General features: G+C 46.0%; 2 protein-coding genes, 1 long non-coding RNA gene and 3 pseudogenes across 5 annotated transcripts; 4 read left to right on the top strand and 2 right to left on the bottom strand.

The window, feature by feature from the left end:
* The first annotated feature begins 33,718 nt into the window (after window positions 1-33,718).
* On the top strand, window positions 33,719-164,518 carry CORO2B (coronin 2B). The gene is made up of 12 exons (XM_090270831.1): window positions 33,719-34,184; window positions 93,567-93,767; window positions 136,022-136,138; window positions 152,334-152,483; window positions 153,107-153,271; window positions 155,238-155,354; window positions 155,479-155,583; window positions 156,150-156,246; window positions 158,008-158,120; window positions 158,475-158,565; window positions 158,773-158,912; window positions 162,540-164,518. Exons 1-12 carry the CDS (start codon window positions 34,170-34,172, stop codon window positions 162,669-162,671), a joined length of 1,443 nt encoding a protein of 480 aa, XP_090126957.1. The 5' UTR covers window positions 33,719-34,169; the 3' UTR covers window positions 162,672-164,518.
* LOC150016705 (splicing factor C9orf78 pseudogene) lies at window positions 148,161-149,018 on the bottom strand (annotated as a pseudogene).
* A 33,821-nt stretch (window positions 164,519-198,339) lies between the features above and the next one.
* ANP32A (acidic nuclear phosphoprotein 32 family member A) lies at window positions 198,340-234,558 on the bottom strand. Of its 2 annotated transcripts, none has more exons than XM_090270832.1 (7): window positions 234,350-234,558; window positions 205,273-205,422; window positions 204,906-205,028; window positions 202,326-202,524; window positions 200,976-201,073; window positions 198,815-198,878; window positions 198,340-198,557 (listed from the first exon to the last, which is right to left on the bottom strand). In XM_090270832.1, the coding sequence occupies exons 1-7, from the start codon at window positions 234,401-234,403 to the stop codon at window positions 198,496-198,498; spliced, it is 750 nt and encodes a 249-aa protein (XP_090126958.1). In that variant the 5' UTR covers window positions 234,404-234,558; the 3' UTR covers window positions 198,340-198,495. The 2 variants fall into 2 exon arrangements, with proteins under 2 accessions (XP_090126958.1, XP_090126959.1); XM_090270833.1 differs by lacking the exon at window positions 234,350-234,558 and adding an exon at window positions 233,247-233,270.
* On the top strand, window positions 231,522-237,399 carry LOC150016707 (uncharacterized). Of its 2 annotated transcripts, XR_016509815.1 has the most exons (3): window positions 231,563-232,001; window positions 234,426-234,901; window positions 236,811-237,399. It is a non-coding gene; the product is annotated as an uncharacterized LOC150016707 (long non-coding RNA). The 2 variants fall into 2 exon arrangements; XR_016509814.1 differs by lacking the exon at window positions 236,811-237,399 and having other exon boundaries at window positions 231,522-232,001; window positions 234,426-235,485.
* A 10,937-nt stretch (window positions 237,400-248,336) lies between these two features.
* LOC150016708 (large ribosomal subunit protein eL33 pseudogene) lies at window positions 248,337-248,682 on the top strand (annotated as a pseudogene).
* Window positions 248,683-253,995: 5,313 nt separating this feature from the next.
* On the top strand, window positions 253,996-254,553 carry LOC150016709 (COX assembly mitochondrial protein homolog; annotated as a pseudogene).
* Window positions 254,554-288,358: the final 33,805 nt, after the last annotated feature.

Here is a 288,358-nt window from a genome sequence, read left to right on the forward strand (position 1 = left end):
TAGGATATTCTCTCCCTTTCTTGTTGGATCACATTTTATCAATCTGATGGATTTGAAAAAATAAATTAACTTATAGCCAGCTTCATTCCAGGAAAGACCCAAATCAGTTTATAAGTCTAAATAGAATACAAATGAAGTAAACTCTAAAACAAACAAATGCAAAAATCACAGCAAAGGGAAAGTGATAGTAAAAAATAAAAAGTTAAAAATGAAGAATGACATAAATGCAAACTTCGAGTCCAGGATAATTTCTAGAGATAAGGCAAATATCTGCCACTGAGCTTTCTAACAGCCAATGCAAAGAGAACAACCCTACAACATGTACTTACAGAATTCCTTAGTATCCGTGAGAGAAAGGCAAATTAGAGACTCCTAAATGCACCTGGAATGATGCTGCCTTCTAAAGAGAGTTCACATGAATTAACCGCATCCATATTTGTAGACTCAGTAACCGTAAATAGAGCAAGAAGCTTCACAGCGCTACTTCCTTCGTTTTAAAAATATCTGCTGAGAGCGGCGCAGCGGGAAAGGAGGGTTGAGAAGGTTTGGAACCGCTGCTCTGATGAGGTGATGGGAAGCCTAAATGAGATTACTGCCACAGTTCTGAGCCAAAGAATTTAAAAATTATATTATAAAAATCTAAAAATGTAACACTGTCATTTGATTATTGGCCAAGGGGGAGACAAAAGCCCTGTAGGAAGCCTCTGATGTGGCTGTCCTTACCGCACAGGGCTTTGCTGTGATGGACAGCAGAGACCCTGTTGTGTTTTCCTTGGAAGCCATATTCTTTCTCAGATCTTGTCCCACATCCACCATCCAAGTCATGGGTTTCTAGAGTCCTATGAAGCACACAGCCCTGGAGTTGATTCAAGCATTCCAGGACACATAAGGAAAGAGAGGATGGTTGTCAGAAGAAAACTGAGATGAAAGAAATTGTCCGATCAGACTTGTAAACAGATGAGTGCCCATGTGCACACACACCAGCCCATGGTCACTCACAGCCCAGCCTACACTTGGCCTCTAGGGTTGTCCTAGAAACAATAAAGTGAATGAATGAATCAGTGATATGATGACATTCTTGACCCTGGATAATAGTTGCTTGTAAGCTTCAATTACTCATCTCAGTGATGCTTTTAAAAAGCAACTTTATCAACAGGACTTTAAACTTCTGTATCATGAACCTATTACCCCAAAGCACCACCAGTCCCATCCTGCTTTAGAATCCTAGAGGGGCTCCTGATCATAAGGACTTTAGGTTCCCTTTGCCAACGCTGGGATTCCCAAGGGGGTCCTCAGCCTTGAAAGATTTATCTGAGCAAAGAAGAAAGGCTCCTTGTCAGGTGAAGAATCAGTCCCACTAATGCTCCAAAAACTTGGTAAACCAGGCAGATATTTTAAGCTTAACCTAGAGCTGTCTGCAAAACTGACACATCAACACAGGCTCTTCTCTACCTTGAAAAAAAAAGAGAAAATAGAGGAAATGTCACAAACATGTGCAACCCACCCTTTACAATGACAGTTGTTACTATTTTGTTGGCATAACAGTAGTCCCTCTCTATATCGCAGTTCACTTATCGGGGCCTCACTGTACCGCAGGATTTTTAAAAAATTATATTTAATTATTTATCGCGGATTTTTTGCTCTATCGCAGGATTTTGCGGTACTGTATACGTATGTTGTTAAAGTTATGTAGGTTTAAGAGTGTAGAATAAATGTAAGGTTCCTACTTCATGGAGGGCGGGGGGTCTAGAATGTAATACCTGAGATAAGTGAGGGAATACTGTACATTAATAAAACACCTCAGATTAAGTCCTTTACCTTTTTTTTCTCACCTTCCTCTCACCAAAGGAACTACCATGATAAACTTGGTGTTTATCCTTTCAGTCAGTTTAAAATAGACATATGTTCCATATATTTTATTCTTGTTCTTAATCCACATAGCCATAGCCTACTGAACATTTCATTGTCACTTTTTTAGCTTAATAGTATATTTTTTAGATAAGTCAATGTTGATACATACATCTAATTCTTTTAACTTCTGTATCCTAGTTTATAGAATAAATAGACCACATTTTATTAATCTATTTTCCTAGTAATGAATATGTAGGTTAGTCAATATTTTTATATTAATATCAAAAATGCAAAGACCATATTTGTAGTGGTATGCAGGTAAATGTTTAACCATTAGCTCTCTGGCAGTGGGGGAGCACCCTGGTTTGTAGTGTATGCTAATGTCAGTGGTGCGAATACTCGCACCTTGACTGATTTCAAGCTACCAGCATAGCATCACTGAATGCAGAGCTGGGGAGAGTTGAACATAATCAGGTCTTGCGAACTGGTATACCTTGGCTCTAGCATACCACGGAATACTTAGCTCCCTGGTATATGTAACCACATCCAGGCTGCAAACTACACCTGGAAATAAGTCGAGTCCCCCAAAGAGGTGGGCAGGAGAGGTGCCAGGCCTCAGGTGTGTTTGAAGCTGAGGGTTCTCTAGGGGGAAACCTGCTTGCCTCAGGTCGATTTGAAGCTGCTTCTTTCTTGCCAGCATGAAAATGCAGAGTTTCTCAGACAAGTCCCCAAAGCAAGCTGGGAGGAGACCCCTGGAATGTAATGCGCCTTTTAGTTGATTTAGGTTCTTTCCCAATTTTGTCACTGAATTGACAAGTCAGCCAGCCTGAGCCTCAGGACCCCTTCTGATAACTCCCCCTCAGGGGGTCTAATTAGTGATGCGAGTGGCTATGGAGTCAGAATGGCAGCATTTAATTTTAGCCCCACCCCTTACTAATTTAGGCAGGTTATTTAACCTCTCTGGACCTCAATTTAATAATCTATAAACTTAGAAAACAATATCACCTATTTCATATAGTTTTTTGTAAAATTTTAATGAAATGATCCAGGCGCAAAATAAGGCTCACCGGGTACTTGTTGACAACCTCTGTTAACCGTTACAGCAAGTTTCAGGGATGCCGGAATCACCTGGAAAGGATGTGAGTCATTCCCAGAATTGCCAGCAGGTGGTGCTGTCTCAGAACAAATATGCCAGCCGCTTGGTGGGAAGGTTTTCTCCCCAGACAGGGACGGCCTTAGAGCCAGAGGACGGCTGAGATGGAAAGGGCTCTGGAGAGTCCCCCTCCCTTATTTTCCAGCGAGGGATCCTGAGGCCAAAGAGGGAATGCTTCCTTCCTGCAGTCATGACAGAGCCAGGGCTTGAACTCAGGCCACATACCCCCCAGAAGGAGACACTTTCTCTCCCCACACCTCCAATTTCCCCCCTACCTGCCAGCAAACTGTCTCCCAAGGGTATGAGCTGTTGGGTGGGCGAGGCGTGCTGGGTATGTGTCTGGGTGGACAGATGGAAGGTTCCTGACTCTTTAGGGGAAAGGGGCCCAGGCCCCCACCCCTTGGATGGCTCTGAACAGAGTTCCTCACCCAGCCGCCCCCAACCGTCATCAGCCACGGTGGGCGGAGAGTGTGCAGTTGGGAGCACCTAAGGCTGACAGGGAAGACATGGCTCAGAGGGCACAGAGCTGGGATGCTCTCAGGGACTCATTCTGTGTGAGTGTCCGACCCCAGCCCAGCCCACCAGGTTCCTCACTGGCAGTGTATGAGCCCCAGAGGTTCTCTGCAGGCTTAAGGTGCAGGGCTAGGGGTAGCTCATCTTATCTTAGAGAGATTCTTAGCCAGGTCCTCTCATGGCTGTGCACGAGGAGGTGTCACTCCAGCCTCCTGTTCCCAGGAGTACAAGGAGCAGAGATAGGCTGGGGTGGGGGCGGCTCCCCCAGCTGTGCCTCCCAGCCTCTTTTACACCTCAACATTTGGCCCCCCTTCTGTGCCCCGCCCCCAGAGACCCCAGGACTTAACAAGCCACCTCACTCCCTCTGACGTTCCAAGTGGTCTCCAGGCAGCCCCAATTCTTAGAGTTCCCATGAGGGACACTGAGCGGCCCCCCACATCCCTCCCCCAGAGCTGGTGGGGTCAGGGCCCTCACAGTTGGATGGAGGCCTGGGCCACTTCCATGTCATTTAGACCAAGGTATGTCTGAAAAATGAAGAATGGCAAGTAGAGTTACAAAGACCACAGCTTATATTCAATGTTTGGGATTACAGATAAATCCTTTTTGCTTATAAAATGTGACTGCTCATAACTTTCTTTGAAATGACATCTAAGGTCTAGATTTGGGGGCCCTTTGTGAAGGTGAGGCCCAGAGCCAAATGGCCCTTTCCTCTCCCCCCATAGGCCAAGGCCAGGTGCTGCAGGCCTGGTGGGGTGGGGTGGGGTGTGGTGGTGGGGCGGGGGGGAGGTGGGTTGGTGAAGAGACCTGGCTGGGACCTGAAGCCTGGTTTCTGCTCTGTCTCTACCCCTGAGGCTCTGCAATGACATAGGGGCCTTGGCAGTCAGCTTGCCCCAACTCTCCTCTCCCAGGTAGGGGGACACTGAGGGCCAGGGAGAAGTCCTTGGCTGGTAACACTCAACAAGTGAGAGGCAGACCTGGGCCATGGCACCCGCTCTCTTGACTCTCAGGCAGGTGTGGTTCCTGCTTCACTTCAGTAAGAATAGAAAAGGGAAAACACCCAGCAAAGACTGAGGCTGAAACATGCTTGCTCCCTTTCCCTCAGCTAGACCACCTGGGCCCTCCTCTCTCCTGATGCTAAATTGGTGGCCCCAGCCAGCACAATCACAGAAGTGGTCACTTTCTCCTGCGACCCTTGGTATTTGGACACAGAGGGAATGTGGTTCTAACCACACACTGGGGGTAGCAATCCAAGAAGGGCTCAAAGCTCCCAAGGGGCAGAAATGGCCAGGGAGGGATGGGGGAGGCAGGGCCTCGTTGCTGGGCAACCAGACTCATTTGTTGCCTTGGTGACAGCCCCATCAGAGGGAGGTTGTGTGCAGAGTGTGTGCCTATGAGTCTCCAGTCTTTTCAGCACCAGCTGGCTGGAGTACCCGCCCCCTCGCCCCCCAATATACACACCACAGACTCACTCCTGCCCACAATGGAGGCCTCCCCAACCTGAACATGAATAGGACCCTTCTTGCTTAATTTCCTGCCTTCTCCCCCATTCCTCCTCACAGCCTCTTCAATGAGAACATCCCTGATCTTGAACAGATCTTTACCTCCTCCCTCAGGCAGCCCTCCAGCCCAGGCTCCTTCCTCTTGGCAGACCTAGCAGGAAAAGCATACCAGTTCTAGGATCCTATGACTGTCATCGCTCAGGCTGGGGCATTTGACTAGATTTCTGGCAAAATGACCCTGCCTTTTTAACCCCCTTTAAACCACTTACAAAGTCATCCCTGCTCCCTCCTAGGGGGTCCCATGGGCCCATTCCTTCCTGGTGGGAAGGGGATCCATGAGAATCTTCTCCCTTCTCCTTTCTTCTTAGACTCAGGCCCCTGCAGACTTCTCTCAAGGACCCTTGGTATAACCACTGCCTGTAATAGACTTCCAGCTTTTGAAAACAAAACCCTGAAGGTAGATGTGGCTGCTGCTGGCAACTCCTGCTTTGCTCTGCCTGTGACTGTTCCCTGGGGTAGGAATGCCAAGCCTAACTGCCCCCTGAAGTGCAGGGATGGAAATACAGAGCTGGACACGTGATCTTCTCCAATTTACATTTTCTCCAACATTCTGAATTGGATACATAGGGAATTATAAATACAGTTTAATCCTGAACAGAAACCGGGGAGTGTTGCCGATCAGGAAGCTCAGGTTCAGGGTTGATCTACCCAAGACAGACCTGGGGAATGGTAATGCAGGTGGGGAACCCAGGTCATGTTCAACTTTGCAAAAGTTAGGCAACACCTTAGGCAGGAAAACATCATCTCCAATGGGCCAGGCACTGTTCTGAGTGCCTGCTATTTAACCCTGTAAGGAAGGTACCACAATTTTCATGATCACTTGAGGCTCAGAAAGGTTATTTAAGTGTCCCTGGTCATAGAGCTAGTGGGTAGCAAAGCTGGGACTTGAACCCAGGCAGCCTGACATCAGAGTCTGCACTACTAACAAGGACTCCATAGGCCTGAGTTGTGGTATTCCAGGAGTTAAGCAAGGACACGGGTGCATTGAGCAATGGATATGACAGGTGTATTACACATATCCCAGGTAAAGTATAATATTATCTCTGTCCAGTTAGAGCACATCTCCGCAAAGCTCTGAAGACATACCTCCAGTAGTGGGCATTTAGGCACTATGGGAGGCCTTTGTGGGGTGTTCTGGCAGTTGAGGGGTGTCTTAACTCAATGGCTGAGAGCCAGACAGGTACTTGTGGGTACCTCCCTGGAAGAAAGAGCAATGTGGGCTCAGAAGCTTCCTCAGGGGCGGGTCAGTGGCCAGGGAGGGGGCCAAGGCCTGGGGAGGGCAGACAAGAAGCAGCTGCTGGATGAGGCTGGCGCCCTACCCTCTGTGGGGATACACCGTGGGGCTCAGTGGAGACCCCCATGCATAATGCATTTCTGGGCTAAAAGTCCAGCTTCTCTGGAAGTTGTCCCCTGCTGCCACTGCCTGCCAGGCCCAGGTATCCTGCTGGACTCTGCATGGCTAGGAGGATGGGGGTGGGGAGGAGAAAGCAAACTCGCTTCCCCTGGATTCCAGACCCAATGTAGCCTGCAAGATAGAAGGGGGAGGAGGTTATGGGACCACTGACCTCCTTCTTAGCTCTGTCAGTGGCTATAGGAGAGATGCAAGGAGACAGATGGATCGTAGAGCAAATTCCAGCTCTGCGTTGACTTGCTGTGTGACACTGGACAAGTTAAGTCCCCTCTCTGAGATTTAGTTCCCTTGTCTCCAGGTCCTGATCCTCACCCCATGTAGGAGTTGTGAGGAATAAAATGCGATAACAGATGAGGAAGTGACCTGTGCAGGCCAGAAGGAGTGAGCATGTTTCTCTTTTGCTGCTGTATCATCTTCAGTTTTATTCAGTAAATATTTACCGACCATGTGTTATTTGTTGGAAGTGCTAAGAAGAGGGGAGTGGGTAGCAGTTGTGCTTGAGAAGTGGCTGTCTCTACCAGGAGGGCAGTACACCAGAGGGGCAATTGTAATTCAGTGACATCCCTGCTAGTTAAAAGTGGCAGCGTGTTTTATTAATACTTTAATGTATAAATTACTCTGCGCTTTGTTTTGCTGAAAGCATTTGCATAAGAAAGAATAATAAATAAGTAAATTTCCCCTGCTCACTGGCAGGGGCAGTGGCAGCCTTTTGGGGAGTTTGTGGCTCCCTTGCCCAGGGGGAAAGAAAAGCTTTTGATGAATTTCCACACATGTGTTTTTTCTAGAAGTTCTGGTCTTTTTTTCTCAGTGTGGTCAAAAGCCCTCTCCTCCCAGATCTGAATTGCTGAAAGCATTTATTTAAGCAGATTCCCAGCCCCCACTTCCACTCTGCTGAAGCAGTATCTCTGGGGACAGGGCCGAGAAATCTGCATCTTAACAAGCTGCCCATAGGTTTAGAACATACAGAGGTCTGAGAATCATTGCTAGGCCATTGGCAGGACTGGGCTGCGTTGGGCCAAATGTGGGACTGGCATTGTGGGCATTGAGGGCTGGAGTAGGCAGTGGCCTTGCCTGGGGCAGTTGGATGCCAGGCACACAGGGCCCCAGGAGCTCTGGGGGTCTCGCAGCCAGGTGGTGGGACCATGCCTAGGAGGGGTGTCTCTGCTCTCTGCAGCCCCTTTTGGGCAGTAGTGTGCCCAGCAGGAAGGCAGGGGCAGCACCAGGCAGTAATCTTGAAGCAGCATAGGAACTCGGGCCCAGGGAATAGAAAATATCGGGTGGCCAGGAAGTCAAGTTAAGACCAGCTGGTTAGAAAGAATGCAAACATGTCAGCAGCCCTCCATGCCCTTCTCAGAAATGCAGAGGTAGTTGATTTTATCTGCCTTCTAACTGCCTGCTTATACTACTGACCCATGTGCACAGTTGATCCAGGTGTGATTGCTACACAATTTGCCTATGGAGGCAGTAATGGACAGTCCGCCGTCTTGCCCCCACCGTGCAGGTGCAGAGTTAGCAGGCAGCGTAGCTGGAAAAGGAAGCCACCCAGACCCTGAAATGGAAAATGCTGCAAGCCTGCCTTTTTCAAAAATCCCACCTTTTCTTACAAGCCCATTTTGTCCCCAGCTTATAAAATCAGCCACGCAGGGCCAGCCCCTGAGCCAGCTTAGAGGATCTTTCTTCCCTCTGGGCTGCCTCCCTTGTGCTCAAGCATAAGCTTAATAAAATCTGTCTGGAAATTTCTCTGGGGTCGTCTCTCGATTTCTATCTTGGAGAATCGACAATACACTGTCTCTGTGTTAAGCAATCCAGAGACCAAGCAAAAATAACTTAGTTACTTGCTCCAGGAATGGTAAGACTTGGAATTAATTAAACAGTTTACTGTATTAACAACCAGATTATCAAGACTCAGTTCAAGATCTTCACATCCCTGTGCCCTCCAATTCAAAACTCTTGTCGATTCTCTCCAATCCCAACCAGTTTCCTGCCTTCAAATCCTATCAGGCCCTGAAATCCTATCAGTACCCTTCCCTGATAGCCCCTTTGGATACTGCTAAGAGCCTGTCCTGGTGGATTCTCCCTACTACAAGATGTCTAATAAACTTAGCTTTACTTCATCAACAGTTTCTTGGTGTCTTTGAGGAAATCCATGGTCAACTTCTTGCCAACAACCTTGGTTGGTGCCTGTGGTGTAAAAAGCAATGTATTTGGACTTTGTTAAGATTTCTGGCACAGAGCTCCTAAAGCCCCTGAAGTTTTCCTAGTAACAGGAGTATCTTTTCATTCATAAGGAGTCCCTTTTGAACACGCCTAAGTATAGGCTAATGATGTGACTTAGGGTAGGGCCCGTAAATAGCCTCAGGAGGCGGCTGATCACCAGAAAGACCAAATTACTACAAGGTGGGAACTTTCAGATGCACCAACCCACCTCTGGGAATGGGCCCTATGGATGAAGCTCTATAAAAAATGTTAAACACTGCCCTGATGGGCTGGCTCAGTGGGATGGGCATTGTCTCACAAAGTGAAAGGTCACTGGTTTGATCCCCGGTCAGGGCACATGTCTGGGTTGTGGGTTCGGTCCCCCATTGGGACACATACGGGAGACAGACAATTGATATTTCTCTCTCACATGGATGTTTCCCTCTTTCTCCCTCTCTTCCCTTCTTTCTAAAAATAAAATCTTTTTTACAAAAACACGGTCAAACAACAAGAAAGGAAAAGCTTCTGGGTTGGTGAACACGAAGAGATTGGGGGATAGTGTGACCTTGGAGAGGACAGGGAGGTTCTCAGCCCTCTCCCTATACCTCAGCCTGTGCACTTCTTCCTTCTGGCTGTTCCTGAATTATATATTTTTATAATAAACTGGTCAACATCAGTGAATATCTCTCTGAGTTTTGTGAGCTGCTCTAGCCAGTTGATCACACCCAAGGAGGGGGCCATGAGAACCTCCAATCTATAGCTGGTGGGTCAGAAGCATAAGTGACAACCTGGGACTTTCAATTGGTGTTGGAGGGTTGGAGGGAAGTCTTGTGGGATGGAGGCCTTGTTCTGTGGGATCTGATTCTATCTCCAGGTGGACAGTGTCAGAACTGAGTTGAATTTGTAGGACACTCAGTCAGTGTCTGCTGAGAATCAGCAAATTGCTTGGTGGTGTGGAAAAAAATAATACATGTTGGAATGCCTCAGTAAAGGTCAATTTGACTTAGAAACATAAAGACCTGTCCCTTTTCTTACACTGTGAAAGCAGGGATTGCACCTTACCTACTGAACAATGGCCTGCTAACACCCTGACTTCAGCCCAGTGGGACTGATTTTAGACTTCTGACCTCTAGAACTGTAAGAAAATAAACTTGAGTTGCTGTTAAGCCACTAGGCTTATGGTAACTTGTTATAACAGCAACAAGAAATTATTACACCTGCCACATGGGATAAAGGTCAGTCCACAACGGTCAGGGAGAGGGGAAGAGAAGGGGGAAGTCAGGTAGACTGAGATGGGCCATGGGGTGCGGTGAACTCAGTCTACGTGGAAGAAACAACCTCAACTGGGATAGAGGACATGGGACTTCTGCAGTTCTTGGGTGCTTGGTGACAACTGGGCCATGGTGAGGAATGAGCCAGAGGGAGGTGGTGCCACAGTGCAGGGAGCCTTGCAATCCAGGGTGTCATGGGGGCTTTAGGCTGGAAAGGATTGGGGTCTGGCTTGTACTTCAGGTAGGTCAACTGTCTACAGAGAGGTGGATGGAGCACCAGGCCTGTGGGGAGGCAGTCACTGTCACCCTGGGGAGTGACGATGAAGGTCAGAGTAAGGAGGGAGGCAAGGGTGGGGCTGGCAGCGATGCAGGAGAACAGGGCAGAGCTGATAGTATCAGGCCTGTAAGAAGAGATGAGGGAACAAGATGGGGGCAGAGGGAACAACCTTGGTGGTGACAAGATGTCCCCAAATTCTATCTTTAATCCCTTTCCTCTATGGGCCTCAGTATCCCTGTTGGTACAGCAATCCCTGAAGTTCTTATAGAGAACAGTCTGAGCCCAGGGCTGCAATGAAACCATTCCATGTTTCCATAGGCCTCCCGCGGTGGAGGTGTGGTTCCAAGGAATTTCCACCAGGGGGCAGGGCGGCCCACTGCTTAGGAACTTGAGAGCTCAGAGGAACACTGGTAACAAGTCTCTGTCTCTCTCCCTCTCACCCACACACACGCACAAATACATGCCCACACACTTATCTTGGCATCTGGATCAGTTTGGATCCTCTGGTAAGCAGGCATTGAAATAGAGTTTGGAGTGCAAGTTGAGATGTACACTTGTGAAAGATAAGGAGGAAGGCAGCAGGATTGGCAGGGGACCTCAGACCAGATGCAAATCTGACAAAAGTCCCTGCCAACCCCTACCCAGCAGGGAGCTCTGATCCCAGAATGCCCGTGTGAGGAGTCCTGGACGGGCTGAGACCAGCAGGTTCTTGAAACTTGCTGTGCTGTGTCATTGGCTGAGGGCCGCTTGGGAAGATGGGGCTTCCAATTCGTGGACAGAAGGTACTGGAGGTTGTCTGCTAACCCAACCCCACTCAAGGCTGATAGGCAAGTTCTTTCTTGAGGAGGATTGGAGCAGTACACAGCCTCTGCCTTTCAGAGCATGATCCTCCACCAACAACTCTTTTCCTTCATCTCTGCTCCTGGCTGGTCACGCCCCTCTCTAGCTGCCCTCCCTAAACCCCTTCTTTCCAAGTCCAGCTTTCAGGACCTCGAGGGCAGTGCCAGGCATAGACAAATTTTATACCATTGCATTCGGATTGAGGCCCCCAGAGGAATCCAAGCCAAGCCCTTCTCACTCTGTTGTGGGGTTTGCACAAATTAGCACCCACTCTTCCGGATTTTCCATAGTACACTCAGAGTGATCTTCTCCACCAACTCCAGGAATAGGATTCAAAATGGGAGTGTAGGAGGGGCCACACTTCCCCCAGTAGAGTAGTTCACAAAAGGTACAAGAACCTGGGTTTGTGTCCCTCCCCTCACCCCCAAGAGAGCTCCACCTCTCAGTGCTGGTTGGGTCCCAAGAAAGGGAGCTTGGAGAGGAGTTTTTCCGGTCAGTTAGATCTGAGGATGCTCAAGGAGATAAGGTGAGGGGTGGAGTGGGGGCTTTCCTACATATGCCACACTGGGTAGCCCCCTCCTTCCGATTCCTCTCAGGCACCATGATGCCCATATGCCATTTTGGAGTCCTTGGCAATGCCTGCAGCTCCGCTCTCCCAGGTCCAGATGGTCATCCCACCCTTTCCTCCCCCCATTCTCCCCACTGCCCTCACCCCAACCCCACTCTGCAAAGTCCTGAGCAAAAGCCAGCACTACCTCCTTCCAGGGTGGAGGGTCCTTGGCTGGCATGGAGGCAAGGCCTGCCTTTTTCTGCAGGGAGGGAGGCAGAGCTGGGCTGTGAGAGTGGAGGATGGACAGATATCCAGATAGAGATGGTAGGAGAAAGTGCGCGCGCGCGCACACACACACACACACACACACACACACACACACACACATCTAGAGCCTGGGAAAGGACAGGCAGAAGAAAGGAGGCTTGTCATGACTGTGACCTATTACTGGCAAAAAGGGCCAAGTATGCCAGTGTGTGCAGGGCCATGGTCTGTGTGAGTGGAGCCTGTCTCAGCAGAGCTGAATGTACGAGCCTGTGTTTATCCTGCTAGTGTGTTTGGTGGGCTTGTAGGTATGAGGTCTGTCTGGAAAAAAGTCCAGCCATTGTTAATATAATAAGAATTTTTTAAAAAAATTAATCTTTATTGTCTTTTTTCCATTACCATTTAGTCCCTTTACATCCCCTCCCCCAGCAATCACTACACTGTTGTCCACATCCATGAGTCCTTTCTCCTTTTTGTTAAGTCCCTCCACCCCGTAACAACCCCCAACCCAGCTGTCATCCTGCTTTCCATCTATGAGTCTGTCCCCATTTTCCTTGTCAGTTCAGTTTGTTCACATATGAGCGAAACCATGTGGTTTTTGTCTTTCTCTGACTGGCTTATTTCACTTAGCATAATGTTCTCCAGGTCCATCCATACTGTTGCAAAAGGTAAAATTTTCTTCTTTTTTACAGCCCAGTAGTATGTCTTGTGTAAATGTCCCATAGTTGTTTTAGCTACTCATCTACTGATGGACACTTGAGCAGCTTCCATATCTTCGTGATTGTAAATAATGCTGTTATGTTCTTTTGAATTAGTGTTTTGGTTTCTTTTGAATATATTCTCAGAAGTGGGGTCGCTGGGTCAAAAGGCAGATAGATCCATTTTAAATTTTTTGAGGTATTTCCATACTGCTTTCCAAAGTGGCTATACCAATCTACATTCCCATCAGCAGTGCAGAAGTGTTCCCCTTTGTCCACATACATGTTAGCATTTGTTGTTTTTGATTTATTGATGATAGCAATTCTGATATGTGTAAGATAATATCTCCTTATGGTTTTAATTTGCATCTCTCTGATGATAAGTGATGTTGAGCATCTTTTCATCTTTGCTCCATCTACTGACCATTTCTATGTCTTCTTTGGATAAATGTCTATTCAGGTTCTTTGAGCAACATTGATGTAACCTGGCAGCCAAGGAGAGTGAGCTGAAACGCATACACATGAACAATGACAACTTCACTCTACCTACTAGTCAGTGGGGGCGGTAGACACCATTGAGTGAGCATGTGTACTGTGTGACCATCACATTCAAAATGACTGAGCGAGTAGAGCAATGAGTCTGCATCAAGTTTTGCGTTAAGCTTGAACATTCCTCCGCAGAAACTATTTGGATGATTCAGAAGGCTGCAGCTATGAGCAACTGGTGATTGACAGCTTCATCATGACAACACACCTGCTCATGCATCATATCTTGTGCAGGGTCTTTTTGCGAAACCTCAAATTACCCAGGTGACTCAGCCCCACTACAGCCCAGATTTGGTGCCCTGCAACTTTGGGTTTTTCCCAAAACTAAAATCACCTTTGAAAGGGAAGAGATTTCAGATCATCAGTGAGATTCAGGAAAATATGATGGGACAGCTGATGGCAATTGGGAGAACTGTGTGAGGTCCCGAGGTGCTGATTTTGAAGGGGACTGAAGAATCATTTTCCTATGTACAATGTTTCTTGTATTTTGTATCTTCTTCAATAAATGTCTCTATTTTTCATATGGTTGGATACTTTCTGGACACACCTTGTATATCAATGTGTGGAGATGTATATGTAGTAAAGAGGTATCTGGGACTGTGACTTGAGTGTGTGTTGTGAGTTTGTGTACATGCATATGAATGTGGGTGAGTGAGGGGGAAGAGTGCATTGCTCTTCCACAGATCTTGCTCCCAAAGCAGGCTGGCTGGGACTTCCCAGCTCCTACCCACTGGGTTTTGGGCACTGGGTGGACAATGATGTGTGGGTGGGGAAACCTTGGGAGATCCAAGAAGGGGCCCAAGAATGGAAGACCTCGCTAATTCCTCTTGCCTTCTTGGTAAGATTGTGCCACCTCTCTCTTCCTCAGATTGTAAGAATCCTGTGCAAGAATTGTACTTCCCTCTTAAAGTGGGAGTCTCTCCAGGGTAGGCTCTGATTGTCACCCTTAGAGAAGAAGTTCCCAGAGTATAAGGCCCATGTCCATCTTTGCATTCTTATTAGAAAAGGGTTTCCAGGTAAAATACAGGATACCCAGTTCAATTTGAATTTCAGATTAAAAAGTAAATGATTTTTTTTTACTGTAAATGCATATCAGATATTGTTTAGAATATAATTAGACTAAAAACTACTCATTGTGTCTTGAAATTCAGATTTAACCAGACATCCTGTATTTTTATTTGCTAAATCTGGCAACCTTATACTGATAGCTCCCCAAAGACACAAATAGGCTGGAAGTGAAAGGGTGAAAAAAATATTCCATGCAAATAATAACCAAAATAGAGCTGGACTGGCTATACTAACATCAGACAAAATAGATTTTGAGTCAAAAATTGTTACAAGAGACAAAAAAGAGCATTATATATTAATAAAAAGATTAATTAATCAAGAAGATATAACAATTATAAACAAATATGCACCTAATAACAGAGTCCCAAATATATAAAGATAGAATTGGAGGGAGAAATAGACAGTTCAATAAATAGCTCGAGATTTCAATACGCTGTTCTCAATAATGCATAGAACAACTAGAAAATAAGATCAATAAGAAAATAGAGGACTTGAACAGAACTATAAATCAAGTAGACCCGACAGGCATATACAGAACACTCCATGCTAAAAAACAAAATATATATTCTTCCCGAGTGAATGTGAAACATTTTCTAGGATTCACTATGTGTTAGGTCATAAAAACAAGTCTCCATAAATTTTTTAAATTTAAATCATTCAAACTATCTTCTCTGCCCCCAACAGAATAAAACTGAAAACTAACAACAGAAGGACAATTGGAAAATTCACAAATATGTGGAAATTAAACAACACACTCTTAGACAACCAATAGGTCAAAGAAGAAATATAAGGGAAATGAGAAAATTAGAAAATACTCCGAGACAATGAAAACAAAAACACAGCATACTAAAACTTCTAAGATTCAGCCAAAACAGTGTTTAGAGGGAGATTTATAGCTGTAAATGTCTACATTATAAAGAAAGATCTCAAATAAATAACCTAAATTTAAAACTTAAAAACCAGAGAAAGATGAGATAACTGAACCAAATCCACCAGAAGGAATGAACTAATAAAAATCAGAGCACAGATAAACAAAATACAAGCAAGAAAAATAAAAGAGAAATCAATGAAATCAAAAGTTGGTTCTTTGAAATGATCAACAAAATCGACACACTGTTAACTAGATTAACTAAGAAAAACAAGATAAGATTTAAGTTACTAAAATCAGAAATGAAATTAGGCACATTACTACCTACTTTACAAACATAAAAAAGAAGGTAAGAGAAAACTGGATAACCTAAATGAAGTGGACACATTTCTAAAAGGCACAAACTATATACAAAACTGACTTAAGAAGAAGTAAAAAAAAAAAAAAAAAAAAAAATCTGAACAGACCTATAAGAAGTAAAGAGATTGAATCAATAATGAAAAACCTCCCGAGAAAGAACAGTCCAGGATCAGATGGCTTCACTGGTAAATTCTACTAATCATTTAAAGAAGAATCAGGACTTCTGGCCAAGATGGAGGCCTAGACAGACTGCTGCATCTCCCTCCACAGCTAAGAAGGAATATAATTACCTCAAAATTAGAGACAACCAAAAGTTCCAGAAAATCGAGCTGCATGGAAGTTCAACAAAGATATAAAGAAGACATACTCATCCAGACAGGTAGGAGGTGTGGAGCCGGGGCGGAGAGGATGTGGTATGGTGGTGGCAGCGGTAGCAGTGGGAGTGGCATGCCAGCGGAAAGTGCAGTCACACATTTTGAAAAATAGGGAAGAACACTTGAGGAGCACCCCCAGCACCAGACCATATCTGGAAGCTCATGGTTCCAGAGCCAAGGAAAATCAAGCCTCATTGTTTATGACTGTGTAAACCAGTGGGGGTTGGGGCAGAGGAAGAAACTGCTGGTCTCTTGCCAGAGTCTGCCTGTTTAAAGGGCCCCCAGGTTCCTAGAACATCCTCAGACCCATCCACTTTGGGAATGATCGCCATGGCAATAGCTAGAGAGGTGCCAGTCCCATACAAAGAGGGAGGAGTGCCTGGAAAAGGGGCACTCACCTTTTTTGAGCAAGTGGCATTGTTTCCTCTCAGACCCCTCCTCCACACACAGCACCACAACGTGGTAAAATGGGCCACCCCGCACTGACGAGTACCTAAGTCTCCACTCCTTACAACATAACAGGTGCGACAGCTCTACCTAAGTACAGAGGCAGACAAACACAGGAGCCTGTCAAGATGAAGAGACAGAGAAGTATGGCCCAAAAGAGGGAACAGATCAAGGTTTCAGTGGGAGAACTAAGTGACGAGGAGATAGCCAACCTACAGATGAGGAGATAGCCAACCTAACAGACATCGAGCTCAAAACACTGGTGATAAAGATACTCACAGGCTTGACAGATAAGCTTAAGTATGGCTGACGCATAAGGGAAGAAGTGAAGGCTATGCTAAATGAAACAAAGGAAAATCCACACAAAACCAATGGTGAAGGGAAGAAAACTGGGGTTCAAATCAATGATTTGGAACATAAGGAAGAAAAAAAGTCAACCAATACAGAATGAGGAAACAAGAATTGAAAAAAATGAGGAGAGGCTTAGGAAGCTCTGGGACAACCTTAAACATGCCAACATCTGAGCCATAGGTGTGCCAGAAGGAGAAAAGGAAGAGCAAGAAATTGAAAACTTATGTAAGAAAATAATAAAGGAAAACTTCCCAAATTTGGCAAAGGAAATAGACATACAAGTCCAGGAAGCACAGAGAGTCCCAAACAAACTACAGCCAAGAAAGACCACACCAAGACACATCATAATTAAAATGCCAAAGGTTAAAGATAAAGAGAATTTTAAAAGCAGCAAGAGAAAAGCAGAGAGTTCCCTACAAAGGGGTGCCTCTAAGACTGTCAGCTGATTTCTCAAAATAAACTTTGCAGGCAAGAAGGGGCTGGCAAGAAGTATTCAAGGTAATGAAAAGCAAGGACTTACAACCAAGAATACTCTATCCAGCAAAGCTATCAATTAGAATGGAAGGGCAGATAAAGTGCTTCCCAGACAAGGTAAAGCTAAAGGAGCTCATCATCACCAAGCTATTATTATATGAAATGTCAAAGGGACTTACTTAAGAAAATGAAGATCAAAATTATGAACACTAAAGTGACAACTATCAACAACAGAATCTAAAAAATAAAAACAAAATCCAACTAAGCAAACAACCAGAATAGAAACAGAATTATAGGTATGGGGATCATTTGGAGGGTTATCAGCTGGGAGGGGAAGGAGGAGGGGGAGAAATGGGGAAATGGTGCAGGGATTAAGAAGCATAATTGGTTAGTACAAAACAGACAGGGGGAAGTTAAAAATAATATAGGAAAGGGTGAAGGCGAAGAACTTATATGCATGACCCATGGACATGAACTAAGGGGGGTGGAATTGCTAGAAGGAAGCGGGGTACTGGGTGGACAGGAGTAAAGGGGAAAAAAATTGGGACTACTGTAACAACATAATCAATAAAATATACTTAAAAAAAAGGAGAATCAACATCAACTTTCTTAAATTCTTTCAAAAAATAGAAAAAGAAGGAACACTTCTTAACTCATTCTGTGAGGGCAGCATTACCATTGTACTTAGACAGAGATGTTACAAGGGAAAAAAAACCAACCCAGAAAACTATAGACCAATATCCCTTAGATACATTGGATAATCTAAATTCTAAATACTGTAATTGCTGTATTTTTGTTGAATATGTAGGGGAGGAGTGTATTGTAAGTTAGCACGTTTTATGATTTACCCTTTAAGAAACATTGTTTTCAACATGTAAGTCAATTAGAAGGACTCCCAATTATACAGTGCGTCTTGACACACCTAAACAAAACTTCTATATGGAATTGTTTAGAGAACAGTTTATAGTGAAATCTTTCTAACCTTCTTCTGGCATAGTTTTGTGCCTTAGTAGATTCAAAATTATCAATGGAGTAGAGTCATTGTAAAAATGAAGAAAAACTTGATTTACTCAAGTCTGTCATCCTAGAGCAATGGGTCAAATTACATCAATGATCTCTATTTTTCAGCCATTTTCTCAGATTTTTGGAGAAAAAAAACTTTTGCAGGTTTTACCAAAAAGAGTGAAAAAAATTTATGGTGAAGATGTTTTACTGGAAGTCTTTGACTATAAGAAACATTTGAAAACCACTGTAATTAATACTGAAGAAAGATATAAACTGTTTTGCAATTTCTAGAATTTTTGTGAAAAGAAAGTTTAGACTCTCTACCAAATCTATCCTTATATTTAAAACATTTCCTAACTATTTATTTATCTGATGTTTCATGTGAAAGTAAGTTTTCAAAGTTAAAATGAATAAAAAGAGTTCTTTAATGAATTATCAGTAAAAATAGATGGACAAATATAGCTCTACTGTTAATTGAAGAATTTGAGAAGGTCAATTTGGACGCCAGTCATAGATATGCAGAAATTGTAATATTATTTGCTACTGTGACAGACTAACATAGTAATATAAGCTTGTCCCTGTTTTCAAAAACACATTAGTGTAATTTAAAACTATTGATCCATTACTATTTTCCTTTTTTTGTATTTTTATTGGCATGAACATATATATAAAGTTCAAAAAAATTGTTTTTACTTGTCTGCATTTCTTTTCCATCCACTTTTGTGATTTCTTTCATTGTAAGATTAAAACTGAAAGCATTTGTGGTATGAGGGTTGGGGTTGGGGTGAGGGATGATTCCCACTCTGGGTGTCAGATGCACTAGTGTAAGAAAACAAGGACATAGGGACTCCCAAACCAGTAGAATATCATTAGTAACAAAGGGCAAATGTAATTAGAAGGTCTTAAGGGGCATCCTGAAGGGGGAAAGATAGTTATCACCAGACAAAGGGAAATTGGGAGAAGGGAGTTGACAGTAGTAACATATTTACAAATCACAAAAGGGGCATTTAGATAATCGTGTTAGACTGTAACTCCAGAATAACCAGTAATGGAGAAACGGGGGAGAAGGAGAGGGGAGGGGGAGCTAATCGAATTACTATAAACCGGTTTTCTTCATCTACTTGGGGCACACATTCTCCTGGCTGAGGGTGCGCCCAACTCTGCAGACTCGTGAATAAACGCCTCGCTTTGCTGCTCAAGTCCTATGTCCTGGTTTTTATTGTGAGCATTTCTCACACTAGGAGGCCCACGGACTGGGAGAAGCATTTGTCTGTGGTCCTAAGGAACAGGCCCTCCTGCACTTCACCTTTGCCTCACCTCTTCCTGTGCAGCTAGGAATGATACCTGCTTGGGGTCAGCTGGCCCTAGCTGATGGTTCCACCGTATGTCCCTCTCCTCAAGCCTGGCTGCTTTCTCCGCCACGTGGTCCCAGGCCCCCAGCCTGCAGGGATGCAGACCAGGGTGAAAGCAGAAGGAGCCTCCCTGTGTTAATTGGTGCTAATGAATTCCTGCACACAGGCCCATCTTCCCTCCACCGCTGTGGGGAGGCAGCTGAGAATAATGCCAGCTTTGCACTTTGCATCCTGCAATCAAGCAGCCCCTTCTCCAGGCCCTGGGTGCCCTGCCTGGACTAGGAGAGGAGGCAGGGAGAAAGAGGATATTAATAATAAAACGGTCAGCACTTTCTCGGTGCCAGGGCCCTTCCTAAGCACTTTCACGTCTGTTACTCATTTAACCTTCACAACAAGGCACATACTAATAGAAATCCTGTTTTACAGCTGAGAAACAGCTAATACTGTTCTGATTCCTTACTCTGTGCCTGCTCCTGACCCAGGCCAGGAAATGGCTGCAATCATTATCCTCATCTGATAGAGGAGGAACTGGGCCCTTCTTACTTAGAGAAGCTAATTAATTCAAACAAGGCCACACAGCCAGGGAACAGCAGAGCCAGGATTTGGATTCAGATCTGGCTGGTTTTAAAGCCTTATACAAAATGTCCTCTGAGCAACTCACACTAAAAATCTTGGTCCTGTGGAAACCAAGAGGAGCCCCACTGGCCACCTTGCTACAGAACCCCTGGGCTGTGCCAATTGAAAACAAACCCACGGGCTCTTTAGTTAGGGGCCCGATTGCCTGCCGCCAAAATTATAACTCTCAATACCAGAATTTAGTGAAAAGAAAAAGAATTGTTTATTTAACAGCTATATAGATTTAGTTATTTGTGGATTTCTGCTGTTAAGTCTTATGTTCTTTAAAATACCCACAAACACATATCCTTGCCTCCCCCCTACCAAACCTGGCCAGTCTTAGGAAGGTCAGAAACACCGTTTCCCTACTTTCCAAACACAGTTCAGCTTTACCAGTAGCTGCCAATCACTCTTCTGATTGGGGAGGTCCTTTCTGTGCTGTGGTGCCCTCCAGCTCTCAATGCAGAACCGCCTGGATTCTCAGCCTCCTTGCAAACTGCCTTCTTCCTGCAAACCGCATGGATCTCTTCTCCTTCTCAAAACCACATGGCGAGAGCCTCTTAAAGCAGCCTGGAGACCCCTTCTCCAGGCCACATGGAGAACTTAGCTTCTTTATTTCGCATGGAGAAGGCCCCTTCACCAAGCCACATGGAGGGGGCGAGAGAGCAAGAGCAAGAGCGAGAGAGAGCTAAAATGTCCGCAGCTGCTTATATATCCCTGATTGTGTCCTCTGACGCAGTGGGCGTTGTAAACAGTTCTGACCATTCACAGAACCTCACGCAGGCTCTGTGTGCTTTTTCCATACTGTCCCCTGGTTCAAGACTCCTCCCATCTACCTGAGGCTTTGGATGCATTAAAGCCATTTTGCATAAAAAATACACTAGCCACCAGCCTCAGGCATGTGGAGGCATTCTAAAAGCAGCTTCCTTCTCCCCATCCCCCAGCCGCAAACTCTGGGGTTTTTTGAAACACCCCTGTTTCTGTGACAACCTCTCCTCCAGTCTGCAGGGATTCTAGACACTAAATGAATTTGCCTCCAGGCCCTACATGCTTTGCTGTCCTCCCCTGCCCTTTCCCCCAGTGTGGCCCATTCCTGCTCACAGGCCTCCTCCACAGTTAAGTGGCAACTTAGGCTCCATGCTCCTGACTTTCCTTCCCTGCCTGGCACATGGGGACAAAAAGTCATTCTGAGTGGGGGCAGGGGGAAGGAGCCAGTACTGCCAGGCACTCCTGGGGTGAATGCAGCAGAAGACAAGGCTCTGGAGGCCCAGGTGTGGCCTCTCTTGACTATTGATTTAGTAGGTCACGAAGGAAGCAATGCTGCAACAGCACAGCACAGTGTGCATCACACACACACACACACACACACACACACACACACACAATGGGTCCTGAGGCAACCCAGGGGAGGCAGAATGTCCCATACAGGACTGGGAGTCTGCTGAGGCCCACACTCTCTCTTGGTCTGACATTTTCTGTTCTTTGAGTTCTATACTTCAGCTTTCTTATCTGTAAAATGTGCACAATGATAGTACTTACCTCAGGGAGTTAAGAGTTAAATGAAATGGTGTATTGACACAGGCTGAAGAATAGTCCTGGCTCACAGTAAGTCCTATGGAAAGGTTGGCTATGACCATCATTTGTTGTTATGAAGCCAGTCCCCAGTGACCAGGCCATGGGGCCACCCCCTGTGTGCCCCCCAGGGTCAGCCTGGAAGGCATGGGGGTAAAGCAGGAAGTTGAGTACAAGCCTTGAGTCTTCCAGAACCTACCAGGCCACTGACTAGCTCTGTGACACAGGACAAGTGGCCTGTCCCCCCGCATCCCCATCCTCCTCTTCCCCCAACTCCATGCTTCATCTGTAAAATCAGTTGTAAGGATTAAATGAAATAATGTGCATAGAGTGCTTACCACAGTGCCCAGACATAAGTGGTGGCTGTCATCAGCATCAGCATCACTACTTGTCACTTACTCTCTGAGAGGTTGTCATGGGGATGGGAACAAAGAATGAGTATTATTGTCTTGGTTTGTAGCTAAGGGCATTGGGACTCAAAAAGTCAAAATGATCCACCTGAACACCCACTGAAGATTTCTTGCACAGCTGGGATTTAAAAATGTAATAGCACCAATTCCTTACAGCAGAAAAACAGCTTGCCCTCCTCTAAAACTGTTTCCATGGGCATTAGCTTGTTTATCCCAGTTTGAGGCCTGGTGGTTTTGCCCCAATTTTTAAAATAGATTTGTATTTTTTAGATCGGTTTTAGGTTCACAGCAAAATTGAGCAGAGAATACAGAGTTCCCATACACCTCTGCCCTATGCAGACACAGCCTTCCCCACTATCAACATCCCTACCCGAGTGGGACCTTTTCACAATCCATGAACCTACACATCATAATGACCCAAAGTCCATAGTTTACATTAGGGTTCACTCTTGGTGTTTTGTGTTCCGTGGGTTTTGATAAATGTATAAGGACATGCACCTGCCATTACAGTGTCATACGCAATAGTTTCACTGCCCTGAAATTCCTCTGTGCTCTGCCTACTCATTCCTCCCTCCCCACAACCCCAGGCAACTCCTGATCTTCTTACTGTCTCCATAGTTTTGCCTTCTCCAGAACATCATACAGTTGGAGCCACACAGTATGTGGTTTTTTCAGTTTGGCTTGTTTCACTTCATACTATGCATTTAAATGTCCTCTGTCTTTTCATGGCTTGATAGCTCATTTCTTTTTAGTGCCGAATAATATTCCATCGTCTGGATGTACCACAGGTGATTTAGTCATTCACCTGCTGAAGGACATCTTGGCTGCTTCCAAGTTTGGGCAATTATGAATAAAACTTCCCAGGTTTTTGTATGAATGTAAGTTTTCAACCCCTTTGGGTAAATGCCAAGGAGGGCAATTGGTGGATTGTATGGTGAGAGTGTGTTCAGTTTTATAAGAAACCGCCAGATTGTCTTCCAAAGTGGCTGCGCTATTTTGCATTCTCCCCAGCAGTGAACAAGAGTTCCTGTTGCTCCTCATCCTTGCCAGTATTTTGTGTTGTCAGTATGTTGGAGCTTTGCCCCCATTTTGCAGATGAGGAGACTGAGGTGCAGAGAGGTAAAGGCTTTGCCCAGGGAGTGACAGGTTGCCCTCGCACTCCACTTTCTTCCTACACACATAACTCACAGTGTGCGGACTGATGTGTGTTCTTTGGCTAAGGAGTCACTGCAGGCCTGGGGAAGGGTCTCAGCTGCTGGGAGAGGCTACCCCAGTGCATCACCTGAGCCAACAGCCATGCAGAGGACATACTGGAACAAAGGGGCAACTCTTCAGGGTCAGCTGTTTCTTTTTCCCTGTTTGGGTGGCTGTGTGGTGTGGTCAGAGGAACTGGGCTTGGAGTTGAAAGTGAGTTTGAATCCTAGCTCTGCCACTCACTAGCTGTGTGACTGCCTTCAAGTCAGTTAGCCTCCAAGCCTTAGTTTTCCCTCCTGAAAGATGAGTCAACCTCATGGGGTTCTTGGAAGGATCGGCAGAGACTAGGTGTATGAAGTGCCTGCACACAATACAGCAATGATTTAGAATTAGACCGTCCATATTTGTAAGGGGCATTGTTCTGAAGTTTTCTTTTCTTGTAATGACCTTGTCCGCATTTGATATCAGGATAATTCTCTGGCCCCATAGAATGAAAAGGGGCTATTGTGGGTCTTGATCATGAAACTCTAAAACATTAGGGGAAACTTCCAGGTGGTGATGAGTAAGTCAGTGTCCTCACATTGAGTTAAGACCAGGGACTAAGATGATGAGAAGAAGCAATGTGCCCACAAAGGGGGGCAGGTCCAAGGCCCTGAAGAACCCCAGGTAGGAAGATAGGGGTGCTTTCGAGCTCTCCTGTTCTCTCCTGGAGTTCAGACCGTGGAAGCTGTGCCTGTCCCAGCTATGCTGAGGGAAACATAGGGAAGGGTCTGTATCCAGACAGGCAGAGCCCCACGGGTGCAGCAGGAAGAGCCCAGGGTGGAGCCATGCTGACCCACAGTCCCATCTTGTGGTCATCACTGCCTCTTGGGATGGCCTTGGCTCCAACTTTCTGAGCCTCAATATTCTCGTCTGTAAAAGGAGAGGAACCCCCTCTAGGATTACAGTGAAGATAGGCTGAGACAATGGATTTAAAGCACCCAGTGAATGGAAGGCTCCCAGAGCTGGTCATTTTTTGATTCTTGATCTTGGATCTCCCTTTCTGACGATGGCAGAACACATTAATCTTCCCACTTCAAGGGGACCCCTGGTAGGATTTGTCTTTGTGGAAGGAAGTTTTGGGGGAAGATGAAGAGGAGGTGATGGGTGGTTGATATGTAAAAGCTGTGCTCTGGGCTGTGGTAGAGTTTGGGGATAGAGATCTGATGGTAAACATCTATTAAAAAGCTGCCCTAGAACATTTACCTGGCTTCTTTTTAAGTGTTTGATGGGTTGCCCAGCAACATTGCAGGATCCTTCCCTCCCATTCTGTCCAGCCACATGGGCCTTCTGGGCTCCTTGACCCCAGACATCCACAGGACTCCTATCCTGGCCTCCTTGGGGACCTATCCAAGTGTCACTGTATTAATTAGGTCTCCCTTGACCATTCCAGAAATGCCCCTACCTTATTCCCTTTACCCTTTATTTTGCATCATACTTAGCTCCCCCGATATGTCTTTACTTAGCAATTACTTTGCGCATTGCTTCCAACACACCCACAGAAAAAAAGCGTACAGAAGGGCAGGGATTTGGCTTCATTTCCACCAATATCCCCAGGTCCCCCTAGCATAGTGATGTCTGTTAAATATTTGTCAAATGAATCTTCTAATTAATGCCATTATCCTGATGGAAATAGCAGTAATGGGAGGGAGGCGTCCCATGGGGAGGGTAAGATTTGAGGGAGAGTCCAGGCCACACTGTCCAGCCTCGGCCCCCTCCTGTAACAGGCCCTCCCAGGCTAATGGTGGGGTGGATTCTTATCAGGATCCTGTGCTGAGTGAGACAGAGTGAGGTTCAGATCTTCTGACCCCTAGTCCAGCATCCTCTCCATCACCCAAGCCATCTCCATGGCTCTCTTTGAAAGCAGGTGTCGCCAGTCTTAGAGGTAAACTCAGACCTGGGGGAAGCGTTGCTGCTCACAGTGTGGTTGGCAGACCTGCAACAGCACCTGGAAGATTTTAGCTATGCAGAGGGTTAGTCCAGCCCAAATCAGAATGGGAATCAGAATGTGCACGTTAACAAGATAAGAGGCCCAAGGGATTCATTAATGTTTGAGAAGCCTAACTTACAGAATGTTTTACAGGAAGAGACTCTGGCTAGTCTTTACCTGGCTGGCCCAGCCAACCCACAAATAATTACTGAGCACAGAAGAAATCCAAGACTGAAAGGGATGGGAAAAAGTACGCCGCGGTCCTTCCTAGGAGGCAAAAAACCTGCCAGGGCCCCTACTTTCCACCTCTCAGGGGTCCCTACAGTGGAGTGCCCTCTTTTTAAGTTCCCTTCTAGTGCCTGAGACCAGTTGGAGCCTACAGTGCCACTTATACAAGGTGCCTGGGAGCTTGGCTGAACCCTACCTGGGCCTTGGTCCCTTATTTCTCTCCTTTGGGTACTTTCTGACCTTTATCCTAGGCATGGGGTTGGCTAGATAATCCCTCACCAGGAACTCTGGAACTCACACTTGGTGAACTACCCTAGAGTTCTGTGGCCAGGCTCTAGTTCCAAGAGGGTGGTCTGGTGAGCGGGTTGTTGCCACAGTCTGGTGGGTGCCATACTGCCTTTGCGGATTGAGGTCATGAGAGATCGAGCCACTAGGATGGTGCTGCTGGCATGCTGATTTTGAGTGATTCCCACATCAGACTCAGGACAAGTTCAGGCCTCTGGGCTACCGTCAGTCCAGGGTCTCTGAGGTGGCTATTGCCCATTTATGTTTTGACCATGGTGTCACCTCTCTCCTACAGCACCAAGAGCGGCAGGGTGGTAGCAAGCATCCTTTAACCTGGTGCCAACCTCCATGAGCACCCATGGTATCCCTTCACCCCATTGCTGTCTTCTATGGCTAAAGGGCATGTCATTCACACTCTAACATTCTGAATGGCCAATTTATGACCAGGAAGCATGTGATCCTTCTCCTCTGCTGCGCATTGGGCAAGACACATTTACGGGTCACCCAGAATGAAGCAGGTGAAGAGCGTTTGAAAGAGCCATGGGCAACACAATGGATGATACAGCGTCATGAGTAATAATGCAACCAGCATTAAATAAACAGTAGCAGGGACTGCAGGCGTGAGAAGATCCAGATTGTTTCAATGCCAATAGCTGTTGTGAATAAAAACATCACTGTCATCTTTTTCTCATGGTGGGAGATAAGAAATTAACCAGGAATGAGCATAGTTGATAATAAAGTACACGAAGAGATGGTTCTTGGAGCTGAGGAGAAACGGGTGGTTCTTGGACCCTACGGAGAATCTTCACATGCACTGCCTGGACAATAGGCAGATATGCTATTATAGTACCTGTTCTCTATCCATTATTTTGTATCTTCATCAATAAATCACAATACCTCATATAGGCCAAGGGTTTTGTATTCCATTTTAAAATCAAATTGTGTATATAGACATGGGGTTCCCCCCCACCCCCCGCAACAGATTTGCCCAAAGCTCTGCACATGTCAAGTTAGGCAGCCCTGGCTGGGGGAGATAAGCCCTGTTCTTGTGAACTAGAGTTCAGAACATCTTGCAGCAGGCAGAGGAGACCTTATCAATCAGCTGGTCCAAAGCCTGCTCTTTACAAATGATAACGGACTGAGATTCAGCAGTGACAGTTGCCTTGTGGGTATTTAACAAGGACACACTATAAGTACTGGGAACCCAGTGAAGGGAGAGGAAAGAGTGGCCTGGGTGGTGGTAGAGGGTATCCCTCAAATGAGAGGGCTTTCTGCTGCATCCTGAAGTGTAGCCAGATCAAAAGCCTGGAGGAGAACGGAGGAGAGCATCCTGGAGCCAGGCACAGACGGGCAGGAGTGAGGAGGACCTGTGAGGACACAGCCAGGGACTGGTCTAGCTGAGGGGCATATAGTGAGGGGCTGCTGGACTGTAAGTGGATCTCAGAGACCTTTCTCCAAGTCTCTGGGGCCTCATCCCTCTCTCCAAATGGAGGAGCATGTTTCCCACGAGGCAGTCAGGATACTTGCCGTTCCCACTTCCGGGGGCGTCGTCAGATCCAGCCTCACAGTGCAGCTGAGCCTGGAGCCACTAAGCTTGCACACAATTTCAAGCCAGAGCACAAACCATCAAAGCTATGGTCCCTTGCTGGAGCTGTTTCAGGCCACCTCCCCTCGCTCTTCTGCTCCCTGCCATGCTTGGCTTTGGTGGGGAAGATTTTTAAAGGTACCAGGGAGGTGGAAGGTGAAACAATGCCTCCATATTGGTTTTGCTGGTTTATAAAGCACTTTCTCACCCCTTATCTTATCTAACAGGGCGCTCACCGGACCTTTTAATGTCAATCAGTGCTTCTCAGAATCCCCCCTGGAGGGCTTATTTAAGCACACTGCCGACCTGCCTCCAGTTTCTAGTCAGTAAGCCCAGTGTGCCGCCCAAGAATATACATTTATAACAAGCTCCCAGGGCGTTTGGGACCTACACTTTGACAATTGCTAACGTAGGTGCTATCAAAGTTTAGATCCAAAAATATCCAAAGGCTGGAAATCTGACGCCAAGGGCTATAGATAAGGGTCAGTTTATGCCCTCTGTTGGTGGTTGGCGGCATGGCAGGCTTCTCTCTCTCTCTCTCTCTCTCTCTCTCTCTCTCTCTCTCTCTCTCTCTCCCTCTTCTCCCCCGCCCCGCCCCCAAACATTTTTCATCTTAAAATGTTTGGCAGTTGATAGTTCTTAAGTGGAGGGATTTCTGTAATTCTATTCTGTAGATGAGTGAGCCATAGCTAGGCTAGGCTATGGGGCTTTAGGAAGCCACATGCTCCTTTGTGGCAAAGCTTGAGCCAGATAGAACTCAGGGCTCTGGGTCCCCTCCCCTGTGCCCACCTGGAAGAGCCCCACTCCATCAGTGCTCCAGGCTGTGAAAGGGCAGCAAAGCTGGAGTCAGACCTGGGTCCTGAGTCCATGCTGCTACATGTTCGCTATGAGCTTATGCAAGCCATGTGTCTCTCCCAGCCTCAGTTTCCTTTTCTGATAAAAGTTGTTTATTCTTCCCAACTAGAATATTATGATGATGGAACAGAAAGCAGAAGAATTGAATGAGGGGAACAGTGTTGATTTCTAATAGCAGTAGCAGCATTTATGGAGTAGATATGCTGCCCCAAGTGCTTTCTTCCATTTACATTCCATAATATCTCTGAAGCTGAGTGTTACATTATCTCTATCATGGAGAAGAGGACACTGAGGTCCAAGGAGGTCAAACAGCTGATCACACAGATAGCATGTGGGGGAGGTGGGATTTGAACCCAGATATTATGGTTCCAGAGCCAGGTGCTTAATCACTACACTGTATGAAAGTGGACAATGTTTCTGAAGCACATCTGTCTCTGAGCTGCACATGCAAGGTGTGACAGGGAGCCCAGCCAGAGAGAGCCATCTATCCTCCCTGTGGCTGAAGTGCCTTTTTGCCATCATAGCCCCAAAGAGAGCTGGGAGGGCAGACTTCTGAGCAAGGCTGAGCCTTGGATTCCCTCACTGAATTCACTTCTGCAGCTCCTCCCTCCATCACACATTTCCATACACCCCACATATGCATGCATACAACTATGGATACATGCAATCCCATACACGCTCACACAAGCTCGCAGAGCGGGTGAAGGACAAAGACCCTGGTGCTCAGGTGAGGGCATTCGCAGTCAAGGACACAGCCTTCAGAGGCCCCGAAAGTGCCTGCTTTCAGGTGGCTCACCCATCATCACCCCTCAGATATACAGTGAAAGATGATACCCCGAGGGTGGGGTCCCCCCTGCCCAGAACTCCCCTGTGCCAAAGTCAACATTATGTGTGTTGTACAGAGGCCATGGAGAAAGGGGTTGAGGAACAAAGAGTGAGACAGAGGAGAGAGACAGAGAGAGACACACCCCCAGAGACAGACAGATGGAGACAGAAACACACAGGGAGATGAAAAGAGCAGGGGGACAAAAATAAGCAGATGTAATGAGACAACAGAGATGGAGGAGAGACAAGAGGAAGAGAGAAACCACAAAAGTCAAGGAGAGGGAAGGAGAGAGGAAAGCCCATACCAAGGCATGAAGAGAAGTGGAGGGTTATGGGTGGGTGAAGAGGAAAGAGTGGGAAAGGTAGGCATTAGGGGCATCTGTCGGGAGCATCTGTGGAGAAGACAGACATGGAGAATTGAAGCATGGAAAGGTAGATGCAACAGAGAAACCGGTGGGGAGAACCTGGGAGCAGAGATATGTAGAGGGCGAGAAAGGTTGAGAAGACAATAAAAAAGAAGAGACAGAAAGGGAGAAATGGGAACCAGGAGATTATGTACAGGGAAGGGGACTGAGCAAGGCACATGCTCTGGAATTACCAAGCTAAATATAAAGAACCAGTTCCTCAAGCAGCTCATTCTCTGCAGGAAGTCAAACACACAAAGAGGAAATGATAAAAGAATGTACAAGTTCAGAGAGAAGGAAGCTCAGGGAGTTACAGAAAGTACAATAGTACAGAGGCTGGTCATGGTCAAGGAAGGCTTCCTGGAGGAGGTGATATCTGAAGAAAGAATGAGGAACAGTCTCATAGGTGCTGAGAGGGAGAGAAAGGCAAGAGTGTGATGAGACAAGGAATGTGGAGAAGCAAGGGCTGGGCATGTTGCTGAAGACTCTGTTTGGGTCTCATTCTGAAGACAGCAGGAGCCCCTGATGGGTTTCAAGGAAGCAGATCTCTGTGTGTTTGATTGGGGTGCATGAGCTGCTGGGGGGAGAATGGATTGGTCAGCACAAGCAGAAGGTAGGATGACCAGTAAGGATCACTGGAGCAAAACCAAATGCTGTTCTAGGGCAGTACTAGTAGAGGTGGAGAGGAGGGGAAGGACTTGAGGGTCAGTGAGATCTGCAGGGATTGAAGACTGAATACCTGAGAGCAGGTGGAATGTAGGTATGTGTCCTGGGGTGGCATGAACGAGGCAACCATCTAGGAATGGAGGATCTCCACAGCCTTGGGAATCTCCCTTTGGCCTCTGCTAAAGTACAGCACCCACCCGTGGTCTAAATGTGTGCCCATGCCTGCAGTTCTTTCCTAGGTGGTCGAAAAGTTTTGCAGGCAAGGATGAAGCCCTCTTCACCCTGTGCAGTGGCACCCACTATTATGGGGCCTGGGCAAATGAACATAGCAGGCAGAACAGAAGCTGAGGTCAAGAGGCCTGCTGCCTCCCTATGGGGTGCTGGGACTTGAGCCAATGGGTTATTAAGACAGAAGCTAAAGGTGACCATGGCAGCCCTATTAGATTGGTTGGGCAGTTGTCTAGCATCTCTATGTGTCAGCTACTCCTAGTGATGAGAGAGATGGAGGGGAAAGGGGGGGGCAGGGAGGGAGGGAGAGAGAGAGAGAGAGAGAGAACACCTGGTCATGGCCCATCAAGAAATACAGGACAGATATATTTAATTTTGATAATTATAATACAGGGTGAATCAGGCCACCGTGGAGGTAGTGTCAAGAGAGCTACATAGAGGAGGTGCCATTGAGTTGGGCCTTGAAAGATTAATAGGAGTTTCCTACATAGAGAAGAGGGGTAAAGGCATTGGAGGCTGAGGAGAGACGCTGGGCTAAAGCATGGAGCCACGAATGTGTCTAGAGGAGACCAGAGTTACTACTCACACTCTTGTTTACCCCACAATTTGTAACACATCTCCTCAGCCTCCCTTTGGTTTCACCTGCAGCTCAGTGGATAGTTTGAGAACACTCAGACTTGAACTGTCTGCATCACAAACAAGTGGGTGGGGGGAGGGTCTTTCCACTTTCTGTCCCAGGGCATTCTCCAAGCTGAAGTGAAACTCTCAGGGGCGGCCCTCAGACAGTGGGGGAAGAGAAGCCTGTGGATAAATGCCAATGAATGACTCCTTCAGCCAATCCTTGACCCACCCCAACGCCTCTGGGGAACCGGCCACTTTCCTCCCTCTGTGACCTTGAGAACACACAATATAAAGCCAGTCTTTATGCTGGCTCATCATCCTTCACAATCTCACTACCCACCCCTCACCCGCTCTTCCACTCCTGCTTCCTGGGACACCTTTTTATTAAACCACTGCATCCAACTCCTTTCTCAGGCTCCGCTTTGGGGAGAGTCCAAACAAAGATGGGCCATGTTGCTGGAGACCCAGAGAGGGAGGTGTTGTGGTATACACATCGCACCACAGAAAATGCACATGGTTCTGAGGATCTTCTGCAGGTCGAGTCCTTAACTTGACAAGGGGACAGAAAATTCTTTGAGAAGACCCTTCCTCTTCCAGACCTTGGTTCTGATTGGGGAGATGTGACAAGAGGGGTGAGCCAGCAACATGGAAGAGATCAGAAACATTTTCTTTCTGCCTTTGGAGCATGTCATGTGGGTTGTGGGCAGCAGATTGATGTTCTTAATTACATTTGGCTCAAGCTGATATTAAGTATTTGTCTCATTTCCCAGAGCCTACAATGCTGGCAGTTGATGGGGAAGGTGCCAAGAGACATGCTGGGTAGCTGAGGATGACAACCTGGGATTTTTAATATCCATGAGAGATAAAAGTGGACAAGTCATAGCCATGGGGGAAGGGGGATTAGTGTCCTTGAGTTGCCCTTTAATGGCTTCCAAGGGCTAGAGTGTCCTGGAAAGGCCTTTAGGGGCATCCTCCTGTCCTGAGGCTGATCTACCCAAGACAGTCCAGACAGGGACTGTGACCACTTTTGAGGCTGGACAAAATGCTTTTGTGGGTGTAATCTATATTTCTTCTGCTGCAGGTTGAAGGTTTATTTTGATTGGTTTTTGGTGGTAGTTAATATTTGCTGAGCACCTACTGAGTGCCCAGGGGTACACAGTAAGAGAAGATACAGCCCTCTGCTTAGGATGTTTCCCAGCTCATGGTCTATACCAACAGGAAGCTCTTGAAAATAAGCTCAGACACTCACACCCAAATGCAACAGGTGGAACCGGGGAGGGGCAGGGGGGCTGGAGTTGTCAGGAGTATGATAAGATGGGATGGTGAGAGGCGGAGAGTGTTTGCATTGATGCAGAAGGATGAGGGAGGCATTCTTGGCAGGTGAATGATGTGGTCAAAGGCATGAGGTCCAGCATGGGAGCACTCCTAGGAAGAGTCTGCGCCAATGAGATGTCTGAGGCCTGTGGCAGTGTCTGCTACCCAAGAGATTTAGTAAAGTCATTCGAAGTCCTCTTATGTGAAACCAGGACTAATAGCCATCCATCTAGCTCCCAGGACAGGTGGGAAGTTCAAATAAGGCAGCTAGTCTGAGGGCCCTGGAATGCTCAGATCCAAAGCACAAAAGATTTCTGTTCAAGTCACTACTGTGTGATCTTAGGCAGCCCCCCCCCCCTTTGTTCACTCACCAGCAAAATAAGGATGGTTATTCCTTCCTCATACAGTTGCGTTTAGGATTACAAGAGAAAACGCAAATAAAAATAGCGTTTTGATCCACAAAGCGCTCTACAGATGCTATGATTGCTGTAAAGTGTGCTTCTTGAAGGCAGGCATCAGATCTCTGTTCCCCCGGGACCTTTCACGCACAGGTGTCCATCCCCCGCGTCCAGGACGACGTCGTGATATACTTAACTGCGATGTAAAATCGCGGTGTAACGAGGAGCCAGCACTTCCGGGCTTGCAGGGAGGCGGTGACGCATCATAGAGCCCTGCGCCCACCATCTCCGCTAACCCCACCCCCATTCAATCTAAGCGGTTCAGTATCCGCAGAAACCGGTTCCACTCAGGTAATCAGGACAGGGCCTCCTTACTAAAGACAGGCGGGGTCACCTTCAGGTGATTGTCCTTCAAGTCCCTGCAGCAGTTCCAGGATACGGTGTGACACAGGTCAGGATTAGTTCACGGCACAGGACACACCTGTGTTCCTCCGATTAGCGCTGCACCAAGGGTAGTGTAGAGACACACCTGGGGCAGGGCCCGTTCTATCTCTACAATGCATCTTTTATCACAAGGGGTCCCGTGGAGAGTTTGAGCGCCATGAAATTCGCTGGCGCCCGGAGAAACGCTTGGGGGCCGCGAGTCCTTGTCTGAGTCACTTTCCACGCTAGTACTCTGTTTCTTCCTGCGTAAAATTGGCTACGATCCCTCTGGGCCAGCTAATCGCTTAAAGAATTAGGTTCAAACGATTGCTTAAGCGACCCCATTCCGCGACCCCGTGCCTGGAGTTTGCGTGAGGAAGGGTAGAGCTCTGAGGCTTGTGGCTGCCACGCCCCTCTCCGTCCTCCCCGCCGCACTCAAGGCCCGCGGGCCGGCGTTGCGAACCTCCGGGGGTCGAGCCCCGCGGTCTTCTCGGCCCACGCGGCGCCTTGGCTGCCTAGCGTCTGATTTCACCGCGCCCCCGGGCCAGTGGTGCATTGAGAAGCCCGGTCGCCGCCCACGCCCCCAGCCGGCAGGTGCCAGGACCCCGCTTTGCCCTGGCGTCCGCGGGCCTGAAGAGGTTAAGGCCGCCGGCCTGGGCGCCCGGCCCGGGCCTTGGGAGCGGCGGTGCCCAGCAGCCAGCGATCCGGTCCGGAGGCTCGGGACTCAGCAGCGGGCGGGCGGGCGCTTCCTCCTCCTCCTCCCTCCGCCTCCTCCTTTGTAGCGAGTTCCCGGCCCCTCTTCCTCCCCCCGCCCCCCAGCCCGGGCCCGCTCACTCGCTCCCTTTCTTCCTGCCTCGCCTTCCTGCGGCGAAAGAGGCTCATCTATTATAAATGCACATTCGGGGCTGACATCAGCGAAGAGCGGCGGGCGAGCTCCGACGAGCGGTCCCTGCGCTCTGCCTGTCCGGAGCGCGGCCCCCCGGCTCGGCTGAGCCTCCCGCGGGGCACCGGTAGCGCGCCCAGAGCCGCCCGGGCCACGAGCCTACTGAGGGCGCGGGACCCTTTCCCGCCGCAGCCGGGGCCCCAGCGGACCCTGCCGTCGCCCCCGCACGCAGCGCCCGCGCCCTCGCAGCGCCCGGGAGTTCCTGCATGACTGTCACAAAGGTAAGCTCCGGGGACCCTCCAGCGCCTGCAGACCTCTGCCTCGGCTGCGAGGGGCGCGGAGGTGGGGGTATGGGAGGGGGCACCGGTGCGGGGAAGGTGCGGCGTGCGCTTCCTTAGCTCCCCCAGTCGCTCGAGTGGTTCCAGCCCCCGAGGACCGCTCAAGGAAGGGGGAGGATGCCGCTCTGGCAGCCTCTGGGGTTTGGACAACATCCCTGCGCACCGGCCCAACCCCAGGACTGCATTTTTAACCCTTGTTTAGGATGCTGCATTTTTAACCCCTGGGGAGCAGTGTCGGGCAGCTCCTTGGTGTCCCCCACTGGAGCGCGAATCGGGGAGAGTCGCTGGCAGGAACTGGTGCTGGGCAGGGGTGTGGGAATGGGCTTGCGGCCGGGAGGAGGCCACCGGAGGGGGAAGCCCACCACACCTGCCGGCCTCTGCCGCGCGCCAATCCCAGGGACTCTGGCCCTATGCCAACGCCACTCACTGGAAAAGGCGCTCCCTAGTCCGGGAGTTGCTACTGGTGGTAGGAAAGGTTCTGAAGTGACCAGCTTGAAGATAAGGGCTCCTAGACCTTGTCCTAGGGGTCCAGGTTTATTGGAGAGACTTTGGGGCTTCTCTGTTGTGAGGAGGAAGGAGTTAAGAGCAAAGCAGATAGGGAAGTGGAACATGCCCAGGATTAGGAGACAAGAGAGACCTGAGTTCACTCCCTAGCTCTGCCTTAACTCCTGGGTGATCTTGACTGGGCCCTTCTACTCTGGGCCTCAGTTTCCTCTTGTGTAACATGAAGATGATACTATGGATCCTGGCGGTCCAGCTGGGCAGTTGAAGAACCAATAAGATCAAGGGTGTGAACACACTTTTGAGAGCTTTGTCACCCTAAGAAGCTCACAGACTGGCCTTGGCTTTGGCCATCTGTGCACCCAAGGCCAGAGTCCACTAGCTGTCTACCTGGCTCTCAAAATCAGAGAGTTGGAGGCCAAAGTGGGAAAAGCAGTCTGCTTGTGGTCAGCTGTGGGAGCAAGGAGAGGGATGGTTCTGGTTCTCTTTGATAAGCCAGAGGTTACCAATATCCCCTTGAGATCTGCTACAAGACAGCATACTTATTCAGGGTCTTTGGGCTCAATTCCAGAACTGGGACTCGGAAACATTGTAGGAAGATGAACTTGGAGACTAAGGGGCTGCTGTGACCCATAGTGGGTAGGATGCTTAGTGTTTTGAAATGCTATAAGTGCTCTTCAGCTGGGAAGGATTATTATTATTAAGATGATTAACATCAAAGACACAAGTCAACCAGGGAAGAAGAGTCATGGATGGGATGAGATTTGTAATAATAGCACTGAGATTTGACTCTGCCTCCCCTGTGTCTCTTTATGTCCATGAGCTCAGGCTTCCTACCTACCCAGGAGGCTTACAAGGAAGGTGTGCTTAGCACCCTTTAACAGAGGAGGAAACTGAGACTCAGAGTGATATAATGCTTTGCCTAAGGTCATACAGCAAGGAATTAGCAGAGCTGGGTTTGCCCTGAGATCTGTCAGAATCTATGACCTGTGATCTTTCCATTGCTGAGCTCCCTGGAGATTGTGTTACTTTCACAGTAGATGGTCACTACCTGGAGTCCTGACTCCTGAGGTAGGGAGTCCATGAAGGTGGGCACTTGTTTGTTAAAACCCACTGGCAGGCCTGGCCTCTTGATATCCAGTGATTATTTACTAATGTGCCCCTCTTCCCCACCTGCTGTAAATAATGTGGCATCAGTTGAAGCCAGCTAAGAGGATTAAATAAAATCCCCACCTTAACCCCCTCTTTTCTCCCCTTCCCAGCCCTTGACAGACTAGCAGTGTTCCTGTGGGTAGGGCTGGGGGAGCAGCAGGATGCAGGAGACAGGCCTGGGTACAGTCCTGTCGCTCAAAAGGCTGCTGGAAGAGGTGCCTCTGCCATTTCTAGAAGAAACCACTGTGCCCTGCGAGTCTGAAGGCCTGGCCTGTAGTCCTGAATCAGCTACTAATAGGCTGTGTGACCTTGGGCCAGTCAGTTACATCTCTAGGCCTCTGTTTTCCCATCTGTGAAATGCAGGAATGCTTTTGATGTCTAGGGTCCCTTCTGCTGGGCCTTGGGTCATTCCTCAGCTTCAGCAAGGAAGCCAGCTCTCATGAAGATGGGGGCTCTTCGTTCTCTTGGAGGTGGTCTGGTTAGAAGACAGATATGAAGAAGAACTCTGAAGGACATCTGGGCAGTGGGATCTGACAAACTGCTGACAAACTGGGGGTGGTAGGCAGGGGAGGGAATGGCCTGAAGGGTGAGCCCACAGCCCTTGCTGCTGCTCCTCCTGCCCATACAAGATCAGCCCCTTGGAGGGAGCCTGGCTTCCTACACTTTGCACTGAGCCTTTGTGTTAGGCACTCTGAGGGCAGAGTCCTAGGGCCAGGGTTAGGTGTGGATTGTAAGAGATCATCTTGTTAGCCCAGAACAGGAGAGTGGAGGAGAGGAAATCAGGGGAGCAAGTTGCTAGATGGTCAGTAGCACTTCCTGAGAGGAGGCAGGCCTCTGTTTTCCATTTACCACCCTGCCTCTCATACATATTCCTATTCTCCTTCGTTGTGGGGTAGAGCTGGTGAAGCTGCATATAAATCCTGGGGGAGAGGGTCCTGGAGGGACTCCTGCCCCCATCAGCACTAGAGATGCAGAGCCATGGAAATTGTGACCTTCTAGCCTGGTGGCATTGCTCCTGGTTGTGATGTTTTCATCTCTGTTTTAGTGTGTGTTTTAATAAGCTACTTTAGTTGCTTTATGTAATGAGGAGGAGGAGAAAGGAAGAAGAGAGAGTAGAGAGAGAGACTAGAGGGAAGGACCAGAAGCCACTTCTTAGACCTTGATCACCCACAGGAGATAAAGGCTCCACCTCCTCTCAGTTTTGGTCCAATATCTTCCTATAAGACAAGTCAGGGGTGAGGGAAAGCAGGCTGCTTTCCTAATAACAAGATCATTTTATTCCAGATGATTTTATTTTGAGTTCTTGTGTCTGCTTTTTATAATTTTTCTATCTCTATTCCATTGCAGTCATATATCAGACTAGCAGCTGGAAACACAGAACAAATCTGTTAGCACCGTGTGCAGAGGACAAGTCAGTGGGCTATAAGAAAAGCCTGCAAGCTGTAATGCAGGGCTTGACAACCTCCTCTGGCATGATTTCCTGGCTTTTGTCTGTGATGTGACCAGAGGTGGGGCTTGTAGGTAAGAAAGGTGGTGACTTGTAATGACTGGGCTTCCTTGTTCCCAGGTGTGCCTTGTTAGGTTAGATGCCAGAGAGCTCAGTGCTTTCCAAGTTCATGAGGCTATTTTAGTGGGTCTGCTATCCAGGGGTGAAGTACCCAGAGCAGCAGAAGTGCCTGCTGCCTTTCAGAAGGCCTAAGTGGAAGGAATGTGGGCAAAGAGGAGAGCCTGGGTGCCAGCTCTCCCTCTAAGCAGTCCATTTCAGGTCTACAGAAAGCATGGCAGCCACACCTGGTCCCTCTTTCTGCAGGCCAGCTTCCTTTGTCCCACCCCTGGCCTCACAGAGCTCAGCTCGCTGCTGGGAGCCCCTGGCCCCTGCTGAATGTGATAGGACTGCAGACGGTGTTGCTCTTCAAGGTAACTAATAACCGTTAATTGTTTGACAAAGATCCCATGTCTCTCCCTATAGAGTGACTCACAGGAGAGCAGAATGTTTGAGTTGGTCAGATCATTCAACCCTCTCCCTTGACAGACGAAGGAGCTGAGGCCCAGGGAGCAGAATTGTGATCTGCCCAAAGCCACTCAGCAAGTTTGAGGCCAGAGGGTCTGGAACCTGGTTCCTCCTGGCTGCTGCCAGGTGCTCCTTACACCTGGCTGCTTTGTGAGGGAGATTTCAGGCAGCCCAGTTGGGCGCAGGTGTCTTGGCTCCAGTTACCCCACTGTATGGGCCTGACCTGGACTGCTGGTGCCTGGCTTTCCCTCTGCTGGGCAGCCTCTTCCCTTGGAGGCAGATATTGGGCTTCAAAGTATATGGGAGCCCTTGTTACACCCAGGATCAGGATGGGGAGGGAGGGATGGCAATGCCCTTCTGCCTCCAAATCCTTGATGCAGAATCTAACCTGTGAAGGAGATGCCTAGACCCCATCCTCCCCTCTTCACAGACATCCCCTTTGCCAGCACCTCTTTCCTGTCTCGCTCTTACAGGGAGAAGACATGTGAGCACCACCATGTCACAGAGCCTTAGCTGGAAGGCACACACCCAACTCCCAGACACGTGGGGATGGAGTGGGGGTTATACCTCCTCCTTCTTGCCAGTTCTTCCAGATACCTAGCATTCTCATGCAGAAGCTTTGAGGCTCACATTCACTAGTTTGTTTAGCCAGCATCCTCTGGAGCTCCTACTCCAAGCTGGGCCCTGTGTTAGGCATTGGGGTGACAGAATGCGTAAGCCATTGCCCCTGATGTCCAGAGCCTTTGAGGAGATGGACATGGCAGGAGATGTGCCCAAGTCCTGAGTTAGGAGTCTCGAGGTCCAGGGACACAAGCCAGGAGAGGTCTGTCTCGCCTGTCTTCCTGTCTCTCCTTCTAGGCAATGAAACTCACTCTCCAGAAGAGCTCTGCTAAGGTATTTGAGGGTGCCCACCTTGGCACCTATGGCAGCACTTAGAGGCATGTGGGAAGGGTTGTGAGGCTCCCCAGGGCCCCAGAAGCACCCCCCAGTTGGTCTGCCCTGTGGAGTCAGCATAGACTTGAGCTTGGCCAGGGTGGGAGTGTGGACGCTGGCTGGACCAACAGCCTGGCAGCATCAGGCCCTGGCAGCTCAGCAATGGAGTGAGTTTTTCCATTTCTCTCCCGGGTTGGCTAGTCTGCAGCAGACATGGCCTCAGCTGCTGGCTCCTGGCACCAGGGCGGCCTAGATTCTGATTTGGATGTGCCGGCCACAGGATTTGTCTGGTGTCCAGGAGATGAGAGAATGCACACATTCCCCCAGTGCGCACTCTCCTTTTCTCCTGTCCTGATCTGCTTGTCCTGTCCCCCTTTCTTTCCCTGCCTGTGGACTCCGCAGGCTCAGGCCCAGCCCGGGCAGCCTGCAGCCTTAGAGCAGCTGACTCAGAGCAGGCCCTGCCAGAGAAGGACAGATGCAAATCCAGTGGCTTCCACATGAAAAGAAGCTGTTTTGAATGAGCCTGTCCTTTGTGGGCCTGGAGTGTGGGACCAGCTGTGAAGGAGCACAAGAGGGGAGGAGGGTGGGAAGTAGGGGAGGAGCTGGCACCCACCCTCCCTTGCCACCTCCCCTCTGCTCCCCTGCAGAGGCCCCTGGAGGGACTTCATAATTGGTTTCTGGCTAGCACCCTCCTTCCAATTAATTAACACAGTGATGGGAGGCACCCAGGTTTGCTCAGACTGTCCTGTTTACAGACTACAAACACGGGTTACTGCACTGAATCCCTTCGAAGGTCCTGTGGTGGGGGATCCCCCTCTTTATGGATGAATAAACAGAGTCTGAGTGGAGAGATGGCCACACCCTGGTCACAGAGCTAATGTGGGTCAGAGCTGGGATGCAAACCCAGATCTTCTGACTTTAAGCCAGAACGTTCTCAATCCGATTGCATAATGGTCCACATCCTATGAAGATTCATCCCCATCATCACAAGAATAACAGTTACTAAGCAGGCATGGGACACGCATGATCGTGCTTACTCTGTATAACCATGAGGTTGGTTCTGTCACCAGATAATGGCATTTTCCAGAGGAGGAAATTGAGGCTCAGCAAGAGCAGGTGAGTTGCTCAAGGTGGCAGGTTTAGTGGATCCAATTTCCAGGCCTCTTCCGCTGATTGGTGTTCCACTCCTGTGCTCCCCGCTGCCCCTAATGTGGAGGGCTCCAATCTGTGTGTCGTGGTCCTGGCACCGAGGTGTGCTTGATAAATGCTGCTTGCCTTGAAGGTGACTCCTGTGGGGGCGTCTGCTTAGACTTCCCTGTGGCCTTTGTAAATGACTTGGGTGAGGAGGGCACCCCACACATGGGGTCTGACATCAGGTAGGGCTGCTTGGGCACAGTGGCCATCCCAGGAGCAGAACAAGGTGTGACTGAGGCAGGACCACCTGCTCCATTTCCTGACGCTAGCTTTATGCAGGGAACACAGGTCTGTGGCCCAGGCCTGCAGGTCTCAACAGCAATGGCCTTCCCTTGGTATGGCCCTTGAGTCCCAGGGGGTACCAACTCTAAAGAATGCCAGCTTTAGAATCAGACAGGTAGCACTGTATCGTTTACTTGCTGTGTGTTCTTTGGCAAGCTGCCTAACCTCTCTGAACATCTGTTTCCCTACCCATTCACTGGGATTGATAATAGTAGTACTTAAAAGAATTATTATAGAGATTAAATGAGCTGATCTGCGTGAAGCACTTACCCCATACCTGGCAGTGAGTGTTAGCTATTAACATCCAGATGACAGAAAAGGAAAGAAATGTTGACAGTGAGTGTCCTGGGGGTTATAAAATAGGAAGTACAGGGAGCTTGAGGAATAACAGCAGGGTCCTGACCCAGTCAAGGGGATCAGGAAGTGACCTGAATCATCATGAAGGGTGAGTAGGAGGCAGCAGGTGAAAGGAGGGAGCCGAAGAGGGGTAATAGGCAGAGGGAAGAGCACAGGCAAGTGTCTGGAGTCAAAAGCAACTCATCAGGACTACTTCCTGCAGTGCTGGTGAGGGCTCGGTACATGGATGAGCTCACTTACTCCTCAGAACCACTTCATGGTTTGGGTGCCTGTTGCTGTCCCCCCTTCACTCAGGGGGCACAGGCACAGAGAGGCCAAGTAGGCAGCAAAAAGTCAACCAGTGAGGCAGAATAGAGGCTGGGCCTGACCCAGGCCTTCTGACTCAGGCACTCTCTCCTTCCTACTCCCTGCGGTTTGATGACCCCAGGGAGGATGGCTCTTAGCTGGGCCACTTACTCCAGCCTGGGCAAGAGGCGTGTAGAAGTGCCACGTTCAGTTGTCCAAGCCTCTGCTGCCCCTCACAAAGCCTCCCCGGGCTGTGTAAGGGAGGGCAGGGGCCCTCTTGGTTCACAGGCAGCTCTGGGGAGAGGTCATTTACTTTTCCAAAAGGAAACTTTGCTCTGGCAGGAAAATTTCCATGTTATATTTTTACTGGGCCCGGTTGTGACCATTTTTATTCTTTAAATTTTTCTGATGATCTGGTTTGGGCCTTGGTCTTTAAAGTAAAACTACAGGGATTTATATATACACGTGTGTGTGTGTGTGTGTGTGTGTGTGTGTGTGTGTGTGTGTGAATAAAATGTTTAATGTTAAAAGTCCATGAGAGGCCTATCTGGTGTGGCTCAGTGGATTGAGCACCAGCCTGTGAACCAAAAGGTTGCCGGTTTGATTCCCAGTCAGGGCACATGCCTGGGTTGTGGGCCAGGTCCCTGGTTGGGGGTGTGCAGGAGGCAACTGATCAATGCGTCTCTCCCACATTGATATTTCTCTCCCTCTCTTTCTCCCTACCTCCCCTCTCTCTAAAAATAAATAAATAAAATCTTTAAAAAAAAAAGTCCTTAAGGTACCTGCATTTGGTTTCCACCCTGCCCGAGCTCAGGGAAGTTGGACTTTTTACATGGAGTTCCTGCCACAGGCTTAAAGAGATGGCAACACCTGTGGAGGCTCTGGCTCCACAGATCCTTGGGAAGAAGCCCCCATGCCCAGTGGTTCACCCAGAGCCAGCTGAGGGCATCAGTCCAGCCCGCTGCCTCCACGGCATTTCATGCTTTCTAGGAACGTGAGAATGACTCCTCGTCTTAATTTAGATTCATTTAATAAATACTGATTTGTAAGTAAGCAGATCCCAGCCTTGTACCAGGTGTTAGGTCCTTACTTTCAAGGCACTAGCAGTGAAACCAACAATAACAGATGTAGCTAACCTTTCTAGAGTGCTTAGTTTATATCAGGCATATGAAAAATGTTTCATATATATTTACTCATTTAATCTTCAAGACAACTCTTGAGGTCTGAGCTATTATTGGTCCACTTTCTACAGTTGCAGAAACAAAGGCCTAGAGAGGGGAGGAAGGTAACAGTTACTAAGGTTCAACAAAGCTGGCGAGGGGCCGAGCTGGCCTCCTAAGACTTCCATCTTGCCACTATCAGGCTGGAATGACCCTGAAACATGTGGCCAGAGCTGGGAATCTGGAGGCCTTGATTTCCTTGCTTACTGTGTGACCTTGGGCTAGTTTCTCAATGTCTCTGAGCCTCTGATTTCTCACCTGTGAAAATGGAGTTAGTACTCAGGCTCACTAGGGTGCTGTACTATAGAAATGTGAAAGTGGGGTGCTTTGTAGATGTCATAGAAAGGGATGGTTTATTGCAATGCTGAATTCGTGGCCCCTCCTGCTCAACCCCCCAACCCCCACCCCCACTATCAGTGTTTCCCCACCTTCACTGTTAGGCGGTTAAATCCAACAGCTGACCCACTTCTCCCCTGCGGTAGTCCTGACTTCAGAAATGATTCATACTCTCTTGGTGGAAGAGACGACTTTTCTCTTCTAAACAGCCTCTGTGTTTTTATTCTGATGGGCTAGTTTGGTGCAAAGGTAAAGGTGCTTTTCTCTTTTCCTCTTTTGCCTCTTTTAATATGCTTGGGACAAATAATCTGGCTATAAAAATTGGGTGTCCTGCTTTCATTTGAAAAATGAGCCAAATAAAGCATTTAAGCCTTGTCTGAATCATCCTGGCTCCCTGTGGAAGGTGGAGGAAGACGGGTTCCAAGGCACAATCTTGCCCAGGCCTCTGGGCAGAGACACCCAGTCCCCATTGGCAAATGACCTTGACCTTTGCTCCAGACACATTCTGACTCTGGGGGGGTGGGGCGCGGATCTACTTTTCCTTTGGGTTTATGGAAAGGGATATCTTCTACTGGCTGAGGTATTTGCAGCAAACCATTTAAACACCTTGAGTGTGATTTCAGAGCTAGTAGCTTTATGATCTGGGGCCCAGGGGAATTTCCAGGACATGGAACAGCTGGAAAAAAGGGTGTCGGTGGAAGGGGACAAAAAGAATTTCTGAGTGTTTTGTTCAGCTGCATGAAGAAAATACTGTTTATGTTTGCCCTGCCAACCTCCAGGTAAAAGGTCGGCTTGCAGGAATGCAGGGGAAATTTGGGATTCCGAGTAATAAGGGATTCTGGGAAAGGGGATTTCTGTGTACCTGATAACATTTTATTATCACAAGTCTGTCCTCTCAAGGCCCTGGGTCTGCCTTCCTGCCATCGTCATCATACTGAGAACAAACTCAAGTTGTTATGGATGGAGACTATTTCAGGGCCTGAATTGTCAGGGTCCAGAAATTCCTTTGCCTTGGAGCTCCAGCAGTGCCCCAGTCTCTACAACACCAGCCGCAGGCAAAGGCCTAATGTGTTATGTTGTTTGCTGATTGTTTTATGAACATGAACCTTGACTCCCTAACTGTGAGTTTGCTGAGGCCAGGACATTATATTTGATCCTTTTTAGTACCTATCACAGCATTGGGCAAGGGTGTGGTCTAGACTTCAGGGTACAGGTGTAAAGATATAAGAGTGGGCAGAATTGCAGCAAGCCTAACCTCTTCCCTGATGTTGCTGCTTGGGCAGAGTCCTTCTAATAGACCCATGGATTGCTAGAGCCAGAAGGGACTCTAAAGAGATGAATTGGAACCCCCCATTTTGCATAGGAGAAAACTGAGGCCTCAGAAGGTGTATCCAAGGGGACACAAGTGGCCAAGCAAGACCTGGAGCTCCCTTGGGTTCATGGAGGGCTCAGGTTGGATGAGTTTCAGTTCAGTGGGTTTTTCTAGGCTTCTAGTAGAAATCAGGACAAGGACTGATTCAGAAATATGTGGTGAAGGAAAGTTGCAGAATGGAGACTTGGAGAACTTAGCATAGAGGGCACCTGAATGGAGAGGCTTAGTCCCTCAAGTGGCTACCCAGGAGTGGCCCGCTCTGAGACCTGGCTCTGGCCATGGCAGAGGCAGGAGCGACTTCTGAGGTTCTTCTTGCCCAACCAGGGGGCTGTGATTACTGAGAGCTGGCAGCCGCATGTTTTACGTGCCAGGCCACCACCCTGGCCTCCAAGGGGGCCTGTGAATCCGCTCTCCCTCCTGGAAGCTGGGGGAGAGCTGGCCCTCCTGGCACCCTGGACTTAAGGCGATCTTTCCCTCCTTTGTTTCTCTGAAACCATTAGAAGGGCCTTTGGGTTGGGAGCCTGGGTTGCTAAGAGCTTTCCCTGGCCAGACCTTATCATGGGCTTGAGAAGTCTCCAGGCAAAGTTTTCCCTGGAACTCTGGCTTAGAGGGAGGGAGGGAAGGAGGGAGGAAGGGAGAGTGGGTGGAGGGAAGTAGAGGGGGAGCTCAGGAGCCACAAACAAAGCCACCGTCCCCAGGCCCCTAGAGAAGCAGCGCAGGAGCTAGTGGGAGAGCCGCCAGCTCTGTGGCCTTCTCTTTGGAAAGGCAGCAGGAGCAATACAGCTAGCTCTCCTGAGCTGCACGCCAGGCATGACATGTTTGTTATCTCGCGTAACCCCACAACTCTGCTGGCATCCCCACTTTCCAGAGGGGGACACCGAACCTCAGAGAGGGTGGCAGTGCCCTGGCTCACACAGCAGAGAAGGGGGCCGAGGACCCTGGCAGGCTTGGCTGCACAGCCCTGTGGACACATAGCAGCCCACTAGTCTGGCAGTGCATGACTGGTCACTCTGTGCTTGCTTTGTCAGGAATGCCCTCCCAGCCATTGCGCCCAGAGCCCACTACTCTAGAATTCAGTTTGGGTGGACTTTTTAGATGTTATTAAAATGTAAGATCTCCTGGGGGAGATAATGCCTTATGTGGGTGCCATTGACTGATAGAGAGCAGGACCCTAAGTAATGAGAATCAGGAGAGGTTCCTGAGGAGGCAAGTGAGGCAGGAGGGGACAGCTGGTGATCAGGAGCCAGTTTTGCCAGGGCAATGGGACCAGAGAGGACGGCCACAATTCTGTGTACCTCTCCACCCTGGCTACCCTGCTCCCTGACCACTGAGCACCTTCCCCACCCCTCGCGCCTAGTCAGATAAAACAAGTCCCCCGGATTCATTCAGATTTGCTAAGCATTTGTGTGCCAGGCCCAAAGCATGTGGCATGGAACACTCATGGATGAACCAAGCCGTTGCTTCCTCAGTCCCGGGGGGTAGGCAGGCCACTCAAAAGGACACACAGCTGCAGGAATAGGGGGGAAGGGAGCTGGAGAGTGGGATGTAGGGGGCAGTGACAAAGATGCGTGCACAGAACTCTGAAGTCCTGGGGCACCAGATGGGGAGGCCAGGGAAGGTTTCTGGAGGCAGAGATGTGAGCTCAAGTCTTCCAGGATGAGTAGGCAGAGGTGGGTGAAGAGCAGGTAGAGGGGGTGGTGTGAACAAAGGCAGGGCAGGGGCAGGGGCAGGGGTGTGGCTTATTCTCAGAGACAGGAGTTGGATGCGGCTGGTGGAAAGGGTAGGAGGGCCCGTGGTGGAACAGGCTGGAGAGGCGGGGGGAGGGGGGGTGGCTGGTGGGGGGGCAGGGGGGGCACTTGTTGAGCTCCCTGTGGTGCTCTGGGAGCCCTAGAGGGGCTTTAAGCAGAGAATGACACGGTCCCACTTGCACTTTTGGTGTTCTGCCCCAACCCATGTGGCCCTAGAGGCAGAAAGGTGAGTTGTCATTTACAAAACCCATGTGCAACAAGGTTGGGGTGTGGGTTCTGGCCCCCAGCTCAAATTTCTGCAGGCATCTCCCTGTGCCTGGGAGTGGGCTCTGCCCATGTCCCTCTCCATCAAGGACATAGCTCTGGCTAGGGTGACTCCATGGTACTGGCCTTCCCCATGGTTGGATCTGGGGGTTGAGAAAACAGGAGGAGAGGGCAGAGGGCTGTAAGTTTCCTTCTAAGAAGACCTGGTTATGGCATTGTGAGGGGGCCAGTGCAATGGGATTTTGGAGGCTCCTGCCTAGACCCCAGCTCTGGCACTGTGTGGCCATATGGTCTTGGATAGGTTACTTCCCCTTCTGGCTGGAACTCAGTTCCCCCAACTCTCTTAGAATAATATTACCTGGTTCAAGGCGGGGTACAAAACTGAGGCTGTGGATGTGCTTATGCCCAGAGCTTATGCCCTGTTGCTGCCCAGCCTCCAGCCCAGCCTCCTCCTTCTCCCTCCCCCAGCTTCCCCAGACCCTGCAGCCAGAGTCTCCTGAGCTGTGCCCTCTGGCACACACACGTGTGCACACACAGGCTCATCCAGACTGCCGAGGGTCATGAAAGTTCACCAGACTTGGAAGGTAAGGACCCAAGTTTCAGTCTCGAGTCTGCCACGAGCTGGCCCCTTGACTTTGAGCAAGTCCTTCAGCCTGTGTGAACCTCCCATTTGGTGTAAACATCAGCCACACATAAGGGAGTTTTATGTCAGCCTCCTTCAGCTGGACATCCTTTCTTGATGAAAATTCAATCCAGTTTTCATTGGTGACCTGGGTTGGGGGTGGGGTGTAGTATTAACTGAGATAGGGTTCAAGAGAACCTTCTGGAGAGACAGTGGTTAGGTGAATGTATGTACGTATGTATAAAAAACATTTTTCAGGCTGAATACTATAGGCATGCTGGCTATATTTCAATATCTGAATGTTAATATTTTATTACATATATATATAATAAAATTTTAATATTTAATATATTTGTATTTAATTAAAAAAACAAATGAGTGAAAGGTCCTTCCCAGCTTTCTGGTTCCAGGTTCCTCTCCATCCATTCATGTATTTATTCACTCTACAGATATTCATCTGTGTCCTGGGCAGCCCAGGCATGCAGAGGTGAAGGAGCGCGCAGACGCATATACTGTCGTGGAGGCTCGGAGGTGCAGAACCTGCAGTGGCTCCCCATTGTCATTAGTAGTGGTTCTCAATGCTGGCTGCAAATCACCTGGGGACATTTAAGTGCTTGCCCCCAGGGCCAGCTTCACAGGTGTGCAACCTATGAATTGCTCTTTCTGATACTGTCTTGAAATTCATTTTTTTTCACTTATTGATTTTAAAGAGATGAAGGTGGGTTGAGAGAGAGAGAGAGAGAGAGAGAGAGAGAGAGAGAGAGAGGGAGAGAGGTAGAGAGAAAGATCAGTTTGCTATTCTACTTATTTATTTATTCATTCATTGGTTGATTCTTGGATTCTTGTATGTGCCCTAACCAGGGATTGAACTCACAACCTTGGCATATCAGGACAACGCTCTAGCCAGCTGAACTAGGACCTTGAAATTCTTCATAATTGTTATATTGGTCAAGGGGATCTACAAATTATGTAGTTGGTCCTTTCTTCCCCCTTCCTCTAGAACAATAGAATCAGAATCTATGGGAGGTGAGGCCTGGGCATCAGGATTTCTTCAAAGCTGAGTTTCCTTCCACGTGCAGCCCTTATCCTCAGACACTCGGCTGAAACAGAAGCTGGCGCCTAGCTCTCTAGACACTTGTAACTGAGTTGGAATGATAAGACTTCACACGTGAAAGTGTCACAGGAGCAGTTCCCGGTGGCAGTGATGGCAGCAATCCATGAGGGAGCTCAGGGAGGAGAGAGGGGGATCATTGTTCTGGGGTGGGATGGTCAAGGAAGGCTTCATGGAGGCGGTAGCACATGTACCATCCTGAGGAGGGCAAGAGAAAAGAACGTGAGAGAAGAAAAGACAAAGGCAGAACAGCATTTAGGAAAGGGAAGGACTCCTTTGAGGGAAAGGAAGGCGCCAGGCTAACTGGAGTGTGAGTATGACTTGAGCAGAGATGTGGTTGGGAAGCTGGGGTGGGGCAAGGTTGGGAAGCACAGGAAATGACAGTCTGAGAAGTCAGAATCCTGCTGGCAGTTGGGAGTCGCGGAATGTTCTGGGTCCAAGAACAATGTACTCCATGAACAAACATTTGAATGAATAAACAAAAGGAATGTTTGAGGGAGACTTAAGGGGGACCAGCCCACTAAGTTGCCAAGGTTTCAAGCCAGAACTGCAGCCCACCTGCTCTTGGATGCTCTGTACTCTCTTCCCTATAGGCAGTGCCTGCCTGTGCAGGATCCTCATGTCCCCTGTTGCCCCAAGAACAGACACCGAGCAGACCATGTTCTCCCATTTCCAGGAACAACAAGCAGTGAGATGGGGGGCGGGGGGGAGGGGAACTGCTTCTGGTAAAAACTGGACTCTGCTCTCTCATCCACACCATGTTCCCCAAACCAGGAAAGTGGCCCCTACAGGAAGGTGTCTGTCCCTGCCATCTTGCATTTCCCATGGGTGGGTGGACACTTAGGTGCCTGGAGTGGGGTGAGGGTCCTGCCTGGGATAGAGCAGCCCCCATTTCTGAGTAGCCAGCAGCAGATCAAATGCAGATCTGTTTGTTTCTTAGTCTCCTGAAATATTTATGCAGGAAGATGAGAAAGGGGCTCTGTTTATTGAGCGCATCCTCTGGGGAAGAAGCCACAGGGAACAGGCTGCTTCCCATGTCTGAGAGCCAGTGAGCAGAGATGGAATTTCTTTGAGTTTAAAGCCAGACAGAGCCTGTTGTACTTGCAGAAGGAAGGGTGGGGGTGGGGGTGGGGGTGGGGTGGGGTGGTTTCTGAAGGGGACAGAAAGCCCTCTCAACCTCCTGCCTCTAGTCCCAGGAAAGCCTGTTAGCACATGCTTTCCTGGTGACTCCAAATAATAACATCTGAAATCTCAGCCTAGATTCTATTCTGGGCGCTATCTCTAACATGCTGTGTGACCCTGGGCAAGGTGCTTAACCTCTCTGGGTCTTTGTTTCCAACTCTGAAAAGAGGGAGGTATCAATCCCGTTCTGTGTGCCCCTTGATAGTATTTAGAGAGTCAGATGAGCTGTGGAGCGGCTTTGCTCTGAGGCAGTGAAGGAGTAGAAAGGGGTGTAGGAAGCTGTGTACTATGCAGAAGTCCCAGCTCTGCAGTGTTCAAGGACAGAGAACTGACGGGGAGCAAGACTGAGTGGCCAGCCCAGCTGGCAGTCTCAGCTGTGGCCTGTGTGGTCAGGCCAGAGGGAGGGCTCACTAGACCCTGGCCCACCCTGGGGCCCCTTCCCTTCTTCCTCCTCCAACCGAGCCCTGCTGTCCCATGTCCCTGAGAATTCTGGCAGGATTTCCTCCCAGGAAGGAGATGCAGGTATCCGGTTTACATCCCCTGGGAGTTGCAGGCACCAAGGAGAAAGGCAGCACTTGCTCCTGACAATGAGACTGGCCTTGTCTTCAGATGTGAAAGTCTGTGGCTCTGTGCCCTGAGCCGCGTGGCCAGCTTCAGATCATCAGCTGTCCACACTCAGGGCCCTGGGACCTGCTGCCCACAGTTTGGCCCCTGGGGCAGAGCTTCAGGCCTTCTCCCAGGGTGGGGGTTTCCAGATCTATGGCTGGCTTGCTGTTCCTATCTCCCATGGTGGGCCTTGTTAGAGGTCAGAGTGAATAACAATTATTAGCATTAGAACAACTTGAATCTTAAAGCAAACTATTGTCTCCTGGGCACCTGCTCCCTGCCAGGCACTGTGCTGGCTCAGGGTCACAGTGGGGACTGAGTTCCCCGACCTTTAGGGAAGTTGAGTTCTGCTTGGGTGGCAGACACAGATCAGTGCAGTGCCTGGAGCAGCATGGGATCCAGGTCCTGAAGGCGGTGGGCGCTGGAAGACCGGACCAGGCCTCTGGGAAGGGGTGGGGTCTGAGATGACTTTGAAGGGTAAGTAGGATTTGGGGAAGGATGGAGCAGAGTGGATGCGGCCTTAGTAAAGGCAAGTGTAGCAGAGGCAAGCCTGGGGTCTTCCAGAGCTTGGAGGTCATCCAGGGAGGTTTGAATGTGAAGGGTCAGGGGCTGGGAAGGTGTGGAGTGGGCTTGGGGAGTAGGCAGAGGGGAGGTGAAGGTGGAGGCTGGGGCTAGTGGTACCTAAGTCAGTAAAGAGCTTTTTGTGGAAATGAGACACAATTGAGCCATTAGATTCCACCATGATAAATGCTCATTAAGCACATCCTGTGCTAGCCACCGTTCTTGGTGATGGGACATGTCAACATCAGTAAACAAACCGAAAAAGTCCCTGCCCTCAGGCGACTGGCCCTGGAGGGTGGGGAGAGCAAATAGAACACAAATACATAAATATTAGGATGTCAGGTGATGGTAAGCAGTATTCAGACACATGCAGTGGGGTCAGGGGGCGGAGTGATGGGGCAGTTCGACAGAGTGGCTGTGCAAAGGGGGCATCAGGGCCTGGAGGGGAGTGGGGAAGGCAGGCGACAGAACCTAGGGAGATCTTTCGGATGGAGAGAGCTGCATGCTCACGGCTTTGAGGAGGAGGCCACCTGCCACTGAAGGTGCAGCCTTGAGGCCCTCGTGTGGGGAGCATCGGGGAGAGGCTCAGAAAGGAGGGTGAAGCTGGATCTGGTCACAGTGAGTCCTGCCTCCCACAGGTGGGCACTTGCTCACTAGTGTTTACTGACTGATAATTTGATAGCGGCCGCTTAGGGGAGGAAGGGTGGGAACGAGGAGAGGCTGCAGACCAGGATCCTGGCAGCCACTTTGAGCCGATGAGGGTCTGAGCCAAGCAGCAGTGGCACAGAGAAGAGGAATCCGCAGGCTTTGATGACTGGATGGGAGGAAAGGAAGACAATAGCCAATTGGTACTGGAGATTCCCAGAGAAGAACTGGATCCATGAGTCTGGGGGTGGGATTACCACAGCAGGATTCCCACACCCCCTCCCATGGGGCCCCTCAGCCTGCTGACCTGGGCTTGTGGAGTGAGCCAGAGCCTCACTTCCTACCTGCTCTCTTGAGAAGTCTCCAAACTGGGCCGCGTCCTCCTGCAGGGCTGGTGGGACTCAGGCAATTCCTCAGGGGCTGCCCTCCCCTGCCAGCCTCATCTTGCATCCAACCTCATTAGTATTTTGAGCAGAAGCATATTTGTGTTTTCCTGCAGGGAATTGGTGTCCTGCTCATTTCAAATGGAGTAAAACCAAAGAGCAATTAAGAGGTGCAGTCTTCTTGGGTCAAGGAGAAGTGACAGAGGGAAGCGGTGGTGCTGGCAGCTGGGCACACCTGTTCTGGGCCGGCCTGGGTTTGGAGCGGCAAGGAGGGAGGTGCCGTAGGATTGCATTCACCAGTAACAAAATACTAATGATTCATGTTTGTTTAGGTGCTGACTGCATTCCAGGGACAGTGCTGTTTTACATGCATCTTATCACCCTTTCAACAGCCTGTGAGGCACAGGGTAGGTGCTGCTGTTAAGTCCATTTTGTGGATGAGGAAATTGAGGCTCAGAGGAGTTAAGTTACATGCCCAAGGTCACACAGCCAGTAAACTGAGATAGAGCCAGGGTGTTATTATATCCCTGATGCATCCGGACCCCATGCCTTTAACTGCCTGGCTGTTTGCCTCTCAAAAGCATTGCACTGAGCCAATAGCTTCTCCCTAATTTCCCTAATTTCTGTTTCCCTCTCATAAACAAAAACAAAAACATATCAAAAAGCCCCCACTGCCATGGATGTGGAGCTTCAGTAGCATTACAGAGGTAAACCAGGGCAGAGAGGAGCCACTGGCTGTACTGTAGCCCTGTCCCTGCCCCTCTCCTGGGACCTGCACAATTAGACCCATTGCTCTTGGGCAGCCTGGGGGCAGCAGACCAGTTAGGGGCCATTGTGGTGGTCTGGGTGAGGCCCAAGCCACCCTGGTAGAAGCAGCAAGGGCTAGAGAGGATACAGGATGCAGGGTGGTGTTTTGGAGCTTAAAGAGCTGGCGGAAGTGTGTATGAGATAGAAGTCAGTGTGTGACCAGGGCTCCTGGCCTCACTGTTGAGGGAGATGGAGAATCTAGGAGGAAGAAGTGGATCTGATCAGAGGCCTATGCTCCAGGTCCACTCCCTCCCCCTGTAACTGGACCGTCTACCTTGTGCCCACAGACTTGGTAGCTTTTTGAGCATTTTCAGTTTCAGAAAAGCAGATCCTGCAGAGGCCAAAGCTCGGTGCCTCAGGCTCTGCAGGCAGCATCCGGGGAGGATGGGTGATAGCTGGCTGGAATCGGTGTGCCCTGCTCCTGGAAAGAGACAGAGACAAAACAAACAGGAAGCTTTGCCATCTTGGCTCCTCTATCATGCAGGGTCAGTGATTTTTGCTAATAATCCAAGGACAGAAATCTTGTTTTCGCAGAAGAGTAGGCCTGCTTTCTCAAAAAGCCCAGACTTTAGAAAAGCCAGGGGGTTTGGTGCCCCGGAGAGGCAGGTCCCTGCCTGGTGAGCTTCTCCCCAGGCCCATCAGACCTGGATGGTCCCTCTGTAGCAGCCTTTTCTCTCCAACTCCTGTTCCCACTTTTAACTCTGCAGCAGACCTGCCTCTCCCGCTTCCTCCGCCCTCTTTGCTGGGCACCGAGGGGCGAATCTAAACTGATCTGTGCTTAGAACACTGTGGGGTTTGTGCAGAGCCTGGCCAGGAGAAAGTTTCTACTCCAACCGACCAGGACTTCTGCAAGGGCGACACTATGTCAAGGAAACTGGTGGGAGCAGGAACAGGGGCAGCCATGCTGTGAGTCTGTGCTGGGACTGGGGGGTGGGGACCTACCAGCTGGGACTCCTAGAGTCCATTGCCCACCTGGGTGGCAGTGTTCTTTGGCTTCCCACTTCCAGGCCACACAGCCAGGCATTCAAAGCCTTGCCCCCTCTCTGGCTTCCCACCATTTACCTCTTTGCCCCTTGCCCAGAGCCTGCCCTCCAGCCACACTGGTCTGCTGTCTACTGGGAAGGTCTCCTGTCTACTGGGAAGGTCTCCTGATTCCTACTTTTAAGGCCAAGCCAAAATGCCGCCTCCTCCATGGATCTCTCCTCACAACACACTCTGTCTTTACCATGTCACAGCTGTGTTGAGTTGGTTATAGCTGCCCACACCCTGTCTTCCCAGCCAGAGGACAAGGCCCGTGCCCTGCATGGGAGGGAGCATGTGATGCCGTGGATCCAATGCGTGTTCCCTCGTGCCTGGCTCATAGATGTTCCAGTAGAGATTTTTGAATGACATATTTGTAATTCTTACATGGACAGAAGAATCTATTCTGTGCATGTAGTGTAGCTTCAGCCATGTGAGATGCATTTGTTGGCAAATCCATCAGAGGATGCAGGAGAAATGTTCCCGAAGGGCTTGGGACCTATACAGGGAGCATATTCTTCCTTTCTCCCATCCCCCCAGCGCTACTCACAAAGAGTGTGAGCTGTCCTTGAAGAATTCTAAAGGAGGGAAAGTGCTCCCCAGTGCCTCCCGGACCTCCTGCCCAAGATGGGCTGTGGCCTGGTGACCTTGTGACAGCAATCTACTCTCCTGGGGCTCTGCACTCCCCTGGGAGGCTGCCATATGCTTTCCAGACATCCGGGTCTCATTAAGCTCCAACTCAAAAATTCATCTTGTCTAATTGTGCTCGAGGCCTTGAGTGAATTCAAGGGCTATTAGCCAGGCTCTTTGGGCCTGGAGTCTCCATGGCAATGGAGGATGTGCCCTAATAAACTTTGTCCCCTGCCCACCCCTCTGTGGGGACTGCTGCTGCTGTCCCTGCTGCTCAGGGGAGGCCTCCTCTAGAGGGAACCTGGGCTGGGAGAGGGGATGGAGGCAGCCACTGAGACCCCTGTGCTGTAGCTGCAGTTCCTCGCCGCACTGCAGGGATAGAAGATGCTCACAGATATCCCAGCAGTCTTAGTGCTGGCCAGTTTCCCTTCACAAACAAACAGCCCTTCATCTAACATGGGCACACACCTGCACACACACACACCTGCAAACCAGTGATTTAAGTGCTGTTTGTTCTGTAAATCTTTAAAATGTGGAAGCTGTACTCCTTCTTGGAGGCCTGGCTCAAATGCCACTTCATTCAGGAAGCCTTTCTGGAATATCTGTCTCTCTCAGCCCTATTCTGCCACTGTGGGAGGTTTGTGCCTCAGGGATATTTTTCAGCACATTATGCCTGGGAGTGGTTTGCTGAGTTCACATGGGGCTTGTTTTGCACTAGGTGACAAGCTCCTAGCATGAGTAACCCCCTGCCCTCCTCCCTGGAGCTCCAGACCTGGACCTCCACGGGGCTCAGTCAGGAAGAGAAAGGAGCCTTTGCTAACCTTTCTGTGCTTTCAGTCCCACCCCAGGACCCTGGCTTAGGAGTTTCTCTGTTGACGGGACGCGCAAGGACCTTCAGAGAACCTCCTGCCTCCTATGACTGCAAGTCATGCCAAGAGGCAGATGCTTTGCCTTCCTCCCCTGAGAAAGAAGGGGATGCCCTAAAACCAGGCCTTTGGGGAAGGAGTACAAAAGAAAAGGAGACTTGAAGTGAAAACAGTACCCTGGGGACTGGGCCAGGGCTGTCTTCCTGATTGCCGGGCTGCGGACCCTTTGCCCTTCAGCCCCTCAGCCTGGTCCCCCACAGGAAGACTGGGCTGTGTTGTGGGGAAGACTGGTAGGGAGAGATACAAGCCCAGCAATTTCTCCATATCCACCACAGCTCCCTCTTGGCTGTCCTGCTGATTCTCAGCTCCAGAAATGACCTGAAGAGACAGGAATGAGTGGGGAGGAAGCTGCCTCTTGACTTTTAATTAAAAAGGACAGGACACCACCGGCTTTAAGGCAGGGGCACTCCCTGTGGTGTGTAGGTGTATGGGTGTGTGAACAGCTGACAGACCCAAGGGGAGGTTGAAAATCTATGCAGAAAGCTGAGTTTTCTATTTGCTCCTCCACAGCCCCTCCCCTTAATACAGCAAACATTTCTTGAGCACCTGCTGTGTGCCAAGCCCTGTGCCAGGTCCTGGAGAAGTGGGAATGAATGAGATGCTGCCCTGTTCTCCAGGGCTGTGGGGCAGGCCAGCAGCAGGAGGCTGAGGCGCCTGCCTGTCCAGGCCTTCAGTCAGCCAGCGTCCCCGAGCACTCCTGTGTGCAGGGAGGATAAAGTGGTGAATGCAGCAGGGGTTCTGGCCTGCAGGGCGCTCACCTCACTGTCCAGGGCGCTGTGGAGGTGTGGAGCCCAGGGTCTGACCAGGCAGCTGTTACAGCACAGTGTGATGAATGCTAGGAGAGGAGGGTTAAGGGGGGACTCAGGAGGAGCAGCTGGCACAGGCCAGGGGGGATTGGATGGCCAGCCTGAAAAAGTGGCTCTGAAGCAGAGACCTGAAGGAGGAGCATATAGCAAGTAAAGAGTTGGAAGGAAGGATCAAAGTAGAGGGGACAATAGCAGGTGCAAAGGCCCCGAGAAGAGAGATGAAGGCTTTGAGGAACAGAAGGAAGTTGAGCGCAGTAGGAGCACAGAAGGGTTGTGGCAGGGCCCAGGCTAAGGAGGGCCGTCATAATCCAATCGATAAGGACCATGGACTTGATCCTAAGGGTGGGGGAGGGAACTGTTCACTGGCTTTATGTAGGGGAGTAACACTAGATTTATGTTTTAAAAAGATTACTTTGGCATGTATTTTTTTAAAAAATTTATAAAAATATTCTTGGTTTTTCATTTAAGGTCATGCTTAGTGTTGTGGACAGGAACAGGTGAGAGGTAAGGAGGGTATTGCAGTGAATGGGATGTTTGGTCCAAGTTAGAGGCTGACCCTGGACATGCTCATTTTACTAGATGTTTTAATTCACCTTGATATAGAAAGTTCAGGCCCTTAAGAGAAAGATAAGCCAAAAGAGGGCTCTGACTACTCTTTTTACTGCGTGTCTTTAACTCTTATCTGTTCCTGTCATGTACCAAGTTAAGCAGGATCCAGCTTATCTCCCTGGTTCCCAGGGCTCTGGTTGGTGGGTGTCCCGTAGTATGCCTGCTATGGGGTTTCTCCTCCTTTTATTGCCTGCCCTGGGGTAAGGATGGCAGGTGTGAGTTTCATGGTTCTCTACATCTGTGAAAGGAGGTTCAGTAAGACAAGCAACCTGAGCATGCCAAGAGGCGATGCCTTTCTGGTTTCTAGTAGAACTATGTCGTGGAAGCGTGCCTGTGTCCTGGGCGAAGAAAGACTGCTTGTACAGATCTTGCAAGCACACAACTACTTCCCTTGTTGGGACAGGTATAATTTTATTTTCTGGAAGGGGACATACAGCTTTGCAATCCCTTGCCTAGAAACAGATGCCCCATAAGATGAACACCATCTGCTGCCCCTGAGAAAAAAAGTGTTAAAGAGCCTTCTGCCTACTGAGGGTTTGTCAAGGGTCTGTTAGGATAGGAGGTGAGAGAGGACAAGTGGCCTGGGCTTGGGGAGCACCATGGAGAGAGAGTAGTGGGCAGGTTGGCTGAGTTAGGATGCAGAATTGCCGCTGTGTCTTGTGCACCATTGGAGTCCCAGGGCTAACATAGTGCCTGGCTGTTAGGAGGAGCTTATTAAACTGGTTGCTGGATGGCTGAGTGGCTGACCAAATGAATGAATAAGTTGAATGAATGAATGAGAGGGTTTGCACAGATGGGTGAGAGTTGGCCTGCTCCCTCCAAGTAATTGTAATCTTAACCCTTTGAGTGCCATGTGTAATTCAAAATTTGGATCAACATGAGAAAAAATTATATCAACGTATAAACTGAGGTACAAAAAAAAGAACAAAACATAAAATACAAATTATTCCATGATTATTTACATTTATAGTCATTGAAAAAGGTGTTGCTGGGAGTGATGCTGGCACTTTTGGGAAAATTTGTCAGCGTCACTCACAGCGACGTCGGCACTGAAAGGATTTAAAAAAGCATGCTTGTCAATAATGCTAATATGAAACATGATGACAAAAGAGCCTTTATGGAGGAGGAGCTGCAGAGACAGTGCAAGGTCATCTGCATGAGTCTGCATTTCTCAAGCAGAGTTTGGTTGATGTGAGGTTATAGACTGAATTATGTCTCCCCCAAATTCATATATAGAAGCCCTAACCCCCAATGTGACTGTATGTAGAGACAGAACCTTTAAGGAGGTGATTAAGGTTAAACCAGGTCATAAGGGTAGGCTCCTATCCCCACAGGACTTATGTCCTTATAAAAAGAGGAAGAGACACCAGGAGTGTGTGATATGCAGAGGCCTTGCGGGCACCCAATGAGAAGGTGGCCGTCTGCAAGCCAGGAAGACAGAGGCCTCCTCAGAAACCAACCTGCTGGCACCCTGATCTTAGACTTCCAGCCTCCAGAACTCTGAGGTTGTTGAAGCCCTCTGGGCTTTGGCACCCTGTTATGGCAGCCCTAACAGACTAACACACATGGAGACCCTGGATCTGAGGACGGAGGTGGACAGAACCCAGAGATACGAATTCAGAAGGGCACCTCATCTCCTTCAGAGGCTCATATAGAACGTGTACACCCAGAAGATTCAGAATAAGAGAGAGCCCTGGCTGTGGAGTCAAGCCCTGGCCCTTTCTACTGTCTAGGTGTGAGGTCCTGGACAGGTTTTAAACACTCAGTTTTCTCATTTTGAAATGGGAATAATAATAGTAGTTACTATGATAACTCCTTGTTGTACAAGTAGCATTGTGAGCCTGAAATTTCTTATACATATGCAAAGCACTCAGCACAGAGCCAGGCAGGTCAGTCCTCAGGAAACCGGAGTTGCTCCTCTTCCTCCTTGCAGTGCCAGCTCCGCAGTGTCCAGTGTCATTGCCTTGGGTGCTCCCTTCTCTCAGCACATTCCGGGGCTCCAGCCGTGGTTCAGAACATTTTGGGACCTCCTTTCGGTACCCAGCTTCTTCATGGCCATCCTCCCCTCGCCCCCTAAACTATCTGCCCCATTAAGGAGCTTATGTCTGAAAGATTCTGTTCAGATTGTGGCTAAGGAGAGGAACCCTGTTAATGAAGGACAAAGACAGGCCCTCACTGAGGTTGTCCCTAAGAATACCTTGCCAGTCCTAAGCAGGATTTCACACCAGGAGTTTAAAGGTTATTTATTAAAAATGTGATGGTGAAGGGGTGGTATTTGGTCTCAGCAGCATAACTAGAATATGTGCATGTCCTTTCCAGAGAACATCTATGGAAAGGCCAGGGCCTAAATATGTATGAGTATGTGCCGTGATTAAAGATATCATCTTCCAATTCAGCCTGAGTTCCTCATCCTAGCATTCTGACACTCAGAAATCATGTCTTCTAAGAACCTCTGGAAAGGTGGAATTAGAGATGCTTTTGTTTTATATGGTTACACAATTCCATGTTTGGCTTTCTATGTTGTGCATTTATTACATTGATAATTAGCAGAAAATTAAGCAAACTTAAAAAAAACTTTTATTTATTGATATTAGAGAGGAGTAGGGAGAGAAAGAGAGAGAGAGAATGAATTTGTTCCACTTATCCATGCACTCATTGGTTGCTTCTTGTGTGTGCCCTGAAGGAGGATCGAGCCGCAACCTCGGTATATCAGGACAACACTAGAACCAACTGAGCAACCCAGTCAGAGCCTTAAGCAAACTTTTAAGAAATCTTTTTTAAAAAGGGGGGAAACTCTAAACTCCCAGGTGCCCAGGACTGTCCAAGGTATCACAGGCAGCATATTCCAACATTGTGTAAGCCATTATCAAAGACACACAAAAGTAAAGGAATATCACCCTTTTGGAGAGCAATTTGGCAACGTGCATCACAAGCTATAAAAATGTCCATATCCTCTGACCTAGTAATCCCACCCCTGGGAGTGTGTCCAAAGGAAATAATCTAAAGGCAGGAAAGGCTCTGTGTATCAAGATGCTCATCGTGGAGTTATTTGTAACAATTGACATGTGGAAGCAAAATAAAGGCCTTACAACATGGGGCTGGCTAAGTAAATTAGGCAACATTCATTTAATGGAACATTCTGTAGCCCTTAAAACTTATACCAGATTGTTCTTGCAGTGTGGAAAAGTGTTCATGTTAAGTGAAAAAGGTGGCTTACAAAGCTTTATGCACACCATGATTATAACTGTCAAGGTTCTTTGAGAAATTCAGTTTTTCTTAGACTGAAAAGTGAAGGGAGACTTTGACAGGACCTAGAGGTGGGCCCAGGAGAAAGGGGGTTCATAGATGGTTCTATGTGTGATGAGCAGCTGAGTAGAGGAAAGTTCACTTACTGGGAGTCATGGTGGCAGAGGAGGAACACAGTGGTGTGGGGCAAAGATCAGTAGTTAGTTCTGACATCTTAGGTCCGAGATGTCGAGGAGAATCCAAATGAATGGATATGAAGCCCAGGAAAGAGGCCCAGGCTGGGGGTGGGAATCTTGGAGCCCTCAGCTTGTAGATAGCACTTAGATCCCTGAGTGTGGATGACTTCAGGCAAGCAAGAGGTGAGACAGTGAGTGTCGTGCACAGATACTGTTAGGGTCCCTCCAGACAAGTGAATCAGAACCTCCCAGGTGGGATTGGCAGATTGGGGGGAGGGTGTTAAAGTGAGGGGGGAGTCCCAGGTGGGATTGGCAGATTGGGGGGAGGGTGTTAAAGTGAGGGGGGAGTGGCTGGTGTGAGCCAGAAGCTTTTGATGGCTGAGAAGGAGAATGGGAAAAGCCTTCAGGAAAGGTGTGGCCAAGGTCACCTGCACCGATTGCTATCCAGAGGGCAAGCGTGAGGCCTTGGCCTCTGGACTCAGCAGTGTGGGTGAGGCCCTTCCAGCTCTGGGCCCGCAGAGCCCCGCACAGGGCCTTACATGCAGGTGGCAGGCTGTAAGTGTCCATTCTGTTGAACTGAACAGAACAGTTGTTCGTCAGTTGCTTTTTGTAAAGTAAACATTTTCCATACCCCAAATTCTGGCACATGGTCTGCAGGATTTTTGCACTGCTTCTGGGTGGAAGAGGCCATGTAGAAAATGCAGCTTGGATACAGAAACAGTAAAATGGCAGGGATGTTTTGATAGCTCATGGGTACAATGTGGCAGAATATTGGGAACTGGGACAGACACAGAAAAATCTGGAGCAAAACTGAACATGGAGTGACATTTCCCCCAATATCTCTGGTCAGCCTCCAGTCTGTCTCCAGATATAGAGCAAGTTTCTTGAGCACAGAAGACATTCTTGACATACCCTGGACCTGCGGGCACAGAGCAGGGACTTGGTAGGTGCTCAGGATGTCCTCCATCAACTTGGATTAATTCAGAGCCGCATAAAGGGCACCACATACAGGAGCCTTCCCCAAACACCCCAAGCCCCTCCTGGCATTCCCCTGGCTCACCAGGCTGGAGACAAAGATTGGGCCTTTGGAGTAGGTAGCGGAATGGGCAAGGGGCTTCATGGCTTCTGTGGGTCAGGCATGCAGATAGAGCACACAGGGGACAGCTTGCCCCTGTTTCACAAGGTCTGGGGTCTCAGCTAGGAAAATGCAAATGACTAGAGAGTGGCTTGAACACTTGAGAGGCTGGAATCATCTGGAAGTTTCTTTACTCTCATGTCTAGTGCCAGGACTGAGATGATTTGAAGGCTAGGCACAGCAGGAGCTGTGGATAAGAGCACCTACATGTGCCATCTTGGTGCAGCTGGGGCTTCCTGCTGGCATGGCAGCCTTCGAGCAGTCAGATTTCCTGCATGATGACTCAGGGAGCCAGTGTTCCAGTGAATAAGGCAGAAGAAGCATGACTTCTTATGATCTATTCCCAGAGTCACACAATGTCATTTCCACACTGGAGAGGGGGACATGGAAGCCACCTCAGAGTCCTCTTCAAAAAACACATCTCTGGCTGCCACTTCAGCCTCTCTCTAAGGTTGGTCAGACTTGGTTTCTGGAAACGGACATGATATTCATGTCCCTACCTTTCCTGAGACCCCCAGGGTCCTTATTATCTTCTAATCAAAACCAGATGCCTTCTGGCTTAGCATCTCATGCAATAGGGGCTTGGGAGTGAAGGACTCTGGGTGCACAGAGACCCTCTAGCAAGGGCAGCATTGCACAGTCTATACCACCCTCCCCAAGTTGTAGGCCAGTAGCTGCAGCTGAGCCCTAGGGTGGCCTCTGTGCTCCCTGTCTTGAGTCCTTGCTTCCAGAGGGGACAGAGGACCTGGTGAACTGGATCACACCAGGTCCATAGGAACGGTCTTTCTTTCTTCTCCCACAGGCCTATATTTAAGAAGAGGGCTCCGACTGCATGGGCTCTGGGACAGAGGATCCATTTGTGGTCCACATTGGGCCTCTAGGCATGAAGTAGTGAGCCTGAACCTGAGTAGCATCAATGGAGAGGAAAAAGAAGGGAAATTTCTGACTCTGGGGCCAGGCCTTTCCTTTTGCTTGTAGCTCCTTCACACAGGAGATGCCAAACTGTCTGTGATGAAATATTTCCTTGGAGTGGGGGAGTAGCTGTACAGTCTAGGAGTAACTGGGGTCTCCATCTTCTCTTAGCTGCTGTCCTCCTAGTCTCTCCAAGGCCAGGCCTGAGCCCGCTCTTCTGGCCATTCGCTCTCTCACTGCTGCTCTTTTCCCAGTGTTCTGTGTGACTTAACCAAAGGCATGAAGCTACTGGTGGAAGGCTGCTGCTCTGGCTGTCCAGGGGTGAGCTGGGGTCAGTCGGTGAGGACATGGGGTTGGAGAGCTGCCTTTCACCACACACTATGTGGACAGGCCTTTTGGGCCTCATCACTGGCAATGATGGCAGACAGGATGGAATGGGGTGGGGGAGTGTGAAGAGCCCCATTCAGCACACTGGCTGGACCTGGAATCCGTGTGAGTCATCCAGATCAGCCAGCTTGCCCATCCCCGGGGGCCCTGTAATTGTGCAACCAACCTCTCCCTTCCACCCACCCCCACCCCGCAGTTTTCTTGGTAGAAACTAGGCCAGAAACTCAGGCACAGAGAGTGGATGTGGTGACAATTTCGTTTGTTATTCAAAGTTAAGTAGGTGAATATTTATTGAGCGCCTCTTACCAGGTAGGTATTGGGTATCTGTCTGATCTGAGCAACAAGAGCACTGGCCTCAAGGGGCCCGCAGTCCTCTGGCCCCAGCCCCAGCAGGCTTCAGTACCTGTGGATGGGCGCAGCTTGTATGAGGAGCTAGGGCTCTGCAGGATGGCAGGGGGTCTCCGGGTCAGTTTGCAGAGCCAGTGCTGAGCCACTGCCTGCCCTGAAGTCCCGAAATGCATTTTCTTCATGACTCTGTGGAGTGAGGGCTGGGGGCTGGCTTAGGTCCTGGTGCAACCCTTCACTGCTGCTCTTAATTTGATATCTAAGACCCCTTGCTCCTTGGCCCCACTCATCCTCCGGGCTTGTTTCCCATACTGATCTCCAGATTCCCTTGTTCCAGCAACAACAGACTCCTTGCTTTTTCCCAAATGGCCCATGAACTTTACCCTCTCTCCATTCATGCCTTTGTTTGTGCTGTTTCCTCCCCTCCCTCGCCCCTGGTTCTGCACTCAAATCTGGAATCTGAGTCAAGCTTCAGGCAGACTCCCAGGCCAGATTTTCCTCAACTCTTCCCCATCTCTCTGTCAGGGTCAATCGGGCATTGTTCCGACTCTTGCGCAGCGTTGCCCTTAGTTATATCTAAGTCAGACGCTCATTGGTTCGTGGGTTCTTTGAAGGCAAAAGTGGTACTCTTTTCTCTGAGAGGGAAGATGAGGCACAGTGAGTTAACTTGGGTTAGCCTCTCAACTCAACCACTAACCATTCTGTGACCTTGGGCAGATGAACTTAACAGGTCTGGGCCTCAGTGTTGTTGCCTGTCGGATGGGGAAAATAATACCTGCCGCCTAGGATTGTCACTAATGACAGGGTAGCTCCATGCCTGACAAGCATTAAATATTCTGTAAGTGTGGTTCCCTCCTCCCATTCCTCTGTGCAGCTCCTGTGGTCCTAATGCTGTGCAGTAATTGTTTGATGAATAAAATGAGTGACCTGAGTTCAGAAATAAACTCAAGCATATACAGTCAACTAACTTTCTATAGGGCACCAAGAATATACAATGGGAAAAGAACACAATCTCTTCAGTAGATGGTGCTGGGAAAACTGGACATCCACATGAAAAAGAATGAAATTGGATTCTTATAGCATACACAAAAATTAATTCAAAATTAATTAAAGACTTAACTATAAGACATGAAAACATAAAACTTCTAGAAGAAAACATAGACAGTAAGCTCCTTGACGCTGACCTTGGCAATGATTTTTTGGATGATAATAAGAGCTCAGGCAACAAAAACAACAATAAAAAAAGTGGGACTATGAGACTAAAAAGGTCTGCACAGCAAAGGGAACCATCTACAACTGAAAAGGCAACCTAGAGAGAACATATTTCCAAACCATATATCCAATATGGAGTTACTATCCAAAATCTAAAAAGAACTCACACAATTCAATAGCAACAAACAAACAAACAAAAACACCCAATTAAAAAATGGGCAAAAAGATCTGACTAGATATTTTTTCCAAAGATATATAAATGGCTGACAGGTTTATGAAAAGATGTTCACTCAAAAGATTAAAAATGGAACTGCCTTTTGAACCAGCGACTCCACTACTAGGATTATACCCGAAGAATCTTGAAACACCAATTCAAAAGAACTTATGCACTCCTATGTTCATTGCAGCACTGTTTACAATAGCTAAGTGCTGGAAACAATCTAAGTGCCCATCTATAGATGAGTAGATCAAAAAACTGTGGTACATTTACACAATGGAATACTATGCAGCAGAAAGAAAGAAGGAACTCCTGCCATTTGCAACAACAAATGGAACTAGAGAGAATTATGCTTAGTGAAATAAGCCAGGCAAAGAAAGAAAAATACCATATGATATCACCTAATACAAATGGAACTAGAGAGAATTATGCTTAGTGAAATAAGCCAGGCAAAGAAAGAAAAATACCATATGATATCACCTAATACAGGAAACTAAAGAACAACACAAACAAAGGAACTAAATAGAACAAAGAGCAGAATAGCAGTCAATAGGGGGGAGGGGAGAGGGAGAGAAGGGGGATAAGTAAGGGAAGGGATTAGTCAAAGAATCCGTATAAAAGACTCATGCACATGGACAACGGGGAGGGATATGATTGCGGGAGAGGGGGTGGGTTGGGTGGGGGAGAGAAATTAGGGGAAAAGGGGACAACTGTAATTGAAAAACCAAAAAAAAAAAAAAAAAAAGAAAAGATGTTCAACATTGCTAATCATCAGGGAAATGCAAATGAAACTCACAATGAGCTACCTCCTCACACCAGTCAAAATGGCTATCATAAAAAAAAAAAAAAAAAAAAAAAAGATAAGTGTTGGCAAGGACTCAGAGAAAAGGGAACCCTTGTGCACTGTTGGTGGGAATGTAAATTGGTGCAGCCACTATGGAAAACAGTATGGAGGTTCCTTAAAAAACTAAAAATAGAACTACCATATGATACAGCATTCCACTTCTGGTTATATCCAAAGGAAATGAAATCAGCATCTCAAAGAGCTGTTTTCACCCACCATGTTCATTGCAGCATTATCGAAAATAGCCAAGATACGGAAGTATGTGTCTGCCAGTGGATACATGGATAAAGATCCTGCCATTTGCAACAACATGGACGAAACTGGAGGATATTATGCTCAGTGAAATAAGCCAGACATAGAAAGACAAAAAGTGCATGATATCACGTACACATGGATTCTAAAAAGCCAAATACCCAGATGCTGGCTGGTGGTTACCAGGGGCAGGGAGGTGGGGGAAATGGGGAGATGTTGGTCAAAGGGTACGAATATGGTTATGTAGGATGAATAAGTCCAGAGACCTAATGGAGAGCATGATGACTAATTAACATACTGTACTGAATACTGGAAATTTGCTTACAGAGTAGATTTTAGATCCCTCACCACACACAAAAAATGGTAACTATGAGATATGTTAATTATCTTGAATATAATAATAATTCCCCATTATATGTAGATCAAATAATTTTTTACACCTTAACTATATAAAATTATTATTAAAAATAAATTTCAAAAAACCAAATGACTGTCATTTCTTCTGGACCCATAAGATGTCCAGATAAGAAGGGACTTTACACATCACTTGGTTTATGTCCTTTGTTTTATATTTGCTGACACTGAGCACTGGAGGGCACATGATATACGAAAGCCACTTGAAAGAGTTGCTGTTCAAACCTTAGCCTGCTTTCCTAGTCCAGTGTTCTGACAGTTCCTGAAGTGTTGGCCGGTCCCTTGGGGCTGCTGGGCATGGGTACCACCTGGGCACATCCTGACGTGGATGTGGATTCTTTGTGAGAATCCTCTATCTTCACACCCCTCTTCTCAACTCCCACCACCTCCTGGACTTTTCCCTCCTGATCCAAATGCCTTGAGGGCGTTTGGTATGGCATCCAAAAGTGGTAGAGATTGGCATTGCCTGGGCTTTGCAGGAAGGCAGTCCTTGATTCTCGCTTGCTGCTTTCTTTGGAGAAAGTTGTCTCTCATGCCCCAGGTCTCCTCCCCTGTGCTCCTTCCTTTGGTGGCATGTCCCTCTGCATTCCCCTCATCCCTCATCCCTCTACCTCCTTCCCCACAAGCACCCTGTTTGTGGAAACCTGGTCTCAGACTAGCTCCTACATCCATCTTCTGTGCCCGAGGGTACTCCCCCTCCCACCGCCCCCCACCCCCTGTCCCATCTCACAAAGAACAAAGATTTTTGTTTCATTGGTTAAAATGGCTTATCATCTTGTAAAGTATGATACTCTGCTCACCAGCCAAAAAAGTTCAGGTTCTGTGACATGGGTGTGGGAGGCCAACATGGCATCAGGTCAGTCCCAAATGTTCGCATATAGAGACAGAGCATCAGAGTGAAAAAGGACCCTGGAACCACCCTGTCCCTTGACTCCAATTCAAAGAAAGGCCAACTAACACCCAGAGATGTCAGGTAGCACCTACCTTCCATTCTACACCCTGAAAGTGACCAAGGAAATAACCCAAAAGAAAATAAAAGAAGCATTTTGTACAGAGATTTATTTGTGTTAGCAGAAATTTGGGAAACATTCCATGTACTGAACAACAACTAAGTGAAACCAACTGTGGTTCTTCAGCCCTGGGGAGTCCACCCCAGCCAGAGTCCAGCTCCGGGGAGACAGCTCGCTCTGTAGATGTGTTCCTGCGGACCACGATTTTACCTGTTCATCCTGGATGTTTGGAAAATCAAACACCTGTAAAGATGGAAACGAAATATCAACCTTTATCCCACCGTCCCAAGACCACTGGTGGGTGGCAAGGCTCTCCCTGAAGGGTTGAGAACAGATTCAAAATTGCAAGCACTTCCTTGGGTTTTTAAGAGACAATGAAGGACAATTCCACAGATTTTTATTTTAATACACAACCAAAGGCTGTTTACAAATATCCTCATGTATCAATCAAGGATTAGCAAGCTATAGCATTTTCAAACCCAAATTAATAATCCCTAGAATTTATTGGGGCCTTGACATCAGTATTCTTCAAAGATAGCTGGTGCCTTCACAGTCCTTGGCAAAGCTCCTGTTGTGTGCACCTGTATAGACTGCCAGAACTCCCGAAATTCTCAGTAAGGATGCTTTGCCCTCTGTCTCATCTTGAGTTGGTTCCAATATTCAGTTACTGCTATTCCTGCTTTTATATTATAAATAGCTGTGAGTTTAGCTCTATCAGTATTGATTTAGTTTGTTGTGGGTTGTATACTGTGTGTGGTACTTATTTGCATATTTGAAACCTATACTTTTCCATTAACCACTGTGTCTTAAAGAATCATCTGTGCACCACCTAATTGGAACCTCTTAGGTGCTTATTTAAAATGCAGATTCCTGGGCTCCCCCCCAGACTTCTTGTGTCAGAATCTCTGTGAGAGGGCCCTGGCATAAGCATATCTGTGCCAGCAAGAACCTCTGAACATGTCTTTAATGTTTTTGCATGACAGTTCAAAAATGAAATTGCCCGGAACCTTATTGTTAAAGCAACTGTGCATGTAATTCCCCAATTCTGGTTATAGAGAAATGGGTTGCATGTGGATTTATTCTACTTAAATATCCTGCAAGAGAAAGCGTGTTATTTTATCACATAAAATTGTGCATAGCTTATTTTAGGAAATATGTAGTAGGTGATTCATAACACCCTCTCTTATTCTGTGTTAGCCCCATGTTGTTTTTACCACTGACACATGAGTGTGGGTAGGTGAGGGGCCTCTGGTCCAGCCACGACCAAGAAGCCAAGACCCCAAGGGGCAACACTTGGATGGAAAAACTCTTAAAGAAGGAACATGTGGACCAAGACAGGAAGGAGTCCTGGAGGACTTTCCATGGGTCACAAGGGAGAAGCAACTGAGCCTGAGAGTCAAGGATGTGGCTTGAGGCTGCACTGGAGAGTGGCTGGGAGGATTTCAGGACACCAGCACCCCCCACTCCTCCTCATGGGGCCCTCTGGAGACTGCCTTCCTCTTGGCCCCTGTACCATGCACTGGGGGAGGGGCTCGTTCCAGGGGCCCAGCAGGCCCTTTATCCACTGCCCTCAGCTCTGACTGGAGCACATTGTGTCCTGGCTGTGCCCCTCACAGGATCTTAGTGACGGGCCTGTTGTCCAAGATGGGCGCGCGGCTGGTCTGGGCCCGAGCCCATGTATTATGCATCAGCAGCTCAGACAAAGCTTCTGTGTATGGGAGCTGGGTAGGGCGAGGGCTTGGCCCCCCAGAGTTTTACTTACCAGGCACGGGATACTCAGAGGGTGGGATGGTGGGGAGTGCCCAGTACAGGAGATGGGCTTTGCATGGGGGCCTCTGAGAGGAGAGAGGTGAGGTGTCACGGGTGCCACAGCAGGCCTCCCTGGCTGAAACAGAAGTGATGCTCACTGCAAGTACAAGGCACCAGGGAGACGGTCCGTCTACCTCCCAGGGCTCCAAGCCTGGCTCAGAATGTCCTTTTGGTCATTAACAGAGCCTCTTTGGCTAACCCTGGCCCCAATTAGCTGGGAATTCTCTGGGGTACCACTGGTGTGGCCTGAGGGTCATAGGTACCCATGATACAAGACTAATCTTGAGCTTCTTAATCCAATCACAAGCTGCCATCAGTGAATCAAAGTGGACAGAGACAATCAGTCATGCCTCCTGGATGGGGAGCCTCTTAATGGATGCAGGCAGGCCTTGCTCCTCTGTATAGCTCCTAACTTGGGGGCCTGGTGCAGGACAACCACACAGTAGATGTGTGTGGAATGAGAAAGAGTTTCTGAGCCTTTCTGGCCCATGCCTGAGCCAGAAGCTATGGCTCAGGCTCAGAGGAGAAGCAGAAGGATGGTGCATAGCCCTCTGTCCTAGACACTTACTGCCTGATGGAAGACTCAACTTCGCCTGGATGAGGAGGATGGGGAGGCTGCCATTTGCAGAGCCCCCACTATGGGCCAGAACTGCCGGTTAGTTGAAAGGTCAGTTGACAGGCAGGGCTCAATTTCTCCTCCCAGCAGCCCTGTCCTAGGAGCCCTTCCTCCATTCTGCACTGGGAGAACCCTTTCTCCACTGCCCTTCACTCTGACCTGAGCGCACTGTGTCCTGGCTTGTATTGGTTAGGCACCGTGTCCTGGCTTGTGTTGGTTAGGCACCGTGTCCTGGCTTGTGTTGGTTAGGCACCGTGTCCTGGCTTGGGTTGGTTAGGCACCGTGTCCTGGCTTGTATTGGTTAGGCACCGTGTCCTGGCTTGTGTTGGTTAGGCACCGTGTCCTGGCTTGGGTTGATTAGGCACCGTGTCCTGGCTTGCATTGGTTGGGCACCATGTCCTGGCTTGCGTTGGTTAGGCACTGTGTCCTGGCTTGGGTTGGTTAGGCACCATGTCCTGGCTTGGGTTGGTTAGGCACTGTGTCCTGGCTTAGACTGTCCATGGACTGACTGCAACTTGTGATTTGGTTGTGAACAGTGTAATGGTGGGCATAATTGGGTTGCTGTTGGGGCCATGAATAATCAGTGTTACCTTGGGAGCCTTTTCAGAATAATATTCATGACTTTTCTCTACTACCCCAAGTTCTGATATACATTTACTAGGGGGAGGAAGGTTAAGAATCTCGAGCAGGATTCATGTAGCTTGAAAAAACTCTCTAGTTGTCCTAGTTTCTCTCAGACAAGTATTTAGCCATGTTTTTAGTGTTATTTATAGATTTCAGGATTTTGCTATGACTCCAACAGAAAGGGAAGAGTTTGCTCAAGGTCATCCAGTCCCCACCAGGGCCTCTTGCTGCCTGGCCTGCTTGCCTTGCTGCCTGGCTGCACTCCCTTAGATCAGGTGGCCGCCCTGGAACCAGATTCAGACAGCCTGCTGGATGTGCTGGGCAATTGTGCGGGTATTCCAGGCTGTCGCTTATATGATTCTGACAGGCCATGAGTGCGACTCTCTGCACATGGGCTGTGACACGCTCAGGGAATCCCATGTTGCAGTCATCTGTGAGATCCCCAGGTGCCAGTGCTTGGCTTTACCCAAGGGCCCAAGATCTGTGACTTGCTTTCCAGGTGCACACGGTCTTGTGGGAAAGACAGGTGGGCACACAGAAGCTAAGAGCATTTGGTTCTGGAACCTAACTCATATAGGCAGACTGATTCCATCCACATGGATCTGCTTTTGGGACAGGATTTTGAAAGGAGGATGGATATAGGGCCGGCAAGTCAGTGGGGAGAGTGCTGTGTGTGTGTGCATGTTCATCCTCAGCAATTCTGTGATTCCAGTTGACAGGTGACTGGTCCATCTCGTTGATGGACCAAAGAACTAAAGAGTTAAAGAAATAAGATCCAATCCCTGAAGGATTTTGAGTGTTGGGCTGGGGAGTTTGGACTTTACTCTCTTAGTGTAGGGACACTGAAGTGTTAAAGCAGAAGAGGGTCAGAGATGTTTTGTTTTTATTTTGTATTTATTTATTTATTTTTTCTCTGAGGATGAAATAAAAGGTTTCAAGGGAGAGGGGGAAGGGAAGGAACTAACGTTTACACAGACTTGCCAGGTACTTAATTTACCTTGTCTCATTTAATCCTCCCAAGAACCATGGAAGTGGAGAGAAGTAACCTTGGTTACCAGATGAGGGCCCCATGCTCTGAGTGGTTAAGAAAATGGTTCATAGATTATTGGCACTAAGTTACAACTGGTCTGTCTGCCTCCAAGCCCATACTTTTACATGACATCAGTTCCCTCCAGCTTTACAAAGCTGGACAGGGTACTATCCCTAAGAACACTGGCAGCTGAGGCTGAGCAGAAACCCAGAGGCAACATGGTGGTTTATAGTTGAATCTTGGGCACCTGGAATACACTAGTAAACACATTATTCCAGATTACTGGATTTTCAGTTTACTTCAATAAATGCTTATTGAGTACCTACAATACTATATGCCAGGCTCTGTGCTAAGTGCTGGGAACACAGAAGTAAACTTGGCTTGGTCCCTGCCCTCCAGGAACCAAAGTTAGCACTGTGGCTTTCATATGTTTTTGGGTGCACCTCTTAGAAAATAATGCTATATTGTGACCATGGCCAAGAGCATGTGCACACATGTACACACATACATACACACACACAAATGTTATATGTACAAAACCAAAAATCCTGCCATGCACCCTGATATTTTATACTGTTTCATCTTAAAAATGTTGATAGCAACCTTCCACTTTGATTTCATAGCCTACTAATAGGACGTGACCCTCCAGTGTGAGAAATACTGGTAGATTGTTGCACACTATGTTGCATTTATTGTGTTGCATATAAATTATGTGATGTGGGAAAAGAGAGCAAGAAATGGGTTCTTTTGATTGGGAAAATCAGAGAGGACCTCCAGTTCAAGTGGCACTTGAGCTGGATCGGGATGAATGATAGGATTCCAGTCAACAGACAAGGGGGAAAGGCAGCCAGATTGAAGCAACAGTGTGATTACAGCCAGGAGATAGGAGGGTGCACTGTGGAAGAGCCAACACTGATGTGTCTGGCATGTGAGCAGCACCTTTCCTAGGTTACTGCATTCAGTCCGCATAATAATCCTATGAGACAAGAGCTCTTCGTGGTACGAATGAGGAAATTGAGACTCATAGAAGTTATATAACTTGCCCAGGGTCACATGGCTACTTAATGGTAGAGCCAAGATTTGAACTCAGGCAGTTCTAGTGAAATCTAAATATGAGCTTCCTAGAGATGTGACCCTAAAGATATTGTGGGGCAAATTCATGAGGATGCATGAAAACAGCCTGGAAATATGTAATTTTATTCTGGAGGTAAGAGAAAAACGTACAATTTCGAGAAAGGGAAATGACAATATCGAAGCTTTATTTGGGGAAGATCACAGTGGCAGTAGCATAGGAGATTGGCTCTAGGGGCACCTGGTAGGAGCTGGGAACAGCATCTTTCTGTCCAGGTCAGTGGCCCCAGAGGCTAGTATACCTTATTTATCATAGGGATACGGAGATTGCTCATAAAGCACATGCTGATGAGAATGAAAGAATAAATCATGTTTCCCTTTTTACTTTGGCTGCTAGGAAGCTCAGGGCTCCAATATGTAGGACTCTTCCAGGGAGCCTTTATGTAGTCATTTATTTTCTTGCCTTAGTACTCCTACCTTCAATTTTCTTTAATTTGAATTCTACCATCTACTAAATTTTTTATTCCACTGGATGTATGCATTTTGGTACAATGCCTTAGGGTAGGCTTTAAATAAAACACGAAGTCAACCACACTGAAGAGCATTTTTTTTCTGCAGACATGATTGGAAGGTCCTGGAGGGTGGTGATTGTCTTACCATCTCTGGGGCTTCTGTCCCATGGCTGGGTGCCAGGTGAGTAGATGTAAACCTTGCACTGTTGGAGCTGGAAAGGGCCCAAAGGATCCTCTCTCTCTCTCTCTCTCTCTCTCTCTTTCTTGAAGGACGTGCGTGGACCACTGGTGGTGTGCAAGGCAATTTCAGTGGGGCCTTGATGAGCATGGTTTTGTGTAATTGTCGCATATTTATTTCACGTGTACTAGAAAAATATGTAGCTAACCTGTCAAACCAGTGATGTCATGGGTAAAATTGCTTCGAATGAGGCTCAAGCAGATATTTAAATTTTAAGTAGTGTCCATTTAAACCAGATTCTTAAATAAATGTGGTTCAGGTAATTTATAGAGGTGACAAAAGCATGTTGGTGCACAAATTATGAATTTTGGAGACACTGATTCAGTTCAACCCCTTGCCTGAAAAATGATGACACCTTGGCCCAGAAAGGCCTTTGTCTGTGGGTCTGGTAGGTTATTTTAAGCCACGGGAGTAAAGAGCGCCTTACCTTTCCAGCCTCATCTGGCCCTGCATCTTGCTTCTGAATCATGTTTATATTTCCCAATGCCTTCTGTCCTTCACTAAATCATTTCCCTTTTACCCTAGTCTTACAAGGCAGACACAGCAGGGGTTCCTGTTTCTCCTGTTTTCTTGAACAGACCGAGCCCCAGAGAGAGGGTGGGCCTGCCGTCACCCAGCCAGCCATGGCGGGACCAGGCCCTCCCACCATGGGTCAGGCAGGGTCGGAAGGAGAGCCAGTTTCTGTGATGAAAACCCCCAACACATGGGAGAAAGTCGGTTGGGTGAAAGCAGGGCAGTCTGCTGGCTGGGCTCCACTCGGGAGCATCGCAGTCAGCCTGTGCCACATCCTCACTGCTCCCCTTCCAGGAAGCTATGGTTTCTGAAGGAGCCCAGATGTTCTGCTTGCCTGCTCGCTAATGGGCTTGTTACTCAGCTCCGTGTGGACGGATGACATCAGCAGTGAACATTCTCAACTATGTGACCACTGCGAGCCCTGCCAGCACCCTGTGCAGCGGGGACCCTCCTGACTATAAGTAATGAAACCACAGCATTTATTGAGCATCTCTGTGGTGCTCGCAGATGGACTCTCACCCTGAATCAGACACTGTTCTGACCCCGAGGGACCCAGTCTGGTGAGGGAGGCAGACACATAAACAAATAGCCAGAGAACAATGCAGTAAGTGCTGGAATGGAGCAGTGGACCGAGTGTTATGGAGGGAGCACAGAGGATGGAGCGGCAAGTTCTCCCTTGCAGGGATCAGAACAGCTTCACAGAGTAGTAGACGTCTGAACTGTACTTGTGACTTTGAAGAGGATTTTCTAAGAGTAGAGGCGAAGGCACTCCTGACCAGGAAGGGTCAGATGAGGTTGGAAAGGTAAGGCACTGTGCCAAGAGACCTTCCACTTTCTTTCATTGCCTCTGCTGATAGGGAACTCACCACTTCCCAACACAATCTGTTCTGTTATCATTCATCACCGACTACTCATTAGAAACAAAAGCAGCTCACCCCTGTGGAGGGCCTTCAGAGTCACAAGATATATCCCCACACTCCATCCACCCATCCATCCGTTCATTTATATTTGTTGAGCACCTACCATCGATAAACACCATTGTAAATCTTGGGGATACATCAGGAAAACAAGGCAGACACAGGCCCTGTCCTCCTGGAGTTTACAGCTTTGTTTACCTCTCTCATGACACCTCTCTGAAGTAGGAGGGGCAGGAATTAAGATTATTGCCATTTAACAGACTGGGAAGCTGAGGATGGTGGTGGTGATGATGATAGCTAAAATTTTTGAAGGCCGAGAGTGTGTAGGGTGCTGTGTATACTTTATGGAGTCTAACCTTCACATGAACCCTATGCAATAAGCACTATTAATATCATCCTCATTTTATACATGAGGAAACTGAGGCTCAGAGAGGTGATGTTGCTTGCTTGGGGTCACCCAGCAAAGAAATGGCCCAGCTTTTTGCACCTGCCCCCTGTGCTGCCTCTGGAATCGAGGCTCTGAGACTTGCCAGAGTGGCAGAACTGGGGCCAGAATTGAAGCAGATGGAATAAAACTGTGGCCCCTTTGCACATCATTAGGAGGTCATGTGGGAACCTGGGGAGTATCTAACATGTACAGGCTGACATGAGTGACCTTCAGCCCTCCCCAACCACAGCCCGCCTCCTCAGCCCCACCTTGCCCCATCCCAGAGGAACAGGAGGGGGTGAAGCCAGTGTCTCCCAGCTGCGACGTGGACAGAGGCCATCCCGGATGGTGTCCAGGAGTTGTCTCAGGCAGTGGGGCAGACTCCTGGCAGGAAGGGCAACCTGCAGGTTCCTTTGCTCCAGAAATCCTGCTAGGCTCTCCATCTAGCACCCAGGAGGTGTGTGCAATGATTGTGTCTGGATGGTAGCCCCAGGCCACCCCAGTGTGTGCCACTTGCTGAGTGAGATCGGAGGCGGGTGCCTTGAGCAGCCCCACCCCTCACTGCCTGTATCACAGATCTCAGCAGTCACTCTTCTACGGGGCTCAGGGGGCACAAACAGGTTTCTGATGGCTTTCCTAGTCTTCCCACTCTGCCCAGCCCTCTTCAGTTTTGTCTCTAGTGGGAAGGAGGGTTTCAAGCTCTTGGGGCAGGATGATGGAAGGGAGGAGAGATGGACTGAAATGACCAGGGTGACAGGTCCTGCCCTGGCCCCATCTTGGCAGATGACCTAACCTCTCTCTGATGCTGTTTCCCCATTCAATAAATGGGAGTGAAAAAGAGCTGGGTGCCTGGCTTAGAAGAGGTAGTCCATGTTGGCGTTTTCTGTGAGCCTGAAGGGCCCTACCAAGGTCAGGCATTAGAATTGACAGCAAACACAGTTTCAACACAAATAATAATGGTGAAGCACAGATCATCAGAGTCTTGGGAACGTACCATTTAGTGTTTTACCTAGCCTGAAACTCGTAAAAGGAATGGCTATCTCTAGGGCATAAAACCAGTATATGATGTATTTCAAATATCAATTGTGCTTTGGAAACATCTCTGAGGCTTTTTAAACATCAGATGGCAGAGATTCTAATTAAGTGGATCTGGGGTGGGGCTGGGAGTCTCTCTTTTTTAACTTCAATGCTGATGACTGAAGGCCACACCTGCCCAGAGTGGGGACAATATAGGACAAGTGGCAGCCTTCCCAGGAACCTTTTCTCTGCGCTCTACTAAGGCCCCTTGTAGTGGGTGTTCAGAGAGTGCCGCTGGGTGGGTAGAGGGACCCAGGTCTCCTCGGGACACCAAACAGGGTTTAAGAGTCTCTAAACTGGAAACTTCCCACAGATTTGTCTATGCAATGTTCTTTATCAAGGACCAAAACAAACATTTCTTTAGGGAATTTTTAAAGTCAGGTTTATTGTATAATTTACGTGCAGTAAAAGCCGTCCTTTTGCATGTACAGTTCTGTGTTCCAGGAACGGCGTATGGTTGTGTAACCAGCATCCATCGTGACCTAGAACATTTCTGAGGGGGAGCCACCACGTGCCTGGGACAGTGAGCTGAGTCTGCCTGCAGCTGAAGGACTTAGTGGGAGAGGAGACCTGTGATGGTGTTAGGGGGAGGCACTGTGAGAGGCTTGGTCTTTACCCGCCAAGCTGAGCTGAAACTTGAAAGGGCAGCCTTCTCTTCTTCCATCTGCTTCCCCGCCCCAAGACCGCCAGACTCATAGGGGTGGCTTCCTTTCCGCCCCAGACCTCCCTGCTTCCCCCCATATTCTAACCCCCTCCTGTTGTAGCCAACATGATTTGCTATGTGCTGAAGTACCACCGGTTTGATGAGGCTCTGGGCCAAGGGTGTTTATTTGCCTTCTCTGTACTCCAAATCTTCTCTCCCTGCCTCCCAACTGGAAACCTAGCAGACCTTCTATAAAGAGAGACCCTCATGTCTCCAGGCACAGCTATGCGTTTTACCTGCAGACAGGGCAGGAGGAACGAACTGGAACTGGGCAGGAGAGGCACTGTGACTTTAACTAGTGTTAGCAGAGAAGAGCCTCGGAGGTGAGACCCACAAGGAGGTACCGGGTGAGCCATGGGGTTGTGCTGGGGAGTACTAGGTAGGTCTTGGGCTGACCCGCCTGAGCTGGGCTTCTCCACATTGGAAGTTCTGTAGTCAATGTCTGAGAACAGCATTTAGATCAGAAATGCTGGAAAGGAACTGAAAAGGCTCCATGCATGGCTGCCATGTACAGTTGTGTGAGTTGTGCCTGCACAAGGGCATCTGAAGAGGAGCAAGTGGAAGCTGAAATGTAGCCAACATCCTGTCTACTCACTGAGCTGTGGGCTCTGGCCCCAAGCTGCATCTACCAAGAGGAAGGGGTACCTTTGGCTAATTTTATAAAAGTGCCCTCCAGACTGGGTGGTCCTGACTCCAGAGGAGAGGCGAGTAGAGAGACTTTATCTGCAGAGGGGAGTCTACAGAGGCCAGATGATGCCAGTGGGCTGGCTTTGGTTGTCATAGTCACCAGGAGGGCCTGAGGCAAGAGCACAGCCTGGCACCAGGATTGAGAGGAAAGGATATGCCCGAAATGGCTGAGCCCTGAGCAACTTCAGGGGCTTTGTAATGTGCCCATGAAGCAGGCAGGGGACCAGTAGAAGAGTAGGTGCCAGAAGCACCTGGGTGCACGTGTGTGTATGTGTGTGTGTGTGTGTGTGTGTGTGTGTGTATGCCATGAGGGGAAGGAGAAGGTTCTTCAAAAAGCAAGAATCACAAAAGGAGAGGGACACCACCACACTTTGGAGGCTGCCCAGTGGCAATGTCTTATCACCTGCATTGCCATTATGTTGGAAGGGGAAGGGGAGGGTGCTGGTGTTCGCTCATTGCCCTCCAGGCCCACGTATGTCTTACATACATGACCTCATTTTCATCTCCATTCCTCCTCCTCATGGCTTCTGTCGTAATGACAGCCCTCAGGGGAATAAAGAAAAAAGTAGGGGGTAGGGGGACTCTCCTTTCAATTCTCAATAGTGTTGCTGGACCTGGGAGGTGCTGTGTGGGTGGTTGTGTAGCAGTGGGCAGTATGCATCTGATTATTGCTTTTCTTCCCCAATGGCCATCACTGTTACCCCCGAGCTATGCGACTCTTCCAGCAACTGCACAGGAGACAGAGGCAGAGGCAGCTGCATCAGCCCACCCCCAGGAACTGCTGAGAGATGAGAGGAAGCCTGGAAAGGGAATGGAGGGGCCCTAGGTATTTTCTGCCCTCTGGCAGGGTCAAGCCTGCTGGGCATGGCAGGGCTGTGGGGCATCTGAGCCTCCTGATACTTTCTCCATTGTTGGCTGTGGGGGCAGATCCTCTGAGCCATAGAGACTTCAAGGAGACAGATCTCAGGCATGTCCAAAGACTCGGACATCTGCCACCTCCCGCCCTTTCTTCTTCATCCTTTATCCTTTTAGGCTAAAAGCAACAACAACAACAACAACAAATCAACCAAGAATGACTCAAGCTGTAGGCATATTTATGGTTTATTGAACAAGAGGCCAGGAGGGAGGAGCTCCTAGGGTTGGTTTTGTGGCTCAATCATCTCATTAGGGCCTAGACTTTTTCTGTTCATCTGGTCTGCCTCTTGATCCTGTTGGCTTTTGATCATGGGCTTGTCACCTCATGGGCCCACAATGGCTGCCACTACCCCCAAGCTTTACATTCTCAAATGCAAACAAAGGCAAGAAGTAGTGCATCAGCTAGTATATCAAGAAAGAGGTTTTCTTGTGTGTTTTCTTTTATTAATAAGAAAAAAATATTTTCCCAGGAGTCCCCCAGCATGGAACTGGACCAGAGGGCCTTTCCTCAGTGTGAGGGATACTGGGACAGTGAAAGACCCCTGCAGTGGAGGTGGGTGGGAAAGGGTGGGAATGGCTGGTGTGTAGGCTGTCAGCAGCGTCTTATCCAGGCACTTGTCCCGCTGCTTCGAAGGAACACCTAGCTGGCAGACTCATGGAACATCTCTGAAGTTATGCTTGACTTCAAAAAAGCCAGTCAAGTCTTACCCAACAATTGGTTATTGACAGTGTGTGCAGCAGAGGATGGAAACTGCCCTGAGGAGCAGGCACGGTCATTCTCTATTTTCACAGATGCGAGCGCAAGTTCCAGACAACGACCGAACCTGTCCAAAGTATGTAGGGTACGTTGCCAATCAATGGTGGCGCTAGAGTTTTGACCCAGGCCTGTCTAATTTTAGAGTTCCTGTTCTTCCCAGCCTTCAGAGCTCGCATGTGGGCTCAGCTTACGCAGTTCTAGAGTTTTCTCTCACATATAAAGAGAACCAATCAGACCATCAAGGATATGCCAAGTGCCCACTGGGAGCTGCAGCCAGGAAACACTGCCGCTGCTCAGGAAGGGTGCATCCCCAGGAACAGAGAGGTCAGAGATGCACTGGGGCCGATTTATTAGCCTTTTGACACCAGCAGACACACTGGAGAATGTTCTGATGCACCTGTGCAAGGAGAGCTCTTTATCTTGAGCTGTCAGGGATGAGTGGCTTCCCCTTGCTGGCATATCACTTGCTAGTGTGGACTGGAGGCTGGAATGGCTCAGGGCAGCTGCCCTGGGAAGGCCACATGGGTTCCCTTGGTTACTAGAAACAGACTTTCTCTGTTGACTGTTAGTAAGAGGAGGCCAGAGAGTGATCAGCAGGCAGGCCAAACAGGCTCCCAGGGGCAGCCACAGGCCTGGAATGACGTTTCAGAGCTACCAGTGTGCGGATCCCCTGGTTGTCTTGTCTGCCTGAGCCTGGCCTTGGAGTGGTGAGGAGGCTTTCTCACTCTCTCCTGCCTCTGCAGCCACCTCCTTGTGAAAAGACTTGCAGCCTCCTCCTTCTCTCAGGCTGCATTACTGCAGGGGCCCCTGTTCATAGGGTTGAGCTATGCAGTGCCCAGCCTTCCTGGCCTTGTGTGGAGCCCTGACCACTTGCGTGTGCAAAGAAGATACGAGTTCTTTACTTTCCGTGAAGCTAATCTGATCTCATTCAGGAGCCCCACCTCGAAGGGTCACAGTGATAAAAAAACATTCAGCCTCATCCAGTGGCGTCAGTCTGACTCAGTAACGGAACTAGTCCTGTAATGTAAAGGCGCAGCCTTGGCAGTAAGTTGGCTTCTGCTTGGATGGCTCCAAAGGGGTTCATCTTTCAGAACTCCTCCTCCTCCTCTGGCTTTTTTTTCCAAAATGGCATCTGGGAATATCACAGATGGTGTGGCTTAAGTGACCTCAGGTGTCAGGGGAAGGGTGACAGACTTCTGACTCTGTGCTGGTCCTTAGACTTGTCCTAACGATATCCACTGAGGTGTGGCTGGTCCATCCCATCCCAGGGTATTCTTTGGGCATCTGCCACTGAAGTCTGCAGTTGACAAATTCATGGTCCATTTTTTCTTGGCTCTGATGTCTTCTCACAGCCTCTGATGCAGTTCGCTTGCCCCTCACCATGGCAAGCTCTTGGTGGCTTGTGCTTCTTGGATCGTCTCTGGGCTGAGCAGGGGCATCTGGGTTCTCCCACCAGCCAAGAGCGGAAGGAGACTCAAGAGTGCACACCTGGGCCACTCTGTCTGGCCAGTTCCCTTGGCCATCTTAATTCTGGGAGGCCACCTTTTATTTGGCCCAGGGCCATTCTGAGTGGTGATCTGTGTCCTTCTAGTATTCCAGCAAAGAAGTTGGAGAGAAACCCTGCTACCCTCTACCATTGGCACCACCTATCGAGCACATGTCCGCCAAAGATTTGGGCCCAAAGTGTAGAAAATCAGGACACACCTCTGAACATGCACTTCCCTTTCTGTTCCCCTTCTCATTCTCCATCTTTCCATCCTCCAGAAGTGGGCTCTCTGGAGTCTGACCAGGACCTCTGCCATCCATCCCGTCAGCCAGGTCAGACTCCTCATTTGCTAATAGGCAGATGGAAGTTGAGAAAAGCCTGTCAAATCTGGCTCAAGATTGCTGAAGAGCTGCAAATTCCTGTTTTGGATGTCAGACCTGAATTTTTTTGATTCCTGACCTTACAGTCCTAAACCTTCTCTGGGTAAATGGGCGCCATTGAGAAGAGGGAAGGTCAGTTAGTAAGGGCAAAGGTGAAACACACCAGCATATCTGAAAAGGAAAAACGATCCTCTTCACACTTTGTCCTGTCCTCCTGTCTGGGCCCCTCTCTCAGCTATGGCTTCCGCTTCTGCTGCCAATGCAGCTCACATTTAAACCGTCCGAGGGAGGAGCTGAGTGGTGGAGCTGCAATCACCGCTGAGTGTGGGTCACTCCTGGAGCTGAGCTGGAGGTCATGTGGGACACAGCGTGGCCACCTAGATAAGGCTGCGTCCCTTGTGAGTTTGGGGAACAGAAGAGGCTGTCGAAGGGGAATTTTGGCCAAAGATCCAAGCAGACTCCCCTTTCCTTGCTGGTCCTAAATTAACTGATATGTAAATTATTTTGTCCTTTTTTTTTAAAGTAATTTATTTATTTTAAGAGAGAGGGAGAAAGGGGTGGGGGGAGAGAGAGAGACATCTATTTGTTGTTTCACTTATCAATGCATTCATTGGTTGATTCTTATATGTGCCCTAACCAGGGATTGAACTCGCAACCTTGGCATATCGGGACGATGCTCTAACCAAATGACCTACCCTGCTAGGGCCTAATAGATTCTTTTCACAAGGCAGTGAGTGAAAGGTAGAGAAGAACACCATGAGACAATCCTCAGTCAGTTTTCCAAACAAAAGTCATTTTATTTTCTCAGTAACATGTAGTTTAATCAAAAAGTTTCTGCTGTAGTTTTTAAACCGTCAGCTGACGAGACCCCTTGAATTGTTATCAAAGTCCAAGAGAAATGGTGACTCCCCCCCCCCCCCCACACACCATATATGCCACACACATCACACACACCACACACACACACACACACACATCCCCTGGGGACAGCATGATCAGACTGACAGTGGGGAAGGACCACACGATGAGCACACGCCCCGTGTCAGGGGCTGGGCCAGGCGCTCTGAGCTCAGGATCCCAAACCATCCTGAGAGTCAGGCAGGGCCTTTCCCCGGTGAAGAGCCCTGGGACTGGCAGCTGTGCCTGGTATCTACTCAGTGCAGCCTGTTGACTCAACTATCAAACAACCTTCAAAAAAATTTTGCTTAGCCTTAACCTTACCAAGAGAGAGACTGCAGTGGAAAGAGAATTGGGCTGAGAAGCACAAGTCTTGGGTTGAATTCTGCTAGCTCTTATTGAGTGCTTCCTGTGTGCCTGCTCTTGTGCTCAGCAGCCTCGGAATGCAGAATAAAGCTCTCCCACTGACTTGCTGGAAGGCAGGGAGACTGTCAAGGGCACATGAGACCCCCTAAAGTCCTTTTTTCATTAATTAATTAATCAAGTTGATTTATAGAGTAGTGTTTATATAGTAGTTCACAGAGCACTTTCAAACACATCATTTCACTGGAGCCTCACAACTATCCTAGGAAAAAGGTATAAATTATATATCCATTTTACAGATGGAGAAACTGGGACTTGGAGAGGTAAAGGGACTTAGGAAAGGTTGCAGAGATAGGGCTTCAGAGGGCACACTGCAAGGACAGGGACTGAAATGGCTTCAGCATCACCTGGCAACTTATAAGAAATGCACATTCTCAGGCCCCATCCCCAGTGATCTGCATTTTAACAAGCTCCCCAGGTGACTGTGGTGCATGCTCAAGTTTGAGGCATGCTGGAGGAGAGCAGTGTCTCTAAATGTTAACATATCTGCAATCATTGGGGATCTTGTTAAACTGTGGATTCTGCTTCCATCCCAGGTGGGGCCCAGGGTTCTGCATTTCTAGCCCGCTTCCGAATAACTCCAGTGCTGTTGGTCTGCAGACAGTACACTGGGAGCTTGGTGGAAATGCAGGTTCCTCAGCCCAGTCCCAGAGTGTGATCTTGCAGGCCCACAGTGGGGCCCAGGAACCTGAATTCGCACAAACACCCCAGAAGACTGTGAGACAGGATTCCTTCTCCAGGGTTCAAGTTTGCAGACATCCACCCCAGCCTCATTTTCATAGGTTTTCCTCTTCTACTCCCTCTCTCCACTGGCCCTGAACCATCCATCTGATCTTCTGCCAAACTGTGGTTAAGGGGTGTGAGTGGGAGGCCATCCTTGAGCCAGCGGGGCCCTCAGTTCCTCAAAATAGGTCAAAAGTCTGGCAAGACCAGGCTCAGTGGCTGCAAATAGAAACCATCTGTTGGGCCTGTGTGTTGAGTTTCACCACTCCTCCCTTGATGGGCAGAGAAATATAGAACTCAGAATCCCGGTGGAGAGTGGGTAGGGGGGTGGAGGGGCTGCCTGATCCTGACACTCCCACTGGGTCTGTCTCTTGAGACCTGGCAGCACCATGTCCTACCCCTCCACCTCCTAACCCACCCCCTTCCACTTCCATCAGGAAGCTTACATTGTGTATTGGTCATTAGATGACCTTGCTGTGTGACCTTAGACAAGTCACTTCCCCCTTCTGGGCCTCAGTCTGTGAAATAAGAGGCTGATTTTAGTGGACCCCAGGGTTCTTTTCAGCCCTGGCAGGCTATGCATCCATGAAAGCCTTTTTTGTGTGTCAGGACCAAATGTAGGAGAAGTTGGGCCCACAGGGAGGCAGACATTTCCTTCCCCGGCTTTCTGCCCAGGTTGGATCTGAATAGTTGGGGGTTCATCCTGCAGATCCTGTAAGGCAGTGGATGAGGTCTGTGATCTGGGAGCACTGAGGGGGCTTTTGGAGGATTTGTGGGGAAATGACAGTCGCTCTTTCTTATTCCTGTCCTCTTATTCCTTCACTCATTCATGTATTTAATAAATATTTATCAATCACATATTAAGCCTAATGGGAAGCCCTGGAAAAATGAGGAAGGATGAGACATGGTCTCTGCCCTGAAGAGCACCCAGTGTGGTCCAGCAGTAAGCATGAGGAGTGGAGGTCCTGATGTCAGATTTGAGTTTAGATCCCAGTTCCTCCACGTAAGTGACTTTGGGAAGCCCAGATGCCTCTGTAAGTAGGGATAATAGTTGTAGCTATTCCTTGAGGCTATTATAAGGATTACAGGATGTAATGGATGTAAAATGCTTGGCTCACAGTAAGCGCTTAATAAATGTTGGCTATTGTGGTTAAGTGTAATGAGCCAGGAAAAGGGTCAGATGAGATGATGAGCCAAGATAGAATCTGAGGGCTTCAGGAAAGACTTCCCAGCTCAGGGGCCATCTCAGGGGAGGTGGGAAGCTCCCCTGAAGAGCTTGGGGCAGATGAGGCTGGCTGCCTCCTCTCACGTGTCCAGTCCTGCTCAGCAGAACAGGAAGGCTGTCAGGATTCAGAACGGAAGCCCGCTCCAGGAATAGACTTCGTGTCCTGCTGGACTTGCGTTGGGTGATGGGCAGAATGTAGCATATCCATGGGTGCCGGATCTGTATCCTTCCATCTGCACACTGTTGAGAAAGTGCCATCCCAACATGTTCAGTTCTACCTGACTTTGATCTGCTCCTGATAGCATGAGGGAGGCAGGACAGAGCAGGCAGAGGTGAGGAATCTCCATTTCATGGTTGAGGAGACTAAGAGCCTTGCCTAAGAGGCTCTGTGTGTAGACAGGAGAGCTGGCTGGGAACCCAGGCATTCAACACATGCTCAGGGTTGTTGGGTGACTGCAGATTATGACCTTCCGTGGTCCCCATGCCTCCCCCGCCAGGAACTCTGAGGGGTGGGGCTCAGTGTGATTCTTTTCTTATAGGGTACAACTTTTGGGGCTAATTGATATTCTTCCTTTGCTTTCCCATAGAATTGTTTTTGCAATGGTGGAAGTGATCTGTACTCTGCCGTTCAGTGTGGCAGCCCCCAGCCACACGCGGCCAGGGAGCACTCGAAATGTGGTTAGTCTTGTTGGGGAATGGAATGTTTTCTCTAAAGAGTATTGTATTAAGATATAGTTTACATACAGTGAATCATGCAGATCTTAGTATACAATCAATTCTGACAAATGCTTAAACCTGTGTAACCTATACTTTTTTTTCTTCTCTAAAGAGTAATTTTTAATATCTTTTTTTATTGTTGTTCTATTACAATTGTCCCAATTCTTCCCCCATTGTTCTCCACTCTCCCTGGCCCCCCAACTCCCACAGCCAATCCCCACCCTGTTGTCCATGTCCATGGGTCATTTATACTAGTTCTTGAGTAGACCCTTCCCCTTCTTCTCTTCCTTCTCCCCCTACCCCATCCCCTCTGTGCACTGTCAGTCATAGAACATAAAGGAACTGAAATTTTAATTTGATTCCATTTTAATTCATCTGAATGTGAACAGTCACTGTGACCAGCAGCTATTATATAGGCACCTTAGGCCTGTTCTTAAGCACAAGAGCTGGGCCAGGTATTCTCAAATGCTGGTGTCTACAGACTCATGCCTTTAGAACATGTTCCTCAGATGATTCCACTGCAGAGGCCGGTAAGAGAATCACCAGACCAGGGGTCTGGGAGATGCTACACTGAGGGGAGAGGTAAAGACCACATAGTTTATGTAGCCTCCCACTGTCACTCTGTGTGCCCTCCTCGGTGGCCTCTACCTCTTTTTCTGTCATCCCATTTCCATTGCAGTTGAACTGTAACCTAACTACACATTCAGTGCTGCCATGCTGGTACCTTGATGGGGATATTTTCACCCTGGCAATTGGCAGACACTGCAAACTAGGGCTCCCCACCCTCCCTCAGAGAGCTGGTTGCTAAGCATTTGCCAGCACACCACAGCCCTAGACCCGCTGGCGGGTACACTCATCACATATTTACCATGTACCAGGTACTGTGCTAGGCATTGCCGATAGAGCAGAAGAGACAGATCCCCGCCCTCCTGTGCTGACAGCCTAGTGGAGGAGAAGATACAAACCACATAAGTAAAATATATGGTGTGGTTGATAAATGACGTGTGCTAGAGGGAGGCGTCCTTGAGAGGTCGCTTTTGAGAAAAGGCTTGAAGGGCGTGAGAAGGGAGAAGAGCATCCTCACAAGGTCACGTCACAGATCAAGGGAACTGAGTCTCAGAGAGTTCAGTGACTTGTCCAGGTGGGCCTGGGTGAGGTGGAACCAGGATTCGGCTGTAGGTTACTCGGCCACAGTGCCCTCCTTCCTAACCACCGCTGTGCTGCTGAGCTGCTGAGCTGTGGGCACCGGCCTGGTGGAACAGGGGCAGTGAGCCAGCCCTCTGTCCTGTGCTCCTGCTGCTGTCGGCCATGCTGTAGGGGTCAGAGGATTCAGAGGCAGACCCTCAAGGAATTCCTGGGTCCCTGGAGGCCAGATCCAGTGGATTCAGCAATCAGAGAGCATCTAAGAGAGATGTGTGGTCCAGCTTCTCTGTGCTGGGAGTTTCTTGAATGGATACAACATCTTCTCAGAAGTCCTGGAAGCCAGTGAGAACTGTGTCCTGGGCTAGACCATGAAATTGCAGGACTAGATGGGGACCTTATAGCCCAAACACCCCTAGGGAGGAGAAGGAAGGATCTGCCTGAGGATCCCCAGGGAGTCAGTGGCTGAGCTGGCCAGAACACAGATTTCTGACATCTTTCCTCACATCAGAGGTTCTCAGATTGGGTCTCCCTGTGCAGGCCCAGGACCGTGGCTTGAGCACACTCCCAGTCTCCTTCTTGACTTGAGAGCAGACAGCTCTGACTTTGCCCATTTTACACTTTGGAGTTCTGAGTAATACTTTATTTGGAGAAAGAGTTCTCCTGCTAAAAGGAAACGATCCTAACCTTTCATTTTATAGAAAAGGAAACTAAAAGGTGGAGTCCAGTAGTAATTACTGCTAAGCCTGGCAAGCTTCTCAGGACCCTGAGCTGATTTACTTCTACTCCCTCATTTGGGGACATGCACTGTGTCCCTCCTGTGTGCCCAGACCTGGGCTTGGGAAGCAGAGCTGGCTCAGAGGTGGAGGGGGGCCAGGTGATCAGCTATTGCTCCCGGATCCAGAATGTTACGGGCCAATGCAACAGATGGCACTCCGTTTGCAAAGCCCCTGTGCTCTGTGTTCTCTTGTCCCTGTCCTCATAAAGATTCTAGGACATAGTGTGGTTGATGCCCACATCTCTGGAAAAGCACACTGAGCCTGGAAATGAGAGGTGACTTGTCCAGGACACAGCTAGCGACCCAAACAAGACTGAAAATGCCAGCCTTTCTCAGGCAGCACACAGAGGGTGGTTCTTGCAGAGGTCTCCTGGGTGCCCCCAGCTGACCACTCTCCGAGGGTGTAGTCATGAGCTCCCCTTTTAACTGAGCCAAAAAACTGCCCTTGGACATTTTTGTGTTCCAGTTAAACGACTGAATTTTAATCATCATCATCTAGAAAGTGCACCCGCTGCCACAATAAATCATTTTCGGCATTGGAGGACAGGATACAATTTGCTTCCATGTGGAGTGTACATAGTGATTATCTCAGAGGAGAAAAAAGCCAGCCTCCCTTTCTCAAGAGGCTATAAGGGCCATTCAGCTGCGAAATGAATACTTCTTCCTTCCGGGCCCTCCCCTTCTCGGAGGGAGACTAGGATGGCCCTGGGCCCGGGGAGTGGGCCCAGCTGCTGTGCACATCTGGAGGCCAGAGCCTCTCCCACCCTCTCCTGACCCTTGGCCCAGCCCCGTCCCCTCCTCCTCCAGGCAGAGCCTGGCCTCCCCAAGTAAACACTCGATTGAGGTCAGAGCCTCTCCCTTACAGGAGAAAGGGAGAGGGTGGAACTAGTGCATGGCAAGCACCCACCCTGTGCCTGACACCTTGCCAGGCACTTTGCTTTCAGCCACTTCATTGCATCCAGTGAGCGGAGTGACATTGTTCCCATTTCACAGTTAAAGAAACTCATGCTCAGAGAGGCCGAGGAGTCTAAAGTCACAGCTAACAAATGGCAGAGGCAAGATAGAAACCTTTGATGTCTTTTTGACTCAACCCCCATGCCTGCTGTACAGGTTTTTACACTTTTGTGTATTGCCCTGTATTATATGGAGCAATGTGGGGGTGGGGGGTGGGGTATGAGAGTTTGGGTGGAGATGCTGGAGAAGCAGAGCAGAGGACTAAGAGTCAGACCTCTTGACTGAAGTCTTGGCTTTGCAGCTTTCATTGCTTGTGACTTTAGGCTACTGTCTTAAACCCTCTGAGCCTCAAATTATAACTTACCCAACATGTGTTTTCAGTGGGATTGTAGTATCTGCCCATCTCTGCCCACGGGCCAGCTGGGTGGGGGTGGTGGAGAATGAGGTGGTGTCTAGAGAGAGCCATGGCTCTGGCTGTGGGTTCTTTTGGGGGCAGTTCCACAGGTACGTGTCCCCTTGCTGATACTGTGCTGTCAGCGGCAAGGAACTCACTAAGCCCCAGTCTGAGACTGTACTGAGTTCCAAGGCCTTGGCATCCTGGTGACAAGTTGTTCAGAGGAGATGGGGCTGCATGACCAGAGGACAGACACTACAGAAAAAGGGCTCGGACCTGGAAGTGGTAATGGCGGGGGGGCGGGGGGCGGGGGGCAGGGGTGTCCCGGTAAGGACCAGATCCTTGTGCTGTGGGCAGAGGTGCACCATCATCCTGACAGTGAAATGGAAACCCTCAGCAAGCTGTAGTCAGCCCTAAGGTGAGGCTCTCTGGGAGGCTGCACCCACAGCACCCAGGGAACTGAGCACTTGTGCCTGACCTTGGTGCTTGCCCTTCCACCACACTGAGAGATTATTCAGCCAGCGTCAGTAGGAGGCTTCTGCCAGACAGGAGTCCTGGACTGGGTTGGGGGTGGGTTGGGGCTGTACAGGGGCCAGGAGGAGACAGATGTTCAGATAACTTACAATCTAGTAGCAGGAGAGAGAGAGAACATATACATCTGCAGCTTAAAAGAAGTGGCCAAGCATTGATCAGCTCCAGGGGATGCCCTAGGAGGAGATAGCAATTGCCATGACAGCCCTTGTCATTTAGGGTCATAGCAACCAGCTGGGGAGACATTCCAATCCCTGTTTTACAGAAGATGATGGTCCCTGGCCAGGGTGGCCGAAAGGCTTCCTGCTGGGCACTCTGACCCCTGTGCACCTCTCTGTCTCAACACAATGTTTTCCATAAAGTAGAGGAGCGCTATTTCTCTGGGCTGGGAGGCCATCTAGTTCCATCCATTGTTCCACATTAACTTTTAACTAGAGTTCATCCACCTGAGTCTAGGCCCCCGCCAGGGACAGGAAGCTCATTACCTATCAAGGCAGCTTCCTTTTCCATCTTAGGCAGCTCTAACTATTAAGGAAGTCCTTCCTTTTGGGAAGCTCAAATATGTCTCAATTTTGTCCTGAAGGTTTCAGAATGTGTTCTGCCCTCACTAGAGCTAGTTTGGGGAGTCCACCAGGATTTGGGCTGGGTTTGGGGGGCAAGGGGAAAAGGGCAAAGGGCCAGAGTTTTGGGTCACCTATTAGCTACCCCCACTGATTACTCTGTGAGGTCTGGCAGCTCCTCCAGGCCCAGCAGCAGCAGAGTAGGGAGGAGTCTTGTCTGTTCCCCGCCTGCACACCCATGCATCTGACTTCAGAATGAAGTCAGCCCCATAGTGGCCCCGGGTAGAAAGGTCAGACCTCCCAGTGCATGCCCTACTTTGGCCACATTATGTGCCAGGGCCTGATCTGGCCTCTCAGGTCTTCCAGCCTTCTGCCCGCCATCCTCCAAAACAACCCTTGACACTGCTCAGCTGCCCCCCTCGCTGCCGCCAGCCCTACCATGTGCACGCGCACACGTTTGCTCTGCCCTAGCCTTCCAACTTCACCCCCAGCAAAGCCTGTTAGTAGCAGGAGTGTCTTCAATGTGCATCGGATCAAGCTTTACACCCAGCCCCTAAAGTTTTCTAGGAAATACAGGAATGACTTTGAAGATACCACAAAGCAACATGAGACAAATCACTGGAACAATTTATAAGATAACTGAGTTGGTATGTTTAAAAAGTCAGTGTCACTTAAAAAAGTTTTTTTTAAATATGATGGGAGTGTTCTAGATTTAAAGGAGGCAGAAGAGAGATCACAACCAAATGGAATACATGGAAGCAACGAGGCTCTCCACCCTGGTTCAAAATACGAAATAGCTATAAAAGGCATTTGGGAGAATTTTGAATATGGGCTGGGTATTAGATGGTATCAACAAATTGTTAATTTCCTTAGATGTAATAATCATGCTGTGCTGATTAGAGAGTTGTCCTTCTTTGTAGGAAATGCACACTATGTAATAGTGGGGCAGGAGTCATGACTGTTTGCAACTTCTTTAAAATGATTCCACAAAAGAAAGAAAAAAAGAAATACACACCTAAAAAAGTATGACAAAATGATGATTCACCTACATGGTGGTTGATTATTGTATCATTCTCTTGACTAGTTTTAAATGTTGAAATATTTTATAATAAAAAGTTGGAGAAAACAATATGGACTACAGTCAGAAAGAGGAGGTTCAAATCAACCTGGTCCGTGCTGTTTGAACTTAGGCTGAGTTCAGATGGTTCCTGATTGCGGATTACAAAACTAACCAATGTGTGTGCAGTGCCTGGTGCTCTCTCAGTGCAGGGAGATGGGCACCTCCTCCATGAAGCCTGCCCTGATTCTCCTACCTTCCCTGACCTCTCATTCCTATAGCACTTACAGTCCCTACAGTCTGTTTGCCATCAAATGTTTGTTGAATTTGTATCAGTTTTATTTCCTGCACTGGCTGGTAATACAATGTATCTGGTGCTTTCCAGGTCACCCCTCAAAAAGAAAATGCCCATGGGAGCAGCAGTGATAGTTTGTCTTGAATGAGACCTTGCACCTATATTGTCTGATCTTGATTCTTCAACAAACTGCACAAAGTTAGAAATTATGGTTCTCATTTAGAAATGGGGCACCTGATACTGAGAGAAACAAAGTGTCTTTCTCAAGGTTAGTAGTAGTGGAATGAGGAGTGGAAACAAAGGTCCACAAAGTCCCCCAGGGCTCTGCCATGCTGCCGGCTGTGGGTTCCTGTGGGGTGAAGCTGCAGGCTCAGGGAGGAAGAACCGTGGATGAGCAGGGCCCAGCCTCCCTCCATCAGCCCTTCCAAAGGCCCAGCACAGAGAATCTCTGTGGAGATCCAGCCCCAGTCTACCAGCCAATGGGGAGAGGCCAGCCCCCGGCTTGCTGAGAACAAAGCCCTTGGAAAGATACTCTCCATTTTTCCCAGGTAGTAAGCCTGCATCCTTCTACAGCCTGCTGGGGGTGGTGTGTGTAAGCAGGGTGGTGGTGTGGTTACCCTACGAGATGTACTCACTGAAAGAACATGTCGGCTGAGTGCAGACCCCCAGCCTGAGGGCTCTGGTCCCCCAGGACACAACAGCCAACTCAGAAATGCTAGCTGGGCTGTGAGGGGCGACATGCAATGTGTTCAAGAAGAAGGCGTGTGTCCACCAGGAGCCTTGGCCACGGTGCCTCTTTGCTGTATCCACAGGAATGGGAACTAGGGAGACGGCAGAGAGAAGAAAGGCCAGGGAGTGGGGCAACAAGGAAAGAACAAGGAAAAGAGGAAGGAACAGGGTAGAAGAGAGGCGGAGGAGGAAGAAATGAAGTCAAATGGGAAAACAGACCTAGAGATGGTGGGCAAGCGCAGGCTCCCCCTGCGGAAATTGGCATGTGGTAAGGAGGGTCATCTTATCTGCATGTTCTGGGAGCTCTGGGACCATACATTTCCCAGGAGGCCCGAGTTCAGTCCCAGCCCCTTAGCCTGCAGGGCTCTGGAGTGTTTGGAATGGACAGGATATGGGGGCAGGGGAGGGGGTACGGTGCCCAGCCTGTCTTCTGCCTCATATTCTGCCCTTCTAAGTGAGCATCCAGAGGGGTGCCAGGCCCATGCTGTGCACATCACGGCACCCTGGCACTGATTCCTCCACACACTTGGAGATAGTGGAGATTATTAGCCTTCTTGATAGTAGCTGGAGGTGGCACACAGCAGTTAAGTGGCCTGCCCAAGTCACACAGCTAGGCAGCACAGAGGCGGCACTTGCATCTAGATCTGTGTGGCGCTCAGTCTGGTTCTTTTTACCCTTCCCCTCACTGCTGCCCATGAGGCCCTGCGATGAAGTCAGTTTTGGGAACACACAGAGCTGGGTCAGTTATTAACAGGCCTTGTTCAGCCCGTCCCAGGTGCCAGCCACGGGCTGTGCTAGGGGTGGAAAGGAACTCAGGGTCCTGCTCACCAGACTTGGGCTAGGAAGTGACTCCCTGAGCCTTGCCTTCTGGTGGAGGCCGAACTGCACCCGTCTGTTCCCCCACCAGGCTGGGTTCCCTTCAAGGAGGGGCTGTCATGGAGCTGGGTGCCCAGCGGGTTTCCCCACAGTATCCAGGATCCACCTGGGCTCCCAGGAAAAGCACAGTCTTTGGTCCTGCTCAGGAGCCGTGGGGTCACTGCCTGCCACCACAGCACTGAGACCAGCCCTCAGGACAAGAAAGCCTGTGACAGGTTAAGACTAGGGGCTGAGGGAGAGCTGCTGGTTGTCCAAGGGTTCCAAGGGGGTTGCTGTGGGCTGTGGAGTCCAGGAGAGTCAGGCAGGCTAATATTGTGCTGGGCAGAAGAGAGGGGCAAAGGCATTCTGGGCTGGAACTGCACCAGCCAGGGATGGAAGGCTGGAGTGAGCAAGCTCACCACGTCCTTTCTCTTCCATGGGAACTCTGGAATCTAGCACGCTCTACCTTGAAAAGGCAGAGCAATTTCCAGCACTCTGATATCAGATTGAATTTTTGTTAGGTTCACGTACCACCCATACTATAATTTTCATACAATTTTTTCTTTGAATTGATTCATTATTTTTTAACTTAGCCTAATTAGTAATAATATCCGTGACATCATGGATTTGGCATGCAAGTTATATTTTTTAATGCAAATCAAAATAAACAGATAATGACTGTAATTATAAACTTCATTCTCTGTACCATGTAAAGGAACGGTACGTGACCAGCTGAAACGCATTCTGGGATGCACTGATGTAATCCTGATGAGGAGTCAGATGCTAAGAGAGTGGAAGGGGCTTGCCTGAGGTCACACAGCCGGGAGTGACCCGCCAGGCAGCTGTCCCGTGGGCTTACCTCACAGCAGGACTTTGTTCTGAGTGGTCTTGGGCAGAATTCTGCAGAGGGGGGAGAAGGCAGACAGCAGTGAGCTACAGCGTGGGTAAAGACTAGGAGGCTGAGAGGAGTGGAGAGTAGGGAGCCTGGCCCTGTGGGGTGGAGGGGGGCCTGGGGGAGTGGAGAAGAGGTGGGGAGTAAAGGTGAGGAGCTTTCCCTGTGATTCTCCTCATTGGCTCTGAAGTGCTTCCTCCAATAAAGAAGCCTTTGTGGGTGAGCTCCTGGCTTTATTTAAATCAAATGCAAAGTTTTGTTTTCAGTCAAATTCCCAGAGTTGGTTTCCTGATTCTGTGGTTGTGTTTCTTTTGTTTTCCTCCCCTTGGAAACTTCATGTGAAGAAATGAGCCTGCCCCTTTCTGTCCCGAGATGGGGTGGGAGACTCAAGACACGTCAGGAGGTTCGACAGGAAGGGGAGGTGATGGATAATGGCGAACTCAGGCCAGAAGCGTATTCAGTTTGCAAAGCGTTTTTTGAGCTCCTGCTGTATGTCAGGCCCAGGGCTGGTGCTCGCTTGTGGTCACAGCGCTTGGATGTGTGTCTGCCAGGACTCCACCTGTGATGGCATCCATTTGCAGTGTTCCCCATAGGGGGCGTCATTCTAGTGAAGCTGGAGTCCATGGCAGGCTGCCCCTCCAGGCCTCACCCAGCCTCTTGTGCACACATGGGGCGGGCATGCAGGAGGAACCAGCCAGTTGGTTGGTTGATTGGTTGGATGCTTAGAGCTGTGTCATGGATGGTGGGCAGGGAGGGGTGGAGACAGGTACCACTCCACTCTCTAGAACAGGGGCTCTTAAGCTTCAATCTCACTGCAGGGGATTGGAGCTGATTAAAATGCTAATTTCCGGGCTCCATCCTCCAAATGCTGAATTTAGTAGGTCTTGACTGGGTCCCAGGAGTCAGCATTTCTAACAAATGATGTGGGGGGGAGGCTCAGATGATTTTGGTACAGGTGATCGGTTGGTCACACATTGAGAAGCCTTTCTCTAAAGGGTAACCTGCTAGAGGAAGAATTCTCAGATTTCCAGCCAGGAGCGCTCTGTTCACGGTCCAACTCATTAGCTGTATAACTTTGGACAAGTCACTTCACCTCTCTGTACCTGATGACAGTGATGATGCCACATAGGACTAAATGATTTCTGAGGGTGCACTTGTGGGTTAGAAGCCTGAGAGAATCAGGGGGTGACTGTGTGTGGTTGTTTGCCTCCTTGCATACAGCGGGGGACGTCTTCCTCCCGCCCCTGGCCATCAACAGTGTTCTCTCTGTGAACACCCAGCCTCCTTTGTCTGCACCCCCTGTACTAAATCGTGGGAGGCAGCCCATACGAGTTGTTGGGTAGATGGTTTGCTCTCTACGTGGCACGTTCCTTGGAAGTGAAAGGACCCTACATCCTTTCTGGAAGGTGGGATGGGCGTGTGTACAAAAGTAGGAAGTGTGTGAATACCCTCATTACAGTCTTCGCTCCTGTAGGACTTTATTAAAAGTTTAAGTCCGCTGGCACAGGCCAGCACACAATTCTTGGAGATTCCTTTCTCTCTCCCTGTGCCCTGAGGGCAGCTCCAGGGCTGGCCCACTTCCTGCCTTCCCCAGGGGGCAACTTCCCTCCTCTGGTGTCCAGCAAAGGCCTTCAGGAAGCAGTGACCAGTCTGACCCTTGTCTCTCCTGGCCCCCCATAGATGTCCTGGCGTCCGCAATACCGAAGCTCCAAGTTCCGGAATGTGTACGGGAAGGTGGCCAACCGGGAGCACTGCTTCGATGGGATCCCCATCACCAAGAATGTGCATGATAACCACTTTTGTGCTGTCAACGCCCGCTTCCTGGCCATCGTCACTGAGAGCGCAGGAGGAGGGTCCTTCCTCGTCATCCCCCTGGAGCAGGTAGGTGCCTGGCACCTCCCTAGCCCCCGGCTGTGGCCCCAGGACAGAGAGAAGCCCTCCTTGGTCACTATTGGGCGGTTGCACCTATTTCTCTTTGCACCCCCCACCCCCCTCACATACCTTTCACTTCCTCATCATGTTTCCAGTGTCTGAACCTTCCCAAAGATTTCCTGAGATTCACCAGAACAAGTGCAGGCTGGGATCCAGGAGACCTGAGTTCTGTTCCCAGAACTTCCCCAAAGGTGTGCACATGGACAAGCCACTTTCCTCAGGGCACCCGGGGTTCTCATTAACCTGAGGCATGGGAACATCTGACCTCCAAGACCAGGTCCAGCTCTACTATTCTGTGTCCTGGATGTTCTTTTGATTTGGAGCTGAAAGGGAGGAAGACCCAGCCATAGGCACATTGGGCATCTGCAAAAACGGCACACCTTTAAAAAAGAAAAAGAAAAGAAAAGAAAACCATTGCCAGCGCTCCACTGAGAGACTGGTAATCATTTACCTTCTCCCTCATCCCCCACCTTCTACCTAAAGGTTTTCCCCACTCTGTGCCTTCCTTCATGAATATAGCAAATTAAATCTGCAAAGCCTAGATCATGAAATTTTGAACCTCTGCCATTCAGGCAGAGTCCCGAGAGGCCTGTGGGATGTCACGCACCCCAGGAAAAGTGCTCTCTGTCAGTCCTGCTTGTTTATGGCTGAACTCTCCTTCCCAGCCTGACTCATCTCCACTCCCACCCTCCGCCAAACTGCTCAGGGGAGGAGTAGGTACATGAGGAGGAAGGCTTGGTTCTTGAAATCCACCGTCAGCTGGTGGTGGAGGCTGGCTTTTTCCAGTCTCTCCTACCCACAGTGGGGGAGCACAGATTTGGGAAGGACTTGGGCCAGATCCTCCCTTCCACCAAAGGGGGCAGATGCGGTGACACTGAGGACAGAGCCCGAGACACAGATAGGTCGGAGGAGCAACGAACTTGGCAGCAGGAGGTCTGGGTTCCACTTGGGCTCTGCCACTTGCTGGCTATATGACCTTGGACATATCACTTAATCTCTGTGCACTTTATTTTTCTGTAATGGTACAATGGGGATTCTAAATCCTCCTCCACCTACATCTGAGATGTTGGCATTGAGTAGAATAACGGACACAAAAACTTCTTGTGAACTACATGATGTTTTAAGATGTTTTGCTCCTTTCTTGGGAGACTCATCAGCTCTGCTCCTCAACTTTGCAGATGCCCTCAGTGGCTCTAACACATTCGAAAGGATTCTGAAATGTAGCTTGCCTTCCCTCTCGAACCAGATGTGCTCAGATATCTGTCTCCCTGGGGGACTAGCTCAGCTCCAGCCTGCAGGTCCCTGGCAACATTCCTACTGGGGCTCAAGCCCATTGCCAGCCCGCTGCCATACTCCACTTGATGGCTTGCAAAGGTCAATAGTCAGTGCCTCACGTCATAACAGAAGTTATTTCCAGATGGATTAAACATTAAAAGAAAATGAGTAGGAAAGCTGCAAGTGTATTGGAGGAAAATGGAGACCATTTTTTAAATCATGCAATAAGGAAAGGCATTGTATAGCAAGACAAGAATTCCCAAGCCAGAAAGGAAATGATTAATAGGTTAGAGTAATTTTTTCAAAAAGGTCAACTTTCTGTACTACAATAAGACATGTAAGCGAAATTAAAGGCAAACCACCTAATTGAGTTTGATAGTTAAAATATATAACAGACAAAAGATTCGTGTCCAGAATATATAAGGGTTCCAGGGAAATCAATAAGAAAAAGAACCTAATAGAAAATGGGCTGAGGATATGAGTAAGCAATTCTCAGAAGACAAGATATATCTTTTAACCCACTAACTAGAAAAAGATTTAAAAGAGCAATAATCATTGGTATTGTCAAAGCCGTGAGAGAGCAGGTACTCAAATACACGCTCGGTGTGTTACTTGGTGAGATGCAAACAGAGGCAACTTGGCAATGTGTGTTAACATTCAAAGGTGCATGTCGCTGGCCCAGCAATTCCACTTCTAGGAATCCATCCTACAGACATAGTCTCCAGTAATGTTTGCAGCATTTTTTAGTACTTCATTTTTTTCCCCACAAACATCATCTTTTTATTTCCAACAAAAATAAAACTTCTCAAATTGCATAAAAGTTTCTAAACTCTTCCTCTCGATTTCCCTATCGGTGCCAGAGTTCCACACCGTCAATAGCACTGGGCTCAAATATGATCACATCTTGTGAACACTTCGCGGACAGCAGAAAAGAAAGGACTCCTTGCAGAGTATTTTCCTCTGTATTGAAATATATAAGGTATCTGTGCACATACATATATATTGTCTAATCAATGTACACTTAGCTTTTCAACTTTATTTGTTCATATTCTCTGATACATTTTGTTTAATCTGATTGATAATGGACTGGGAGTGGTGACGACTCACTGCCAATCGGGTTGTTTTCTCTCATTTCATGAAATTTTCACTTTACGTAAGTACTTGGTGATTTGTGTGGCACTTTTATAATAGTGAAAGTTGGAAACAACCTGCAGGTTCATTGGTAAAGACATGGGTGAGCAAATTAGGGGACAGCCACACAAGGGGACACCATGCAGCCGTCAAAACTGGTGCGGTGGGGCAGCTGTTCTCAGGTGTTCAACCCCAGAATCACCTGACTCTTAAAAGTTACCGCAGACCCCAAAGAGCTTTTGCTTATATGAGCTATATCTATCAATATTTAGCATATTTAAAGTAAAAACAAAGGAATTTCAAAAATATGTAGGTTAATTTACTTAAAATAACAATAAAAAAGCAATGGCATGTTCTCCAAAAAACATATTTTTATAAAAAAACAAACAACTATAGTTCCCAAAACAAAACAAAAATAATGAATTAGAAGAATGGAATTGTTTAACATGTTGGCAAATCTCTATAACTTAGTGTGTTTAATAGTTGAGCAGGATTTGCACATCTGCTTCTGTGTTCAGCCTGTTGTGCCATCACACATCATGCTGCCTCTGGAAAACACCACTGTGCGCTCCTGAGAGAATAGAGCAAAAAGCAAATAATGGCTTCATATTATTATGAAAATAGTTTTATCCCAACAGACTCCCTGAAAAAGTCCTGGGGATCCCCAGAGGTTCCAGACCATGCTTTGGGACCCACTGGGGCAGGAGTATATTTAATTACAGAAAACTGTTTATGGCATACTGTTAAATGAAAATATAAAGTATAATGTTTAAAATATCCCATTTAAAAATATCTATGTATCTATCCATCTACCTGTCTGGAAAAAGACTGAGAGAATATATACCTAATATTAAAAGGGATTTCTTCAAGTATGGGGTCATGGGTGCTCTTTCATTGTCTTCATTTTCCTTCGTAATATTTTCTAAAAAATTTTTTAGATGAACATTTAATGTTTTGTACTTTCGGGGGAAAACATCTAATAAAAGCAGTTTGCTGATGTGAAGAGGAAGCCCCTGAGGTTTCCAAGGCCTCACAACCCGAAGCTGGCTCTGGTTAGCACTCCTTTATGTACGTTGCAAATGTTTTCTCCCAAGTAACACATGACTTATGAGCTTGCTGGAGAAAATGCAAACTTAATCCATAGTGAGGGCCTGGGGTGGGGAGTGAGGGGGATCGCTGGAAGGATGAGGCAACTCCTAGGTCTGAGTTCATGTATTAGTTTGAACTAGGATCCTGGATTCTGTGGAGCAGATTCCGCCCCCGAGAGGAGCTGCTTGGGAATCAGGGCCAACTTCCCTTTTCCCCTGCTGCCTCGGCCAAGGCTGTCAGTCTCCTGCCCCCTGTGGCCAGAGCTGGGTCTGCAGGCAAGGGCCTGGCTGGCGGGGGTGGGGAGGCAAGTCTAATAAACAATAACAATAATGCCAAATACAAAAGCCCCTCATTATCTCAGCAGAGATGAACTGATCCATGCTGGTTGGTTTTCTGGGAAGAAGGTTATATTATTTTCACTCTAGGTTTTTTCCTCAGTTTGATAGAAGCCTCTCTAAAAAACAGTTTTCTGTGTTATTCAGTACAAACAGAAAAGATTAGGACTGTTTCTTGGTGAACCCTAATCATGGCTTTGAGCATTAATTATGAACTGTGAACTCGTGTGGCATGCTTTTGTCCCTCCTCTACATTGTCCTACAAATGGCTCCAGACTGTTGTCTTGAGCAACCAAAAGGCCACAGAACACTGTCTGTTGTTGTCCATCTTTTCCAAATTGTTTTCTATCTACTGCTGGTGTCCTCATTTTTTCTCGCTCCCCTGAGAGGCTTGGGCCGCCTGAGACCAGGATGAGCCCAGGACCCCCAAATTCCTGAGCCTTCATGTTACAGAACCCCTGGGCTGCTCCAGTTAAAAACAAACCCACGGGCTCTTTAGTTAGGGGCCCGATTGCCCGCCGCCAAAATTATAACTCTCAATACCAGAGTTTAGTGAAAAGAAAAAGAATTGTTTATTTAACAGTTATATAGATTTAGTTATTTGCGGATTTCTGTTGTTAAGTATTATGCTCTTTAAAACACCCACAAACACATATCCTTGCCTCCCCCCTACCAAACCAGGCTAGTTTTAGAAAAGTTAGAGAAACCCTTTCCCTACTTTCCAAACACAGTTCAGCTTTACCAGTAGCTGCCAATCATTCAATCCTGATTGGGGAGACCTCGTCTGTGTTATGGGGTCCACCAGCTTTTAATCCAGAACCTCATGGATTCTCAGCCTCCTTGTAAACTGTATAGTTAGTCCTTTTGTAATCCGCACAGTCAGCCTCAGCCTCAGTCAAATCCACACAGTCAGTCTCAGCCTCAGTCAAATCCACACAGTCAGCCTGGCTAAAAATCTCTGCCGCTTATTTTTAAATCCCTGACTACGTCCTCTGATGCAGTGGGTGCGGTAACCAGTTCTGACCATTCACAGAACTTCACGCAGGCTCTGTGTGCCTCCTCCATACCGTCCCACGGTTCAAGACTCCTCCCATCTACCTGAGGCTTTGGATGCATTAAAGCCATTTTGCATAAAAAAGACACTGGCCACCAGCCTCAGGCATGTGGAGGCATTCCAAAAGCTGCTTCCTTCTCCCCATCCCCCAGCCGCAAACTCTGGGGTTTTTTGGAACACCCCTGTTTCTGTAACATTCAGAGCAAGGCTCCCATTCTTCTGGGAAGCATCTCTCCCTTTGTTCTGTCTCCCTCAAAGCCAGTTGGCCCGAGATTTCAGTGTTTGTGTGTAAAAATTTTTCTGCAGGGGAGGGACCCATGTCCACAGCAACTCCAAATAATGATGATGCCTTGTCTTTGTACAGCACTCTAGTCCAATAAACTGTATGGATCAACTTTCTCAGGTGGTAGGTAGAACCATCCCCATTTTACAGTTGAGGAAACTGAGGTTGCAGAGACGGGCATATGGTTGGTCAGCGCAGGAACTGGACCTGAAATCAGCTCTCTTATTTCTGAATCCACGACTCTTCCACGGCCCATGACACTGGTGAACAGATAAGTTCTGGCTGGCTGGCAGATCTGGAAGGAGTGGATTTGTCCTCCCCAGGGCTCTTGTTCAGGCTGTTGTGAAGGCCAGAGCCTGTTTTTCCCCTAGTTAACATTCAGCTGCCAGCTCTCTCCTCTCTGGAGTGGAATGTTAAGCTGCAGATGGGGGAGCAATCAGCACCCTGATTGCCTGGCACAGCTGGAGGGGCCTTATGAATATTCCAGGAACCAGGCACTGTGCCCAGGCCTGATTAACCACTTGGGCCTCCCCAGGTGCACCACCCCTTTCCTGCCAAACTCCACCAGGGCTGCCCAATCCAGGCCTGAGAAGGCCAAAGCTGGAAGCACCGTCCTGCATGCCTAAGCTTTAGCCAGCTACCTAGTACCCCAGCTGGCAGCTGGTAGAAAATAAAGCAGTCTGGCTTGGACATCAGGAGTCTAGGTTCTCCCCAGGGGTTCTCAGCCCTGGCTGCACTCTGGAATCACCTGGGGAGCTTTTGGGGGTTTAACACACCTGCCCTCCCTGAATCTCACCTCAAGTCCTATGGTGAAAGCACAGTTATTCTCCCCATTTTACAGATGAAGAAAAAGAGCTTTGGAGAAGTCAAGCAAGTCCTTCAAGAATGCTCAACACATAAATGGCAGAATTTCAACCCAGGGCTCTCCCAGCCTCATGCCTGCCCACCTCACAAAGTTAGGGATGCATGCCTATAGATGTGCCTTGTGTTAATACAAGGTCATTTGCATGTCTCCCAGGATTTTCTTGAACATTAATTCAACCAGGACTATATGAGCTCATCTGATGTGCCGCCACCACGCGTCCCTCTCTTCTGGAAGCCAGCAGAGTAGGCATTTCCTAGACTCTATGGGGAAGCTTCCTCTCTGAAGGACTGAAGCAGCAATTTCAGTTGGCAAGGAGAGGTGGAGAGAGGTGTCCTGGGGTAGGGAACCAGACAGGAGAGCATCATTCCTTTAGTCCTGGGACATGGACTGAGCACTCAGCCCATGCCAGGCACTGAGGACCCAAGTAACATCAGGCCTGGTCTTAGAGGCCTGGGGGCATCCCACTGGCAGGCCAGGCAGGTAGAAATTCCATGAGAGGGTCCTGCCCATGTTTTGCTCAAGGCAGAAACTCCACAATGTGTGGAGAGAGCTACTGAACATGTCCAACTTACCTGCTCCTGCCAGCAGTTCAAAGTGGTGGGGCATTAATGCATTCTCTAGAAACTGGAGTTCCTGGTTAGTTTATGTTCAGCTTTAACTGTGTATAATAAAAATAATCCAATCCTGGGATTGAGGTGCTGGGCTTGGTCTTCAGGTGAGGGCCACTCCTACCCCCTTGTATAAGCCCTGTGGCCTCCCCCAAACCCACACCTGCTCAGTTTCAACCTGGTGGCAGAACATGTCCTTCTCAGTCTCAGGGCTGGGGGTGCTACATTCTCTTCCCGCACCCAATCCACATGGCCTCCTCTTGCTTACTCTCCTGTGTCTTGTGTTCATGTGTGAAAGGCCCAACAAGGGCTGGACAGTTGCTCCCAGTCTTCACGGCCCTGCAGGGGTGTGTGGTAGAGGTGGCTGGGGCAGGGATGGTAGCAAAATTCCATAGGGATCTCTACGGGGAGAGCAGAGCCCTGGAGCAGGAAAGTAGCACAGGACAGTGGCTAAGAAATCAAGCTCTAGAAGCAGACAGATCTTACTTGAATATCTGCCTTGCCATGTAGTTGCTGTGTGACCTTAGGTGAGTCACTTAACCTTCCTGTGCTCTACTTTTCCCTTTTGCAAAATGATGGGTTTGGACCATATGATCTCTAGAGTTCAATTTAGTTTTCACACTCTGTTCCCTTCTAACACCATTTTAGTCAAATATGTCCTCACCCATGTGCTGGTAGTTACTGTGCAGAATTCAAGAACGGCTATCATCCCTCAAGGCCCAACTCATACAGGGTGAGCTTCATGAAGCTTTCCCCATCCCAATACCTATCCTGAGGCATGTTGTGCTGTCATTGTTGGAGTACTTTCTACATGCTTCCTTATTTTCTTACGTGGTTAGTCTCTCCACCCACCCACCTGTCCACCCACCCATCCATCCAGCAATGTTTACTGAGAACCTACTATGTTCTGGTCATAGTTCCAGGACCCAAGATGCAGCGGTAAACAAGACCAAGTCCCTGTGGGCATGGAGTTTGTAGTCCAGTTAGCCACATTGATTGGACTAAGAGCCCCAGAGGTAGGGAACCCGTCTGATTTGTCCAAGGCCTGCACGCAGGCAGTCAGTATTCAGCAAGGAGGCCTTGTGCTGACCTGAGGCCAGGTCCAGGGGGCACATCTCCCCAGCTGGGGTTTTCCATTCATGGGCCCTGGGATCCCCTCCCTTCCAGGCCCCAGGGGCTTCCCAGACTGCAGCGGGGCTACATCCTCCCCTTCCAGCCCTTAGAACAGTATTGCCCCCCGCAGCTGCTCTCACTCTGGACTGGAACCCAGTAGCTGGTGAACCAGTAAGCTCCATGACTCAGTATGTTGGAGGCCTGATATTAAAAGAAGGGGGGAAAAGTGTCCAGCTCAGTGCTGAAAACTAATAAAATCAGACTTTTTTGCTCATCGGAAGCCTCTGCTCCCATTCCAGATTTCTCTGCCTCCCTGTCACTCCCCACAGTCAGCACGGAGCTCCTCAGGCTTCACTGTCCCATAAAATAGCCCCAAATCTTCATCACTGCTTCCCTCCTCGGATATGTGTCCCCCTCTCCTGGGGACATTCGAGAGCCTTTTCCAAATCCATTTTTCAGATCTTTCCTCAATGGGCCTTTGTTCTTCAAGCTGCCTTCTGCTTGCTGTGATTTGCATCTCAAAGGCTGTGACAGCCCAGTGTACAGTAAGTGACTTCGGGAAAGGGGGAGAAGGCGCTGAAGGAGAGAAGTCGCAACTTGATTCCATTCGTCTGAGGCTCGAGACTGACAGCCTTGCTCTGTGTTTTTCCCTTTTTTGGAAGAATGACTGCTTATTTTTGAGAAAAGTGAAGGCAAGCCCTCCGGCAGAAGTGGAAATAGGGCTTCCTTACTTTATTTCATGGTTATGGGGTGGGGCATGCTTTGGATTTGAGGCCCAGGGAGGGGACCAGGGCTGCAGCCTGGCTGGTGGGTATGCTGGGAGGTCAAAGAATCCATCCCTCTGCCTCAGGCAGGGGCCTCCACTAGCTGCTTCCTTAGCTTCATTCCTCTGATTCCTAGCAGAGCGGGGGAGGCTGGATATAACAGGGTTGGCTCACTAGGACCCTGTGAGTTGGGCTGTGAGCCCTAACTCTGCCCAGGGGCCTAACTGGACCCAAACCAATTTGGAAGTTAGCTTTATCTGCTCCCCATTTTCTTCTAAGGCCTAGGGGCTCCCACACTTTCAGAGACTGTAGTTCTATCCCTTACCCCTGAACCCCTGTGCATGGAACCTCTCAGTGCCTCACTTTGTATTTCTGAAATAACAGTGGTACTTGTTTTTCAGGGTGCCTGGCACATAGTGTATGCTCAGTTAGTAGGAACTATATATCGCCAATGGCTTTCCCCATCCCCTCCCCTTTCTGATCCACCCAGGCCCAGAAATAACATGTGGGCTGCCCTGAGCCCTGCCCTGCCTAGAGAGGAAGGCACCCACAGCCCAGCCATTTGTGCTCAAAAGCAAGTGGGGATGGTGGTCAGTGTCCCCAGGGGAGCATGACTGGTGGGACTGTGCCAGGCTGAGCGCCTGGAAGAAGGCAAGTTGGGAAGGGGAGGGAAGAGGGGCTAGGCTTGCTTTGGTGCTGGATCGTGCACCTCTGAAGTCAGTGTGCCTGCTTAGCCAGAGTCTGCTGGCAGCCAGGGTTAAGTGAGATAAGGCATGCAGAGATTTACCACAGTTCTTGGTACGCAGCAAGTGCTCCATATAAACGACACTGCTGTTTTTTCCTTTATGGCAACCCTAGAACAAGCTGCCGGTTAGTGGAGGGAAGAGGGTGCTGGGAATGGGGAGCAGGGGCTTTCTGGAATCCACCTGGCTCCCATCAGAGGCACAGGCCTGTTGGGTGGGCACGATTTTGAGACTCTGTGCTGAGCGGGCCAAAGCTGCACAATGCCCACAGTCCAAAGCCCCTCCCCAGGGCCCCAGTCCAGTCTTACACAGACACAGTCGTCATGTCGGGACACTCCAGCAATCCCACATTCCCATGTGGTACCCATGAGAAGTCCTGGCTCTGAAGACAAGGGTTCACCCGAGTTCGCACAGTATGCCTGGACACCCTCAGCGCCCTTCCCCAGGAATTCTGGCATTCGGCCACTTCTCAGAGTCCAAAAACCAGACCTACTAAGGTGTTGGTGATGATAGTGGCTTCCATTTAAAAGGGCTTTGCATTTGGTTAAGGTTGGGATGAGAGTTAAGGAGACCCAAAGGAATGTATTGTTCATACTGGAATTCCAGCTTCAGAAGCTCCCTCCCTCCTCCTGTGTCCATGGACTCCCAAAACTTCAGGGGGCAAAAATGATATAGGGTACACGGGGGCGCTGTGAGTGGAACTAAGGTGACTGACTTGAAACATCATCCCCTGTCCCAGGGGCCACTGAGGCCCTGAGACCTTGGCCAAGACCCCTGCTAATGGACCCTTCTCATGGTAGCTTCCAGAACAATGAGTATGTGTTTGCCTTGCTGAGAAACTCCAGGCCTGATTTAGTCTGAAGGGCAGTTTCCTTTTCAGGATGGCCTTCCTCCTGTCCCTGACCTCACCCCAATCCCAAGGCTCTTAAAGGGCCAGGTCACCTTAATGGAGGTGAGGGTGTAGATCACAGCACTCACAACCTAAAAACAAGAGAGGGCTCTGTGGCATCAGCAAGGCATGGTGCTAGCCTATCCTCCTCCCTTTCCATTCCACTCAGCCAAGGCCTTGATTTGTTGCTAAAAAACCTATACCTAAATCTTTAAGTGGGTTGTTCCCTCAGGCGGACACCAGAGGAGGAAAACAGAGAGGAAAGCTGCCTTTTATAGATGGAGACACTGAAGCTGAGAGGGGGCAAGGGGCCTGGTCAAGTCTGCACAGCTAGTTCATGCCCCATGTGTCAGACATCAGCTGGGGCAGCGACCCCTTCAGAATCCTATTCCCCCCTCCCCACCCCCACCAAGAAGAGCACTCATGCAACATCAACATCTTAGGGACTTTCCATAAGAGACTTCCATCTGCCCAGACAGGGAGGCAGGATGCCCAGTGATAAGGCACAAAGGCTCTGGTGTCAGTCAGCCTAGGTTCAAATCCCAGCTCCATCATTTATTAGCCATGTGCTTTGGGCAAGTTACCCGTTTGTGCCTCAGTTTCCTGAGCTGCAAGAGGGGAGAAATGCTAGTCCCAACCCCAGGACTGTTTTGAGGCTTCAATGAGGTATTAAAGCCTGGGCGGGTGCCTGGCACAGGGTATGCACAGGGGCTCCTCATCTAGGGCCCCAGTGCCCCCACTACTCCCCTCACTCCCCATCCCTGTTACTTTTTTATGTGAAGGGAGTTCAGCCTCAATCCTATCAGTCTTATGAGGTTACATATATAGTATAAAAGTTTTCAAACTTTAGTTGGAACATTTTGTCCAAAAAGAAAAAAAAAAAAAAGGTTTTTAACTTCAGCTATCTAAAAAAGTCCATGGACTTCTTCCCAGAGTAAAGTTTTTAAGTACATAAAGAAAATAAATAAGAAAGGAAATCAATTATATTGAAATATAGTTATCAAACTGCATACCAGAATTGTGATATAGAGGAATGTGTGGTTTTATATTAACATATTAAATAACATGATCAAGCAGAGTCTAATAAGTACTGTACTTTCAAAGCAATGATGAGTGTAAACAACTTTTGAGATAGTGGTAACAGGGTAATGGAGTCTGAAAATATCTGTGTTGTCTGTTGATGGAAAAGTTATAGGTTCAGCTAATCCTACTGGAGTTTGTTGTCTACATTTAAAAACAAAAAGAATATAAATTTTAGTTAGAGTTCAGTAAAAATATAAACGCAGCTTTTCTGTTATCCCAGCTCACAGGTCTGCTAGGCCATGGTTAAAGACAGACCTCTGAACATAACCACAGAAGGACAATCATTGTATAAAATGAGGACAAACAGAACTGCCCTGGCTGAAGCCTGGTGGGGGCAGTGCAGCCAGCCTGGGTACCCCTCACCCTGTGGGGTGCCCCCAAATCCCAAGCTTTCCTCGCAGTGAGGAGGGCTGCCTTCTCTGCTTGGTTCTTGGTGATCTTGGGCAAGTCCCTGGGTCTTTCTGGGCTCAGTTTCCCCATCTGTAAGAGGTGTGTTGGACCCGGTGTCCTCTGAAGTCCTGTCCAGCTCTGATGTGCTGGGAGTTTGTGTTTCTCCTCCACTCTCTGGTGGCGGAGGCCTCAGAGGCATGGGTCTGCAGGAGACCTGGCCCGAGGAGAGGGAACAGCTGGGGCCAGGCTGGCTGGCTCCCAAGTGTTCAAAGCAGTAGGAGGAGGAGATGCACCATACTCTCCAACTCGACAGCTGGGTGAGCCTGGCTGGGGGCCTCACCCTCGCCTGCCATCTGTGCCTCCTTCCTGCAGTCGGCTGGCCGGCTGGGGGTGGGTAGGGGGGTGCTGATGGAGCCTGAGGCCAGACAGCAACCTGGACAAGAGGGGGAGGGGCTGCCCCAGAGAAAGCCATGGAAGTGCCTGGTTGCCTGGTTGCTTACTCTTGGGTGCTTAACTCTTTCCATCCTCCCTTTTCTCATCTTGGTTTTAATAGTGTTCTGGAGAGGGGAGGACCTTGGGACCAGTTAGGCCACTGTGACTTTGGTCAAGTTACTTAACCTCTTGGAGATTCACGTTCCTCTTCTCTCCAATAGACATCATTCCTAAGATTGCTCCTTGGGATCAGAATGAGGTTTAAATGACATAAGGTAGGTGAAGTGTCCCCACGACAATGGTAGGCACTTTCCTTTAGGCTCAGTGCTACAGGCCACCCAAGGGGCTTACTGCCTGGGATAATGAAAGCCCCTGGAATTCAACATTGAGGCCATGGTGAGACCCTGGGCAAAGGTCTATGTTGTGATCTATGGATGCCAGGCACAACAAGTGTGCAGTCTTCTCTCCCTTGTCCACACTTTAGCTCCAGCTCCTGCCCCTGTTGAACTGCCCTTACTCACCAATATCAACCTATGGGAAGTCTTACCCATTTAGAGTAACACCTATTTATAAATAGTATTTATTTTCAGATAGTAAAACCTTCAGATGGTTTAAAGTTCCAAAGCAGTCAAAAAACACACAGTTAAAAGTCTGCCTGTCAACCTAGCTTCCAGCTACTGAATTCCTCTACCAGGAGGCAGACAGTGTTAACAGTTTCTCAAGTATCTTCCCCGAAATTTATATATATATATATATCCCTTTATACACAAAAATAGCACACTGCTTACATTGTTCTCTCTGTATCTTGCCTTTTTCCGTGTAATTATACATTTTGGAGCTCTTTCCACATTAAACATAGAATGTTTCCTCATCCATTTTTAAATATTAAAAAACTTTTTTTCTTTTATTGATTCTAGAGAGAAGGGAAGGGAAGGAGAAAGAGAGGGAGAGAAACATTGATGTGAGAGAGAAACATCAATCAGTTGCCTCTTGTACACGCCCCGACTGGGGACTGAACCCGTAACCCAGACATGTGCCCTGACTGGGAATAGAACCAGTGACCATTTGGTTTGCAGGATCATGCCCAACAAACTGAGCCACACCAGCCAGGGCTCCTCATCCATTTATACATTACACAGTATTCTGCTGTTTGGATGGACCATCTTTCGTTGAATCGTAGATAGAGTCTACTGATGGCTATCTAGACTGTGTCCATAGTTTCACTGTCACAAACAGTGCTGCACAGAATCATTAAGGACATGCCTTGTATGTATCTGTAGAATAAATTCCTAGACGTTGCATTGATGGTTCAAGAGGTATATGCTTTCTCCCTGGAAATAACACACACACACAATCACACTCACAGAGGGGAATTTCTTCCTGACGTTGAAGTAGGCAAAGATTGTTTACCAGGATACAGAAAATAATAATTATAAAAATAACTGATAACTTGGACTTTATCAAAATCAAATTTTTTCTCATCAAAATATACCATTAAGAAAGAGAAAAGGCAAACCATAGATATGAGAGCAATATTTGCAAGGCATATAGCTGAAAAAGGACTGGTATCCATAATATATAACTAAGTTTTAAAATGGACAGAAAAAATTTTAAGACGAAATTTAAATGGGCATTGCATAAAAGTGAATGTCCAAATGGCCAAGAAGCCTGTGAGGAGGTGGCACTTCATCAAAGTAGTTTCAGTTAGCATTTTCATTAAGACTGAAGCTGAAAATCTCTTTATTTGTTTAAGACCTACTTGCAATTCTTTTCTGTGTGATTTGTTTATCCCTGTGTTGTGCCCATCATTACTCACTAGGAAAATGCAAATTAAAACCATGAGTTATTACTATACACCCACCAGAATGGCTAAAATTGGAAAGACTGACAATATCAAGTGTTGATGAGAATGATGAGCAACTGGAACTCTCATACTTTGCTGATGGGCTATAGAATGTTACAGACACTTTGGAAAACTGTTCTGAGATATGTAATAAAATTAAACGGATGTCTACCCTAGGGCCAAGCAATTCCACACATAGGTTTATACCCCCCCAAAATGGGTACATGTATCCACAAAAAAAAACTTGTTTAAGAATGTTTATAACAGCTTTATTCATAATAGCCACTAACTAGAAACAATCTAAACATCCATCAGCAGAACAAACATTGTGGTAGATTCATAAAGTGGGATAGTAGACAACAGTAAAAAGGAATAACTGTAGCTACCCATAGCAGCATGATGGATCTTTAAAACATGTTGAGCAGAAGCCAGACACAAAATAGTACCTACTGTGTGATTACGCTTATCTGAAGTATTGTACAAAAACAGGCAAAATCGACCTGTGGTGTTTGAAGTCAGTCAGAATAATGGCTGCATTTTGTGCTGGCATGAAGACACTTTTGGAGTGATGGAAATGTTCTGTATCTTGCCTGTGGTGACAGTCACATGAGTGTACACATGCATAAAAATTTTATGAGCTGTACAGCTAAGATCTCTGTATTTTTTAGAGATGTCATACCTTATTAATTTCAAAAGAGGCAGGGGGATAGTATGTGCTTTTGAAATTTTGACAGATGTTGACAAAGTTGTCTTCCATTGAGGTTGTAACAGTTTACGTTCTCACCAGCAAAGTGTAAATGTGCCTGTTTCCTTACCCTATTGAAAAAGGAGTGTTATCATACTTTTTAAATTTTTGCTAAAAGGATGTGTGGGAAAGTTTTTCAGAGTAGGTTCAAGTAGCGTTTATATTAAAAATGAGGTTGAAATATCTTTATATGTTTAAAATGTATTTTCATTTCCTTTTTGTGTGAATTGCCTGTTCATATCTTTTATTTGTTTTTATGGGGTCATTGGTTCTTTCCTCAGTGATTTAATAAGTCTTTGTACATTAGGGGAAATTAGCTCTTTGTTTGGGATGTGAGTTGCAAATATGCCTTTCAAAGGCTTATTCATTAATTTTGGAGGGGGGTTGTTTGTTTGTTTGTTTGCAATGTGGTTTTCTCCTTTTAAATTTCAAGCATTTTAATTTACCAGTCTTTTCTCTCATGGCTCCTGAATCTGGGGCCATGGTAGAAAAGTCTTCCCTTCTCCATGGTTATAAAGTAGTTTTTGGACAGGCCTTCCAGTAGTTTTATAATTTTGTTTTTATATTTAAATCTTTGATACCTTTGCAATTTATCTTGATGTAAGAAGCATGTGGTATAGGTTCAACTTAATTTTTTTCAATCCAGTTGTCTTAATACCACTTAGGAATCCATTTTCCCTCCACTGATTTGAGGTAGAGTCTTTGCTATTATATTCTACACTTCTGTATGTATTTGGGTTTGTTTATTTATGGGCTGTCCATTTAAAATTTCTATTAACATATCGGTATCACAGTGCTGTGTTATTGAGGCTTTAGAATATGCTTTAATATTAATAAGGCTATAAAAAAGAAAAAAGCAAAACCAAAAAATATCCGTAAGATTGCTCATCACTCATCACCTTTTCTCAGAGGTTAACTGCCTTTTGTTTATTTTAATATTTAATTCTAGAATCTGCTTATATAGATACACAAAACCTCTTATTTTATTGGAATTATGTTGAATTCATAGAATAAATTAAAGGGAGTAGACAACCTTATGATGTTGAGCTGAACTATCTGTGAACATTGATTACTTGTTCTAGTCCTTTGTACCCTGTTGTGGTGTGTTGAATTTTTCTTGCACATAGGTCTGATACATTTCTTGTTGCAAATAGTTACCATTTTTTGTTGGTATTGTATATAGGGCCTGTTTTCCACCATATCTTCTATTTGGTGATTGTATATTTGAAAGCCATTGGTTTCTGCATGCTAATATTTTATGCCACCATGTTACTAAATTCACTAATTATGGTATATATAATAGCTTTTTCAGTGTTTTCTCTTAGTTTTTCTAGGGATACTCTCTTATTATTTGCAAGTAATAATAATGTTACCTCTTTATAGTTTTTATACCTCTAGTACTTTTTTCTTTTCTAATTGCATTGGATAGTTCCTCCAGGAAAGTGTTAAATACTAGTGGGGTCTGATTCCTGACTTTGATGGCAGTACATCAGATGTTGACTCATTAAATATGTTGGGTTGGGAAAGATAGCTTTCTCCCCAGCATTTTATTATAAAATTTTTCGAATGTACCTCAGAGTTTCAATAGTTTTGCAGTGAACACCACCTAGATTCTACCCTAACAGCTCACCAGACTTACTGCTGGTGCCCCATTTGTTTGGGAGGGGAAGTGGCTCAGGAGGAGAAATCCTTGGGGACATTCTGTGTAACTGGCACAGTAGCTGACAACAACACGCTAAGCCATCAGATGGTGCTCCGATGTAGGAATACAGGAAGTGAGGCCCATGGGGGCGCCTTAGTGCCCTGCCCACAGCGTCACATGGGTGTCAGAAGTAGAGGGGAGCTGAGATTTTAGGACCTGGGTGGGGTGATGCTCAGGTGAAAGGAGGCAGAGGATTACAGCCTCCCCCACCCCCACAGTTCCAGATTTCTACGGGACCCAAAGAGGGAGATTGTATTTCCAGGAGAGAGTCTCTTCTGGCAACTGGTGGGAGTTTCCTTTCTTCCTTTCTCTGACTCCTGATCCTGTCCAGCTGACCCCTTCTGGCATAGCCCCAGACAAAGAAAAGGAAGTGGACTGAGAAGGTGCTTCCCTCCTCCCCTGAATCGGCTCTTCCTGGACAGCTGGAGTGGCTAGCAAAGTGTGGTGTGGGGGCCGGGGCCTGGGAGGTGGGTAAGGAAGGGGCCCAGGCAACTTTGTGTCTCCCTCAACCTTGTGCTAGACAGGGGCCTCTGCATTGTTGTTTTTTATTTGTACTATTGTAATCACCACCTTGAGTTAAAAAACAGATATAAAAGAAAGTACACAATTTTAGAGTGAGGTAAATTTGGGTTCAAATCTTGGCACTGCCAGAAACTAGCTGCATGACCTTGGGTGGGTTGTGGCTCTCAGCTCCTTGGGGTGCTGAGAGGATCCACAATCGCAATGAAAGTGCCAGGCTGCACCTGTAGTAGGAAGGTCCTTGGCAAATGAGCATTGAGGTTCCTCTCCCAGCCACTTCTCTCCCCAACCTCTCCTCTCATGGGGCCCTCTCCTACTCTGAAAGCTCCCAAGGCCTCTCCTCCCTTTCTGGATTAAGTCCATCCCTATCCTGGCTCCAGTGAATCTCCCACCCCTCCTTTGGGACTCACACTGCCCTCCACCCCAATCCCGAGCCTGTCCTGGTCCTCCCCCTCCATGCCCTGCTCCCTCATCATTCACATAGACAATGCCTGCCTATCCTTCCTGCAGAGTGCCAAGCCACCAGCTCAGAGAAGCCCCCTGGAACCACTATGCTTCTTCCTCTGGTCTGCCACCAGGTCCTGCTTCTACCCATGAGCAGGGGGGCTTTGTCTGTTTTCACACCTGTTCCTGCTATTGCCCCTTGGGCTTCTTGAGGCTGGGAATGATGCTCACTTATCCTATTCCCAACATCCAGGGTTCCATCAGGATCCTGGACCAGGACCTCTTTGGGTGGGATAACCTTTTGAGGCTCAGGGTGGTGACAAGTGTTGGCCAAAGCCCCAAGTCTTCCAGACTACAGAACTTTGACCCTGAGTGTGGGGCGTGATGGGAGAGGCTCTATGGACAAGGCAGAGGCTCTGGCAGCTCCCAGCCCAGCAGCCCGCGGCCATTTTCTACTTGGAGAAGCCACCTGCTTGGGTGTCTGGGAGAATGTCCAGTGAACCAGGTTTGCACTGGGATTCTGAGCCTCAGTTTGCCCCATCTGTGAGATAGGAGAGTGCACTGAAGATTCAGGTAACGTGGGCCTTGCCTCACGCTGCATGAATGCAGCAAAAACTAGTTCTGTATATGTGGGGAGGGAGTTGCTGGAAAGGGGAGAGACTTCATGCCAGTTTGCCCCCACTAGAAAAGAGAATTAGAATGTGTGGCCATGAAGTCATGGCTTTAGGGCTTAGAGTCCTGATTCAGCTACTCCCTAGCTGAGCTATTAGAACCTAAATCTTTGGCTTTCTTGTTTATAAATGGGAGGTTATAAATCCTACCTGGCAGGGTTGTTATGAGAACAAGAATAAATCACACCTGTTGAGCATGTAAATGAGCCAGAGACTATTCATTGTCTTATTGAATGCTCGCAGCAACCCTATGAAATAGGGGTTGCCCCATTTTACAAATGAGGAAACAGACCCAGGAAAGTTAGGTAACTTACCCAAAGTCACACAGCTTGAAAGTGGTAGAGCAGAAAGAAAGTGGGATGATGCTGGCCCAGAGGTTAGCAGGACCTGGCACACAGAAAGCCTCAGTCAGCAAGATGGCCCCAGGCCATCTGCCCCTCGAGTACCCAGACTTGGCAATTTGCAGGCACAGCTTGGGGGGTGGGTGCAGGGAAGGGAGAGCAGCAAGGGGAGCTACAGAAGATCAGAGAACCTTCTGGATCATGCAAACAATATAAACAAGGTGTACAGGCAAGGAGACAAACAATAAACAAGAAAACAAACCAGTCATTAAGATAATATCAGACTGTAAGAGCTGTGAAAAAAACACAATTCAGTAATGTGATAGAGACTTGGGAAGAATATAATAGGTAAGAGGGTCATAAAAGACCTCTCTGAAAACTTGGATGGGAAGAAGCCAGTCATGTGAAGACCACAGGGAGGTGTCTTAGCAAGAGGCAATAGCATATGCCAAGGATGAAGGCAAAAAACAAAAGAAAACAAAAAACAATGTAGTGGGGCATCATGGGTGAGCAAGAGCCAGCGGGAGATTCAGTTGGAGAGATATAGGAAGGGGCTAGATTACCCAGAATCCTGGAGACCACACTAAGAAGTTGGGATTTTCACCTGCTGCAGTGGGAAGCCATTGGAGGATTTCACACTTGAGCTAAGCAAAGAAATACACATAATAATGCATTCCTTAGAAAGCCTGAGATAGGCTTTGAGCTTGAGAAGCAGGGACCCTGGCTCATAGTTGGACTATGGTTTATTTGCATCTTGTTTGAAATCTCTACAGGCAACTCTGCAACCTGCAAATGGGCAGGCTCCCTAATGAGAGCTGTATAGGGCTTTCCTCTGGCCAGGGCAAAGTGGATGTGGGTGTGAAGAGCATGGTGGATTGTTCTGGCCCAGTGTGTGGGATGTGATCTCTGAAGGAAACTGCCCTCCTTTGCATACATACAGGGTGAACCAGGGCCAGGAGTGCTAACAAGAGGGCTCATTCCCGTGACTGCCCCTGACTTTGGGTGTATCACTGGGTGGCCCCACTTAACCTGAGAGCAATGAATGAGGCTGCCTTTGAGCTTGCCATGACTCTATGCCTCTGAGCTTCAGAAATCAGTCTGAACAGTAAGTTCAGGCTTTTTATAGATAACCAACTAGGTATGGAACTGAATAGGGACCAAGAAGCAAAGAAGAAATATTTAGAATCATTAGTTTTTGTAGTGGGATCAAAAGTGAAAAGGAACAATATATGTGATGAAGAATTAATATAAAGTTAATATCTCTAATATACAAAGAGCTCTTATCAATCAAGAAATAGATAAACATTCCATTAGAAAAATAATTAAGTACCTCATATTAGTATAATGAGGTAATTCCCAAGCAAGGAAATGCAAATGTTCAATAAGCAATGAAGACATAACCAACCTTACTAGACATGTAAGACTTGCAAATGAAAACAATGAAATCTTATTTTTCACCTAATAATAAGCAATTTAGAGATATTATAATATCCTGTGCTATCGAGGGTATAGAGAAATGGTCATGCTTCTGAGTTACTGACAGAAGTACAAATTAGTACAACCTTTTGAAGGGCATTTACAATTTTATAATGAAAGCATATTTTAAAGTGCAGATTTATTAACCCAAGATTTTTATTAACAGGAATTTCTTCTTTAAAACATTCACAGATGTGTGCAAAGATTCAGCTATGCTGACTGTAGCCTTTTAAAAATATTGTAAATTAAAAATCCCATAGAGGTCCAACAGTAGGCGACTGCATCATAAGCTGTGATATAGCCATACTGCGAAACAGCCACACAGTGCTGCCATAAAAATGGTGATGTCAAAAACATTTAGCACAGGAATAAACCAAAACAAAACTCTAGCTGTGTATAAAATGGAGCCGATATTCACCAAGAAATACAATCAGCAATTCCTCATCTATATTTCCCAACTTTCTGACCTTTTTTACTACTTTTTTAAAAAGTGAGGAGGGAGCCTCTAAAATGGGGGCTATGTGGCAGCTCGCAGAAGTCTGACTCTGCCAGACATTTCCCGGAAGCTCTGGAGAGTGTGTTGGGGCCCACAGGGGCAGTGAACACAGGCAGAAAGACACAATTCTACTTTTTCACTGAGTGCAGGCTGGGGAAGATGTACACCAAAAATAACAATGTTTATCCCAGAAGATAACAAAACAGGGGATAGTGGGACAACTTGCAATGTGGAGTTGTATGTATGCCTGTGTGTATGTATGCGTGCTTGTGTGTATGTGAGAGAGAGAGAGAGAGACCTGCAAACGGACCCTCGTGGCAGTTGGGTCACATGCACTTAATGGGAAGTGTCAGGGGTGGCCTGGGCTGAAGATGAGCTCGGGGGGGAGGTGGGTGTGAGTATGCAGCAGCCAGGAGAACCCAAGCCCCAAGGAAAGGGGTCTGAAAACAGGCTGTAGCTGGAGGGTGGAAAAGGAGTGCCCGGGAGCCATGGTGAGTGCTGGAAACCCAAGCAATAAATGGGAGGTAGAGGGTCCCCTCCTCCGCCCTTCAGTGGTAACTGAAAGAGACATTATTTGGAATGTCAAAATTGGAATGAGGCTTAAAATTAATTTATCAGGGTCCATTTCTCACATGTAAGAAATAAAGACCCAGAGAAGGAAAGTGCCTTGCCCAAAGTCACGCAGCGCTGTGGGTGGCCAAGTAGGAAAGAGACTCCAATGCCCAAGAGCTGGCAAAGCAAACAGTGGTTAACTTTCTGTGTGGCCCCAGAAACAGAGCTAGGCGCTTATGGCAAGAATTACAAAGAGGTGGACTTTCATCTGAATATAAAGAAGAATTTTCTAGTCAATTGAGCACTGGGAGCATTCAAGGCAAGGCAGAATGTGTCTCAGGACCCCAGCCTTAGGAAGAGCTGGTGGGCCAAGTTTCCCCCTACGGTCTACATTTCTGAATGCGGCTGAGAACAGTGTAACCACCGCCCTCTGCTGGTGGAATTGCAGTAGCACAGCTTCCTCTGCTTGGCCACTGTGTTGTCCTCAAGCCAGGAAAGGATTTCCAGATAGGAAGCAACCCTTTGGGGTGCGGCCCTGGGTGTAGCCATCATCTACTTACTCACAGGGTGACCTAGAGCAAGTGCCTCCCCCTCTCTGGGCCTCACACTGATGGTGGGGTGAGGAGCAGGGGCTCTGACCACCAGTGAGCTCCTGGGTACGGGCTCTTCTCTGGGACACAGCGGGAAAAACACTGAATTCAGTGATGCTCAATGACCTTATCAGGCTAAGGCTGAGGTGAAAGTTTGCATTGACCCCATGCCCCTCTTCCTTCCTTCCTTCCTTCCTTCCTTCCTTCCTTCCTTCCTTCCTTCCTTCCTTCTTTCTTCCTTTCTTTCTTTCTTTCTTTCTTTCTTTCTTTCTTTCTTTCTTTCTTTCTTTCTTTCTTTCTTTCTTTCTTTTCTCTACCCCCTCCACCTTTTCCACCAGTGTCTTCATGCTCTTTTCCTTCAGATCTGCCTCTAGACAGTTCCCAAAGCTCATTTAGAATGACCAACATCTCCCATCACTATGCCCTTCTCAGTAGTATCTATATGTTAAGAGCTTCAAGGTATAGCACCAAAGGAATACCTCCCTAATTGTGGAACTTCAGGTGTGAATCATCTGGAGAGTCAGAGATTCTTTTATAAGGCAGCAAACTCTGAGAGTCAAGAGAGAAGGAGGAAATTATTTCCCCCCTCCATTTTGTGCTGGTCAGACCACAGGCTGGAAGTACAGCATTGTTCTTAGCTCCATGAGCCATACTTTAATTGGGAAATAGAGCAGAAGGTAATCTGAAGCGGGCAGCCATGATGGCGAAAATGCTTCTAATCCAGCACAAATTGGAGTGTTTGTACCTGCTTCCACATGCTATGGAGTGCCCCTGTCAGCATCAGCCTCCGGCCTGGCTGTCAGTCCTTTGTGAGGGTTTCACAGTAGCTGGGGGGAAACAGGCCTGGCTGTCAGTCCTTTGTGAGGGTTTCACAGTAGCTGGGGGGAAACAAGCTTGTATTCATTCATTCCTCTTCCTCCGTCAGTCAGCCTCCGCTTGGGCCTGCAGATCTGTCCCTTCCTCGAGCTCATCTTCCCAGGGAAAATGCAAGCTGCTGGGGCAAGAACGGCATTTGCCAGATACAGGAAGGGTGCCCTGGGGTCTGGAAAGAATTGGGAACTTGAGAGGATGTGAAGTCCTAGGTTCTCGTTTCACTTTTTTTGCTGCATGACCTTGAGCAAGTCAAGTAAGTCTTTGGAGACTCAGTTCTGTCATCTCTAAAATTAGGGAAATAACACTTCCCCCAGGGGAGTGGTAAGATTCAAGTAGGATGTTTGTAAACATGTTTATAAACCATAAAACCAAGGTCATTAATAGAATAATACAATCCACATACATAATGCACCCAGCCCCTGCAGGACAGCTTTGAATTCTGCCTCTCCCCCTATGTGACCTTAGACGAGTCATCTGTAAAATGGAGATAATAACAATACATACATATTTAAAGTGCTTAGAAAACACTAACATATAGTAGGTGATCAGTTAATGCCAGCCATTATCATATTTCCTGGGTAAGAATTTGTTCTCTTAACTGATTTTTACTGAGCACCTACTATGTGCCAGGCACTGTTGGAAGCACTGGGGACCCAGAAGAGAACAAAGAGTAGACAAAAGTCTGGACTTTGTGGGGCCTACATTCTAGTAGGGGAGATATAATTAAGTAAGTCATAGAAATACTAGAAGGAAATTAATGCTAGAAAGAGAAATAGGGAAGGGGACGAGGTGGGAGGGTGGAAGGTAGATGCAACTTTAAATAGCGTGGTTAGGGAATGTAATTGTCTCCCACTTGAATTACATGTTCTTTCTGATCCAATCAGTTCATGCGGCGTGGCTAACATGGCATCTGTGGGTGAGGGCTGTAGTTAGGGAGTCATTATGAGCTGGCACTCTAAAGGAGGACCCCGAATTCATGCAGTACCTCTTTCTGTCGCACCCTGGCCTTGGACTTTCTAGGACCAATCTACTGAAGGTCATTGTCTTCCACTGTCAGGACTGAGATGCCAGAGGGTGAGGGGGCTGCTTTAATAGCAAGGATAACTGCCACTCACTAAACCCACCAAATGCCAGACACATCCACATGCTGTCTCTGTTCCCCTGTCAGGTGGGGCTGTGATTCCCAAAAAGCCAAAGAGTCAGGACTTGGACCTGGGTCCGTGAGACTCTGACGCTGGTGCAGGTGCTGGGGCTGCTGTAGCAGTGGCTCCTGGAGGCCTGCTGGTCTGGGCACACCGGAAACACTTGGGGAGCATGTTTAAAATGCTTGTTCCCCAGAGTCTCTGACTCAGTAGGTCTGGAGGTGGCCCAGGAACTGTGTTTTTAATGGCACCGTGGGGCTTGCGATCCTCTGGGCCATCTGTCAGTGTCCTGCCCCTGCTTGCTCCTCAGCCCTTCCTGCACGTCCTCCCTCACTGCCAGTTGAACACTACTCACTGCTCACCCCACTGAGCCTGAGCAGAGTCCTGGACTCAGCAAATTTCAGAGCCTCAGAGGTTGCCCAATACAAAGCCCCATTGTACAGATGGTATAAGTGAGGCCTAGGCTGGGACAGGGCGACTCAGTGCTACACAGCAGGTGGTGGCACTGAGACCCTCCCTCTGTAGGGGTGGCTGAAGAGCAAAGTCCCCCAGGAGGTGGCTTTTCTAGGTAAGGCCGGGCAGCAAGGGATGACTAAGCTGTGGCCCAGCGAGGTTCAAGGATTTGCTTGGAGAGCAAAGATTATTTGGGAGAACACAAGGCCTCCGTGGGAAGAAAGGAAATAGCAGTTCTTGCCACAGGTCTTGGTGACTGTGTGCTGGGAGACAGGCCACCTGGGCTTGCTGTCCCCCTTGTGAATGAAACAATCCTGCTAGGTTAGAGGAGCTATTCTCCCCCCGCCCAGCCTCCTTCTGTGTGTCTCCTCCTCCTCTCCTCTCTTGACACATCCCCCCTCCGTCCTTCCTGCCTTCTTCCTCTACCTGTGGCTGGGTGGCCAGGTTACCCCTACTGTCACATCAAGAATAGATCCTGAGCCCTGGCTGGTGTGGCTCAGTTGGTTGGAGTGTTATCTCATAAATAGAAGGGTCCTGGGTTCGATTCTCAGTCAGGGCACATGCTGGGTTGCAGGTTCGGTCCCTGGTTGGGGGGTGTACGAGAGGCAACCCACTGACCGATGTTTCTCTCTCACAATGATGTTTCTCTCCTTTTCTCTCTCCCTTCCTTCTCCTCTAAAATCAATAAGCCTGTCCTCGAGTGAGGATCTAAAAAAAAATAGGTCCTGATCCCCTAGCTCAGCTGGCTACAGGTTCTCTGTACCTGTGAAAAGACATGAGACTGGCTGGGGCTGGGGGCTTCTTCCCTTTCCTAGCAGAGAGATCAGGCCTCAGTAAAAATCCTCCACCTCCTAGTGTCTAGTGAGGCCCATCACCTTGGCCCAGGAGACTGACCTTGCTCTTCTGTAATTGACAAGAGCTCCCCTTTGGACCCCAAGTGCCACTGTCCCTTCCTGACTAAGGTCTAATGTGTCCTTGACATCCCCAGGAGAGTTGCTCCACACATGCAGCTGGCTGCTTGCTCACCCTGCAACCCTGGGTGGTTTAGAGGCCCCCACCCCCATCCCACACACCCCCGTCTGCGGAGACCACAGAGCCAGGCACCGGAGCCAGGGGAGGAGTCAGGCAGAATGGCCCGGAGCTCCACAAGGCTCCATGGCACAGAGTGTAGGCTATGGGGGACTAGGAAGCCCCAATTTTTGTGCAGATAGGAGCCCTCTCCACCCTCCTCACACAGAGCCCCAGAAGGTGGTGGCTACAGGGCCATTGGGCAACAATGGAAAAGGCAGCAGCTGCTGGAAGTTTCTAGCGATTGGCAGGTGGGGAAGCCAGACCCAAGCTCAGAGGAGCTGCCTGCACTGTCTCCTGTGGGGAGCCTCTGAAACACACACACACACACACACACACACACACACACACACACACCGAAACACACACACACACACACACCCCGAAACACACACACACACACACACACACACACACACACACCGAAACACACACACACACACCCCGAACCCCCAGCCTTCGTGGCTGCGTCCCCCGTGCTCAACATAGGCCAGGCCTCCCGCCCACTTTATCATTTGAGAATTAAAGTAGCCCCAGGTGACTGGAAAGATAATGGACCTGGCTGGGAGCCAGGTGGCAGGCATGAGAAGGATGTGGTCTCCTCTTGGCCCCTCTGGCAGCCCAGCTGTGCTTGACAATAGGAGCCAGTCCCGGCCCTGGCCCTCTGGAAAGGTCCTCTGCTTCCCACTCATGTATTCACTCAGTAAATATATATTGAGAGTCTACTAGGTGCCTGACATGGTGCTAGGTGTTGGGGATACAGTAGTGACCAAAACAGACAGATTGTCACCGAGTTGACATTCAAAAGAGGGATTTCATTGCTAGGTGGCCAACGCCAAACCAGGAGGGTCCTTGTCAGTGTTTGATGAGCAGATGAGTGGAGGCTCTGTTTTTAACCATAGACTTGCAGCGCTAGAGGGCCCTGATGTTTCACTTCTGTTCAGCAGACACTTCTAAACACATGTTTTCAGGGGCTGTGCTAGGTCTGGCGATACAAGGACAGGTAACACATGCCCACCCACAGAAAGCTCACTGTCAGGTCGGGGAGACAGAGGCAGAGCCATGAGGCACTGAGCACAGCACAGGGGTGGGGTGTGCAGGGCACAGGGGAAGAGGGGCGACACAAACCCCCATTTTGCAGATGATCATGATAAATAATATTTATTGAGTGATTATTTGGTGCCAGACACTGTGCTGGGAGAGCTTATGTTTATTGTCTCATGAGAGAAGCACAGCCCCAGGAGGAAGGAACTTGCCCATCACTCATGGGTGTGGGGAGGGCCCAACTAGACTCAGTTCCTAGGAGCTTGGAGTGCAGCCTGTCCCTTCTCCCACCACCCAGCCTGAGGATCACCCAACCTCAGTAGATGCAGCAGGGAGAAGGCTTGGGACGAGGCGGGGCACCTAGGGATTGAGCTGCTCACTTTCCATTTAAAGGGCATTTTTAAAAAGTGCATTATATTGATTATGTTGTTACAGTTGTCCCATTTTTTCCCCCTTTGCTCCCCTCTTCCCAGTACCTGCCTTTCCTCCAGCAATCCCACCCCACTTAGTTCATGTCCAGGGGTTGTGCATAGAAGTTCTTTGGCTTCACCGTTTCCTATATTATTAACTTCCTCCTGTCTTATTTTGTACCAACCAATTATGCTTCTTAATCCCTGCACCATATCCCCATTTCTCCCCCTCCCCGCTCCCAGCTGATAACCCTGGAAGTGATCCTCATACTTACGATTCTGTTCCTATTCTGGTTTGCTTAGTTGGATTTTGTTTTTATTTTTTAGATTCAGTTGTTGATAGTTGTGTTTGTTGTCATTTTAATGTTCTTTTTCTTAAATAAGTCCCTTAAAAGTTTCATATAATAATGGCTTGGTGATGATGAACACCTTTAGCTTTGCCTTGTCTGGGAAGCACTTTATCTGCCCTTCCATTCTAAATGATAGCTTTGCTGGATAGAGTAGTCTTAGTTGTGGGTCCTTGCTTTTCATCACATAGAATACTGCTTGCCAGTTCCTTCTTGCCTGCAAAGTTATTTTTTTGAGAAATCAGCTGATAGTCTCACAGGCACCCCTTTGTAGATAACTCTCTGCTTTTCTCTTGCTGCTTTTAAGATTCCCTCTTTATCTTGAACCTCTGGCATTTTAATTATGCTGTGTCTTGGTGTGGTCCTCTTTGGGTCTAGCTTTCTTTGGGACTCTCTGTGCTTCATGGACTTGTATGTCTATTTCCTTTGCCAAATTTGGGGAGTTTTCCTTCATTATTTTCTCACATAAGTTTTCAATTTCTTGCTCTTCCTCTTCTCCTTCTGGCACCCCTGTGGTTCGAATGTTGGCATGTTTAAAGTTGTCCCAGAGGTTCCTAAGCCTCTCCTCATTTTTTTCAATTCTTGTTTCCTCATTCTGTACTAGTTGACTGTTTTTTTCTTCCTTATGTTCCAAATCATTGATTTGAGCCCCAGTTTCCTTCTCTTCACCATTGGTTTTGTGTGGATTTTCCTTCATTTCATTTAGCATAGCCTTCACTTCTTCCCTTATGCATTTGCCATACTTAAGTATATCTGTCAAGTCTGTGAGCATCTTTATCACCAGTATTTTGAACTCTATGTCTGTTAGGTTGGCTATCTCCTCATTGCTTAGTCCTCCCACAGGAACCTTGATCCGTTCCCCATTTTGGGCCATACTTCTCTGTCTCCTCATCTTGACAGGCTTCTGTGTTTGTTTGTCTTTGTGTCTTAGGTAGAGCTGTCACACCTGTTACGTTGTAAGGGGTGGAGCCTTAGGTATTTGTCAGTACAGGGCAACTCGTTTCTCCATGTTGTGGCGCTGTGTTGGGAGGAGGGGTCTGAGAGGGAACAGTGCCGCTTGCTCAGCACTCGCCCCTTTTTTAGGCACTTCTCCCACTTCCGTATGGGTCTGGCACCTCTAGCTGTTGCCCTGGCTGTTGTTCCCAGAGTGGGTGGGTCTGCAGACATTCTAGGACTGTGGGGGCCCTTTAAACAAGCAAACTCTGCTGAGAGACTGGCTGTTTCTTACTTCACCCCAACCCCCACTGGTTTGTACAGTCAGAAGCAATGAGGCTTTATTGTCCACGGCACTGGAACTGTGAGCTGTGTGGTCTGGTCTGGTGCTGGGAGCGCTCCCCAGGTGTCCCTTTCACCTCTTTAAAATGTTTGACTTCGCTTTCTGTCAGCCTGCTGTTGCTGCCGCTGCCGCTGCTGCCATACCACGTCCTCTCTGCCCCGACTCCGCCCCTCCTACCTGCCTGGATGAGTATTTCTTCTTTATATCTTTGTTTGTTGGACTTCCATGCAGCTCAATTTTCTGGAACTTCTGGTTGTCTCTAGTTTTGAGATAGTTGTATTCCTTCTTAGTTGTGGAGGGAGATGCAGTGTGTCTGTCTAGGCCTCCTTCTTGGCCGGAAGTCCCTGAAGGGCATTTTCAAAGCCAGTGAGGTCCCAAGGCCATGACCTTGGACATAGTGCAGCCCTTTCTTTGACCTCTTAGATGTCCATGATGGAGCGAGGTGGAGGATTTGAGCTAGAGGTCTCCTGCTCTTCCCACAGATTCCACAGCCTCCATGTGGGCAGCGATGGCCCAAGGCTCTGTCTTGGTGGTGTCTAGGCAAGGAAGAGGGTGTGCATTGGGCCGTGATGCATCTGTGTGCTCTTGATGGCTGGTGGGTCTCTTGGGGAATAGTTCTAGAGGCAAGGCAGGGTAGTGGCTCAGCAAGCAGAGTGTGGATGGTGCTCTGTGACTCACTCCCCCTGCCGACAAAAGCAGCACCTGTGCAACTGGCAGCATGTGGCCGGGGAATCATTTGATCTGAATATAGACTGCCATTGTGTTTGAGGCCAGAGGGCATGAGAAGCATGTCTTATGCTTCTTAGGTTTCACTTGTGTCCTGAACTCTGCTAGAAACTCTCCATGATTATCTGATTTCAGATGAAAGTGCTAATAATCTCTCAGGGAAGGCAACTGACACCCATGAAATAGAGCAAACAATACAAGGCAGTGCTAAATTGAGAGGTGGGGCAGCTTCGTGGTTAGGTCCAGAGCAGCTTCGTGGTTAGGTCCAGGGCAGCTTCGTGGTTAGGTCCAGGGCTGCTTCATGATTAGGTCCAGAGCAGCTTCATGGTTAGGTCCAGAGCAGCTTCGTGGTTAGGTCCAGAGCAGCTTCGTGGTTAGGTCCAGGGCAGCTTCATGGTTAGGTTCAGAGCAGCTTTGTGGTTAGGTCCAGAGCTGCTTCGTGGTTAGGTCCAGGGCAGCTTCATGGTTAGGTCCAGAGCAGCTTCGTGGTTAGGTCCAGGGCTGCTTCATGATTAGGTCCAGAGCAGCTTCATGGTTAGGTCCAGAGCAGCTTTGTGGTTAGGTCCAGAGCAGCTTCATGGTTAGGTCCAGGGCAGCTTCATGGTTAGGTTCAGAGCAGCTTTGTGGTTAGGTCCAGAGCTGCTTCGTGGTTAGGTCCAGGGCAGCTTCGTGGTTAGGTCCAGAGCTGCTTTGTGGTTAGGTCCAGGGCAGCTTCATGGTTAGGTCCAGAGCAGCTTCGTGGTTAGGTCCAGAGCAGCTTCGTGGTTAGGTCCAGGGCAGCTTCATGGTTAGGTCCAGAGCAGCTTCGTGGTTAGGTCCAGAGCTGCTTTGTGGTTAGGTCCAGGGCAGCTTCATGGTTAGGTCCAGAGCAGCTTCGTGGTTAGGTCCAGAGCAGCTTCGTGGTTAGGTCCAGGGCAGCTTCGTGGTTAGGTCCAGGGCAGCTTCGTGGTTAGGTCCAGAGTGGCAAAGGCTGCTACCTGGTGACTGACTGGTAAGCCTTTTGGGCTGTGAAGCCCACAGCTTTTGTAACTATACAGAGGACCCTGATTAGATCTGCAGTTTATGGCATCATTGACTCGACACAGACTTAGTAAGAGCTTCCCATCATTCCAGACACTGGGGTTCCAGCACAGAACAAGACCAGCACCCATCACATAGCTGACATTCTAGTTCAGAAGTCAGACAGACCGAGGCCCAAGTCCTGGCATGTCTACTGTATTAATTAATCTCACTGGGCTTCTGTTTCTTCATCTGTAAAGTGGGTGTAATGATGTGAACTTCATAAGGTGATTGTGGTAAATAATTGAAATACCACTTGGTTTCAGGCCTGACCCATGGGGAACCCCCCGCAAATGGCAGCCAGTATTATAACAAATAGTGGACTGTGGGGAGAAGGACTCGGGAAAGTTGAGAAAGGCAGGAAATGACAAGATGTGGAGGAGTCAGAGGAGACTCCTAGTAGGAGTAGTAGTGAGGGTGGCTTCTGAAGGATGGGTAAGGCTTGCCAGGGCCCCAGAGGAGCAGGTCCTTCTGAGGATGGGTGTCGTGGGGAAAGTGGAGAAGGGGGAGGTGAGGCTTCCATGGCCCATGAGAGCACTTGATTTGAGGACCATATTTTCCCAAAACAAAGGATAGGACATACATGAGCCGGCAAAGAAGTTCTGCATTTCTCCCAGATATGAGAAGCAGTCTAAAAAAAAAAAAAAAAAAAGGTGTCATCATAAAAATATTGGGCTATAGGGAGATTTCCGTATTTTACTGGGGCCTGAGACCTAACATTTAACATTGGGTCTGTCTCTCGACAATCAGAGAAGAGTGACCTCAATAGAGTTGAGCAAATTGACGGGTAAGGTTGGGGGAGGGTAGAGGTGGGAACAGAGTGTGTGGGCCCCTCAAAGGCCACACAGGTAAGCTGGATCTGATGAGATGGGGACAAGGGAGCTGACTCAGTCAGGATTCATGTTTGCTAGCTACAGAAGTCACCCTTGATGCTCCTAAGTTGGCAGTTGCAAGGGGCTGGGGCAGTAGAGAACCAGGCTTGGAACACACGTGGGCACCAAGCTGCTGCAGAATCCCAGAGCAGGAAGTTCAATCAGTCCTGGGTCTTCCTGGGTGGGAGAGTCTGATGGGCCAAGCCCAGTCAGGTGCCCCCTCCGTAACTGGCAGAGGGCCCTGGGTAGGAGGAGCCCCTTTTCAGCTCTCATGATACAAGGTGAGGCGCTGCATCTCATCAGTACATCACACAATGGGAGAGTCCCCCAAATCAGGCCGGGGGCCTGGATGCCCAAGTGCCAAAATTCTTACAAATTGTCACCACTGTGGGAGATTCTGGGCGAGTTGCATGAAGGAAGTGGTCATTAGAGAATGCTGATCTCACACTGGGGTTTGAGAGAAGAGCACCAAGGAGACTGGCTGGAAGACTGCTGGGGCACCTCAGAGAGGCCATGTGCACAGGGTTCTGGAGGGGAAAGGGCAGGTGTGAAGGCATTTATTGGAATTAACTTACCAGAGGCTTCCGGGAATCTGCTCTGAATGCCAAGAGGTCCCTGAGCCTCAGGGGCTTAGCAAGGCGCTCACATGTGAACAGCTGTCAGAACTCAGGGGGGTCACGTGGCCTAGGCAGACATGCAGGCTTCATCTCATTTGTCCAGTCTGGTCACTGAGAAAGCTTGCAGGGCGCAGGCGAGACCCAGCGAGCCATTAGCAATGCTTGCCATGGAGACGGAAGCCCAAGGGTGGCCGGTAGACCACGTCTTTGTTCCCTGTCCCTCCAGAATGTCTCCACTTTTCAGAGGGAGAGACGGAGACCAAAGGGGCAGAGACTTGTCCCAGGCCACACAGCCAGTGAGCAGCAGGGCTGAGATGAGCCCAGGGGCTCTGATTCCTGGGCTCTTCCCTTCCCAGTGGCACAGAGTTTTAGTGACGCCCCCAGACCGCAGGTGGGCTGCGCAAAAATAACAGCCCCGACGAGTGACATATGTGGGACGTTTTCAGGAGTAGCTTCAGGCCAGGGGGCCTCCCTGTTCTCTCCTCTTTCTCTGGGCCAGATGGCAAATGGAAGGCGGGATTTTTATACTCTTGGCAGCGGTCCCTAAAACACGTGAGAAGGTTTGGTGGGGCCCCTGGTAGAGTAGATGTCTAAGCCTCTGAACCAAAAAGCAGAGGGCTGGCCTGGAAACTGCTCCCAGCCTTGACTGGGTTCTCTTCCACCTGAGGGTCATCCATATCTCTGTCCCTCCCCATCTGGGGTGGGTTTCCACTAGGGTGCTCTGTGGCAGGGTCTCTGGGGGTGTGTGTGAAGGATGAGGCCTGCTTGGGGCCAAGAATGGGGAGACATGGAAGAGCCTGTAGCTGTACCCCTGAGTGGTCCAAGCTCCATGTCCCTAGTGCTCTCCACCTTCTAGGAGAACTTGATTTTGTGGCAGGGGAACAAGGCTTGAACCGCAAATTTGCTTTGCTTTTCATTGTAAAACAAAACTGACACTTTCCCCACAATTTGCATAATTGCTGCCATGTATTTTTTGCCAATTGTTTTACACCTCCTTCCCCACTTTGGGACACTGTGACATGATGGGGGTGCTAAAATGTTGAGACACTCTTCTTCCCTCTGGAGCTCCCTGCCCCATCACACTTAAGGCCTTGAAACATGCTCCCTGAGCTGGGGCCCCTCCATGCCTTCCCTTAGGCCTCTGAGCTCCCTGAACATATTATATAGTTCTCATTCTGTAGTAATTGCACATCTGGGTCCTGCAATCCATTCTACTGCATTAAACCATCAAAGGCTCCCCATTCCCAGAGGGTAAAGTTCAGAGTCCTTCACGAGGCTAGCAAGTTCCTAGAACCACCTGGTCTGGGCCTTCTTCTATGGCCTTGTCTCTCCCACTTAGTTGGCTTTCTCTAACATGCCCGGGCCTCTGCAGGTGCTGGTCCTTCTTTTCTTAAGCATTCTCCAAGGCCATCCCTAGCTGTGTGCCAGCAATCCTTCAGCTCTGCTCCCCTCCTCTGGGAAGACTCCCCTGATTTCAGTCTCTAGTACTTTCCACTCATCTGCGCTCCTACAGGCGCACCCTTTCCTCACAAAAGCACAGCTCAGCGTACAGTCGTCCGGCTCTCCGTCTGTCTTCCCCATAGACTGCAAGCACAAGGGGAAGAAAACCCCACACCCCAGGACACCCCCATCAAAACCCGTGCAGATTTGCCAAGCACCATAGGTTTGGAGTTTTCTTATTTTCTTTATGTGTTTAGTTCAGGATCTCATAAAAGAGGCCAGTAATCCAGAAACTGCAGGGACAAGCGTGGCTCTGAGGTTTCAGGAAATCCCCTCCTAACACACACACACTCCTCATTGATGGTCACTCAACATCTTCCTATCCTTAGCTCCGGGAGCCTTTTATCTCTTCTCCTGGGGTCTGCAAAAGGACACTGCCTATGACCAGGACAAAGATGGCCCCACAACTCTTCTTCCTGGAGCCTGGGAGGACCAGGTGTGTCTCCAAGAGCGAAATACCAGCAGAAACACAGTTCCTTACTGCTCTTCCCCAGACAAACCCACCCCTTCCTCCCAGGGGGCCCTTTCCCACCTCTTTTGTCAGCGCATGCACATGTGTGCCCATGCGCACTTGCACATGCACACACATACACACACACTCACACACTCATATACACCAGGGATTTTAACTGGAAAAACCAGCAAACCCTTTCCAGCTCGGAAAACACAAAGATAAGAGAAAAAGGAGGAAAATCAAAACAGAAAGTCATGAAGTCAGGAGGCTCTCTGAGGTCTTGTCTTGAACTCCCGTCTGACAAGTGATGAACCTTAGAGCATTCACAGTCTTCATCACACACCCCGCCCTTTGATTCTGAATCTACCCCCAACAAGTTCAGCCCCAGATCAAGGACTTCTCAAGGTCGGAAGCCCAGGATCCTGAATGATTTTCCAGCATGGGGAAGGGAGAGAGCATTTGTCTTTTCCCTGAGTGGTTATTTTCTGGGTGCACAGAGACAGGAAGTGGGGTCCAGAGGTGGGAAACAGGATGACATTTATTCAGCCCACTTGAGCTTTTGCTGTGAGCCAGGCACTGAATGAGGCCCTGGAGATGCCTTGGTCAAGGTTACTGTCCTTCTGGGCACAGAGCCTGGTGGCAAGGACGAACTAGGAACAAAAGGTGGTATCATCCAGGTGGCAGGAACACTGGAGACGGGGTGGGAGGTGTGTGTATGGCACAGGCAGTGGGATAAGGGATTGCGTCAAAGCAGGGTCACGCTGGGACTACAGCAGCTCTGGTGTCGAGATAAGGAGTTTGGCTTTTAAAGTCTCGTAATAGGGAGCCATTGGAAACTGGAGCAGGAGAGTTATTGCGGCAGCGCTGTACTCTAGCAAAAATAGGCAGGCGTGTAAGATGGACTGGAGAGAGGATTGAAGAGGGCAGGCGCTGGAGGCAAGGAGACCAAGCAGTGGACCCACTTCAGAAATCCCCGGGGCAGTCCTGTGAGCTCTAGCGTGAACAGAGATCTCCACCCAAAATAGGTCTCTCAGCAGGCTGCCTGACAGGCAGAAGACCAGGAGAGTCCCGCTCAGGCTCCTGTCAATGTGCACACAGGCGACCTGCGAGGAGAAATGGACTGACCCATTCCCCACTAGTGCCCCCTTAGAGGGCTTTTGCTTATTGGAATAGCTGGCTGAAGAGAACAGGGCCCTAAAGTGAGGCACAGGCGACCAGCCCGTTCTGTTTGGGTTGCAGGGAGGGAAAGAGCAGAGTCAGAGGCCTGGGTAGAAATGGCTATGGAGAGGAGCTTGTGTGTATAAATGTGGGAGTGTGTGTGCATGTGTGTTGGGGACAGTCACTGGAAAATCGGGCACACGACACACCCTTCCACTCCCTGGGGTGGGAGCCCCTGCCTTTGGATGAAGGGCACACAACAGTTAGGAGCATGAGACACCCCTGTCACCCCTGCTGAGAAGACCACGGTGGTACCCAGACCTCTGAACCTACACAAACTCCCTTTGGCTCTCCTGGCCAGGTGGGGTGACCAGGGGTAAGTCCCCTTATTTACTGAGTCACACCTTCCCTGGGCAACATTAATTAAGATCATGTAAGTGTGAGTGCTTTGAGAAGGGGACAAGACCTCCTTCAGACGCAGGAGGCTGGGCCACAGAGGGACTGACCTTTGCCCCGAGCTGGGGGAGAAGGACTATGGTGCCTATTTTATAACGGCTCTCTCATTGAATACCCACTTCCATCCAGAGGAGAGAAGGCAGAGAAGGCTGTGGGCAGCCTATGCAGATGGCCTCGAGTGCACACAGTGGCTCGTGGAGGAGGGAACTGTCATGGCGAACATGGCCTGTCCAAAAACAGCATCTCCCAGCTGGAAGCTTGGGGCTCCGTCGTTAGATCACCCAACCTCCTGGGTTCAGCATTACCCATCACCCTGGGTCCCCCTGATGTCACTGTTACCTTCCTATTTGCTTTCTCTGTGGTTTCTGCAAATGAGTCCGTATTAAGCGTGCGATAATGCCCTTTGATTTCTCACCCTCCATACCCACGCTGGGTAACGCTTAGTCAGGCAGCCACTGAGCCTTTCTTGGAACGTGGGAGTGTTGCAGGGGATCCCTGAGGCCCCAGCAGAATAGAGAGCATCTAGGGTAGGTAATGGCTCCCAAATTTTGCTGTCCATTGGAATCACTGAGGGATCTTTAAAAAATGCTCATGCTTGGCTTCCCCTCCCAGACCTTGTGATTAAATTGATAACGAGTACAACCTGGGCACTGGGATTTTTTTACACTTGATCTTAGCCAGAAGGCCAGGAAGCAATGGGGCACTCGGATTTATTAAACTTCCCAGGTAATTCCAAATTGTAGCAAAGTTTGGGAACCACTAGGGGGAGGGATGAGCCTGAGTGAGAAAGGAGGAGGGAAGGGAGAGTCTCCAAGAGCAAGTTTAAGGGGCACAGAGTTGTCAGCCAGCCCCTTCTTAGAACCCCTCTTTCTGCACTAACTTATCAAGTGTCTCACCCACATTCTGAAACAGGAGGCAGCAGAGCTGAAGTGCCTCAGAGCCAGACAGCACCAAGTGCAAATGGCAGCTCCTCAACTCATAGCTGTGTTACCTTCGGCAAGTCACATCCCAGAACTCAATTTTCTCATCCATAACAAGGAGGGTTAAAAGGGTTTCATAAAATTATATAAGGTTGTTACAAGAATTAAATAAAATAATGTATATAAGTTGCTTAGCACAGGCTTAGCACTTTATAAGTCCTTGTCCAATTGTCTGTTATTACAATCATTCTGTTTTATTATTATTATCAATACTGCCATCCTGCATCTTTTTGACAACAAACTTGGTGTGGATCTCTGTTTTGTCCTGGAACACTGGAAGCAAGGCCCTCTGGTTGCAGGGATGCCTTGCTTTATCCAGTAAGGGGGCAGCTATCAAAAAGCAGAAAGGTCATTAGCTGGGTCTGGGGAGCTCAGAGAGACCAGGGTCATATTCAAGGTCATTCCGCTGGTGAGGTGGGTGCGGAACTGTGTCTAGAAACCCTACCTCCTGTTCAGAGTCTGTTCTTTCTGCCTTGCTAAGCTGATTCCCCAGGTGAAAAAACATTTTGCTTCTGTGTACAAAATTCAGCTTTGCAGAGATGCAAGATTCTAGGAAGCTGAAGCTGCAATGCAGGTTGTTTTGAAAACATCTCATCTTCAGTCAGTTCACTGGGTTCAGATAAAGCCTGGCTTGAGGCCAGAACACCCGCCGCTCCCCCGGGCAGCCTGCTGGGTGAGCCACACTGGCGACCTTCCCAAGGGAGGGCCCGGCCTTAGCTGTCCTAACACACACACACACACACACACACACACACACACACACCACATGCTCACACAATGCACACACACGAGCTGAGACCTGCTTTCAATTAGTTATATAACTTTATTCAATTTAAAGGATCTTATTTCCCCTGCCAAACCATTCTTGTGGTAACAAGGGAGTAGAGAAGCCTCTGTGAACAAACATATTTATGTTCCACAAAAGCTTCTGAAACATGTAAATCTGGTAGACTCCAGCCTGCACCTTATTTCTTTAAAACCTATTTGACCAAACCAGAGAGCAATATTTTTCAGTCAAAGCTATAGGGTGTGTGTGTGTGTGTGTGTGTGTGTGTGTATGTGTGTTAAATAACATCTATCTTTTTAATAAAAGTTTTACATGTTCATTGTGGAAAAATTGAAAATCACTAATATCCAACTAGCCAGAGATTGCTGTTATTAACAATTTGATTTATTTTCTTGCAGATTGTGTATGTTTTTAATAGGTAGAGATCATTTTATGTATATAACGTGATTCTGATTGTTTCACTAAACATTAGATCTTGAGCAAATCCCACACCATTACATATTCTTTGAAAATATGATTTTAAATGCATTTGTAAGATTCCATTATATCAATGTACTGTAACTCATTTTGGTGATGCCCCATTGTTGGGCATTTAAAAAATTGTTCCCTATTGTAAATGAGACAGCAGCGGGTATCTCAGTGTGTCTCTCTGTTGATTTCTCTGGAATAAATTCCCAAAGTGGAATTATTGGCCAAACCCTATGAATCTTTTAAAAGCCCCTGAGAACCTGTCAAATGAACCTAAGGAAGGCTGCAGGTTACTTCACACCTGCTCCCACCCTGTAGACAGCCATGTGTTCAACCCCTTCTAGTTCTGTCCTTGGCAGGTAGGGTGTATTTGAAATACAACCTGATCCCCAGCATTGGGCTACTCCTTGAGAAGACTCAGGGTATGCAATGGCTGCCATCCAACATTTGAAGGTCTGTCCCACTGAAGAGAGACTGGATTTGTCCTTTTTTTATTCAGATTTTCTTTAAGGCCTTTAGGATATGGTCCACCAATGGTGTGAAGAGCTCTCTGGGGATTATAGATGCCACAAAACAGGCTCCCCCCCTCCCCCCGCTACCCCATGCAACAAGGACTCCACCCCAGCTCTGCTGAGGCTGAAGCTCTCTTTGAGGTTCAAGGACCAGGTGGCAGATGAGACCCAGGACTCTGAGAACAGTACCACTGGGACAGTTCTATGAGCTGACCATCTAAACAGTGATTCTAAGTTATGAAACATTGAAAAACCTTGACTCCACTCATTAAACCTCTGTTTTCTCAGCTGTAAGATGGGGTTATGAGGATTACATTTAATTATATTAATATAATAAAGTAATAATAGCTATTAATGTTGGTGTGACTGTCGGTATTGTACAAGGATGAGAAGGTAGCAATGGGGAGCAGTTAAGAACCAGATCCGGATTTGGTCTCTAGTCACACTGCCATACAGAACCTGGAACCGAAAACAAAGGCTTTTGTTGTGTATGTGGGGAAGGGGGAGGATTGTTCACATTTTTTTCCATCTTTTTGTTTTCATTGTTCACATTTTTAAAAAAATTCAAAACAAGCTTCCTTTAGAACACCTGGTATATGCATTTTACTTGTTGGCTCTTTAATTTTTCTGTCTCGCAAAGTCATAATTACACAGAGTTCATGAAGCCTAACAGCACGACAGGCCCGTGGCACCAGAAGTGATATGCTGCAGTTGGCCTGGACTTCTACTGGTTTGCGAGAGCTTGTTGTTAAAAGTTCAGGAGTTTTCCAAGCTGGTTGTTAAACACAACTGTTGTTAAAAATTAAATTATGCAAAATTTCAATTAAATAAATTATATTAAAAACAGAGGTACTACATATTAAAGTCATTACTTTCTAATTATTTTACTCCAGTGTGTGCTCTTGAAGTTATTTACATCTATCACGCAGTTGACCTTGGTAGTAGGGGTTCTGCATCCACAGAGTCAAGGAACCATGGATCTAAAATTTTTGGGAAAAAGTTCCGTTGTTGCTGACATCTGTACTGAACATATACAGACTTTTTTGTTTTTATTCCTAAACAATACAGTATAACAACTATTTACACAGCATTTACATTGTATTGGGTATTATATGTAAGTACTCTAGAGATGATTTAAAGTATACGGGAGGATGTGGGTGTATTATAAGCAAATACTATGCCATTTTATATGAGGAACTTGAACCTCTGCAGATTTGGGTATCCACAGGGGTCCTGAACCCAATTCCCAGTGGATACCAAGGGATGACTATCTATATGGCAGAAATAGTATATAATGTATGCTAATGTGAGTCTCTTCTAACTCTGCTTTTGGTGCTGTCACCCCACAATTTGAAATTAGCCACAGTGGGAATGTTTACACCACTCAAATGGGCAAATGCTACAGACCCTCTTTCCTACTGGAGAACCAGTCGTTAAACATTTTCCAGCACCCTGTGGCCTCTGCCCTCCATCCCTGTCCCACTTTGCTGCACTCCTCATTTCCTGCTCCCTAAAGATGGCTGCTTTTGTTGCTTTTAGCTGTTTTTTTTTTCTTTTTGCATTTATCCCCATATTTCTTAATTACCTGATTTTACTGTCATGTCTTGATTTTGTAAATCTTAGACATTGTCTATTGACTTCCTATTATGGAAGATGGGGATCTGGCTCTCTTCCAGCTCTGTCTCTACTCTTACTGCAACACACACACACACACACACACACTCCCCTACCTCTGTCCCCCTAGCCATATTAAAGCACAACTCTTGTTTGAATATTCAGGCTTTCCATTATTACAACTCTGTAAACATTGTATGTAAATCATCATGTATTATGATTGATTAGCTTTCTTACACAATTTTTTTTCCTGGAGTTAATAATTATATTTTTAATTTGCTTGATTTCTTTATAGAACACTGGTTCTCAAATTTTTCTTCTTCGCAATAGAATTTGTCTTTCTAACAATATCTTATGTGAAATCCTACTGCACAAAGCAGGAAAACCAGAGCTGCCAGGCTGAAAGCCTTCCCTTCAGGGCTGCCAGGCAGAGCCAAGCAGGCTGTGTACTACAAAACTCTAGGGGTCACTGTGCACGTAAACAGCAATGAAATTAAGTCATGATGATTATAATTACCCACCTCATTTGGGGATGCTGCCGTTGTATAAAGAGAGGTCCACCCGGACGTGTACATTACATCAGGATTATTCTGTTTTCAAAAGGCTTACTCCCTCGCCAATGCAGGTCTCTGACCTCTCCCCGTTCTGAATAGGTTCCAGGGATGTTGCTTCATGAGACCCTCTAGTGCATCACCCCAGAGGCTGCTGGCCGGAGCTGCTGTTAGCCGATGGCCACCTATTGACTGATTCAGTGCCCCTCAGATTTGCCTGGACTGGGCTGGGTGCCAAAAGCTTGATGCAAACAGCTTTGCTTAGGGATCATTCCAAAGCAGCCTTTGGGATCCGATGTCAGAAATGGCTCTGTCAGAGAGTAAGTGAGCTGTGGAAGCAGACGGTGTGGGGCCAGTCTGCCCACGGACGTCAGAGCTGGAGGAGGGGAGCTGGCCCATGACAAGCAGTGGAGTTCAAGAGACTCAGCTTTGAGGATCACCTCTAGGTGGGAATCTGCATTTCACTTTCAGCTGGGTAATCTTGGGCTTGTTGCTTAACTTTTCTGGGCCTTAATTTCCCCATGTTGAATTCATAGGTTTGTCATAAGAGTTAAAGGAGATAAAGTGTAATGCTAATAAATCCCAGGGCTACATGTGGCTTGGTCTCTGCTCAAAATCTCATTTAAAGAAATACTATGCAACAGTCTGAGAGTAATTGGAAAAGATACTCCAATTTGAATTGCATCCCTTGTGGAATGTCAAAGGGGATCCCATTCTTAACCGATACCCATTGTCCCCAAATCCTTTTCCTCCATTCTCTAATTTTCCCACAATGTCCAACATCAGTACAATTTTCTGGAGTATAACCTCTGAGGCTTTTTTCCTCTCTGTCTTTCTCTGCCTCATTCAACACCTGCCATCCCACTGCCGTCTCCTCTTAGGGTTCTTTTTTTTCTACCCATCCTGCCATAGCTGTATCAAAAAATAAATAAATAAATAAATAAAATTAAAGGATCTGGAACTGAGCTGATAGAGATGCAGGCAGGAGTTAGCGGGGGAGGGGAAAGGTTATGGCAGGACAACACTTGGTGAAGTATAGGGCACATGTGGCAGGGCCTTGGCAGAAACTGGTTCTCTTTCTCATTTTTCAGTTAAGGCACCTAAAAGAGGGTGAGGTATGCCCTGCCTAAGGTGCTCTGACCACCTAACCACCATTAGCAGATGGGCAGTGATTTGGTAAACTCTTTCCTCCAAACCCTGACAAAGCTAGTATTAAAAAGGTGGAGACACAGTTTCTGCCTACAATCTTCCTTCCCTTCCCTGCCACCTTTGCAGCCACTAAGCATGGACCTACCCTTCTCCTGCTCACACATCTTTTGTTCCATCTTTTGTGGACTCTATTCCCCTCATAGGATGTCTTTCAGGTCATGTACTGAGCCCCTACTATGGGCCAGGCTTGTTAAGAGCTGGAGATTCAGAGACAATGAAGACACAGACCCTGTCCTTGCTCACAAACAGAAACAGACTGCAACTCCATGTGATCATGCTATAAAGGAGAGAAACACAGAATGTTGTGAGCACACAGAGGCGGAGCTCTGAACCCATTGAGAAAGATCAGGGAAGACTCCCTGGAGGAGGTGCCATCTAACCTGTACAATAATAACTACTATCATATATTGAGCAGTCTTTATAGTGATACTCTCCACACTCAACACTTTGCTAAGCACATTAGCTCATTTAATCTTCACAACAATGCCGAGAGGTAGGTGTTGCTATCCACATTTCAGAAATGAAGAATGCAAGGCTAAGACAAATTCATTGACTTTCCTCAGGCCACATAGCTGAGAGGTGGCAGAGCTGTGATTCCAACTCAGGCCTGTGTGACTCCAAAGACTATGATTTTAACCACAGGGCACTGTGTACAGGTGTTTAAGATGTACCCTGAACAAGCCTGCCATATCTGGGAGCAGCACCATTCACACTGCAGGCAGAATAACTTACGTATATGACACTGTTTAGGTGGACGCCGAGGCTCGGGCCTCTCCGTGACTCCTGGAGCAGTAGGAAGGAGTCTCCTCCTGATCTAAACCCAACTGCAGTGCCTCTCCTGGGGGCAGTGGGGAGTATGGACACTGGGGAGAGCACATACACCCCAGTGTCTGTGTGCACGTCCTGCCAGGGCAGCAGCCTTTGGTCATTCAAGGGTACAGTAACATCTTAACATTAAATGTTTTTACTTGAGGAAGAGGCACTTTCGCCAATTTGCACAAAGGCGTTGTGTGGACCAGCAGTGTCTGCTCCGCCCCCATCACCATTCGGTGTTGGGGAGTACACGGCCACAGAGCACTTTGGCCCAGCCTGATGCAGGAACTCAGAGAAGAATACGACGTTTTAGAAGCCCAGAATAAAGGCCCTCCTTTCAGGGCCATCAAACTAATCTCCTTCTCTCTCTCTGCTCGGCAGACAGGCAGGATTGAACCCAACTACCCCAAGGTCTGCGGTCACCAAGGGAATGTGCTGGACATCAAGTGGAACCCCTTCATTGACAACATCATTGCCTCATGCTCGGAGGACACGTCGGTGAGCAGGGGGGTGCTCTCAAGGAAGGTGGGCCCATGGGACTCCTCCCCCTTCCTGAGGCCTTCCTTCTTACACTCTTCTCCTTCTCCCTTCTTGCCCTTCTTCTTACCCAGGTTGGGGAATTAGGAAAAGAACTGAGGGAGGGGAGCCATGAACTATTTGATAGATCTTGTGCTGTTACAATGATTTGGTTTGGAGGTGTTAATTATATAGGTGAGAATTAGAAGAAAAAGATTAAATATGTGATTCAGCACTTGTGAGTGGTTTCAAAAGGAGAAGGGCAAGAGGGGAGACTATGGGCAAGGGGGCAAGGGAAAGAGAAAGGGAAAGGGGGAAAATGGATGAGTCATGAGGAAAAGAGCCCCTGATGTTGCAGGCACGGCAAATGTACCATCTGGGAGCCATGGCTTTAGGGAAGGACACTGGCCTGAGAATTGTCGTATCTTGTCCAAGGGCCCACAGTGGTGGCCCAGAATTTGAACTCCATGTGTCCCACCACTTAATGGGCAGAGAGAAGAAATAGGAGAAGGGAAATGAGGAGGGGGGAGCAGGGGGAAGGTGGTGGAAAGAGGAAGAAGAACAGGTGGGCAGATTGAAGATGGACGGGAGAAAGGGGGCAGAAAGAATTTGGAGAGAGGAGGTAAGGAATCCAGGGTGAGTAAAATTTGAAGTTGTTTTCTGACCACCCCTCCCCTGAGCTCTGCTGGTTTTTGCTGGTGGAGGTAGGGTCAGGTGGTAGCAGTAACCTTCATGTTTCTATATGGGGCCCCATGTTTTTTTTCACACTGACCTTGAGCACCCATCAATGCACCAGCTTAGAAGGAAGAGGGGTTTCAGAGCTTCAGCTGAGCTGTGAGGAGGAGCTTCCTGAGCCCCTGCTATTCCCCAGTGAAGGAAAGTCAGCTTTTCAGTCAGACCACCTGTGTCTGTCTACGTAGCATTTGCTGGCATAGCCTGGGTACAGGGCACAGGCTCCCAGGCTATTGGAACTAGAAGGAACTTCAAAGCTCATGTCTCCTATCTTTCCATACTGGACTGTGAGGTCCTGAGAACAGAGGTCCTGAATCCCAAGCATCTAGCACAGAGCCTACTACCTAGTAAATGCTTAATAGGTATTGGATGGGAAAAGTGGTCGGATGGTTGGATGGATGGATGTCTGGATAGATGGATGACTGGTGGGTGGATAGATGAATAGGTTGCTGGATGGATGACTGCACTGATGGGTAAACAGATGACTAAATGGATGGATAATGGGTAGATAGATGAACGGAAGGAAGGATGATTGGATGAAGGTGAATGGATAGAAGCATGAATGGAAAGATAAATGTGTGAGTGAATGAATGTAACTAATCGATTATCCAGAGTCCCAGTAGTCTCCATTGGTTAATAAAGTTGGGGTGGGGAGATCAACTGGCACAGTACCTGTGAAATGGGAGGAGTGGGGAGGGGGCAAGCAGAGTGGAATGGGCTTGAGCAGATCCTAAAAGTCAAAGCCCTAAGTCAACACAAGAGGATTGCAGAGAGCAGCAGCAGCAGCAGCAGCAGAGGATCAAGAATTGGTGGTGACACGGGCCATTAGGTTCAGTTACTTTGATCAGCTAAATGGGGACAGTGACCAGGGGTCAGAGCACAGGCAGGCCAGGGGATGGACACGAGATGATAGAGCCCAGGTCTGGAAGCCTGGGAAGAACAAGGTCCCTGGTTGATTCCTGGGTGAGGAAGGAGGCAGCTGGAGCTGGTCAGTGCGGATGAGGCCTGGGATCACTGGGAGAGAGGGTAGCCAGAGATGCTGCCTGCCCTTCTCTTCCAGGCGCAGGGAGGCCCAGGAGTGCCAGCAACCACAGTGGACTCTGTTGGTGCCACAAAGGTGTTCAGTGACTGTCACCATCCATCAGGGAGCAAACACCCCTGAGACTCGGGGCTGCCTGATACTGAGCTCCTTCACCAAGTCTGAGCTGAGCATTTTACACACAGTTAGACCCTCTGGCCACTCTGTGAGCCAGGCACTGCCACCCCCAAACTGAGGATTGGGGGCAGGTCACACAACTAGGAAGTTTAGGAGGGCTTGTGATCCCAAGCCCTTCCTGCTCTACGAGATCTCATCATGAGATGAATCCAAAGAGCCCTGTGGGAAGCCTCAGTGCCCCCCCCCCCCTTGTGTCTCATGTCTCAGCTGGGAAGAAAAGCAGTGTCCAGCTTGCTATGGGGAGGAACAGGGTAGGCGGGGGCTCGCTGGGTCACTGGCCATCCTGGCTCTGCCTCAGGTGAAAACTTCTGCCTGAGTCAGGGCGAGGGTAGCAAGGGTCACTGGTGCTGATGGCTCTCCCTAGTTCTTGCTCAGCACCTTATTTCACCTGAGAATCAGGTACCACGTGCTCCAGGGTCCCAGCTAATGAACCAGACATCCATGTTGTGTGTTCAAGAAAAGCACAAGGCCCAGCCCTGGCCACACAAGCCAAGTGCTCCCTCCCACAGTGCGCCTACCGTGCTCCTAGATGCTGGGCTTCAGAACAAGCTTGACCATGAAATCCGCTTGATCTGGGATTAAATCTCAGCTTCACCATTTACCAGCTGGGTGACCAAGGGCATGTTACTTACCCTCTCTGAGCCTCAGTTTTGCTCATCTTTACATTAGTAATAGTGATGATACATGATCTCTTTGGCAGTTGCTATGAGGATGAAAGGAGGTCTGTACTAGTCCCAGTCCTGGCCTGGAGACCCCACCAGTGGAGAGGCAGCATCACACCCTGTTCACTGATATGCATTGCAGAGTAAAGTCACTGTGGCCACAGAAGGTCAAACAGGGCTGTGTGCCCAGGCAGGAAAGAGGGATTAATTTTGACCAAGGTACAGGCAGGACAGAGGGGATTAGAGAGAGCTGGACCCTGGAGAAGCAGGACTCTGATGGCAGAGAAAGGGTCTAAGGATGCCCAGGAAGAGGGCAAAGACACAGGCCTGAAGGGAATGTGTGTGAGTCAGCTTAGGACAGTATGACAACATTCCGCAGCCTGGCTGGCTTAGACACAACAGCAAGTTCTTGCTCACAGTTCTGGAGGCTGGACAGTCAGAGATCAGGGTATCAGCACAGCCAAGCATCTTACTGTGTTTTCACACAGTGGAAGGGGCTAGGGAGCTCTCGAGAGTCCTTTTCATAAGGCACTAATCCCATTCATGAGGCCTCCACCCTCATGACCTTATCACCCTCCACCAGCCTCACCTCCTGATAACATCACCTTTGGGGTTTAGGTTTTTGACATATGAATTTTGGGGCAACATGAACATTCAGACCATAGAAGAGTGCGTGTTTGGAAAATGGGGGTATCTGGTGGACTGGAGGGCTGGGGAGGTGGCCAGGGAGGGGAGTGGGCAGGAGAGGGACGGAAGGAAGGTTGGGAGCAGAGAGAGAAGGCTTGGGAGGCCAGGGAGCGCAGCTGCACTTTGAAGTGAGGCCTGTGCTTCTCTTGCCATCTGAACATGAGCCGGGACACCAGGCATGCTGTGTGTGGGAGCCACCACATGCTCTGGGAGGGGTTGGGGCTGGGGGGGAGGGCAGTGAAGGGAATCCTTGGGGCTGAAGGGTCAGTACCGGCTTTGTGGAGGAGGGGGTGGGGGTCCAAGCCAGCTGGACAAGCGCTGGAGTGTGACTCCACAGAGAGAAGGGGAGCACCCAGGGGAGGGGGTGAAGAGAAAAGACACCGGGTTTAGGGGTACAGGGAGGGCGGGGCTGGCCCAGGCTCTGATCCAGAGAGGAGATTAAGTCTCCGGGCCAGAGTGGAACTACGCTTTTGCTCTGGTGGCCAGTGCAGCTGCTGCAGAAGCAGCCATTCAAACCCTACTTTGTCCCACAGGCCTCTGTCCTTCCCTAGCCTCAGGGCCAAGGCTCTGGGCCTGGAGCCAATGGCCCCTGAGGCCAGGGCCCAGCCCTTCCCGGAGAGGGACACACTGAGGCCCTGGGGGCAGCACAAAGGGAGTCTGTGTCCCAGGCAGGGGGAACCCAGGTCTCCGGACTCCCAGCCAGCACTCTGAGCACCTCACCCACAGCCATAGCTTTACAGGTCAGGAAACTGAGGCTCAGCGTCCCGAAGGGCTTAGATCCATCGAATTCTCAATATTTACATCTCGGCATTTGCTCTGTGCAAAGCCCACGTGGGGTGCCTTGGCCAGGTCCTGGGAGGGTGTGACGCACAGGCAGTGAGGCCTGCAGTTCCCGAGGTGGATGAGGAGGCTGTCGGTCGGCCAGGGCTGTTCTGACTGACCTTGCCTTCATCAAGCACCTGAAGGGCAGGCCCCTGAGACACCTTCCCTCCACCCACTCCAGCCCAAATGGCCAACTTACTGTGCAGCAGAAATGACATTCAGAACCAGGGTTAAGAGGTCAGTCAGCAAACCTACTGTGTGCCAGGCACTGTGCTACACACACACTGGGGCTAGGGAGGGAACCAGCCCAAAGGGGCCGAGAGTGAAGCTGCTCACAGTGGGTCTGGCCCATGGCACCTGCCTGTGCACCCACTCCCACCCCTCTCCTGCCGTCTTCTTGTTTCAAAATGTTCAAAGGACACTGAAGGGATCTAGCAAGCCATCACCCCGCCTCCCCCCAGCTCCTTTCCAATATTCCCTATCCCTTGAACAATCTCCAATGAAATCCATCCCCCATGTCCCCGAGGATCAGTGTCCCCTCCCCCAGAGTGTGAGGAGGTCCCTAGGAGTCTAGCCCATTCCTTCTGGATGCAGTGGAACATACCCCAAGCCCATTCCCAAGGGCTCCTGTCATGAGGGAGGGGTGGGGGCCGTAGCTCTCTGGCATCTGGCAGAATCCAGTTCTTTCTGCTGCTGGGTGATGTCACCTATTGTTGAAGGGCTGTGCTTTTTATAGCTTCTGCCGCAGCAGCTCGGGAGGGCGGCTGGCAGGCGGCAGGGAAGGCGCTATGGGTTTCCAGGCCTCCTGCTCTCAGCACTTCTCCTGCAGCCACAGAGGGAGAGGCTTCTGACACCTCAAGGAGAGGAGAGAGTGGTCTCAGGAGAGTGAAGGAGGAGGGGGAGGGAGGCAGGCCCCTCTCCCCAGGGAGGCGGGCCCCTCTCCCAGGTGGGCCGAGCTCAGCATCTGTCCTTTGCCTTCTAGTTCTTTGCACCTCCATCCAGTGGCTGCCCTCACCCACCCCACCCTCCTCAGAGATGATACCCCTCCTGGAGCTAGGGGTGGGATGGGACTCTGCTGGAAGCAGCCAGAAGCCACCCACCACCCTGCCCTCCTACACACTTGAGAATCAATGCCTTTTGGAGCAGGAAGGGAGCAACACATTCTTTTTAGAGGTGGAAACACAGTGGCCCCAAGAGGCCTCCCCAATCCACTGGGCAGCTACAGAGAACTGGCAGTGTGGCTCCTGTGGTAGGCAGCCAGGCTCAGGGGGCCATCAGCCTGGGCTCAAACCATGGCTCTGCCTCTCTCCAGATGTGTGACCTTGGACCTGTTCCTTTATCCTTCTGGGACCAGTTGCCCTGCCGTAAACTGGGACCATACCGGGCTCATCATGAGAACCAATGAATATAAAAATATTTCATGGTTACTAAGAACTCCATAAACATTAACTGCTACTTTCTTAGCCTTAGCCTTAGGTGGGGAACAAAGAGTTTAAATAACTTGCCCCCATGAGGGGTGACCAGAGGGCTGGAAGTCGGACACCCAGGATATGTTCTTTCTACACCTGTCACTTTGTGCTCATTGAGCTCCCAAATATGCCTTGCCAGGTTGGTTTTCAAAAAGGACTAAGCTGAATACTGAGCTTCAAAATCCAGAAAAGAAATCCACCCCCACACCAGGCCCCTCTTCCAAATCAGAGTGATTTCTCATCTATCCAGCCTGCCACCAGCCAGAGTAAGGGCCAAGGGCCAGCCCACTCACCCTGGGTCAGGGGTGATTCGTTGCTGAACCCGCTGATAGCCTCTGGGCTTTCTCAGGTTCTTCCAGTGACTCATTCATTCAGCAAGTATGTCTCAGGTGCTTATTATGTGTCAGGCCCTGTTCCTTACTCTGGAGACAAGGCAGTAATTAAGACCCTGGAGAAGGATGATTATCCAGTGGGAAGCCTCTCTGGTTGTCTGTGCCCCAAGAAGGGTGATTTCTAGATACTTGGGGCCAGGGAGCAGCACCCTTTTCCTAGAATAGATGAGCAGAAGGACAGACCATGCCGTATCCAGGCTGTCAGATTCCAGCCAGGGGAGAAGGAAGGGGCTGGGCAAGGGCAGGGGTACAGAAGAGAGGAACAGGGTAGTTTGCCTGATTCCAAGCCTGAGTTGGAATCCCAGCTCCTCTCTTCCTAGCTGTGCAACCCAGGGCACGTTTCCCTACCTCTCTGTGCCTCATTTCCTTATCTATGTAAGTAAGAATAAACATTAATGAAAATAATAATGATGATGCTAATCGTCAGCAGCCGTCCGTCTCGAGAGACGATGGTGTAGCTTCTTAAGGTCTATCTGCACCGCCGAGAATGGCTGTGCAGTCCGACTCAGGAGTGACATGGTATCTGTCTCCTCCCGTGTTGAATCGACATCTTGCGATGAAGCTACAGAGCCTGGGCAGGGTGATATGGAGGGTCTGCTGTTGCCCATGCAGCAGACCCCCCCCTCTCTTCACAGCTGAAGGGCCCAAGGGAAAGACAGAGTCAATACAGCTTGACTTCAGGTGCGCCGCAGGAGTTGCCGGTGTTGACTACAACGTCAAACCGCCTTAGGGACTCCGGCTCCGGATTTTCTGTCGGGGTTTACTCCCTTAGCCTTTCCCCTGAAGAGGTATGCCGCAAGGCAGCGGAGGTTTTTTGGAGTCAGAGTTTTCCTTCTCTGATGTGCCCTGACTGGAAGATCGAACCAGCGACACTTAGCTCGCAGGCCGACGCTCAATCCACTGAGCTAAACCAGCCAGGATGATGCTAATACTATTATAGTAACAATAATAATAATAATAATAATAATAATAATAATAATAGATAGCACAGGTCCTTCCATGTGTCTGGCTCCACATTTACCATTTCATTGAAACCTCTAGCAGCTACCTCATGAGACTCCCAACAGTAGATACTCAGTCATGCTTCCTTATGGGCCCTCAGGTGGCCTCTCTCACCTCCCTGGGTTTGGAGTGATTTGTTTCTTGCTTTGGGAAACAGTTGAGTGGTCAGAAGATATCAGCATTAAGGTAGACTTTGAAATTCTCCCTCTTGTCTAAGTCAGGGACGGTAAACTCAGTTTCTAGTAGTAAACAAAATAATTGGTAAGAAATGGGGGCAGGTGGAGTTCTAAGGGCCCCCTGGCTCTGGGCAAGACACCCCCCCCCCCCATTTCTCTCTTCTCGTTGCAGAGGACATGAGAGTTGCTGTGATCTCGAATCCAGTGTTGTGCCCGTGGTGGGGCTGGATGGAAATCCTGGGGCCAATGTCTGTGCAGTATAGTGCAGCTGAATCAGCTGCTTCCAGAGGGCAGAGCCCACATCCTACACTTTCCTGTTTCTCCCCACACTGCTCCACATAGAGTTGTTTTGTAAAGTAAATACTAAGTAGTTGGAATCTATACCTATATCTTCTCCCAGCTACTTAGGACCATGTGTACTTCAGCTCCTTCTCTGAGCTTCTATACCACAGATACTACAACAAGTACTGTCCGTTTGCTATAGCTGTGTAACAAGCAGATCCCCTGAACAGCACATTCTCTCCCTTAGGAACAATGCTGTGACCTCACCAGACCCTGGCCCTGCGTCACCAGCAGCCGTAGCCTCCCATTTGTCAAAAGCAGAGAGAGACCCAAACAGACACCTTCAAAATCACATAATAATTTTAAAAAGGAAATATATGTGCTATATTCTGTAAAATGGAGATGAACCTTATACCATATATGTTAACTATATAGGGGACAGCAAAGTATGCATGAAAAATATAAGTCACATTTAAATTTTGACATATATAACACTCCTATATGATTCTTAATATTAAGCAAATGTTATATATTATTAAGTGCTTAGTAATCTGCTTGGTAGGGCACATATCTTATCTTTATTTAGTCTTTATAGCAACTATAATTAGAGGTATAACTATTCTCACAGATGAAAGGACTGAGGCTGAGAGGCTAAGGAACCTGGCTGAAGTCTCATAGGCAGTACGTTCAGAGCCTGGATGTCAGTGGAACTTGTCAGACCACAAAGCTCTCTCCACCGGCCAGCTGCTCCCTCCTCCATGCACAGGGACCCTGATTTTGTAGCTTTATTAACAGTCTTTACCAGCTGTCTTGCCTTAGCCCTGTCTGCACATGTTGGCTGTCTCTCCCACAAGATTTTGAGCTACTTGAGACTAAGAAGCACACTGTGGTGTCTAAATGTGTGACCCAGGAAGGGATGGAGCATATTTTGTTGGATGACTGTAACTGAGATTAGCAGGGCTCTGACCCAGGGACCTATGAAGGGGGACGGTCCCAGGCACAGCTGACTTGGTGGAGAGAATGCTTTTGCCACTTTCCCCCTCCCCTTCCTTCCAGAAATTAGGCTTGGCAGACCCTATTGGGTTTCCTATTCCATTGATGTAACCTCCCAGAGCAACTTCTGGGCAGATCCACAGCGCTTCTCCCACGCCCATCCACTCTTTCCCTCCAACAAATCCCTTGAATACTAAGGGATTTGAATTCCTTTTCCAGCTCCTAGGCCCACTGTGAACTTCAGCTCCTCTTAGCTCCTGTAGCATGTGGCACCCACTCTTTGCTGTAGTGGAAGAGCCAACAAAGTTTATCTCTTCCCCCCAAAGATACATTCAATGATGTCAACAGCAGAAAAGTTTGGAAGATTAACTTCCACCGACTCATTGTGTGCACGAGAAAACCGGGACCCAGGGAGGGAAATGGCTGATATCAAATGGGGATATGGTGAGGCACCTCTTTCCCTCTCTGGGACATTTTTCATCAGGGTTCCCCAAGTCCTACCTGGGATGCTACTCCAGTAGTTATTGGTGAAAATAGCCCTTGGCTTCTCCCCTGTAGCCCTTTATCCTACAGGACATGGATCCAGTCCTACGGCTGAGCCTGGGTGCAGATGCGACCTGCCATCGCATTCCCCTTGGCTTAGCCTGTAGGTTTCTAGGCAGAGCTGTCACCCAAACAAAGGCTCAGACTCACAAGGACTCTCAGCCCAGTTTACTTTAACCCATGCACCTTTAAAAGGTGCACAGGTCTCAATTCATTATCTAGACAAGGAGCATGAGCCTCAGAGAGGTTAACTGGCTTGTCCAAGGTCATCCAACCAGTCAGTGGGATTAGAGCCTGGGTGAACTCTCACTTCACAGCTTTCCCATGTCTCTACCTTAACCTGGCATGTGATGAAATCCAGGGACGCCTCCGTTAGCTAGCTGCTCAGCAATTAGGTTCTTCTGGGAAAGGGTTTTTTCCTGAGATTCCACCCAAGCAGCACTCTTTTGGGCCTTGGTGACCAGGTGTAACACACACAGCCTCCAGCCTCCTCTGCCACCTGCCTGCCTGCTGCACACCAGACAGCCTGACCCACCTGCCATCTCCCGCCCACCCCCACTGTACTGGTCATTTCTCTGTCTCCCCACTTTTCCCCACAACTCCACCCTGTTTTTTAAAATTGATTTGAGAGAGGGAGAGAGGGAGGGAGCGAGAGAGAAACATCGATTTTTTAAAAAGTACATTTTATTGATGATGTTGTTACAGTACTTCCAATTTTTTCCCCTTTGCTCCCCTCTGCCCAGTACTTCCCTTCCCTCCATCAATCCCGCCCCCCTCAGTTCATGTCCATGTGTCATGCATAGAAGTTCTTTGGCTTCACTCTTTCCTATATTATTCTTAACTTCCCCCTGTCTATTTTGTACCAACAAATTATGCTTCTTAATCCCTGCACCTTTTCCCCATTTCTCCCCTCCCCACTCCCAGCTGATAACCCTCTAAATGATCCCCATACCTGTGATTCTGTTCCTATTCTGGTTTGCTTAGTTGGATTTTGTTTTCATTTTTTAGATTCAGTTGTTGATACTTGTGAGTTTGTTGTCATTTTAGTGTTCATAGTTCTGATCTCCTTTTTCTTAAGTAAGTCCCTTTGACATTTCATATAATAATGGCTCAGTGATGATGAGCTCCCTTAGCTTCACCTTGTCTGGGAAGCACTTGATCTTCCCTTCATTCCAAATGATAGCCTTGCTGGATAGAGTAATCCTGGTTGCAGGTTGCCTTTCATCACATTGAATACTGCTTGCCAGTCCCTTTGTGCCTGCAAAGTGTCCACTGAGAAATCAGCTGATAGTCCTATAGGCATCCCCCTGTAGTCAACTCTCTGCCTCTCTCTTGTTGCCCTCAGGGCTCTCTCTTTATCTTTCACCTTTGACATCTCAGTCATGATGCATCCTGGTGTGGTCCCCTCTGGGTCCAACTTGCCCGAGACCCTCCGTGCTTCCCGAACCTGTATGTCCACCTCCTTTGCAAAATTTGGGAAGTGTTCCTCATTATTTTCAATTCTTGTTTCCTCATTCTGCACTGGTTGACTGTTTTTTTTTCCCTTATGTTCCGAATCATTGATTTGAACCCTGGTTTTCTTCCCTTCACCATTGGTTTTGTGTGGATTTTCCTTTGTTTCACTTAGCATAGCCTTCGCTTCTTCTCTTATGCGTTTGCCATACTCAAGCATATCTGTCGAGCCTGTGAGCATCTTTATCACCAGTGTTTTGAATTCTGAGTCTGTTAGGTTGTCTATCTCCTCATCTGTTAGGTTGGCTATCTCCTTGTCGCTTAGTTCTCCCACTGGAATCTTGACCCATTTCCCCTTTTGGGCCATACTTCTCTGTCTCCTCATTCTGACAGGGTCCTGTGTTTGTTTGCCTCCGAATCCCAGGTAAAGCTGTTGTTCCTGTTATGCTGTAAGGGGCAGAGCCTTCGGGATTCATCAGTGCAGGGCAACCTGTTTCATCACGTTGTGGCGATGTATGTGGGAGAGGGGTCCAAGAGGGAACAATGCCACCTGCCCAGCACTTGCCCCTTTCAAGACACCTCTCCCACTTCCACACCAGACTGGCGCCCCTGTAGCTGCTGCCCTGGCTGTTGTTCCCAGAGTGGGTGGGTCTGCGGACATTCTAGGACCATGGGGGCCCTTAAAACAAGCAGACTCTGCTGAGACTGGCAGTTTCTGCCTCCACCCCAACCCCCACTGGTCTGCACAGTCAGAAGCAATGAGGCTTGATTTTCCCTGGTGCTGGGACAGTGGGCTGCGAGGTCTGGTGAGGAGCTGGGAACACTCCCCAGGTGTCCCTCCTGACTTTTTAAAATGTGCGACTGTGCTTTCTGCCCGCCTGCCGCTGCTGCCACTGCTGCCTCTGCAGCCACTGCTGTCACTGCTGCCATCACCACACCACATCCTCAGCACCCTGGCTGCACCCCTCCTACCTTCTGGATGAGTATTTCTTCTTTATCTTTGTTTGCCGGACTTCCATGCAGTTTGATTTTCTGGAACTTCTGGTTGTTTCTAGTTTTGAGGTAGTTGTATTCCTTCTTAGTTGTGGAGGGAGATGGAGCGTGTCTGTCTATGCCTCCATCTTGACCGGAAGTCCAGAAACATCGATTTTTGTTGTTCTATTTATTTGTGCATTCATTGGTTGATTCTTTGATTCTTGTATGTGCCTTGATCAGGGATTGAACCCCAGCCTTGACATATCAGGACAACACTCCAAGCAACTGAGCTACCCAGCCAAGGCCAATCTGTCTTTTCAAACCTGGGTTGACATCCCTCTGCCTTTTTTTTTTTTTTTAATTTACTAACAAGATATAATAATGCTCACAAGAATAGTGTGCCCCCGAATTAAAAAAACCACACATTGTTTTGTTTCAAAAGCTTGAAAAATCCAGCAGATAAGCAGCTGGACTAATAGAGCCCATTCTTAGAACTGTCTGTTAGCCAATGACCAGCTCTCTGTACAGGACACCTTCCATCATGGGTGCACGAGACAGCGCTATTTACACCCCGTTCTGCACTTCTCCCCTTTAGCCACCCTCAGTACTGTCTGTTCATCTTCTTGAACCTCTCATAATGATAGTTGTTGGGTTGGGCTTCTCATTAGTGGGATGCTTGCAGTTAGGGGGGTACCAATCAGGCTCTGGCTTCTCTGTGTCACCCATTCTCAGCGGATGGGCTTTGGGCTCTTCTTTGTTGGGGTGTTGAGCTCCTCATGATAAAATCGGTTGTGCTGCACGTAGTTCACTGCCATGTTGGTGGGCACAAAGGACGTCTCACTGTCCTTCTTGTTCTGCTATTCTGCCAGCAGACAGGCCTTGGCATTCTCCATGGAGATGATGTTTTTAATTTTAGCATTGATGCCTAGGTCCACCTAGGGGATGCCACTCAGCATCTGGTTGAAAAGCATCTCTTCCATCTTCTTTGCTGAGGAAATGAGGATGCTTTCTGGAAGTTTGTAAAGACAGTTCTCTGCGTTCTTGGCCTTCACTTTCTGTTCCTCGTTTTCCACGATCTCTTTCCTCTTCTTCAGCTCTGTCTCAATGTACCTCATCATGTCGGCGTCCTCGTCCCTTCGGTTGGTTTCCACTAAAAACAATGTGCTCAGGTGGAGGTCTTCCTCTTCACTGATCTTATCTTTGCCCCTTTCCTTCAGTTTCTTTGTACCCACCACACCGCCTGTCTTCAACTGAAAGGGGTCATCCACTAGAGTGGCCTTTCTTGTACCTTCTCTCCCACCAGCAAGGCCACTGCACTCACTCCATTGGGCCTCTTCCTCAAGTTCTGCACTTCTCGGGTCTCTTCCAGTCTTAATCGAACCTCTTCTGAGTTCAGCTCATCTTCCTCTGACTCTGAGTCAGCGTAGCACCTGCAGAAAATCTTCCCAGTGACCGGCATGATTGCAGCGGCTCTGCGGTCCAGCCACTGGCCCTCAGCGCTGTGGCCTACATTCCCTTTTTGAACACTGCTTCTATCCAGCCCTCCCATCCATCACCCCCAAGACTGGATTCGAGGTTCCCCCAGCTTTGTGCCCCAGTGGGTGCTCTAGTGTGCCAGCCCCACTGCACGCTGCTCAAGGGAAGGCATGGGGTGAGCTCAGCACCCATCCCATTGGCTGGCAAGGGCCTAGCTCATAAGAGGGGTGTGTGGAAGTAATGAGGCTCAACTCTCTGTTTCAAAGATCTTCTTCAAAACCCAGAGCCACTCTCCTGCCTCAGTCAGCACTTACATACTGAATGACTTTGTGTACATGTTTGCTGTCTTCAAGAGACAGCATGAGGTATCCATAGACAGGATCCTTTGCTCCCAAATGCCTCCACACTGGCCTGTCATTCTACCCTTTAAAGTCTCATCCCCTTGAGTCTGAAAGCCTCTCAAGCTTCCCAAGTGAAAATAAGCATTTCTAAGAATCAAAGAAATGCAAATCCAAACAACAATGAGGTGGCATTTTTGATCCAATGGGCAAAAATCCAGTTTTGAATGTATAGTTTTAGAGAGATAAGTAAAGAAGCAGACTCTGTTGGAGAAAACTGGAACAGTTTTGGGAACAATCTTATGGTAACTATACTGAAATACTTCTAGGCATGTGTCCTACAGAAATACTGACACCCATGCACAAACTTGTATTACAGGGCTGTTCATCAGAGAGTGAACTGTAATAGTGAAAAATGTGGACAGAATGCAGATGTTCATTATTAGAGGCTGATTAAATCCATCATGGCACAATCATACAACAGAGGTCCCTCTGGCCACTTAAAAAGATAAAGGTAGATCGTGTTTTGTGGTGTGGAAAGATGCCCATTATCTATTGTTACATGAAAAAATCAAGTTGAAGAAGTACGTGTATAATAATATTCCTTTGGGTAAAAAAAGAAGTGTGTGTGTGGTGTGTTATGCATGTTCTCTGTGTGTGGTGTGTATGTGTGTGTGTGTAATCCAAACATTAGTCTCCTCTCTTCAAGGGTCATCTTCCTCTAGTACGTTTGGGGTCAAGAAGAATATGTCTTATTGGTAACTACTGAGCCATCCACCTGGGTCCCCACTCCATCCTCCCACCATTTCTAGGTCAGACCTCATCCCAGAAGGCCCTCACACAGGGCCGGTGGAGAAAGGGCTATGCGGCCTGCTAGGCCCCCTTTATGTCACCTCCCTCCCCCAGGCCTGCCACCATGCAAGGCTGTTTGGGAGTGCTGGGCTTTGCTATAGAACTGGAGTAACCAAAGGAGATGACAGTGAGGATGGGAAAACATTCAACTGTCCCCTGATTATTAACGTTTTCTCAAGTGTGTTTTTGAAACTGAGAATGGTACACCTAAGGATGACCTCCGTCTTTGATTGGACCTGCATTTTTCTCCCTGAGGACTCCCGCATCGGCATGTACAGAGCTGGGTGTTCAGGGGAACACACTTGTAGGAAATACTTACTTCTGTCCTCTGAGGGGAAAGCACCAAGGAGAGAAGCCTGCCAAGGGGATTCCATTTGGGACACCCCGAGCTCCCGGCCTTGCTCCCCTGACCTTGAGACTGCCTGTAACTGGCTTTCTGTAACATGCTTTCTGTGTTTATTCAGAGCCTTCAGAATTATAATCGAGTGGCTAATATTCCATACTGATATGACATATTAAATTGTTCCCCTCATGTTGGTCATTTAGAGCATTTCTGAATTTTCTGTATAGATGATGTTACAATGAACATATCATGCATAAAGATTTTCGCTTATATTGGATTTTAAGAGTGAAATTACTAAGTCAAAGAATATAATATAAATGTCTTTATGGTTCCTATTAAAGATGGCCAAATTGCTTCCAAAAGATGACTTAGATTTATAACACTACCAACAACGATTAAACCTACAGTATAATCCACCAACACTGGCTCTATTTTTCAGTTGGCTATTTTAGAAGATTATAAATAGTATCTCAAAGCTGTTTTTCCTGTTTTTCTCCTTACCAGCTAGGGTGGAGTTCAGATTTTCATAAGGTTTGTTTTAAAGGTGTCCTAAGTGGTAGTCACATGTGTTCTTTCTCTTCACCAGTCAGATCATAATAAATAGCATTAATGAGGATAATAACAACAATTTGAGCAAGAATTATAATCCTTTGTTCTTTAGAGAACTTGACAGTTTACCAACTTTCATAGGCAGTACGTATCTCATTTTATTCTGCCAGTAGGCAAGGCCAGACAAAGGTTTCCTCCATCTATAGAGGAAACAGTTGAAAGTCTGCAGAGTCTGTTTGGCTTGAAAAACAAGCCCACCAAGGCAGCTGTAAGTAATTGGGGGTGTGGTCTCTTTTCTCTGTTTCGCAGTGAGTCCCCTCCTCCTCTCCGCAGATCATCTTTTTCTGCTTCTCCATCAGCATCCATAAGCCTGGAAATAGCAGCTGCCTCCAGGCCCTGCCCATCCTTTCGGCTCAGGCTCCAACATCTAATCAGAATCTTTGCCCCTTGATTTATAATATCTCAGGAGAGACTCTGGACTTTCCAGCCTCCCAGAAGGGCTTCTCTCTGCTCAGGTGTCCATCCTGGGTTGGGGACCAAGTGGGGAACAAGGCCATATCGTACAAATAGAGGAGCTGGGGCTGAAGGCAGATCTCTTAGAAGAGTGTGGGAAGGGAAGCGGAGAGAGGCTTTTTAATTCAGCACTGGCTCAGAGCTATGAACGTGTGGACCTCTGGGCCTGGCTGGTCCATAATGATAACATGCCAGTGATAACAGTTGCCGAGGTCTGCAGAGACTTCTCAGAGAAAATCCTCTCAATGAACAAAACAAGGAAACGAGCAAAATAGAACCAGAGACATGGAAACAAGGAACAAACTGACAGCGACCAGAGGGGAGAGGGGAGGAGGATCATGGGGGAAAGAAGGGGAAGGGTCTAGTCAAGGAACAAGTATAAAGGAGCCATGGACATGAACAACAGGGCAGGGATTGCCTGTGGGAGCTGGGTGGGGGGTGGGGCAGGGAAGAGCAACGAGGAGAAAATTGGGACAACTGTAATTGAACAACAATAAAATTTTTAAAAGGAAGAGAGGAGATAGCCTCTTTCCTCTCTAATCACACCCTCGAAACTCCCTGCAGGCCTCAGTCAGCTCTGCCCACCGCTCTGGCCTTGAAGCGCCTCACCGAGCAGATCTCAGAAAGCCTGAGGTCAGAGGGAGAGGCCATTGGGGCCTCTCTCTGCCCTGTCCAGTGGCTTAGGCCCTCTGTTTCCCTGCAGGTGCGGATCTGGGAGATCCCAGAGGGCGGGCTGAAGCGGAACATGACAGAGGCTCTCCTGGAGCTGCATGGGCACAGCCGGCGCGTGGGGCTGGTCGAGTGGCACCCGACCACCAACAACATCCTGTTCAGTGCCGGCTATGACTACAAGGTAGGCAGCCCGGCAGGCAGTGCGGATGGGGAGGGAGAGAGAAGGGCATCCTTGGGGGCCTGTAGGAAGCTCTCTTGCTTTCTTGAGCATGCTAACCAATATTGTCTCATCTGTTCACATCTTCATTCACTGCACACAACTGAGCATCTTCTGTGCACCCCGTCATTCCTGGGGTCCACAGAGGCTGGAGGCATCTGTACTGCCTTCTCTGATGCTGATGGACTGGAAATGAATGTCACTCCGTGCCCACACTCTCCTGGTGGGGAAAAAGGAGCTACCAAAGCTGCCGAAGGGAAGAGAATGGAGCCCCAGCCCCCACCCCCAGGCATGCCCTCAAAAGAGGTGTGCCAGTACTGGAAGCTGGCAAGGAACCTTTATCCTTCTTGCTGCGTGTAGAAAATGAGTCCAGACTGGAGCTGAGATCTGCCCAAGGATGGTAGTGGATTTGTGTGACAGGGACGCATCAGCCTTTGATACAGAACTCAATGACACCGTCCAGCATGCCAGCATACCCCAACCCTGCACGGGGATCTCTCCCAGGACCATCGGGGGCGGAACGGGGACAGGTGCCCTAGGGCAGCAGCAGCAGGGCTGCCCTGACTCTTGTACGTCTACTCTCTCAGGTCCTCATCTGGAACCTGGATGTGGGTGAGCCTGTGAAGATGATCGACTGCCACTCGGATGTGATCCTCTGCATGTCCTTCAACACCGACGGCAGCCTGCTCACCACAACGTGCAAGGACAAGAAGCTGCGTGTGATTGAGCCCCGCTCTGGCCGGGTTCTGCAGGTGAAGCCCTACTTTTCTGAGGGGAAGGGAAGGTACTGGAGTCTGGGGCTCAGCTTTCACCAGGACCAGGGAAAGGCCGAGCCAGCTACCCTCTCCCATGCATCTGGCCAGCACCTCTGTTGACCCTCTGGCTTGTTCTGGGCCCTTCTCAGCTCACAGGAACCTGCCTTGTTCTTGATGAGGTGGGACTTTAGTATCCTCTCTTGTCCACTGCACCCTCCCCATCCCAGATGGGATTCTTCTGGCCTGTTCTGGACACTGCGCTGGTGACACCCTTCAGCACATGAATCCTTGGATACTGACTATGAGCCTCACCATGGGACAGGAGGAGGGGATTTGGACTCAGTGCCCAGACACCTGTGTGGGACAAGCCTGGTGGAAATGGCTCAGGCTGCCAGTCCCAGGGACAACTCCCGGTGGAGAGACAGATAGTGAACTTAAGTCCATTTGGGGATTTTTAGTCTCCTGAGTCTTGGCTGTGGAGAAGGGATTAGATGCCATTTGGGAATAAGAAATTAACATCTCTTGAGCACCTAAAGCATGCTAGCCACTCAGTGGGAAGGAAAATTTGGATTAAATTTGAGATTTACCTACTACACAAGGAAGGATTGTGTTCATCTGAGAGGAAACCAGTACTGTGAGGCCAGAGAGGCATCTACTACTACTTCTCCAAGCAATTATTACCCTAGGTGTTAACATCGCTGTGTGGCATGGGGTGGGCCATGGGCTGCACATTGTCCCCTTCTTTAGTCCTCATGACAGCCTCTGTGGTGGGTAATGTTACTCTTCCCATTTCACACCTGGGAACACTGAGCCGTGGAGAAGGTCAGAGACTTGAACGCCCCAGTCACAGAGGAGCTAGAACTCAGTCCCAAGCAGATGGACCCAAGAGCCCATGCTGAGCAGAAAAGGGGTCAGAGCAGAGAGCCCAAGCTCCACCTCACAGCCATGGGCACGAGCCCAGAGAGGGTGAGGAGCTCCTCCCGTGTCACACCTTTTTGGCAGAACTTGGGACTAAAATCCAGAGCAGGTGACACCAGCCTGGGTCTTTGTGCCGCTCCACCAGCCTCTAGTTTCTGCCTGATGCTGACTCATCTTGGCAAGAGGACTGCTGTATGTTAGGAGGAAAAGGAAGTGTCATGAGTGAGGAGGCAGGAGAGGAGGCAGAGGAGGCTTTGGAGGAGCCCCTGGTGAAGTGAGTCATGAGACAGTGAACCTGCATGAGGCCTCTGTCCTCCTGAGCCTCAGGTCCCTCATCCTCAGAGATTCCTGCCAGTGGGCATTGTTGTGCAGGTTAAAAGAGAAACTCTGCTGAGAGCACCTGGCACCGGAAACGTTGCAGGCCCTGCCCGGGGCTTGGTCAACGGTAGCTCCCTGCTCTCCCATCCCCCACCCATTCTGGGACATGGCCCAGAGGCCTGCTTTCCCAGTCTCAGGGCCCTGCTGCTCCTCAGCACCTGTATGCATTTCCTGGGGCTGCTGTAACAAATTAGTGCATGTGTGTGGCTCACACCAACAGAGGTGGATTCTCTCCCGGTTCTGGAGGCCAGAGTTCTGACACTGAGATGTCAACAGGGCCACACTCGCTCCCAGGCCCCGGGAGAGAATCCTTCCCTGCCTTCTCCAGCTTCTGGTGGCTGCTGGCTTCCTCGGCTTGTGGTCACATCTCTCCAAGTTCTGCCTCCGCAGTCACAACACCTTCTCTTCCTGTGTCTGTGGAGACTCCCTCCGCCTGCTATAAGGGCTCTCATGATAGCATTAAGGGCCCACTCGGATAATCCAGGGTCTCCCGGATCTCAAGGCCCTTCACTTAACATTACATCTGCAAAGTCTCTTTTTCCAAATAAGGAAACATCCACAGGTTCCAGGGATTAGACCATGATGAATCTTCTGGGGCCACTGTTCAGCCCAGGACGGGACCTTGGTGTCTGGGGCCCTGGCTCACCAAATCTCTCTGTCCCCCCAGGAGGCCAACTGCAAAAACCACAGAGTGAACCGGGTGGTGTTCCTGGGGAACATGAAGCGGCTTCTCACAACAGGGGTCTCCAGGTGGAACACAAGACAGATTGCCCTCTGGGACCAGGTCAGCGGGAGGGAGGCCGGGTGGTGACATAAAAGGGTTGTAGCTCTGGGGACTTGGCTGGAGTTTGGGAAGGTAAGGTGCCATCCTCCCTGGTCATAGGCTGATACTGGCCTTCTCCCTGCAGGAGGACCTGTCCATGCCTCTGATCGAGGAAGAAATTGATGGGCTCTCCGGCCTCCTGTTCCCCTTCTATGACGCTGACACCCACATGCTCTACTTGGCTGGAAAGGTAGTAGAGGGTGGGGGAGGGACTGGGGCAGCCTGTGGGGGACCCCTGCCCCTGTTTGGCTCCTGTTCCACCCTTACTTCCCTAAGAAGAGCTGGCCTAGCCTCTCTGGTCATCTTCCCCTGACCCAACCTGGGTCTCACCCTTGTCCCTTGAAACCTAGTCTCAAGTCTGACATGTATTCTTACTGAAGTGTCAATGACTGAGAATTCCTTCAGAGGTGAATTGGAAAGGATTTTACATTGGAATAAGAATCAGAGGCTAAAGTGTAGAAGACTGTGACTAATGATGGCATTTGAGGCACCTGCCAGGAGATTGCTGACAAATAGGGCCTTGTTTGTCAGAAAAGCAGTCTATACACATTCACCTCAGCAGCAGCAGCAGTACCACCACAACCCCCAGCAAGTCCCCTGTGGTAGGCCCACCAGGAGCCTAGAGGCCAGGTCTCCCTGGTCTTTGGCCACCTTGGAGGCACAGCAGAAACTCTCTTTAGCAGACCCTTGAGCTAGGGCTACTCAGCCCTCACCTCCCCCTCTACCTTCCTCACCTCCCTCTCTCTTTGCCCGCAGGGCGATGGAAACATCCGGTACTATGAGATCAGCACTGAGAAGCCCTACCTGAGTTACCTCATGGAGTTCCGCTCTCCAGCCCCACAAAAAGGCCTTGGTAAGGGGTCAAGACACTACATGGCTGTTAGACTGTAGCACAGGAGACCGGACAGTTGGCTCAAGGGTTACGCCCCACCCCCAACAAACTTTCAGACTCAGAAGGCCACACAGCTCATGGGCAAATCAGAATAGAGCCTATAGGTGCTGCACCTGTGAAGGTCAGCCTGCTGATCTTCAGCCATCTGTTGCCACCCACTTGACGGGTTCATTTTTCCATGGTGTTGGGCATCCTTCGTATCAACAGCCCACAGGGGTGTGACTGTTTCCTCATTCCTATTTGCAGATGGGGAGGCTGAAGCCCAACATGGTTCTGACATTGGAGGCTTTTCTTTTTCTTGGGTGGGTGAGCATGATGTGGTCCAATGTGACATGATCTGAAAGTTTAGGTGAAGATTCCTCTGGCTTCTGTAGGGAGAGTGAATTAGGAACATGGATTTTGAAAGGGCGGGAGGGAGGCAGAGAGAAAAGTTAGGATGCCCTGTGGATTTCTAGGCAAGAAATGAGGGTAACTAGGGGGATGGCATGATGATGGGAGAAGAGGGTGAATCCAGGGGATATGTAGAAAGTAGGGTCAGCAGGACTTGGGGAGGAGAGGAGGCAGGGGAGGGACCAAGGGTAACTGTTTCTCATTCTCCTCACCTCTGGCCACTGTTGAGCATTTAGCATGAAACCAGGTACTTTTGAAGGCTCAGAGTTGCAAATAACTCATCCCAGGCAGGTCATGTAGCTGTTAAGTGGAGGAACCAGACCTCATACTCAGTCTACCTGCTCCAGATCCCACTTTGGTACCATGACACCACTTCCTACCACCTCAGCTGCTGGAATTCCCTTATCTGGAAGAGCAGCCTTCCATTCCAGTTGAGGAGAGGTAGAACCTTAACTCACATTCACATCATGGAGAAAGAAACTAATGTTATTTGTGCTCTTCATTGTGCTGAGCAATTAATGAGCATCTTCACACTCAACCCCCTGGCCATCTCATGAGGAGCTACTACTTTCCTCTGCTAGCCAGTCGAGGAACCTGAAGCTCAGAGAGGTTATGATCTGCCTAAGGACTCCCAGCCATAAAGAGGGATAGCGCCAAGACTAGAACCCTGGTCTGTCCTACCCCTCAGCTTGTGTTCCTAACACCACACTGCACACTGCTTCCTCAGTAGATAGTCAGTAGACGCAGCTGTTAGGGACAGTGTGGCTAATGTGCAGATGCAGACAATACATGCATGATGCATGTACGCGTGCTCATGCTCTCAGTCCTAGAAGACTACGACAGAACAGCAGTCAAGCTGCACTTAAACCTCAGGGTGCACGTGAAGAGGTTGTTGCCTCCTTTCTTTCTGAGGACCGAGGACACTGACACTTCAAGAAGCCAATTCATTTCAGAAGGTGATGGGCTCTGTGGCTTTTTGTAGCATTTTTTGTGACAATACTCTTTGACCTTGGGCAAGCCCTTTCCCTTCTGACCCTTCAGAGTCTCATCTATGAAACAAGTGGATTGGATCCTAATATTTCTGCAGTCCCTTCCAGTTTGAAAGGACCCTAATTCTAAATCATGCACTTGGGTGAGGCAGGTTTGGCCCACAGGGCTTATTTGAGAAGTCACCACCCAGAGACAGAATTGACTCAAGAAGCCCTCAGCCCACCCACTCTGCATTGGTCATTGCTCCAAATCTAGTGCTCTCTGCCAGGGTCCATCAGGGAAGAGAGATGCTAAGGGGGGAAATCCCCTGGGCCCCAGGGAACCATGTGTGCCTGTCCGCAGGGGTCATGCCCAAGCATGGGCTGGACGTGTCGGCTTGCGAGGTGTTCCGCTTCTACAAGCTGGTGACTCTTAAGGGCCTGATCGAGCCCATCTCCATGATCGTGCCCCGGAGGGTGAGTGGGGCTGGGCAGGGCTCCCGAGGGCTCCCTAGGGCTCCCAAGGGCCCCCATATCAAATCCTAGCTTGCTCTCTGCTGACTGGAAGACTTGAGGAGCCCATAAGAAGGAGCCCTTTTCCTGTGGACTGGGTGGGGTGGGGAATGAAGGACACTCCAAGGCGGAGACAGTTTTGTTTGCTACTGAACTCAGGGTGGGAATTCCCAAGCAGGAGACGCTGTGAGTGCACAGACTTGAAGGCAGGAGAGCAGGCAGCAGGCTGGAGGCCAGTGAGGAGAAAAGTCTGACGGGAGAGCAGGGGTTTTCTCAGCATCCCTTCATCTGTTCCCTCTTCTGTTCCTCCCACTATAGTCAGATTCCTACCAGGAAGACATCTACCCCATGACGCCAGGCACAGAGCCAGCTCTGACCCCCGATGAATGGCTGGGAGGCATCAACCGAGGTAAGTACGGTGAGGGGTGGGCTTCACAAAAAGAGGCTAAGGGTGTGTGAGCTTTGCCTTCAGTCTGGCTCACCCCGTTTCCCTTGCACAGCCTCCTGTTGGAAACTTGCCTCACACTTGGCCAAATGTCAAGCATAGAGTAAATGAAAGACCATCACTTGATAGTCCATCAATTGTCAATGAGAACATGTCCCTTGCCTTTCTTAGATCCTGTGCTGATGTCCTTGAAAGAAGGCTATAAGAAGTCCTCTAAAATGGTATTTAAGGCTCCCATCAAAGAAAAGAAGAGCGTTGTGGTCAATGGAATAGATTTGTTAGAAAATGTCCCACCGAGGACAGAGAACGAGGTAAGGAATATAAGTTATTGCCTCCACAGGCCCTGGAAAAGCGAGACCTGTCCATTTCAACTACGGGCTTCAGGCCTTTATACTAGCTGCATTCCGAGGCCTTTTTCTTTCTGTGACAAATACCCTAAGTAGCCTGCTGTTGGCTTCCATTGCTCTGATCCCAATAAACAGAGGCTGGGATATCACAGGGACATTGATGCCCCTCCCCCAACCCTCAAATTCACTAACCCACACGGTTACGTGTGAATTCACAGCCTCCTCATGCATCCACTCCAGCATGTCGCTGTTGCTTGGTGTTATAGGAGATATAAATTCCTGGCTCTCAGAGGAAAGCCAGTCTTGTTCATGACATACAGCACTGCCTGCCTCCCTGGCGTTGTAGCTCTGATGAGATCTCACAATTTCCTGTTTGGTGGAAGATGCTGGATGTTTATGGAAATGCTCATTGTACCATTTGCAATGGGGGCATCCAGGGGCAACCATAGGTGGGCCTTGTCCATTACCCCGAAGGCTTCTCTTTCCAACCATACCCCCAGTCTCTGGTGCCAAACAGTTTAGCTCGGCCCAGACTTGCAGAATGCCTGCTGTGTGCCGGGCACTTGGCTTGATGCAGCTGAGGTAGAGATGGCTGCGTAGACCCACCTGCATTTGCATCCTGGCTCTCCCATGTCGTGGCTCTGCCTGAGCAAGTTTCCTAACCTAAGTCCATTTCCTCATGGCAAAATGGGGATAAGAAATGCTGTGAGCATATAAGAGATCATTTCTAAGTGTCTAACACTCTTCCTGGCTCACATTAAGTACTCAAAGAAGCTGACTGTGTTAGCTATTGCCATGTAACAAATTACCCCAAAACTTAGTGACTGAAACCCACAAACATTCATTATCTCATGGTTTCTATGGGTGCCTGAGGCTCAAGGTCTCCCACAAGGGTGTGAAGTGTCAGCCAAGGCTGCAGTCACATCTGAAGGCTCATCTGCTTCCAAGTTCACTCACATGGTTGCTGACAGGACTCATTTCCTCCCAGGTTGTTGGACTGGGGGTCTCAGTTCCTTGTGGGCTGTCAGCCAGAGATGCTCCCCTCTCAGGCCCTTGCCTTATGGACCTTTCCATAGGGCTGCTCACAACACAGTAACTGGCTTCCCTCAGAGTGAGGAAGAGAAGGTGTCCGAGATGGGACTCCAGTCTCTTTGTTACCTAAACTTGGAAATGACATCTCATTACTTCTGCCATATACTATTCATTTGAAGCAAATCACTAGGTCCAGGCCACCCTTGAGGGCAGGGGAAAACATCAGGGGCCATCTTGGAGGCTTCTTGTCATGCTAACTTATGATTACCACTATTATTCATAAAATAAGACTATTTTTGACCTTTGGGACCTCACAGTTTTAAAGTGGAAATTGATAGGTAAACTGGTAATTATTATATAATACGTTTATGCACCATTATAGAGGGATACTGAGATTTCTAGGGCTGGATGGAATCATATGATAAATGGACTTTGCTTCATAATAATCCCTGAGGGGTGTGGTGCTGCAGAAATGGGCAGGAGGTGATACCAAGAATAGGTAGGTATCAAGGAGAAAAAGCAGTAACATATGTCATTTGTTGAAGCTGCTTGATGAGTACATGGAGATGCATGGTGTTAATCTTTATACTTTTGTATATGTTTGGCATTTTCTAATAAAAATTTTTTTGAATACCTTGAGAAGGTAGAGGTACCTGAGTTGCTTTGCTAGTCCACGTGGGCCATATCAAGAGCCTGAGCACGGTTCTAGTACTGGTGTGGGAAAGGCAGGGCTGACTAGTAGTTAAATAGAATACCATTTAGCTATCGACTCTTCTATATGAAACAGAACTGAGGACCTGGAGGAAAATTGTAAAGGGTTTCTGAGCAGACAGAACAGATGCCACACTCTCCCTACACTAAAGCTTGTGCACTATCCTCATTGGGAAGAAATTCACTCAGAGCCTGCTGACTCTGCTTTTACCCGCCATTTTAATCTTCACAGCAGCTTGGAAGCAGCCAGTTAGAAACGGGGCTGTAAACAGCAGACACGTTGATCTAAGTGTGAAGAGATAACTGATAGGCTGACACAAGGGAGGAGGCCGAGGGTTGCACAACTCTGTAACTGACTAAAAATCACCGAATGGTAAACTTAAAATCAGCAAAATTTATAGAATGTCAATTATACGTCAGTCAGTCCTTTCTAAACAAAAGTTGAAAAATTATGGAAGAAATTTTGAGAATTTGGAAGGCACAGGAGTGTGTCGGAGCAAATAACATCTCTTCCCTCAGCCAAAACCAGGACTGCTTTGTTGGTTTAAAAAAAAAAAAAAGTTAAAAGAGGAAATCATTAAAATGATATATGCATTCTTTAAACCATTTATTTTCATTTAAAACATATACATTCATACAACATATTTTGATCCAGGACCAAGACTGTTTTTTTGAGGACATCCCTGGATGGGCTCTGCTGTGTTTTTCTCAAATAAATCACAATTTAACTCCAATTTTGTTTATTTTCCATGGAACAAGAACTTAAAGTCAATCTGAATACAAAGCCCTAGTTTTTTCAAAGTTTCCCCAGTTTTTTAAAAAGAAACTTCATTGAGGTGTAATTTACCTATGGTAAAATTCATCCTTTGTGGTATACAGTTCCATACGTTTTGACAAATGCATACAAGCTTTGGGAGTCACCACTATCACACAATCCAGACACAGAAAGCTCCCCAGTGTTTTGTGGTTATATCACCCACACCTCGTTTAGCAGCATCATTTTTAGCATCTCCTTTACCAAGGTTTTTCTAAAGCATTTAACTTAGTTTTTATAGAAACAGCAAACTGTCCTTTTGTACTCAGAGTGCATCACTTTATATCATAGTTAATTAAATTATACAATTACAGAACAAATGCAACTCCCACCAGAAAGTTTGAGGAACCCAACCTCTGGTTGGTAACATGCAACTCAAGTGTGTGGGCTCCTCCAGGAGCCACGCCTTCCAGGCCTCCGTGTTCTGTGGGCACCCGTCAGTCTGCTTTACAGAAGAAATGGAGAGACGGGTTAACCCAGGGGGTCGTCTCAGAAAGGGTCTGCCTTTGCCTGTGCCCACGCCAGCAATGGATCATTGCCCAGTACAAAATGTGGTGTTCCTTGTGATAGTTCCACGTCAGCAGGAAGAAAGCTGGATTCCATTCTGCATCCTCGCCCTCCTTAGGCAAACATTTTAGAAAAGTTTCCATCCAGCATGGTAACTAAAAGTATTAGGTTTGAATCTCTAAAAGGGTGAGGCTCGGGTGTTTGGGAAAATGGCCTGTGTGGACTCACCCCTTCCTCAGCGATCCTGAATCAGGCCCGGGACAGGTCTGTCCTTTTTTTCTACCTCACAGGGGAAAGTAGGAGTCATGAGCTTAGTCTGGAGAAGGGAGAGGTGTGGTGACATCAGTCCTCTGGGACACTGCAGGGTGGGGCAGTGGAAGGCCTGGGGGAGGAGGGCAGAAGCTGCTATGGGGATCTGAGGAGGGCAGGGGACTGGGGTACCCACTCTGGAAATCACCTTCTCACCTCCTTTCTCCTGGCCCCACCCTGACTCTTTGTGCCCCCCCCCCCCACTCTGTCCACCCCAGCTCCTCCGAATGTTCTTCCGGCAGCAGGATGAGATTCGGCGGTTGAAAGAGGAGCTGGCCCAAAAGGACATCCGCATTCGGCAGCTACAACTGGAACTGAAGAACTTGCGCAACAGCCCCAAGAACTGTTAGCTCTTGCTGGGGCTGCTTTCTAAGCTGGTCTCTCCGTTGTTTCTACTCGGCCCTTAACTTCCCCTTATCCCGTGACCCCAGAGACAGAGCCAGGATGGGAGCTGGGGGAGAGCCTGAGGACCCCACCTGCCACCTCAAGAACTGGAAGCTGATCTTTGACTTCTTGACCTCGTGCTAATAAAAGGCCCCAGCCTCTCCTGGAGACCCACTGCTGGCAGCCCCTTTTCCTGCCTGCCACCCCAAGAGCCTTGGCTTCCCCTTGACTGGACAAAGACCATGGCTCACCTGAGGGGTGCCCTCCATGGACCAGTGAGCAGAGGAGGAAACCAGGCCCCAGTAGACTCAGAACTGGAACTTTTCCCTTGCAAAGGAGGCTGCTTCCAAGACATCTCAGCAGCCACTGCTGGGCTCACAGCATCCCTGAGGGACCACACTGTGGGCTGGATGGCAGGCATCCCCTGTTCTCCCTCCCTCCCCAACCTCCCTCTGCGGCCCTGGAAGCCAGATTCACCTGACAAGGGTTGCAAGCAGCCCCGCTCCTTTCTGTCTCTTGCCCCCGCCCCTCTTCTTGTCTTCAGGGAATTAAGAGGATTGCTCGCCAAGGCCATAATGACCCCTTGCCTTCCTGTTTGTCTCTTCAAAGCTCTTGCAATACCCTTTCCCCATTTAATCTGTGATGCAGGCAGGGTAGGGAACAGTGTCCCCATTTTACAAATGACAGACCTGAGGGTTACACTGGCAAAGTGACTTACTAAGTCACCGAACAGGTCAACAGTGGACCCAGGACCTAGGGTGTCCAGACCCCAGGCCAGGGCCCTTCCCACTGTATCAAAATGCCAATCCCCTGGTGGCTTCACCAGTGCCCAAGTATGTGTGGGAGTGAGAACTGGAAGCCACTTCTACCGTTTGCCCAACACCAGTAGTGCCAATGTGTCACACTGCCCAGGTGGGGCCCCTCACACCCAGTGCCCCTCTGTCCCCAAGCCCCCCTGCCCTGTTTCCCCCCAGGGGGCTCCCTCTGAAATGAGGCCTGTTGCTCCTGGAAGCTGAGGCTGAGGAGGGGGAGTCGGGCCCTGGGGAAGACAGAGCAGGCGTCTGTTTGCTTCAAGGGTGGGTGATGCTCTGTGTGTGTCTCTCGCCACTACTATCTCAGCCACTTGCAGCCTTAGCTTATAGAATGACCACAGCCCCTCACGCCGGGATAGCACTTTAAAGTTTATACAGTTCTTGGACACATTGGCTCTCATTGGAGTCTCATCTGCTCCAGGAGGTAGGGAGCACTCTCCATTCTGTAGATGAAGAAACTAAGAAGTAGCCTGAGGTCACAGGACTCTTTTGAGATGCCACATTTCATTTGGTCTTCTACACATTTTCTCTCTCTTTTTCTTCATTTCCCATTACCCACAGTGTCCATAAACACTGTCCTTCTCAGACAAACCACAGTTTGGGGGTGAGATCTAGTCCAGGAATCAATAAACGGGTGCCCACCCTTCTCTCTCATTCGCTAGGATCTGCTAGACACATTATGCTCCACACATGCTTTTCCCATGGCCGCCCTGCAAAGCACCCATCCACAGAGGCCAGGGCTCCAGAAGCCCCGCCTGGTGGCCTGCGCAGGGAAGCTCTCCAGCCCCTGAGGTTTTCCTCCAAGAACTGCCTGCCCTCTCAGCCAGCTAAGGCAGGGTCTCCTCACCCCCACCGCCCTACAGCCACACAGTGTTAGCTCTCATATCCTTCTCCCCACACTTCTTGAGCTTTTTTTTTCTTCCCCATTGACCTTTGTGGTCTTCTGTGATTATTTATGCTGCCTCCCAAGGATAGAATTGAAATAAAATGTTTTCAAATTATCCAACCTCCTCTTGGTTACCACAGTATCTTGATGGCCAACTCCCCAGCCACAGCTCTTTTGCTTTTCTGGAACAACAAACCACATCTCTTATCTACAGATATAATTTCACACTTTCATTCACCTGAGCAAGGCTTCTGACCTTCAACACTACTGACATTCGAGGTCAGATAATTTTTTGCTGAGGGGCTGTTGTGTGCACTGTACAATGTTCAGCAACATCCCTGGCCTCCATTGATCAGATGCCATAAGAGCCCCTACCCAGTGATGATAAACAGAAATGTCTCCAGCTATCACCCAAGGTCCCTTGGGGTGTCAAAATAGCCTCAGTTGAGAACCGCTGTCCTACGGTTCTTCAGCAGGCATCTGCTCTGTATCCAGCCCTGTGCTGAGATCTGGGGGTCACCAACATTTCACATGGGAATGTCATTTCACAGTTTACAAAGCACTATTCTACATACTTGATTCTCGATCTTCATTCACACAGCTCTAGGTATGTTCTAATATAATTCTCACTTTCAAGAAAGCAGTCAGGTCCAGTGAGGTTATGTGCTCAAGGGTGCTCAGCTGGTGTAGTGGGGAAGCCACACAGGTGTGAGGATCTTATGAGCCAGAGCCAAAGAAGGCACGTGCTCCCAGGCTCCAGCCAGTTTTTGTGCTGCGCCAAGTTCGTCCTGGGGGGAGGTCTGGGCCCCATTATAGACACGGGATGTTGGGCAGGGGCTGCCAGCCACTGGGACACCTTCATCTCTCTCCAAGCCAGGGTTGTCGTGGAGCAGAGTTGTCAGTGTGCAAAGTGGACAGGCACATAGCAGTATGGGTACCACAGAAAACTCAGAAGAGCCAGAGGAAAGCAATGAAAGTCTTAGAAAAGAGAGCTGGAGAGGAAATGAATAAAGCACTGCAGAGTAGCAGCAGGCACGACAGCAGAATCCAGAAGGGGTTGTTCCTGGCCCAGCACTCCCTCTAACCGGCGTGTGACATTGAGTTTCACTTCTCTCTGAGCCTCACTTTCTCCATCTCTAAAATGAGGTGATGAGACAATGAGAGTCCCTTCCTGGTCTAACACTTAAGTGTCTATTATACCAGCAACTGGGAGATTGGGACAAATTCCCAAGACCACCCATAGTCTAGCACAAGTGGTGCAAAGGAGAAGCATATCAGGAGAAGGGAAGAAGCAGGGCAGCTTCCTCAGGGGTTTGGTACAGAAAAGTGCTTTTGCTAAACATGAATTGGAACAAACACACCCCTGGAGTTTCTGCTATAGATCAATTCACAAAGTCCTGAGCTTGAAAGAATTGCTGCAGTCATTGAGAGTCTGACTTTCATAAAAGCTCCTTCTCCTGGGATGCTGATGAAGACAGAGCTAGTTCCTTGACTAGGGCTTCCCACATCCCACCCCTGCCACCACCTGGGCTCAGGGAGCAGATGAATGGGCCAGGTGATCTGTCTCATGTGTGTCTCTGTCCCACTGAATCCCCAGTTCTGAGCTTAACTAGACAGCTCTTTAATCATTACTCATTATGACAAATTCTCCACTGTCGGGGTCAAACATGATTTCCCCCAAGTAGCCCGTTTTCCCAACTGCATTTTTTAAGTAGGGACAATTCCTCACCAGCTGTCTGTGGGTCCTTTAGTTCTTCATATACTAAAATATATTATGCCTGGTCTGGCCTGCCAGTTATGGCCTGGCCAATCACATTGCTTTGATTATTATAACAGTGGAGGATAGAAAGTCCCCTCTGGCTCTTTGAACCTGTTCTTATTGCCATGTTCCCCACCAGCTACTTGCTCCTCTCTTTTCTCCAGTGAAGACATAGGCTAAACTTCAGACCCTTCTCTTTTATGGAGAGGTCCTTCTGGGCATGCTTAGCACTCCTTATCCTTCCCCTGAACACCAACTTCGATTTTCAACTCAGTCTAACACCCTTGAGTAGCTGGATCTACTCAGTACTGGGTGCTGGGAACCCGGTGACAGGAAAAAATCAGGCCTGCCCTTGAGGGGCTCTGGACAGTGGTCCATCCACAGGCATCACATCATCTAGAGAGACAGAGAGCCCCTGGAGGCTGGAATGAGCTTCACTATCTGCTTGGTTCAGCGTGGAATAGGCAGTTATTGTGGGATTTGCTGACTCCTAGGTTCTCTTCCAGCCAGCCTCCTGAGATCCCAAGATGGACTTGGGCATTTTCAGTCTCTCTCCTGGTACTGGGCAAACATCCCAGACTGCCAGTGGACCGTACAGAACGAGGCTGCTTCTTCACTGTGGGAAATGACTTCATATTGAAAACACCCTTCTACACACAAGGCCTCCACCCCTCGGCCTTGCTGCATGCAGCCAGAGCAGACACTTACCTCGATGACCGCAGGAAGCATTACCACACCCCTCCCTTTCCTCCCCTGGGTTGGCCAGCCTGGGACTGCAGGCCTGTGGTGCAGGGAGGGAAGAGAACGCTGTCTGGGATGTTGGCAGGAGCTCCTTGTATTCTATGAGTGTGTGTTTCTATTTGGGAGCAACTTGCAGCCTGCCTTCTCTTGGAATCTTAATTCGGTACCAAACACAAATGGGTCAGCCTTCCTTAGAGAGAAAAAGTGAACAGCTACAGGGTTGTGTCTGAGGAGTTTTAAGAAGCTCCCTTACCTCCCTGGCTGTCACACTGCCTGGAATCCTGCCATTAGCCCATAGTCCCTTTGGGTTAAGCATTGCCTGTGTGTGTGGAGCCCTCTTCAGACTCAGACCTCTGGGGATTGGGGTTCTAATGAGAACAGGGGGTTAACCAATTGAGTGAAGGAAACAGGAACAACGAAAAGGAGACGGCCCGAGTGGGGGGGGAGGGAGGTGAGGACAGAGATCCTGCATTTCAAGGTCACCGTGATTAAGGTAAGATTCAAAGACTAGGAGGAGTTTGCTAGGAGCTTGGATCCAGCCAGCAGGTGGCAGATTATGGCCTTCCTATCAAGCCCATTTTTTTTTGCCTAAACTGGGTCTCTTCTGCCACCTGCCACCCCACCCCATAATTAATGACCCACCCAGAAGCGCCAGGGCCTCATGGCAAAGCAGGTACACAGAATGGCCAGGATCTGAACCACCCCACATATTGGAGAAGGGAGGCTCAAAAGGGGGCAGCCAACCCTCCCGCGGCCCCAGGCCCGCTGTCTCCAAGGAGCGACCAGAGGAGGGCGCCCACCGCACCATCTTCCGTGGAGGCCGCCTGTCCAGAACAGTGGGAAAGAGGCTGGATCTAGGTTCACGTCCCAGGCCAGCCCAGCCCAGCCGCTGACCTGCCTCTGTGACCTTGAGCAGCTTCCCCACCAGGGGACAATGATAGGGAGGAGCCTTAGAGTCTGCAGTTCGCTTAGGCTTGGGGCCAAGGAGGTGGCTGAAGGAAAAGACGGGAACTTGAAGGGAAAGAGGAGCAGGGGTTCGGGCCAGCGCATCGCTAGGCAGCCCCGGTCCGCTCAGTGTCCAGGAAGTTCCTGATGAGACAAACAGGAGCGGCGTCCCAGGCACGGATACAGCCCTGAATCCTAGACGGGAAGCCAAGAAAGAACACCTCCCTCTGGCAGCTGAGAGGGGAAAGGGTTTGAGGGCAGCACTGAAGCAAGGAGCCCGGTCGGAGCTGGTGAGGCAGTGGCCCAGGGAGAGACGGGGGCGGGGGGTGAGGGGGCTGGGGCAATGGTCAGGACAGACTTCAGAGTAGACATCTGTGGTCAGGGGCGTGGGGGCATGGGGGGCGGGGAGAGCTCCCAGGAATGAAACCAGAGCTGGGATGGGAGATGAGCCACCCTCTGCCAACAGATGGGGACCTCCTCAGAGGTAGGCACAGTTCTTTATACCTCTCTCAAACCAGCACCACCCCCAACAGGGACCTCAGACAATGCCCGCTGCACCCTGCTCAGCAAGTGTCCTTTGGGCAAGCTGACAGAGGAAAGGCATTCTTAGAAAATATGTTGAATTCTTTTATCACTGAAAGGTCTGGTTGTACCTTGGGGCTGCTTGATACTGCCACATGAAAGTCCCTCACCCACTTGAGGATTCCCACCCTAACTTGTCTGCCAGCAGACTCTCACCCATTTGTTTGTCCTTTGGCTAAATCGTCTGCAATGATAATGAATATTGGTCAATTTACCCCCCCCCCCCTCTTTGCCTACTGGAAGATTTGAGACAGTTTTCATTCAAAAACTATTTTATCAAGTGCTTTTTCTACACCAAGTATTGTCCTAGGTGCTGGGAGTAAGGAAATGAACAAGATGTGGTTCTTGCTCTCAAAGAGGTTCCCATTCTAATTTACAATTAAAATTCTATGCAATGCAGAGAAACACGTCTGGAAGGCCTGAAATGATTATCTCAGGGGTGTGGAATAGCAGATTAATTCTATTCTTTTTTAATAGCTGTGTTTTTCTATGATAAACGATCTTTTTCAATGAGAGAGGAAGGTCTTTCTTAGTTGTAAAGATATTCCAAAGACATGTAAAAGCTTAGGATTTGCCACCAACTGTTTCTCCTGGGATGGAACTTCAGGTTGGATCCTTTCAGCTCACCAGGTATGGGTACTGGGACTTTTCCTCCCCCATCACCACTGCCCTTCTGGACCAGAAGAGATCGCCCACGTGGGTAGTTGGACAGGGTGAGCAGACTCTGGTCAGGTGTCACTTCTGTTGGATACTGGCCAGGGGGCTCCCAGCCACCACCACTGAGATGCACAGCTCCCATGGATCCCGGAACAAGCAAAGGTGGCAAGAGATTCACACTGGGGCTCTGACTCAGCTTTCCCTGGGCCACTTGAGGCTGACTTGGGCTTTCTTGGTCCCGCTAGGTCTGTCTGGTCCCACCCACTGACCTCCTCCCACGCCACCTCAAGTGGCCCCAATTCCTAATCTTGCCTATGGAGGAGCAGAGTACACTGGTTCTTCACCTATGTGGCATAAACCCTATGGCCTGCTTCCTCTGGCATTGAGCCCTTTCTTTTCTTCAAATCAAAACTCTTGGTTTTCAAGACCATTGTCTCAGCCATGACTTTTTAAAAATCCCTGCTATCAGAATCCTGATATTCCCTCAGGCAATAAATACCTCTGGCTGGGTGGAGAGAAGTACATCAGGAGCTACGGAAAGACACCTGCTGTTTCCCAAATCCTCACTCTCCACCCCATCCTCTGCAGGTACACATGCTCATGTTCACATGTATAGTATGTAACTGGGTCATTTAAATAGCCAGAGAGATTAAAATCATATAAAATGGAAGAAATTTAAGTAATGATATGGAACTGAAAAAGAGTTCTTTTGCTAATTTTAATTAACATCTGTTGGACAATGGCATTACATTAGGTGCCAGTGATATAAAACAGATTGAAATACACAAGTCACAGGCCCTGGGATTACTGAGGGAGGCAGACATGAGAATAATGAATTACAAATGCAGTATGGTAAGAACTGTATCAGAGCTATAAATAGGAGCAATCAAACACATAAGACAGAGAAAGACCTCATGATGATAGGTAATTTGAGTTCTATTTTTTATTTACTGAGATATCAGCAACATATAACATTGTGTGACTTTAAGGTGAATAACATGTTGATTTGATACATTTATATAGTGCAATATGATGATCACCATAGTACTAGCTAACCCCTTTATTCTATCTCATAATTAGAATTTTGTGTGTGTGTGCTGAGAACATTTAAGATCCGGTCTCTTAGCATTTCTTTTATAAAGATCTTATTTATTTTTAGAGAGAGGGGAAGGGAGGGAGAGAACATCAATTTGTGAGAGAGAAGCATCAGCTGGTTGCCTCTTGTAGGCATGTGCCCTGACCGAGAATCAAACTGGCAGCCTTTTGCTTTATGGGACGATGCATAACCCACTGAGCCATGCCAGTCAGGGCTGGTCTCTTAGCACTTCTGAAGTATATAACGCAGTGTTGTTGATTAATCACTATGCTGTGCATTAGCTCTCCTGAACATACTTATTATCACAAGTTTGTACCCTTTGACCAACATCTTCCCAACCCCCACTCCCAATCTCTGGTAACCATAATTCTATTTGCTGTTTCTACAAGTGCTATCATACAATATTTATCTTTCTCTCTCTGGCTTATCTCACTAAGCATAAAGCCCTCAAAGTCCATGTTGTCGCAAATGGCAGGATTTCCTACTTTCTAGTAATCTGAGTTCTTGAAGTGAAAGCAATTTAACACCAGAGGAGAGAGAGGCATTCCAGTCAATGAAAAGAATGTGCAAAGTCCCTGAGAAGGACACCTGGCATGGTGTTGGTTGGGACAGGGAGGAAGTCACAAAGGCCTTGAGTTGCTGAAACCAAGGAGAAGGTGGTGAGTGGACAGTCTGCAAAAGATCTTATACTTAGGTTATTTATTTGAAATGCACTTTTAAGCAATAGAAAGCCTCAGGAGGTTTTTAAGCACCAGAATGATCAATTACAATTTGCATATAAGAAAAATCCATGGGGAAGATGGAAGAGAGAAAGAGAGACTAAAGGCAATGAGGCTGGTGAGGAGTTTCTGGGAGTATTCAGGTGACATATGAAGGGAACTGAACTTGAAAATCAGAAACAGTAGAGAGGGCGATGAGGGAGGTGGGCTGCAATATATAATAAAATACCACACTCTGAGTTGCAGAGAGTCTAAAGGAACAGCTATTCTTAGTGGGTCATGAAATTGATTTAGTGGATTGCAACCAGCACTTTTTTAGTAGACTAGAATAAAATGAAGTAGAATAGAAAAGAAAGGGTGTGCATCACACAAAATAAGGGTAAATATCTGTGTATGAAACTTCATTCAGTAATACGCGTGTGTGTTGCTGTGCATGTGTGAGGGAGAGGGTGATATGTGCATGTACTGAGCTACAAGGTAAAATTTGTGTTTATTTTTACTGTGGGTCACAATCAAGCAGTTTTGAAAGTCACTGATCTAGAACTCACTAATGGTGCAAAGCAGAGAGTAATTGCCAATGGGATTCCCAGGAGAGAGAGATGCAGTCTTGTGTGGCATCAGGCGATGGATTTCCAGAGGATGTTTAGGAGTAGAGAGTGGGCCTGAAAGAGGATAGGGTATGGGTGTGAGAGGAGAGGAGATGACCTCCCTGGCAGAGAGAAGGCCTTGAGAGGTGGGTCCCAGAAGTCCTGTTGGATTCCACCTCACCTTGGCTATTCCTAACTGCCTCAAGATAATCATTTTAGGAGGATAACATTTCAGTGTCGACACAGAAAGGCATCTGCTGACAGCTTATCTTTTCCTCCAGCACTTATGTAAAACCTATCTGCCAAATAACTCATGTCTCTTTTGACCTTCTACACAGGGGCACCAAGTTCATTCTCAAAACAGCTCATTTGACTAAGAAACAAGGGACATTTTCCGTTTTCATGAAAATTCTCAAGGGAAAGAGAATTCAATGAGCTGAGATCTGGGTTCAAGTTCAAGTCAGAAGTTCATTCATATAGTCACTGAACATTTCTAAACTCCACTTTTGCCCTTCATAATATGGACTAATCAGAACTACCTCTTTTTACTTCCAAATTTGTGAACATCAAATCAAATGACATAATGGCTGCAAACCTAAATTAACAGGAGTGAGGACTGGTTACTTCTCCTATTGGCCAGAAAACCCAACTAATGTCAGTTCTCCCAAAGAATAAACATGATTTGGCAACCTTGTCATTGTTATAGCACATTAGAAAAGTTATTGTTTTATCAGCTGGCACCAGAGTTCCTTTTAGGAAAGGAAGCGTCATTGTTTAGGAAAATACTTTGATAGGCAGGCCCCTTGGGGTAGAAGGTGAGGCTCTGAGGATGTGGGTGGGGAGGAAAAAACAAAGATAGTTTAACTGCTCCACCTAAGACGGGAACAAGAAATTTGGGATGAGGAAAAACAAAGGTGAGAGAAAAAGGAAAACTAAACAATATGGCCAGGGACTAAAGTCTTAGTGGATAGAAAATTGGGAAAGCTTATTAATAAAGAGAGATCTCTGGACTACAATTCTGCAATCCAACCACCTTTACAATGCAACCCATTCCCTCAAATTTCCGATAAATGTCTATTACACAAAGCTACCTTGTGGGAGCAGGTGTCAAAGAGAAAAGGCTGTATCCGACCCTTGGAGCAATTCTGGCATAGAGATAAAGATGGATTTACAAAAAAGCAAACAAGGAAAGTTAGAGTCAGAGGTGACTATAAGTCCAGGAAATTCACAGAAATCTTGGAGAAAGGTTTTCCCTACCTTGTGAAATGGGGTTCAAACTGTTAAAGAGAAAACCACAAGCTCAAAATGGTGTCACTCATACTAAAACTCTGTTACCGAACAGCAAGTGGGATCCTGCTGCCTGCCAGCACCCTCTAGTCGACATTGTGGAGGCAAAGCTTTGGTGGTAAAGGAAAGGAGTCTTTATTCAAAAGCTACACAATTTTGGAATAACAGCTTTCCACATAAATTAGTCACTAACAGCTCTAATCACTTAAGCCTATCAAGTCTAAACTCAACTGTTTAGTTATAGCTTTAATTACTTAAGCCTATCAATTAAGGCTAAAATCTTTAGCACTTGAGTTCTATCATTCCCCCTTTAGTTTTTTAATTATCTTATTTCTGCAGGATTAGTTTACACACCTAAAGCAACATAAGATAAAAAAGCTGCACAATTTTGGAAGAATGGCAGGCTTCTGCCTCAGAGCTTGTCTCCTCTAGAACACCCAAAGAAGAATAACTGCCATCTCCTGCCAGACCAGTGCAATCCTAGGCTGTGCCTAGAGTTACTTCTCCCAACCAAAATCCATCCAAAATCCTGTCTGCTGGGAAACACAGGCAGCTGCAGCACAATCATCCAGGCATCCTTGAGGGAGAAGAGCCCAAGAGCCCATCTCTGCCCTTTTTTTATTTTAAATTTTCTGGCCCATAATTCTATGTACTCTGGAGGCATTCAGCTTCTCAGCCAATCCCTCTCTAGACTATTTACCGTTGCCTCAGGGAATCTCCTCCTAGGATCCCTCCCTACTCCTCCCCAGTGATCTGATCAGATCTCTCTGTATCAAGTCCATGATAACAATTCTAGATTTAATACCAGATCTAACTGCAGTGTCCACCTTTCCTAGAAACATAATCTTAACCCTTCTCCCTATATAAACCTTCTTCCATTTTGTACTACCCCTGGAAGCCCCCTTCTAGTTGCTAGGCAGGATGCTGCCCAACTCATGTCGTCGTCGTCGTCGGCAGCCGTCCGTCTCGAGAGACGATGGTGTAGCTTCTTAAGTGTCTATCTGCACCGCCGAGAATGGCTGTGCAGTCCGACACGGGAGTGACACGGCATCTGTCTCCTCCCGTGTTGAATTGACATCTTGCGATGACGCTGGAGTGTCCTCTCCAGTGAAGCTGAAGCTACAGAGCCTGGGCAGGGTGATATGGAGGGTCTGCTGTTGCCCATGCAGCAGACCCCCCCTCTCTTCGCAGCTGAAGGATCCAAGGGAAAGACGGAGTCGATACAGCTTGGCTTCAGGTGCGCCGCAGGAGTTGCCGGTGTTGACTACAACGTCAAACCGCCTTAGGGACTCCGGCTCCGGATTTTCTGTCGGGGTTTACTCCCTTAGCCTTTCCCCAGAAGAGGTATGCCGCAAGGCAGCGGAGGTTTTTTGGAGTCAGAGTTTTCCTTCTCTGATGTACCCTGACTGGAAGATCGAACCAGCGACACTTAGCTCGCAGGCCGACGCTCAATCCACTGAGCTAAACCAGCCAGGGCCAGCCCAACTCATGAATCACTCAATAAAGTCAGTTAGATCTTTAGATTTACTCAGCTGGATTTCATTTTTTTACAATACCTATCATATGCAGAGTTGAGGTGTTAGGATTACCCCAGTAGATATCTGAAACCGTTGATTATCCAATTCTCTATTATCATGAAAAACTTTCCAGACTTCTCTGTGGGTGAAGTCAGTATTATTTGGCTATTATTTATTAGACTTCAATCACAGTTTAAGAATCAGCCACACAAAAGAGATTACACCAGCTTTTTTCTTCTCTTTTCTGACTGCATCCTGACCAACATAAGCTCTGGGCAGTGCTAATCTAATGCAGTTAGGTAGCTCCTTAAGAATAATAATCTATTGCTTATGCATGTTATTTAAATTCTTCGTCTTATCTCATTGAACACTGGGTCTTCAAAACAGCCCCATGAAGCCAGAAAGAGATGAGTTATCACCTCCATACTAATAATGAGGAAACTAAGCCCCAACGGATCAAAAAATTAAATTTGGATTAGCTCTGAGAGGTAATCTCAGATCTTAAGGAATATTGGATAGATAAGATATAAATGCATGGAAAGTCAAATAACAGCATTACAAAAGTAGGAATAAATGTAAAAATAAAAGTTTTAAGGAAGGGCACAATTAATTGTTGGAAGAATGGTACAGATCACCATGCATTCCAAATCCAAGTTGGGCCAGCTTAATTTTCTCATGACCCCACCCACTTCTTTCCATCTTCATGATCTTCCAAGGCCATCATTGTCGCCACCAGAATTACTATAATAGCTTTCTTATTAGTCCCTCTGATCCAGGCTTGTCGCTCTCATTAGTTCTCCAAACAGTGATCTTCATAACCGTAAATCTCATCCCTGTCACCCACCTACTTAAACCCTTAGCGGCTCCCCAGTGCCTTAACTAAAGTAGAAATTCTTTAACTTCCTCTACAATTCTTCCTTGACTTATCTCTCAGGCCTCATCTCTTGCCATTTGTTACCTAAAACTCTTTGCTTTTTGTAGAATGCTGTATAATAAAATAAATATTTGGTCTTTGTTTCTTTTCCTGGCTCAGAGCTCCTAAAATGCTTCAGATTTCCTGAGCAATAGGTGTTGCTCATAAAGAATCACCTTCTTTCACACCTGAGTTTATATTAATACAGTGACTTCCACAGCCTCAGGATGGGGCCAGTCAACGGAAAGACCTAGTGGTTAGCAGATGGGAACTTTTGGTTCCGCCCACTGACCCCCTAGAGGTTGAGGAGAGAAGGCTGGAGGTTGAGGTCTATAAAAACTCTTGAACAACAAGATCCCAAGAGCTTTGGAGTTGGTGACTTCATCGACATGCTGAGAGGGTGGTGTACCCCAACTTCATGGACACAGAAGTTCCTGTGTTGGGGATCCTTCCTGACCTCCATGTACCTCTTCATCTGGCTGTTGATTTGTATCCTTTAAAATAAACTGGTAAGTAAGGTATCGTCTTGGTTTATGTGAGCTGATCTAACAATTTATCAAACCCTCTTCTGGCAACTGCACCATTCTTTCCTAAAAGCACCAGTATGCCCAGGCCTAGTCTACCACCTCAGCCTAGCCCAGACCCTTCAAAAAAAGGGTTCCCTTAAGAATCCTTCCTAGGCACCTTGCATGTCATTGTGTAAAATATCTTAAGTTTTACTTCAATGGGTAGGTGTTTAGAGAGAGATTCAAGTCAGCTTGGGAAGATTCAAGGGAGTAAAAAGAACTTAGAAATGGAGGAAACAATACTAAAAGTGCTAAAGAAAATTAAACTATCTTTTAATCATTTAAAGAGGATTGTATTAGTATTGGACAAGTGACTTTAGTAACATAGGTCAGTGCTACTTATCTACGAATCTGGGTTGGTTCTTTCCTTATCTTTTCTTTTTTTCCCTTTAAATCACAGGATCCATAGTGCCCTTTGCACCCAATCACTTTTGGTGTTTTTGATGACATTGGTGCAGGAATGAAATAAAATTGTAGGAGTCTGGATTTAAATGCCTTCTTAACAATAACAAGCTCATACCAGAACATGCTCATCATTTGAAAGATATAAATAATTTGGAAGTACACAAAATGAAGTCCCCTTTTCCTACCACTCTCTCATATCCAAGAGTATTTGGAGTGAATGTCCTTAATTGTTTAATTATCCTTCTAGATGTTTTAATATCTATCATCAGTCTATCTGACTGATACATCACTCACCTATATTGAAATGTACTCATGCTATGCAGATTGCTCTGCAGCCTCCTTCCTTTTAATTGTTTTACAAGACAATAACATTATGGACATATATTGAGGTTGGTATTTGAAGATTTACATAGTTCGTTTTTTATTATTGTTGCGTTGCTTCCCACAGTGTGGGTTTATCATAATATTAACTAACTCACTTGAGGACATTCAGTCTTCTCAAATTTTTTTTTTTTTTACTATTTCAGAATAACATATTTGTATAGTGCTTAAGAGCACAGGTTTATACCAAGCTTCTTGGGTCCAGTCCATCCTCTACACCTTATTAGTTTTACTCTTCTTGTGTCTGTGGTGTCCATCTCGGTGAAACTGGGATAGTGGCCCGTACCTTGTCGTGCTGTCAGGACTAGATGAGTTCATATCGGGAAAGCACATCATAAGTGCTTGTCATTATTATTACATATGCCTTTGTAACTTGTGCTAGTATTTCTATAAAATAGCTTTCTAGAAGCAGAATATAGAGATATGCCAAAATGCCCTTTCAAAAATCTGACCAATTTACATGACCACCAGCAGTGAATGAGAATGTTCTTTCTCCCACCCCTTTGTGGTTGGAATTTTCTGTGCCTTCTAGATTAATTCAGTCCTTTTCATACATTCTTGATACCTGATTTTTATTTTTTTATTTTAGTTTGAAATGGCCTAGCAATTTAAACTCGAGCTTAGAAATACCTGCCAAATTTCAAAAAAGTATATTCTTTGACCCAGCAATGCCAATTCTGGGAATTTATCCTACAGATATACTAGCAGGCTTGCAAAATGACATGTCTACAAGGTTATTCATTGCAGTATTTGTTTGTAACAGCCATAGACTGGAAACTAATGGGAAACTCATTAAATAATGTATGGCTTATCCACACAATGGATTACTATATAGCTATTTATAAAAAAGAGAGAGAGAGAAAGAAAAAAAGAAAGAAAGAAAGAAAGAAAAGAAGCTCTTTGTATCAATACAGAACCATGTCCAAGATGTATGTATTTTTAAGTGAAAATAAAAATGTGGTAGTTAATATTTGTATCCCATATTTCTTCAATTCTAAGATATGTGCTTTTCCACTTTGTAACATTTTTGAAATGAGGATATGTTATAGTCAAAGGCATGTCATAATTTAATTGGAATGGTTTTCTTTTTCTAGTCTACAAAATAATGATGTGTTTTACAATCCCTGGCATCTTGGGTTTGATAAAATACAATAGTGCTTACGAAGTGCAAGGCAATGTTCATTTCAATCTCACAATAATTGGTAAGTACTATTATTTTCTGCATTTTACAGGTAAAGAAATAAGATTTGATCTTGGGCAGTCCCGCTGCAGAACCCATGTTCTTGACACCATATGGCATATGACATATGACATATAGAGAGCTCACTGTGTGCTGGGTCCTGTCCTAAGTGCTTTATATATGTATGTATTGGTTTATCTAATCCTCAAATAACCATATGAAACAGAGGCTGTTATTGTCCTCATGATACAGATGAGGAAACTGAGGCACTACAAGTTATGAAACTTGCTTAAAAACACACAACTAACTAGTGGAAGAACTGGGGTTAGAACATTGGTGGTCTGGCTTCAGAGATCACACTCTTAATACTACCTTTTGTGTAAAAAAAGGAAGGGAGTTATAATAATATCTTCATATTTGCAAGTGGAATCTTAGAAGGAATAAGAAAAAGCAATGCAAGTGTATTAGTAGGTAATGGGTAGAACCTGAATAACTAGGGGATGGGGTGAGAATGAAACTTTATTGCACACCTTTTTATGTTATTTGATTTTTGACCCAGGTGAATGTACTACTTATTTGGACTAAAGCAAACAGGAATTTTAACTTTGCTTCAAAGTAATAGACCAATAATGTGAGAGAAGTAGCCCTGAGTACCAGTTAATGAGATTTCCGTACCCATTTGCTGTTTTCATATTTATCTTTTAAGCCTCAGAAGTATTTTGTTTTATTGTTTTTAAAGTAACAACAGATTACAGATGAAATCCTCCGTTAATCCTGATCACAAATGCCATGGGCTTCAATCCCATCATAACACATTATATACCGATCTGCCCAGCCACACCAATAGAAGGATGGTAACATATAACCCATGCATAATCCCACCCTTGTCTTTAATCACTGTGTTGTCTCGGGCCCTTGCCTCCAGTGAGTGAACAATAGATTAGCATGAACATTAGTCGTGTTGTGTATTGATTTTTTAAGTCTTTTAACTCGGCATAGTGTTCAATTTAGTAAGGCCAGTGACTCTCCTGACATTATCCTTCATCATAATTTGGAGCATCTACATCTCTTGAACATCTAGGCTCCCCCCAAAAATCCTATCTTGAAGGACCAGGACTTGGACTGCTTGTATTTATATGACACAGTTGTGGCATCAGCTTTCAAATGAATTTTGAGTAAGTGTTTGGCTTTACAGAAAAGATGATAAAATGTCTCCTTTTAATTTGTATTTAATTTGTGAAGCTCCCCACTGTTACTATGTACATGAAGGACATGACATGACACATTTTGCTTTGGTTAAAGGGCATTTGAGCCCGTTGATCAGCATCCCAGACTGATGTTTTGGAGGTTGGGAAAGAGCAACTATCCTTCCAGTATTGATTCTTCCGGTGCTGTTCCAGCACAAGAGGAAAGTACCTGCGTTCTGTTTTTTCTAGATAAAGGCATAAATAATCAGCTGATATGAATGAATTTAGTCATCTTTGTTCTGGGAATGCCCTGAGCCATGAGGAGACCTCAACTAGTGCCATTTTTTCCCCCCTGGATTCCTGGTAAGTAAAAAAATTAGGAAATGCCCCAGTGGGGACACAAAAATTACAGCATATTTTAAGTACCTACATTTTAAAAATTGGCCCCTCTAATCCCCCCCAAAAAGAAATAAGAAAATTCACTATATTTGTGTTAATCAGAAGATTATTACAGAATTAATAGAAATAATATTTCTCATAGCACATGATCAACAATGAGGTTCAGTGAAGGACCACAAGTGTAAATTTCCTGGATAAAGATCTTTCGGTTTGGTTGGCATATTTGTGGGGTTACATGTATATACAATTTTATTTGGAAAGATGATAGCAATTTTGTATTTAAGATTTCTGTGAATGTGAGGCCTGGTGGAATCTAGCAAAATTCTACAGTCTGGAGAGAACTGTCCTCAGAAATTAGAAACTAGTAGAAGCCCTCTAACTATAGTTCTGCTCTTTGCCATAGTTCTGCAAGGATTGGTATAAGCCAACTTCGAGTCAGACACACCAAAGTTACGAGAATTCACTTCTATTCTTTCATTCATTTGTTCACCCGTAACAAGGCAAGCAGCAAAATAAATGAATTCAGCAATGCTACTTGGTGTTCGCACTTTTAGTTTCTTTTCATTATGGATAACTGAGCGTTCACTATATTTTTAAAAAGGTATTTAATTAGAATTCTCTTCATTCGTTTTCCATTTTGAAGATCCTTTTAAGAAAATATAGCTCTTGTACAATTCAAAAGAAAAAAGGAGTGTCTATATTAACATCAAATAAAAAAATTATACAGAGTTTATTCTTTGAACACAGGGGAATGAAACTAAATATCAATAACAAAAAGAAAACAGTAAAATTAGTAACTAAATGAGACACTATGATAAAAACAAAATCCATGAGTCAAAGAAGATGTCCCAAAAGTAATTAAAAATACATTGAACTGAATTCAAATGAAACTAAAACATATAAAAATTTGTGAAATGCAGTTAAAGCAGTGCTTAGAGGGAAATTTTAGCACTAAATACATACACTTGAAAAGAAAAAATTTCAAATCAACTATCTGAACTCTCACTTCAAGAACCCAGAAAAAGAGTACATAAATTCAAAGCAAGAAGAAAGAAGGAAATAATAAAGGCAAGAAATCAATGATATTGAAAACAGAAAGACAATAGATAAAAATCCATGAGACAGCTAATTCTTCTAAAAGATCCATAAAATTGACAGAAAAAGAAAATAAGAGGAGATATGAATTACTAATATCAGGAATAAAATTAAAGATATCGCTACAGACCCTGCAGAGATTAAAAAGGAAAGTAAATACTATGAACAATTCTATACACATAAATTTGACAATATAGATGGAAAAAAAAGACCAATTTAAAAAAAAAACACAGAACCCCCTAATTTTAGCTTCACAACTTATACAAAATTAACTCAAAATAGATTACAGACTTAAATGTAAAACTATAAAACTTAAAAAAAAAAAGAGAAAATCTTTCAGATATAAGACTAACCAAAGACTTCACCTATAAAAGAATTACATAACTGAACTTCATCAAAGTTAAATATATTTGCTCTGCAAAAGACCATGTTAGGAGAATTTTTTAAAAATACAAGCTATGGACTGGGAGAAAATATTTGCAACAAAATAATTAGTAATTAGTATACATAAGGACTGAAATTTCAACAGTAAAAACAAAGAAAGAAGCAATCCAGTTAGAAAATAGATAAAATATATGAAGAGACATTTCACCAAAGATGATTTAGTGATGGCAAATAAGCATATACAAAAATGTTTAATGTCATTAATTATTAGGGAAACGCAAATTAAATCCACCATGAGCTATCACCACATAGCTATCAGAATTTCTAAAGTAAAAAATAGTGAAAACTCCAAATACTGGCAAGGATGAGGAGAAACTGGATCATTTATACATTCCTAGTAGAACTGTAAAATGATATAGCCTCTCTGGAAGATTTTGGCAGGTTCTTTGAAAACTGAACATGCAACTATCATACAATCCAGTTATTGCATGCCTGGGCATTTATCTCAGAAAAATTAAGATTTATGTTTACATAGAAACCTATACATGAATGCTTAATAGCCAAAAACTGGAAACAAGCCAGATGTCCTAGAATAGGTGGAGTGGTTAAACCATGTTTCATTTATGCCATGGAATATACTCACCAATAAAAAGGAGCAAGCTATTGACCCTTGCAAAAGCTAGGATGAATCTCCAAAGAATTATGCTGAGTGAAAACAGATAATCCCAAAAGGTTCCATATAGTATTGTTTTGTTTATATAACATTCCTCAAATAACAAAATTATAGAAATGGAGGACAGAATAGTGGTGCCAGAGGCTAAGAAGGAATTTGGGGACAGGAAGGAAGTGGGCATGTTTATTAAAAAGGCAATACATAGCTTTTGGCCAAGATGGAGGCGTAAACAGACATGCTACATCTCCCTCCACAACTAAGAAAAAACACATCTACCTCAAAACTAGAGACAACCAGGAGTTCCAGAAAATCAAGCTGCATGAAAGTCCAACAAACAAAGAAATAAAGAAGAAATACTCATCCAGGCAGGTAGGAGGGCAGAACCAGGGTGGAGAGGATGTGGTGTGGTGGCGGCAGCAGAAGGCCGGCAGAAAGTGCAGTTACACATTTAAAAAAGTCAGGATGGACACCTGGGGAGTGTTCCCAGCTCCTCACCAGACTGCACACCTCACAGTCTCAGCGCAGGAAAAAATCAAGCCTCATTGCTTCTGACTGTGCAAAATCAGTGGGGGTTGGGGCAGAGGAAGAAACTGCCAGTCTCTCAGCAGAGTCTTCTTGTTTAAAGGGCCCCCACAGTCCTAGAACATCTGCAGACCCACCCACTCTGGGAACAATGGCCAAGGCAACAGCTAGAGAGGTACCAGTCCCATACAGAAGTTGGAGAGGAGCCCGGAAAAGGGCAAGTGCTAGGCAAGTGGCATTGTTCCCTCTCTGATCCCTCCCTCACATACAGCGCCACAACATGTGAAACAGGTCGCTCTGTACTGACGAATACCTAAGGCTCCACCCCTTACAATGTAACAGGAGCGTTAGCTCTACCTAAGACAGAGGCAAACAAACACAGGAGTCTGTCAAGATGAGGAGACAAAGAAGTATGGCCCAAAAGGGGGAACAGATCAAGGTTCCAGTGGGAGAACTACACAATGAGGAGATAGCCAACCTAACAGATGTAGAGTTCAAAACACTGGTGATAAAGATGCTCACTGGCTTAACAGATATGCTTCAGTATAGGAAATGTGTAAGAGAAGAAGTGAAGGCTATGCTAAGTGAAACAAAGGAAAATCCACACAAAACCAATGATGAAGGAAAGGAAACCAGGGTTCAAATCAATGATTTGGAACATAAGGAGGAAAAAAACACTCAACCAATACAGAATGAGGAAACAGGAATTGAAAAAAATGAGGAGAGGCTTAGGAACCTCTGGGACAACTTTAAACATGCCAACATCCAAGTCATAGGGGTGCCAGAAGGAGAAGAGGAAGAGCAAGAAATTGAAAGCTTATGTGAGAAAATAATGAAGAAAAATCCCCCAAATTTGGCAAAGGAAATAGACATACAAGTCCAGGAAGCACAGAGTCCCAAATAAGCTAGACAAAAAGAGGACCACACCAAGACACATCATCATTAAAATGCCAAAGGTTAAAGATAGAGAGAGAATCCTAAAAGCAGCAAGAGGAGAAAAAAAAAAAAAAGCGTAATTGGTTGGTACAAAATAGACAGGGGGAAGTTAAAAATCATATAGGAAAGGGTGAAGCCAAAGAACTTATATGCATGACCCATGGACATGAACTAAGGGGGATGGGATTGCTGGAGGGAAGTGGGGTACTGGGCAGAGGGGAGCAAAGGGGGAAAAATTGGGACTACTGTAACAACATAATTAATAAAATATACTTAATAAAAAAAAAGACCCTGGCTGAAATGAATATTACACTAAGTAAAATAAAGAAAAATTTACAGTGGATGAAGCCAAGAATCAATCAAATCAATGGTTTAGAACATAAGGAAGAAAAATAAATCAATCAGAACAGCAAGAAGAAAAAAATAAAAAATAAACAAAAACAAGGATAAGGTAAGGAGCCTCTGAGATAACTTCAAACATACCAACATTTGAATCATAAGGGTGCCAGAAGGAGAAGAGAAATAGCAAGAAATTGAAAACTTATTTGAAAAAAAATAATGAAAGAAAACTTCCATCATTTGGTGAAGGAAATAGACATACAAGTCCAGGAAGTACAGAGAGTCCCAAACAAACTAGATCCAAAGAAGACCATGCCAAGACACACCATAATTAAAATGCCAAACGTTAAAGATAGAGAATCTTAAAAGCAGCAAAAGAAAAGAATAGAGTTACCTACAGAGGAGTTCCCATAAGACTATCAGGTGATTTCTCACATGACACTATGCAGGCAAGAAGGGACTGGCAAGAAGTATTCAAAGTCATGAAAAGCAAGGACCTACAATCAATATTACTCTATCCAGCAAAGCTATCATTTAGAATAGAAGTGGCAGATAAAGTGCTTCCCAGACAAGGTAAAGCTAAAGGTGTTCATCATCACCAAGCCATTATTATATGAAATGTTAAATGGACTTATTTAAGAAAATAAGATCAAAATTATGAACAGTAAAATGGCAATAAATTCACAATGATTAACAATCAAATCTAAAAACAAACTAAGCAAACAAACAGCAGAAACAGATTGATAGATGTGGAGATCATTTGGAGGGTTATCAGTTGGAAGAGGGAAAAGGAAGAATAGCAGAAAAGGTGCAGGGATTAAGAAGTACAAATTGATATTTACAAAGTAGACAGGGGGATGTTAAGAACAGTATAGGAAATGGAGAAACTAAAGAACTTATATGCATGACCCATGGACATGAACTGAGGAGGGGATTGCTGGAGGGAATGGGGGTACTAGGTAGAGGGGACAAAGGGGGTAAAATTGGGACAACTGTAATAGCATAATCAATAAAATATATTTTCAAAAGTTCAATGAGAAAGAAGCAATAAACTGGGGGAGATATCTATGGCAAACACATAAGGTATGGGATTAATAAGCTCATTTTACAAAAAGTCTTAATATCAATATTTTAAAAGCCTTAATAAATTAATGTAAAAATTTCCCCAGGAAAATAGGAAAAAAGGGTTTGGATAGATAATCTAGGGAAGAAATACAAATTAATAAAATTTGGAAAAATAAATGTTTAATAGTATTCAAAGGGATACAAATTAAAACTATAATATGATACAATTCCTCCTATAAAATTGACAATTAAAACAAAAACAGAAAACAAAAAACTGATCCAAAGGTGACTAAGTTGCAAGGGAAAAAAGCACTTTCAGATACTGTTTGAGGTATATAAATTGCTATGACCTTTTTGGAAAGCAATTTACTAGTTTTACATGTAAAAACTGTTTCTAACTTTTGACCCAGTAACCCAACTTTAAGGAATCAATCCATTCTTAGGAAAAATCAAAATGTGGTCAAAGATGTATGCACAGCAATGTTCTCCCCAGCTTTGTTTGCAATAGAAAAACTGGGAAACAAGCCAACATTTTACAATTGAGAGTGATTAACAATTTATATATAGTACATGTATACAATGGAATATCGTACTATCTAAAAATCATGTTTTTAAGAATATTTAATGACAGGGAAATGTTCAAGACATAAGTAAAAAATATGAATATATCATTAAGTGATTTTCTGTGAGTCATAAGATTACAGATTAAAACAATTTTTTTCTATTTTTCTTCATATTCCAAAATTTCTATAATAAGCTTTCCTTTTTAGCTTGGTAATACTAGAATGATGTCAAAGTATTTTAGCTGAATATAAAATACAAAGTTAATGTTTTAGGCAATTTTAAAAGTCATCCATAATCCTACCTCTATAATGTATCTTTGTTTTGCATATTTATACATAGAGAAAACCTTTAAAAATGTACATTAAACACTCATATAATTACCACCTAGCTTCTATAGTTAACATTTTGCTATATCTGCTTTACCACATATCCATCGATCCGTCTTATTGTTTTATGCATTTAAAATAAGTTCCAGAGATCAGTGTTTTTCATCTCTAAATACATCAGCATACATTTCATTAGCTAAAGTTAAATATTTATTTCTGGTTCTTAATTTTTTAGTTAAAATTTACATGAAGTGAAACACACAAATCTTGTGTTTGATGAATTTTGACAAATGTAACCCACATCCTAATCAAGATATAGAATAATTCCATCACCCCAGAGAGTTCCCTTGTGCACCTTTCCCATCAGTCCCCAGTCCTATGCCCTGTGCTTGACTTCTTTCACTATGGATTAGTTTTGCTTTTATTAAATTTTTATGTAAGTGAAATTTTACAGTATATGCTCTTATGTCCAGCTTGGTTGTGCTCAGGATAATAGTTTTTCTTTTAATTTATTTTTAGAAAGAGGGGAAGGAAGGGAGAAAAAGAGGGAGAGAAACATTGATATGAGAGAGGAACATCCATTGGTTGCCTCTCATATGTGCCCCAACCAGGGACCAAACCCACAACCTTGTCATGTGCCCTAACCAGGAATCAACCAGCCACTTTTGCTTTGTAGGACGCCAAATCAACAAGCCATACTGGTCAGGGCAAGATTATAGTTTTTGGTATTCTTCTAGATCATTGTTTTTATTGGTAATTCATTTATTTTTATGTGGAAGGATTATACCATTATATAGATGTACAACAATTTGTTTCTTTATTTACCTGTTGTTGGACATTTGAGTTGTTTTCAGTTTTTGGCTATTACAAAGATACTGTGAACATTCTTGTTCAAATCTTTTTGTGAACATGTTTTATTTCTATTGAGTAAATACCCAAGCAGGGAATTGCTGGGTCAGAGGGTAGATAAACAATGATAAAGTTAAAAAGAAACAGCCAGAACTTTTCCCAAAGAGGTTGTGCCATCAGATGTACCCACCAAATATATATGTGAGTCTACTTGCTCTACATCCCCACCAACTTTTAGTGTTGTTAGTCTTTTTAATGTTAGTCATTCTGGTCGGTGTGAGTGATAACCCACTTTGGGCTTAATTGGCATTTTCCTGATGGCTGTTGATTTGGGGCACTTTTTCACATGCGTATTGACCATGGGTGAAGTCAATGGTGACGTCGCCTGTGAAGTGGTCTGTTCACATAATTTGTTCATTTTTTTCCATTGGCGTTTTTGTTCTTATTGAATCATAGAGCATGCCATTTTTTCATATGATAATAAACCTTACATACTGTTCTTACTTAGATGCATGTTGTTTTCTGTTCTTTTCAATAAATATTGTATTATAGCATTTCTCCCTTTTTTTTTCCTCCTGGAATCTTGGTTGACTTTTAAGGTGTCATAAGCCTTTCCCCACTATGATACAGTTATAAGAATTATCTGTTTGGGTGGCCACTGATAAAATTTGGTATAATTTAATTTGTCACTATAAAATTTCAAGGGACACTTCACTCAAGTCCACATAGTGCTTGTCTGCCATCAGGAAATAAGGTAGAAGACAAGCATCACAATGAATGCCTTTTGCTATGGCCAGCATGGTAGTCAATAACTACTTGTTTAATATTTCCTGTGGTGTGGTCCATTTCACTAAATACTGACCTTTTGGGGAGATTTGACTCCATAGTGTTAACAGAACTGCTTGTATATCCTCCTATTTAAGGCCAGTCATTGTTAGGACTCTGTATTTGTTCTTTTCTGCCTTCCAGAGAATTGAAGGGCTCCAGTAGAATACTACTTGGCCATGAAATCTTACCATCTGGGACGGCATGGGTGGACTGAGAGGGCATTTTACTTGTTACCAGTAGACAGTCAGTGTGAGTCCTGGGGAGTCTCCCCCATTGGCCAAGATGGTGGCAGAGGGAGGTTCTTACTCTGAGCATGCTGAGAGCTAGAAATAAGAATGGATAGGACCCAAGCTCACCAAAAGTTAGAAAGGTGAATGGAGAGGGCCCCTAGTGCGTGTGCCAAAATCTGGGAAGATAATTGGATAGGGGAAAAAAGCCCTCCCCTCCCCACTCCTGTAAGAACCTCTGGCTTAAGCAGAAAGATTGAGACAGGAGTCCACCATTCTCCCAGGTTGTGTGGCACCTGAATAAACCTCTAGCCTTTTGCACCAGCACCTGCCTCAGGAGTTTGGCTTTTGTTGCGGCAAGCAGCCGAAACTTTGTTTTGTTTGGTTACATGCTCAGTGAAATGTCAGTCAGAGAAAGGTAAATACCACGTGATTTTAGTTATATGTGGAATATAAAGAACAATATAAATAAACAAAATTGAAACAGATACATAGATACAAGAGAGAACTAGTGGTTGTCAGAGGGGAGGAGGCGGTTGGGGCACTGGGTAAAGGTTAAAGAAATTAAGAAGCACAAATTGGTAGTTATAAAATAGTCATGGGGAAATAAGTAAAGCATAGGCAATAATAGTCAATAATATTGTGATAACTATGTACGGTGCCATTTGGGGTACTGGAAACATTGAAGGGAACACTATGTGAAGCATATGATCGTCTAACCATGAAGCTGTATACACAAAACTGATACAGAATAAAATAAAATAAAAACTGTATGCTTAGACTGAAAAAAAAAAAAAGGCTATTTACTAGAAACTTTCCCCCCACCCCCAGCTTTTGGGAGTATAACTGATATGGAAATTATATATATTTAATGCATACATCTTGGTGTTTTGATATATGTGCACATTTTGAAAAGATTTTTTAAAAAAAGAATTGAATGGCAGCAGCTTGAAATTGATCAGGAGCTGAAGTACTGTGTCAGGAATCTAAATCATGGAAGTCAAAGAGACTTCCAGAGGCCAATGAAGGCAGGCGAGAACATGCAGGAGGTCTAGGTACATGAAGTGTGGGCATCAAAACGCAAACTCAGATTCTTCAGACCATTTATGAAGGTTCAAGTGCTTAGCATGCCCATGGCTTCTGTGGGGAAAGGAGCCCAGGCAGCTCTTTCTGCACAGTTCACAGTGCTTATAAATTAAAGTTGAGGAGTCCCCTGTCCAGATGACTGCAGCAGGGATTGGTGTCCAAGCCAGAACCTGACGAACAGAAGGCTCCCTTTGTTGGTGACTAAGCAGCTCAGGCGCTTCCTGTTTGCCTGGGGAGGGTAGGGTGGGACATGCAGAGAACGGCAGAGTTCACTGAATGGCTGAGGCCCTGGAGCTGCCATTATAAATATCCTAGGGCAAAGGAGACTTTGCTGCAAGTCTACAAGATGCCTGCTGCACAATCTGTGAGAGGCTGGGACCCAGAGAGGCTAGGCTGTGGTGGTGCTTCCAGCTTTCCTCCCTGACACCTGAATTCCAGCGATAAAGTCTGGAACACTGGCCGGAGGTGTGGAGTGGAAGGGGACATAGGGCTTAGGAATTAGGTTAGTGGATCCTGACTGGATGCTCAACTGGGGAACTTCGTACCAGAACAGTTCTCAGAGTGCGTGGGCCTGAGCCCACAGGCACAGACGACCCCCTCTGTGTGGCCAGAATGGAGAAGTTGGGGGTGCGGGCTCACAGGGAATCAGCAGCACCCCTGAGAGCGGAAGCCAGCAAGCTCCAAAGAGTCTGACAGGACAACAGACACAAGAGAACCAGCTCCTTCGTGGGCACCCACAAGCACCCAACTGGAAAAGACCAGGCCCCTTCACCTGCCCCAGCCCCACCCCTCCACCAGCTTGAACACACACAGATGTTGCATTAGGAAAAAGGCCCCCTTTCCACCTCAGTCCTTCTGGATCCATGTGCAGTCCCTCACAAGCAGCTGATGGACCTCCTCTTTTGTATTAACTCAAACCTGGTTCTAGACTTCCGGCCAAGATGGTGGCATAGACAGACACGCTGCGTCTCCCTCCACAACTAAGAAGGAATACAACCACCTCAAAACTAGAAACAACCAGAAGTTCCAGAAAATCAAACTGCATGGAAGTCCGGCAAACAAAGATATAAAGAAGAAATACTCATCCAGACAGGTAGGAGGGGCGGAGCCAGGGTGGAGGGGACGGAGTGTGGTGGTAGTGGTGGCAGCAGTGGCAGCAGCAGGCCAGCAGAAAGCACAGTTACATGTTTTAAAAAGTCAGGAGGGACACCTGGGGAGTGTTTCCAGCTCCTCACCAGACCCCGAATCTCACTGTCGCAGCACCAGGGAAAATCAAGCTTCATTGCTTCTGACTGTGCAAACCAGTGGGGGTTGGGGCAGAGGAAGAAACTGCCAGTCTCTCAGCAGAGTCCACTTGTTTAAAGGGCCCCCACGGTCCTAGAACACCCGCAGACCCACCCACTTTGGGAACGGTGGCCAGAGCAGCAGCTAGAGAGGCACCAGTTCCATACGGAAGTGGGAGAAGTGCCTGGAAAAGGGGCGAGTGCTGGGCAGGTGGTATTGTTCCCTCTCAGACCCCTCCCCCACATACAGTGCCACAACGTGGTTAAATGGGTCACCCTGTACTGACGAATCCCTAAAGCTCTGCCCCTTACAATGTAACAGGAGTGACAGCTCTACCTAAGACACAGAGGCAAACAAACACAGGGGTCTGTCAAGATGAGGAGACAGAGAAGTATGGCCCAAAAGAGGGAACGGGTCAAGGTTCCAGTGGGGGAACTACGCAATGAGGAGATATCCAACCTAACAGATGAGGAGATAGTCAAACTAACAGACGCAGAATTCCAAACACTGGTGATATGCTCATAGGCTTGACAGATAAACTTAAGTACAGCAAACGCATAAGAGAAGAAATGAAGGCTGTGCTAAGTGAAACAAAGGAAAATCCACACAAAACCAATGTGAAGGGAAGGAAACCGGTGTTCAAATCAATGATTTGAAACATAAGGAATTAAAAAAGTCAACCAGTACAGAATGAGGAAACAAGAATTGAAAAAAATGAGGAGAGGCTTGGGAACCTCTGGGACAACTTAAAAATATAATGGAGGAAAACTTTCCAAATTTGGTGAAGGAAATAGACATACAAGTCCAGGAAGCACAGAGAGTCCCTGGCAAGCTGGACCCAGAGGGGACCACACCAAGACACATCATAATTAAAATGTCAAAGGTTCAAGATAAAGAGAGAAACTTAAAAGCAGCAAGAGAGAAGCGGAGAGTTGCCTACAAAGGGGTGCATATGAGACTGTCAACTGATTTCTCAAAAGACACTTTGCAGGCAAGAAGAGACTGGCAAGAAGTATTCAAGGTGATGAAAAGCAAGGACCTACAACCAGGATTACTCTATCCAGCAAAGCTATAATTTAGAATGGAAGGGCAGATAAAGTGCTTCCCAGACAAGGTAAAGCTAAAAGAGTTCATCATCACCAAGCCATTATATGAAATGTCAAAGGGACTTACTTAAGAAAAAGATCAAAACTAGGAACACTAAAATGACAACAAACTCACAACTATCGACAACTGAATCTAAAAAATAAAAACAAAATCCAGCAAAGCAAACCAGAATAGGAACAGAATCATAGGTATGGGGATCATTTGGAGGGTTATCAGCTAGGAGTGGGGTGGAGGGGGAGAAATGGGGAAATGGTACAGGGACTAAGAAGCATAATCGGTTGGTACAAAATAGGCAGGGCGAAGTTAAGAATAATATAGGAAAGGGTGAAGCCAAAGAACTTATATGCACGGCCCACGGACATGAACTAAGGGGGGTGGGATTGCTGGAGGGAAGAGGGGTACTGGGCAGAGGGGAGCAAAGGGGAAAAAATTGGAACTACTATAACAACAAAACCAATAAAATATACTTTAAAAGGTAAATAAATAGCCCACATGAAAAACAAAAACAAAAAACAACCTGGTTCTAAAGCAAGGACCCCACTTCCCTTGCAGTCTTCTGGTCCACAAGGGAGGTTGTGCCCTCCTTCAGGTGTCCCAAAGCCTAGAACTGGAGAGTTGCTCTTGTTCCCATCACGGCTCCCTTTCCTCCTCCCTCCTGTAAAGAGGTGCGAATGCCTCTCTGCTGCTGTTATCTGCCTCCTCATCAGTGAGATCTCTAACAGTTGGTTTATTATCATTTTTTCTATTTTTATTCCTATTTTTCTCAGTAACTTCAATGACCTCAAGCATGAACCATTCAATACCTTAGTGTCTCTGTTCTGCAAACTCCTCACCTCCAATGATGATCTGCTCCTCCATCCCACCCCAGACACCCACCCCATGGTTATATCCTTGCCCTTCTCACCTACCATTGCGCCACTTGGACATCTCCACTCTCAGACTACCGCCCTGTCTTCCTTGCAGCTCACCTACCCTGGCGCTCCCATCCCAACAATCTCTCAACTCCGGCAGTTCTCCGCTCTGCTGACCTTCTCCCACTTTCTCACTATCAATCATGACTCATTTCCCTCCTTAGCTAACTTATAATTCATGGTCCATTCTTAAATCTTCTTAACACTTATTTTCCTTGCCTCCTGCTTTATGCATAATATCATCATCTGGCTAGTTAAACCTACTGCATGCCACCTTGATGCCTGCACTCAAGCAGCTGAGCCTTGCTTACTGGTCCCCCTTTAAAGTCATTGTCACCACTCACCTCCTCCCAGGAGCCCCAGAGTGGGTGCTTTCCCACCCTCTAACACAACTGTCTCAGCCTTCTTGTCTCTCCTGCCATTCTGCCCCTCTCTGCCCCGACCCCCCACTGACAACCTTACCTCTTATTTCCTGCAAAAGCAGACAGGAACTGCAATCTTCCCTCCACCAAATCTACCCACCTACCTGGATCTACAGCTTTCTCTCCTGTGACAAAGGATGATGTGTCCTTTCCTCTACCAAAGGCTAAACTTCTGTTTAGTTACAGGGTCCCGTGCCTTTGGTTCTCCCTGTCTCTTCCACGTCATTGATGCCTCCTTCTCTACAGGATCATTCCTATCAGCACACAAACATGCTCTCTATCTCCAGACACTGCTGGGAGGCAGACACTATAGAGAGCAGGCCCGTCCCAAGTCACACAGGCCTCCTGGCTGTAGCCCAGAGCTGCCAGCTGCGCTGCCCCTTTCTATTTTTCAAGCATTGGAAGGAGCTGCTGCTGTTCTTTCAAAAACATCTAGCATCCCTCTCTCCAGAGGTAGAAATCAGTTCTCCTTGTTTCTGAGGTTCAAGTCGTTTTCGTTGCAAGACATCTGTTCCCAGGGACTATGGGGAGACTGGTTTTGTCACAGTCTGGAGAACTGCAGAGATGAGTGGGAGGACTGTGCTGGGCCTGAGAGCTAAATTCTTCGGAGAAGGTGTGAAATTAGTCAAAACGAGATTTGGAGGAGATGAATCTTGCTGCAGTTAGCTGTAGGCTGCTCAGGACCTGGCAGTGAAGGCAACACCTCCATACTTCAGGCCAGGAAGCTATGGGTGCTGATACTAGGTCGTGCCTTCCGGGCTGTGTGACCTTGAGCAAGTTTCATGATGTCTCTCAATCTCAGTTTCTTCATCTGGAATTTGGGGAGAATAACTACCTCCAAGAGAATTCTGCTGTAAGAATGAAATGAGATCACACATGCCGAGCTCTGTTTTATCACAGCTTCCTTACTGGCCCAGTTGAATGACCCAGGCAATTGTGAACATGTATAGACTGTGCGGTCTGCATGTTCACACCTCAGAACGTGGTTTTGCTAGTTCTGCACCAGAGTGCTCCTGCCTCAGGAGAAAGGCTGTTTCTCCCACCTTGATCCTTCCTACTACCATCTTGTAGATTTGCCAGGGAACACCTTTACTACACTTCATATCAATATAGACCTAACCGAAGGCCTCAGGGAAATGGGGGAAAGACTATAATAACAAACTATTGACTAACGCCGTCAGAAGTCATGTAGTCTCTGTGGCTCCTCTTACAGGACATAAAGGGGACTTGTAAGCAATCACCCAGCTAGTTGGTCTCAGAGCTAGGATGAGAATCCAGGTCTCCTGAGACCTGAGCCCTGGTCAAGACTTGATGGCCTTCAGCAAGTTTTAGGACAAATTCACTTTTTTTTTTTTTTTTAATAACTAAGATCTCCCATGAAGTATTATCATGACGGTTGATAAAAAGTGTATTTTATTGTATGTAAATTTTAAAAGGGAGGGAAAAAAAAACCATTTTTGTGTATATTATCTTAAATACCAAGTGGTTTGTAAGACTTTTCTTCTTACAGAACGTATTTGCGTTGCTTAGGTTTCTTTTTCATAAAGCTGGCATCTTCTTTCTCAATAGCAGTTTTTGCTTTCTACTTTGTAATGTTCCTTCCCATCTTTTTTCCATTGTCTCACAACCTGTGAGACACACAGGTAGTTATTACCATCCCCTTTCTACAAGAAGTATTAAAGTCATGTAGACCCAGGTTCAAATTCCAGCTGTACCTCACCACTTGTGTTAGCTTGGGCAGGTTACTTAACCTCTCTGAGCCTCACTCAACATTAAGTGAGCATGGCCATAATACCTTCCTCACTGACCTGTTGTGGGTATTGAGTTTAATGAAGCATTTCCCAAATATTCCCCATGATGAGACTCTTCTGGGTACTTGTTAAAAGGCAGATTCCCTGGCCCCAATCCAGAATTCCCAAGGGTGAGGCCTGGCAGTCTGACAAGCCCCAGGGATTTTTATCAGGGAAATCTGGAAAACACTAGGTTGATTTCTATAAAGCACTTAGTGCTGCATCTGGCACTAAGCAATAAATATTTATCGAGCACTTATATATGTCAATCTTTGAAATGGGGATAAAATGACTACTGGATAGGGTTATTATGAGAAACCAGCAATGCCCAAATCTACGACGGGGTCCTCGCTACACTGTGTCGATCAGGACTCTTCCAGGTTGAAATGGGATCACCCAGAGGCTCTGCCCATGGGATGTGCCTCCCCAGCTTCAGGCCTCCATCCTCCCTGCCCAGTGCCCACAATAGGAAGTTTCTCATTTTCCAAAGTCCAGGCACCAGTTCGTGTCTCAGGCCCTTCCTTGTATCAGTCACTACGGTCCCAGTTTGGAGTATGCTGATTGGTCAGGACTAGGTCACTTGCTCACCCCAGGAATCTGATAGGTGGTGGTCAGCCCCACCTAAACTTCAGGAATGGGGATGGGCCGTATCCATGAGTCTTTGCAATGGTTTCCTGTAGTGTTGTTGCCAGACCAAGAGGAGCTGACGCTTGGCAGGCAACTCCACAGATGTTCGCTCATCAGCTCCTCAGGCCAGTTAGCAGTCTGGGGATGCCCCGTCAGGTCTGAATCTTCCTCCAGTTTCTCCCCTGCTGGCACATTCAGAGCCTGCTGGGAGGGCCTCCGTCAGGCTGATGCTGCCTCAGACCTGACCTCATCTGTCCAACCATCTCCAGCCCTCTTCTTGTCCCACTCACCCCTGGGCCCAGTGTGCCATCGGGGTCTGTCCAAAGGCTGGTCCAGGAAGTCAGGGGCACCACTGTCCAAAGCTGCTTATTAGGGACCCATTGTGGGAATCCTTCCAACAATGAACAATGAGTCTCTGAAGCAGGATAAAAACAGCCTTTGCAAGTCAGCAAATGAGACAAACTGAATTGCTCATCTCCCTTTCCTTGTCTGCCTGGCTTTTAACACAGCGGATAAGAACAAGTTCTCCAGTGTCAGACACAGGTTTGAGGCTTAGCTGCCATTTACTTGCCGGGCTAGTCATCTAGCCTGTCTGAGCCTTGGGTTCATCTATAAAATCCGTGTGAGAAGGGAGGCAATGGATATAAATTATGACAGAGTAGGAGCTCATTATCTAGAACCAGCATCATCATTATTCTCTCCAGGCATTCGTCTGCGTCAAGAAGGGCCCTTCTCAGGGACGATCAACCTGACACTCCTAGGAAGCCAAACCCACTGTGAATATTTAAAAATATAGGCTGCACTCCAAAGCCACATACAACACAGATATGCTGTGGCGCTTGCTGCATCCTGTCCACCCAAGGCTTGGCTGCTCTTCCTGGAAGAGCACTACATTGTCTAGGTTCTGATTCTCATAGCAGCTGGCCTCCCTGCTCCTGTACAGTGATCCCTGTGATATGGTGCAGAAGCCCGGGAATGGAAGTCCTGGGCTCCAGGATAGGCTCAGCCACTGCTTGGCAGCATGACCTTGGGCACATCACTTACTCTCCCGAGGTCTTAGTTTCTGCTTTCATCAGAGGAGAGGGCTGATTGATGACTGGGTGCTTTCTAACGGCCCTTCCTTCTCAAGGGCCCATCCCGGCAGCTGCTAGCACTTGGTGGGGAAACCTCCCTCACCAGAGGCACTGGGCAAGGCAAGCAACTTTGTCAGCACAGCTGTTACACAGGTGTGTCTCGGGGGAGCAGAAGGCACTTCAGAGTAAGGTAAAGGGACTGGCTCTGGAAACACACACCCCTGGTTTATTCCTGGTGCTCTTAGGCTGTGACCTGAGCCAACTTTATACAGGGTAATGGCACCTATCTAGGGAGGCTGTGAGGATTCAACATGAATGAGACTCCATGTGTAAAGCACAGTACCTGGCACACAGCATGAGCTCCATCAAGGTCAGCTCTCCACCTCTGGCCGAGCTTCCTCGTGCTCCTTGCCATTCATGACTAGGTTCAATAAAAATAGTCTGGCCCTGGCTGCTGTGGCTCAGTGGATTGAGGGCTGGTCTGTGAACCAAAGGGTCGCTGGTTTGATTCCCAGTCAGGGCACATGACTGGGTTGCAGGCCAGGTCCCCAGTTGGGGGCATGTGAGAGGCAACCACACAGATGTTTCTCTCCCTCTCTTTCTCACTCCCTTTCCCTCTCTCTAAAGATAAATAAATGAAATTGTAAAAAATAGAAATTAAAAATAAAAAAGGTCTGGACCTGAGTCTCACCCTGGCTCCTCCACCTCTTCTTACCTCCAAGTCATTGGACTTTGGTTTAATTCACCTATAAAATAGGCACAAGACTTTTACTCAAGCGCCGATGTGAACATTCACACAACAGGGCTTTCCTCCCTCAGTCCCATCAGCATGAACCGTCATCATCCATTTTACCTTACATTTTATAGAATTTATTTCCATTATCTATCTATGTGAGTCAACGGACCCTTAAAACCCCTATAAAAGGAGCCAGCGACAGAAAACCCAAGGCCAGGCCCCAGCGGCTCTTGGTTTCACCCCACTGCCATGTTCTTTTGTCAGCTCTGGGTGGCACAGAACACACCTGCCCAGTTCATCCTCACAGCCCCAGTGCTGGGAGTCCGCTTCCTCCATCAGGGGATGACTCCAAAGAAAAATGCAGTGAGCGTCCCAGAGGCTGGGGTGTTGGTCTCTCCTGAGAAGCACCTCACCTGCTGGAATTGCACAGGAATGAGGACTCACTCTGGGGTTCGAGGCTATGAGGCTGAGAACACATTACCTGGGCATATGTATAAACTACCACAGTACATTAATACAGCCATTCTGGGAAGCATGGAACCTTGCACACAAGTCTTATAAAGATCAACTTTTGGTCCAATGACACTGCTGCTAAGCATTTGTTCTAAGAAATTCACAAAAGGTATAACGGAATGTCCACTGTAGTGGTAAATTGGAAACCCAAACATCTAACCATTTGGTTAGGATGAAGCAAATCAGAATAGTTAATGGGCTACTACATAACCTTTTTAGGTTTTGGAAGACCCATTAGGGGTAGAGAAGTTATCGTAATAATGGTTAAGTGAAATAGTAACAGATTTGCCTTATACATTCTTGAGGTTTTCAAATATATTTTTTTACAGTCTGGACAACACAAAAAAGATATTCAGCATCAGGTCTAGTCCCAAGGTTGGTGTATCTTTTTGATGTCTGTTTTGGTGTTTAGTTTTTAAAAATCTTTCTCTCTTTACATCCTCCCCGCCCCCTTAAATAAAGCTTATGATGAAAAAAGCACACTACTGAGTTTTGCTTTGAGACCCAAAGTTTCCAAACTTAGTATCGGGTCACATTTCCTATAAGAAAAGTTATTTTATCAGCTAGCAGGTTGCCTGGAATGCATCTTAGAAAGATCAATGGCCTGTTGCACTCAAAGAAGCCATCCCAAAAAAATTGTATAAAAAGATTTATTGAAATTTATCAATGACAAACAGACATAAAACTCAAAGTTTGGCTCTTCTGAGGGGGAGGAGAGAAACTGGTGCAGATGCTCTTTTGTACAGATGAAACACGGGCTAGGAAACAACACACCACTTCCAAAGCAATCCAGAAGAGGGACATGAAAGCAAACCTGTACATTCACTAGGAATTTTCAGTCATTTCAGATTTCCACTAGGTAAGAAAATACAATTTTGCGTTAGCTTTTCCGTGCTCGGGTGTAGGAAAAAAAAAACAAAAACAAAAAACAAATCAAAACCCAGCCGACATGCAGCAATGTCTCCTGCACTTAGGTGTGTAAAAATGGTCTAAGCACAGAAGTACACGTGGAAGAATTCTCTTGTCATTTTGTAAAACAAAGCATCTTAATATCTTACAGAATGAGATTGGACAGTTCTTAAAAAATCTTTTAAAGAGGTTGACGTTTACGGGTTTGCTTCTTCTTTTAATTATAATCACCAATCCATTTTACTCATATATCATAAGCCTGCTGTTTTCAGCTCTCTGGCTCATAGCTCGTAAGAGTGACATCAGAGTCTTCTTCGTAGAAAGAAGCCCACCACCGTCTGTAAAGAGGGAAAGGAAATGAGAGATGGGGACTGTCCCCCAACCAGTGCCAAAATACGCCTGTAGGTTGCTATTTAAAACCAGGGCGTTGGATGCCTCTAGTGGGCCCAAGAAATGCAGAAATCACGTGAACCAGAACAAGAGGTAAGATGCGGCTGGTGCTCAGCCCATCCTGGGCTTTGAGAAACCAAACTGAGGCCAGCCATGGCCTTCCAACCAACTCAAGAGACTCAGGGAATACCAGGAAATGTAAGAGACCTCCAAACCATCCTCTGAGAGTAAGGAACAAATTGCTCACTTGGTGTGTACTGAGCTATTGCAATTATAGGGACAAAAACAGACACAAAAAAGTAGGGGAAAAAAATAAAGAGTGGCAGTAAAAATAGTATTTTATTCCACCCCCTCCCGCCCACCCTCTCCCCACAACCCCCCAGTACACTTTTCCCCTCTCGTTCCCACAGCAACGTTACAATCAGAAAAAAATAAGTTTCGGGGGGCGGGATTTGGGGGGATACGGGTAAAAACAGTCAAATCACAATAGGAATTTTTCAAAATAGGTTATCCGCTTAGTCATCGTCTTCTCCCTCATCCTCAGGTTCTCGTTTCCGCTTCTGACCCCTTTCTTCTTCTGGAAGAGTAAGGAAGGGGGATTTAGGTTAAACACTGGTCCTGCCTCTAAGTCCACCCGCTGCTAACAGGGGGACCATACATCTAAGAAGCTCTGCCATCCTGGCAAACTGAGGCAGCACATCTACAAAGCCAGGCAGGCACCTGTGGCCTCAGATGGGCATGTCCTGCCCACAGCCAGGTCCTCAAGGCCCACCCAACCTACTGTCAACTGAAGGGCCCATCTGCTACCAGCCAAGAGTAAAAAGGCTGTCATACCACCAAGATCTTCTTCGTCTTCCTCGTCGTCTACTTCCCCATCATTATAACCTTCTTCATCCTCCTAGGAGAGAAGATGCACACCAGATGTGAGGGGTGTCCCCCGGCCACAGACCTGCTGAGGAAGCCACTCTCCCTACACGGACCTCAAAAAAGATAGCCTCTCAGAGCCCACTCAAGGACCTAGTGTCTCAGGATGACTCTAAAGCAGACATTCTCTTGCATCAAGGACTCCTTTAAGATTCTGTAGAAAGCTTACCCACCCCCAAGAAATACTTCTATCACATACAATGTGCAAACAATGTCAGGGGGATCCTGGGTTCCACCCCCAGGCTGAGAACTCCTGACATGATGTCCCTACAGCTGAGGCAGCTTTCTAATCTGCCCTTCTCTTGGGAGAACAAGTCCCTAAGCCGACTCTGTATGTAACTAGGCCACCCTTCCATTTGTCCTCAATCTGGTTTTGGCTTCAAGGGAAGACCTCAGATTCAGCAAGTCCAACCTCACCCTACCCAGCCCATACCTTCATGCAAACTCAGACCACTTGGAGGGGAAGATAAATTCAAGGACCCCTGAGGACATCACCCCAGCTACTTGAGATCCAGGAAGATGTGTGATCATGCTCAACATTAGGACCCTTGCCTTGTGCAGCTTCTCATGTTAGATGCTAGTTAAATCTCTGTATGTTGAACACTGCTCCTAAAGCATTAGGAAGCCCATTGTTTAAAAAGAACTTGGTGATAGACTTCTTTTTGTCAAGGGAAATACCCTTTTATAATGTCACAAAAGAGTTCCTTAATCAGTCTGTTTGCTGAGGCTGTGTGTGTGTGTATGTTGTGTGTGTATGTAAACTCTCCTTTACTGGACACTGGAAATCTGCAGATGGTCAATGAGATTACACACACACACCCTCACCCCTCCATCCCCAACCCTGCATGCTGCAGTTCCTGTGACAGGAAGAGCAAGATGAAAAAAATCCATTAGTAAAAATGACTTACTGCCCTGTCCTGGGGGGACCTGCTTTCCTAAGGCTTTAGGTGAGCCTAGCAGCCTACACTTGGGAGAAGAGAAACCCCACTGCAGACCAGGCAGGAACCAAGCCTATCACACCAGCTCTTCTCTTCACTTTGCACCTGCCAGCCTCTCCCAAGCCTGCGCTGGGCCAGCTGGGAGACCCTGCCCAAGTGGGTCTGTGTGGCAGGCGGGTGTCTGTGCACTCAATCAGACAGAGAACAGGGAGAGAAGCTGGTGCCTTGTCCATGCTGTTGTCATTTTAAACCTCACCAGCTCTAACTTAGGTCATCAGCAAGAGCTGATGTAGAACTCTGAAAAAGTCATATGGGAAATGACTGTATACAGAGAGACTCAGAACACCCAAACACAAGACCCAGCACTGAGAGCCAGCATCTTGGAGACGTAAGGGTGTGAGAGCCTAAAATAGTAAGTGGTCAAACACCCCTTCTATCAGACAGTCCTTAAGCATTTTACTTATAAATTACCCTCTTGACAACCCAGTGAGTTGATTCCTATTTACAAAACAGATGCTTATTTCAGAGATGAAGAAATAGGCTCAGAAAGGTCAAGGAATTTGTCCAGGGACACACAGCAAAATCTCTGTGGTATAATACCACTAATGGACATGTCAGAGACCTTGTCAAAAAAAACTAGGATCCAGCCAATACGTTAGGAAAATGGCACTGCTTCCACTGTATGCATGAGACCCATGTCACTCTGATTTGGGATCTGGCAGTGTCTTCTACTACCCATCAGCTCAAGACAGTCTTTGATTTTCCCTAGTACACTGTAAGTGCTCAGCAAATTAACATGTGAATGCAAAAAGGCAGCAATGGGACTTGAATGCAGTAAAAACTAATTTTCACACAGAAATGAGGGCCAGCCTTAACCCAGCAGGTAAGGTCCCCTCTTTACCCGCCTCCAGAATCCCCTTACCCATTCCTAATCCACCCTCAAAGGGCTTTGCTGCAAGTCTGGCCTCTCCCACATCAGACCGATAAAAGGCCCTTGAAACAGACCCATTTCCCCAACCAGAGGGCCCAGGCTGCCAAAGGCTGGTCACTGAGGCATTTACTGGGACTGACTCAGAAGCAGCAACTAAGAGGGACTCAGGGAGATGGTACCCGCATCCAGCCCAACCACTCACCTCTTCCTCTCCACTCACATCCTCCTCTTCACCTTCCTCTTCCTCTTCCTCATCCTCCTCGTCTTCCACTGCCTGAGCATCCTCATCATACTCTTCCTCTGCAGTGGCAATGGGAAAGAACAGAACTGGTGGTGAGCTGGCTCCTCCCTTGCACAGCACAGCCTCCAGGCTGATGGGCCGGGCAGGGTGGTGTGGTCCTCAGTGGGGGACCCATGACCCTCACAACCCCACCCAGGTCCAAAACCTGGATGCCATAAGGTGATCGAACATATCTAAAGTGAGCTAAAAGGTAAGCACCCAAAAGTAGTCAGTGATAAGTCATCCTCCCCAAGCTTTACAAAAACGAAAGATCTTTTGTGACAGTGGAAACCAGAGAAATTGCCACATCAGAGGAACAAGTTACAGAGCCTGGGAAAGCTGAGAAGTCAATTCATTTAGAAAGAGCATCTAGCCAAACTTCCCGCTTTAAAGGCGAGAAATCTGAGGCAGAGGGAAGAAGTGACTTGTTCAAGGTCTACACACCAAATTAGTCTGGGCCTGGAATCCTGGTCTTAGGACTCCAGTCCTGGGCCCTTTAGGTTGCATCACTAAGGCAAACAAGGTGCATGAATGTCTTAAAAGATTGCTCCCATCTAACAAGGAAAAACAAAATCTTGTGTCTGAATTAATCGAGCAAATGTCTCTTTTCTCAAGTTTACTCTGGGCGTGAAGACCTGCAGAAAAGCCACACTGCGCTGGTGATGTGGGAAAGAGGAGGTGCCCTTCTCTTTTCCTTCCTGCAGTCATAGCTGCTCACCACACTGCCAGGGAGCCCAGCACGCTACCTGCAGCCCCCACCACTTCCAGGGCCCCTGGGGCTCCCGGGTCCATACCCCTACGTACTGGACTGTGGTCTTGTGAACTGCAGCCACCAGGGGGCCACACAACCTCTCCACCCCTGGATAGGGAAAGAGGACCCTCTCAGACCATACCCCAGACCATACCCCACCTTCTTCTATCTGCTCACTCCCTCCCTCAGAGTGTCCAAGTCTAGGGTCACATTAGAGAGACACTGTAGAATCTCATTCCCAGTGGGATTTTGGAAAGGAGGGAAAAAAAATCCAAGTGAAGATTCAGCTAGACGGCTTTTAAGGAATTATAGTACTATATAGTCTCAGGACATGCAGTTTCTCAGAGTCAACCAATTACATAGATTAGGGACACCGGTAAACCCTCCCCTCCACAGCTTTGCAAAGAGGCTGACAGCCATACTCTTCAACGGCCACTGGGGGCCTCCCAAATCCCAGGCCACCCCCTCTGTCAAGCAGGGAGCACCCTGGGCTTGCCCTAGCCTTCCCCTCTGCCACCCACCATCCTCATCCTCCTCGTCGTCATCCAGGCCCTCTACGTAGCCCTCAGCGTCTGAGTCAGGGGCCTCCTTGTCGTCCCGGTCGTAGCCATCGAGATATGTGAGTTGTGGGAGGAGCTTGAACACGTTTTCTCGGTAGTCGTTCAGGTTGGTTACCTCGCAATTGAAAAGGTCTAAGCTCTTGAGGTTTTCTAACTTCTTCTGCAAGCAGAAAAATAGAGTCAACAGTGAACGATCTGTGCGAGGTAGGAAAGGATGATATAAGGGGTGGGGAGACAACCCAGCGAAGCAGGTAGGGATGAGGTGAGACAGTGTGAAGAGCAAGGTCACGGGTGGTCAGGAGACGCTGCCTGGGCCCTGCGCAGCTACAATGGGCGCCCAGGCATATTGCCCTTGGCTGATGGGCCTCAATTACTTCACCTGGAAATGAAGGGCTGGACTTTATCTTTAAAATCTCATCCAATGCCAATATTTTTGTTCTGCAATTACAACTTCTGCCTTCAATGACCAGCCTGAAATTAAGGTGGGGCTCTCCTGCTGCATGAAACAAGAGTTTTGCTGCCTGCCCCTGTGACTAAGGGGCCAGAGGCTACATGAGCCAACAAACTAACTCCTGCTGCGAATAACAATTATAATCACAGGAGTCAACACAGCACTTCGTGGATTAACTCAATTTGTCCTCAGAACCCCAATAAAGTAGGAATAATTATTTGTTCATTTTACAGAGGAGGATGTAGAGGGCAGAGAATTGGGGTTTGATCAGGCAGCCCAGCCTCAGACCCGTCGCTTACTCTCTGCAATACTGCCTATTAAAAAGGACAAGAAAAACCAATGGAGGATCCAAATTGTCCACAGTATTCAACACGTTTGCTTTGTCAGAGTTTTGCCTTAAAGGATTCTAGCCCGTATTATTCCTGCTTGGTGTCTGAGGAAACTGAAGTTCAGAATGTGAAAGGGTCACATAGCTAGTAAGAAACAGAGCTGCACCTGGACTTCCCACCTGACATGTCTTCGAGGCACAGGTACAAGAACACCCTGTCCCAGGCCAAGTCCTTGTTCCAATGGGGCCAGGCCTAACTGGCGACTAAAGCTACTGTCCCTCAGGGTCAATGCCAGGAACGAGGTTGCTCTCTCAAGAGCATATGATAGAGGCCTGGTCATTCTCAGCTGAGTCTCAGGGCAGGAAGGAAACCTGGGCTGTGGTCTGGGTGGGTGAGCCTAGCACCTCCAACCAAAGCAGTTCCCCACCCTTCAGAGTTGAGTGTAACACATCAGTCACACGTATGACTAGGGAAGAGGAAGCTATAAATCCATGTGTGGTCTGGGCAGGAGGAGCAAGGGTTGTGTGTATCTGCCTATATCTGATCTCTAATGGTGACTAATTCAATCTGATCTCTAATGGGGTCTGATTCACAGTATTTTATACACTCAGTCCCTCACCTCCCAAACACACATGTAGACCTTCAAAAATTTCCTTTTGTAATGAAATTATGAAATTAAAACGTCCTCTAGAAAATCAGTGAAAGACTTGAAAAGAAGTTCTATGGGAAGCATTTTCTTTCTAGTGATTGATCCCATGCCACAGACAGGCAGACAAAGTCTGAGCTTCAAAAATGAAGGGTAGCTTCCTGTTCTGTCACCTGGCCCCTCAAGCACCCACGGAGGGCAGAGTATTTTTTGGACAAGATCCCTACAAACCCAAACTGAGGAATGCCCCAACGTCCACCCTGTAAACTCAGAAAAGGGAAACATGGCAAACTTGGCAAAAGACCCTCAGGGCCTTTCCCTGATTCTAAGATGCATGGCTTATGAAGTGATTCTCTGGTGTATATCTACAGTAACGTTTATTTCATGTGGTTGTACTTCCATCTTCCAAAAAAATCTATTACTGCACCAGCGACACATCTTACAGGTGACCTCCTTAAAAATCAAGATGATGCAGTTATTCAGATTCTGCTTATGTAGAAATTGTTGTTCTGACCACGATCTCCCCCTTCTGGCTAGTAAATCATGAAGCTTGGGGGGTGCTCAGCTCAAGAGGACAGCAGAGGATGGCCTTCACCAGGGTCCCAGACCACATGGTTCTCTGCCAGCCCAGGGGGCCTGTGTCAGGGCCAACACATCTCCCACCCTTCAGAGGCACAGCCTCAGGCCAGTGGCCCAGGGGAATATGGGCTGCACACCTCCAGGGTCAGCCTCATTCCTGGATGGATCCTCCCTCCCCAAAGAGGGACAAGCAGCCTGAAGAAATGACAGCTCCAGTTCCCAAAGGGAAGCAGACACTGCACGAGGAAAAGCACTAGGCCAGAAATTGAGACCAGGGTCCTACCCTTCTTCACCTTGACTGTATGACCTTAGGCAACTTACTTAGCTTCTCCAGGCCTCAGTTTCTCTATGGATGAGGCAGAAATAGTTGCTCAAACTCTATCTCGCAGTACACAGTGATAGTTAAATGAAGTAAAAAAAGTAAGATTAAATGGGAAAAAAAGAAGAGGTTATAAAAACTCAAAAGTAGTTTTTGCTGATATCAATCCCTCCCACCTCCCGCCCTGTGGAGCGAGGGCAGGACCCAGATGACTCACCAGTGGCTCTATTGTGCTGAGGTCTTTAATTTTGTTGCCACTTAAATTTAGATGCGTGAGGTTCGGACACTTTTCTGCCAATACTTCCAGGCCCCCTGAGATTCTGTTATCGCTTAGTTCAAGCTAAACAAGGTAGAGAAAGAAAAAGCAGAAACGGCTCTTAAAATGAAGGCTCCAGGCTCAGAGCCTCCCAGCTCCCCGCAGACAACGGGGATGTAAAAGTCATCTCTGGAAATCTTCAGGTGTGTTGGGCAGGCATCTGTTTTCACCTTCAGTTATGCTCCCTAAACCAGGTGAAGACCATTCCTCCTCCCAACTCCACCTGCCTGCTGGAGCGCACACCCCACCCCACCCCCATTCTATTTACCTTCTTAAGTTTGTTTAACTTTGGTAAGTTTGCAACTGAGGTGAGGCCTACGTTGATTGTACTTAAGAACTCCAGTTCTTCAAATTCATCTGTGAGGCCTTCGATTTTGCCTTCATTAGACCGACAGTTGTCCAGGACAAGCTCTTTCACCTGGAAAAGGAAGGATGTGTGAATGGAGGCAAGGAATGGGGCTGAGGCATGGGAAGAGTATCCATCTTCCTTGGAGGACAGACAAACCCAGGAAGCAGTCCATCGTACATGAGAAACAGCCTCCTGGAGCATCACACGGCACATGTCCACCCTGGTCTTTCTGCCTGGGGGCAGGGGCGGGTCCGTCAGGCTGTGGTGAGCAGAGCTGAACCAGGGGCTTCTCCAGACAGGAGTGGCTGAGTTGGAGAAGATAAACTCAATAAGCCCTGCCCCCATTGGCAAGGTTGTGGGTCTCATTCCAACCCTACCTGAAATACCACAGCCTCCAGATCCCAGCTCTAATGCTGTTAGGGGACCTCTGAGCCCCAAGCATCATGGCCCCAGACTGACCCCATCCTGAAGCCAGCTTCCTACTTCCCATCCTCAGGCCCCATGCTCCCTTCACCTCCATGTCTGTGACCTTCTTTCTTCCGGTGCACCCCCTTGCTTACTCTCACCTGGCTCTTGAAGCCAGTCAGAACCTTGCCCACCTGGCCTGGAATTTGTCACATGGTCACTGCTTGGCCTACCCAGGGTAGGGAGAGCCAACTAGGGTTGTTCCAACTTTCTCTTCACTAGACCAGCACTGTCTGCCCCATGCAACTTTCTGTGACGATGGAAACCTCTGCACTGTCCAAGAGGGGAGCCACAAGCCATGTGCCCTACTGAGCCCCTGCATTGTGGCTGGTGAGACTGAAGAACTGAATTTTGAATTTTAGTTTTAATGAATAAAAATAAGTGTGAAGACACATGTAAGCTACCACATCAAATACCACAGCTCTTGACTAAGCCCTTCTAGGCTCCTGAGCAGATGCGGAAGGAGAGAGTAAAAATCCACAAACTAGGATGGACTCATAATAAAATGTTGAGGTTGATAAAGTCCAAAAGTTGGTCTTTGGAGGCACTTCTATGGCTCTGTCCCCAGCCCAACTCTCTGGAGGCAATTTCATCCTATTAAGAATTCTCAATTCTCCTCTCTTGGGTTCCAAATTCTTTATTTCTAATGAAATAGAAAGAACTAATAAAAAGCTCCCCTCTCATTAGGTTTTTAGAGGTAGACTTGGCTGAAGGTGAGATGCCAGACTTCCGTACAGGTGAGCTCAGGAAGTGGAATCATGTCTCAGGCCTAACTGACCCAGGGAGTCAACCAGGGAGGCCGGGGCCCTGGCTGGCCCTCCAGGCAGATGCCCAGTGACCCACTCCTGTCCCTGAGCAGTCTCGCAGGCACCTTAATGATGACCCTTCCTGGCTATATCTAGTGCTTGACACAGGACCCCTGCCTGCTCCCTGCAGCCCCCTGGAAGCATGTGCTGCCGTGGCCTGGATCTGATCCCTGGTTCTGCTTTCTCACCCATGGGTCACAAGGTACAAGTCCTTCTCAGTAGCAGTCCCACATTATCCAAAGGGCCCCTCAGAGCCTCTTCTCAGGGTTATCATAAGCAGACGCCCAGGGCCGCCCCTCACCCTTCCCTGCAGCAGGCCAACTGGCTTAGCTTTTTCCTGCAGGCCCTGGATGACTGTCTTGCCCCGGTCCTCCAGGTGCGCCTCCTGTCGGGGGCATCTCTGGGCTAAATGCCAACTTGGGGGAATGGAACAGAACCCACGGCAGGCCGTGGTGGCCCTACTCAGTCCATCCTTGCTAGTGGGCAGAGTGGGGGAGTGCAGGGCACATCTGGGACCCAGAGACACACAGCTCAGCACAGGACAGTGGCAATTTGCAAGGAGGGGCAAAGCCAGGCACAGATTAATCTCTCACAGCCTGGAAGCTCTGGGCCTAGGCACTGGCGCCAAGGCCCACCTTCCTTGGGCCTTCCCTGTCCATTCCCACTCTCTGTCCCCAGGAAAGGCCAGATGTTCAGGTCAAGTCACCTTCTCAAGATCAGTGGCAAGAATGCCTGGGAATAAATCCTACACTAGGGCAGGAAATCAGTGTAGAGCCAGGAAGCCAGGCCTCAGGGGAGCAGAGCAGACAGAGGGAGATCAACTGCACTGGGGGAGGGAGGACCCCTCCTTCAGTCTGCAATGAACGCTGGAGTCACAAGGCCCACTGTTTTTTTTAGTTACTGTTTCCTTGGAAGGTCCTGGGAGTTCTTTAAGTTTCACCAAAGAAAGGCAAATATGAGAAGGGATTTCAATCCAGATACTTTCAAGCATTTCAGACATGCGGTTTTTCTAACAGGGTCAAGGGTTTCTCCTCTTATGGCCAATAGTCAAGGAGAGGGACCCAGAGATGGGGGGAGGTGGTGCTGGAGAGTGAAGGGAATTTCTCCCGGAAGCTGACCCCTTTCCCGGAGCAGTACAATGTTGCTTCGGAATTCTATAGACAGAGGTTTCAGGTCCAGCACCACCCCCAAACAGGGGGCCATTCCTCGCAGGACCAATATGTAAGTAACTACTACTACTGTTTTATTAATAATAATCATGGGAACTTTCCTGAGCCCTCTGCTGGCCCCCTCTTTGTGCTTCCCCCACAACAGCTCATTTAATCCTCAGGATGTCTCCACGGGGCATTCTGCCACTTTGCAGCCACATCAGAACCACCTACCTATCCTCAAGTGCCAGCAGTGCTCATAGGAGGGTGTCTACTGGACTGAAGTGGTCACTGTTGGCTCCTGGTGATTTCTCTGACATTCCCAAACGCAGGGCACAGGCTCTCCCAGACCCCCAATTCAATCGGACCTGCTCCCCTGTAGCCCCACCAACCCGGTGGGGGCCTCTCCCAGCAGTCTACAGCCTGGTTACACTTCCTCAGTAACCGAGGCACAAAACCCGGCCAAGCTCTTGATCAGATGAGGCTGAAGTCAGGGAGAACAGATCTGGAGGCCTTCCCAAGGAGCAAGGGGCTGCTCCCAAATCATTGGGAAGGGAAGCCTATCCAGGGATCTGCAGGGTTTCGGCATTTCCTTCCTAGCACATGTTTTAGCACTGTTTGATGTGAGATCAAAGAGGAGGGGCAAGGTCCAGGCTTAGACCCCAGGTTGATAATATCACCAAAAAGCCCAAACCACACTGGGGGAAATCCACTGCTTTTTTGTGGGTGATGTGTCACATTGGGGGAGCAGGTAAGCTGCCTGTGAAGTGTCTGAAATGGACCAAACACGAGAAAATAAAAACGCCAGCCCAACAGCCGAAGTCATTCCACCCACCCCCTGCCTCCAACATGGGCCACGCTCTCTTCGAGCTCCCTAACAGAGACAGCCTACCATGTTTCACACCCCCGAACTCGCCCCAATTTCCTTAAATCACACTGAGCTGCTGCAATTCCAACCTGCTTCCTCCCATATCTACTTGGAGACCATGCTCTAAACTCTTCCTTGTGAAGAGAGCATCCCTTTGACATTTAGGGAGTGTTCTGCTTAAAAGGAAGGAAGGGGAAGGGAAAAGAAAAAAAGAAAAAGTTTAATGCCCATTTCCCCCTGCCAAATCCTGGGTGTGGGCTTAGTGCAAAGTTAAAATTAACCTAAAAATTTGTACTTTGGGTTTAAACTCACTCCCAATTCCACTGGCCATTTAAAAATATCCAAATGTGGTTACTCTCTCTGTAGTTCAACAGCTGGGACAATACTGCTTGTATCAGGAGCTCTTCAAACACCCCAAGAACAAACCTACACAGGATCCTATGCTTTATGCCTCGTGCCAACACCGCAGAGAAGCCTAAACATCCATACTCAGCCCCTAAGAGCAGTGAGCGGGGCACTGAGAAGTTCTTTAGAAGTCAGACTGCCTCGTTCCGGTATTTCCCGGAAAAAAAACCAACAAAAAACATGTCACCAAAGGAAGAACACAGTAGCCATTTCTCACCGATGGGAGCAGAAAGGTCCTTGATCAACACAAACACATTACTGCTCTGAGGAACAACCCATTGGTTGTTTCTAAACTGTGAAATCCTGTCTTTACAGATAGCTCCAATTTGACCATTCCTCTGTGTTCCCAACACTGCTGTCCTGCTCACGGTCAAGTCAGTCACTCTAAGCCTGCTCTGCTTCCAAATGGGGCCTCTAGGACAACAGGGACATTGGACTACTGGGAACAGACCTCGATGGAGGCCAAGGACCTGGCTGGCTGGCTGGCTGGCTGGCTGGCTGAATGAACCCTGACTCTCTCCCCGAGATCTTAGGTTTTGCCTCTGCAGAAAGGGGATGGTATCTGTTTAACCTATAAAATGCAAACTGCAGCCTAAAAAACATTCCTGGCTTCCTGCCGCCCGAGGGGAGGGGGACTTCAAGTTCCTAAACTGATCTAAGGCCTTCTACTCTCGACCTCCCTCACTTCCTCCAATCTCATGGCTCCCGGTCCTCTCAATCCTTGCACAAGGACCCCCTCCCCAGGAGGCCTTCCCCCCACCCAGCTCTGAGCATCCTAGGGCATCAAGGGCAGCTGATGCATGAATCATTTAATCATGCATTAAGCATCCGATCCTCCTAGAGGTCAGGGACTATCCTCTATCCTCCATAATCAGCCTAGTGGGTATGGACACTAGAGCAACTATTTAACAAATGTCCTGTCTATGGTGCCAGGCTCAACACTAGGTGCAGGGCACAGAGGATAAGTCAAATCATTGTGAACTTTAAATGTAACTGGTCCAAGACAAGCTGAATGAACCCTACCTTTTATCAACAGCAGCAGCAATGATTTTTGGTCTGTCTTGTATCCTGGAGACAAGCATAAGCCCCGAGGAGGCTGGCCAACTGTGCACACTCCTCCTGACCTGACCTAGTGCTCTGCGCATAAGAAACCCCCCTCTCTCCAGACAGGGCGCTCCTGTGACTGTTCACCTGGGGAAATGCTGAGATGACATGAAGGTGACAGGGAGCAGGATGTGCGGTGGCCGGCTAGGAGGAGACAAGATGGCTGGTAAACAACTCCAGTCCAGTGTGCCAGGTAGCAGGCCTGAGGTTCAAACTGCACTTTTTCAAATGCCTCCATCCCAGAGAGGACGGGCATACTAACGAACCAAGAAAGGGGATACAATGACTATATCAAAGCCAGGACTGGCCACATCATTTGTTAGGTGCTATGCAAAATGAAAATGTGAGACCCTTTGCTCAAAAATTATTGAAAATTCCACGACAGTAGCAGCAGTGCATTAAACTCAAGAGCAGGTCCCAGGCCACATGCCTGTAAAGTTGGCCCTGATTTCAGTGGACAGCTTGGGCCTAAAACAGAGCCCTCTGAAGGCCAGGACCAGAGGGAAAGAAGCTCGAGTGAAAACTGCTCTTTATTTTCCAGCACTTCCTGAGGCAAGGTGGAGAGGCGGACAGAAGGCAGGCTCCGGAGTCAAGACAAGCCTGGCTCAAGTCCACATTCTCCACTTGCTGGCTCATCTCACCTCTCCTGCGCTTCCTCCAATGACCAGCGCGCCCATTACCTAGGGTTGGATTAAATGACATAATGCAGTTAGAGGATCCCCCGCTTTGGAAAAAGCCACTTTCCTTCCCCTTGATCCACAGTCACCTTTACTGCTATGTCCCCTGTCAAGGTACAAGAAGGGGAACAAAGACAGGCCAGGAGATCAAAGTCATCTCAGCTGTTTGCAAGGCGTCCTCACGGAATCTATGAGGCCTCTTTAATATTCTGGAGAACTAAGATGGTGTGCCCAAAACACACCCCTTTTGATTTTACATCCATACCTTGTTTTGATTCTTTTTTCCCAATGACCTCAACCCTTGATTTTCTTTTTTCACTGAGCAAGAATTCAATAAATATTTGTAGCTTTGGTTTCAACCTTGTCAGTCCCTGACCAATTTAGTTTTCAGGTTCCAGCCTTGCACAGAAAAGAAGACAAATCAAATTGACCCCGTGTTTTTTTGATGCTCATGGGTTTTAAATAGGTCAGCTTTTAAATGGGCCATCCCCTGTTGCAGATTCCTAGCTAGAAGGCCAGACTGTTTGAGACACCAGAGCAGAGGGGAAATGGGCTTCTTCCCAAAGGTGTTCGATGAGAGGGATAAATGCTTGTGATTTTGTCATTTTAACCATAAAATCTAGTTTTGCTTCCCTCACAGTGTAATGAAACCTGCAAAAATCAGTGGGGTATGGGGAAAAGTCAGGCTCTGGGAGAAAAGTCAGACATTTCGAAAGCTAGAAAGGCCTCTGGGATCATCTAGGTCAGTGGCTTTCTGACCACAACCCACAGTAAAAAGTACGTTTATACCTTGACTCAGTGCACACGTTTTTGTGTGCGTGTAGACATATGCAATGAAACAAAACTTATCCTTGTTAAAATTACTCCTTTTAATTACATCAAAAAAAACTTAAACATGACCCACAGTTTGCAAAATGCTGGTCTAATTTAGCCCTCTTTTTCCAGAGGAAGAAACAAGGTCCAGAGTTGGCCTAGTGCCCTGGAGCCCTGGGCTGCGTGATTCTTCTGCCATACCATGTACACTGTACCACTGCTCTGCTTAGAAACCAGAGTCCCCAGTGGAAGACCCTGGAATCATCCATGTAGCTGGTCAGCTTGGGCTAACAGGAGGCTATTCTGCAGCCACAATGGTAGCTAAGACTCAGGTGTCCATACCTCTTAGAGACCTTTTAAAATCTTAACTAAGGGGCAAGGTCCCATATTACTTAAAAAAAAATTTTTTTTTCTCCAAGGAAAAAAAACATCTGAGCGTCTGGATTTTACTTGCTGCCTACACTAGAGCTCTGGAGGCACGGGTTGGAGCACACGGCCGCGGGAAGTCGGTGACGCCATCCTTATTATTTTAGGGAACCACGGAACGCAAGCAGGAGCGCGCTGCAGCAGTGGTAATTAAGCTGTTGCTGGCCAGGCTAATAGGCTGAGAGCTGGCTGGGGGAAGGCTTGAATTAACATAAACCCTGTAACTGGCTCCCTTGCCACCTGGAAGCAGCTTCCTACCTCCGCTGGTGGGTGTAGGGAGGACTTGGTGTCTGTCTCGCCAAGACACAGGAAGGAGCTGGTTCCACTGCAGATGCTTCCTCTAGCCAGAAGGAAACTCAGGGCAGTAACCACCCCAGGAATGGCCCTGGTGGGTGTAGGCCTGTCTAGCTTATGAACTTTAGTAAGGCTGGGACCCTCATGTTATAGCTTTGCTTTTCTCCCCTTAAACTTCATTCCTCCCTTCCAGCCAGTCTAGCTCACTTCAAGGACTTGTCAGTTCCATGTTGCGCAGGAAGCTTTCCCTGATGGCCCAGCCCTGCCCGAGCATCACCTGATTTAAGGACATATGAAGGAAAGGATTCTCAGAGCAGGAGAAAATAAGCCCTGAAGGCTGTTTGGGAGTCGGGAGGTGGAGAGCAGTCTGGAGAGGGAGAGATGAGGCTTTCAGAACTGGTGAATGACATGATCAACTGAAAAACCGAGCAGGCTGCCTCGTCTGCACAGTTGCCCCTTTCTACCTTCAGTAGGTGCTGAAGGTCTGAAGGAGCAAGAGTTGAAAACACAGTCCAGTGACGACACTGGTCCCAGCAGATGGCATATGAAGGGTGCCCAGGAGAGGGAAAGGGGGGAAGAAACACGGAGGCACAGTGCAAATGATATTCATCAGGTGGTCAGACCTGTTCTTTGGTACCCACTTTGCCATTAACTTGCTGTGGGCCCTGAGGGAAGTCGTGCCCTCTCTGGGCTTCTGCCAGTCCCCCAATCCACAATACTACCGAACAATGGCGCCTGAGTACAGAGATGCGATTCCTTCTGCTTCCAAAATTCTGTAGTGCACACACATTTAGTCCTACCCATACCCAATCTCAGTCACTGTTCCCCAAAAATAGGTGGGAAATTTCATGGACTAAAAAATAAAAAAGGCCAGGATGCCAGAAAGGAAATCCAGGACACTGGGCGATTATCCCAATAATTACTGAGATGCGAAAAGCAATCATGTGGTCTCTTGGATCACAAAAACAGCCTCCAGAGGTCTGGGGTGGTGGGTACCAAATGTGGAAGTGTGGCCCCCTCTCGTGCAATGCCAGCCATCTCACAAGGCAGCAGGGAGCAAGCACCTCACCTGGTAGGGTGCTATTCCCTGTTCAACAATCCCAAGGTTCATTGAAAAAAAAAAAAAAAAAACCTGCACCACCCACAATGACCTCATTCAACAGCCACAGCACTGGCCCCACACAACAGAAAAGCCATGAGGAGACTGGAGAGGAAGGCCTAGAGAGCGGGATGGGAATAAATCCTGGTCAATCTTCCTAAAACGCTGCTTTGATCGTGTCCCATCATGTCCCATTACTCCCTGTCATAAAGCTTTTAATGGCCATGGGGATCAAGTGCAAATCCAGGAGGATTTCTAGCCCACTAACTGTCAATGCTCCCCGACCAGCCCCCGTACCCTCTCCAAAGGTAGTCCGTCCCCACCTCACTGCTCTCCAGGCTCCGTGACCTGCAGCAAACGCAGTGACACCACCTGGCATTTCTTCTCCATGTGACAGTTTACAAAGTGCTTCCCCAGACATCATTGCATGTAACTCTGTCCACAGACTAGTGGAATTCTACTCATCCTACCCCTCCCAAGGAAACTGTCCCTGTCCACCAGGACATCTGGTAGTCTTGACTGCTGCTGTCTCCTCCGAGCACAGCCTTGCTAAGGCCTGAGGTCTCAGTGTCCCAATGGTGCTCTGCCCAGAGGGGACCACTTTCAGTAAACAAAGGCCACTCAAGTTAGAGGAGGAGAAAGAGTGGGGGTGGGCAATGGTCAGCCCCTTTACTCACTTTCTGAAGCAAAGTGCCCCGCTAACTCCACTCTTGGACAAGTCAACAAAAATATTTGAAAAAATGCCTTCCTGGGCCTCTGTCCCTGCTGACTGATACCGCTGATTTTGGATTCTAAAATCAGAGTCAAGGATTTAAGCCTGGCTGGGCTGGGACAGCTTGTGGACAGCCGGGGCTATCTGCTGCAGCGATCCCACCAGAGTCCTTGGGTCAGCAAGGTCTGAAAAGGGGGCAGAGCCCAGGGTCTCTGCCATGTGTGAGGACCTTGCCAGCTACCCACTCCCTGTGGGTCCTTGAGTGGAAGAACAGTCTGAAAAACAAAAGCTAATTAATTTCCTCAGTTTTACTACTCCAAGATCCATGAGCTGGCAATTAAAAGCCTCTGTCCTGCCCAGGATAACCCAGCTAAGACACCACGCCATCCAGAGTCGGAGGCCGAGACACTTTCTACAGCCTTAGTACGAGGCCTCTGCCAAACTGCCAACTGGCTTTTCGAAAATGCTTCAGAGAATTAAGGGACCTTATCCAGCTTTTCGGGCAACTAAACCAACCCAGTGATTCACCTGAGGTCAGAGTTAGTCCACTGTGGAATCAAACCTTGGGCTGGTCTCAATTCTCCAAACATAGTGCCCACACCTCAGAGTTACAGTCCTCTCCACAGTGAACTTCTTGAAGCCCGAGGAAACAAAGGCGGAAAAAAAAGAAAACAGCCAACAGAAAAAGAGCCCTCATGCATGCACTTGGCCTTCCCGCCTCCCTCCCTGCCTCCACACTTGCCCCAGTGGGGGCTGGAGTGCAGAAGAGGCAGGAAAGGCTAAGTGGCCTAAGAAATGAAATCCTCACCCTCAACCTCCTTCCCTGCCACCTCTACCCAAAATGACAGTGGCATCGGCAGTGACGGAAACAGCAACACCGCTTGCACTGAAGCCCTCATGTCCAACCACCAATCAGAAACCACTTATTTGGGCAAAAGTGGAAACTCATCATGCAGAAAAACCTTAGGCTGGGGGCTGGCATTTCCTTCTACCCAAAGCCACTAAACAAATCGGCCAACGGTCACACATAAGAAGTAATTTAACCTCAGGCCCTCCTCCTGTAGAGGCATGCTCTATGTGCAACTTGCCTAAGTCTGTAAATTAAATGCTTATGGTAAAAGTATTGAGGATGGAGCTGTAAGAAATGCTAAAAAGTGTTAGTTCCATATGTCTGGTAGCTGGAAGGGGGAAAAATGGAAAGCAATGGAATGAGAGAGCAAGGAAGGAATGGGGAAGTGAGGGGCTGCCGGAAGGAAAGAATGGTACATGGGAGGAAGAGGAAGAGAGAGCCTGAGCAGAGAAAAGACAGGAAGTCAAAAAGAGGGAAGAAGGGAGGAAGTTACAAGGTTATTAGGTTTTGCTTTACTTCCTGAGTTCTACCCTCTTCACCTGCATTTTGGTGACAGAACTGTCGTTCATGGAGCTATAACTGCTTTAGAATCCAAATGCTAAAAACCAAAAACTTCATGATCTTTGGAATTCTTCAAGAGTCAGGGAGGGCCTAGACAACTGGAGACAATGTAGAAAAGAATCTAATGATGTTACTCTTCACTAGAAGCTTGTGGCGGAGGTCCCTGCCAAGGTAAGTCAACACAGACAAGGCCATCCTGGGCTGTGCTGACAGAAACAAGTGGGACGGACCAATGCTCCTTGGTCAGGGTCCCAAAACACTCCGCTCCAATAGGATCGAACCTCAAAATTCTGAACCTTCATGCAGAACAAACTTGAGGAAGGCAACCTGAGTTGGGAAGGCAACCAAAAATTGACACTGGAAGAACTAGAGATGTTTAGACTGGACGGTGGGGGAGACTCATAATAGCTATCTTTCTCCAACTATTTGAAGAGGTGTCATATACAAATAGAAATAACTTTATGTTCCTCGGTGGCTCAAGAACTAAGATCAGTGTGCAAGAATTACAAAGAGGCAGTTTTGGGCCCAAAATAAAATATAAGAAAGTATTTAAATTACTATGCTGTCCCACAAAAGAATGGCTGCTCTGAAAAAGAAAGAAAAATGAAAAAAATCAGTAAGCCACTTGTCCCTGTAAAGCACAGGGATCAGAGGCTAAGTGACTGCTAAGAACTTTACAAATAAACAGTGCTGAGCAATTATTAAATGAGTAATATCGTATGCTGAGGTACTGCAAAGAGATGGGCCTTGGGTCTTTCCTTCTCCTAAAATGCTGTAGTCTGAGTCTTTCCTCTTGAAAGACGTGCTATTTATTTAGGCCACAGGCTCCACCTACTCATTCAACAATATTTACAGTATCTATTAGGTGCTGGACACCCAGGCTGGGCATGAGAGATACAACAGTAAACAAAACCAGGTGCCTGGCTTTGTGGGCTTCCAGTCCAGTGGGGGAGCAAAATAATACACCAGTAAGTGTATACAGCTGTACCTAATATATACATATAAATGCTACCAAGAACAAAGGGGGAGAACACAACAGCAACAAGGGGCACTACTTTAGAAAGGGTGGCCAGGGAAGGCCTATTCAAAGCTGAGCTTTCAGTGGGGACTTGAAGCCAAGTGAAGACCAAGGAAGGGACCCCCTGGGTAGAGGGAACAGTCAGGGCCAAGACCCTGAGAGTGGGGAGTGTGCCTGGCCCTCCGGGGAACAGCCGAGGACAGGCGGCAATGACAGCTTGTGGAAGAAAGGAAGGAAAGGCAGTGGTGGTGTGAGAAAGGGGAGGGAAGAAGGCAGCTGTCAGTCACACCCGCGGGGCACACTGTGAGTAACTGCGGGCAGGGTTCTGCGTTTCATAGGCCGTAAAATTAGTATTGTTTGGACCATAGCAAAGGGGGTAAGATCTAAGACCCAACCATAACGTGGGCTTTCCCTTGCCCTTCCTTAGAGGAAAAAAAGAGAAGGCGCTTTATTCAGGATTGTGCTCACCCAATGTTTCCTGGGAGAAATGGGCTACATCCCTGGAAATACCCTGTGGCAGAGTGTGTTGATTATGAGTGTCTGGGTGCATGTGAAGTAGACAGAAAACCTGGTTTGGTTCTGGGCTTTACCACTTAGGAACTGTGGATTTGGGGAAGACTTCACTGAGACTCAGTTTCCTCATCTGTAAAACGGAGAGAACTCCTACTAATCCCATGGTCTCCGGTGGGACCCGGGGAGGTAAACTGCTATTCTGGAGGAAACGGGAGAAATTTTACAAGTTTGTCACCCAAGACTTGATAACCCAGACAGCAGAGATGAGGTGTCATGTAGCTCTGATTCCCCCACACTGCCTTGCATGTAGCTTTTAGTAAATGTTTGCTGAACTGAAAAGCATTAAAAATAATCTGAGAAAACATTCTGCCATTTTTTTCCTCCTATGAAATTGCAGTTTGCAAGACCACCCCAGAACAGTCTCTCTTCACTGTAACCCTTCACTTTGGGGAAAGAACTAGCTGAGTCATATCAGGGCAGGGTACTCAAGGATAAACTCCTAGGAATGGGGACAGGAACAAGAACTGTCACTTTTGCAGAAGGCTCCCTGTTCTCTGCACCACCCCAGCCTTTCTCAAACAATCCGAGCTGATCCAGGTCCCAGCCACTAATGGATGGGACTGTATACTATCCTAGAACAGAGTCATGGTCTCCTGAAAAAGTCCACAAAAGCTGAATATACAATATATGCAATATACGTGAAACTCCACATGAAGCCTTGATCTAATCCAATTGATTCAGTGTACGGATCTAATCCAATTGCCCAGATAAGTAGAAGAGCTGGTTCAAAATCACTTCTGATATTTAGAAAAAACTGTTTTAAAAAGTAACACCTGCATTATCATGGTTTCAAAACCAAAATGTAAAAAATAAAGTTAATTCTCCCTCCCACCCCATCCAGTTAACCATCTCACCAGGGCTCGTTTACGGATATAAAAAAAGTTCACAATCTTATTTTTCTCCTTTTTACCCAAACTAGAATATTATGCAACAAACTCTGCTTTGCCATTTTTCCCCGGAGTGTGTGTATACAGCACATGCAAAACCCATCCTGGTTTCTTATTTGCACTGTGTGGATGTGCCATCACTCTTCTTAGCCAGTCCCATACTGATGATTGTTTGGGTTGTTTCCAATCTTTTGCTATAATAATTCTGCTTATGTCACCTCCCATTCGCCTAGCTTTTTAACCAAGAAGCTACAATCAGATCCTGCTTCTGACCTACAAGGGCAGCAGTCATAGAGCCTTACAGTCCTCCAATCTAATGAACTCACTACTGTCCCAATGTGGGCAACTTACTTCACCTCCATTCATTCAATGCATGCTACTCTGAACTTACCAAATGCCAGTGCACCAGGCACTGGGGATCCAATGATAAAGGTGTCCTTGCCCTCTGCCCCCAGTGTCCAATCTTGGGGGAACAAGCAGAGGGGACTGCTGCAATGCACAGGTGCAGTTAGTTCAGTGTGCCTTGAAGGCCATCTGATTCTCTGTCTGGAAATGGGCGGCCAAGGCTCATAGCAGGTGCTCAATAACTGATAAACCCAATTCCTGCCCCAGAGGAGGTCTTGCTGATGGCAAGGACAGTGAGGTATTGCAGGCAAAACCCATGGCATCACCACACTTGCTCCACGACTCTTCCCCCAGGTCAGAATGCACTGCTGCTGGTTTTAAGGCAGCACCTAAGTCCCTAATGATGTATTAGCCTACTTTTACTGGAAAATGATTTGGCGTTCTCCCACTTGCCAGACCCTTTTTAGTATCTCTGAGGCACCCTGGGCATGCTTCTCATCTCTGTGTACAAGCTCTCGTGTGTGAAGCAAGTCACAGCCTACAAGGACACCCAGAGATATGCATTCAGGCCCTGGCACAAAGGGGCAAGGGCAGGCACACAAAAAGTGTATTTTACTGGGATTTTCCCCCGACAGTGTAAAATAATCATTTAAAGAGAAAAAAATCCAAAGGAGAAAAATCGTTGGACCTCACACTTATTTTGTTTACTTTAATATGCATTCTGTTTCCCCATAAAACATTTTTAAAAATCAGAAAATTGAGCATTATCTGTTCTGCTTTCCTAGGGAAACAAATGCAGCAAATTTTATGATAGAGAATAGAAATGGAAGTCAGGAGTCCAGAGTATTTCCATATTATCAGCAGCCCTGAAGTGGCTGGGAGAAAGCAGGAGGGCGAAGTGAAGACTCGAGGGTCTGCGCATTGCTCTGAGGTCAGTGATCTGGCTTTGCACCCAAGCACAGCTCCTCAGAACTATATGACCTTGTGCTACTTACTTAGCTAGCTTTATGGGCCTCAGTTCCCTCATCTGTTAAAGTGGGAATAATCCCACTCATGTTGTAGTATTTCTGTATTGATTAAATAAGAATAAATAGGGTGTCTGGCACATAGACATTCAATAGTTAAAAATAAACAAGACACAGAAAAGATACTACTTTCTCTCAATATTTAGTAAAAAGATGAAAATCTAGTGCCTTCCCTTTAGAAGCTCAAACCAGAAGAGTAGGCATCAAATTATTCAGCCCCTTTAATAATGGGATGCTGGTTCCTTAACAGGTTAATTAATGAAGTCTTTCACCAGAAGCTCCTTTCAAATTCATGAAGGACACCTGCTTCTAGCTGAAAACTATCAGCCAATTAAGGCTCACCCTTGTCCCTGGAAGAGGTGGCTCAGGGCTGGACTTGTCACCTGAATTAACTGTGGGCGTCTCCCCCTCAATAAGTCCTGCTTCACCATCTTTAGTTAGAGGCATTGGTAGGTCCTCCCTATCCCACCCAAAGGATCTGGACCCTCTAACTAGGTAGGAGGGCCTGAAAGGTCCATCTGGAATCCAAAGTAGCAATGGGACACTGCAAGAAACTCTGCCACTTTAAAAAGACCAATGGAAATCCCACTGTTGACAGGTAGCGAGTGCCCATGGTTATCAAAACTGGGTCATATCTCTGCCTAGGCAGGCAAAAGATCAACTCCAGGTGGTAAAGCCCTTGCTTGGAGGGCAGACTGACAGTTACAGATGTGTTTAACATTTCTCCCCCGCAACATACCCAGCCATAAATAATGAGAAAATACATCTATTATTGTTAATAAATGCAATCTGGAAGTATAAATTCTTCAAAGCGTGAGTCTAAACAGGATAATAAAACACTCCAGGATGAAAAGGCAGAGGGTCAGCTGACCGTGGGAAATACCTAAGTGTGTAAGCAGAATACTGTACTGGCCAGTTATATGTATTCTGTCCCTCTTCTGTATCATTTCAACTTTCCTACTAATCACCCCAATGAATTTGCATCTTAACTACCCTGGGCCTAGACTTGCTCATCAGAAGATGATTCAGAGATACTGACTGATCAGATAGGTACTTAAGGTTCTGGTTCATGGGGGCCAGAAGTCCAGTGTAGATTACTTGAGTCTTTGCTCAATGCCACCTCTCAGAGAGGCCTTCCTGCATCACCCACCCTCTTTAACACAGCTTGGTCTTCACAGGACCTACCACACCAGCGGTTATGACTTGAGTTGGCTTATTGACCGTCTCCCTCAATGGACAGTACAGATGATATGCTCATCTAGTTCAATGTTAGCTGTATGCAGAATGCAGACAACAGAAGCAGGCACACAGCAGGCATTCAATCAATACAGGCATACCTCAGAAATATTGCAGGTTCGGTTTCAGGCCACCTCAATAAGGCAAGTATTGCATTCAAGTGAGTCACATGAATTTTTTGGTTTCCCAGTCATCCAAAAGTTAGTTACACTATGCTGCAGTCTATTAAATGTGCAATACCATTATGTCTAAAAAAATGTGTATACCTTAACTAAAATATACTCTATTGCTAAAAAACGTTAAGAGCCTGTTGGGAAAATGGCACCAACAGATTTGCTCAACACAGGGTTGCCACAAACCTTCAATTTGTGAAGAATGCAGTATCTGTGTAAAAATGAACAGTCCCTCCACACACAGTATTTTCTACCTGCAGAAATCACCCCCATAACTCAGATGAACATCACACATTAGCAGGCTATGTTGCTCACCAGGGACACCTGTGGCTGTAATAAGCCTCCTGGGGCTGGCAAGGCACTGGCCTATATAGGTCTGGTTTATGGCTCAGTGGGCACCTTTTAGACCAGATCCAGACCTTGTGGAGTCTACAGCCACTGGTCAAACCGGCAGGTGCCTTTTCACTCCCGTATCCAACCCTCCCCTGTGGAGGCTCCTGACAATGACCACGCTGGCCACTTCAACTGGGGGAAGACTCCTGAGTGTCTCTACAGAACCAAGTACCCTTTCACTTTTAAGAGAACAGCATTCCATTTGAGCTCCTCTACCTCCACCCTAAACAGCAGCCCTGGGAGGCCCTGCTGTAAGAGAAGCCTCTCCAGACCCACAGGCCACACCTAAACGTCCCAACACAACACATAAGAGCATGTCTGCAACAGAGCTGCAAACTGGATGGGGGCTGAAAAAGCAGAACCAATCATTATGGCAGCAGGCCAACCTCTGCAGATAGGCCTCTTCGGGCCTACAGGAGACAGCTGGGAAGCTCTGCTAAAGTACATGCCTGCCCACTCTTCACAGGCCACACCCAGGGTGTACCCAAAACTCCATGAAGAAGGGGGGATGTACAGAAGTGGAAGGAACGCCCTGGGTGAGTGTGATGGCCAGTTCCTGGCCCTCCATATGGAACAGGTCCCTGTGCCAGAACAGACAGATCTTGTGCACAGGCAGCCAGGCTGGAGGCTGGAGACCAGATGACGTCATCACAGAGCCTTCCTGATGCACCGGGCTGCAGGGGAGCTGTGCAGGGCTCTGCAAGCCGCCCCCCCTCCCCTCCAGAGGGGGGATGAAGAGACACAGACCAACCCAATGGCGAGTGAAGCCACAGTGCCCATTCCAGTGAGGTTTTACCAGAACTAGCTGACAATGCTGCAGTATAACCTGGAAGTCCTGGGACCACCTGGGAAGGACAAGTTGCTCCCTTTCTTGACTTCCTGGAGGAGACCTCTCAGGAGCTGTCTGAATGAAAGCCACTGAAAGACAAAGGCCTGGGAGGACCTACTGGCACAGAGCAACTGCTCTAGAAATGGCTAGCCAGGCAGAGAACCCCTAACCCCTATGCCGTAGTGGGAAAGGGAGACCCTGGGGCAGAAGTCCACAACTGGACAGATGTTACTACAGCCCCACCTCAAAATATGGGGACTCTGCCCCCTGCCTGGGGCCCCTCCTACCTGTGTTAGCAGCTCCAAGTGAGGCCTCCCGCTGGGGCAGGTAAAGACAGCTCTCCCAAGAACTGCTCCTACCATATACAAGCTCAGACACTTAGTTAAGGGGCCTCCTTCAGACAGGCTGGCTCCCCTTGTCCAAACAGCTTGTTCAAGCCTGGGCTGGTTAGAATCCACTAACCTTCAGGGGCTGTCCACATACACACCTGGCACAAACCTCATTTCTTTCAGTCCTAACACCCCCCAAAAGCAGGTATTTTTAGTCACCATTTTACAGATGAGGCAACTGAGGCTCAAAGAGGGCACCCACCAGATACCTTCAAGCCAGCACTGCCCACTACACCTGACGTACAAAAGGCCCACTGGCCTGCTTCTCAATCCCCTGAAAATCAAGGATGGACCAAGTCCAGGCTTGCTCAACACTCCAACAGCAGCCTCATGAGATACAGGTAAATGAAAAATTACAAGTGTGATGAGCAGGAATGTGCATGTATGTGAAATGTGTGGCCAGGCCAAGGACCAAATCCCTGCCCCCCAACAGGTTAAATCCTGCACCCTTCTTTTCTATTTCCTGTTTCCCTTGTTCCATTTTCCTCTCCTCTTACCTCCACTTAGTTTACTTCTTCCTACCTGCTATGAAGTTCTGCACCTGCCTCAGTGTGGTGGCTCCCAACTGTGCTCCAGAGCCCCATTCAGAGCTTTCTAAAAATACACAGATGGGGCACCACCCTTGGAGAGGATTCCTTAGTTGGGTAGAGCCTGAGAATTTCTTAAAATGCTCCCCTCGTGGTTCTGGCATACAGCTGGGGTTGCAATCTGCCTCCCTAACCACACACCTTTCCTCCTGTCTGTGTGTTGAATTCTCCACCATCCCCCCAGCTCCACCACAGAAACCCACACCACCACCTTTCTGTGACCCACTCCCTGCAGCCCAGGACACAGGAACTGGATTCAACAAATTCAATCTGCTACACAGATACTTAAGTAGTGGAATGAATTTATACCTCCATGCATCATGCTGGATGCTGGGCATACAGGCCCCGTCAGTGAAAGTGGGCTCCCTTCACCCCTCCCTCCAGTCACATCACTTGGGCTTGCTGGTGAGGCCAGTAGCTAAGGTGAATGAAGGTGCTTACGTAATGGGATGAGTCCCTCCTTGGGATGCATGCCCCTGAAAGTAATCTCTTTAATTTTACCATTACCTCAACCACCACCCTATCACCTCCCCTTCTCTTTCTCTCTCCCCCTCCCGCCACACACTCTCCCATGATTTCTGTGGAAGGCAGCGGAATCTTGTGATCCAGTCCTTCTGGGCACCTGTGACTGCCAGGTCTCAGCACCACTTTGCTAAGTGCTTCACACCAGCACTGCAGGCCTACCTCCTCCAGTTTCATGCTGGGCCTCCATCCGGCTCTTCTAGCCCGAAGCTGATCCTGCCCTCCACTTACTCCCAGCCCGAGGATAAGTTAAGTAGGAGAGGTCTACTGATGGAATCCTCTCTCATCTCAGACACTTCTGGACCTCTCCTGACACCTGCAGGAACAGCCCAGGGACTGGCCTTTGCTGGACCCTAGAGATAACCTAAGGGAGCTTTGGTGGGAAGGGGGTGGGGGAGGTCTGTAACCACAGCTTAACCATACAGCATGGGGCTGACATGGAGGAATGGACACGTGACTTGCTGGGGTTCTCAAGCAGATCACTGGATCTCTCCTGTTTATCAAAGAAGTGTTAAGAATGCTCTCCTCTCCTACCCATCACACACCAGGGTTGGGAAGATCTTAATAAGGAAAGAATGTTTGGTAAGGTACAGGCATTGTCTGTATAACACGAACTTTCATGACCGAATTAAAAATAAACAACCGATTAGAAGAGTCATCTCCTAAGTGGATCACCCAAGAACAATCCACTGGAATGCAGGAAGAAAATACTAGGACTTTTAATAACTTTTAACTTGCCCTTAATTTTTCGTGTTGTTTTATAATATGCATATATTTATTTGTAGTGTAGGTGAATTATCCACAACTACATGAATGGTAAACATACTGGGGCTCAGTTTCAAATTTGTTACTATTATAGGATATAAAAACTGGAAAAAGTTGAAGACCACTGGGCTGAGAAAGTATGAAATCACCCACCTAGTGGCAGAAGCTCACACCCACTCAGGAGAGAGCTGAGGGCTCAGTGCTTGGCTTACCAGACACAGAGTGGGTGATAAAAAAATGACAAAAACATGGCAAGTTCTATGGTGCCTTCATCCAACCAACACTTCTAGAATGCCCACCATGAACCAAGTACAGTGCTGAGCTCTGAGTATACACGGTGCTAAGCAGAAACAGGTCCTTTAAATCAAGCAGTTTACCAGCTAAGCAGGGGGAGAGATGCTAATTAAAACACTCACATTCAGGAATGTATAATTACAAACTGAAGCACTTTGAAGGTAATTTCTAGAAGAGTTTTCTAACAAAAGAACCAGACCTAGAGCTGAGGTGGGGGGGCGGGGTGGAGGATGAAGGTGAAGATGATTAGATGCTAAGTGGGTGGTGGTGGCAGTTACAGTGTGGAACAGGTTTGAGGCACTATGGCAGCAAGCGAGGCCAGCACGGCAGGAAGGGGGTGGGGGAGAGAAAAGATGAGAGGAAGAGGCCAGCAGTGGCCAGTCCACGCAGGACCTTGTTTCTCTAAGGAGCCTGGACTTTATCCTAAGAACAATGGTGTATTTTAAGTATGGGGTAACACGATTTCATCTGTGTTTTGGTAATTGCATTCTGGCTGAAGTTTGAAGCAGAGCTTCCAGGGGGCTGTGATGCAGGGAAATGAGTTGGCAGGCAGTAGAGAATATCTTGAGTTGAAAGAACTTGTAATAGATAGAAAGAGGATCACATGTGTGCATGTTGGGAGGGGGATGGAGGAGGTTACAGAGGTCATGGGTTCCCTTTGAACATGTTGAATGTGAGGTGTTTGGGGTATGTTCAGGTGGAGACATCAGGGGAGTCCTGAGCTTAGACAGAAGGTCGTGGTCAGAAATGTCAACTGCAGCTGTTGATGAGTGAAGACAAGACTCTGTGGGAAGGGAATATAGAAGAAAAGGGCCCAGGGCCCCGGTATAACTGAGTCCAATACTTCATGGCAGCAGAGAGGAGGTCCAAAAGGCCCCCAGAAACTGAGAAGCAGCCAGAGCTATAGGAGAAAGACCAGAGAAAGGGGGGGGGGGGCAAGAGGGAACATATCTTGTGAAGGTCAGGGTGTAGATACTGCTGCTGAGGAATCACATAAGAGAAGGCAGTGAAGGCTGCTGGGGTTTTGGAAGCTGTTAAGAGGCAAACCAGACTGAAGAGGGTTGAACAGTGAGAGAAGTGAGGAAATGCAGAAGGTTGTTATGGACAATTCATTAAGCTGCAGATAAAAAGAGATGGGCAGTACCCACAATGAGATAAAAGAATCGGGAGATTTTCTATTTGCTTTAAGAGAGGCGAAACATCCCAAGCTGGAAGAAGGGGACTAGAGGGCAGGCAGGGATGAGACCCAAAGGGGAGTAGGTGAGCTGGGAACGGACTTGGTCTAGAAATTTCTTTGGAAACCAGGAGGTTTCCATTTTCTCTGTAAGGGAGACAGTTGGGGCCAGGAGAGAAAAGGTTTGAGAGGGTAAGTGGGCAGTTTGAGGAAGAAAAGAGCCTGAAATAGTTGCTGAGGGCAGTGACAAAAGGAGCTGCCCAGAAGAGAGGCAAGTCGTGACACTATCTGCAGCAGAAACAACCTGGCAATCCAATGCTGGGGCTGCGCCATGTTGTTTGGATGGTATAGTTATAAACACATCTAGAAGCAACAAATTTATTGCTAAATTGCTCTTGGGGAAAAATAACTTCTGGCAATTTTGAATCTATAGCTTCTAACCTCTTTTCCCATCGATACAAATGTTATTTTTTTATATATAATGTGTCTGTTGATAATGTAAGGTTTATTTTTAAGTGAATGCCAACTGTGGTGTTCTAGCAGAACTAACCGTAACAACAACATATAACATTTATTGAGCACTTACTGTGTGCCAGAGACTATGTGGTAGGTACAATCACACCGTCATTTATCACAGACAAATGCCACAGCTGGAAGGGGGTGGGGGAACATCCAGGCAGCTTGGGTGGGAGCAGCAGTCAACTGCACTCTTCTCTCTACCTTTCTCTTCCACACTGGTAAATAAATGTGGGAGCCCCAGGCAACCTGCATAGTGCGCAGGACACCCAAGGATGGAGGGCAGTGGGTGATGGGGGTAGAGAGAGGGAGGTGAAGGAACATGCTTGACTTAGGGCCACTGACAGCCAGCAACCCGAGACAGCATCCATCCAAGGTAGGAATTTAGAATAATGATCCCCTGGTGCCACGAAAAAGTTAGGGTTGAGAAAGTCCCAGAAGGAAGAGGGCAGCTTGGAAAAAAAAAAAAGGGACTCAGAAATAAGCTGGCTTAAAAGCAGGAGAAATCACTGACCTTCACAATGCTACAAATGGCATCCCCCATATCAAACCACAAAATAAATAGCTGAATGTGAAGGAACCTTAATATTCTTTTAAATGTCTTTCAAGCACTAACAAATAATGAAATCAATTTATGGGTCAAAGCCAGCACACTTCTTTTAATAAAAGGTAAGTGTTTTATACATAGTAAGGGGCTCACTGTCAGTTTTTCAAACAACATGTACACATATGCTCACTAGGTAGTGGTGTAAAGCATTTCTTACTGTTAGTATCAAAAAGTTTGAAAGCCACTGATCTAATACAACACCCCCATTTTAGAGTGAAGAAAACAGAGGCTCAAAGCAGCTGAACAACATGGCCAAATTAGTTAGTAGCAAAGCTGAGAACAGCACTCAAGTCTAATGGTTCTCTGTTAATTTCCTCACCAAACTGGAATCTCCAAATGCAAATACTTCTGGGTAAGACAGCCCTGACTTTAATCCACATTAGAGTAAAAGATAGTGGAATAAAGTAAGCTGATCTTTTGGATCTGCTCCCTGGAGCAAATTTGGGTAAAGGAGAAGATAAAGTGAGTACACCAAGGCAGCAGTGAAGCTAAAACAAAATAAATTTGAGTGAAAACATGGGGGCTGCAGGGTGTGGCCCAGCAGGTACAGAACAGGGCCTGATGTGGCAGAACAAATAGTTTATCTTGTTTACAGACTTTGTATTAACAAACATCATTAGGACAACTGGTTCTACACGAGGAGGCTGCTTCCCTGTCTGGGCAGGTGGCCCAGGGACATGGATGCTTTGTGCATCTCTTTCGACAAATTTTATTAAATGAGAAGTTCGGAACAACAGATGCCTTCACAATTCGCCATCCTTGCCAGATTCCATCTCTTTAATGAAAACATCATTGTTGGGTATTTATCATTTGCTGTAAAATTATATTGCAATGTAACGTTAAGAGTCAGAGTCAGGTCCATGTTTCTCTACTTGTGGCAGGAAGGCAGCTGGTGATGGGGACTAGTGGAGGCCACTTTCTAGGAGATTAGAATTAGCCAGAGCAGGGACTGGACAGGTCAAAATGGGAGGAGGGGAAGCATGGCAGCAGTCATCTGTAAGGGAGTGCCTTCTCTGTACACCAGAGTAATGAGACTCCTCTTTGCCAAGTCAGATTCAGGGCAAACAACTGGGCCAAGTTCATTCTACCAGGGCTCATCACCACTCAGCAACAAGTTATCTGCTCCTTTCCTAAGTGACTGCATCAAGGTAGAGAGGGCAGGCACAGTGGAAAGGAGATGTCTGATGAGAACCCTACATACTCTCCATAAAGGATCACCAACAGCCCCAAGTTTTCTATTTCAATGTTGTATGATTAATTTGGACTGAAAGCTCAATCAGGTTCCTGTGTTACAAATAAGAAGGATTGTGTAAGTTGAGAGTAAGTCACCTTGAGAGACTGATGGTAAAACAGCAGCTAAGACAGGGAACTGGGTCTGTGGTTTGATATCCTTGAAGTACAGGCCATAGTTATGGAAACTGGGGTTTGTTCCCTTGGATGTAACATCTCCTCCCCCAGGCCTGGCCACCCTCACATCCATTCCTTCTGTTCATTAGCTAAGGCACAAGAGGCTAGAGGTAGAAAGAAGGGCTCTGAAACTCAAAGCCACTTAACTGCTGATTTATTCCCCAGGAAATATGAATGGTGAAAGAGGATTAGGACCAAACAAGAAATTCCAGGATTATCTGTGGTTTTCAATGACCTGTGCTCTGAGGGTCTGATGTCAGCCGCTGGGTACACAGCTGCTACACCTTACATAGGCCTCAATCCTCAATCCATTGCAGTTCAAAGCTCCTTCCCTCTAGCTCTGAGAAAACATCTGAAATTTAAGAGTAACCATTTAACTACAAGATATGCAAAAGCCTTTTGAATATTGTGAATATGCAAGATAAAGAATTTTAGCTGGTTACACAGAACCTCTGGATAGTAGGGTGTTCAATTTTAAATAGGTAACAAGGACAATTTCTCTTCTAATGCAGGTTCTTGCATGGAGTCTGATTTCCACTAGGTATCAACTAGTTAAAGGGCACACATAAAAGGACTTGAAAGGCCCCTTAAAAAACCAACCAAATGGTTTGCCACATGCTTAATTAAAAAATGTTTAAATTAAAAAACCCAGATTCCAGGGTCCCTCCCTCTAATCTATTAAACCAGAAATTACCAAACTTTCTGTAAAGGACCAGATAGTAAACGTTACCTAGAGGCAAAACTGACAGTGCTACGCAGGCAATTTTATGAAAGAAAACAAATTTCCATCATTCTTTTATTGAAAACATTAAAAATATATAATTTTTGTAATAAAAGTTTAGCATTAAGTAAAATTGTTTTGGGTGGGGGGGTAATATTTTATTTATTTAATTGGGATTCAAAGTTAAGTGCTCCATATCATCAACTTTATATGTATGGTTATTCTTACCTCGTGAGCGACACAAAAACAGGTTCCTCTAGTGTATCTGGTGAGGGGCCATGTTTGGGAGCCAATGGACTATATAATTTTCAAGGTTCTTATTGTCCCACTAAAGGACCTCTGGTTTTACAATGGAAGGAGAACCCAACTCTGCTGCATACCTGCTGTCCAACTGTTCAACCCTCTCTACCATCTTCAATGATTCCCTCTCACAACAACAGGGAGGACCCCTCATGGAGTTGCTGGGAGGATTCAGATGATCCTTGAGGTGTTATTAGTCTACTAGTCCTAGACACCACGGACATGCCAATTCTGTTCAGTTTTTTCGCTATAGATGGAGACTAATAAAAATGAAAAATGCATTACATCCAAGACCCTATACAAACCACTGCCAAACAAGCTCCTGTTTGTCTTCTCATTACCCCAAACACATCCCCCAACACCTAAAAGGCCAGATTCATTTCATCCTAACCAGAAGTGACATGTTAAACCAAACCCAGAAAGTGTGGATTATCATTTTAAGGGGCTTCCTTAAAATGATAATCCACAAAGTCTCTGATCCATCAAGAGGCTCTCCTGTCTTCATACCTTCAATAACAGGAAACTCACTAGCTAATAAGGTGAGCAAGTTTCAAAACCACTGAAACAAAAAAGCTCTTCCCTAAGGTATTTTATAAAATAGGGTGCTTCAAGAGAGGCAGCTGAGAGTAGAGGATGAGTACAGACTAGCTGTGATAAGCTATCTTCAATTTCCTCATGTTTAACATAAGGATAATAAGAGTATCTACCTTCTTGTGCTGTTGTGGGGACTAAATTAATTGATATGCACAATCCACTAAGAACTGTGTCAAGCACAGCATGGGTACAATGTTTGCATTAGTTATTATTATTATTCCAACATGAAGAGGAGCTCAGAGTTGTGCTTCATGGCACCCCAATATCTCTCAGAGAATAACACAATTATAGACTAAGCATCGAAGGGCCAGACCAAGCCAGTTTTGTCACTTAGCTCACTAAATAGGATTATTATTTCTTTTTTCCAGGTAAGGAAATGGAGGTTCAAAACGGTAGGTTAGGTTGGCTTGTCTGAGGTCACAGGGGCAGGTTAACTTACCTTACCTCTCTGTTGAAGGGGTAATTCAAACACAGGTCTGTAGTTCCAGAACAGAAATTCACTGCAACTGGGCACCCCAGACTCAAAACTACCATCAGCAGCAATAATTCAGTAACAAAACATAACTGACCATGACTACTCTGAGCTCATGCTCAATTTTCTGCCTGTGGATTCCTGGCTAGCTTGCATAAACTGGAATTAATATCAGGCTACTTGAACCCAATTAGGCAGTAAGTCAGACTGGAAAACATCATGCGCTGTATTCCAAAGGTCAAAGTTAAACCTGGCTTACAGGGCAGCTTTTGCCCAGCACTGCTATGAAAGCTAGTCTCTATGCAGACACCAGTTTAACCACTGGGGTGTTTAATCACCATCCTATAGGCTTTGGAAAGTCCCAGAGAGATGCCACCTACAGGACACCTTGTCCACCTCTGCAGTCAATAGCCAGCGAAAAACAGTCGGCAGAAAGACTTACTTTTAAAAAAGCAAACCTTATTCCCTCCTCTTTTCCGTTTACGGTTACATTTGCTACTGTAACTGCCTCCCCGTAGGAAAAAATAAAAGGAGGAAGACAGAGAAGAACGAGGGGGGCTCCCCTAGCAGCCTGCAGGGCGCTGCAACACCCACCTGAAACACGGAGGAGCAAGACCTACCTTCCCGAAGAGCCCAGCCTGAGGGCGTTTCCCCAACTATTTGACAACTCGCCCCTCCCGGGTAGTGGCTGCAATCCTCGGCTTCAGTTGGGGGCCTCTATAGAGTTGCGTGCGTGTGTATTTCCTCCCCCCAAAATCTCCTGTCAATTTCTTTCCCCACCCTGCTATCAGTTCGGAGGAGTGACATAAACACCAGTGCGATCGGTCCGTTAGGGCCACATTTAACTACACCTAAGCATCTGCAGGAGGAAGGGCGAATTACGGGAGAGAAAATGGGGAGGGAGCACCACTGGGGGGAAGGGGTAGGGGGCAGCGCCGGAACTAAAGATCGTTGCCTTCCCAGTGCAAGGGCGATCGCTACGCTCCAGCAAAGCCTCAGGCCGGTGGCATTAGGAGGGAACACTTACAGGGGCCCAGACCACATCCGAGAGTCCCAGAGCCAGCTCCCCCTGCTGCCTTCACGTCCAGGCCCGTCGGGGTGATGGCGCAAGGCTCTGCCACCCGCCTCCCCACCCCCCCGCCCGCACGACAACAGCCGCGGTGACAAAATGGCAGCCTGGCGCCCGCCAGTCCTGCCACTGGCGAGCAGGGCCTGGTGGCTGCCCCTGCCCCCAAATAATGCTTCGGCGCTCTTCGGACTCAGCCTCGGGTGGGCCTGGCCGTTAAAGAAATAATAAATGAAACACCTCAAGCTCCAAACCAGTTCGGGACGCCCAAAGGCCCACCCGGGACCAGCCAACACGCCCGCGCCCACACCCCGGCCCGCCTGCCCGCATCAGATCCAACCACCCTCCCGCTGGAGCCCGCGAGGAGCCCAGGGCCCGCATTCTGGGCTCGAGCTCAGCGCCGGCCACACTATGGGGGAGGGGCGGGGCGGGCCGTGCGAGACCCGGGAAACATGGCTGCTCGTCCTATTTCAGCGTCGCGGCATGGCCACCAGCCCCTCGGACCACAGTTGGGAGAGGCTCGGAAGGTGGGTGTGTGTGGGCCCCTGAGGGCAGCGCGGTGGGTACGGGCGCAGTGGGCGCTCTCCGGGAGCAATTTGTCTCAAGAACGTTAAAAAAAATAGTTCCTCCTCCCCCACCTCTTTTGTCCCTCATTAGCTAGCTTTCTCCCCCTCCTCCCCAAACGAGCGGACAGTGCCCCCTCCACTCCCTGAACCCCACCCGGCCTCGAGGCCAGGGGCAGGAACGTGGGCAGAGAGCCTGGGTGGCGAGGGGGCGAAGCGTGAGAAATCACTCCCAGTTCGGTGCGCTCCCCTCCCCCAGCACACACTCGGGGAAGTTTAAAGAGCCGGTTCGACCCGCTTTCTAGCTTGCTCCCAGTTGGCCAGCAGTATGGATGGGATTGGCCAGGTGATCCAAGTCTCCACACACGGCCACCCGCCAAGACCCAGGCCCCCTGCCCGGCGCCCTTCCCCCTCCGCACAGGGGGCTTCCGGAAAGTACGCGGGAAGACAAGACTCAGGCCCCCTCCCCCACCACCACACCCAGCCCCCAAATCTTCCGGGTGGGGGTTCGAACCAGGAAAAAACTGGCCAAAGAAAGGCAAGCCCCCGGCAAATTGTTCGAGGCAACTCTTGCCTCCCCCGCCGGGCACCCCTCCCCGCCCTCCGCCACCCCCTCCCCGCCCTGCGCGCCAGCAGGCACTGCACGTCTACAGTCCACAGCTGCGTTACGATGGGGAGAGGCACAAAAAGGATCTTGTTTTCAAAAGTCTCACTCAGGTTTGGGGGAGGAACTAGAGAAAAGAGGAAGCAAGGCCTGTCTTTGCTAGGGATTCGGCTTTTAACCAGCTGGAGGGGCGACAGGTCACAGTGTTCCCCCAACTCTGGAACCCTAGCCACCAAGGCTGGAGCGAAGGCCCTCCCACCCGCGCTCTCCTGGTCCCCCCCAGGGGTGACTAGAGGAGCCCGCCCGCGTCTCCGCCTCAGACCCGGGATGTCCTCCGCAGAGCAGCCGACCCGCAGAAACCACTGTTTGAAAGCGAGAGGGAGCCAGAAAAAAACAAAAACAAAAAATGAGAGTTCTAGTAACCCACCCTGGCCCTCCCCCTTTTTGAGGTGGGCTTTCGCCGAGTCTCCCAGTTCCCAGCCGTGTAAGTTTCCTTTGGCCCTACTGCCGCTGCCCAATCAATAACGGCGACGGGAAGGCAAACTCCCATCCCGAAGCTGCGTGTTAGCTATGCCCGCATCAATCTGAACCCAGCCAATACCCACCACGGGCATCAGCTACGGGCAGCTCTCGTCCTGACAAAGTTTCCTGTGCCCGTTTATTAGCCAGGTGGCTGCCGAGGAGCCCACCCTAGAAAGACCGGCCAGGGACTCCAGGGTGCGAAGGCTGACATCCGGAAGGAGTAGGGGCGAGGGGGGACCAGGACTTAGCCTTTGGGTAACTTGCAATGCGATCGCTCGAGGTGGGGAGGTGCGGGGATTATCTGTGCCTTTGCACGTTCGAAAATCCCTCCCCCTCTCCTTCCCATTTATCCTGCCTTCCGAAGGAAAGGAAGAAATATCAGCATCTGGCCCGAAGGTGGGGTGGAAAGAGTGAGGGAGAAAGAGGAGAGGAAGGAGGCAGAGAAAGGGAGGGAGGGAGAGAAAGGGCGCGTTCACGAACACTACAAAGTTACAAATATGGCTCCCCCGTCTCTCGCCTCATCACTGCAAAGAAATGAAGACGCACTTTAAACTCGAGCCATTCCCAACTCCACTGCAGCCCCCTCCCCACGCGCTCTCCCTGGGGGCCTTGGCCCACATTTACCAGAAACTAAACCGGACTCGCGGAGCCCAAAACTTATTGTGTGTGCGCGAGCGAAAGAGAAAGGGAGGGGAAGGCGCGGAAGGGAGGTAGAAGGGGGTATTCATTTATAAAATATAACCCCCCTTTTTTGTTGTTGTTAAATCCAGGAGGTAGCCCCTCTCCTCCTCCTCCCTCGTTAATCTTTTCCCCCAGACGGAGTCATGGGAGCAGCGAGCTCAGAGGGTCATTTTGCCTCATTCTCTCCAACCCAAACGCGTGCGCCCGCTGGCCCCCGATGGGTGCACACTTGCACGCACACTCGCACCCACACTCGCACACGCGGGAGCACACGCACAGGTAGTCACACACCAAGGGCAGCGGCGGCGGCAGCCGGAACATGCTCGGATGGCATTGCAACCCCCAACCTTGTAATTCATTTGCAGTCCGATCCCCAAACCCGTACCTCTCGAGCTCCCCCCTTCAAAAAAAAAAGTGCCTCACCCCCCAACGCACACACACAGACACACACACACACACAAAGTAGGAGAATGGACCGACAGAGATATTTTTGGCAAATGCTCACATCAGAGGGCGTCCTGTTCCGCAGCTCTAAATGAATCCGTTTGTCCATTTCCATCTCTCGCGCTCTCTCTCTGCAGAGGCTCCCGCGCCGGCGGAATTCAATCAATAAACCCCGAACCCACGGCCGCGCGTTTTAGGACTTTGAAGGCTCAACCAGCTCCGCTCGGTTCTCGAGCCCCCAGCACCCGCGGCGCACACAAACCTGATCACGGCGGAGGCGGGATCTTTGGCCGCGCGGATGAGCGGCAGCAACCTCAGCCAATCACCGCTGAGGATCTCCGGGCAACAGCCAGTGGTGGCAGCGGCGGTGGGGGGGAGGGGCCAAAGGGCGGGCTGCGCAGCCGGCCAGGGAGGCTCAGCCATTTGGTTGTGGTACCGGAGACGGACCTCTTTAGATTTCTGGGCGGCTGAGGAACGCGGCTGCAGCTCCGTGGCTGAGCAAGGGGGGTGGGAGGAATGGCGGGGGAAGGGAAGGTGACTGCCTCGAGAGCCAAGCCGCCCGGCCTCGCCAGCCCTCCGCCGCTTCAGCGTTTGGCCGGGGGCGGGGCCGCAGGTGCGTTATACAAGTTGGGGGGGGGGCGCGGCTGGAGGGGTTGCATTGGGGTCCTGGCCGGACCTAGGGCGTCGCGGGGCTGCCCTAGGCCTGCGCGCGCCGCCTGACCGGGTTGCGGAAGGAGGCGGGCGGCGCGAGGTCTGGGAGCCGAGGGCTGCCGGGCGGGCTGATAAAAGGCCTGGGAAGAGGGGGAGGGATCTAGGGTACTGTGGAGGGCGGGGGCAGCGGCGGAGGGTCTGATCGTTTTTTGGGTCCGGCGGGCGGAGTTGGTGGAGCTTGGCTGCTGCCCCCCACCCCCCACCCTGTGGGCTCCTAACTCCTGCTGTGGGTCACACAGCCCGCGCATCCCTTCGCTTCCTGCCTCGTCCTAGGCCAGCCACAGCCATCGACGCCCCTCAAATAAATAAGTAAATAAAAGCAAGTTGCGTCCACCTTTGGATGACTTACCTCGCGGTCTCGACCCTTTCCACGGAGGGGCATTTCAAATTGCTGTGTTTTATAAGGTCATTTTGGAAAGAGCGATCACCACGAGGCACCCAGGATCTTGTTTAGTCAATAAATGAATGATGATCGTGGATTATCAATTGTTGGCTGAATGTATAGAATAATTATAAGTAGAAAATGAAAGTGTTGATTACTCCTGGTTTTCTGGACCAAACAATGTTTGGGCTTTATAAACTTAGTGAAAGAAAACAGCGCAGTTTAGTTTACTCGTCCACCTGAGTCATATGCTCAATTTGGGTTGCCAAGGAGGCTCTATTTGGAGCACTTTATCAGGTTTTTCGGTTTGCTTGCTTTGGGTTTTTCGAATCACATTAATTGTAAGAGACCTTAAAGCCTTAATTCCTGGTGGGTTACCAACTTCTGCAGGCAGGCTTAGGATCTTGCCCTGTACTAAGTTGGCTGCCTACAGCTGTTAATAAATCATGAACATTGTTGTCAACAAGGACAGATACATCTTGAGCCTTCCATGCACTGTTTTTCAGTGCTTTTATTTCTACACGTCTACACTCTTTCCCCATACACTTTAAGGTAGTTTTTCTGTTTGGATACATGTGTTTCTTTTCAGGGACGTGGGTTCAAGGAAGAGATAAATAATCATGTATGGTGCAAATTTGAAATGTTACATAACACCAGTACAGTTTCATTCTTCAGCATATAAAATTTAGGATGAAATAAAAATTGACAGAATGTAAATAAAATGCAGGAACAGAATCTTACACTGTGGAAGAAACTTGTAGTAACTTTAATATTGTAACCCAATGGATTACAGTAGTAAAGTCCTGCAACTAAGCATTTTACTCGGTAAATTCTTTCAGATGCAATAAGTAGAATTTGAAAAGTGGTAATGTTTACTCTTTGAGTAGCTTGGAAATGGTGAATAACAGTGTAAAGTCGTTGTAGTTTATTTTACTTGGTTGACATGTCTTCCTCGGTTAATCTTACTGAAGTTAATGTGTGTAGTTGGAATTTATTTTTAAATTTTTACTGGCTTTGTTACATGAGGGGGGCGGATTTTAAAAACCCAGAATTTATTTATTAACAAATTGTGTATTTATGTTTACATGTTTAAATTTCAGTCACCTTCACAGTACTCTCCATTTGATGCAATACACCTATTGTGATTTTTTCACTGCTCAAAACAGTTTTTGAGCTCTTTGATTTTGATGCCTTTTAGTGCTTTTGCCTTTCTATGTTTCTCACCTTCCACATTGGCAAAACGTTTCCTTGTGAGGACTTTATTCATCCCTTGGGGCAAGACTGGTGACTAGGAAGGGTGGGGCACCTGGATCGTGCTGATTTGGGTCAAAAACTGACACTTTGCACGGAGTGGGCAGGGGTGCTCCTACAACACCCACCATGAAATGGACAAATGCTTTGAAAGAGTTTTTTTTTTTTAAATTCACAGAAGCCGAATGCAGCCTCTCACAACAATGCCAGCTGGTACACGGATACAGATGTGTTCCTAGAACACCCACCTAACGGGAGAAGCCTGTATGACAAGGGGCCTGCCCTCCAGAAGATAATACCAGTTTTTTTTGGATCCTCCTTCCTAAAACGTACTGGGACCCCAAATTACCTGTTTTCCAGTCAGTTGTTCTTGCTGGGTATGGTATTTAAGGTTGTTTCAAAACAGAGCTTTTCATCTTAAGCACATTAAGTCAAAATGATGTGTAGAATCTATGTAACATAGAAATCCTGAAGTTTATGTTCTCTGATGGTAAATGCTTCAATTTAAATATTTAATCCCAATTAAGTCCACACCTTTAGCAATGCGATATGGGAAAGTGCCTTTCCAGAGAAGTAATCTCTTAAAAGCCAACCAATCAGATGCAGGGATATTGCTAATCCATCTCTGCTGAAAAGAAGCAAATAGCTCACTTTATTCTACAAAGACTGAAGAAGATGGCTTTTCTGAAGCTCAAACCCTCATTAAAGAAAGTGGACAGATACAAATTAAAATTAGGATTGAAAAAAAATCACGGCTTGATCACTAAGTCAAAATATTAAATTTAATAGTTATTTTTAGAAGCACCTTTCCTTTATACATTTTTATAACAGCTTTTGTACTGGTGTTAGAAAATGAAAGAAGGCTTTACCAGATGTCATTCATTACAGATATTGAAATGTTCAAAAAATATATATAACCAATTGAATACTTAACATCCAGTCTTTCTACCATATTTTGAAAGAAAAGATTTCCTCTCATTTCTACAAATAGATTTATTTGTAATTTATTTTAGATGAATTTTTAATGATTTTGATTATTATCAAAAGGAAGAAAGCTAAAACTCAGCCATTTGCCAACAGTACTTAACCAAACATCAGAAAAAAACAAAAACAACAACCTTGCTGTTATATTCCTTTCTTTAAAGTACATTTCATTGCACGTTATAGTAGTAAGTCAATGCTCTGAATGGCTCTGCATATTGCACATCAGAAGATGTAAGAAAAGAAACTCCCTATCAAGGAGTCTTGGCTAAATAATCATGTGGAGTGGTAACAGAATGAGTGCAATGGGAGTTAGATTATGAAAGATGGAGAGTGGAACCTCTGGAACTGGATTTGATTCACACTGAAAAGAATAAATGAGATACAATTCAAAGGTTTGAGCCTCTAAGGAAAAAGGTAGACTTAAGTACTGAAAGATATCTTTCTGCCTTCCAGAATATTTTCCATCAATAACTATCCCAAACAAATGAGCAGCCTATCTCGTACTCTAGGAGGTTTGATCAATGTGTGTCCTTAACCTCTTGATACCTGTTGGAAAGTACTGTTCTATAAATAACCCACATTGATCCTGCTGCTATTTTAGCTTGTTTGCCTTTGGCCTTTAAAAAATGGAGACCCTCTAGGTAGTGTCCTTTTTATGAGTTGAGCTAATGTATTCACAATTCAGCTTTTTGTTCTTCAGTTTGAGTCACATACACTGAAACCTGGCCATAATACTTTTTCACCTACATCATGGTTCTGCTGCCTGAACCCCAGAAGACAGTAATATGGAAAGACTCCAGCTTAATTATGTCCTCTTTGTCCTTCTGTATAAGTAGGTTTTAGAAATGGAGATTATTCTTTGAAATCCATGGTAACAAATGTGAGACTGTTACTGCATTTTGAATAGCAAAGGATCTAAAAAAGGCCCAGGATCTAAAAAGTTACTTGTTTTTTGCTTAATAAAGCATTAGATGGTTTTATTTTTAAGTTATTGAATGGTTACCTTATCAGTGGGCAGGTCATAGAGATAAAGCACTGCTAGGTAAAAATAGTGATATATTATTTATTTTAAAGTAATAGTAAAAATCTTAAAAGCAACTTACAGGTGATTTATTTTTTTTTTAAAAAGACTATCACCTGTGCCCTTGCTTGGAAATCACGGGAAATTTTGTGATTCTAATTCTTAAATATATTTAGTAAAGGGAATTCTGAGGTAGCCATAAGAGGTTGGTTTGTTTACCAATCACCAGGAAGAAAACCATAGCCATAAGCTCTTATTTTTAGTATTAAAATATGGCTATAAAGGAAAACATGCTTTAAAGGCAAATAACAGAATGAGAAGTCATAGAACAAGACCGTAACTAAAGATAATCTCAGTTGAAAAAATAGAAATGCAATTAATTTAGAATCTACTAATTTCAATCTGGAATTGAAGTTTACATCTATGAAGAAAAAGTTACTAAAGTCTGTTAAGATATGAGATAGAAAACAGACTTTCTAAGAAATTTTAACATATTTACTATTTGAAAATAGTGTTTATAATATTAAGTATACATGGTAAAACTCTCTTCTCAAATCATGTACTTTGAAATAGCAGTTCTTATTTGTACCTAGAAGTAACTATGTAATTTCAAATATATTCTACAACTTGAATTAGAGACCAATTTCATTCATTCTGAGAAATTAGTAACTTTAAAATGTATTTCTAGTTGAAACAGTAGGTTCTTGGGACAGAATACCTATACCCTAAACTTTTCCTGGAAATTCTGAGTCCTAGCAACTTGAATATAAAAATGACACGTTCATTTGCACATGACCAAATGAGATAGCCATGTTGGGTGTTTGAGGCCTCTTACCTAGCAGAGTAACGCATACATGCTTGACGCAGCTGGATTGCTTTTTTGTCCCAAGAATTTACCTGAAATCATTTTATATGCCTTCTGTGTATGAGAATTATATTACTTCTACATATATTTATTCAAAGGCAACTCAAATAATTGTGATACTTTTCCCTAGGCTAGACCAACTCATGTCTGTGTTCATGTTCATGTGAAGAAGCAATGCTGTAGAATGAGGCAGAACAGCAGGCAAATCACAAGCATGTTGATCACAGTGTGGTAGCACTTTTTACAAAAGCTAAAGAATATATTCATATGCCCAGGAAATAAGTGGGAGACTATACACCAGAAAATATACTAAGTATTTGTTTTGTTTTTACCAAGCTTTTCTGTGTGTGAAGGGGTTAGTGTTTTTGTTTTGTCAATATATTGTAAGTTTTTCAGTTGATAAATAATTTTTGCAATAGCAAAGTTTTATTTTTAGTGGAAATATATAGCTATAGCAGATTTGGGGTATGTATGTGCTAGTCAAAATTCTTGGTTGCAGGCAGCAGAAACACCCTGGCCAATGCAAGCAGAATACAATTTCTTCTAAGGCTATCACAGAACCAAAGAACGTGGTCCAAGAAAACAGTAGGAAACAGGAAAAGCTGGACAGCCTGGAGTAGCCAAGATGGTGCTCCTGGTGTAGTCTGCAGAGGACCCCACACATTGTAAGTCATCTCCAAGCTATAGACTGCCTTGCTGTAAATGATCTCTCAGGAGGCTTGGTTTTTATGTCAGTTCCTCAAGATTCAAAGCACTTAGTGGAAACATTTGCAAATTTCCTAGCTATCAGGGGAAAAGATTGCCTCCTTTAGCTCTACAGCGGGATGTATGGCACTGCCTCCTATTTACATTAGGATTCTCCCACCCTGACCCCAGAAAAGTATTCTGATGCTAGGTGACCAAAAGCAAAATCCACTCGTGTTCTGATTAAGCAATACTGTGAAGGTTTTCTAATGATCCAAATTACCCATCTTAGCTCCTCTCTTGCTTCAAACTAACTAGGAAGAGACTTGATGTGGTCTGAATGTTTTTACCCCCCTCCCCCAATGTGTATATGAAATCCTAACCCCCAAAGTGATGGTATTACGAGGTGGGAACTCTTCCTAACAGGAGGCAACTAGGTTGTGAGCCCTCCTGATTGAGATCAGGGCCCTTATTAAGAGGCCCACAGAGCTCCCTAACCTTTCCAGCATGTAAGGACATAGCTTGAAGTTGGCAGCCTGAAAGAGGGTCTTCACCTGACCAAGCTAGCACATTATCCTGGACTTCCAGCCCCCAAAACTGAGAAATAAATGTTTTTTTAAATTTATAAACCAACCAGCCTGTGGTATTTTGTTCCTATAGCCCAAACAGACTGCATCACCTATTTAGAATCAACCTAGAACAGCTAATAACTGGAATCCTTAATTTTCTTTAAAATGCTTCCCTTTCCAAGTCCTAGGTGAGAACAAACATATATTATTGTTGATGTCAGTGATATCCTTAACAAAGCAGAGCTAATAGTAATTTTGAGATTTTGAAAAGGATCCCCAGTAGAGATGCTTGATTTTAAATAAGGAATTTAGTCCTAAGGGATACACTAAAGATAGAATAATCTGTTATGTATCATGAATAAATGCAGAGATCTCTGAATATCGAGTGCTATAAGACCCTGAGTAGTGATTTGTTACTGCTGATTGCTTTGTTTCTATCTGCCACTCTGAGCACATGTCAAGCTCAAGTGCAGAACTAAACTGAAGGGTATGAGATTTGTAGTAAAAATTTATTGGAAGTAGGCAAGTGGTCCCAGGCTAAGTAATGGTTCTTAAAAGGATGCAGTCATTTTAAGGACAATATTGAAGGGAAAAAAATGCTGATGGTGAAAGAGATGCAAAAACCACAAACACATCAAAGAGACCCATATACCTGGGAACAGAGAAAGATCATAAAGGATCTGTTTAGAAAACATACTAATCCTGGGATATTGTCCTCTTTCCGCTTGAACCCCCACCCATCATTTCAGGTCACAGCTTAGATTGCAGCAAGAAAAAACATGATACCCTTGCAAGGACTTTGAACAATGTTATAGGAATTAAGCTGTTTTCTAGTTTAATTTTTACAACTGTTAAAGCATGGTTTAACTGTTACATGAATAGAAGTCCCTTCTAAATGGTAATGACTTCCCTCTAGAGATGCAGTGCTAAAGATTCTGCTCATTGAAACAAAATGCTTTTTATGACCAAGTGTTTTATATATTAGAATTTAACTTTTCGGGTGATTTAATGCAAATAGTGTCAGGCTGCTAATTAAACAAAATCTATTTCCTCTTCTTCCTGGACACAAAGCTTGACTATAATTCCCAGCTGCCCTTGTAATTTGATTGGGCCATGGGACAGAGTGCTAATCAGTGGAGTGAGAGTAGAAGTGATGTTTCCTGCTTTGAGGCCTGAAATCTCCAGTGCATGCTGATTGAGGTGGAGGTGACAGTGATTTTGCAAGCCATGTGTTGTTCATGAGGTTGGAACCTCCCTCAGTCTGGGACTCTAGAGAGAGCTGTCTAACAGCCTATTCACTTGCTCATCAAGAGATAAACTGACCAAGATAGAAACTTACGGTGCTGTGCCGTTACATGCCTGCAGACTTACTGCAGCCTATGCTGACGCTAATCAAGTTTTTTTAAAATGGTCTTAGCTTTCTATTCATTTATGATTTTGTAGATCAATTGTAAACTTCAAATATTATATTTGTAATATATCTGATCTACAGGTTCTTAGAAGCACCATAAAACAGATAGAAGTTATATTAAGTCACGAACTTAATGAAGAAAAGAATTATAAGAAAGTCTATCTAAGTGACTCTCAATTATATCTTTTTCCCCCCAATTTAGTGCTTGACTCATAGCAGGTATAAAATAAATGTCTATTGTTGATCAATAAATGATCCTTCCTCCCAAGCTCCAGACTGACATTTCAATTGCCCATGAGACATTTCCTACAGGAACATACACAGAACTTTTCCAAAACTAAAATAACCTTCCCTGTCAGCCTCTGCCCACTTTGCCTCTACCAAAATACTATCGTGTGCCTCACTCTCCTGTATTTATCAGTGGTACCCTTGGAATTGCCCTCTGCTGACTCACATAGCCAAATGGTTGCCTCATCTTCTACGTTGCATTTTCCAAATATCTTTCCTCCTTTTAGTCCACTTTGTCCACTATATCCAAGAGTGCTCACACCAGCTCCAATTTCCCTCAGGTCAATTGACCTCATATGCTTCTGGTTTTCTCACCAATAACATTCCAAAAACAAAAAGCTCTGACTGGTGTGGCTCATTTGGTTGGAGTGTTGCCCCATATGTAGACCAAAAGGTTGTGGGTTTGATTCCTAGTCAGGACACATACCCAGGTTGCGTGTTCGACCCCTGATCAGGGTACATATGAGAAGGCAAGCAATCACATCAATGTTTTTCTCTCTCTTCCTCCTCCCTCTCTAAAAAGCAATGAAAAGAAAAAAGTCCGCAGGTAAGGATAAAAAAAAAACCCACATAAAAAAAAAAAAAAAAAAAACGTTCTTTAAAGACCAACATAGGATCACCAACTTTTAATTTTGCAAGATAAAAACTTTTATTTTTATTTTTTTAAAAATATTTATTTTTAGATAGAGGGGAAGGGAGGGAGAAAGGGAGAGAAACATCAATGTGTGTTTCTCTTGCATGCCCCCAACTGGGGTCCTGGCTCACAACCCAGGCAAATGCCCTGACTGGGAATTGAACTGGTGACCCTTATGGTTCACAGGCCAGCACTCAATCCATTGAGCCACACCAGCCAGGGTAAAAAGAACATTTTGAAAAAACTTCTAACATTTTCATTATCCATCTGTCCGTTAAGCGGTACTTAGAATGTTTTCATGTCTCAACTATTGTAAACAATGTTTCAATGAACATGGGCATTTATTATTTATTTTTCTATAGATATTTCTAAAAACAGTAATGTAGGGAAGACTCAACTTTGGAATATAAGAGAGTCCTTTAAATGAATTTAGTTTTATGCAAACTCACTACATTATTCAAGATTTTCTACTCAGGTAGCTGGAAACTCTTCCATGGATCAGCTCTTGCCCTGATATCCTCTTGTGACCAAATGAATGTGTCTAAACTCTAGTCACTGTGCTCCTCACATCACCAACACCTTCTCTGGTTCCTGGCGGCCTCTCTCCCTCCCCCAACCATGTGTTTAAATTCGCAGTAAAGAGAACACACTCTACCTTCCCATTCTTCTAATTTCCAGACATACTGGACCTGCTGTCCCCCCCCCTTTTTTAAGTATGTGATTCCCCCAGCTTATATACCCTTTCCTTTTTTTCCCACCAATCAAAATTATACCCAGAATTTGAGACCAAATTTGATACACCTGCCTTCATCAAACTTTTATCCACCCAAAGATCCTTTCTCTTGTGGAATTTCATAACACTATTAAGGGTAGTGATAGGGCTGTTTTCGTGTACTATGTTTATTTACCCTCCACCACAATAAATCCTTGGAGATAATAATGTTTGACATTTTTGTTACCTCTGCATTATTTGAACATTAAATATTCACTATATATTTAATGTCTAAATAAATGCTTTGAACCTAGTGGAAGTCCCTTTAAGATATTTAAATTAGTGTAATCTTTAAGTAAGTAGCAATAGGATATTGGGGAAACAGGGATTACTAAGTAACTTCTTTATTCTTTCCAACATGAGGGAAACAATAAATTCTTATTTCAATGACCATAACACAGAAGCTTTTCTACTATAAACGTTTTATTTTAGGCTCCTACCCAGGGATTGAATTGTCTTAAAAGGCAATTTGAGGAAGAGGTGGAAATTACAGAGCTCCCTAACTCTAATTTTTTGTCTACTTCAATTTCAATGAAGGTACACAATTTTTAATCCTTTGGGTTTTATATTCATTCAAAAGCAAGAAGGAATAAGGTGACATAGCTCAAAAACCCCAAACCATAAAACTTCTAGAAGAAAAGATGGGGGTAAACTCCTTGACATTGGTCTTGGTCATGATTTTTTGGATTTGATACCCAAAGCAAAGACAACAAAAGCAAAAATTCAACAAGTGGGGCTGCATCAAGATAAAAGCCTTCTGCACAGCAAAGGAAACCATCAACAAAATGAAAAGGCAGCTTATAGAATGGGAGAAAATATTTGCAAATCATATCTGATAATGGGCTAATGGGTTCTTAACACATTAAAAACATACAATTCAATAGCAAAAAATCCAATTTAAAAATGGGCAGAAGAAATGAATGGACATTTTTTCAAAGACATACAAATAGCCAACATGTATGTGAAAAAGTGCTCAACATCACTGATAATCAGGGAATTACAAATCAAAACTACAATGAGATATCACCTCACACCTGTTAGAATGGTTATTACAAAAAAGACAAGAAGTGCTGGAAAGGATGTGAAGAAAGATAACCCTTGTGCACAGTTGATGGGAATGCAAATTGGTGCAGCCACTGTGGAAAACAGTATGGTGGTTCCTCAAAAAATTAAAAATAGAACTACCATATGATTCAGAAACTGCACTTTCGGGTTTCTGTCTGAAGGAAATGAAGTCACTATATTGAAAAGATGTTTGTACTGCCATGTTCATTGTAGCCATATTTATAATAGCCAAGAGATGGAAATAACCTAAGTGTCTATTGGTGGATGAATGGATAAGGAAAATGTGAGATATCTGTATCTATCTATATCTCAGGTATGACAAAGAAGGAAATACTGACATTCACAACAACGCGGCTGGGCCTTGATGGCATTATGCTAAGTGAAATAAGTCAGACAGAAATAAAACACTGTATGATCTCACTTATATGTGGAATCTAAAAAACAAACAAACAAACCTCATAAATATAGAGGACAGATTGGTGGTTGCCAGAGGCAGGGGGTAGGTAGGGAGTGGGCAAATTAGATGATGGTGGTCAAAAGATACAAACTTCCAGTTATGAGATATATAAGTTCTGGGGACTTAATGTACAGCATGGTGACTAAAGTTAACAGTAGTGTACTGTATATTTGACAGTTGCTAAGAGCAATTTCTCATCACTAGAGGAAAGAATGTGTAATGCTTGAGATGATGGATGTTAACTAAAGTTATGGCAATCATTTTGCAATATATATATATACAAATCATCATGTTGCACACCTAAAACTAATACAATGTTGTATGTCAATTATATCTCAATAAAACTGGAAAAAATAAAATTGAAGAGAAAATGATATGATATAACAAATGAAGGAAATCTAGCACTTGTGCTTCATTTTCTGTCTTTGACCTAATAAATCTAACATCTTTTTCTGTAATGGTTTATGAAATAAAATAAATATGTAAATGTTTTAGTTTTACTCCAATGATATGAATAGAAAATTTAACTAAGATTAGGATAAGTATATTTTATTAAACTATTAACTTTTACAAAGGAATGAAAATAAAAGACAGAACCCTATAAAAACACAAAATTTCAATTTGGGATTTGAATTTGAGTGGGAGCGTGTGTTAAGAGGCTCTTCGTGTGTAGCCCAGCACTGTATCTTGAAATGAGAAAAACATTCATTAAATTCATTCCCTTTAAAATATGAATCTCTTGACTTTGAGCTCTATTTATTTTTGAGTACCTGACATTGGACTCATCTTCCTGCTGTAAACAACAATAAAAGCTAGACAGATTGTATAAAACAACAATTGCAGGCACTGTTCAGCAACCAAGGCAGGATTATTACCCTTCAGAAAGGGGAAGCACATGAGGCCAGTGTGATATTCGTTGCAGACCAGGGATATGAAGCCCAAGTAGAGAACAGCAGTGTCTATGGGCAGAGGAAGCAGAGGAAGGCCTACTAACATAGCTGTGTTTAAAGGCCAAAGTCCCTTAAAGGAGGGAGCTGCAGAGAAAGAACCCTCCAAAATCAAGTAAAAAATTTCCCTTAGGTACTTGGCCACTGTTAAGATACGTATGAACAGGGCAGGACTCTGAGAGACCTACCAGAGAATAGTGCCTGGGAGGCTGAGAGCTGAACAGAGACTTCAGGGGTTGCACAATAATGAGAAGACATGAGAGACTAGGCCTGACCTAATTTAGAATGTATAAACCTTCGTGAATATCTAGGCACTTAACAGAGACCCCAGGAAGTCCACATCCTAGCATTAAGGACCATGAGTTAGCAGTGTTACACAGCAGAAGTAAGGACTAAACTTAAATAGGCACTTGCTGTCAGAACAAGATTCAACATTCAGAGGAAGGCAATATAATCTAGAGTCTCTTCACTGTAATAGTCACCGTATTAACCAGTAGGACAAAAAAACAAAACCAAAAACCCACTGTATATGCACAAAAAAAAGAGAACAACCAAATCATCATGAGATCAACAGTAAACGAAACAAACAGGACAAAACAAAACAAACAACAAAAAAAGTCACTGGACATGCAAAGAAAAAACAACCACCAAATGGTCATGAGGTAAAATAGGAAAAAAGCACACCCAGAGATAATTCAGATATTAGAGTTATCTGATAAAATGTCAAAATAAGTACAATTGGTATGTTAAAGAAATTGGAGGAAAAGGTGAACAAAATGGATGAAAAGTTAGAATACTTCAGCAGAGAATTTGAGTCAGTGAATAGGAATCAAATGGAAATTCTAGAAATGTAAGTTGAGATACCTGAATTTAAGAACTATTTGAATGATTACAGCACCAGTCTAGACTCAAAGTTAATCACAGAAAAATACTTAAACTGAACACAGACAGGAAAAATAATGGAAAATAACAAAGTATGAGAAAGATATGGGGCATAGGTAAAAAAATCAATATACAATTAATTTGAGTCCCAGAAGGAGAGGAGAGAGAGACAAGCATCAGCAGTATTTAAAGAATGATGGCTGAGAATTTGCCTATCTATCTAACAAATGATAAAGCTCACAGGTTTAAAAATTTTCACAAACACCAAGCAAATAATAAGAGAAAACAACACCTAAGCACACCACAGTTACACTTCTGAAAACTTGAGATAAAAAGGAAATCTTTAAAGCAGCCAGAAAAAAGATACAATATCTGTTGAGAAAACAATAAAGATAATAGTTACAACAAAAATTTATGGAAGCTGGAAGGCAATAGAATAATATCTTTAAAGAGCTGAAAGGAAAAAAATCCCTGCCAACCTAGATTTCAATACCCCCCCACCCAAAAGAAAGGAAAGCTTTAAAAAAACGTTCTCAGACAAATAAGCTAAAAAAGTTGCATGCCTAGCAGGCTAACATGATAATAAATCCTAAAGGACTTTATTCAGGTTGAAGGTAAATAATCTCAAATCATCATGCTGAGTAAATATAAGAAACTCTTGACTATTGAAATAACAATCATAACAAATATTTATGTGGCTTATACATAGGGAAGCAATAAAATATGTATATAAAATAAATTAAGAGGTGTGTGGGATAAATGGAGACAAACTGTTGTAAGATGCTCACATTATTTGTGACAAGGACAGGCAAACTGTAATACGTTCACAATACATATTTTAAAATCTAGTATAACTACTAAAAGACTGATAGTAAAAGAAAAACAAAAAGATAAAATGGAATATTAAAATCCTTGGTTAATAAAAACAAGGCATGAAGGGAGGAAGAAAATAAAAGATGGGAAAAATAGAAAACAAATAGCAAGGTAGTAGACTCAACCACAACTAATAAGTGGTTTTATAATCAAAGTGAACATAAAGGAATGAAACTCCCAATTAAAAAGCACAGATTGTCTCTTTCCACTGTCTTAGAGCCTGTGGAGGCCTGCTGGGAACAGGACTTCTAAAATGACAAATGGCTGTGGTCCAAAGCCATTTTTGCTGGCTATACATGGGGCCTCTGGAACCAGAGGAAACACACAGCTCTTCTTAAAATTCAATGTATTTATGCTTGAGATGAAACTGAATTCCATCTAGGTAAGAAATTGCTTATGTGTATAAAGCAAAGATCAACACAGAGAGTCCTGGTGGCAAACTGAACAAAACTAGAGTAATCTGGGGAAAGGTAACTGATGCTTATGGGAACAGTGGCATAGCTTGTGTCAATTCCAAAGTAACTCTCCTGCTAAGGCCATTGGACACAGAATCTGTGTAATGGTGTGCCCTCAAGGATTTAAACTCATTGTAAAGTAAATAAAGGTCGATTTGTACTCTTATTAAAAGAAAAAAAAATTGTTAGAAATTTTTTTAAAAGACCCAATTGTATGTTGCTTACAAAAGACACATAAAAATACACCAAAATATGAAAACAGAAATGAGTTTAGTAGAAAGGATGGATCAAATATGTCATTTAAACAATTAACCAAAGAAAGCAAATTTCATTATATTAATTTTTTTTTTAAAGTAAACTGCCTGGCCAAGATGGAGGCATAGGTAGACACGTTTCACCTCCTTGCACAACCATAAGAAAGATCACAACTAACTTCAAAACAAAAAACAACCAAAACTGCCAGAAAACCAAATTGTATGAAAGTCTGACAACCAAGGATTTAGAGAAGAAATATTCATCCAGATGGGTAGGAGGGGCAAAGACTGGGACCTGGGATGGAGAGGACATGGTGTGGCAGAGGCAAGGCAGCAGTGGCAAGACAGTGATTGTGGCTGGTGGAATGGGTGGTCCCACATTCATGTGTGGTGAATAAAAGCCTGGAGGGGCACCTGGAGAGTAGTCCCAGTCCCTGGCCAGACTGCGCAGCCCAGGGTTTCAGCACTGGGAAAATAAAGCCTTATAATTTCTAGCTATGAAAACAAGTGGGGGTTGGGGCAGCAGAAGAAACTGCCAGTCTCTCAGGAGAGTCCACTTAGAGGGCCCCCATGGTCCTAGAATGCATGTAAACCCACCCATTTTGGGAACCACCACCAGGAAAACAGCTAGAGGGGTGCCAGTCCCATATGGAAAGTGGATGAAGTGACTGGAAATGGGGCGAGTGCCAAGCAAGCGTCATTGTTCCCTCTCTGACCCCTCCCCCACATATAACACCACAGAGCAGTGAAATGGGTGTCCCACCCTGGTGAATACCTAAGGCTTTGCCCCTTATAGCATAACAGGTGCACCAAGACGGAGAGTCAAAGTAGCTCTACCTAATACACAGAAACAAACAGGGAGGCTGCCAAATTGAGAAGACAAAGAATATGGCCGAAATAAAAGATAAGATCAAAACTTCAGAAAAACAACTAAGTGAAATGGAGATAGCCAACCTATCAGGTGCACAGTTCAAAGCACTGGTGATCAGGATGCTCAGAGAACTCATTGAGTGCAGCAAATGCATAAGGGAAGACATGAAGGCAACACTAAGTAAAATAAAGAAAAACCAACAGGGAACCAATAGTGAAGGGAAAGAAGCCAGGGTTTAAATCAATGAATTGGAACATAAAGAAGAAATAAACAGTCAACCAGTACAGGATGAAGAAACAAAAATTCAAAAAATTAGGAGAGGCTTAGGAACCTCTGGGACAACTTTAAACATATCAATATCTGAATCATAGGGGCGCCAGAAGAAGAGGAAGAGCAAGAAATTGAAAAATTATTTGAAAATATAATGAAGGAAAACTTCCCTAATTTGGTGAAGGAAATAGATATACAAGTCCAGGGAGCACAGAGAGTCCCAAACAAACTAGACCCAAAGAGGACCACACCAAGACACAGCATAATTAAATCACAAAGGTTAAAGATAAAGAGAGAATCTTAAAAGCAGCAGGAGAGAAAAAGAGAGTTACCTACAAAGGAGTTCCCATAAGACTATCAGCTGATTTCTAAAAAGAAATTTTGCAGACAAGAAGAGGCTGGCAAGAAGTATTCAAAGTGATGAAAAGCAAGGGCCTATAACCAAGATTACTCTATCCAGCAAAGCTATCATTTAGAATGGAAGGGCAGATAAAGTGCTTCCCAGACAAAGTAAAGCTAAAGAAGTTCATCATCACCAAGCCCTTATTATATGAAATGTTAAAGGGACTTGTTTAATAAAAAGAAGATCAAAGCTATGAAAAAGTGAAAACAAATTCACACTATCAACAGCTGAATCTAAAACAATAACAAAAAACAAACTAAGCAAATAACTAGAACAGGAACAGAATCACAGATATGGAAATCATATGGAGGGTTATCAGTTGGGAGGGGGCAGGAGGAGAATGGGGGAAAGGTACAAGGATTAAGAAGCATAATTGGTAGGTACAAAATAGACATGGGAATATTAAGAATAGTAAAGGAAATGGAGAAGCCAAAGAATTTATATGTCTGACCCATGGACATGAACTAAATGGGGGTATTGCTGGAGGGAATGGGGGTATTGAGTGGAGGGGGCAAAGGGAAAAAAACGGGACAATTGTAATAGCATAATAAATAAAATATACTTTAAAAAATGGTAAACTTTATGGCAAGAAGCTATTACTTGAAATATAGAGGGAAATTCCATATTGGTAAAAGAATTCAACAAAAAGCAACAACAATGCTAAATCAATATGCACCTAAGAACACACCTCTAAAATGCATAATGAGCAGTTTAAAGAATAAAAGAATAGACAAATCCAATCATATTTGAAGAATTCAACACAGGTTTCCCAATAACTTATAAAATAATAAAAAAATTAAAATATAGAAATCTAAATAACACTACCAGTCAATTTTATCTAATTAGTATTTATATGATACTACACCCCAAAGTATAGAAAATACATTCTTTTCAAGTGCACACATATCATTTATCAAAACATACTTCAGCCCATAAACCAAGTTTCCACAAATTTCAAAAGACAAAAACTATATAGTGTATTATTTCTGACCACCAGAATTAACTTAGGACTCACTCCCAGAACTTAAAATTTTCAAAGTATTTCAAAATTAAGGAATACACTTCAAAAATAATCTGTGAGTCAAAGTAGTAAATGCAATGGAAATTACAAAATATTCTGAGCTGACTATAATGAAAATGTAACTTATCAAAACTTGTGAGTTGCAGCTAAAGCAGTATTCAGAAATAAATTTATAGATCTAAATGTATATGCTAGAAAAATGGTTGTAAGCCAATGATCTGAGATTCTAAGGCAAGAATTTAGAAAAAGAACCTCAAAGAAAATCCATAGGAAGCAGGAGACAGGAAATAATAAAAATACAAGCAGAAATCAATAAAATAGAATATGCATAGTGGAGTATATCCACATAGTCAAATATTGTTTACTAAAATTAATAAAATTGGAAAAATATTTAGCAAAACTGAATGAGAAAATATAAAATATGAATATCAAGAATGAGATATTATGAATATCTTCATGCCAACAAATATGAAAATTTAGATGAATGGACAAATTCCTTGAAAAATACAATTTTTCAAAATATAATCAAGGAGAAATAGAAAATCTGAATAATCTTATGTCTATTATACAAACTGAAACTTTTATAACAGATCTTTCCACAAAGTAAACTTCAAGCATAGATGGCTTCAGTAGAATTCACTAGAATTCTCCATCACGTATTTAATGAAGACAATATTAATTTTACACAAACTATTTCAGCAAATAGAGAGCATAAAGTCAGCATAACTTGGATATAGAACTTGACAAGGATATTACAAAAAAGGAAAATTACATATTAATAGCTCTCATAAATAGTCACAATAATCCTAAACAAAATTTAGCAAATGAGACATATTCCAGAGTAGCAAGGGCAGTTTAACAAAAATCAATCAATAAAATTGGCAACAATAATGAAGTGAAGGTGAAAACCCACATCATCTTGGTAGATTATATATATTATATATAGGGGGTTAGAAAGGAGTCCTCTATTATGAGCTCCTTTCAGAAAACCAAACAATTAATTCCAACAAGTACTGTTCCCAATTAGACCAACTGAAATCAGCACTCTATGAAAAGTATCCAGAATTAGTCAACAGAAAATGCATAATCTTCCATGAGGATAATCCAAGACTACATGTTTCTTTGATGACCAAGCAAAAGCTGTTACAGCTTGACTGGGAAGTTCTGATCCATCCACCATATTCACCAGACATTGCACCTTCAGATTTTCATATTTTTTTTTTGGTCTTTATAAAATTCTCTTAATGGAAAAAATTTCAGTTCCCTGGAAGATTGCAAAAGGCATCTGGAAGAGTTCTTTGCTCAAAAAGATAAAAAGTTTGGGGAAATGAAATTATGAAGTTGTTTGAGATATGGCAGAAGGTAGTGGAACAAAATGGTGATTATGTTGTTTAATAAAGTTATTGGTGAAAATTAAAAATGTGTCTTTTACTTAAAGACTGAATAAACTTTTTGGCCAACCCAAAATACTCACATACACACAAAAGATAGTATCGTATCAAGGTTGGTGAAGCTGTGGAGCAGCTGTCCCACACTGTTGGTGGGTGGTTGGTGGTTGAAAAAACGTGTTTGTTTCTTTAAAAAAAATTTTTTATTGTATTTTTTCCATTACCACTTATCCATCTTATACCCCCTTCCCCTCACCCCTGCGAATGTCACACTGTTGTCTATGTCTATGAGTCCTTTTTCCTTTTTGCTTGTGTATCTGTTTCTTACAAAATTAAAGTTACACAAATCCCACAACCCAGTAATTCCCCTCATAGAAATGTCCACCAAAGGGCTTGTACCAGAATATTCTTAGCAGGTTTATTTGACATAGCCCCAAATCAGAAAGAACCCAAATGTTCATCAATAAGTGAATAGATAAATTGTGGTTTATCCACACAACGGAATACTATTCCGCAATAGATAGGAACAACCAGCTAATACACAGAACAATATTGATGAATTTCAAAAGAGTTATGTTGAATGTAAGAAGCCAGACACAATTTATGTTTATGATTCCATTTATATTAAGTTCAACAACAGTCAAAACTAAACTATAGAGATTGATTTAGAACAGTTCCTGTTTTGAGGAAAGGGAGATTGACTGGAAAGGGGCCAGAGGGAACTTATTGGGGCAGAAATGTTTTATATCTTGATTGGGTGGTGGTTATATGAGTGCATTATTTGTTAAAACTCATCAAACTATACATTAGAATCTATGCATATTAATTTTGTAAACTATACCTCAATTTAAAACGCTTTAGCCCTGGCTAGGTGGCTCAGTTGGTTGGAGCATTGTCACGTACACAAACAGGTTGAAGGTTTAATTGCCAGTCAGGGCACATGCCTGGTTTTCAGGTTTGGTCCCAGTCAGGGAGCCCGCTAGAGGCAACTGATGGATGTTTCTCTCACATCAATGTTTCTCTCTCTCTCTCTCTCTCTCCCTCCCTTCCTCTCTCTCTAAAATCAATGAGCATCTCTTCACGAGGATAAAAAGAAAATTTTAAACTCACTAAATCATCAGCAGTGGTTCTCTCTAGGGGGTAAATTCTTTCACTTTCAAACATTATGTATTTTTCAACTGTTTGAACTTTTTTCAATAAACATGTCTTAATTATTAAAAAGAGCAACGTTCAGCTTTCTGTTGCTGAAATGGTGCTTAATCCAACAGAACAGCATCTCAGACATGTCGAAAAAGATGTTTTGATCCCTACAATAATGGAACAAAAGTCTTGAGAAAGATGTTCTGAACAAATGCAGGATTTCATCAAATGTGTCCTGACCAGCGTCGCGCCGATGGTTGAGCATCATCCTGCAGAGTGACGTTTGCCAATTCAATTCCCCGTCAGGGCATATGCCTGGGTTGTGGGCTGGGTACCGGTCAGGGCACGGGAGAGAGGCAAGCGGATTGAAGTTTCTCTCTCACATCTATGTTTATCTCCCTCTCTTTCCCCTTCCCTTCCCCTTTCTCTAAAAGTAAATAAATAAAATCTTTAAACAATGCTTTTACCAAATGTTGCAAGGAGTCTGGAATCCTTATGGTAGTAAAATGTTGGAAAGAGAATTCTGCATTGAAAGAATGCCTCACAGCTTGCTACAATGATCCTACCTTTTATGAAGAATGCAAAATGGAATACCTGAAGGAAAGAATTCAGAAAAACTGGAATTCCTACCAAGAAATGGCTACAGAATCATCCAACAGACATGTAGGCACATATTCAAATGATATTCAGTAACTGTATTTATGGAAATCAAGATTACCTAAAGCAATGGACTCAAGGAGGTATGTTTGCTTTATTCTAAATTATGGAAATTTAATTTATCTGAAATACAGGTTTGTTAAAATTAAAGTAAATAAGATAAAATAGAAGAGCTGCATTTAGGATATAAAACTATAATTGCATAAAGATAGGATTTTTCCAAACGGTGCTCAAGAAACTAGTTATTTCAGGAGAATATTAAGTTAGAGCTCCTCCTTTTAATATATACAAAAAAAAAAAGTTCAGTTAGGTGAAAGAGTTAATGTATAAAATCAAGTCATAAATAATAGAAAATAGAAGTTAATATTTATCCGATTTCTGAATGGCAAGGAAACTGTTTAATACTAAAAACGTTAGGAATTTAAAGGAATAGGTTTTTGCTGCATAAAAATATTAAGATATATAAAAATATAAAATTAAATGCCATAAGAAATTGGGGGAGTTTATAAAAAACACATTTATAGGCAAAGTATGTGAATTCTAGGAAGAAAGAAAGAATGGAGGGAAGGAGGGAGAGAGACTAAAGAAGGAGAGAGAACAGAAGGAAAGGGAAGGAAGGGGAGGAAGGAAGGGAGGGGACAAAAAATGGCTAATCAACAGGTGAATAAAATTAACTTGAGTTTTTAAGTATATTTTATTGATTATGCTATTATAGTTGTCCCAGTTTTTTCCCCCTTTGATTCCCTTCTGCCCGGTACCTCCTTTCCCTCCAGCAGTCCCTGCACCCCCAGCTTCTTAGTTCATGTCCATGGGTTGTGCATTTAAGTTCTTTGACTTCTCCATTTACTTTAATATTCTTAATGACTCCCTGTCTATTTTGTACCTACCAGTTATGCTTCTTGATCCCTGAACCTTTCCACCCATTATCCACCAAGAACCCTCCATATGATCTCCATATCTGTGGTTCTGTTTCTGTTCTAGTTGTTTGCTTAATTTGTTTTTGGTTTTTAGATTCATCGTTTGTTGATTGTTGTGAGTTTATTGTCATTTTACTGTTCATTGTTTTGATCTTCTTATTTTCTTAAATGTGTTCCCTTAATGCTTCATATAATAAGGGCTTAGTGGTGGTGAACTCCTTTAGCTTTACCTTGTCTGGGAAGCACTTTACCTGTCCCTTCATTCTAAATGATTAGCTTTGCTGGATAGAGTAATCTTGGTTGTAGGGACTTGCTTTTCATCACTTTGAATATTTCTTGCCAGTCCCTTCCTGCCTGCAAAGTTTCTTTTGAGAAATAAGCTGATAGTCTTATGGGAACTCCTTTGTAGGTAACTTTCTTCTTTTCTCCTGTTGCTTTTAAGATTCTCACTTTATACCCTTTAGCATTTTACTTACGATGTGTCTTGGTGTGGTACTCTTTGGGTCTAGCTTGTTTAGGACTCTGTGCTTCCTAGACTTGTAGGTCTATTTCCTTCAACAAATTTGAAGAGTTTTTCTTCATTATTTTCTCACATTAGCTCTTCCTCTCCTCCTTCTGGCACTCCTATGATTCAGATGTTGTTACATTTAAAGTTGTCCCAGATGTTCCTAAGTCTCTCCTCATTTTTTTTTTTTTTTTAATTCTTGTTTCTTCATTCTGTACTGGGTAACTTTATTTCTTCCTTGTCTTCCAAATTGTTGATTTGATCCCTGGCTTTCTTCCCTTTGCCATTGGTTTTGTGTGGATTTTTCTTCATTTCATTTAGTATAGTCTTCACTTCCCCCCTTATGCATTTGTCATACTCAGTCATTTCTGTGAGCGCCATTATCACCAGCGTTTTGAACTCTTCATCTGTTAGGTTGGCTATCTCCTTGTTTGTTAGGTTGGCTATCTCTTTCTCACTTAGTTTTCCCACTGGAACCTTGATCCGCTCCCTCTTTTGGGCCATACTTCTCTGTCTCCCCAACTTGACAGCCTCCTGTGTTTGTGTTTTAGGTAGAGCTGTTGCACCTGTTACATTGTAAGGAGCGGGGCCTTAGGTATTTGTCAGTACAGGGAGACCTTTTTCACAGCCTTGTGGTGCTGTGTGTGAGAGAGGGGTCAGAGGGAACAATGCCACTTGCTCAGCATTCGCCCATTTTCCAGTCATTTCACCTGTTCCCATATGGGACTGCTGCCCCTCTAGCTGTTGCCCTTGTGATGGTTCCCAGAGTGGGCGGATTTTTGTACATTTTAGGACCATGGAAGCCCTCTAAATGGACTCTCCTGAGAGATTAGCAGCTTTTTCCACCACACCAGAAGCAATGTGGCTTTATTCTCCCTGGTGCTGGAACCATGAGCTATGTGGTCTGACCAGGGATTGGAATACTTCCCCAGCTGTCCCTCCTGGCTTTTATAATGTGTGACTTCTCTTTCCATTGGCTGGCCACAGCCATTGCCTTGCCAGTGCCACCACACCACATCCTCTCTAGGTCCCCGTCTCCGCCCCTCCTACCTGTCTGGATGAGTATTACTTCTTTATATCTTTGTTTGTTGGACTTTTGTGTAGTTTGATTTTCTGATAGTTCTTGTTTTGTTTTGAGGTAGTTGTGGAAGGAGGTAAAGCATGTCTACCTATGCCTCCTTATCGTCCAGAAGTCAATTTAGCAAATTTTATACATTCTAGTATTTGGTGGCAGTCACAGGATGGCCAGATGACTTCTTGGTCACTACTATAAATTGCTATATATCTGGAAACAAATCTAGCAATGTGTGTCAATAGTCTTTAACATGTTTATATTCTTTGAATCAAAAATATCACTTTTCAGAATCTGTCTAAAGGAAGTAATTTTTAAAAGTTGCTCTTTTTAGGATTATTCATAATAGCCAAAGTAATAAAAATAACCTAAATACCCACATGATGACACTAATTTGTTAAATTATCTGTTTGATGGATTACTGTACCATTAAATAGTGTTTACAATGAGTTTTTAATGACAAGGTTTTTTTTTTTTTATGCTTTTAAAAATACTCATGATAAATTAAGGATAGTAAGGCTGGACTCCAGTTTAGCTCTGAAACAGAAATTTCCTGTTGGTGAAAAAAGTCTATACACACCACATTTCCACCCCCCTTCATTGTATTTCAAATATATTAAATGTTAAATGGTACCTCTGCCCCCATATACATGTGTAGTAGTCAGGATTTATTCAAGAAAACACAAGCTACTCTATGTCTTCTGGGTACAAAGGGTTTAATACAGCATTAGAGGCTTACATGATTGTTGGAAAAGCAGATATAGTGAAGCTCAGGGCAGCTGCTGCGAAGCTACAGTGGATGCTAGAGGTCTCATCCTGAGGCGGGTGGCTCCTGAGGGCTTGCTGGGAAGCCTGGGTGACTCTCACATCTGTGCAGCATCTGGCTGTCACCACCTCTACGGAATAATAGATTCCCTTTTCCTTCTGCCTTCCAAATTTCCTCTAAATTCCTTCCAAGCAAACTCCAACCTGGAAGCGAGGGCATTCTGGGAAATGTAGTTCCCTGCCGCTCTGCATTGCGGAGGAGGGGTGGGAGTAATGCTGAGTGCCAAGCAGTCCCTCCAGCGCCACGTGCCTGTTGAGAATCAGATCCATGCTTACCTATCAGAGGTGGGCAAGTCAGGAGGCCCCAGGTGTCTGTCGGGGTTGATTAGAAAAATAATCTGGATCATAGGTAACAGAGGTTGTATTATAGATTTTATTATTAAAATAATTCATTTGTCAAATGTGTGACATTCCCAAATTACTTTATTAAAAATTTGCAAAGCAAAACAAAAAACAAACAAAAAAAAGCTATATGACTTAAACCAAGTTATACAACCTTTTAAAGAAAGTTCAGAAATGGCAGCATTTAAAAACTGTTCACTTGAAACCCTCGTACACCAGTAGGAATGTAAAATGGTGCAGCTGCTGTGGGAACCAAGTCTGGCAGTTCCTCCAGCCTGTTTCTTTGGGGGATGATAAAACTGTTCTAAAATTAGATAGTGGTTATGGTTGTACAACTCTGTGAACATACTAAAAATCATTGAATTGTACACTTTATAAAAACAGTGGTAAAAATTTATCATTTGAACAATTTTTAAGTGTGTGGTTCAGTGGCATTAAGTATATTTACATTGTTGTGCAACTGTCTCCACTATCCATCCCCAGAACTCATCATCTTGCAAAATTAAAATTCCATAACCCATACAACACTAACTCTCCACTCCCTCCTCTCCCCAGTCTCTGGTAACCGCCATTCTACGTTCTGCCTCTATGAATTTGACTATTCTAGGTACCTCATGTAAGTGGACTCATACTTTGTCTTTTCATAACTGGCTTATTTCACTGAGCATAATGTCCTCAAGGTTCATCCATGCAGGAGTATGTGACACAATTTCCTCCCATTTTAAGGCAAGATAATACTCCATTGTTTGTATATAGTACATTTTGTTGATCCATTCCCCTTTCGGTAGACACTTGGGTTGCTTCTGCCTTTTGGCTATTGTGAATAATGCTGCTATGATCATAGGTGTTCAAATATCTTTTCAAGACCCTGCTTTCAATACTTTTCAGTATATACCTAGGAGTGGAATTGCTGGGCCATATGGAAATTCTATTTTAATTTTTTTGATGAACTGACATAATGTTTTTCATAGTGGCTAAAACATTTTACATTCCCACCAACAATATACGTGAGTTCCATTTTCTCCACATCCTGGCCAACTTGTGTTATTTTCTGTTTAAAAACTTTTTTTAATGATAGCCATCTTAATGTGAAGTGGTATCTCATTGCAGGTGTTTTGTTTTTATTTTTATTCTTTATGCTTCACTATTTTAGTCTCTGTGCTGCCAAAGCAGGCACTCATTGTGGTTTTGATTTGCATTTTGAATTGTTCACTTTTAAAGAGTGAACTTTATAATATATGAATTATATCTCAATATATAAAACTAATCATTGAGAGACCCTTGTAGCCCTGAGCATACCTACTGTCCATATTTTGGCTTCTAAAGATCTTTCTTCACTAAAGGGGACTTAATCTGGGGCAGTAAAAGTACAAAGTGAGCCTGGGACATTTCATTATGCTATAAAGCAAGGAATCTCTCAAATAATCATGGGGACAATTTGAGCATCAAATGAATAATGACTGTAATTAATGATAATATATTACATAAATAACAATCCATTCATTCATGATAATGAAAAGGAGAGGAAAAGAGAAAAGTGATTCTTTATAAAAGAGTGCTGGTAGATAGGTGTAAAAGGAATAGTGGAATTTAAAAACCACTGTTTTGCAACTCCTAGTGCAATAATTGATTCAAACAAAGATTGGTATGCTACAGCCATTATGTGAACATTAGGAAACCAGATATTCACATGGTATCATCCCCAGATCACTTATTAATTGCCAATGAAAACATACACCTTTGCAATGAAGAAATCTGGCTATTTTTACTTTAAACAAGTGATCAAATTTAGCATCACCAATCATAGAAAAACTCGATATATGTGCTTCCTAATATGATGCAATATTATATCCACAACATCAGTTATTAAGTATTCTTACTGAAATGTGTGGCCTGAATGTAATCAAGCTTCTCTAGACCTGACTTTCATTTTCCAGGAATTCAGGGATAGTGGGACAAGCTAAAGGACAACATGTAGGATTATTCTATAAAGCAATTGACTTGAAATATTCAAAAAGTAAATGCCATGAAAACAAAAAATACAAACATATAATTTTATTAACAAATGTAATCCCTATATGTTCAATTTTAAAAAAAATTAAAGCAGCCCAGCAAAGGAACTACAGTAGATTAAAAGACACTTGAGAGACCTAATTAAACAATAACAACAAAACACCACACCTGTTCAGTAAGGGCCTCCTGCTGGCTGCATATAGGTTTTGTAAATTGATGCTACAATGATTCAGACACATTATTTATCATGCTTCAGTGATAATGTAAAATATTTATTAACACTTTTTAATGAATGGAAATTTTTCTTGAAATCTTTTTCTCATTCCTTCCCTTATGGGAAAAGAAATCATAATCTCATAAATGGTTGTCCTTGAAAACATGCAATATAGCATGTGCTTCAGGATATTTGTATGATATACCACTAAATCACAAACTTAGCCTGCAAGAAAATAGAAATGTGTGAAACAATGTTTCATTTAATTGGGCATGCAAAAACTTGTTAATGTCATTAACGGCAGTATGGGTCACTCCCTAACATAATATTTCTAAACAATATGAAGCTTTTAAACTAGAAATACAAGGCACAAATGTGAGCCCATATATAATTTTCTAATAGTCATGTTAAAAAATAAAAAGAAATAACTAAGTTTAATTTTAACAATATATTTTATTTAACCCAATACATTCAAAACATCATTTTAGACTTCCAGCCAAGATGGAGGCCTAGACTGACACGCTCCATCTCCCTCCACAACTAAGAAGGACTACAACTATCGCAAAACCAGAAATAACCAGAAGTTCCAGAAAATAAAGCTACATGGAAGTCCAACGTATGAAGTTATAAACAAGTGTTGCTCATCCACACAGGTAGGAGGGGTGAAGCTGGGGAGGAGAGGTCAAGCTGTGCTGGTGACAGCAACTGTAGCAATGGGCGGCGGGATTGTGCTAAGCACAGACACCTGTATTTAAGGGGAGGCGAGAAGCACCTGGGAGCACCCCTAGCTACAGACCAAACCTGTCAGCTCGTGACTCCAATGCTGGGGAAGGCAGACCCCCATTGCCTCGGACTGTGAGGCCCAGAGGACGTGGGGATGGAGGAGGAGGCTCCCAGTCTCTCAGTGGAGAGAGAACGGCAGGAATCCATCTTGGACCCCTGACCCCATACAAAGCGCCACATTGTGGTGAGAAGGGTCACCTGGTAGTGACAAATGCACAGGGCTCTGCCCCCCGATAGTGTAGGTGGTGTGACAGCCCCACCCAGGAAGCAAAAACTGCCAGGAGGCAGGGTTAATGATAGAGATCCCAATCACACAGCTGACCAGAAAGCAAATACATGAATTAACAGACAAACAGATAGATAACCTTTCTGAGGCTCAGTTCAGAGCTATAGTTATAAGACAGCTTATAGAAATAACAGCAGGACTTAATCAAGATGAGGAAGGGATGAAGACTAGTCCTGCTAAAATGAACGAAAACAAATACGAAACAAGTGGTGAGGGAAGGAAAACCGGGGATCAAATCAACAAATCGGAACATAGGAAAAGAACAGTCAACCAGTGCAGAAAGAGGAAACAAAAAGTGCGGAAAATGAGGAGAAGCTCAGAAACCTCTGGGACAACTATAAGAGAGTGAACATTCGAATTATAGGCTTGCCAGAAGGTGAAGAACTAGAAATTCAAAAATTATGTGAAAAAATAATGAAGCAGAACTTCCCTAAATTGGGAAAAGAAATAGACATACAGGTCCAGGAAGCAGAGATAGTTCCAGAAAAACTGGACCCAGGGAGAACCACACCAAGACACATTATAATCACAATGTCAAAAATTAAAGATAAGGAGAAATCTTAAAAGCAGCAAGAGAAAAAGAGAATTATGTACAAAGGGGTCCCAATTAGACTATCAGTGAATTTCTCAAAGGAGACTCTGCAGGCAAGAAGGGACTGGCAAGAAATATTCAAAGTAATCAAAATCAAAACCCTACAACCCTGATTACTCTATCCAGTGAAGCTGTCATTCAGAATAGAAGGGCAGAGAAAGTGCTTCCAGGACAAAGTAAAACTGAAGGAGTTCATTAGATCCAAACCACTGTTATATGAAATGTTAAAGGGACTTGTTCAGGAGAAAGAGGATCAAAACTATGAACATTAAAACGAAAACTGTATCACAACAACCAACAGCAGAAGCTAGGGAACTGAAGCAAAGGCAAACTAAGTAGGCAACGAGAGTTGGAAAAGAATTAATAGATATGGGGAACATTTTGGGGTGAGGTGAGCGGGGAGGGGGAAGGAGTAAAAGGGAGGGAGATGATGCAGGAATTAAGAAGTATAGTAGGAGGGAGTGGAGTAGACAGGAAGATGTTGAGAAGAACTATATGTACAACCAAGGGGCATGAACTCAGGGGCGGGGGACAACAGGAGGGAGGGGGGTCACTGGGTGGAGGGGAGCAGAGGGAAAAGAAATTGGGACAACTGTTACAGCAAAATCAATAAAACATATTAAAAAAGCCAAAAAACATAATTTTAATAAATAATCAATATATAATTATTAAAGAGATATTTTACGTTCTTTTGTTTTACTCTCTTTGAAATCTGGTACATAATTTACACTTTCAGCACATTTTGATTTGCACCAGCCATATCTTGTATACTCAGCAGTGACTTACATATTGGACAGACTGTTAATACTGAAATACTGAGTCTAAACAAATTGGTTTTAAGTGCTATAGATGAACAGTGTAAAATATAAAATGTTCAAAACTGAAGTTTCCTAATACATACTTCTGATTTGCTTTTGCACTTGCATTTTTTTCAGGGATGCTGAAATAGCTGAAAAAAATCTGTTTACCTACCAAGTGACTACATCTTCGTACTTAGGATAAAAAAATAAAAAATAAAAAACTAAAACAAAAAACAAAAAAACCCAAAACTGGAACCCTGCTTGGTGTTGCTCAGAGGACTGAGTGCCAACCTGTGAACCAAAAGGTCACCAGTTCTATTTACAGTCAGGGCATAAGCCTGGGTTGCAGGCCAGGTCCCCAGTTGGGGGTGTGGAAGAGGCAACAAATTGATGTATCTCTCACACATTGATGGTTCTCTCCCTCTCTTTCTCCCTCCCTTCCCCTCTGTCTAAAAATAAATAAAATATTTAAAAAATTAAATTTACAGGTGGGGAGGGACAAAAACCCTCACCCAGGCCTGCAAGCCGGGCCTGGAACCTCCAAAACCATCGCTGTGGCGCCTTGTTACCGGTGACATGTGATCCGTTTTCTCACCACCCCCCCGCCCCCCGCTTTGGCCTACAAGCCCACGGCCTGCCCTGAGTAACGCACGGGGCAGTAGTTTTCTGCCCGCTGACCCTCGCGGGAAGCCGTGCCCGCCCTGGGGACGAGGCCCGTAAAAAAAAAAAAAAAAAAAAAAAAAAAAATTAAATTATTGGTAAAAATGAAAAATGTGTCTTTAAAAAAACTGGAAATAACAGTGAGTGGTAAAAAAAAAAAATGCTTTCAAAATTATTGAACACTGAACTAGATTATAATGCAGTTTGCTTGCCATGAGTGTCGGAATACAACGGACATAAATATTCCAATTCTTACTGATTCTCCCTTTAAGCATGCCTTAGAAATTTTCCTTCTAGGTTTCCACTGCCCAGACCTTAACCCAAGTTCTTTTCCTCTGGCCCCTGGGCTGGTAGAGAAGACTCCTGTTTTCTTTGCTCCAGAAGTTTTCAGTCTTCCCTCACAGATAACACCAAATCTGTCCTTCTTTTACATGTTCCTGCCACACAGACACCCCTATAGGTGAAACTTTTTCATTTCATTGTATTCCAGCCATCCTGGATGGAAGGTTTCAATTATCTGACCCAACCCTGTCTTTCCACCTTGAATGCTTGTCATTTCCCTCAGCAAAGACATTCGCCCCCATCTCTGTCTGGTTAGTTAAGTCCTACTGCCTTTCCCTGACTCAAGTAAATTTCATCTTTCAAGGAAGCTTTGCTATTTCAACGTTTAGCAGGCTACTTTCACCTCCTCTGGCCTACATTGTCCACTACTTGTTGTCCACTACCATTCACTGCCTCATGATTGTCCTCACGTGTATCATACCTTGCTTGTGCCTGCAGTGCCAGATCATGGAGTCCCGCACATTGCTGCCTCGTAGGCAGCACGCCACATGGGGCTGAGCCAAAAACAGGCACTCATAGATACTCACAGAACTGCCTTCCCAAGGCTCCTCCAAAGTTAGAGCTATCTAGAAAGTCTAAAGACATGCATAATGCTTGAAAAAAGTATGTGTGAGACCCATGTCACTTCTGGTCATATTTCACTGATCAAAAACCAGTACGATGTCAATGGGGTGGGGAAATATTCTTTCTAGAAGAAGTCTTACAAATTGCAGGGCAAGAGGTGAGGGGAGGTGAATTTATAAAAATTCATTAAATATGTTGGAAAGATCTTTGTAAATAAAATATTAAAATATTTAAAAAGAAAATTGATTATTAAATTTCAAAATTCAGTTTGAAATAGTAAAACATTTAATTAAAATTTGTAAATAATACCAAAATTAACACAGCCTTTTTATTAACAATTATTAAATTTTTATATATTTACAAGAAAAATAAAAGAATACTTAATATCATAAATTGAACAAATTAATTTTAAACTAATATTTTAGATAAGCATTTATTGACATAGATTAAGTGCATGGGTTTGTATTCAACAAAACCTGGTGAAAATTGTTCCAGATCACAATTTACTTGACATCTGTCTTCCTCAGTTTCTTTCTTTCTTTCTTTCTTTCTTTCTTTCTTTCTTTCTTTCTTTCTTTCTTTCTTTCTTTCTTTCTTTCTTTCTTTCTTTCTTTCTTTCTTTCTTTCCTCACCTGAGGGCATTTTTTTTCATTACATTTTTTAGAAACAGAGGAAGGGAGAGAGAGACACATTGATGCAAGAGAGAGTCATTAATTGGTTGCCACCCATATGCCAGGACTGGGGGTTGCGTGTGCCTGCACCCAGACCTTAAAATGAATCTGCAACTCAGATATGTGTTCTGACTGGGAATCTAACCTGCAACCCTTCAGCTATGGGATGACTCCAACCAACTGAGCCACAAGGGCCAGGGCCATCCTCAGTTTCTTTATCTGTAATTTAGGGGTAATGATACCTCCCTAAAAGTATATATTTCAATAAATAATAAGGCTCATGATGGTAATAATGATTAATGATAACATTTTTAAAAGAGAAGTATAGAACAAAGCAAACAATATAATTCCATTTTTTGGTTAAAAAACAAGATAGACAACATAGGTATAAAAAATCTATAGTAGGCCACATAGACTTCAATTTTTACTTACCATTATCTATCATTTTTAATTTTTCCACAGTGTAACTATATTGTATTTTGATATCTACATGTGTGTGTATGTTTGTGTGTATTCATATGTATAATTTTTATTTGTAGTTAATTATTCTGTGGAGTGGGATTATGAATAATTTTTACTACTTGTTTCTTAATTTTATTTATTTTCTTATTTTAAAATTTTCTGTATTTTCTATGTCAAACAAATATAACGTATCATCACAAAAAATATACAAGGTCTGTCCGGACATATATAAAAAAAGAATGGTTTGCATGACATCAATTTAACCTGGCAGCCAAGGAGAGTAGACTAAAATGCACATGTGTGAACAATGATAACTTTGCTGTACTAGTCAGTGGGGGCGGTAGACGCCATTGAGCATGTACTGTGTGGCTGTTGCATTTGAAATCACTGAGCGAGTATAGCAATGAATCTGCATCAAATTTTGCATTAATCTTGAACATTCCTCCTCAGAATACATTCAGAAGATTCAGAAGGCTGCAGCTATGGGCAGCTGGTGATTGACAGCTTCCTCATGACAATGCACCTGCTCATGCATCACATCTCGTGCAGAGATTTTTGGTGAAACATCAAATCACCCAGGTGACTCAGCTCTGCTACAGCCCAGATTTGTTGCCCTGTAACTTATGGCTTTTCCTAAAATTAAAATCACCTTTGAAAGGGAATAAATTTCAGACCATCAATGAGATTCAGGAAAATATGATGAGGCAGCTGATGGCAACTGGGAGAACTGTGTGAGGTCCCAACATGCCTACTTTGAAGGGGACTGAGGCCTCATTGTCCTATGTACAATGTTTCTTTTATCTTGCATATTCAATAAATGTCTCTCTTTTTCATATTACATGGCTGGATACCTTCTGGACAGACCTTGTATACCTGAACATTTTAAAGTCAGGAAAAAGATACCTTTTCTTGGTTTTAATCTTGCATGGAGATCTTACCACAAAAGTTCAGGGAGATAGAAAAAAGTCATGCTAAGCATCATCCATCAGCACAGCCATTAAATTTTTCAAAAACTCTTACTTAGCTTATTTGCTCAGAGATTGGAGGCAGGCTGATTTCCATACAGCCACACATCTTTCCTGCCACCAAATGTGGTGTTGCTCAGGCTGTAATGCAGGTGAGTGCCTTTGCCAGGGTCTCCTGTATAGTGTGTGTCTGGGGAGATGTTATAAGTGGGAGGGACTCTTGTAGCCTTTTCTTTACTTCTTTTGCCACCCCCTTTCATTCTTCATGCTCTCCTGTAAAGACCTTAAACACTCTTGAGGCTTCCCTGATTCTTTCCCTCTCCAGAGGATATGTTTATTGGTTTTGAGAGAGAGAGAGAGAGACAGAGACAGAGAGACACAGAGAGAGACAGAGAGAGATTGGTTGCCTCCGTATGTGCCCCAACTGGGAATTGAACCAGCAACCTAAGCATGTGCCCTGACTGGGAATCAAAACCAAAATCTTTTGGTGTATGGGACGACACTCCAACCAACTGAACCACCTGGCTAGGCTCTTGAACTCCTCCTTCTTCTGAGGACTCAGGTTAAGCTATCCCTGTTTGAAGTGGGTAAAAAATGTTTCCACTTCAAATTCAACAAGCCAAACACTGAGTTTCATAGCCTACAAACTAGCTTTTGGTCCCTTCTGTGGGTGATTGTTAATAGGATCTCTAGCTAGTTACTTAACCAGACAAGTTAACCTTATATATAACTTCTTTCCCGATGCCTTTCCTGACCTTCTCTCTCCCAGAGAATAAACCTTCCTTACTCGGGCCATCAGGGCTTCTTGGCACCTTGGGCACACAACTCTTAGAGTAACTCTCACTTTGGACCATAACTATTTGCTTATATTTAAAAAAAATCTCTTGACAGGATTGTATGTTCTTTGAAACTAGGGATATATCAGGGTGTCCCCAGCACTGACCACAATGCCTATAAGATGTTCTCATCACTTGTTCATTGTCTTAAAGCAATAGCAATGCATTTTGAGCCTTAAAAATTTCTCCCTCACTGAGAAGACGCAACTCTTCTTTACAGAAGAATCCCATATAATGTATGTTGGTACTCCCACCTCCTACTCCAGGTATGGTCTGAACCTAGTGACTCACTCCCAAAGAGTAAAGTGTAAAAAGGGAAAAAGTAATAACTTTACAATATAGAAAATTTGCAAACAGCACCTTAAGCAAGTGATGAAGATTAACATCATTGGTGATGTCATGTAGGTATTAGGTATCCCCGATAGGATGTGATGAGAAGGGCACTTCACTTCTGTGTTATTCTTTCCTTACACCAGTAACCCCAGCTCATCCATGAGAAAACATCTGACAAGCCCAGGTTGAGGAACATTCTACAAACACCTGACCTGTAATCCTCAGAACTGTCAAGGCCATTAGAAAAAACACAAAACAAGGAAAGACTTGAGAAACGATCATAGGCCAGAGGACACTAAGAAGGCATGATAACTAAATGTAATGCATGGATCCTGGATTAGATCCTAGAACAGAAAAAGAACATTAATGGAAAAACGAACGAAATCTGATAAAATCTGGAGTTTACTGATTAGTAATGCATTAATGTTGTCTTTCTAGTTCTAATAATTGCACCATGGTAACTTAAGAAGATAATATTTGGGGAAACTGGGTAAGCAAGGAGCTCTCTGTACTTTATTTGCAACTTTTCTGGAAATCAAAAATTATTCAAAATTAAAAGTTTATTTTAAAGAAACAGTCCCCTATATACTATATCCTCTGTAAAGGCCAAAAGAGTCAAACATTCTATTTTGAATATAAATGGAACCCAGTTAGTTGGATACTGTGCAGTAGGCTTGAGCAATTAAAGCAACATAATTTGTTTTTATTTTACACCGATTATAATGGTCTGTGGAGGAGAAAGCCAACTGCCTGCATATCCATTCTTTCCTAACAGACCCACATTGGCACACAGTTGAATGGCTACATTTACTGCCTCCCTTGTAGCCTGGGGTGAGCCTGTGACTAACCAGAAGGTCAATGCTATGGAAACAGAAGTGTATGGCATTTCCAGAAAGTCTCTTTCAAAGGAAAGGGAGCTCCCTTCCTCTTTCCTGCTGCTGGTATGAAAACGGGAAGGCCCTGGAGTGGAACACCAAGTGTGACGGAGCCACAAGAGGGCACGAGCCTGGGTCTTTGAAGAAGTCTTGAAGATGTCATACCTAATTCTCAATGATGCATGATCACACAGCCAGTTTTCTAAAATGCAAAAAACTCATAAAAAATGAAAAAATTTATTTTTAAAAAATGAGAAAAATATAGGTGCATATGGAAGAAAATAAAAATGACTTGTAATTTTACCTCTTAGAAATCGCTTGTTTTGACTTACGCAGTATCATTTATGAGGTAAACAGATACATATTTAATTCAAAAATCTCTTAGGAACCTATACATTGAAGGTTTTAAAAATTGATTTTAGAGAGAAAGAGGAAGTGAAAGAGAGGTAGAGAATTAGAGAACATGAATTTTTTTGTTCTACTTTTTTATGCATTCATTGGTTGCTTCTTGTATGTGCCTTGACCAAGGATCAAATCTGCAACCTCAGTGTATCAGAATGACACACTAGCCAACTGTGCTACCTGGCCAGGGCCTACATTGAAGCTTTTTAATCTTACTTTTAAAAACTTAATACTTTAATATGGGCACTTTTTATATACTTATTTTTTGAAAAAATTGTTTTAATGTTTGTGTAGCCTGCATTATGGTGACAAATGACTATGATGAGTATGAATTTGGTGGTACACAGACTTGTGTTCAAGTCTCACTTGGGCCATTAACTGTGTAACATCAGGCAGGTAGTCAAGTTGTGCCACCTGTCCATAAAATGGGGGTGAATGGGGGAGTTACCTTTTAGAGTTATTGGGAGAATTCAATGAGTTAACGCAGATAAAATCTCTATCACAGGGCCTGGATCTTAATAAAGTCCTTAATAAGTATAAAGTATTGTGATTATTATTATCATTTTTTAACCAGTTCCTTCTTCTTGGACAGTTAACCTGTCAGAGATTATTAAGAAATAGAAACCATATGAGAACTTAGAACAGAAGGAGTTTAATTCAGGGAATTGTAAACAAAGGTGATAGGAAAACTGAGAAATAAAATAGGGCAAATTAAATTACCCATGAATTAGCAACAGCAAGGAGGCATTACCACTATTAAGTGTAAGAAGAGAGGGAAAGGCAGTGTAACCAGAGCCCAGGGCCAGGGTTACCTGGTAGAAGCTAGTGTCAGAACATGGATGCAGCTGGACTGCCCACCTGAACTTTTGACATATGCAAATGAACCATATGCAAATTAACCCAGTCCTATCCCCTCCCATAGGAAATAAAAATGGACTTCGCTCATTCCCAGAAGAAATGTTGATGGACCTAGCACGATATATTGATGGGCCTGATGGGGAAAAAGCAGGGAGTTGTAAATAGCTCATTGAATGTGTTGATGGGTAAACTCACCCTAACCGAAATGTGTGTTTGGCAAAGTGTGGAGAGGCACTGCAAAGACGCAGGCAAACAGCTTCTATGGGCCCTCAAGATGGACTGGTGGTCTCCATTCTACCTCCTCTTTTTCCTACAGGCCTGATAGGTGGATTGGGAGTCACTTTTTTTCTTCTTTCCTTGCTCTTGCTCTGATTCTGGAGTTTTTTCTTCACTCCAACTGCTTTTTCTCTCTTCCTTCAAAAAACCTGGTGTTTAAACCTAGAATGGCTTCTGGGTGATTTCTCAGAGCAAGGCTACCTGACAGCTAGATTTTTCATACAGAAGCTACAACCACGGAGAAAATGTCACCTGAAGTGAAGAGGACTGGGGGAAACATCTGGATTGTCCCTTCTTCCCACCTTATGATCTTCCAGAACTTCCCATGGGCTATATCTATCCAGGCGCCTGGGAAATGCAATCTTCAGGGATCAGCCTTGAAATGCAGAGTGGTGCAGGTGAAGAGGGTCTGGATGGAATGGATGTGACGGCAACAAACCTAGGACTGGCGTCAAGCCACTCCTTTTACTATTCAGCATTCATTTTTACTCTTCCCACTATATTTAATAATTTGAAACACATCTCTTCTACAAATGCTTTCTCCTTCTTCTCTCTGACAAAGAGGGATTGCAGATACCTTCAGTCATTATGCTCATCTCAGGTCCAAGATCTACAGGTAAATTTCAGTTCCCCCCATCTGGTTTGAATCTGACTTCTCATGGTCTAGTGAATTCATTGTGAAATTAAGCACCAACAGCACTACTCATAAAATACCAGGGGGACAGAAAAGGGGGAAATATGTCAATGGTTAATATGTACATAAAAATATGTAGAGATCTTTCTTAGCTGGTCACAAGGCCATCATTAATATTTTATCACTGATAAAATATCACTTTATCACTGATAGTTTTATTCCACCACACATTCCATGTTACCTTGGTCAATTGGGGTTATTTACTTGGTGAAAAATATCTCCATACCTCAAAGGTCTGCATCCGTGTGATTCCATGGTTTTATTAGGTTATTTTAGTCTTTAACTGATCTTTAATATTGAACCCTCAATTACTATTTTTAAAACTATTTCGCTATTCTAAGGTAATATATCTATATTCCAAGTGGCATCTCATTGACACCCCCAGGTCCCAGATATGGTCCTTCCTACACCAGATGTGTAGCAGCAACATGTTTCTCTTGATTATTGATACCAATAACCACAGTATAATTTTTTCTTAGCCTGTCAACTCAGTGGTCTTTGTAAAAGGAGAGTTTAAAAATAATTCAGATAATATTTTATTGCTCTTCCAAACAAACATTGTCACTTTTTGCTCATGGTATGGCATTGAACAGTGATAAACAACTATATACCTAATTATAAACTAAATGGGTATTCTAAGTATATTATTTGACATATAATATTTTTGAGTTTATAAAACATATTTAACTTCTATTATTTCTTGACTATACAAGTAACAGACAGTCCATGTTGAAAAATATGAGAATATGATATTGGCACTAAATTTTGGCAGCTTTTCTTTCATCTCTTATTGATGAATCAGATGTAAGATATTCAGAACATCCTAGCATTAATTCTCATTCACTATTTCTAATATATCTTTTAACTAGGAACTCTTCATAGAAATAAAGTCTGGAAATGTGCAGAAAGTTGAGTAACAACCTATATACAACATTTTGTATATTCTTATGTCAAATGTGATCAAGATTAAATAATTAATTTTTCCTATTGATGGCAAGGACTCTTTTGAATATTTTTTACAAAAGAGAAATTTCTCTGATGCTTCTTTCTAAACTAATGCACACATGGAACTATTTAAATGTCTTGCTTTATACCATCATAGCTAATATTGGGTTGGCCAATAAGTTATTTGGGTTTTTTTCATATGATGGCTCTAGTAGTACTTAGTTGTCTTTAACTTTATTCGACACAATTTTGTTAAGATTGTATTGTTACAGCTGTTATATCAGTGTGTATTTAAAAAAAAACATCAGAATTGGTGAATTTTTGTGTAGCCATTTTAATATTGAAGATGGAAGAAGATAAGCCACTAAATGGATTTTTTTACCAACCCAATATATTAAGGCTTAGTATATATTTGAGGTGATGTTGATAGTTAACAAGTGGTCTTCTTGATAAATTCAAGCCTTTTTGGCCGACTGTGTTAGACTTGATTACTTAATGATTGCTGTTTTCAACTTTGTAAATTGGTGAGAGATATGTCAGGTTTGTTTAATTGTGCTTGCTTTATTAGTGTTATCTTTAATCCAAGGTCCTGTTGAAGGCCCAACTTTACAATATTTTGGGAGGGTTACTTAAGTTAAAAGGAGACATTATAGCCTATGAACCCATGTAATCTAGTGCCCATAAATGGCAGTGCATTGTCATGAGCTGGAAGAGAGAAAACTCACAGGACACCATTGCCATCTGCCCTGGGTGGGGAGCCACTTCTCATCCCTCATCTCTCTGGGCTTCCCCTGGATAACATGTGACTGTCATACTGAGGTGATGGTACTAGTGTCAATCTGATTATTAAAAGTCATGCATGGGTAAAAATCCATTCAAACTGCAAGGTAGACCAATAGATTTTAATGTAACAACATACTAAAAGTTTATTGCTATGGTTTTAGATTGTATGTTGCAACTAGCCTAAAAACATCTACCACCATGATCTGAGAACGCTATTGAAATATTCCTCTCTTTTCCAATTATAGACTATATAAAATCAGATTATCTTCATATATTTCTACCAAATAACATATCACAACAAATAAAATGCAGAAGCAGATATAAGCAGATATAAGAATTTATTAGGCCAGACCTTAAGATGATTTGCAAAAATTAAAGTAATGGTTTAGTTTTCTCACTACATTTTTTTGTTTTTGAAAATATAGTTATTTTTAATAAAATACATTGGTTATGTTCATGTGAAATGAGTTTTGTTACTTTAAAGTGAATTAATAAATAAATATTATTAAATTCTCAGATTTAATTTCTAATGTGGTATCAATAAATAGAATTTCCATAAACTAAAGCTCTTAGAATCCTCAATAATTTTAAAACAAAAAGTAGAGAAAATGAATGTACCACAGTAAAATAAAAAATATGGATATCTTTTAATAATATGATAAAGAGTGAAAATAAGTTTTGCAATGCTAGCATGATGTCTGTTTAAAACCTTCAAAAAGGGATGTCAGCATAATGGCTGAATAAGATGTCCCTCATTCGTGTTTCCTCCCTAACCAACAATTTGGTTTTCATTCATGGACAAAAGTGCTTTTGTAGGAGCTGTGGGATCCAGCACCATACATGAAGGAACCTAGGAGGAGTCTCGCTCACTTATGTGTTGGGTTATAGGCACACAGACCTTACTCCCAACTGTGAACTTTGCAGTGGCAGTGAGCTTGCTCTAGTCCCTATTGGCCATAGTTCAGGAGCACCTGGAAAACAGTTTTAGGCAATCACCCAAGAATGAGAGAGCCTTTGTAGAAGTCTAGGTTTCCAGTGGAGAAGTTCCAGCACAGTGTTGGAGCAAATGTATATATATGTGTGTGTATGTGTGTGTGTGTGTGTGTGTGTGTGTGTGTATACATTGGAGAAGGCAAGAAGAACAGTTTGACTTTACCTGCATCACCTCTTCCCCAAGGTGGCACAGCTTAGGACCAAGAGAGATATTCCCCCACAGGGGAAAGAAAGTAAGAACATGTGAGTGAGCACCTGACTTACCCAGGTATGTACAGTGTTCCCCCAACACTCATTTCCCTCTGACTGCATCTAGAGTACTGAATCATGAGCTGCATGACTGTGGGGCAAGAATAAGCTGGTAGAGCAGCAGACAGCAGATTAGACTTCTGGAGGACATTAAAGGTACTCAGATCCTACTAATTGCATCGCAGATTCCATCAAGAAACATGCACACATGCTACTGGGGACACCTTGCCCACAGATTTCCCAACTAGCCCCTGGGCATACACAGCACTCCATGTATCTCACTACACACACACACACACACACACACACACACACACACACACACGCCATGCCCAGTTCCCTGTGCATGCTTCTGAGGATGGCAGTGAGAGCCAGCTTTGGCAGTTGCACATGCAGAAAGCAAACACATGTAAAAAACTAATGTTGGAATCTATAGGCCAGGGACAGACCACAAACGAATTTTAGCACCACCTTTGGGAAAAGAAAAGGGAGGCTGTCAGCACTCAGCCTGATACATTTCAGAATAGAGAGAAGGCATAGAAGCTTAAGGATTCTGCCACAAGAGAAAGCAAGAAGCATGGAGCACATATATTCATAGAAGGTCTGAGAAAGTCTCAGAATTCCCAGCAGGGCTGATGAAAGATATTTCTCTCCCAAAGGCAGATAGTAAAGACTGGAGGAGGGGACTGCTCTTTCAAATGTGAAGATACCCATGCAAAACTTAAGGGAACATGAAAAATCAAGAAAACACACCACCAAAGGATCACAATAATCTCCCATAACTAATCCCATAGACACAGAGAGCTGTGATTTTACCTAGTAAAGAATTCAGAATAACCACTTTAAAGGAACCTCAATGAGTTACAAGAAAACACAGAAATACAATTAAATAAAATCAGAAAAACAATACATGAAAAAAGTGAGAAGTTTAACAGAGTTAGAAATCATTAAAAAAAAACAGAAATGGCAGGCTGAAGAATACAATGAATAAAATGAAAACATGCAATAGAGAGCATCAACGTCATAACAGATTAATCAGCAGAAAGAATTTGTGAGTTAGAATACAGGAATTTTTTAATTCTCCAATGTGAAAGAACAAAGAAGAAAATGAAAAAGAGTGATGAAAGCCTATGTAACCAATAGATTCCATCAAAATAAATAATTTGCATATTACTAGAGCTCCAGAAAAGGAAGAGAAAGAGAGAAGGTGGTGGAAAGATTATTTAAAAAAATAATGGCTGAGAACTTCCCAAATCTGGGGAGAAATTTGGACATCTAAGTTCATGAAGTTCATAGGCAACCAAACAAACTCAACTTAAAGAGGTCCTTTCCAAGACATATTATAATAAGACTATTAAAAAAAGAGACCAAAAAAAAAAAAATAGAATCTTTAAAGATGCAAGGATAAAGTATTGTATAATTTACAAGAGAACCTCCATAAAACTACCAGTAAATTGCTCAGCAGAAATCTTATATGTTCAGAAGTAATGGGATGGTATGTTCAAAGTGCTGAAAGGAAAAAACTACCAATTGAGAATACTCTACCCAGCAAAACTATCTTTCAGAACTAGAAAATAATAAGCCAAGCCTAACCGTAGCTGAAAGAAGAAAATATCAAAGATCAGAGCAGAAATAAGTAAAATAGAGACCAGAAAAACAGTAGAAAAGATCAACAAAACTATGGGTTGTTTTTGAAAACACAAACCTTTGGCTAAATGAATTATGGGGAAAAAAAAAAGAAGAATCAAATAAATAAAATCAGAAATGAAAAAGAAGACATTGCAACTGATACCATAAAAATATACAGGTTCATAAAAAACACTATGAATAATTATAGATCAACATATTGGATAACCTAGAAGAAAGGAATAAATTCCAGGGAGCATAAACTTACCAAGAATGAATCATGAAGAAATAGAAAACCTGAGCAAGCCGATAAAAAGTAAGGAGATTGAATTGGTAATCAAAAAATGTCCAACAAGAAAAGCTCAAGACCAGATGGCTTTTGTGGTGAATTCTACCAAACATTTAGAGAACAATTCATGTCAATTCTCCTGAAATTCTTCCAAAAAATGGAAGAGGAGGGAAGACTCCCAAATTCATTTTTACCAGGCAGCATTACTCTGACACCAAAGCCAGATAAGAACACTGCAAAAACAAAAACTATGGGCCAATGTCCTGGATTAACCTGGATGTAAAGATTCTCCATAAATAACTGGCAAATCAAAGTCAACTGCAACTTAAAAGGCTTATACACCATGATCAAGTGGTGCAAGAAGTCAGGCAAAGACAAATACTGTATTATATCATTTACATATGGAATCTAAAGAAGCCAAACTCATAGAAATAGAATGGTGCAATATAAAGTAAGTATTAACACAAATTCTGTGTATCTGAAATTTGACAGAAAAATAAATGAATTTAGGCTCAGTGAGGTCAGTGAAAGCTGAGGAGGAGGTCTGTCAGCACCCCACATGGTGGACTCCATTGTTTTTCACCAGAGATGATAGCATTTGGGGTGTTGGAAAACACACTCTCCAGCAGCATCCCAGTCTGGTGAGTCAGGCCAAGACTATCCCAGGAGGCTGGCATGGTTTGCTGTGTCTCCAGTATGGGGTAAACTGAGGCAGTTCTGCATCTCTCCTAAATGAGAGGGGGTCCCTGAGACTGGGCCATCAGAAGTCTGCTTTGAAATTGGGTGGGCCAGAGCTCCACAAAGTGCCAGACCCTTGCAGACCATTGCAGGGTGCATCTGAGAGGAGGCTAAGAGAGTAGCTCTTAAATGTTCTCACTACAAAAAAGAAATGGGCCTTTTGTGGGGAAGGAGCTAGTGAGGAAAGATGACCTCTCTTGTGCAGCTGTCCTCAGAGGTGTTTATTATACAGGAGAAGCCCAGAGTGGAAGGGGGAGGGGCTACCTCAGGTGTCGGGAGTCTTCCTGGGAGCCTGCCACCCCTGTATGTGGCAAATGCTGCAGAGGGAGAGATGACCAGGCCCATAGCTTCCAGCTCTGTGGGCAGCAGAGACAAGTGGTGGCTTCTCTGGACTGGGGATCACGATCATTCTTCCACTCACTGAGACAGCCCCTCCAGCATGAGCCTGGCAGGGGATCCTCTATGACCTGCCACCAAGTCTCATTGTCTTCATCCCTGTGTAGCCTCAGCCTAGTGTGGGTGCTACTGACTGGGCCCTCTGTTAAAATTTCAACTATCCACTGACTTCCTGTGTTCCTATCTATTTCTGTTTATTTTAACATATTTAAAATTTATAAATAGGTAATACAATGACATATTCCAGAATCCAAAAGCAATAAAAGGTTATATACAGTAAAACTTTCCCCTTCTATCCCCCAGTCAGTCCTCTTCACAGGCAACTATTACTGTCAAATCCTCGTGACTACTTCAGAGATTTTATATGCATATCTGTATGTGTATCTCAAGTGTATATTACTTTTTCTGTCCTTTGCACACCAATGGTAGAATACTATATATGTGGTTTTGTACTTTCTTTCGCTTACCTTGGAGATGTTTTCATAGTAATACATTAAGAGCTTTATTATTTTTATCAATCACATGATTTTCCATGGTATGCATGTATCACATGCATCGATTAACTAGTCATCGATTGGTGGATGTTGAGATGATTTCTGATTTTTTGATATTATAAACAACATTGCATAGAATAATAGCCCTGGCTGGTTTGGCTCAGTGGATTGAGCGTTGGCCTGCGAGCTAAGTGTCGCTGGTTCGATCTTCCAGTCAGGGCACATCAGAGAAGGAAAACTCTGACTCCAAAAAACCTCCGCTGCCTTGCGGCATACCTCTTCAGGGGAAAGGCTAAGGGAGTAAACCCCGACAGAAAATCTGGAGCCGGAGTCCCTAAGGCGGTTTGACGTTGTAGTCAACACTGGCAACTCCTGCGGCGCACCTGAAGCCAAGCTGTATTGACTCCGTCTTTCCCTTGGACCCTTCAGCTGCGAAGAGAGGGGGGGTCTGCTGCATGGGCAACAGCAGACCCTCCATATCACCCTGCCCAGGCTCTGTAGCTTCAGCTTCACTGGAGAGGACACTCCAGCATCATCGCAAGATGTCGATTCAACACGGGAGGAGACAGATACCGTGTCACTCCCGAGTCGGACTGCACAGCCATTCTTGGCGGTGCAGATAGACTCTTAAGAAGCTACACCATCGTCTCTCGAGACGGACGGCTGCCGACGATGGCATAGAATAAACTAGTACATGAGACTTCTGGCCAAAATGGAGGCTTAGACAGACATGCTGCGTCTCCCTCCACAACTAAGAAGCAATACAACTACATCAAACCTAGTGACAATCAGAAGTTCCAGAAAATCGAGCTGCATGGAAGTCCAACAAAGATATAAAGAAGAAATACTCATCCAGACAGATAGGAAGGGCGGAGCTGGTGTAAAGAGGACATGATATGGTGGTGGCAGCAGTGGCAGCAGTGGCAGCAGCAGCAGCAGCAGGCTGGCAGAGAAAAACGCAGCCACACGTTTAAAAAAGTTGGGAGGGACACCTGGGAGCACTCCCAGCACCAGACCAGACCACACAGCCCATGGTCCCAGTGCTGGGGAAAATAAAACCCCATTGCTTCTGACTGGGCAAGCCAGTATGAGTTGGGGTGGAAGAAGAAACTGCTGGTCTCTCAGCAGAGTCCGCTTGTTTAAAGGGCCTTCATGGTCCTAGAATGTTCACAGATGCACCCTCTCTGGGAACTACGGCCAGGGAAACAGCTACAGAGGTACCAGTTCCATACAGAAGTGAGAGAAGTGCCTGGAAAAGGGACGAGTGCTGAACAAGCAGAGTTGTTCCCTTTCAGACCCCTCCCCCCAACACAGTGCCACTATGTGGTGAAATTGGTTGCCCATACTGATGAAGACCTAAGGCTCTGCCATTTACAATGTAACAGGTGCAACAGCTCTACCTAAGACACAGAGGCAAACAAACACAGGATCCTGTCAAGATGAGGAGACAGAGAAGTATGGCACAAAGGAGGGAATAGATCAAGGTTCCAGTGGGAGAACTAAGAGACGAGGAGATAGCCAACCGAACAGATGTAGAGTTTGAAACACTGTTGATAAAGGTGTTCAAGGCTTGACAGATATGCTTAAGTATGGTGAATGCATAAGGGAAGAAGTGAAGGCTATGCTAAATGAAATGAAGAGAATCCACACAAAACCAATGGTGAAGAGAAGGAAACTGGAGTTCAAATCAATGATTTGGAACATAATGAAGAAAAAAAGTCAGCCAGTACAGAATGAGGAAACAAGAATTGAAAAAAAATGAAGAGAGGCTTAGGAACCGCTGACCAACTTTAAACATGCCAACATCTGAATCACAGGGGTGCCAGAAGGAGAGGAGGAAGATCAAGAAATTGAAATCTTAAGTGAAAAAATAATGAAGGAAAACTCCCCAAATTTGGTGAAGGGAATAGACATACAAGTCCAGGAAGCACAGAGAATCCCAAACAAGCTGGACCCAAAGGGGACCACACCAAGACACATCATAATTAAAATGCCAAAGGTTCAGGATAAAGAGTGAATCTTAAAAGCAGCAAGAGAAAAGCAGAGAATTACCTACAAAGGGGTGCCTATAAGACTCTCAGCTGATTTCTCAAAAGAAACTTGGCAGGCAAGAAGAGACTGACTTGGCGTACTCAATGTGATGAAAAGCAAGGACTTAGAACCAAGATTACTCTATCCAGCAAAGCTATCATTTATTATGGAAGGGCAGCTAAAGTGCTTCCCAGACAAGGCAAAGCTAAACATCAAGCCATTATTATATGAAATGTCAAAGGGACTTACTTAAGAAAAAGGAGGTCAAAACTATGAACATTAAAATGACAACAAATTCACAACTATCAAATAAGAGAACCTAAAAAAATAAAAACAAAAACAAACTAAGCAAGCAATCAGAATAGGAACAGAATCATAGGTATGGAAATCCTTTGGAGGGTTATCAGCTGGGGGGGGTGTGGTAAGGGGGAAAATGAAGAAATGGTGCAGGGATTAAGAAGCATAATCAGGACTTCAAGCCAAGATGGAGGCATAGACTGACATGCTCTGCCTCCCTCCACAACTAAGAAAGACTACAACTACCGCAAAACCAAAAATAATAAGAAGTTCCAGAAAATAAAGCTACATGGAAGTCCAACGTATGAAGTTATAAACAAGTGGTGCTCATTCGCACAGGTAGGAGGGGTGAAGCCGGGGAGGAGAGGTCAAGCTGTGCTGGTGACAGCAGCTGTAGCAACGGGCAGCAGGATCGTGCTAAGCACAGACACCTGTATTTAAGGGGAGGCGAGAAGCACCTGGGAGCACCCCTAGCTACAGACCAAGCCTGTCAGCTTGTGATTCCAATGCCGGGGAAGGCAGACCCCCATTGCCTTGGACTGTGAGGACCAGAGGGCATGAGGACGGAGGAGGAGGCTCCCAGTCTCTCAGTGGAGAGAGAACGGCAGGAATCCATCTTGGACCCCTGACCCCATACAAACCACCACATTGTGGTGAGAAGGGTCACCCGGTAGTGACAAATGCACAGGGCTCTGCCCCCCGATAGTGTAGGTGGTGTGACAGCCCCACCCAGGAAGCAAAAACTGCCAGGATGGCAGGGTTAATGATAGAGATCCCAATCACACAGCTGACCAGAAAGCAAATACATGAATTAACAGACAAACAGATAGATAACCTTTCTGAGGCTCAGTTCAGAGCTATAGTTATAAGACAGCTTATAGAAATAACAGTAGGACTTAATCAAGACAAGGAAGGGATGAAGACTAGTCCTGCTAAAATGAACGAAAACAAATACGAAACAAGTGGTGAGGGAAGGAAAACCAGGGATCAAATCAACAAATTGGAACATAGGAAAGGAACAAACAGTCAACCAGTGCAGAAAGAGGAAACAAAAAGTGTGGAAAATGAGGAGAAGCTCAGAAACCTCTGGGACAACTATAAGAGAGTGAACATTCGAATTATAGGCTTGCCAGAAGGTGAAGAAGAACTAGAAATTCAAAAATTATGTGAAAAAAATAAGAAACAGAACTTTCCTAACTTGAGGAAGGAAATAGACTTACAGGTCCCGGAAGCACAGAAAGTTCCAGATAGGCTGGACCCAGGGAGAACCACACCAAGACACATTATCATCAAAATGTCAAAAATTAAAGATAAAGAGAGAATCTTAAAAGCAGCAAGAGAGAAGAAAATTACATACAAAGGGGTCCCAATTAGACTATCAGCGGATTTCTTAAAGGAGACTTTACAGGCAAGAAGGGACTGACAAGAAATATTCAAAGTAATCAAAATCAAAAACCCACAACCATGATTACTCTATCCAGTGAAGCTGTCTTTCAGGATAGAAGGGCAGAGAAAGTGCTTCCAGGACAAAGTAAAACTGAAGGAGTTCATTAGATCCAAACCACTGTTATATGAGATGTTAAAGGGACTTGTTTAGAAGGAGGAGGATCAAAACTATGAACATTAAAATGAAAATTGTATCACAACAACCCAACAGCAGAAGCTAGGGAATTGAAACAAAGGCAAACTACGTAGACAACGAGGGGGGAAAAAGAATTATAGGTACGGGGAACATTTTGGGGTGAGGTGAGCGGGGAGGGGGAAGGGGTAAAAGGGAGGGAGATGATGCAGGAATTAAGAAGCATAGTAGGAGGGAGTGGAGTAGACAGGAAGATGTTGAGAAGAACTATATGCACAACTGATGGGCATGAACTAAGGGGCGGGGGACAACAGGAGGGAGGGGGGAGCAGGGCGAAAAGAAATTGGGACAACTGTAACAGCATAATCAATAAAAGAAAAGAAAAAATAATGACAAAAAAAAAGAAGCATAATTGGTTGGTACAAAATAGACAGGGGGAAGTTAAGAATAAAATAGGAAAGCCAAAGAACTTATCTGCACAACCCAAGGACATGAACTAAGGGGGGTGGGACTGCTGGAGGGAAGAGGGGTACTGGACAGAGGGGAGCAAAGGGAAAATATTGGGGCTACTGTAATAACATAGTCAATAAAATATACTTAACAAAAAAAGAATAACCTAATACAGTGTAATTCCCATGTGTGAATGTATCTGTGGGATTAATTCTGAAAAGAGAAAAGTCCTAGGTAAAAAGGAATGCATATTTGCGGTTTTGAAAGATACTGACAAATTACCCACCAGAAATGAACCAATTTTCAGTTCCACAAGGACTGTGTGAGAGGCCTTTTTCCTTGAATTTTTGAATCCTAGTGTGCTATTCATCTTTTTGTTTTTTGCCAAATAATATCTTGTTTTTTTCCTTCAGAAGAGTTAAGCATGTATTCATAAGTTTAAGATGCATTTTTATTTCTTTTCTGTGAACCATGTGTTCAAATTCTTTCCCCATTTTTCTATTGAGTTATCTGTAGTTCCCTTTGGGATACACTTTGAGTATTTCTGGCATTTGTCTTTAGATTTTTTTTTTTTTTTTTGGATTATATTGTTACAATAGTTCCAATTTTTTTCTCCCTTTGCTCCCCTCCATCCAGTAACCCCCTTCATCCAGCAATCCCACCCCCCTTAGTTCATGTCCATGGGTCATGCATACAAGTTCTTTGGCTTCACCCTTTCCTATATTATTCTTTTTTAAAAAACAATTATTTTTTTATAACAATAAAAAATAACAATTTCCCCCTCTCAGACTTAAGACCCTTTATAATCTTATAAAGGACAATGGTTGAAGGTCTTGTGCTCCTCTAGCTGCTTCAAGCTGGACATGGTCGTCGTCCTACCTACTCTTGGGTCCAGAAATCCCTAAGAAGAGTGGGGTTGTGGAGAGGAGGGTGGCCTTCCCACATGGGGAAGGATCTTGCAGACTCCAGGTCAGTTGGCTGTCCCCAGACCATGGCATGCTTGGTTTAATAGGCTGGCATCCTTGTTGTATTCTGTGAAGCCATCCAGTCCAGGGTTTTTTTTGTGCTGGGAGTTTTTTGATTACTGATTCAATTTCACTTGTTGTTATTGGTCTGTTCAGGCTTTCTGCTTCTTCTTGATCCAGTTTTGGAAGATTATATGTTCCCAGAAATTTGTCCATTTCATCTAGATTGTCAAATTTCTTGTGATACAGTTGTTCGTAATAATTTCTTACAATCCTTTGTATTTCTGTGGTATCGGTTGTGATTGCTCCTCTTTCATTTCTGATTTTATTTATCTGGGTCCTCTATTTTTCTTGATGAACCTGGTTAAAGGCTTGTCAATTTTGTTTATCTTTTCAAAGAACCAGCTCCTACTTTTGTTGATCTTTTGAATTGTTTGTTTAGTCTTTATGTCATTTAATTCTGCTCTGATCTTTATGATTTCCTTCCTTCTACTCGCTCTGGGCTTTGTTTGTTGTTGTTCCTCTAGTTCTTGTAGCTGTAGCGTTAGATTTTTTTAAGAGATTCTTCTAACTTTTTTAGGTAGGCCTGTATTGCTATGAACTTTCCTCTCAGGACTGCTTTCGCTGTATCCCATAGGTTTTGGGTTGTGGTGTGTTCATTATCATTTGTTTCCATAAACTTCTTGATTTCTTCCTTGATGTCATTGTTAACCCATTCATTATTTAATAGCATGTTATTCATTCTCCATGAGTTTGAGTGTTTTTGAGTTTTTTCCTTGAGGTTGATTTCCAGTTTTAAGCCATTGTGATCTGAGAAGATGCTTGATATAATTTAAGTTTTCTTGAATTTGTTGAGGCTTGTTTTATGTCCTACCATGTGATATATCTTTGGAAATGTTCCATGTGCACTTGAAAAGAATGTATATTTTGCTTCTTTGGGGTGAAAAGTTCTACATATATCAACTAAATCCGTTTGATCTAGAGCATTGTTAAATGCCTCAATACCTTTGGTGTTTCTTTGCTTTGAATATCTGTCCATTGTTGACAATGGGGTGTTAAAGTTCCCTACTATGAGTGTGTTGCTGTCTATATCCTTCCTGGAGTCTTTCAAAAATTTTCTTAGATATTTGAGTGCTACTATGTTGGGTGCATATATGTTTACAAGGGTTATATCTTCTTGATGGATCTTTCCCTTAAGTATTATGAAATGTCCTTCTTTGTCTCTTTTTATGGTCTTTGCTGTGAAATCTGCTCTGTCTGATATAAGTATTGCTACCCCAGCTCTTTTTTTCATGTCTATTTGCTTGAAATATTTTTTCCATCCCTTCACTTTCAATCTTTGTAGATCTTTTGTTCTGAGGTGGGTCTCTCGTATACAGTATATATGTGGGTCATGCTTTCTAATCCATTCAGCTACCCTATGTCTTTTGATTGGTGCATTTAGTTCATTTACATTTAAGGTTATTATTGATAGGTACTTATTCATTGTCATTTTCCCCCTTTGTACTTGTATTCCTCTCTGTCTCTCTGTTTCTTCATCTTCTTAAAGCAGACCCTGTAGAATCTTTTGCAATGCTGGTTTGGTGGAGATGTATTCTTTTAGCCTTCTTTTGTCTTGGAAACTCCTTATTTCACCTTCCATTTTGAATGAGAGCTTTGCTGGGTAAAGTATTCTTGGTTATAGACCTTTGTTTTTCATTGCTTGGATTATTTTTTGCCATATCTTTCTGGCTTGTAGTGTTTCCATTGAGAAATCTGATGACAGCCTTATTGGAGATCCCTTGTATGTTATTAGCTGTTTCTCTCTTGCTACTTTTAGAATTCTCTCTTTGTATTTGAATGTTGCCATTTTAATTATGTTTCTTGAAGTGGGTCTGTTGGGGTTCATCTTCATTGGGACCCTCTGTGCTTCCTGGACTTGTGTGATTCTTTCTCTCATCAAGTTAGGGAACTTTTCTGTTATTGGTTTTTCAAACAGGTTTTCTATCCCTTGCTCCTCTTCTCCTTCTGGAATTCCTATGATATGGATATTATTATGTTTCATGTTGTCCTGCAGCTGTCTTAAAACCTCTTCATTCTTTTTCAGTCTTTTTTCATTTTGTTGCACTGTCTGGGAATTTTTTTCTATGTTGTCCTCCAGCTCACTGATCCTTTTTTTTTGCTTCCTCTAGCCTGATTTTAATTCATTCTACTGTGTTCTTCAGTTCAGAAATTGTATTCTTCATTTCCTCCTGGCTCTTATTTATAGCTTCTATGTCCTTTTTCATGCTGGTGTAATTCTCAGTAAGTTCCTTGTAGTTTCCCTGGAGTTCCTTGTAGTTTTCTTTGAGTTCGCTGATCTCATTGAGCTTCCCTATAATCCATCTTTTGAATTCCATATCTGATAGTTTGCTTCCCTCTATTTCATTTAGCACTCTTTCTGGGGATTCTTCCTTTCCTTTTGATGGGGGTTTGTTTCTCTGTCTCCCCATTTTTGTGACTCTTGCTGCTTCTTAGATTAATCTGCACTTCCTGGATCTACCTCTGGTGGCGTCAGATCATGTACCAGTCTGGGCCTAGGCAGCTTGTTTCATCTTTTGAAATTTTTTAGGGCATTTTGTGTGTAGTCAAACTTATCATATATTTGTATATATACATATACATGTATATTCCAACTTTTCCTGTGGCTTCTTGATTCTTTTTCTTAGAAAAGGATTCCTCACTTCTTATATCGAATTTTTTCTCCCTTATTTAATATAGTATTTTTATGCTTTCTTGCATTTTTTACATATAAATTTCAATACATTTGTTATTTGTCCTTATGTAAGTTGTAAGACATAGGTGTTTACTTTTGCCAAATGGTTACCCAGATGTTGCAATAGCATTTATTAAGTAATCTCCCTTTTTCCCAGTGATTATAACTACCACCTTTATTTCTATATTTTTATTTGTATTTAGATCTATTTCTGAATCTTCTATTATTTTCCATTGATTTCAGAAATACTTTTTATTATTATAGTTTTATGTTTTAATATATGATAGTGATATTTGTCCCTATTTTTATCAGAATTCTTCTGAATATATTGCTTATTTGTTCTCTTATTGTTAAAAACTGAAAATCAGTTTGTCTAGATACACAAATACAGACAAAAGCAAATATGTTAACCTAAGGAAATCCACATCTTTGATATATTGATTGATCCTTCTCGTGCATGTGGTAAACTTTCATTTGTTCAAGCATTTCCTTGTGTTCCATGGGAAAAATTTAAAGTTCTCATATCATAGATCTGGTCTTGAAATTCAATCCTGCAGCCACTGCTGAATCAAAGAGAAGGCTCCAGACTGTATTAACCACTCTGGGGAGCACTAATAGTATCTTTCACTTAAAAAAAACAACAACAACAAACAACTTTGTTGAGGTATAATTTAGATACAAGAAGCTTTATCATAGTCATGAATTTCTACCTAAAAAAGGTCAAAAACTTTTTGTTCAGAAAAATACAACACATTGACACTAAAAAGAGAAATATCAGGAGATTTTCCCAAGCACATGAATGTACAGTTTAATGAAGGACTTCTTGGTACAATCTCTGCTGTATTTGCCTCCTGCTGGTTATTTTCAGCTCCTTTTTGGAATCTCTGACCCCAAAGCATCATGGGTTTAAGAAGTTAAAGCTGGAAGGAGCCCCTTGGAAGTTGATGAGTCCAGTTGACCAGTTCAGTGTCGTATAGGAGAAAGAAAGTTGCGTTAAGGCTGAGGAGACCTGGGCATCCCCATCGTGGCCCATGTAGTACCAAGCTGCCTGGCCAAGACTTTTCCCTGACTCTGACACATGGATAAGTAATACCTGAATGGTCAGCCTCTAGGATTGATTTGAATATAAAATGAGGTAGAGGGTGTAAAAGTTATTATTAGTAAAGTCAAAAGATAATAAAAGTATAAGGCATTATTATTAAGTAGATAAGGAAAATGAAGTGCAGACATTCTAAAGTCCCCTGTACTCAAGGTCATCTGCTTTTTGATTTGGTGGCACCAATCAAAAGAGCTTTGTATATCATTCAACAAACTCTACAGAACTTATCTACTTGCCAAGAATTGTAAAGGATACAAACAATAAAAGACCCAGTTGTTTTTGCCCCTAAGAAACTCACCATCTAGTAGGGTAATATATTTCTTTTTCAAAAATAAAATAGATTCATGGGTGCTAGTAACATAGGTATGTTCACTTTGTGAAAATCCATTGAATAGTACAGTGATGACTTGTATGCTTTTCTGTATGCATCGATAGTTTAAAGAAAAGTAAACTGGATTCATTTTAACTTTGTGTTTATAAGATGCATTAACAGATTTGAATGTGACATAGCACTTTATCATATGTTACACTAAAATTTATTTACCCATTCTATAGTACTAGCAATGGACATTTGGGGTTGTTTTAGTACAGGGAGATCATGAACAGTGCTGCAGAGACTATCCTTGCATGAGTTGTTCTGGGAGTGGAACAGCTGAGTCATTGCTTATGGCTATCTTCAAATTTACTAGACAGTGCTAACTGGTTTTTGAAGTGGTTGTGCCAGTTCTCCTTCCCACCACAGTGTATGAGATTATTCCAATTGGTGTTGACAGACATAACAATTTTTATCAGTCTGACCAGTGTTTTGTGGTATCTCAATGTGGTTTTTACTTTGCACATTCCTGAGGTTGAACACCTTTTGATATGCTTATTGACGTTTCGGATTTCTTCTTTTGAGAAGCACTTCCTCAAGGTTTTATCCATTTTTCTACTGGGTTTTCCTTTTCTTACTGATTTGAACTGAAGATTACTTAAGAATTCTGGGACTCTTCTAAGTGGACAGATGCCCACGGGCATCCTGATATGACCCAATGGGAAGAAGATAGAGCTCTCTGGAGTCACCAGCTACGCTTCTTTCCTCAACATGTCACTGAGAAGAATGCATTTTCCATTATGTTTTTATTATTTAGTTCTGTCTTGATTGAATTACAGCCAACCCTTTGAAATTTTTGAGATTTGACTTTTGACCTAGTGTACAGTCAGTTTTTGCAAATATTCCACATGTGATATGAAGGATGTATATGTTACAGGTGGTTGTCGCAGGTCTCTACGTGCATCTCTTATTTTGATTTTTTCGTCTGCTTGTCCTATTAATTGCTGAGATGACTATATTAAAACACTCCATTGTAATTACAGATTTGTCTATTTATCTTTGTAATTCTTTTCACTTTTGCTTTACCTATTACAAGGCCATGTTATTAAACCAGCTTGCCATTACAGGAAAACAAAGCCCCTATATCTGCCTGATAATGTGTCTGCAACCCAGGAGTCATGAAGCTTTTCCTTTCATCTCAATTTATAATCCTATTTCTCTCACTTTACAAAAGGAAGGTACCTCACTCACCCACTTCACTTTTTACTATGCTCCTTTGCCTTTGGAGCACCAAACAAAGGGTACTCTGAAGTATTAATTATTAATATTAATCATGGCACCATAAATTGAAGGCAAGGCTTTGTGTTTCTCATTGGTTAGACATATTTGTGTGAAGAGCACAAGATAGCATTAGACCATTATGGAACTTTTTTTTAACATAACTCAAGGACATTTGAAGAATTGAATGACAGAGCATAATAAAAGTCCTTCCATTTCAACTCAGTGATATTTGTAAACATGTTTTCTAATTACTTATATATATAGAA

This window comes from Furipterus horrens, unplaced genomic scaffold (assembly GCF_987537825.1).
Source record: "Furipterus horrens unplaced genomic scaffold, mFurHor1.1.pri manual_scaffold_3, whole genome shotgun sequence".
NCBI classification, from domain to species: domain Eukaryota; kingdom Metazoa; phylum Chordata; class Mammalia; order Chiroptera; family Furipteridae; genus Furipterus; species Furipterus horrens.

Bases quoted from the DNA above. Each gene is read 5' to 3' on its own strand.
- ANP32A (XM_090270832.1), bottom strand. From the start codon at position 234,403: ATGGAAATGGACAAACGGATTCATTTAGAGCTGCGGAACAGGACGCCC. The intron at 205,423-234,349 runs GTGAGCATTTGC...TTCCTTTTCCAG, and splicing joins GGAACAGGACGCCCTCTGAT to GTGAAAGAGCTTGTCCTGGA. The intron at 201,074-202,325 runs GTGGGTGGCAGA...TTGCCACTGCAG, and splicing joins CGACGAGGAGGATGAGGATG to AGGAAGAGTATGATGAGGAT.
- CORO2B (XM_090270831.1), top strand. The intron at 93,768-136,021 runs GTAGGTGCCTGG...TCTGCTCGGCAG, and splicing joins TCGTCATCCCCCTGGAGCAG to ACAGGCAGGATTGAACCCAA. The intron at 136,139-152,333 runs GTGAGCAGGGGG...GTTTCCCTGCAG, and splicing joins CATGCTCGGAGGACACGTCG to GTGCGGATCTGGGAGATCCC.